General features: G+C 42.2%; 2 protein-coding genes and 1 pseudogene across 13 annotated transcripts; 1 reads left to right on the top strand and 2 right to left on the bottom strand.

The window, feature by feature from the left end:
- Positions 1-245: 245 nt before the first annotated feature.
- Positions 246-91328, bottom strand: PHKA2 (phosphorylase kinase regulatory subunit alpha 2). Of its 5 annotated transcripts, none has more exons than XM_043895950.1 (34): positions 91149-91328; positions 90487-90708; positions 65687-65845; positions 62486-62533; positions 60866-61034; positions 56612-56694; positions 54250-54330; positions 53034-53132; positions 51107-51253; positions 49394-49447; positions 48671-48793; positions 43816-43911; positions 39198-39305; positions 32692-32770; positions 30336-30470; positions 29557-29666; positions 28295-28439; positions 27959-28037; positions 23777-23946; positions 22662-22835; positions 14689-14777; positions 13610-13743; positions 13086-13242; positions 12299-12378; positions 12024-12102; positions 11810-11939; positions 11606-11707; positions 7164-7282; positions 6398-6427; positions 5286-5339; positions 3656-3826; positions 2402-2455; positions 1373-1573; positions 246-1012 (listed from the first exon to the last, which is right to left on the bottom strand). In XM_043895950.1, the coding sequence occupies exons 2-34, from the start codon at positions 90562-90564 to the stop codon at positions 842-844; spliced, it is 3708 nt and encodes a 1235-aa protein (XP_043751885.1). In that variant the 5' UTR covers positions 90565-90708; positions 91149-91328; the 3' UTR covers positions 246-841. The 5 variants fall into 5 exon arrangements, with proteins under 5 accessions (XP_043751885.1, XP_043751887.1, XP_043751889.1 ...); XM_043895952.1 differs by having other exon boundaries at positions 90487-90694; XM_043895954.1 differs by lacking the exon at positions 5286-5339.
- Positions 91329-96135: 4807 nt separating this feature from the next.
- Positions 96136-223123, bottom strand: ADGRG2 (adhesion G protein-coupled receptor G2). 8 transcript variants are annotated; one of them, XM_043896670.1, is made up of 29 exons: positions 222837-223123; positions 215233-215308; positions 166721-166839; positions 141836-141871; positions 138183-138230; positions 138068-138091; positions 136703-136741; positions 134470-134511; positions 131035-131088; positions 127756-127811; positions 126642-126697; positions 125739-125778; positions 125249-125286; positions 123536-123630; positions 122927-122993; positions 119508-119899; positions 117872-118043; positions 117512-117668; positions 116489-116632; positions 115510-115632; positions 114831-114876; positions 114607-114710; positions 113726-113847; positions 111875-112143; positions 109082-109181; positions 108236-108519; positions 104229-104330; positions 103069-103221; positions 96136-97884 (listed from the first exon to the last, which is right to left on the bottom strand). In XM_043896670.1, exons 3-29 carry the CDS (start codon positions 166836-166838, stop codon positions 97700-97702), a joined length of 3066 nt encoding a protein of 1021 aa, XP_043752605.1. In that variant the 5' UTR covers position 166839; positions 215233-215308; positions 222837-223123; the 3' UTR covers positions 96136-97699. The 8 variants fall into 8 exon arrangements, with proteins under 8 accessions (XP_043752605.1, XP_043752599.1, XP_043752600.1 ...); XM_043896664.1 differs by lacking the exon at positions 222837-223123 and adding an exon at positions 222212-222441; XM_043896665.1 differs by lacking the exon at positions 222837-223123 and adding an exon at positions 222212-222440 and having other exon boundaries at positions 138192-138230.
- LOC122689879 lies at positions 153083-154150 on the top strand (annotated as a pseudogene).
- Positions 223124-268596: the final 45473 nt, after the last annotated feature.

Raw genomic sequence — 268596 nt, 5'->3', positions numbered from 1 at the left:
GTCGTGCTGCTCCCTGCTGGCCATCACCCCATGTGGGAGGGTGGAGGTGGGGGCACAGGCCTGTGCACACAGACTCCCTGCCTACACCAGCCCCCAAACAACAGTTGGCCCAGCTATAAGAAGAGTTGGCTCCTCCTCTGCCTTTTTTTCTTCTTGGTTAGATTGAAAGATGTGGGGTTTTTCACAAGGCAGGAGAAACCCCTAATTCATGGGTGGCCAAGATAAAATCCTTGAAGACCATGAGCCAAAGTGAAGTGGGAGCAGTTTTCTAAATCTGGGTGAGAGAACTGTCACACGAAGATAGCCATGCCCATAGGACAAGATGCTGAGAAAGCCAGCCAGGCACGAGAAAACCAGGCCCCACAGAAAGAGCTGTTCTATTCAGTAAACAATTTGACCCACAGACAGACCATACCCTGTTAAGATGTTCCCTTTGTTAAGGTTTGCAGCTGCTGGAAGGATCTTTCCATGTTGAAGATGTGTCACTAGCTCATGGAACCTGTTCAGGAACTCCGCGAGAGCTGATTTAAGCTGCCTTTTCACTTCACTCTGCACTCAACAGAGACCCACTTCTAATCTGTCCTCAGACTCCAGGAGACCAGATGCTGTGACAAAAGTTTCAGTGAGATGAGTGTAGACGATGACCCCCCCAGTGCTCCTCAGGGGAGCACAGAAGTCAGCGGCCCTTTCTGGGGTTTGGATGTCTACTGCTTTCAAGTGTGTCACTATCATCCCCTCCCTGCCAGGAATTCTGATGGGCAAGACTTTGGGGAAAGCACAGGGGATCTTGGGGAACATGAGGAAGTGCCCACGAGAAAGAGACAAACTGAGCACCGAGGCCCTACTGCATCTGGCAACCTGAATTGGGCAGCAGTTCCTGCAGATGAGAAGCCACCGCCTTCGTTAGGTAGGTCATCGTCCCATAAGCCCCACTTGGAGCGCTGTCGTAAAAGAAGTGGCAGATGCCTGTGGCTTGGTCTTTCTCCAGCGTGTCCGTGGCTCCAGTCGACACCTGCAGCAGGAAAAAAAGGCAGAGGCAATGTGTGAGCAGAGCCGGCGCTCCCAGCCGAACGTGGGCAGTGCAACACTGATTCTAGGATGAGAGGATGGCTTCTCCTAGCTGGACTTTGGTTTACACGGGGCCAGACATGTGTTGGCTCTAAAACCTATACTGAAGGGGGCCTGTCCCTCTCCAAAGGTCAAGATTTCCCAGTGGCCACAAACCATTTTCAAACCAAATGGTTGACATTTTTCACCATCTGTGAGGACATTTTTTGTTTAAGAACCACCTCTCCTACTGGACACAGGATCTCCAGCTTCGAGAGAGGTGAATGGCAGCCAACCCAGCTATACTGCCTCTGGGCACGCCCACCTGGTCCTGTAGGAACAGCTGGTTGGCCATGTGCACGATCTGGTCCACGTGGATGATGCCCCCGATGCTGTTCATCTCTGTGTCTGAGAGCAGTGTCAGCACCATGATGGCTTCCACCAGCAGCTGGCGGTACTCGGGTTGTGGCACTCGGTTCAGCACTGACTCAACGTGGACAGCAAACTTGATCTCCTGCGGGGTCATCTGCCAAGGGACCAGCAGAGACGGGTCAGGAGCGAGCAGAGGACAGACAGCCCTGTCACCCACGCCGCCCGCAGCACCCACTGACTCAGAGGGCTTCCTTGCTGGCCACTTGGCTAATCCTGCTCACAGGAATCCTCTGAAGCAGGAGGCTGAGAGCCAGCCCTGTCCTAGCATTAGTCACCCATCCCGATGGACTGTGACATCTAGCAACATGACCATGTCTTGTTTTTTCTTTCTTCACTATTCTTTGTGGCATATAGCATGGTAGGGTAAAAATTAAAACATCAATTTTTTAAAGAATGAACAGGGGTAAAGAAACCAGGGAAGATGACTGTTGTCAGAGGAGGCTGCTACAGGTCCAGGGAATTCTTCCCTTACCAGAGTTTTCAGGAGCAATCTAGAGATCTGGAGAGTCCAGATATGCTGTTTCTCGGGGGAAGGAAGAAAGGTGATGCTAATGTGGGAAAAAACTGTAAAACTTGAGGGTTGAGAAAGATGCACACGTGCTATGTCGCTTCAGTCATGTCTCTGCGACCCCATGGACTGTGGCCCTCCAGGTTCCTCTGTCCATGGGATTCTCCAGGCAGGAATACTGGAGTGGATTTCTATTTCCTCCTTCAGGGTATCTTCCTGACCCAGGGATTGAACCTGTGTCTCTCGCATTGCCAGGCAGGTTCTTTACCACTTGCATCACCTGGGAAGCCCTGAGATAGGGCTTGCAAATGGCCTGTATGTATGTAATAAGCTTGAAAGAAGGGTGAGTGGAAAGAGTCCAAGAAATCTAGCACTCGGTGAAAACTCATGGCATGTATGTTTTTCCCATCATACCTCTTGCGTGGTCGAGGACGGGAGCACGTAACCGTCGATGGACAGACCATGGCACTGGAGGCAGAACACACATTGCACATGTCAGAACCTGATTAAAAAGTGTGCATACACACTCACGTTGTGCTGCCCTGGAAGCCAGCGCGAGGAGTGGAACACGCCAGACTGTGAGAGTTATTTTTACAGAGCTTGTTCTCACTGCCCACAGGCTGTGTTTTCGATGGAACAGTTCTAAGGAGCCGGCAGGCGTTGTTCAGATCTCACACGAACAACGCCCCAGGGACCTGCTGGGTTGTCCTCTGTGGGAGCTCCGAGTTTCACTCAGCAGCCCAGTCCTGGCGGCTGAGAGGCCCCCTTTGGTGCCAGAGCAAGGGAGATGTTCATGGTTCCTGCTGGCAGAGTGATCCTTCTATGCCTTCGCAGGCATCTATTTTTAAGGTTTCTATAATAAGCACCAATCACAAAAGACTAGAGCACATGCACAGACACGCACACGCACACTCATGTATATAAATAACAAGTGCTGGCTCTGTACAAAGTGCCGCTTTTTCATAATAAAAGCAGCTTGGTATCAGGCCAGCGGGAGCCCGGATGGAAGCATGTGAGGCCCCAGGAAGAGTGGGAAGGTCTTCTAGGAACCATTGGAGGCCTCTGCTCCCATGTGGGCACCAAAGTCACCTAAAAGGACAGGGTGCCCTCGGGCCTCCTGTGCCCAAGCTTTGACGGAGACCTCACAGGGAGCAGAATGCAGAAGACTGGGGAGGGGGTGTTGTGCGCCCTCTTTGGGGTGACTTTTCTCTCCTGGCCTCTCCTACTGTGAAATAAGCTAACAAAAATAACTGAGGAAAAAAAATCAGTCCTGCCTGTGTGGTTCTTGGTTTGCATAGAAGCTTCTGATGGAGGCCAACAGTCCCTCTGGCAGGACACTGGCACACTCCAGGGCTGAGGAGGGAGAAAGTAGCTGCAGGGACCAAGGTGCGTGGCTGTTGCAGGTCGGCCGGGTTACAGCATTTTATCCTGAGCCTTCCTGGCCTTCTTTGCCTCTTGCCTACCTTCAGACTTTGCGATGTTCAGAAAATGGGTCAGAGGTGGTGCCACACAAGCTGGGCCGCCACTTTATCTAACTGGTTCGGTTTCCAGCCAGCATTTCTCAACCAGGGGCACTTGGCCCCCGAGGGGACACTTGTCAGCGCCTGGGGACATTTGGGTGGTCACACTGGGTGGTGGGGGGTGATGCAGCTCAGCAGCCAGGCTCACCTTCTGAAGGATCTTCCACACCTTCTGGTAGAATCCCACAGGGACCCTGTTGATGGCGCCATCCAGCCTTCTCCTGCGCAGCCACTGGCCCTGCCGTTCCCCCCAGCCCATGTGCTGCCCACCTGAGTCTGATGATGATGTGCCCGTGGGTGAGGACGGGGTGCTGGACCTCTGCAAGACAGAAGGGCGTGGCTTTCAGAAGCCTCAGGAGGGCTGCCGGGGACTAGTCAGGAACACCAGCTGGCTTTACTGGTTTGGTGACCCAGCTTCTTCCCTGCACTCCTCCAGCCGCCAAGACGGGGTGCACCGGCAGAGGCCCCAGGCCCAGCAGAGAGGCCCAGCAGGTCAGGGGGTGGGTTCTGGGGGGCTAAGAACCCCAAACTCCACACAAGCAGCGGAGCACAGGCGGGTACCCTGAGTGCAGATGCGGGCAGCCCTACAGCCCAGGGAGAACAAGGCCATGGGGACTGCATTCTTCCTGCGGAGCCTGGACCATGGTGGTCACCGCGCTGCGGGGCCGGGGCCACCGGAATACAACACCCAGCGCTGGGTGAGGCTCTGAGCCCCAGGAGGAAGGCCTCAGACCATGGTGTGTCCACCTTCCTCTTCAGTGGCTTTCTATTCTGTTCTCAGCATGGGGCTTTCTCCTCATTCGGGACGATGACTGCCTCAGAGCTGGGGTACCATCTCCTCCTCACCTCCTCCCGGAGACTGGATTTATTCTGGCCTCTGTGAGGGAAGCACTGGGGCAGGGCCAGCAGTTCGGCTTCTGCCTTGGGAGCCACAGGCCCACCCAAGACTGCGGAGGCCGCGGGAGAGGCTCCAGGGGCCTGAGATCTGAACGGGGCTCCCTGGGTGCAGCCTCCCTGTGGCCAAGCACACGTCCACTCTGCCAGCGGCCTCCCAGTTGGGGATGGAATAACCTTCATCCTTACACATGATCTGAGTTCCGGACTATCTGGCAGTTTTCCTTTCTTGGTGTGCAACCTCAAATTTAAACCTCCACAGGGCTGGAGGCTTCTCGGAGCACACGTTTTGACTTCATCGGATCTTATTTTGAAAAGGCTGTTAGGCTGGGTTATTCCACTGGGCTCATTACTGCCATTTAAATACGGCAATAATTAGAGACAAATAAAAGTACTTACAGCCATACTCATCAGTGACTCAGCTGGTTTTCTCCCTCTAGTTTTGGGAGGAAGATTCAGACTTGCCTGTGCAATTAGAACATTTCCTCCAGCTCATCTGGGGCCTCCAGGCAAGTGGGGCCACAGCATTTACAAAGTGCCCATCAGCTCATGCGGGCAGTGGTTCACCCCCGTGGCTCAATAGAAAGATGCATAACCACTGTCCCGAAGGTTCCAGAAGCGCCTGGGGATCGGTGAGAAGAGCGTTGCTCACTCACAGCACACCGAGGAGCCTAAGCAGAGAACTCAAGATGGAAAAACAAAGCTTTCAGTTCCACAATTCTGCTTGCTCTCTAGCCTCTCCTCTGTCATGGTGACAGTCCCATGCTAACACTTAAACCTGTTCACAGCTTGGGGAGGGAGGGAGGGGGTGGGGGGAGCAAGAGAAGGGCAAGGAGAGGATGCGGACACCACAAATGAGGAGGAGGCGAGGACGCATGGTTTACCGCAGACTTGGAGGAGTGTGCGCTGCTGGATGCGGCCTGGCTCACAGATATGAGCTACAAAACAGAGAGAGTCCACTCAGTCATGTGCACTGACACCAGAGGATGCATGCAGAGAGGAGGAGCATAGAACAGCCTCGAAAACAGCCGAGGAAGCAAGACGTGGAGGATGCAGGCGGTGGAAGTTCTCAGTCACCCCCGAGGCAGACGGCCCACGGTGCAGGGGCAGAGCTCTGCTTTCTCTGAGTGTGGAGCTTCCCCATGTCTAGTCAATGTGGAGGCGGCTTGTCAAGTTAGGATACAACTTATTTCCCAAAGTCACAGCCTCAAGATGCTAATCTTTTATGTTAATTTTGGAAAGAGAATAATGTATTTCCTTGATGTAAGTGGCCAAATACAATACTTATATTGGCTAACTGAACTTAAACCCATGCAACAGTGATCATTCTGTCCCCATAATAAGCAACGACAGCATTAAACAGACGGAAGGAAGCCCCCAGATTCAGCTCCAGTCAACTACCATCAGGATGTGGGCAACCAGAGGGACGGTGCCACCGAGTGGCTGGCACAGGAAGACGTTTGAAAAGTCTGTTCCTTACTTGGAAAGAGCATAGATTCCAATGAGAGGGCACATGTGTTTTTCCTTGGGACTGAACAGGGAATCTGCACGTCAGTAGAGACTCTGTGCTCTCTCAGTCACAGAAACAGGAAATTGTTAGGAATGGTTCTCCAGTATTTTTTCTATTGCTATAATCAGTGACCACAATCTACTTGTCCCTATTCAGTTCTGTTTTTTGAAAAGATACTCCTGCGGAGGCAGAACCCATCTCCATCCATCTGTTTCACAAAGTATCCTATGAAACCCAAGAGTTTGATAAATGGATTTTTTTCCTCAAGGCATGGGGCAAGGTCACTTCTCTTGCTTTCAAGTCCAGCACTCGGCCTGTCCCAAGGGATGCCTGCCACAGCCTGTGGAGTCGCCTCCACCCAAGCCTGTTCGATGGGCAGAACTGTTCTCCGTGGCTTGAGACTCTATACTCACAGCCTCACTTCCAACATTCAAGCCAGAAAGAACATGAAGCACAGTAAAGGAGGAAAGAAGACAGATGTTTCACCTGTTCATCAGCACTAAACCGCCTAGTCATCTGAAAGCAAAAATACATCAGAAAATAAAAACCAGTTTCAAATCAAGGCTGCCTTACTACTTGTATCACCCTCTAGAACATCCAAGGAAGTGTTGCTCCACCTGCAGGGTGTAACCATTAGTGCCTCATGGGCTCAGTCTACTGAGGCCATGTTTGAAATGGAGAAAATCCCAGTGCATTTCTCACTGCAGGTCACAATCAGCAGGAAACTATTTCCTACTGTAGATCACTGTCAAGTCCTAGCATAGTACCCAACCCATTAGGACTGAAAGGCTGTTGACTTGCAGTCCTGTGGGATCAGTCGAGAAGGAATTTATTATGAATTAAAGGTGAGCACCCAAAAGACACACCTATGGATGGTGGAAAATAAGGATATCACACGCATTCCAGTCTATTTCTACACTCCTTCATTTCACTGTTGCACTTGAAGGACACATTGGATGGAGAGAGGATTCAGTGACCTTTTGCAATGGCTGCGGTCCTCTTGAAAGACTGGTTCTTGGCAACAGGCAAACATGGGGCAGGCTATTTTCCAGAATGCTCACCTAACATGGTTAATGCTAAAGATGAGTGCGTGTGGGTGCACATGAGTGGCTCTGGGATGTCTGAGCACAGGAGAGATCTCTCATCCTTTACCAGGCGGGCTGTGGTCTGCATGCCCGGGACTTCTATCATGTTCTCAGTTGAGCCCAGACAGGAAGACCACTTCTTTCCTGGCACCGAGAGCTCTTCTTACCTGTTTCATCTCACTCCTCAGCCTGTTGATGCCACTTCTCTCAGTTTTGGTGACTCCAGTGTGGCCCACCTCATGGATGGAGACAGCAGGGCTGGGTGTGGAGGAATGAATGGGCCGCACTGCAAGGGAAACACACAAGGGGTCTGTAGAAATTATATTGCGTCCGCCCTCAGAGGGACACATGCATGTGCTCGTTTTTCTCTCTCTCTCCCCCCCACTCAGCTGTGCACTCCCATTTCCAGGATGTGGAGCAGGGCCTGCGATACAGCATGGGCTCAGTATGCATTTGAGTGAATGGGTGACATAGTGAACATGACTTAAGCAGCATGCAGGAAACACTGAGTGACCAGAAAGCCCTTCAATGATTTGAGTATGTTTTTTAAAATAACTTTTTACGTCTCTAAATGTACCCCTTCCTTGTCGAAACCTGAGCCCACCCGATAAAAGTCCAGCCTAGGGGCAAGAAAGGGAAGAACAAGCCAATCAAAGGTGAAGACACAGCAGCGGCCATCCCAGAAGGGGCAGGGGAGCTCCACCCTGCTGCAGTGGCCTGTCCATGGCCTTGCCCCACTCACTGATGCTCCACGCTGTGCGCACAGTGATCATTCTAAAGGGTACACGGGGGACCATGTCACTGCCCACTCGGACTCCTTTTAGGCCTAGCCCAGTCTTCAGGATAAAGCCTCCCAAGGGCACATGAAGCCCCACCGAGTGGAACCTACCCGCCCCTCACAGCTGTCCCCTCCGAGGCAGTCCCTCAGTGCTGGGTGTTGCACCGGTGGCTCCCTCCCATCCCAGAGGAGTGGAGACAAATAAAGAGCCCAAGGACAGCAGAGAGGGAGGACCCACGAAGAGTAGCCAGAATGGGAGGAGGGACACGGGGAGAGTGGAAAACAGAAGCCAAAGGGGCCTGTTTGTACTGGGCATTAGCTGAAAACGTTAATCTCAGACACCTCAGGATTTAATAAAAATTGAGTTTTCTTATTTATAAAAATTGAACAGTTACAGGTAGGGCCACTTAAACTGAACAATTATAAAGGACAATTAACAAATGTTATATGCAAAAAGACAGGACCTCTTCTGGCCTTGCTTGCAATTTGACATGTGTATGGTTTCAGACAACATTACTCTGTTCCTAGTTTCATAAGCTTCTATAGCTTTCTATCTAGTAGCAATTTTTCAGTAATTATCTGTGTCAAACCACGTATATTATTTTGATGAGCAGAACACATTAAATATTTATCTTATATATTTACATTTCAAGGATTGTGCATTTGAAAGGACTGAAAATTACTTTTGGAAAAGGATCCTGAGCGTTCCTCCTTCAGGAAAGGAGAAAAACCACCAAAACACATCTGATTGCATGATGTTGACTTTGTTTGCCTGCTGGCACCCACTCTAAAGAAAAAGATCTGAAGTACCCAATGTCCTTATTAAATAAAAAGAATGACAGCCCACACTGCATTTCTTTGGCTTGATGAAATAAATTCACCAATGTGTCTGCAAATCAGTTCACTTTATTGTGAGGAGGATAAATGATAATTGCCTCAATTATAATTAGGGAGCATTTGAGAACAGCATTCCATCAGGACTTGGGCGATTGTATTTCCTAACACTGGAGACAGGGTTCCGGTACAGAGAAAAAGGGAGAGAGCAAGATGAAGATGAAGCAAACTCAGCAAGGTGTTGTGAGGCTGCAGAGTGCTGTTCTCCGGGCCTACAAAGGGTAACAGGGGTCTGGTTGAGAACTCACCCACACTAAAGGTGGAGCACTCGGGTGCTGCAAAGACAGCCCTCACGTGCGGACCCCCTGGTCACCTCACCCCTTTCTAAGCCCCGTGCACAAGAGGGAGGCCAGGGTGCAGAGGGGTGTACCATGTCCACGTGCTCCCATGGCTCTCCCCAGCAGCTCGCGAGAGGGTCACAGAGCCCTCCAAGTTGCAACCTTAAACCTAGGACTCTTGTCAATGTCAGTGAAGTAGGAACCTTACACCCAAACTGTATGTCCCGAATCAATGATTACTGATGTTGTTTGTATAGAAGCAGTTCCAGGCAGTGCTGGATACGTCAGTCAAACCCTCAGTGACCCCTTCCCCACAGAGGAAAGAAAGCTGAAAGGCAGGGGTTAGCAAACTTCAGAGGCGACCCACTGTCTGTCTCTGCCCAGTCTATGAGGTAAGAATGACTTTGTACATTGTTGGGGGAAAAAACAAACGAATAGTATCTTTGTTGTTGTTTAGTTGCAAAGTTGTGTCCAACTCTTTGTGACCCCGTGACTGTAGCCCAGCAGGCTCCTGTGTCCGTGGGATTTCCCAGGCAAGAATACTGGAATGGGTTACCATTTCCTTCTCTAGAATAGTATCTTAGGATACATGCAATGATATGAAATTCAAGTTTTGCTGTCCATGATTGTTTTTTGGCACCTGGCTTCTCTTTGCTGACATGTGGTCTGTGTCTATGTTCAGGTTGTGACAGCCAAGCTGAGGCCTGTGACCAAATGGAGCCTGACTGGTTCCCTCTGGTCTAGAGGAGGACAGAGCTTAGAAGGGGCTTGGTAAGAGAAAGTAGTGTATCACAAAAGGAAACTCGGGTGGAGGGAGAGGTGGGAAAGAGGCACTTAAGGAGTTGGGGGGCAGTGTTGAAGTGGAGCTTATAATGACCTATGCCCAGCATTTGGTTGTGTTTGTCTGGCATTTGAAAACATGGTCAGATAGGGAAAAAATAGTTGGGGAGTTGAGAGAGATGCTGTCAAATGGAAGCAGAAAGCCCAGGATGGCTGAGGAAGGCATGGAAGGAAGGAAGAAGATAACTACTCTGACTGCAGGGCTGGTGGGCACTGCCTAAGTTCTCTGATGTCAGGAGGTAAGGACTCAGAGTCTGTCCTAGAAGACAGGGAGGGCCCAATGTTAATAAAAACCCTCCTTAAAGGAGGCACAGAGATTGTAGGTACTACTTTGTGACTAGACGGGAGCCCAGGTATGAAGGTAGGTGCACTGCTTCCCCAGTGGATGCATCTCCAGCAGCTGCTCATCCCGGGAGGTCCTAGACCAAGTGCTGCTTCTTTTTTTTTTTTTTAGCAGTTGGTTCCCGCAAATGGTGGCAGAGCTATGTGCACAGGGCCAGGGGTGAGGGGCACAGTCAGTGGGGCCTATGCAGCCTCCAGTGGGGCGGAGATGGCCACATGTGGGACCAGGGAGGAGTAGCAGCCTGAACAAACCAGCCCTGAGAAGAGGGGCGCAGCCTGGCGGGAAGGGGAGGCTGGAGCTTGGAGAAGGGAGAGGATGCTGCTACGGAGAGTTGACAAGGGCCAGATGGGGAAAGGCCTCAGGTGACAGGACCACGGGGGACAGCCAGCTCTCCAGTGCTGTGGGGGCTGGCCTGGAGGGAGGGAGGCAAGGTCAGTTCCTGGTGAGAGAGAGAGGGGAACAGAACCAGGCTCTGGTGAAGAGTGAGCACGGAAGGAGGCTGCACTGCGACAGGATGACAGGTAGGTACACTTTGGAATATGTTAAACCCACAATGTTTTTGAAACAGCCTTTTCAAAAGCTCTCTGAAAATTGGCAGTCCAAGCAGGTCAGGAAGAAAGGAAAGCAAAACGATTTTGTTTCTGGTGGAATCGCCTATGGCAACACGTGGGGCAGTGCGCTGAGGCCTCTTCCTGCAGCCGTCACAGCTATGCATCTTATAGATGAAAAACAAACCAAGACTAGAGGGAAATGAGCATTCGATCAGGCTCACTGTGCACCAAGCTCATGTTCATGGTATTGTAAATGTAGTAAAGGTGCATCTAATACTTTTTAGTAATTTCAAAGGACCATGAAACGATCCTGGTTCCTTTTCAGAAAGGGCTTCCTGTAGCAACAGATGTTCTACAGTCCATCTATTATGTAAAATAAAGGGAATTTAGTACAGAGTTCTAATTCAGTGGTCTGTGAAAGCATCCAGACACCCTGGTAAGTGTGGAACTGAGGTTCACAAGGCCCTGTCACCAGCTAGCTCTGTGACCTTGGACAAGGGAGAGCTGTCTTAGCTAGCCATGTCCTTCCTAAGAGGGAATCGCACAGTTCCAAGTCTTCCCTTGTTGCTGCTGTGGTCTACTGACTACACCCCACAAGTTCAGTCTTAGGAGAAATGTGTTCTCATTTCTCCCAGGGGTTGTACTGGTTGGTGATGATTTTTCTCCTTGTTCTAGTTCATCTTCCTTATTTGTGGTGGGAGTGGTCTGGCTGCGTTAGGTTTCTCTGCAGTGCCCCCACACCAACAGGAGTAAAGGAGATGCCTGTGGACATCAGGCAATATGGTAATTCTCATGCAATTGTGAGATTCATTTGTATTTGCATAGGCAGGGATGTGTTAGAGTTAGGTATAGGAGGAAGGAAGTGGGGGTTGGTGGGGGTGAGGATTAATGAAAAAGGAAAGGAAACAAAGAAAGACTAACTTACTGCTTCTTTCAACACCAAATTCTTTGCCACTTAAGATGTGGTGCAGGAGATTTTTCATATCAAAAGGGCTGAGGTTCATCAAACTTTCAGAAGCTTCTTCTCCTGAAAACAAACATGTTAAGTTTTCCCAGATACAAGACTGGTGGCAGGAAAAGGGAGAGTTGGGTGAACTCAAGCAGTGCGAGCTGCCCTTGAGAATCCCACCTGAACAGTTCAGGCTCCGCGCCAGCTCCGTGGCCATCACCTGAATGATCAGTCCAATTCGGAGCCGGAGCATCTCCACGAAGAGGCTGGGCTGAGCCCTGACGTACATCGCCAGGTACACCACGATCTCCTGACACAGACACATGACGAGACGGGGTTTCAGAGGCTGAGCGGTGGCGGACACGCCCCTGCTGCCCAGAGACGGCCCACTGACCTGTGTGAGCACGGCGATGCTGATGTCCTGCCCGCTGGCTTCATAGATGAGCTTTGTGAGCTCCTCAGGGGGAAGAGGCCTAGGAAACAGCAGCGGCACAGAAACACCATGGATGACGCCTATGAGCACCTCTAGCCCTCCATAGAAGAGCCTCATTTTCCACGTGGCAGGGCTCAAGCGATAGGATCTCTTAAAAGACTTTTCCTGAATGGTAGATGGTGCTGAGGTGTCCTCCCCACCCCGAACCTGAGTCCCCCCACAAGCTGAAGACTTACGCAGAGATGGTCTTCTCCCGGGGTTCTGGGGGCAGGCCCACTGTGAGCTGCTTCTGGTGTGACAGCAGGTCCGTGCACGCCTGCATGGTCAGGGAGAGGGTGAGGGGGAGAAAGATCAGCAAAGCTGGTGGGGAAGGGTCGCTGCCAATAAATTTTCCTTTATAAACTTGACCTATGCTGCCATTTATTTGAAAATTCATATACATACTCCAGGCTGAGAAACCCAGGCTGAGTTGGGTCCCTGTGGTCTTTGTGTTCCCAGAATGTGGCCCCAGGCCTGGCTCTGCAGGGCCTAGCCGTGAGTCCTGAGTCTTAAAACACCGATGTTAAGACTTAATGACCATATTATAGTCCTAAATTGCCAGTTTCCCCATTATTCACATATAATAAATACTATAATAATGACCTTGAGTGTTATAGAAAGCAGTTCTGGAATTAGCAGGGCCTCAGGGTTAAAATATCCCTGATGACTGTACTACAGATGTGCAGAAATAAGAGCGTTCTGGTTAGAAGGGTGCTGGACCACAGAGCATTTTCATTTTATTTCTTGGTAAATCCTTTTCTGCAGATAAGAAGCAACAAAACTAATCAGTCTGAATTTCAACTGCTCTGTCCACCTTCCAAGAGCTGTGGGAGATCAGGAAACAAATACCTGCTCCATCTGTGTATTAAATACCGTGTTTCCTTTACAAATACAAGGTGCTTGCCTCCAGCTCTCCTAATAGGAAGAGAGCATTGGGGATAGAAAGGATAGACAGCCAGCCCGCACACATGCAGTGGCTCTGACCTCAGCCAGGACCTCCACTTTCTTCCGGAGGAGGCCGGAGATGTAGCGGATCAGACCCCACTCCTGGTTCAAGCCGGCCTTCCCATAGAGCTCGCTGAGGAGGTTGTGAACAGTGACCCCGTGCTGTCCAGAGAGATTCGTGTCCCAGCTGGGACCCCTGTCAAGAGATGGAAAACCCTCCAAGTGTGGCCCAGAACGTTGAGAAGCCAGATTCTCTCGCAGTGGCGCTCACCTGGCAGGGAAGGGAATGCATCAGTGGGCATTGTGCCAAGTGCTTGGGCCCTCCCACGGCCTGTGAGCCTCACTTGGGCCACGGGACTGTGTTGTCTTCTGTCCATTTGAAACAGAAGCCTGACATCAGGAAACGGTGAGATCCTGGCTTCAGCCAGTCTTCTCATTTCAGCAGGCACAGAAGGGGATGGAGTCTGGGTACTCTGGGTGACTACAACCATAATGCAGCTGGCTGCCAGGCCAAAGCCACAGAGAAGAGAGAAAGCTGGACCTCGCCAAGATCCTGCACTTACTTTATTACATACAGAATGTATAGAATGTCTGCTTGGTCCTGTAGGTTCGAACAGTCTTTCAACTGCTCAACCAGCTTCTCACAGTCCACGTCGCCACGGTCATCTCTGGGAAACTGGAAGTCATCTTCAGGGGCCTGTCCATACAAAAGACAAAAAGCAGGGCTTGGGGGCTGGGCATGCACTTACAGAAGATGAGAAAGTGACACACCAACCCGGTCTTGGCACTCTGCTACTGTGCCATTCTCCAGGTTTTCGTGGGATCTTTGGTGGCTTTTTTTTTTTCCTGACCAGTGAATCACTATGTCAGTCGTTGTCTACAGGAGACTGAACAGGTTAAAATCTGCGTAAATTTTATTTATGTGAAGGTCAAAAATGGGCAAAACCAACCCTGGTGTTGGAAGTTACCTGTGGAGGGAGAGGCCAGGTGGGGCACCAAAGGCGCTTGTCCCTCACATGGGTCTGTTGGCTTGGTGATAATTCACTTAGCCCTATGCTTATATTTTATATACTTTTTATACATTAAACTTCAACAGAATATTTTTTGAAGGCAAAACACAAAATGTGAGTTTTAAACAACATAAAATTGTGGTTAAAATAGTCTCCAAAAGATGCCAAATCTTTCTGATAAAAGCAAAGGAGATTTGGAATAACGTAGCAAATTATGGGAACTAGTGGGGAATATTCTGAGAGTTTCTTCTCCAGTGGAATCTTTTTCCGGTTTCCTGCCCTGCTCTGAAAGCAACCCAGCCTTGGCTGGTGGTCCCAGAGAGGCCAGGATTGGTAGCAAGTTGCCGTGTTTTCTTTGGGTGGCACAGATTCTGGTGAGTGGCAGAATGTCAGGAGCCTTCTCCATGCCAACATATGAAGGTCTGGGTCAAATTCAATGTACAGACAGACATAAACCACAATCCAGACACCAAAGTGGGTACACATGAAAACCCAGCTTCTAACCCTACAAGTCCTACATATCAAGAAATATGGTCTTTCTTTTGAGGTAAACCATTTAACAAGAGCTCCTGGGACTACACCAGCACAAAAGAACATTATACTTCTTGAAAAAGTGATCCCAAATACTTTACCTTTTTTAGGAATGGCTGAGGAGAATCAACAAGATTCAGCGATTTACGGTGGGCACTTAGAACTTTAGTTGGCAAAGCCATGGGAACAACTAGAGAAAAAAAGAATAAAGAGCTCCTCTGAGCAGGACAAAGGATAAAAAAAAAATTTTCAAGAGCTAAGGTGGCTACTCCTTATTCAATACAAACCAAATAAGGAATGATTAGTTACTTAAATTTCAAAAAGAATTTTTCATGTAGCTAGATCATGTGCTAAATGTGGAAACAAGCAATGAACAGGACAGAGATCTTGGCTTAAGAAATATATTTTCACTTTTCTCTCTTAGAATTCAGGGGAAACTACATAGCAAGTAGGACTGGAAGGGGCCTTAGAAATAAATGATCAACTCCGACTTCTTTTTCTTTCAGATGGGGAAACTGAAACCCAGAGACAGTAGACCATTTGTCCAAGGTCCTGTCCACTATTGTGTGTCCCTTTGCCACTGCAGGGTGTTAGTGCTTCTGTTTTATAACCACCTTTATTTACTTTGAGGGGAGCCCACACCACAGAGCCTGTGGGATCTTGGTTCCCTGACCAGGGACTGAACCCAGGCCCTGGCAGGGAAAGCACTGAGTCCTAACCCCTAGACCACCAGGGAAATCCTCTTTTAACCACCTTTAGATGTTATCATTGAGGGGCTTCCCTGGTGGCTCAGACATTAAAGAATCTACCTACAGTGCAATGGCTCAGACGGTAAAGAATCTGCCTGCACTGTAGAAGACCCAGTTTCAAGCCCTGGGTTGGGAAGATTCCCAGGAGGAAGAAATGGCAACCCACTCCACTACTCTTGCCTGAGAAATCCCATGGACAGAGGAGCCTGGTGGGCTACAGTACGTGAGATCGCAAAAGAGTCAGACACTACTTAGTGACTAAACAACAATGAGATGTTATTATCAATATTGAGTTATTAAGCTGTCTTTTTCTGCCAGGTTATATTGTATCATCTAGAGAAAATGAGTTTTCAAGGTAAAGATGTGGTATATTTAAAAGGCATTTATAAACCTCCAGGTTATACTAGTGAATTAAACATAAGTTTTAATTTTACTTTCTCTTAAACCCCCAATAACAGTACAAAAATAATTTAAAAAAAAAAAGGCAAATCCTAAAAACTAGGGAAGCTGAGCAGAAGACAATAATAGAGTTGGAAAGCTAATGGATAAAAGACAATTGGTTTAGTAGACCCAAGGCAACCAAACCCCAAGATTACAGTGGGGAAAACAAGCACCAGTCAAATTTCTACCAGAGAATCCTCAGAAGTCTAAGGAGCTTGCTGCACCATGGACCTCTAGCACCTGGGGGTCCAGAGAGGGTATCCAAAAGAAGGAAGACAGAGAAGAAGCTGTGTGAGAAGCAGTGAGCTCCCTAGATGCCTTCTGCAACTCCACATACCATGGCAACAGCCTTGCTCACCGATAGAAGACTAAAGGGTCTCTCTGAAGAGGGTATAAAGGGGGTGGTATGTGCGTCTCTGGAGGGGGTGCTGACCCACGTGTCTGAAGGGATGGCTAAATGCCTTGGGGGAATATGTGGCTGTATAGGTAATCAGACCTTTACCGGTTAAAAAGGACATTGCGAAGGAAGATTGTAGAACATCTCTGGGAAATCTGCCCTGCCTACACCCATAAACAACAGGCCCCACTCACAGGCTTGGAGGTTCTCATGCATAAGCAGATAACCAAGGGGCACCCAGCACTGGAGGAAAGACTAATGTGAAAGACAGAGACCAAAAGCAACAGGAAACATTGACTTGGGGGAAATGGGAGACCATTTAGGGAGAAGAAAATGTAAAAACAAAACCAAAAATCTCTGCCATTAACTTTATTAGAGTCATAAAAATTGTATTGCATGCATGAGACAAGAAGAGATACAATTCAGAGAACAAAGATTTAAACCGTGACAGCAAAATAGGAAAAAGTCAATTGAGCAGGTGGAACAAAAAGTTCAAACAATTGTCCTCAGAACCGAGCAAAAGACAGAGAAATGAAAGACAGGAGAGAAATGATAAAAGACTTCTCCAGGAGGTCAATATTAGAATCACAAAGTACCAGAGAGACAGGACAGAGAAAATGTAAGGAAGGAAATGAATCAAGAAATTATCAGAACAACTGTACAGGACTGAAAAACAGACATTTCCAGATAGACAAGATCCACTGGGCAGCCAACACAGCAGATGAAAATACACCCAGAACAAGGAACACCATTGAAATTTCAGAACCTGAGAGTAAAGAAAAACCTAAAAACTTTGAAAGAGAGGAACAGTTTACATTTAAAGGATCAAAAATCAGAATGGGTTTAGATTTATCAACAGCAACCCTGACAGCAAGAGGACAGTGAAGGGAGGCTTTCAAAATTATCAAAGAAAATTTTTTTCAATCTAGAATTCTATGCCCAGCCAAACTCTCATATGGATAGGGAAAATCTGTAGCTAAGAGAACACACTTGTCATAGCAAACACCCTCTTCCAACAACACAAGAGGTAACTATACACACATCACCAGTTGGTCTATAGCAAAATCAGATTGATTATATTCTTTGCAGCGAAGATGGAGAAGCTCTATAGTCAGTAAAAGCAAGACCAAGAGCTGACTGTGGATCAGATCATGAGCTCCTTATTGCAAAATTCAGACTTAAAGTGAAGAAAGTAAGGAAAACCACTAGACCATTCAGGTATGACCTAAATCAAATCCCTGATGATTATACACAGAAAGTGACAGATTCAAGAGGTAGATCTGATAGAGTGCCTGAAGAACTATCAACGGAGGTTCGTAACACTGTACAAGAGGCAGTGATCAAAACCATACTCAAGAAAAAGAAATGCAACAAGGCAAAATGGTTGTCTGAGAAGGTCTTAGAAATAGCTGAGAAAAGAAGAGACATGAAAGGCAAAGGAGAAGAGGAAAGATATACCCACCTGAATGCAGAGTTCCAAAGAATAGCAAGGAGAGATAAGAAAGCCTTCTTAAGTGAACAGTGCAAACAAATAGAGGTAAACAACAGAATGGGAAAGACTAGAGATCTCTTCAAGAAAATTAGAGATACCAAGGGAACATTTCATGCAAAGATGGGCACCATAAAGGACAGAAACAGTAAGGCCCTAAAAGAAGCAGAAGAAATTAAGAAGAGGTGGCAAGAATACACAGAAGAACTGTACAAAAAAGGTCTTAATAACTCATATAACCATGATGGTGTAGTCATTCACCTAGAGCCAGACATCCTGCCTGGAGTTGTGAGGTCAAGCGGGCCTCAGGAAGCATTACTACAATCAAAGCTGGTGGAGGTGATGGAATTCCTGCTGAACTATTTCAAATCCTAAAAGATAATGCTATAAAAGTGCTGCACTCAATATGCCAGCAAATTTGGAAAACCCAGCAGTGGCCACAGGACTGGAAAAGGTCAGTCTTCATTCCCATACCAAAGAAGGGCAATGCCAAAGAATGTTCAAACTACTGCACAACTGTGGTCATTTCACACACTAGCAAAATCCTTCAAGCTAGGCTTCAACAGTACATGAACTGAGAACTTCCAGATGTACAAGCTGGATTCAGAAAAGGCAGAGAAACCAGAGATCAAATTGCCAACATCTGTTGGATCATAGAGAAAGCAAGGCAATTCCAGAAAAACATCTACTACTGCTTCATTGACTACATTAAAGCCTTTGACTGTGTAGACCACAACAAACTGTGGAAAATTCTTAAAGAGATGGGAGTACCAGACCACCTTACCTGCCTCCTGAGAAACCTGTATGCAGGTCAAGAAGCAACAGTTAAAACCAGACATGGAACAACGGACTGGTTCAAAATTGGGAAAGGAGTACATCAAGGCTGTATAGTGTCACCCTGCTTATTTAACATCTATGCAGAGTACATCATGTGAAATGTTGGGCTGGATGAGGCTCAAGCTGGAGTCAAGATAGCGAGGAGAAGTATCAGCAACCTCAGATAAGCAGATGATACCACTCTAACAGCACAGAGTGAAGAGGAACTAAAGAGCCTCTTGATGAGGGTGAAAGAGGAGAGTGAAAAAGCTGGCTTAAAACTTCAACATTCAAATAACTAAGATCATGTCATCGGGTCCCATCACTTCATGGCAAATAGATGGGGGAAAATGGAAAAAGTGACAGGCTTTATTTCCCTGGGCTCCAAAGATCACTGCAGACAGTGACTAGAGTCATAAAATTAAAAGACGCTTGCTCCTTGGAAGAAAGCTATGACAAATCTAGACAGTATATTAGAAAGCAGAGACATCACTTTGCCGACAAAGTTCCATATAGTCAAATCTATGGCTTTTCCAGTAGTCATGTACAGATGTGAGAGTTGGACCATAAAGAAGGCTGAGTGTCGAACAATTGATGCCTTTGAACTGTGGTGCTGGAGAAGATTCTTGAGAGTCCCTTGGACAGCAAGGAGATGAAACCAGTGAATCCTAAAGGAAATCGGTCCTGAATATTCATTGGAAGGACTGATGCTAAAGCTGAAGTTCCAATACTTTGGCCATCTGATGCAAAGAGCCGACTCATTGGAAAAGACCCTGATGCTAGGAAAGATTGAAGGCAGGAGAAGGGGGCCACAGAGAATGGGATGTTGGATGGCATTATTGACTCATTGGACATGAGTTTGAGCAAACTCCGGGAGTCAGTGAAGGACAGGGAAGCCTGGCATGCTGCTGTCCATGGGGTTGCAAAGAGCTGGACACAACTTAGTGACTGAACAACAGTTTTCAGACTTGAAAGATCTCAACAATTTTACCTGACATAAACTGTTTCCCAGGGAACTATTGGATGTCCTCCACCAAATAAGACAGTAAGCTAACCAAGAGGAAAAGCTGAGATACATAAAATAGGAGAGCCAAGAAGGAATTCTCCAGTATGATGGTGAAGGAAGATTTCAGGATAAAATCTACATCCTGGGGACTTCTCTGGAGGTCCAGTGGTTAAGACTCCACACTCCCATTGCAGGGGGCATGGGTTCAATCCCAGGCTGTGGAACTAAGATCCTACATGCCACATGCAGCCAATTGGAAATAAAAAATCTACATCATGGACACAGAGGGCAGCCAGCCCAAAATGGTCAGTGAACTTCAGAAACATGCACGCTGAGGGCTACCATCACTGGGCCCTGTTCCAGTGAAACTATTGAAACTATTCTAGAATGTATTCTACCAAAGGAATAAATTGAGAAGGGAGAATATGCCAGAATCAAGAACCGGGGAACCCAACTGAAGAGATAAACAAAGGAGATTCCAAGGATTATAATAAAGAAGAGACCCAGGATGCCAGGTATGCAAAAGGCCTAGAGAGCAATCAGTCAGACAGGAGGAAACTTTTGGACTCTAAGCAGTGGGACCATGAGTTTCATACATATGCCTGACCTTGTGGAAGTTTCTATTGTGTGGCCACTGGAGGGAAGTGAAGCTAATTACAAGGGCAACTGTTATTTTTAGAAAAAAATGAAAAGCAAAAATGATAATGTAGTATACTATAATACTGAGTTGGGAATAATATTTACATACATACAGAGACAGAAATAGTGAATACTGATTTAACTAAACCTTAATACAACTGCATGGACAGGTTAGAGGAAGTGAAGCAGAGGAGTGGTGATTTAAAACAGGTGAATTCCTCACCTGCATAAGTGAAAGGTCACAGATACTGAATAAACATGATGCATCAAAGACAGCAGTTCAGTTCAGTGCTCAGTTGTGTCCAACTCTTTGCAACCCCATGGACTGCAGCATGCCAGGCCTCCCTGTCCATCACAAACTCCCGGAGTTTACCCAAACTCATGTCCAATAAGTTGGTGATACCATCCAACCGTCTCATTCTCTGTTATCCCCTTCTCCTCCTGCCCTCAATCTTTCCCAGCATCAGGGTCTTTTCCAATGAGTCAGTTCTTCGCATCAGGTGGCCAAAGTATTGGAGTTTCAGCTTCAGCATCAGTCCTACCAATGAACGCCCAGGACTGATCTCCTTTAGGATGGACTGGTTGGATCTCCTTGCAGTCCAAGGGACTCTCAACACCACAGTTCAAAAGCATCAATTCTTCAGTGCTCAGCTTTCTTTATAGTCCAACTCTCACATCCACACATGACTACTGAAAAAACCACAGCTTTGACTAGACAGACCTTTGCTGACAAAGTAATGTCTCTGCTTTTTAATATGCTATCTACGTTGGTCATAACTTTCCTTCCAAGGAGTAAGCGTCTTTTAATTTCATGGCTGCAATCACCATCTGCAGTGATTTTAGAGCCCCCAAAAATAAAGTCAGCCACTGTTTCCACTGTTTCCTCATCTATTTCCCATGAAGTGATGGGACCAGATGCCATGATCTTAGTTTTCTGAGTGTTGAGTTTTAAGCCAACTTTTTCACTCTCCTCTCTCACTTTCATCAAGAGGCTCTTTAGTTCCTCTTCACTTTCTGCCATAAGGGTGGTGTCATCTGCATATCTGAGGTTATTGATATTTCTCCCAGCAATCTTAATTCCAGCTTGTGCTTCTTCCAGCCCAACGTTTCTCATGATATACTCTGCATATAAGTTAAATAAGCAGGGTGACAATATACAGCCTTGACATACTCCTTTTCCTATTTGGAACCAGTCTGCTGTTCCATGTCCAGTTCTAACTGTTGCTTCCTGACCTGCATATAGGTTTCTCAAGAGGCAGGTCGGGTGGTCTGATATTCCTATCTCTTTCAGAATTTTCCACAGTTTATTGTGATCTACACAGTCAAAGGCTTTGGTATATTCAATAAAGCAGAAATAGATGTTTTTCTGGAACTCTCTTGCTTTTTCGATGGTCCAACGGATGTTGGCAATATGATCTCTGGTTCCTCTGTCTTTTCTAAAACCAGCTTGAATATCTGGAAGTTCACGATTCACGTATTGCTGAAGCCTGGCTTGGAGAATTTTGAGCATTGCTTTACTAGCGTGTGAGATGAGCGCAATTGTGTGGTAGTTTGAGCATTCTTTGTCATTGCCCTTCTTTGGGATTGGAATGAAAACTGACCTTTTCCAGTCCTGTGGCCAGTGCTGAGTTTTCCAAATTTGCTGACATATTGAGTGCAGCACTTTCATAGCATCATCTTTTAGGATTTGAAATAGCTCTACTGGAATTCCATCACATCCACTAGCTTTGTTTGTAGTGATGCTTCCTAAGGCCCACTTGACCTCACATTCCAGGATGTCTGGCTCTAGGTGTGATCACACCATCGTGATTATCTGGGTCGTGCATATCTGTTTTGTATAGTTCTTCTGTGTATTCTTGCCACCTCTTCTTAATCTCTTCTGCTTCTGTTAAGTCCATACAATTTCTGTCCTTTATTGAGCCCATCTTTGCATGAAATGTTCCCTTGGTATCTCTAATTTTCTTGAAGAGATCTCTAGTCTTCCCCATTCTGTTGTTTACCTCTATTTGTTTGCACTGTTCACTTAAGAAGGCTTTCTTATCTCTCCTTGCTATTCTTTGGAACTCTGCATTCAAATGGGTATATCTTTCCTTTTCTCCTTTGCTTTTTGCTTCTCTTCTTTTCTGAGCTATTTTTAAGGCCTCCTCAGACAACCATTTTGCTTTTTTGCATTTCTTTTTCTTGGGGATGGCCTTGATCCCTGTCTCCTGTACAATGTCACAAACCTCCGTTCATAGTTCATCAGGCACTCTGTCTATCAGATCTAGTCCCTTAAATCTATTTCTCACTTCCACTGTATACTCATAAGGGATTTGATTTAGGTCATTCAAAGATACATAAATATGAAAAGAAACAACTAAGAGTTGAAAAGTGGTTGCCTCTAAGTAGAACGACTGGGGGAAGTGAGGAGGAGAAAGGTGAGGCGGTAAACAGCTACACTTTGTTGCCTTTAGGATCATTTGACTTGTACATTATGCTCACACATAACTTTCATAAAAGAAGTTATTTTAGTAGGCAGAGAAAAGTTAATAACATACATGGAATTTCCAAACCCTTTGCTTTTGCCATCACGGAAAGTATATCCCGAGTGGAATGGATAGCACTGAAAACATGGCTGTCCTCTGTCTTCTTACAGAGAGGTGGCAGATAGCACTTCGAGGATGTGCTTTGCAGAAGGTGGTTGATATACTGGTCAAGCTCGTCCTGGCTTTCTGTAATTACACAGGTAAGAAAAAGAGGCAATGAAAACAAGCTGCAGAAACAACCTAAATGCATAAAAGTGAGTATGTGTAGCTGCAAGTACTGAACAGATTTCATGGAAGACAACATTTTGATATAAATACTTGACCTCCACTCTGCCTCTAGAAAGGAAGAGATTTACATAGATGATGCATGTGTTTATAAAGTTATTGTTTGGAAAAACTTCATTCTAAAAAAAGAAAAATACAGGTCAAGATGGTGTTTACATCACATCATCCCAGGATGAGCTGAATATGTTAGACAATCTGAGGGCCAGCAGTCAACATCCAATCTTTTGGTTTTCATTTGTCTTGAATGAGGGCCAGCAGTCAACATCCAATCTTTTGGTTTTCATTTGTCTTGAATGAGCTACACATTATGGAACACCCCACAGACCCAATCCCAAGTCCTATCTAGAAGTGAAAAACAGGTCACTTCAACCCCAAACCTTGCTCAGTTTGAGAAATGTTATATACATAAGATTTTATCACTTACATCCAATCGAGCCAAGACCATTCTACCACTCCTTTGAAAATTCAGGAACTATGTTTCTTTATATTTTGTGAAAAGTCTCCATTCTTAAAACTCTTTGTCCCTCTAGGTTTAAAAAAAAAAAAAGCCTCACTTTTGCAGTTTAGGTTTTTAAACTGGCAACCCACTCCAGTATTCTTGCCAGGAGAACCCATGGACAGAGGAGCCTGGTGGGCTACAGTCCATGGGATCACAAAGAGTCTGACATGACTAAGCAACTAACACTTTCTTTTATTCATTTTAATACGTCAAAGTTTCTGAAGACTTTTTTGTTGTATTAGTTACCAATCATTTTCTGTGCTTGAGTTTTAGGGCAACTTTATAACAATGCCAAGGTTTAAATAAATTCAGGGACTGCCTGCAAAGGCATTCCAAGCCGTACCTTGATTATAGGTGTCTTCCAAATATCCTCCCAGGTCTGAATCACTATCAGGACTGAAGCTCCCTTCACTGGCATCATCAAACAACTTCTCATCACAGTCTGGATCCAGGAAGGTCAGATACGTGTAGAAAGAGGTAGTGAGGAATTCCGAAAGACTCCCTAATTTTACTCTGCCAAGGAGACACTATGTTAGAGATATAGGTGGATGTGGACAAACTTCCATGATGAATCGAGACAATTTTCAATAACTAGGTGGCGCTTCTGCCAGAATCCATAAATACGTCACTCGCAGATTGCCCCATACAAGTAGTCAGCCAAGAAATGAAAATGAAAATTCAATAGCAAGTATGAAGTGGAAGCACACAGCATATTAAAAGCCAAAATGAATCATACTGATTTCTTACTCCTAAACCCAACACAAATAGAAATCTATTTTACTGAACCAACCAAAGTTTTACAAAACATATTGAGCGAACCACTTTTAAACAAAGCCAACCCTTGAGGATTTTTTGCCCTAAAACAACTAGACCAGAACAAAACCACAAGAAATGATTCTCTGGGTGCCCTATGAGTCCCTGTCACACAAGGCCTCGGGAGGAGAGTGGGGGTAAATGTTGGGAGAGTCACCGTTCAGAGCAAAGTGCTCTCTAGAAGGAATGTGATGAGCAGGCCATCCCCACAAGGGGACACTGGCCCAGAGTCGCCCTATCGTCAGTCTGGGAAAAGTTCCACAGAACCTCTGGGAGCAGGGTTTGGCAGTATGGGGTTCTGCTGCAAAGGCAGCATTCTCCAAGTTCTTGCTTCCCAAGCCTGGGATGTCTACCCTACAGAAAGAGAGCCAGCACTATGTGCTTCTTAAAATGCTAGATCTGGAGGCAGAAAACTATAGGCTGCCTCAGAGCTACCAGGGTCAGATTATGACGGGTTTAAATGGCTTAGTTGGAGAAGAGTAAACAGAAGCAGGCAATGCAAATGAATTCACAAGTGTGTGAGCCTCAGGAAGGCAAGAAGCGCTGCCTGAGGGTGAGAAAAGCCTTCTAATCGAGTAAAGGTGAAAGTGAAAGTCGCTCAGTCCTGTCCCAATCTTTGGGACCCCATGGACTATACAGACCACGGAATTCTCTCGGCCAGAATATTGGAGTGGGTAGCCTTTCCCTTCTCCAGGGGATCTTCCCAACCCAGGGAACAAACCCAGGTCTCCCGTATTGCAGGCGGATTCTTTACCAGCTGAGCCACAAGGGAAGCTCAAGAATACTGGAGTGAGTAGCCTATCTCTTCTCCAGTGGATCTTCCCGATCCAGGAATGGAAAATGGAACCGAGGTCTCCAGTGCAAAGAAACAGAGGAAAACAACAGAATGGGAAAGACTAGAGATCTCTTCAAGAAAATCAGAGATATCAAGAGAACATTTCATGCAGTGATAAGCACAATAAAGGGCAGAAACAGTAGAACCTAACGGAAGTAGAAGAGATTAAGAAGAGGTGACAAGAATACATAGAACTGTACAAAAAAAGGTCTTAATGACCCAGAAAACAATGATGGTATCGGTCACTCACCTAGGATCAGACATCCTGCCTGGAGTTGTGAGGTCAAGCGGGCCTCAGGAAGCATCACTACAAACAAAGCTAGTGGAGGTGATAGAACTCCAGCTGAGCTATTTCAAATCCTAAAAGATGATGCTATGAAAGTGCCAGGAAAGACTGCCGGGAGAAATATCAATAACCTCAGGTATGCAGATGACACCACCCTTATGGCAAAAAGTGAAGAAGAACTAAAGAGCCTCTTGATGAGGGTGAAAGGAGAGTGAAAAAGCTGGCTTAAAGCTCAACACTCAGAAAACTAAGATCATGGCATTGGGTCCCATCACTTCCTGGCAAATAGATGGGGAAACAATGGAAACAGTGACAGACTTTATTTTCTGGGGCTCCAAAATCACTGCAGATGGTGACCGCAGCCATGAAATTAAAAGATGCTTGCTCCTTGGAAGAAAAGCTATGACCAACCTAGGCAGCAAATTAAAAAGCAGAGACATCACTTTGCTGATAAAGGGCCATATAGTCAAAGCTACGGTTTTTCCAGTAGTCACGTATGGATGTGAGAGCTGGATGATAAAGAAGTCTGAGCACCTAAGAATTGATGCTTTCGAACTGTGGCGCTGGAAGGCTCTTAAAGAGTCCCATGGACTGCAAGGAGATCCAACCAGTCCATCCTAAAGGAAATCAGTCCTGAGTATTCATTGGAAGGAGTGATGCTGAAGCTGAAGCTCCAATACTTTGGCCACCTGATATGAAGAGCCAACTCACTGGAAAAGATCCTAATGCTGGGAAAGATTGAAGGCAGGAGGAGAAGGAGATGACAGAGGATGAGATGGTTGGATGGCATCACCGACTTGATGGACATGAATTTGAGCAAGCTCTGGGAGATGGTAAAGGACAGGGAAGCCTGGTGTGCTGTAGTCCATTGGGGTTGCAAGGAGTCAGACACGACTTAGCAACTGAACAACAACCAGGTGGGTCCAGAGGATAGAGTCTGGCATGTACAGTGAGTTCAGTTTTTCAAATACCCTCAGACTTAAAAAAGAGCCAAAATGAGATTCAACTTTAATTATTAATTACTTAGTAGGAATCGTGGAGCCTAGGCATCCCTCTTTCTTTCCATGGATCTGTGAATTGTTTGCCATACTCTGTAAACAGAAGCCCCTCTCGATTCCTGTAAGCCTCCATCCAGCTCGACCTGGTGGTTAAAGCCCAGTTTCTGTATTCACATGGCGCTTTGGCATCTACTCACCTTGTGCCCCTGGCTCTCTGAGCCTACAGATCCTTGCATACAAAATAGGAATATTTGCTCGAGACAAAGAAAAGGACAACATGAGATGACACATAAAGAGACAAAGAATACACTGCATGCCCAAACAATTGTACACAGTATCCTTTTGACGATAAGATTTCAGAAAAAGAATTCATCTTGGAAAACAGTCAATTACGGGCATGTGGTATTGTCTCTCGGTTATGACACCATGTGCCAGGTGGTAACTTATCCAAGCTGGAGATGAAATGTACACAAGTGGATGCCAACTGCAGTCATGGTGCCAGCCCTGGGATGTTGACAGCAGAATGGTGAGGAGGACCTTGCTGACACTCATGAGAGAGGCCAGGAGAAGCCTGGAGCAAGGGCCACTTCAGTGTACAGCAAACCCCACAGCAAGTTCAGTGAGCAGAGGTGCCAACCCCGGGCTTAGAAATAATGTGGTGACTCAACCCAGCGGACATTGGGCTAAGTGAGACCAACCAGTCACAAAAAGGCAAACACTGGACGAGACCACTTAGGAGAGACACCTAGAGACAGAAATCAGACCGTGGTTGTCAGGGCCAGGGGCGGAGCAGGTGGACAGTGGTTTCAGGGGTAGAGTTTCAGTTTTACAAGATGAAAAGAGCTCTAAGAGACTGGTTGCAAACAATGTGAATGTACTTAATGCAACCGAATTGTACACTTAAAATGGTTTAGGCGGCAAATTTTATATTACATATAGTTTACTATTTAAAAAAATTACCATGGCAGCAGGGTCCTGTGAGAAGAAAGGCAAACTTCAATTCCCAAACACTTCTAGCAACTGGCATTCCATCAGGAACCCAATGGCAGCCTCCCCGACCTCAGGAAAGGCCACATGTGACTTGAGCTGACTGCACGGTGAGGTTCTCCTGGGGCCCTTCTGGCATATTCCAGCAGTTTCACAGAGATCAGGACACGGAGGCTACAGAGAAATCCTCTACCTTGTGACAGGGGTATCCCTGGGAGGTGAGCCCCTATCCCTTAAAGTGATTTGATTATTGAGTACCTGCCAGCCCCAAGGCACTGGGGGTTTGCTAGCCCACCTTTGAGCAGAAACAGATTTCACATTCCACACATGCATCTCAAGGGGGCCACTTTGGAGAGACTTGATTCATTCACAGCTCTATGCTCCAGGCCTCCTGGCACCCATAAAAGCTTCACAAACACCCACCAAATACTGCTTAGAGATAATTCCAGTTTCATATGGGTGACCGGATTAGATGTTTTAACTTCCTTTTTACTCTAAAGCTCCACACTTCTATGTTCAGCAGTGGATATGGAAAATGGGGGCAGGGCAGTAAAAGGCTTTAAGAAAGGTCAATGTTACTTTTCTAGAAAAAAAATCACAAATTACCTAGCTCCTCCAAAATATCCATCCTCTAGTTTGCGAATTGTAGCAAGAATAGCAGAATGAATATCTGAGCCATCATTTGCTAAAAAGAAAAAAAAAACAGATGAATTAGTTCACTTCATCTGGGAATACTTTGTTTGGGTATGTACTAAAACATGTTCATCAACACCAACCAATTAAAATACGTAGAGCGCAGGAGATTCCCAACCTCAGAAACTTAACTGCTCAGAACCCTCTTTGGTACCTAGCTCTGTCCATGGGACTCATTTTAAACATTTTGCAAAGATTAAAGACTACCTATGGGACATGAGTCAGGGCAGATCAAGTTCATGGACTTACTGAGCATGGTATGTGTGATGGGGAAGGTGAGCGTGGGTCTGCCCGTCATCCGCCAGCAGGTGCACAGGTAGGCCAGCTCAATCCTCAGCATCTCCACGATCATCTCATTGTCCAGGGCCAGGTAGAAGTGATGCTGGTCGGTGAACTGCAAGTCATAACAGGCCAGGTTCACCGCTGTCCTGCCTTCCCCTGCACACCACCTCAGCTGTCATTCATTGTAGCACTAATTTTTGGATTTTGTTTCCAGAGAAGAGACTCAACCCTGGTTCCATCGTGGGGCTTTCCTTGTGACCACACCCATCGATCTGCCCCAGCCTGCCCCATTAGTGCTAAGCGTGGGAGCAAAGGGCACTCGGCTAGGTCTATTTATGGCTCCTCAAATGGGGATTTAAGGACCTAGCCCAGCAGTGCTGTCCCTGAAAGGAAATCAATAACTCCTTAATTCCAGTTGCGGTCCAGGGCTGCTGAGCTCAGAGATGCTTTCCTAGTGGGGCCACTGAAAGCAGGTGAGACATGGAGACTGTTTACCTGACTGATGGCCTGGTTAATGTGAACTATGGGCACTGTTGTGTCGTGTCCAGGAAAATCATACTGCTGCCCTGGCCTCTGGACCCATGCACACTCCGCTCTGGTATAAAATTCATTATGAAGGGAAATAACTCCCAAGATTTGAGCAAGCAGCATAGGCTGGATGAGAAAGAGCAACTTGAGGTGACTGACCCATGAGCCCATGGCCAACTATGTGCCCAAGCAGTTGGGGGGCTGTACCTCCTGCTGACAAACTGATCTCTCAGTTGGCCTTTCTAGCTGCTGAATGGATGAAAAAGGCTTCATCTGCATTTCACAGGGCTTGTTTCCTTTGGAAACAAAAACTAAAGAAAAGACCCATAAGCAGTATATTCAGAATCCCATCAAGGGAGCTGGGGCCTGAAAACTCAGACTCCCCGTGTGGGAGTCCACTGACAGACCCTGCTGACAAGCTGAGAGAGTGTTAGGGGCACGAGGGCTGTAAGTGCCATGCACTAGCCAATTTGTAAAGTGTGTGCATTTCATACTGGAAATGATGGCATACTCAGAGCTAAGCAGCATTTACTGAGCACCTACCATGAGTAAATGACTGTATTACGTCTTGGATGTCATCCTTTGTCTGTATTTGAACACTTGCAGGCACACCCTGCTGCATTCAAAGTAGCTCGCCAGACAGAAAAAGAGAGCTTAATAAACAAATGCTTGTTGCTTTGCTACTGGCCTGCTCTTCTCACCTGGGGCGTGAAAGTAAAGATCTGGTTCCTAATCACATATAGTTTAGATGTCCCAAGGACACCAATGTGCCGATACGGTCGCCCACTCAATCTCATATTCTTATTCCGTCCTATGTGGAAAGTAAAAGAGAAATTCAAGTTAGAGTAGGCACAGTGAAATCTAATCCAAGTGATTCTGCCTAAGCCTGAACTTACTGATATGTTAAACAACTCACTCTAGGGTTTGGTTTTTCCAATACTGTTATCCTTCTTTGGGACAAGGATGAATTAAGAAAAGAATCCCACTCCCTTTTTTTCATGCATATATAAGAACACGACCCAGTAAAACATCTATATGGAATAAAACTATTAAGAAGAGTTTATTGTTTACTTTTTATTTATTTAGTATGGAACCACGATCCTAAACTGTCAGATTTGAGATAAAGAGAAAACACGCCTCCCATTTTAATGGGTAAACGAGCATTTTTTAGACCATGGAAAAAATTTAGAAACATTATCAAGATGCAAATGACTGTTTCAGTTGTGAATTTCCAAAGATGGCTCCTTATTTTACCACATATCTGACAAATCACTGGCCACCTGTGGTGACATCTCCTGAACAGACACGAGAGGAATGTGCTTGTCCAGTCATTCCTCTTCACATCAAACAATCAAACCATCTACTTTGGTGCTTTGCCCAACTCTTTAGAATTTACACATATCACAGTCTCCTCCAGACCTCAAACCTAGAACCAAGATGCAACCTCCCCCAAAACACCTTGCTATTTCCCCAAACCTACCAAGCTTGGCATATATGTGACTAAGGATGCGGCCTGGCTGGACTCGGATTGGATGAATGTCAGTGATACTCTGAACGTTGACCCCATGTTTCCTCAGCAGCTCCTTAATGTGGTTGTTTTCTGCCAGAACAGTCACTGTGAACAAGAACGTAGTGTCTGCATTAGACGGTGGCCCTTGTCCCCTCACAGACACTTGCTGTTGTCTGCTCCCGTCTCTAATCTGTCATATACACATCAGCAGGCTTGCCACAGGCTGGGAGGTTTTGAAATGGACAGCACTTGTCCTGTCGCTCTTCTCAGTTCTCTCTGGCCTCATCTCCCTTCAACACCTACAATGTATATTTAACAAGTGCCCTCAATGTACAAGACAGTCTGAGACCTGTAGAAACGGCTTGCAACAGGTCACAAGCCAAGTTACCAATCTCAAGTGATGTCCTGCCTCTGACTGATGGGGATGAGCTTTATACACTCAGGAGAGAAGGAAGGGTGGACCTACCAGTGGGCTGGTGGTAGTAGGGCAGCCTGGCCCACCGGGAAGCAGAGCACACAGACCTCGCTGGTGGGCAAGAGCCACCCCAGAGGTGGGTCGCACACCCCAATGGGCTGGGTTGGGGCCCATCTCCAGGGATTGAGGCTAGGCATCTGGCTCTCTGGGATGCCTGGGATGTGGGGTTTCAGGTGGGCTCAGACCCCCATTCCTGCTGTACCAGTACCGCCGGCTTTTAAGAGAAGGGACCATACATTGACAAAGGAAGGGAGTGTCAGGGAAGGGGCTAGAGAAAGGGAGCTCTGGCCATACAGAGAGTAACCGCTGCCGGGTTCAGCCGCGGGGAGCCTGCCAGGAACTGGAGCAGCTTGGGGCGGTGTTGAGGCCAGAGGAAAGACTTCTTTACTGCTGATGTAGCCTCCTGAGCCCTACCACTGAACCCTGAGGCCGGCAACTCCTGAAGCTATGATACCTACAAATGCGGCTGAGACCTTGTACTTATATAGCACATGAGACTTCTCCAAAGTATGTTAATACCCACGACCTCATCTGAGCCTCACAACAAGGCCCTGAGGGGAACCTGCAGTTACAGCCGAGCAGAGACGGGAAGGTAAGCCCCGGGCCCCAGCATGGGGACATTGGCCACGCAGGAGTGGGCCAGCAGTTGCCCTTCACATTTTTCTCTCTGGAAGCTTCCAACACCATGCAGAGGTCCGCACGGATCAGAGCCACACAGTGGTCACTGTGTGGGAATGACTCTTTCAGAGGAGACCTGTGAGCCTGCTGATATGACAGAGCTGCACGCAGAGAAGTTTCTGAGACTGGACTTCCTGTTCCTCCAGGCCACAATCTCTGATATTTTCTACTTTGTTTTCTTCTATTGCATTAAAAAAAAAAAAAAAAATGGTGCTCAGGCTCCGTCAAGCTGTTCCAGCCCGCAATTGGAAGAGCGGCCTTGTGGACTGAAGGGATCACTTGGCAGCGTGTGCTCCAGTGACAGGCAGAGACAGTGGGGTCAGCTGTGGGTCCCTTATGTGTAAGAGGGGGATGATAACGATGATCATCACAGTTTCTACCTCATCAGGATGCTGTGATGGTTGGGCGTGGGACACAGCAGTGACCAGTGATGACCTGCACACGACCTCTGCTGTAACCCAGGCAAGCGCAGTGAAATGCGTCCGTGGCCACAGACAGGGAGTGTGTGTGTATCAAGCAACATAGAAGCTACAAAAATAAGGCCACTGTCCTTAAGAAATGTACAGTGTACACTAGGGTACACAGGCATAGACATGACGTGCTGATACTAGCTGGTGTAGATGTCGCTCTCTGAGGCATGTGCACTCCTGAGGAGTCCCCCCTTGGGGGGAAGAGTAGGGAGACAGCACCGGTCGTGAGAGCCTGAGGCACAGAGAGGGGAAGTCACGGGGCGGTCAGAGCCAGCGCTGCAGCAGTGGTCGGGCTGGCCCTGCACTTCTGTGGAAGTGCCGGCTGGAGAGGAGGGGAGGCAGGTGAGAACATGGACCAGCGGCTCTGGAAAGAAGTCAGACCTCCAAGGGAGAAATGAGTGAACTTTCACTTGAGTTTTGAGTTTTCAGCAAGGTCATATTCTACTTTTTAAAGGACAGCAGTTATAAAAAATGATGCCCAATGAATCACTTGTGCCCCAGTTGCAATCAAGGTTTAGATTCAAGAAAACTGCTAGCTAGAAACCAACTCTGAGATTAGGAGCTGCTGAGTTATAGAACATATTTCACAGAATTGATATATGCTAAAGTATATCCATACATAGTCTTTAAAAAAATTAAATGTGCTGTAAAAATCACATTGGTTTTACAAAGATAAATATGAATAGGAAACACACTCACAAACCTTGTACGACGACATCAGGTTTGACTGAAGTGGAAAATCTTCTGTTCAAGGGATCAATTTCACCAGCGGCAAGGAATCCCTAGGAAAATAGGAGCATTAACGCCATGATACACTGATAAAAGTTCACCTTAAACCTAAGTTTGGAAATAAAATATCTGGAGGCTCAAGATTTTCAGTATTTTAGTCCTTTATATTTTTCCAAGGCAATTGCTTTTCTCTGAACATATTGTACACTATAGCATTTAGAAGGCACTCTATCATGTTTACAGCAGCCAGCTCTCCAGGGCTAGTCAAACACACCAACCTTGTGTGAGTGTGAAGAATAAGGGTAACTCGTGCTCCCTGATCCTCACCCTGCACCAGGTACAGTGCTGAGCTCTGTACACGCACTGCCACACAGTCCTCCTAACAGGTAGGCAGCACCATTCACACCACCTTACTGGGTGTCTTGGCCTGAGAAACCAATGCAGTGAGAAACTGGGAAACCAAGGCACTGAGTTCAGGATGAGGGGCAGAGTGAGGACTTGGCCCAGAGCTGACTGTCCTGAAACAAAAAAACTCCCCTCCCTGCTGGCACAGTACTCTCTGAATGTGACTCTCCTCACATGATCTATGAATGACAGGTACCCTAAGACAGGGGACCAAGGTGTTCTGGGAGTCCTGAGGACAAGGTGGACCTCATGCAGGGCCTACATGAGGGCCTTCACTCTGGGAGGAGGAAACAAAAGTAGGGGGATTTGTTCCCGATCTCACTGATACAGAAATCAGAGCTGGACCATATTAGAGATGATCAAACCCAACCTCTTCACTCTAAAGATGAGGAAACTAAAACAAACAAAAAACTACATTTAAGCAAAAGTTGTACAACATTTAAAAAGTAAATAAATAAAGATGAAGAAAGTGAAGTTAAGAGACCTGCCCAAGGTTACAGAGGTGGTCAGAGGCAGGGTTGGCTTTCCAAAGGAGATATATGAATTTTTCCTACTCATAAAGAAAAAAGTGTTAGCTCTTCTCTAAATTTTTGGTAGAATTCAGCTGTGAAGCCATCTGGTCCTGGGCTTTTGTTTGCTGGAAGATTTCTGATTACAGTTTCGATTTCCTTGCTTGTGATGGATCTGTTAAGATCTTCTATTTCTTCCTGGTTCAGTTTTGGAAAGTTATACTTTTCTAAGAATTTGCCCATTTCATCCAAGTTGCCCATTTTATTGGCATAGAGCTGCTGGTAGTAGTCTCTTATGATCCTTTGTATTTCAGTGTTGTCTGTCGTGATCTCTCCATTTTCATTTCTAATTTTGTTAATTTGGTTCTTCTCCCTTTGTTTCTTAATGAGTCTTGCTAATGGTTTGTCAATTTTGTTTATTTTTTCAAAAAACCAGCTTTTAGCTTTGTTGATTTTTGCTATGGTCTCTTTAGTTTCTTTTGCATTTATTTCTGCCCTAATTTTTAAGATTTCTTTCCTTCTACTAACCTTGGGGTTCTTCATTTCTTCCTTCTCTAGCTGCTTTAGGTGTAGAGTTAGGTTATTTATTTGACTTTTTTCTTGTTTCTTGAGGTGAGCCTGTAATGCTATGAACCTTCCCCTTAGCACTGCTTTTACAGTGTCCCATAGGTTTTGGGGTGTTGTGTTTTCATTTTCATTCATTTCTATGCATATTTTGATTTCTTTTTTGACTTCTTCTATGATTTGTTGGTTATTCAGAAGTGTGTTATTTAGCCTCCATATGTTTGATTTTTTAATAATTTTTTTCCTGTAATTGAGATCTAATCTTACTGCACTGTGGTCAGAAAAGATGACTGGAATGATTTCAATTTTTTTGAATTTACCAAGGCTAGATTTATGGCCAAGGATATGATCTATTCTGGAGAAGGTTCTGTGTGCACTTGAGAAAAAGGTGAAGTTGCTTGTTTTGGGGTGAAATGTCCTATAGATATCAATTAGGTCTAGCTGGTCCATTGTGTCACTTAAAGTTTGTGTTTCTTTGTTAATTTTCTGTTTAGTTGATCTATCCATAGTTGTGAGTGGGGTATTAAAGTCTCCCACTATTATTGTGTTACTATTAATTTCCTCTTTCATACTCGTTAGTGTTTGCCGTACATATTGTGGTGCTCCTATGTTGGGTGCATATATATTTATAATTGTTATATCTTCTTCTTGGACTGATCCTTTGATCATTATGTAGTGTCCTTCTTTGTCTCTTTTCACAGCCTTTATTTTAAAGTCTATTTTATCTGATATGAGCATTGTGACTCCTGCTTTCTTTTGGTCTCCGTTTCCGTGAAATATTTTTTTCCAGCCCTTCACTTTTAGTCTGTATGTGTCCCTTGTTTTGAGGTGGGTCTCTTGTAGACAGCATATATACGGGTCTTGTTTTTGTATCCATTCAGCCAGTCTTTGTCTTTTGGTTGGGGCATTCAACCCATTTACATTTAAGGTAATTATTGATAGGTATGGTCCCGCTGCCATTTACTTTGTTGTTTTGGGTTCGTGTTTATACAACCTTTCTGTGTTTCCTGTCTAGAGAAGATCCTTTAGCATTTGTTGAAGAGCTGGTTTGGTGGTGCTGAATTCTCTCAGCTTTTGCTTGTCTGTAAAGCTTTTGAATTCTCCTTCATATCTGAATGAGATCCTTGCTGGGTACAGTAATCTATGTTGTAGGGTATTCTCTTTCATCACTTTAAGTATGTCCTGCCATTCCCTTCTGGCCTGAAGGGTTTCTATTGATAGATTAGCTGTTATCCTTATGGGAATCCCTTTGTGTGTTATTTGTTTCTCCCTTGCTGCTTTTAATATTTGTTCTTTGTGTTTGATCTTTGTTAATTTGATTAATATGTGTCTTGGGGTGTTTCGCCTTGGGTTTATCCTGTTTGGGACTCTCTGGGTTTCTTGGACTTGGGTGGCTATTTCCTTCCCCATTTTAGGGAAGTTTTCAGCTATTATCTCCTAGAATATTTTCTCATGGCCTTTCTTTTTGTCTTCTTCTTCTGGGACTCCTATGATTCGAATGACACCTATCTTACTCAAAGTCTTCCAGAAAATTGCAGAAGAAGGTAAACTTCCAAACTCATTCTATGAGGCCACCATCACCCTAATTCCAAAACCAGACAAAGATGCCACAAAAAAAGAAAACTACAGGCCAATATCACTGATGAACATAGATGCAAAAATCCTTAACAAAATTCTAGCAAACAGAATCCAACAACATATTAAAAAAAATCATACATCATGACCAAGTGGGCTTTATCCCAGGAATGCAAGGATTCTTTAATATCCACATATCAATGTAATACACCACATTAACAAATTGAAAGGTTAAAAACCATATGATTATCTCAATAGATGCAGAAAAAGCCTTTGACAAAATTCAACATCCTTTTATGATTAAAACTCTCCAGAAAGCAGGAATAAAAGGAACATACCTCAACATAATAAAAGCTATATATGACAAACCCACAGCAAGCATCACCCTCAATGGTGAAAAATTGAAAGCATTTCCCCTGAAATCAGGAACAAGACAAGGGTGCCCACTCTCACCACTACTATTCAACATAGTTTTGGAAGTTTTGGCCACAGCAATCAGAGCAGAAAAAGAAGTAAAAGGAATCCAGATAGGAGAAGAAGAAGTGAAACTCTCGCTGTTTGCAGATGACATGATCCTCTACATAGAAAACCCTAAAGACTCTACCAAAAAATTACTAGAGCTAATCAACGAATATAGTAAAGTTGCAGGATATAAAATTAACACACAGAAATCCCTTGCATTCCTATATGCTAACAATGAGAAATCAGAAAGAGAAGTTAAGGAAACAATACCATTCACCACTACAACAAAAAGAATAAAATACTTAGGAGTATGTCTACCTAAAGAAACAAAAGACCTATACACAGAAAACTATAAAACACTGATGAAAGAAATCAAAGAGGACACAAACAGATGGAGAAATATACCATGTTCATGGATTGGAAGAATCAATATTGTGAAAATGGCTATACTACCCAAAGCAATCTATAGATTCAAGGCAATCCCTATCAAGCTACCAATGGTATTTTTCACAGAACTAGAACAAATAATTTCACAATTTGTATGGAAATACAAAAAACCTCGAATAGCCAAAGTAATCTTGAGAAAGAAGAATGGAACTGGAGGAATCAACCTGCCTGACTTCAGACTATACTACAAAGCCACCCTCATCAAGACAGTATGGTACTGGCACAAAGACAGAAATATAGACCAATGGAACAGAATAGAAAGCCCAGAGATAAATCCACGAACCTATGGACACCTTATCTTCGACAAAGTAGGCAAGGATATACAATGGAAAAAAGACAACCTCTTCAACAAGTGGTGCTGGGAAAACTGGTCAACCACTTGTAAAAGAATGAAACTAGAACACTTTCTAACACCATACACAAAAATAAACTCAAAATGAATTAAAGATCTAAATGTAAGACCAGAAACTATAAAACTCCTAGAGTAGAACATAGGCAAAACACTTTATGACATAAATCACAGCAGGATCCTCTATGGCCCATCTCCTAGAATATCAGAAATAAAAGCAAAACTAAACAAATGGGACCTAATTAAACTTAAAAGCTTTTGCAGAACAAAGGAAACTATAAGCAAGGTGAAAAGACAGCCCTCAGATTGGGAGAAAAATAATAGCAAATGAAGCAACAAAGGATTAATCTAAAAAATATACAAGCAACTCCTGCAGAAAAATAAATGACCCAATCAAAAAACGGGCCAAAGAACTAAACAGACATTTCTCCAAAGAAGACATACAGATGGCTAACAAACACATGAAAAGATGCTCAACATCACTCATTATCAGAGAAGTGCAAATCAAAACCACAATGAGGTACTATTACACGCCAGTCAGGATGGCTGCTATCCAAAAGTCTGCAAGCAATAAATGCTGGAGAGGGTGTGGAGAAAAGGGAACCCTCTTACACTGTTGGTGGGAATGCAAACTAGTACAGCCGCAATGGAGAACAGTGTGGAGATTTCTTAAAAAACTGGAAATAGAACTGCCATATGACCCAGCAATCCCACTTCTGGGCATACACACCGAGGAAACCAAAGAGACACGTGCACCCCAATGTTCATCGCAGCACTGTTTATAATAGCCAGGACATGGAAGCAACCTAGATGCCCATCAGCAGACGAATGGATAAGGAAGCTGTGGTACATATACACCATGGAATATTACTCAGCCGTTAAAAAGAATTCATTTGAATCAGTTCTAATGAGATGGATGAAACTGGAGCTCATTATACAGAGTGAAGTAAGCCAGAAAGATGAAGACCAATACAGTATACTAACACATATATATGGAATTTAGAAAGATGGTAACGATAACCCTATATGCAAAACAGAAAAAGAGACACAGATGTACAGAACAGAATTTTGGACTCTGTGGGAGAAAGCGAGGGTGGGATGTTTCAAGAGAACAGCATCGAAACATGTATATTATCAAGGGTGAAACAGACCACCAGCCCAGGCTGGATGCATGAGACAAGTGCTCGGGCCTGGTGCACTGGGAAGACCCAGAGGAATCAGGTGGAGAGGGAGGTGGGAGGGGCGATTGGGATGGGGAATACATGTAAATCCAGGCTGATTCATGTCAATGTATGACAAAAACCACTACAATATAAAAAAAAAATTAAAAAAAAAAAGTGTAAGACACAGTTTCCACCCCCAAGCACATGTCCATTACTTTGCGGAGATGATCATATCCATGAAACTACTACTCCATCTCAGCACCTAAGGGCCACTTGCACAGTGACAGCTTTACCTGGGTCTTCTCTCACATACCAGGAACTCCAGTGACATCCAACCCACTGCTCCCCAGGCTTCCCCCACCCCCACACCCCTCCCCAGGAGTCCAGACACCCAGCTGAGCAGGATTCTCCCAGGAATGAGGAGCCAAGTGATAAAAAGCACTCACACTTAGGACTGTCGCAAAAAGATTTGTATTTTAAAAACTAAGCCTGGGGGTAAAAAGACGTTTCACAAGAAGGAATGAGTCAGAGGCAGCAGGGGTATTATGGCCTGAGGGACCATCTAACACAAAATTCACTACAGAAAACCAGCCACTGCCCCTTCCTGTAGAGAGCACTGGAGAGTCAAGACCATGTGCAGAAGCTTCCCAAACCCTGTGTCTCTCATACATGTGTGGACCTTGGCTGAGAAGTTTCCAACCTCCTCCTGACTATCCACTCACCCACGTTCTAGCCACAGATGGGAAATGCTAGTGGGAAGGGGTGTTGGGGAAGAGACAGGGAGTGAGTTCTTGGCTTGCAGGTGACCCTGAAATGGTTTACCGTAAGGGTGGACCCAAGTCCAGGCCTCCAGCCTCAGAGCCAACCCCAATAAGTTGACTTTACCGCCATGAAGATGCAAAGGATATTCACAGCCACACTGAACAGAGAGCACCTGTGCTCCTCCAGGGTCCCTTGAACTTCCAATCAGATGGTTTCCAGGCAGTGAAGCCCCCAAGTCCCTTACCTCTGCCAACAGGGAGCTGAGGATATACAAGGACTGACCCCACAGATGGGGCACCTTCCCCAGGGGAACTCTATCCACTGTGTGAGGATTCTTATACTCTTCATCCACCTGGCAAAGAGAGGAAAACCCCAAGTCAGAACGCCAGAGGATAAAACAGCCAGTGGCACTGTACATGGGGAGCGCACAGAGGATTTAAAAGTGCCACTCATTTGATCCTCCAGACTAATTCTGTGCAAGAGCTGGGACAGGGAGGCCAGGAAAACTGAGGCCCTGTGGGGGCCACGTGGCTAAAAGCAGCAGAGGTGGGACTCCAGCCCAGGCCTGGTTCCAGCAATGCTCTGCACACAAGCACACTGATGGCAAAAGACAGAGACACTCTGGAAGTCAGGCCTGCCTTCTTTAAGCACAGCTCTGGACGACAAGAAATTTCAGATCTCATGCTTATGTTTGGCTGTATTATGGGCACAATAATCTAAAACATCAGCCAACAGCCATGGCAGTGTAGTTCTGAACGCTATGTCAGCTTTCTATCTTGCTCTCCTCAGGTGTTCAGGAACTCTGTGTGCCTATGCAAGAAAATTACCAGAAGGTGGCGCTATTTATTGAGGAAAAACAATTATACTATTCAGTTCAGTCAATCGTGTCCAACTCTTTGCAACCCCATGGACTGCAGTATGCCAGGCTTCCCTGTCCATCACCAACTCCCAGAGCTTGCTCAAACTCATGTCCATCAAGTCGGTGATGCCATCCAACCATCTCATCCTCTGTCATCCCCTCCTCCACCTGCCTTCAATCTTTCCCAGCATCAGGGTCTTATTAGATCACTCATTTTCCATCAGGGACTCAAAACGCTGAATCCATTGGGGGCTTTTGACTCATTAAAACAAGCTACAGTTCTCGCTGACGGGCAGTGCTGGCTACATGTTGTAAAAGTCAGTCTGCAACCTTCTCTGTTGTCAAGTCCATGCTAACCTTTGGGTTTTTGATCATTACAATGTTTGTTGGTTGGGGGTTGGAGAATTTCCTTCTCCAGAAAACATAAACCAGTTGAAGGAAATAGAAAACACATCTTCCTCCAAAGGAAAAACTCACATCATTAGGCAAGTTATTCTCTGCTTGTGGATTAATAACATCAGTGATGTTAATATGAAACTGAAAGGGAAAGCTGCTCAGTTGTGTCCAACCCTTTGCAACCCCATGGACCACACAGTGCATGCAATTCTCCAGGCCAGAATACTGGAGTGACTAGCCTTTCCCTTCTCCAGGGGATCTTCCCAATCCAGGTATGGACAATGGAACCAGGGTATCCTGCACTGCAGGTGGATTCTTTACCATTGGAGCCACAAGGGAAGCTCAAGAATACTGGAGTGGGTAGCTTTTCCCTTCTCCAGGGGATCTTCCCAACCCAGGGATTAAACCCAGGTCTTCCACATTGCAGGCGGATTCTTTACCAGCTGAGCCACCAGGGAAGCCCAAGAACACTGGAGTGGGTAGCCTATCCCTTTTCCAGTGGATTTTCCCAACTCAGGAATTGAACTGGGGTCTCCTGCATTGCAGGCAGATTCTTTACCAACTGAGCTATTAGGGAAGCCCATGTGAATATATTCGGTAAATTTTTAAAAATTTGCTGTAGGAAACTAAGACAAACTTAAGCTTATCAACTGAACAAAATTAAATGTTAGGAGTAATCAAATAGGATAAAAATTGGAGGGAGATTCTCCAAAACACTGCAGTGTAAGATTAGAGAGAAATATTTTCTTTCTATAGAATGTTGAATGTTCTGCAGTTTGCAGGATTACTTTTACAGTAAGATGGTATGTTAAAACTTTTTGAAATGTAAGTAGTGTTCAGAAAGACTTCGCAGATCTGGAATGGGAACAGGTCGATGCAAAGAACAGAAGACAGCTCAGTTCTGCCCTTCTTCCACCCTCAGCTAGCTCCTGCCTCCCCGTGTCTCCCTCTCTCCACCTCAGTCCTTCCAATCAGCTTGCAGGTCCTCTAATGCATCAAGCCTTTGTCGCCAGCACGGCACTCCGGTATCTGCCCTCAGACCATGTACTTGCTCCTCCCCCCACCTCCCTAGCTTGCAAGCTGGCAGAGGGAGAGCTGGCATCGTGACCCCTCTGTACCCCAGTACGTAGCGTGCTTCCCGACCCAGGGCAGCAGTTCCAAGGACGTCTGCTGTGCACGCTTGCCTGAGTCTCAAGCTGTCCAATGAAGGACCCGTTGGTTGGTGGTGCCTTGCAGATGTATGTCTGGCTGTGGAAATGAGTGATGCTGGAACCCAGGCCAGATGCTGCCCTGGCCCAGGGCTGTGGTTGCTCCAAGAATGAGGCCCTTTTTCTAATCTGCACAAAGGTGCCATAGGGGTCTGGGTGGCCCTGTCTGTAGCAGTCTCTCCCTATTACTGATAGGATGGGTGAACCTTCCCAGCTGTCATCTAGAAGCAACCAATACAAACTGTGCTCAAAAGAATATTCAAAATCAGTGCCTAGCTGATACGTAAATACACTGGATTAAAGGAGGACGCTGAAATGACAAGTACAAGCATGGAGGTCAGATGAGAAAAAGCTGCAGAGTAACCCTTTACACCCTGCAGCCATAACTGTTAATATTCACCAGAAAGAAAAGCATATAACACCTAGCATTTACTACAGTCAGGAAATGTGCCTTTTAGTGGAACATGGATGGATGGTTATTCTCTACCATAAAACAGGTAAAATACCCTTGAAGCTATTCAGTTTCCCTCGCTCTGCTTCCAGGTTCCAAATTACCTCCCATGACTAATTTAGTCTTGTCAAGTACCTTAGTACCGGAAAAGGGGCAACCTGAACACACAATTGCTAGGAAGTAACTACCCAGACCCACCGTCAGCTGCACCCAGACCCCCAACAACACATCCACATCACACATAGTCAAATGAATACATTTGCAGGAAATCTAGGCCTTGAACACTCAAAAAGAAAACAGCCCCTGCATGCTCCATGGTTTGATCTGTACAATGATGGACTCTCCATCCCCCCAAAAATGCACCACACATTGGGAAGCAGGGTGCGGTTATCAGGAGGCCCTGAACCGGGGTCTAATTCCAAGCAGAGCCCAGTGCTGTCTGAGCTCTGACAGATTCCACAGCCTCTTTGAACTGAGGCAGATAATTTCCAAGGCCTTTACTAGTCCCCTGACCATGTGCTTGTGGGCCTGATTCAACCACAAACTCCTAGACCCAAACTGCTATGTGACCGCAGGGTTACGCTCCAGTGCAGGCCCTGTCAGCTGGGGGAGGAACCTTGCTCTCTGAAGTCTCTTCTGCCCTGAAATGTCTTAATGAAGCTTTAAAGCAACAGGAACATTCAAAAGAGAATAAGCCTTGAAATGAGGATTCTTCTCTGCTTAACATGAGATATGTAGAGGGAAATCTTCCCATTAAGATATATTGATCCATCATGACCCAATTTAGGAAAGTGAATAGAACTAAACTACCTTTGGGCATCTTCCTGGAACTGGCCAGTTTCTCTCTTCCTGATATAGAATGGCTTCTAAGCAATCACTCAAGCTCTAGCACAGGAACTGTGTGACTGAAAGGAAGATTCTGAACTACCCCTGTATAGGCAGACCTCTGTTCCAAACCACTGCAATAAAATGAATATAAATGGAGTCACACGAAATTTTTGGTTACCCACTGCATAAAAAATTATGTTCACACTACACCACCATATACCAAGGTCTGTCCTGGTGGCTCAGATGGTAAAGAATCCACCTGCAATGCAGAAGACCTGGGTTTAGATTCCTGTGTTGGGAAAATCCCCTGAAGAAGGGAATGGCAACTCATTTCAGTATTCTTGCCTGGAGAATTCCATGGACTGAGGAGCCTGGCAGGCTATAGTCCATCGGGTCACAAAGAGTCGGACATGACTGAGCGACTTAACACTTTCACATACTGTAATCTATTAAGTGTACAACAGCATTATGTCTAAAAGAAATGTACCTATCTTAATTTAAACATACTTTATTGCTAAAAAATACTAACCATCACCTGAACCTTCATCAAGTTCACGAGTAGTAACATTAAAGATCACTGATCATACATCACCATAACAAATAATGGAAAAGTTTGAAACGTGGGAATTACCAAAATGTGACAGAGATATGAAATGAACAAATACTATTGGAAAAAACTCAATGAAGGCTTGCCACAAACCTTCAATTTGTAAAAGTAAAAAAAAAAAAAAACAAGCAAAGTTACCTGCCAAGTGGCAGTAAAGCAAGGTATGCCTGTATATCTCTCCCTCTCTCCCAGAGAGATTCTGTCTGGTTTCTTTTTCCACGGAAATGTGTAACAATATGGTGCCCAACAGTGTTCTGTGATTTTAGGGCCTGCTTGGTCTTGAGCTTGGAAGAGGGACAGGTATCCTCTGAAGGTCCTCAACTAATACCTCCCTTGGGCAACCTCCAGGTCAAGCATGGCTCCAAATCCATAACTTCTGTGATAAACAGCAATGCTACCCAAGACTCAAGAAACCACTTCTGGAGAAAAAGTGTTAGGTCTGAAAGAGGAATGAAAAATACCAAATGGCCAAGCCCAACTCACTTCCTTCTAGATAATCAAGTACATGGTTACCTTGTCAGGCGGGATGGCATAGAGTTCGGGCAACAAGTGGACCCCGTTCTTGCCTCTGATCAGTATCCCCTCCAGGGCTTCACGGTATTCTTGGACCTAGAAAACAGCACCATGACCCATGGGGTGAAACAACAGCACAAGACAGGAAAACAGCTCTCTGGGCAACAAACAGATTAGAAGTAGCACACAGGGGTAAGAAATGCACAAACACCTGCAGCTCACAGAGTGCAAGAGGAGCCTGGACTGTTGCTGATATCAAATGTTAGGAGGAGTGAAAAGCAACTGGTCTTCTATGTGTTGTGTTTCAATCATGATTTAAATAGTCCACTCTTAACTTCTCACATAGTTAAATTTTGTCTCATCAGCTAGACTATAAGGTTTTTGGAGTGGAGGCCAGATCTTAAGCAGTGCATCCTATTTCCACCTGTTGGTAGTTTTCTACTGAAAAAGCGCTCAAACTTGCTCAAGAAATGTTTGCTGAATGAATCAGATGTGAAGAAAAGGAAGTGTGTGTACTATGATCCATGTACCCCAATACTTATGATGTACCACTCAGTAAAAGCTGTTGATGTAAACGTTTCTATTAAATTTAAAAAGCAGTGATAAAAACTTATGCATTAAAAGGGAAATGGCAAGGAAAAAACCCTAACCAGCCACCTAGCTGTTTAACACATTTCATCTTTGGAGAGTTAATCAAGTGCCTTTCAGATCTCATGTTCTTTTCTTCTGAAATTTATGAACAGCAAAGCATGATGGGGTGCATCACTTTTAAAATGAGTGGAAGGGACAGCATGTGGGCTAAGAATAATAAATCCTGTGAGACCTACAAAATAAGGTACTAAGCACAGGATTTTCTGTCTCCTTAGCCTTTCGTTTCTGGTAACTGTCAAACTTGTTCGTAATTGAAATTCCAACTCAATCTTTTTGAGATCTGTCAGTCCTGGGGTAAAAAGACAGAAAACATAAGACCTAAGATAATCACTAAAGCGTAAGAATAAAAGTCAACAAAGAGGGAATATTAGTATTTCAAGCTTATGGCCACTTCTGTAACACTTCAGCATTCAACAGAGGCAGCTCTCAAAAACTAAAATGAATCTCAGATTGTGTATCCTACACCAGAACATGTGACTGAGCAGATTAAAACCCAGCAAGATGTTTGAGCTCCTCAGTCACATAAACTTCATGAGAACAGCTCTTTTCTGCTCACCAAAGTATGCATGGCCGCAAATGCCAAACAGAGTTTTACTCAGCAATGAAAAGAACGAATCTGAGTCAGCTGTAGTGAAGTAGGTGAACCTAGAGCCTCTTATACAGAGTGAAGTCAGAAAGAGAATAAATATTGTATATTAATGCATATACAATGGAATCCAGAAAAATTGTACTTATGTACCAATTTACAGGAGAGAAATGGATATGCAGACGTAGAGAATGGACTTGTGGACACAGCAGAGCAAGGAGTGGGTAAGACAAATTGAGAGAGTAGCACTGACATATACACACTATCATGTGTAAAATAAATAAGTAGTCGAAAGCTGCTCTATAACACAGGAAGCCCAGCCTGGTGCTCTGCGATGACCTAGAGGGGTGGGATGGGAGAGGGGAAAGAGGCTCAAGAGGGAGAGGATATATATATATAAAATAAAATTATGGCTGATTTGCATTGTTGTATGGGAGAAACCAATGCAACATTGTAAAGCAATTATCCTCCAATTAAAAAAAAAATAAGGCCCTACTGTATAGTACAGGGAACTTTATCAATATCCTGTGATAAACCACAATGGAAAAGAATATGAGAAAGAATGTATATATATGTGCAACTGAGTCACTTTGCTGTACAGCAGTAATTAACACAAGATTGTAACTCGACTATACTTCAATAAAAAATAAAAAAGAAATCTGTCTTGAACAAATGAACACTGTATTAATAAATATTCATTTAGCACTTAGTATATACTAGGAATGGGGCATATGCCAGAGAACCGGATGGAGACCAACTCTAGCAGGGTCCTTTGACAACTAAGTGGGAAATACACTGATAGGTGCTAGGCTGTTATAAGAGCTGTGTGGCATATATAAAAGCTTTTAGGCCTTCTGAAAGAAGAGACACTTAAAACGAATCAAATGAAGGGGGAGGGGAAGCTGAGGGTGGAAAGCATCAGTTCAGTTGCTCAGTCGTGTCCGACTCTTTGTGACCCCAGGAACCGCAGCACACCAGGCTTCCGTGCCCATCACCATCTCCCAGAGTTCACTCAAACTCAAGTCCATTGAGTCGGTGATGCCATCCAACCATCTCATCCTCTGTTGTCCCCTTCTCCTCTTGCCTTCAGTCTTTCCCAGTATCAGGGTCTTTTCAAATGAATCAGTTCTTCGCTTCAGGTGGCCAAAGTATTGGAGTTTCAGCTTCAGCATCAGTCTTTCCAATGAATATTCAGGACAGTTGCTGGGCATTTGAGAAGATGGGAGAGACAACCTAGCCTGCCCAAAGGCCTGAACAAGTTTCCATCTGCTTGGATCACAGAACTCAAGAAAGGAAATAACTAGAAATTGGGCTACAGTGGTGAAAACAAGGGCCAGATCTTCTGGGACCCTACAAAACATGTGAAGAGCCTGTACGTCATCAAAAAACAATCAGGAAGCTATTCAAAGCTTTTACAACAAGCAGTAGCATCATCTTTTTCTTAATAAGATCACTCTAGTGATGGTGTGGAGAAATAGCAGGAAGCGAGGCTGTGGGCTGGGACACCTGTTAGGAGGCTGATACATTAAATAAGATACTAGCTAAGAGAGGGCTTCCCAGGTTGGCTCAGTGGTAAAGAATCAGCCTGCCAATGCAGGAGATGCAAGATTGATCCCTGGGTCAGGAAGATCCCCTGGAGGAGGACATAGAAACCCACTTCAGCATTCCTGCCTGTAGAATCCCATGGACAGAGGAACCTGGTGGGCTACAGTTCATGGGCTTGCAAAGAGCTGGATACGACTTAAGCACTGAGCACTACCACACTAGGCAAGAGTTGCCTTAAAAGATGGTAAAACCACAGCTGGTCAGAAAAGAGCAGCAGCAACAACAAAACTCGTCTGTGGAAGACTGGCGCCCCCCACCCCGGAGAACCCCACCTCCTAGTTCTCGAGCCTTTATACAATGTCCCTACCCTTGAATGACTTACAATAAAAAGCCCTCAGATGTAGATACTGGGTTAAGCTAATCAACAGAGAATTTCCTGTCACCTATTTTTTCCTACACCAAGTTGAAATTTGGTCCTCTCCTCGTGTCCTCAGATTAAAGAGAAAAAACAAAAGACCCTGGAATCTACCCCTGCCAAAGTTCTACATGGTCAGGTAATTATAGAAACCATACTTATTTCTCCCAGCCTGTGGCCCTTCCACATTTAATATCTAAGTGTTTCGGCCAAACAGATAATGATCAAGACACTCCAGTATGGAAAAAGGTAAGACACTTGATCCCTGGCTTATCCTAAATAAAACTGCTAAAAAAGAATAAAAATTTTAACAATGTCTGTCATTCTACATGCTCCCTCAGGCTACACCTTTGTCTGTAGTTTACCAATCTTGAGCCTGTGAATGCCTTGACAGCTGGTCCAAAGGTGGTAACTGTTTGCTCAGATCAAAATGTTAGCCTGAAACCAGGATCAAGAGAATATTTTCAAGTGAGTGCTAAGCGGTTTCATTCCTCAAGCCCTAGTTGTGTCTATGCCCCTTATGGGCAGAAGTATCCAGAGGGGTCGTTGTCCTCCTTTTCTCAACATGGAAAAATGATCAAAACAGGGAGGACTGAAACCAAGGATGATCATTAGTCAAATCTATTTTTACCTGTAACAGGCCTTCACTAATCAAGGTGCTTTTAAGACTCACATGTCCTCCAAGCAGCGCATAGCCTAAACAATGTTTGCTCGAGTTGTTTTCCCAGAACTTGGAGTCAACTATGTCTCATTCCAACTGAGCTGGTTAAGACTGGTTAGGACCACCCACCCTCCAACAGGGCATGGGCAAGTGTCTGGTGACTTTGGGGCATCAGGGGGCTGGAAACTGCACCCTCAGATCATGCTAAGCACCTCCATTTTGGAATGTGCAGAGACCTGTGGCCCAGTTACAGTTGGGCAGAATGAGAATTACCACTCCTTTTTCCAGTCACCTCTCCCCAACTTCAGGCCACTGTGCTGCTTTATTCTTTATCCCATACATACCCCGAGCCTTAGTCTTCATGCAGGCAGACCTGAAACTTGTTCTCCTTGCATGGTGGCCTTGCGAATAAACCCTCTCTTTGCTGCAGACTTCAGCATCTCAGCGTTTTGGCTTGCTGTGCTCTGGCAAAACAAACCTGGTTTGGCAACACTAGCCCTGAAAAAACCGAATGCAACAGAAGTGACACTTTGCCAGTTTTGGGCCTAAAGCCTTAAGAAAGCTTGGCAGCTTCTGCTTTTGCATTCTGGGAAAAGATGACCACCATGTAAAAAGCTTTACTGTCCAGAGACTGCAATGATGTGAGAAGCCCAAGTGGAGAATGAAGACCCAGGCCAACAGTCCACCTGAGCTCCGGGCCAACAGGCAGTGTCAAGCTGCAACCACGTGAGGGAGGCCGGTTCCTGCAGCCCTGCTGATCCCAGTTGACACCAGAAGCAGCAGAGAAGCGCCCTGCTGAGCGCTACCCAAATTACACAGCACTGAGCAAACACAATAGCTATTTTAATTCACGAAGTTTTAAGAAAGGTTTTTAAGCAGCAACAGGTAACTGACACAGTGCCCCTCAATTTTTGCATAACCCTATGTTCTAATAACCATCAGCACACCATTGCCATGAAAATGCTGATTACCAACACAACGCCCAGTATTTTCTCACCTGAACGGCATCACCACTGAAGACTCCATCTATTATGAAATAAGTCCAGAACACAGGCCATTCACATTCAATGTTTTCGAAGAGCTTGAGTTCAGCAGGGTCATAATGCAATCGGTTTGGGTCCTAGAACCAAACAGGTAAATGTTCTAAAAGGTAGTGTCAGATTACATACATAATACCACTGTGCCTCACTGGGTGTCCCTTGCTTTCTGACTCAGGGCAGCTTTGAGGCTGGTATGATTAGGATTCTGCTAAAATGGGGAGATGCTATTTTTGGCAGTTATCCATGGTAAAATTTCAGAAAAGTAAATCAAATGTATACAACACTACTTGGTAGTTTATTAGACTAAGCTTTCTCTATCTCTATAACAAATAAGGAGGAATTTGACTCTCACAGTACTGAGCAGACTGTTTCATTGATATCGTTTTATCAGTCACTATGACAAAGGAACCCAAGGAGGCCACAGGTGGCCTTTTAAAAACCATGTGAGTGAGAGAACTGTTTGTCCTTGTCAGCAAGCTGGTTTTAAATCACCAGCTTGCTGTTCTCCTAATGATCTTACTATTCTATTGCCTAACTCCAGCTTGCTGACTCCAAAATTAAGACTGCTGTTTCCAATATCCCAATGTGTAAGTTTTATAATCAACAGAGGGAGAACGCCACAGTGGCAACTTAGATATCAAACATTTAAGGAATCAGAAGAAACAATCTTTAAATACAACCTCTCTTGGGGTTTTATAACCATCTCGAAGAAAGCGACAGCATCCATAACGCCCCTAAGAAGACAAAAAGAAGCATTTGATGAAACAGAAGAATTTCTTTATCTCTTTGATTCAAGTCAGCCCTTTTAGTTACAACAAAGTGCTCACTGCTATCAGTACAAAACTCATCTTTAAGTAATAAGCAAACCAAAATAAGGTTTGATCAGTACTTGAAAGGGAATGCCAAAACTTTCCATTAAAGTGGCAGTCAGGGCTGAGAGATTAATTACTCCATGGTTCACAGAATGACCATCCTTTCATTCTGATTTGCTGTACTGTGCAAAGATGCAAAGGGACCCTCGCTGCTTGGAGAAGCCACGCATGGTGATATGTGGACTGATTGGACTACTTCTACTTGAAAGACTGGAAGGCCACAAGGTGACTTCAGACTTCAATAGTTAGGCTCTGGATGCAAAGAAGCCTGCATCCTGCAAAAAGTGGAGGAGGAAGGCGGTAGGGCTTCCTGTGGCTTAAGGCCATGGCTGCTGGGTTTCCTGCTGCAGGCTTCAGTGTTCCTCTCCAACTTCACAGGTGCCAAGAAAAAAGGGCAGTGGCAGTGCTATCTGAATCTGCCTCCCTCATCCCTGGATTGCAGTTTTGGGTGTCCATTCTCCAGTTTCTTAAGTGTTTGGGGCTGTTCTAGCACTGGCCATGGAGGCAAGTGCACTCCCAATGGCCAGTCCCATAGTGTTTGGAGCGTTCTGGGAGGCCCAGTCTAGAACATGCTCCCCTTGAAACGCTTCATTCTCTACATGAACTCTCTGCCTACTTCTACAAACTAAACAGGTTCTGTTTTCTCCACTGGCTCCTAACTGAGGCAGTGCCTTCTGGGGATATGGTTGGAGACCCCATTACCCCTTGGTTTCCAGAGGCTAAAAGCATTTTTCACCAAATCTAAGTGGGATCATCAACATGCAGATTTCGGTTTAGGAAACTTACATTTTTTTTATCATTTCACTGATAACTTCAGTTGGCTAGACTATTGTATAACCTTCTCAGTTTGGTATAATGTGTTATAGTTCCTGCATCTCACCTCAGAGCAGAGATTTTAAGATTTTTTTTTAATGTGGACCATTTTAAAAGTCTTTACTGAATTTGTTACAATATTGCTTCTGTTTCTGTTTTGGCTTATTGACTGTGAGGCATGTGGGATTTTAGTTTCCTAACCAGAGAGGAACACTGCACCCCCTGCATTGGAAGGCAAGGTCTTAACCCTGGACCACCAGGGACGTCCCTGGGATTTTTAATCTCAGTTTAACTTTGGGATCTTCAAGTCCCCAGAATTGTGTGTCAAGTCTGAGGATATTGGGACACATGCATTTTTTTCTGGCAGGGACTGTAGCTTCATGAGATTCTTAAGGGAGTCTGTCTAGGATCTCTAAAGGGTTCAGAAGCTCTGTCTTAGAAGCATAGGAGTGATACGAACTGAGGTTTAAAAGTGCCACCTGGAACTGAAACTCTGCTGCGCAAGAAAAGAACCAGGGCATTGATGGCTCAGAGACTTAATTTTCTCCCCTCCGTTTTCAGCCTTGGGTACCTCCATCTGTCAGTCCCACTCTGATACCGAGAGATCGACCGCAGGGACAGCCCAGGCCTGAGTGAGCTGCTCCACGTCATTCTCTGAAAGGGGCACTTAACACAGGGCAGAAGGGTACCAGTGTGAGCAATGCTTACCTGCAGCTTGGAAATAATTTCATTTTTCGTCACATTAACCAGGTTCACATCTTCCACTGCAAAGGCCGGGAAAGAAATAATGGAAAGAAGCCCAGCATCAATCTCTTTTGACGTCGAGGCTCTTGGCAGCATGGAGAATAGAATAGACTGAACGAAAACCAAACAGGTGTTAAGCCTGGAAGCACTAACAGTTACATACAGCATCTAGCAACTATGACTTGACCCCAAGGGAACATATGAATGAGTTTTTGCCTACCAACATGACCCCTGCTGGGTGACTGCACCTACCAAGCCCATGTGTCCTGTTCCTCACAGGAGAAAAGAGGGTCCTAGTGCTATGCCTAGAGCCCGTGCTGAGAACTGTCTCCCTTCCTTCTATACCTTCTGTTGATACTGCTGGGCCATTAGGGCATGCAGGGGAGGAACTAAGGACTACCTCATCAGGTTAGCGTGTCCTGACTGCAAAGACAAAGAAGAACACACATACAAGACTAGCACAGAGAAATGCCTGGCTTCTGCAGAGGTGACCAGCTGGACTGGGTGACTCAGAAACCACTTAAAGGAGTCAAATCCAGAAGACCACACCAACAGGCAAAACACTTTAGTCCAAACAGAATTAGTTTAGTCCTAGAAAGAATGGCTTACTTAGTGGCACTATAATATGGCCTCAATTATAAGGTGGTTGGATTAGGCACTGTAAACTAAAGGAAGGTGAAATTATAAGGAACAGTTTGGGAAGGAAAGGGACCTAACCCTGCAATCTAACATGTACAGACATGGGACTAGATTCCTGCAAGCACAAGCTTATTAACTCTTCCATGTGAAGAAGGAATTCGAGAACTATGTCCAAATCACACATGAGGACTTGGAGACGCAGAGACTCATGCTGACGGGCATGCAGCTAGTCTGCAACAGAGTTAGGATTCTAACCCAGGCCCAGCTAGCTAGAGAGCTCATGCCATCTCCACTGGGGACTACACATCTACTAAGAAGCATACCAGCTTAACTTTATTAAACCACACCCCAAGAAACAGCAGATTCCCCACTAAGGACTATTTAATGGGGGGGGGGGGGGGAATGGAATGAGCTAGAAGGAGGCTAAATATGGGGGGAACCCTTCAGCTTCAGAACAAAGCTTAATTTTTCTCTAGCCAACTGACCCCCAAGCCCAGTTCTTTAACTAGTCACTCTCCCTAGGCTCTCTCTGCCTGAAACAAACACTACCACTGGAAGCTCTCTGCATACAAGTTTTTATGTCTCTCACTCACACAGCCTTAGCACAGTGCCTGTATACAGTGAGCCCCCAGTAAATAAGAGTTTGCTGATTTGCTAGCAACTGGTGACCTACTGTCTGATAAATGGAGCCACCTAATCTGCCCCAAATCACCCCTTTCTCTAACCTGTGTTTCATGGAGGTTTTACTGATTTGCCTTTTCTCCCATATCATCTCTCCTCCACCATTCATTTTGCCACTACCCTCTAACAAGACTCCACTACCTGTCCAAGTGAACTACTACTTGTCAATCATCAAATTTGGGGACCTCATGAAATAAACCTAAGAGAAAACCATCTACATGCTCAAAAAAAAAAAACAAAAACGTAAAACTGACTTCACCTCCAACAGAACACAGGTGTCTTGACTGCTGACTCCATACAAACACCACTGCTCTATCTTATGTTTGCACAATCCTTTCTGGCTCACAAAGTACTCTGACCAATTAAGTTGATTAACTGTGATTCTCATGACCACCTTGTGCAGCAGTGGGGGTAAGTCCTAGTACGCCCACGTTATGGATGAAGGAACTGAAGCACAAAGAAGCCAAGAGCCACCAAGCTAGGAAGCTGGGGAATCTGAACTGGAGCCCCAGTCCTCTATGCCATGAGTCTCCGTCTTTACTCTCTGAATGTGAGAACCTTGAGCCATCACCTGGCAGTGTTCCACCTCATCCGGCAGGACATGGATCACAGACTTGCGACCTCCATGGGCTCCAAAAAGGTCCAGTTCATCAATTGCTTCAAGGGCTGCCTACAAGCACAAGTATGAATTACTGAGTATGGGTAGTACACATACACTCCCATATCTCATACTTCTTTTTCATTAAGCAATCGAACATATATGTTTTCCCAAAGGTGATGAAATTCGTCTTTAAAATCCAGCTTAAGTATCCTATACTCGTGTTCTATCCTTATTTTCAGAGCTTTCCTGTGTTTTGCCTCATTGCAGGAACAAGATAGAGAAAACAGAAAACCATTTCCCAAAATGGAATTTGTATTCTACCAAAAACCAAATATTAACAACATAGCATCATGCGTGTAAGGGGTGGGGGCTAAATTCACGATTGGTTTTTCTTTCACCTATTTCAGTGGTTAACTTCTAACATTAGCATGTTTGGCACTTAAGAAAGTAAACTTTTTTAGTATTAAGTATGTTTTCCATCGGTTGACCTTAACAGAGAATATTTATTGTCACTTTAAAAATTATAGTTCTGGAGTCTGTACTCTGTAAAATTCTGCTTCAGCCTTGAGGAAGAGGGGATGGAGGAGCCATGCTAAATATCTAAGGCAACAGATGTCAACTGGTGGCCAGCTGGCTGAAATTGCCCCATGGTCATGTTTGGTTTGGCCTGAGGAAGTTTTTACAATCATCTTAAATTAGAACACCTTTACAAAGTCTGCAGTGTCCTCAACACATGCCACTCCCGCCCCATTATTTTTCTATCTGGCTGGCTTCACTTGTTTATATTATGTGCCTGACCTGACCCTGTAGACTTTTAAACTTGTGAGCCCTGCCCTACAAAATGTTCATATTCTTCAGCCCTCTTTATGACCCAGGAAACAAGACTGGACATCATATATCCAGTTTTTTAGATAACAGAAAGAGCTTAGAGGCATGGGTGATGATGCTGGATAATAAGGAGGGAATGCACTGATTTTCAGGCATAGGCAGATTTAGGTGTAGGAAACCTCCATTATTTACCTATAATTTCAGTTGGTTGGGGTACATGTACCACTTGAATTTCATACTTGCTGTTGACTTTTGAAAAATAAGCTAACCAGATGAAATCCAAACCCCTGAGGATAAGAACCAAACCAAAGCCATTAAAGAGGCACAGAAGGAAGGACTAACAGGACCAGACTGTCACCTTGGCCATCCCTACGGAGCTTGCATTCAATTCTGGAATACCCTGATTAGTCTTATCTCCACGTTCCCACATTCCATAATCCTGTTGGAGAAAAAGGGGAAAAGAGGTATTAATAGGTGACAAGTATTATGGAAAAATGATTCCTTTACGTCCCTGCAGGCATCATGAAATGTGACTATCTCTTCTCAAAGGGTACCAAATTCATGCCTTTACACACTCAAGCTGTATTCTTTCTTGATTTCAGTTCATTTGACCTCTGGTTAGAGTTCTGGAAATAAATACTCGAGTAGAACAAAAATGCATGCGAATACACCCAGTTTTCTTATATCTAAAAGTTATTCATTTGTAAGAAACTCATGACGTGTAGAGAACAAAATATTTTATCTTAAAAGGCTGACATTTATTCAGCTAATACGTCTAAACTTGTATTAAATTGTAAGATGGAATAAAGAAGAAATGGGTTATAACTGGGTGAAATCAACCAAACCATTTAAAATAATTTAACAGATTACCTTTTGAGAAAAAAATGCTCAGCAGTAATGGGTGCAAAGTCAAAACTGAGGCTCAGAACACTAAACTTGCCTGGTATTTTGAAATGAATTAATATGAATTGGCTTAGGACAGCCCATCCACCTAGAGGACTTGATACATACATACTTAACTTTTATAGCTCATATTTTCACTGAAGAAACCCAGGCACTGGATACCGTTTTGAAATAATGCTGTATACACTATTGAAGGATTACAACCCACGACAAACAGGACCAATGCCAACATTCTGGCACTTATTATTATTAGAGAAAGATAAACATTTTCAGAATGAGACATTTTAGACTCAGACACACTAGAGTGACTTTAGACTCTTCCCTGCCGTGCAGGCCTCGTGGCTGACTCCAGGACCCCTTCCTTCAGTCCTCTGCACAGCGGGGCCTTTCCACGCCAACCCGTCTTCATTCCAACCCTGGAGCCGAGTGCCTGATTCATCCTTAAAAACTGCTTTGATCAGTTTGCTCTCCAGCATGAGACTCTAACCTGACGGCCTGTTTATTCCCTAGTGGATCGTGTTCAAATCCCTCTCTCTGATGGCCTTACCTCTATGATCCAGCCCCACACTTCCTGCCTGTCCACAAGCTGACTTTACTTCCTACTATTCTGGAGCACTCAGCTGTCACCCTAAGAATACACCTTTACTCCACCCCCTCTTTCCCCAATCACCCCTCCCCTTGCCCCACACTCACAGCCATTCCTGATACTCTCGCACCCCTTTCCCTCCTCTTGCTTATCTGAGCCCTACTCATCTACCAACATCCAACTCAAGTTCCACCCTTTCTACAAAGCCTTCCCCAGTTTCTTCAGACCAGGCTTTGTCAACCTCGGCGGTGCTGACATTTGCAGCCTGCTCCTTCTCCGTTGTAGGAGGGCTGTCCTGTGCACTGTAGGGTGTTCAGCAGCATCCCTGGCCTCCACCCACTAGATGCCAATAGTACCCGCTCTCCTGTTGTCAACATCGAAAATGCCTCCAGACATTGCTTGGTTTCCCTGGCAGAGCCAAAGACTGCTCCTGGTGGAAGATTATTGCTTCAGACCTGGGGTCAACAAGCGCTTGCCCTGGTACTGAATCTGGTCTGCTACACCTGTGATCCAGAAATAAGGTCTATTTGGGACACAGCTGCACTCACGAGGTCACAGGATGTCTGCAGCTGTTTGTGTGGTATCAGTACAATGGCAGAGTTAAACAGCAGCAAGAGAGACCACGGAGACTGGAAGAGCTGAGAAGATTTACTCTGACCCTTTCCTGAAAAAGTTTGATGATCCTTGCTTTGACATTGGTGGCTCTTTATTAAAAACAAAAAGCAAAGTCTAGCCTTTCATTATTGCTCTTCTGGCCAGCTTTGCAGTTTAGCTGTTCTCTACAAGTGAGTGAGGCTCAGCTCTCCGTAGCAGACAGCAGCCCGGAGGAACTGCGTGTGTAGTTATTTCCACCCACACACACCTAGCCCAGGGCACCTGTCTGGGCCCAGCCTCTCTCCCTGTGCGCTGCCTGGGGCACTGATACTCGTGGTGTTGCCCTTCACCCTGATTCAGGCTCCCAGTGCACACGCCACAGGGTATTTGAGGATCTTATTTAAAATAAACCTAATGAATTCAAACAGAGCATATGGCACATTTCAACAACAAAAGCTCCCCAACTGGGTTCCTGGACACAGATGTGCACTTTGTGTGCAGAGGTGACATAATCTTATACCTCTAATCTTGCTAACCTTTGGGCCAGCCCCAAACAGCCTGGCCCTCAAACAGCTGTATGATTTCTATCCTTCCTGACGCTGTAACACTGGAAAATAAACACTGGATTTGAACTTACAGCAACTTTATACGCAGCTTCTATGTAAAACACAAGATTCTGTATGAAGGCCACCTCGTCAAGAGTGAAAATAATACGTAAGCCTACAAAAGAAAAACAAACAATAAGTTTACGGAGTTATGTTGTAAAGAGAGTTGCCAATTACAAATGACAAATCTTATACTAGAAAATAAATCATATACCCTCTTTTGCATATTTCTTACTAGGGCATCAAAAATTAAGTATGAAGTCAGTCATAAAAGTTAATGTCTAATTCAGGAAGGAAAGAGGGGAGGAAAGAGGGAGAGAAGGATAAGGAGGGAAAGACGGAGGAGGGAAGGAAGAAAGGAAGGAGGGAAACAGGATGGGAAAGGAGGAGGGAGGTAGTGAATAAGGGAGGGAATGAGAAAAGGAAAAAGGAAGGAGGGAGGGAAGGAAAGAAGGAGGGAGGGAAGGAAGGAAGGTGGTAAGAAAGGAGGGAAAGAAGGAAAGATAGAAGGAGAAAAGCAAGGAAGGAAGGTGGACAGAAGGGGAAAAAGATACAAGGGAGGAAGGGAAGGAAAGAGAGGGAGGGAAGGAAGGAAGGAGGAAAGGAAGGAGTGATGAAAGGAGGGAAAGAAGTTGAGAGGGAAGGACAGAAAGAACGAAGGAAGGAAGTAGGGAAGAAAGGACAGAGGGAAGAATGGAAAGAGGGCAGGAAGAAAGGAGGGGAGAAAGAGAGGGAGGAAAGGAGAGAAGGAGGGGAGGACAGGAAGGAGGAGGAAGGTGGAAAGGATGGAAGGAGGGAAGGATGGAGAGGAGGAGGGTAAGATGGAAGGAAGGAAGAGGGATAGAAAGGAAGAAGAAAGGGAGGGAGGAGGGAGGGAAGGAAGAAAGAAAGGAGGGATGGAAGGAGGGAGAGAGGGAAGGAGGGATGGAAGGAGTAAGGGTTAGAGAGAGGGAGGGCAGGAAGGAAGGAGGGAAGGATGGAAGGTGGGACAGGGAAAAAAATAAGGAAGGAGAGAAGGAAAGAGGGAGAAATGAAGGAGGGAGAGGGAAGAAGAGAGGAAGGAGGGGAAGAAAGAGGGATGGAATGAAGGGAGGAGGGGGAGGGAGGGAAAGAGGGAGGCAACGGGGAAAGAAGGAGGGAAGGAAGGAGGGATGCAGGAGGTGAGGAGAGAGGGATGGAAAGGAGGAGGGAATGAAGGAGGTGAGAAGGGAACGAAGGAAGGAAAGGCAAAATGAGGTAGGGATGGAAGGGGAAGGAGGGGAGGGAGAGAAGGAAGGAAGGAGGGTGGGAAGGAGGGGTAAAGAGGGAAGGAGGCAGGGAGGGCGGGAAAGAAGGAAGGAAGGAAGGAGGGAAGAAATGAGAGAGGGAAGGAAGGTAGTAGGGAAGAAAGGCAAGAAAGGAAGGATGGACAGGAAGAGGATGGGAAGGAAGGAGGGCAGGAAGGAGGGAAGAAAGGAAAGGAGGGAAAGGACAGAGGAAGAAGTCAGGGGAGAAAGGAGGAAAGGAAGGAGGGAGGGAGGGAGGAGGAAGGAGATGGAGGAAGGAGGGAAGGACAGATGGAAGGAGTCAGTGAAGGAAGGAGGGAGGGACAGAAGGGAGAAATGAGGGAAGGAGGGAGAGAAGTATGGAAGGACTGAAGGAAGAAGGGTAGAAAGGAAGGAGAGAGAGAAGGAGAGAGGGAAGGAAGGATGGTAGAAGGGTAGGAAGAAGGGAGGGATGGAAGGAAGAAGGAAAGGAAGGGAAGGAAGGAAGAAGGCAGGGAGGGAAGTAAAGAGAGGGAAGGAGGGAGGGGAGGAAGCAAGAGGGAGGACAGGATGGAAGGATGGAAGGTGAGAAGGAGAAAGGGAAAGAAGGAAGGAGACAAAGAGGGAGAAAAGGAAGGAAGGATGGAGGGAACAAGGGAATGAAGGAAGGGAGGAAGGAGGGAGAGTTGGAAGGAGGAAAGGAGGGAGGGAAGAAAAGAACAAGGGAAGGGCAGAGGCAATGAGGGAGGGAAGGAAGGAGGTAGAGAACGAGGGGCAGAGGAGGGAAGGAGAGAGGGACGGAAGGAAGGAGGGGAGGAGGCGGCAAAGGGAGGAGGAATGAGAGGAGGGAGGGGTAGAAGGGGAATGAGGGGATGGAAGGAGGGTGGGAAGGAAGGTAGGAAGGAGGGAAGACAGGAAGGGTGGAAGGAGCGAGGACGGGAAGGAAGGAGGGAAGCAGGGAGGTAGCGAAGAAGGAAGGAAGGAATCAGTGGAGGAAGGAGAGGAGGAGGGAGGGATGAAAGGATGGAAGGGGGAAGAAGGGAGGGAAGGAAGAAACAAGAGAAGGAAAGGAGGAGGGATGAATGGAAGGAACGTGGGAGGGATGGGAGGAAGGATGGAAGGAAACGGGGGGCGAGAAAAGGAAGGAAAGGAGGAGGGGATGATTTATGGAGGGAGGGAAGAAAGGAGGGAGGGAGGGAATGAGAGAGAGAAGCTAAGAGGGAAGGAAGGAGGGAGAGCAGGAAGGAAGGAGGGGCAAAGGAAGGATGAAAGGTAGGAAGGGGAAAGGGGAGGAGAAGGAAAGGGGAAGAGATGGAAGGAAGGAAGGAAAGAAGGTGAGAAGTAAGGAGGAAGGATAGAGGGGGGAAAGAGGGAAGGATGGAAGGAAGAAAGGAGGGAAGGAAGAAGGAAGAGAAGTGGAGGAGGGAGTGAACAAAGGATGGATGGAAGGAGGGAGGGATGGAAGAAAAGAGGGAGGGATGGAAGAAAAGAGGGAAGGAAGGAGGGAGGGAAAGAGGGAACGAGAGAGGGAGGGAAGGAACAAAGGAGAGGAGGGATGGAAGGAAAAGGAGGGAAGGACAGGATGAAGGAAGGAGGATAGAAAGGAAGGAGAGAGGCAAGATAGAAAGTAGGGAGGAAAATAAGGAATGAGGGAAGGATGAAAGGAAGGAGGGACGGAAAGAGTGAGGACAGAAAGGAGGGAATGAAGGAGGGAGCCAAGGAAAGATGGAAGATAAGAAGGGCTCTGCTTCTGCATGTGTGCCTAGGAGTAGAAATGATTGAAAGAGAAGATGTGAGGCCTTCATATACGTGTGGGATTTGTGCAGAGAAGATCCCACAGAGCCAGCATTTTAGCCCAGCACAACCACTGTCTTATCCTTGAGTAAACCACAGGGTGGGTATTTCCCCCCAATGACCGGGTTGGGAAAGGAGAGCCCCCAGCTACAGGCAATGGCTCTTCAACTCATGGAAAGGCCAGCTCCCAGCACCTGCCCAGGAGAGCAAGCCTAAATGTACAGCTGGTTATGACAAATACATGTATTTTTGAAGTATGAATTCTTGAAACTGGTGTGGGTAAGATACGTACTCTTACATCACTTGGCGGGGGGGGCGGGTGGTTAACTGGTAAAGTAAAAAAGAAAATGAAAGTGAAGTCATTCAGTCGTGTCTGATTCTTTGCGACCCCATGGGCTACAGCCTACTAGGCTCCTCCGTCCATGGATTTTCCAGGCAAGAATACTGGAGTGGGTTGCCATTTCCTTCTCCAAACTGGTAAACTGTTCTGCAAACAATATGGCAATGAGTATAAGTAGCCTTTGAATGATATCAAACTAAGAGAAGGAAGCAAATAGATATGGGGGTCAAAGTTTGTATTGTAATACAGTTATAATAGGTAAACAAATAAAAGAATAAAGGAATAGTTTAATTATGGAATATCCATTGGTAAAGTCACTAAAATTGTTTATGAACACCTTTAATATTATGGGGGAAATGCTTAAGTTATAATGCTATGTAATAAAAACACTATATGTATACCATATGACCTTAAATATGTTTTTTAAAATACAGTGGAAAAAAAAACCTGGAGGAGACACATTCAAATGAAAATTATCAGTGAGAGTTTTTTCCTTTGTATTTCATTATATTTTCCAAACCATCTACAGTGAGCTCACCTTAACTTTCATAACCAAAAAGTCCTTTTTAAGTCCCAGGTTTATTCACAAAGCCATAACACTATTATTTCCTGATTTCTCCTATTTTTGGAGTTTCACATTTGCAGTCTGAAGTAAATGCAAAGCCTTTGACCCCGGAGCATGAATTTACAGGACTGGAGGGAACAGCTTTGTGAAGCAGCAGCTAAGTGGCCTAACTCAAGGTCCTGCGAGGGCTCAGGAGGCTGACTGTCAACAGAGCCACAGAATCAGGGGATATAATATAATGCAAAAAAGCAGCTTATTTTGAATACTGGTCAATGCCTGCCCCCCCCCGCCCCCTTTTGGATGGTCACTCCCAGTTCAATGGGCTCCATCAGGCCTGGCTTACCGGAGGCTGTCATCTGGGCCAGGAACAGGAGGAAGAGTGAGGTGGCGTCCACCTGGAGGTGGCCCCACTGGTCGTCGCCCACCACAGTGCTGCAGGTGGCAGTGTTGTACTTGGCGTGCAGGCTGTCCTCAGTACTCTGAGTGTGCTTGAACCTCTCCACTTTATCCACCTGAGGAAGACAGCAAGCCAGCTGCATGGAGCTGAGGGGTTCATGGCTGGCAGGGTCATTATCTTGGATTTAGACCTTTTATCTGTTACCTCTGGGAGACAGAGGGATGGAAGGTAGGGGACGGATGTTCACTAGTGAGCCTCACACAGAGGGGCTGTATGTGTGTCTGTGTGGCTCTTCCTGCCCATCACCAGAAATGTCTTAGTCTACTGGGATTTTAACAAGCTCTGCAAGCTTGAGAGGTCAAGCCAAAGGGTTTCCTTGTCTGCTATTCCCAGCATGAGCTGTGACACATAGTAGGAACTCAATGAGAGGGAGGGAAGGAATGAGGGAAGAGGGGAGGACGAGGCCCTTTTCTTCCTCTGTAAATTTCTTCTTTAAATTTCCAATCCTATTTCCTTATGTTGAAAAGAAAAGAACAATGATGCTTTTGAAAACTAATGGGAACGTGCCGATCACGGGTGGGGACTGTACCATATTCATCTTGGAATCTGTGCAGATCCTAGTATGATGTTCTGTACACAGTACATGCTCAAGAAATTTTCTACCCTCACTGAAAATACCAGTAAATATTAGTCAAGTTTTAAAAACTCAAGCATTTCAACTCCAAGTGAAAGCAGTTCAGTCGTGTCCAACTCTTTGCGACCCCATGGACTACACAGTCCATGGAATTCTCCAGGCCAGAATACTGGAGTGGGTAGCCTTCCCCTTGTCCAGGGGATCTTCCCAACTCAGGGGTCAAATCCAGGTCTCCCACATTGCAGGCGGATTCTTTACCAGCTGAGCCTCAAGGGAAGTCCTCAACTCAAAGAAACCCTTTTATAAACTCAACAGAATAAACAACAGCACACTGCTTTCTAGGAATGACTTTTCAAAACAATGTTTTCTTCCTTGTTTAGAAAAAGGGCATGTTCTTCTTTTACAGAAGTGAGTGAAAGTTGCTCAGTCATGTCCAACTCTTTGCAACCTCATTGACTATAGTCCATGAAATTCTGCAGGCCAGAATACTGGAGTGGGTAGCCTTTCCCTTGTCCAGGGGATCTTTCCAACCCAGGGATCGAACCCAGGTCTCCTGCATTGCAGGCGGATTCTTTACCAGCTGAGCCACAAGGGAAGTCCAAGAATACTGGAGTGGGTAGCCTATTCCTTCTCCAGCGGATATCCCCAACTCAAGAATCAAACTGGAGTCTCCTGCATTGCAGGTGGATTCTTTACCAACTGAGCTATGAGGGAAGCCCTGAAAAGACTTTGAGAAAGTATTCTCTGAGTCTGGTTCTATGGTATATTAAAATTACTGAAGATAATTTTAAAAGGAAAAAGTAAGCTAAATTTTTTCACTTTCTCCTCATTTTGGGAAGTTCAAAACACTCTAAGACTGATGGTTGTCACCAGAAAAATGATAAAGCGCCCACTCAGATGACCCAAAAATACATCTGTTGTTTTCTGCCTACCTGTCTCATCATGCACTGGAGAAGACCTCGCATCAGTTTCACCACATTCTGTAGAAATAAAATGGGATCAGTAACAAGGCCAGCTTCCTTGGTCCATGAAAACAACCTCCTCCCCATATGACAGGTAAGCCAGTGCTGCCTGGAACCTTCCCCAAGAAGGCATATACAAGCACTTATTCAGATTATTTCTACTTCTCCATTCCATCACAAAGAAAGAAAATCTTGATGAAGTGACTTATCTCAAATAAAGATGTTGGACCAGATGGTATCTTCTGGTGCTGAAATCCAGTGACTCCTGCTATTTTATTCAAGACAATTTTTATAAGCCTAGTACCTTGGAGCTTTATGTCTCAATTCTTAGTAATTTATTTTTGTTATACTATGGATGAATTAAGTCCACCCTGCCTGCCCTAAAGTAACGATGCTTTGCTAAAACAGCCATTTGTGACACCATTACTAGACTATTGAGTAAAGTTCTTACAAAATGCAAGTAGTTGCCAAGGTTTCTTAGTAATACATATTAGAACCAATTATGGACCTAGAGAGTGTCATGCTGAGGGAAGTAAGTCATACAGAGAAGGAGAAATATAGTATAACAATTATTATTATAAATAATAATAAAAACATGATAATCAGCCATTCTGTTCCGGTATTGTACAAAACACTTTACTTAGAGTCCCACTGAGTCTTGCAACACCCTTATGAGATGAGTGTTATTATTTCCCCACTTTACAATGAGGAACTTGAGGCTGATGAGTCAACACTGCTCAAGTCTCTCAGCTGGCAAGGGGTGGAGCAGGACAGAGCCCAGGTCCTCTGGAGTTTGAGCTCCTCGTCAATACATTATATTGCTTCTCTCTTCCTCCACAATTCAGACCCACTGAAAGATGGTCTTCATACGTCCTATTAAATCCACTAGAAAAAGACTTCACAAGTGGCTAGAGAATGGGGGTGTTTTTAGGTCAAAGTAGGCAGGCTGAAAGAAGTTCCCTCCCGGGGCCATTAGCATCTCCTCTCTTACACAATGAACATGGTTTGCAGGCTAAAACGTAGTGAAGGGCCACCAAAGATAATTATGGGAGAAAAGTTTGAAATGGATCACCCTTCAGATTCTTCCTTCTCTAAAATCCTAGGATTCTATAGTATAATCTCAATTTATGTCAGAAACTCTTTTGATGCAGAAAATATTACCCTATAATTAAAAGGTATAATTAACACTGTCAAAATTAACATTTCCTACAGTGTGTAGCACAAACATTTGCCAATTGACTTCCCCTCAAATAAGGTTATTTTCCATTATGAAGAGGCCCAGCGGTTCCCAACTGGGGGTGACATTAGCATCCCCTGGGGGTGGGGGAGCATTTAGAAATATGGGGGTGGAGGCATTTTTATTGTCACCTTGATGGGGATGGGAGCTGTAGGCATTTAGTAAGTAAGAACTAAGGATGCTACATGTCCTGCAATGCATGGGACAGTCTCACACAATGAGCAGCTGTACTGCCTAAGCCCCAAAGGGAATAGTGTCCATGTCGAGGATCATTGGAAGATCCAGTGTTATTTTCCATAATCAAGGGAGACGTCTCCTGTAGTTATTAACCACACTCAACAAATCAAACAATGTGGTCTGTTTGTGCCTCTCTATTGTGTCATAGAGCGGCAAATCTAGTCAACTCTAACCCAGATCAGAAATTGCTTACAGAAGAGAGGTAGTGGGGGTGTGGGGGTGGGGGTGGGTGGGTGTGTGTGTGTGTGTGTGTGTGTGTGTGTGAGAGAGAGAGAGAGAGAGAGAGAGAGAGAGAGAGCATTCAATGCTTGCTGTGTGCATGTTAAATCCTACCCCCAAGCGCCAAGACTAGGCGATCTCACCTCTGGCTCAGCACGTCTGGTCAAATTCAAATGGCCCTTTCCCTGATCACACAGGCTTCCTCTCTCAGCTTCCCCACTGCTGACAAGGCCGCCTGCCACTCAGGCCCACTTGGTTTATGATTGGGCCACAAGGATTCTCCCTGGAACTGATGACCCACTGGCTGTGTGGGTCAATAAGCAGTGTGCCAATCAAAGACAAATCCCAAAGGCTCTCAAGCTCCTTGTACACATCAATGCTCCTTGTAGGGTAAGGGAGTTAGATAAGGTGAGGTTTGGAAAAAGAAGGAGACCGGCACTTTAAGGATCAGCTTTAATGAGGTGAGAAGGGGCAGCAGTCAGATTAGTAACCTGCTGCCCTAACCCAAGAAAAGAGTAAGTACATATAGGCATATATGTGGAAATCTACTGTCTTAAGGGGGCCTGTTCTTCTTCAAGATTGTTTGGAGTAATTATCTCTTAAACGGCTGGGGCAAGGAATTCTGGAGATCAGCCAGAGGCTGGACCTGCTGGGAGCTGAGCGTAATCAACCTTAATGTCTATTTTTTTCTTCCTGTGAGAGAGTTCTTTATTTTGCATAGAATGGTGGGGAGGACCCGGAGGGGAGTTTGAACTGCAGGCTATTTTGAGCCATGTAACTTTCCTTCACTCCTTACTTCAACACTATCACTCAGAACACTCTGAAAATACCTCCATGCTCAGGGGCAGATTATTTTCTTACATACTTAGTGATGGCAAGTCTTTGCTTTGGTAGGTATGTTGGTTTCTGATTTTGGAAAACAATAAAGGACTTCATTGTGCCATATGATAACACGGGTATGAAAACTGGACAATACCAGTGTGGTTCAAAATTAAAGGGTACTGCAAATTAATAAGACTGCTTTGGAATGACTCAAACTAGAAAGGCATTTTGCAAAACTGTTTTAAGTAGTGGCAATACTATTTGAATAAATACCCTTTCAACATGAGAACTCCACAGAGCATACATTTTGGAATGTGGAGTTCGAGTATGCTGCTTTAAAAACAATCATGTTAGTTTATAATGACATCTCATACATGAGTTATGTATAAAACTGACAGCACGTGTGAGAGAAATGTAGTTAGTTAGAAATTTGGATGTCTACTCAGTGTGACTGTTGTTTTTTTATGGAGGGAAAAAAAATCTCAAAAGGAGAGACATGAGAGGTTGAGAGACCAAAGTGTCTCCCCCAAATATCCTAGAACAGAAACGGAGCCGACATCTGCACCAGGCTGTTTTGCACACAGTTACTCCTTGTAGGCTTTTCAGTCCAAGGAAAAGGTGCTGAGCACCAGGCCAGAGGTGCCAGTCAGACTTACCTGCTCCAGCTCGTAGGCCTTGGCCTTGTCCTCGTCGCGGTCAGCGTTCTTGCGGTAGGCCATGCCCAGGCCCCACACGGCCAGGATGCTGTAGATGTTATCCCGTACCCAGGCGTCCTTCTGCTCATGACTAGCTGACAGCAGCCCCGTGACGGGATTCTATCAGAGAGAAGACACGAAATGATAGCACCACCTTTCACCCAGCACCTGGGCCAGGAACTCTCACCCCAAGCAGGGCACAATGAGGACTGGGACGAGAAGTGAAGAGCCCAGAGTTCCAATCTTTGCCCTGCTACCAGTGTGATCTTGGGTGAGCAGTGACATCACTTTTCTAGGTTTTGGTTTTCTGCATAATGAGGATATTAGACTAAAAAAAATCTCTAAGGCACCTTTTAACTTGTAGTACTTGTTGTTTTGCTTTCAGATGAGACCATACTGTTCTAAGTGACAAACAGAAGAAACAGCAAACAGAAAAAGCCTACAAGGCTTTTACAAATCTGTGTGGTATGGAATTAATTCTTCCTCTCCTGTGGTGTTTCCACCCCAATTGGTAAAGTACTGAACATGAGAGCAAGGAGCCCCACTCCACCACTCCAGCTCTGTATGCCTGGGGAAACTGCCTGCCTTAAAAAGGAGGCACCAAGCAAGAGGCCATGGGGGGGTGGGTCCTATGGAGCTATGATATCACCAGTATTTAAAAGGGCAGCTGAGTCACTAAAAAGCCAGACCTTCACAAAAAAAAGTGTACACAAATATTCATAACAGCATTATTCATGATAGCCCCAAAAAGGAAACAACCCAAGTGTCCATCAACTGATGAATGGATAAACAAAACATGATCCAAACAATATTATTCCTGAAACAATATTCCTGAAATATTCAGGAATAAAAAGGAATGAAGTACTAATACAGGCTACAGCATGGATGAACCTTGAAAATATTATGCTAAGTAAAAGAAGCCAGTTACAAGTCTACATACTGTATGATTTCAATTGTACAGAACGCCCAGAATAGAAAATCTATAGAGATAGAAAGTAGATGAATAGTTGTCTAGGGCTGCAGGTAGGAGTGGGTAGGAGGAAATAGGGAGTGAGGGAGTGACTGCTAACAGGTTTTTTTCCTTTTGGGGGGGTGATGAAAATGTTCTAAAATTGACTGTGGTGATGATGTACAACTCTGTGAATATGCTAAAAAATCATTAAATTATACATGCTAGATAAATTGTATGGTAAGTAAATTATATCTCAATAAAGCTATTTTTTTTAGAATCTAGTCCAATAAACTCTGTGCCTAGAAATAAAATTGATAACATAGGAGAAGAGTCACATAAATATAAAGCCTCTGTTGACTTTTCCTGAAATTATGCAAAGAAATATGTATCTAATAAAATACATCATAGCAATCGAAACCTTGCCAGCTTAAAATATTACTCAAAAGTCTACTAAATTATTTACAAAAGGGCTCATTAAAAAAAAAAACTCTGTTGGGGGACTTCCCTGGTGGTCCAGTGGTTAAGCATCCGCCTTCCAGTGCAGGGGACGCAGGTTTGATCCCAGGTCAGGGAACCAGATCCCACATGCCCACAGGGCAATTAACTCTGCACGCCGCAACTAGAGAAATCCTCATGCTCTAGAGCCTGTACTCTGCAACAAGAGAAGGCCGTGCACTATAACCAGAGAAGCCCAGTCATTCTGCAACTAGAAAAAATGCCCATGTGGTTCAACAAAGAGCCAGTGTGCTGCAACGAAGACCCAGCACAGCCAAAATGAAAACAAATGAAATCAAAAAAGCAAGAAAAAAAAACTCTGTTGAGTACTTTCAAAGTGAATGCCAAGGTAACTAGGTAAAAAAATATTGGCATAGTTTCAGATAGTCCCACCTAAGGAATTAAATATTTGACTTTCTCTTTTAACTAATCTATGCCCTCTTCAAAAACATCTAAAACACAACTGAGACTCCTTTAGGGAAAGCAGCATTCCATGTATTGGTATTGTTCTACAGCCAACAACTATAAACCAATGATATCAAAAATCAACCAGAAGTGAACTGTAGGAATGGCTAAAGGAAGGTACAAGTCTTTTCCCAATAGTGGACTCCTGGAGTTCTTTTTTAAAAAATTACTGGCACAAACAAGGCATATCATAAGCATTTTTATCTGTTCTGGGGCCATCAGGAGATCCAGAGAAAGAACTCGGCCCCTCCCTGGCGTACCTATCAACCATGAGTCAATTCTGAGACAAACAACCTTCCAATGACACAGCAGTGACCACCTACACAGAGTGCCAAGTGTGGTTTGGATTATGAAATGTCACTGTCCTGTTACCTGAAAGTCACCTCTTTTGATTCTTTAGTTTGAGTTTAACTGCTGAAGTGGAACTAGACTGTCTGAGCCTCATTCCACTACAGAGAAGCAGTTGGGGTGTTTCAGGGGATCCCCATATTCAAAACTGCACATATAAGCCATGTTACATTAGGGTACTGCTGCACTCAGCAAAAGGAGTACTTACTATTGGGAAATGAAAGCCTGGTCTCCCCAAGATTAATATGTTGAAATCTAATTCCCAGTGTGACAGTATTTGCAAGTGGGGCCTCTGGGAGATAATTAGGTCATGTGGGCAGAGTGCTCAAGAATGGGAGCACCATTAAGGAAGAGGAGGGAGAAGCTACAAGGAGAGCTGCAAAGAGTCAATGGTAGTGTCCCAGTGCAGTAGCACAAACCTGTGCTGAGACTTAGCACTCTTCCTGCAGGAGAACTGACAATAACATCCCTTAACTGTAGAAGAGGTGGACCAACACAGATGAGCCAAACATAAACTGTGCTTTCAGCAAAAGCAAAGGGCGAACAAGTGGATAGCTTATCTTTCAAATCCAGTCATTTGTAGGCCCCTCTCCAACATTTTTTCATTTCTATTTAGGGGAAGTGCTATTCCTGATTCCTATTTATCAAAGAAGAAAAAAAAGGAAGGGCCCTGAGGCCTAGAATGGGTTGGGCCCAGGGCTTGACCCCTATACTGCAGTCACAAACAAGAATAAAATATTGGCGGCTTGTCTTTCTCATCCATGCCTTGTGTCCATCCATGTACACCTGTGGTTCTGCTCTGTGCTATCCTGCTGCTAGGAACCAGGCTAAGCCCCACAACACTGCCCATCTCATAGCAGAGAAGAAAGACACAGTGACCTATGAGCTGCCTCTTATAGGTGTTCACCAGAACTGACACATACCACCTCCTCTCTCATCTCAGTGATGAATGCAAGTCACATGACCATTCCTAAGTTCAACAGGATAGGGATGTTGGAAGCCTCTCCCAGAGATGAGAAGCAGATAAATGAACAACCATTACGTGGATAACTGAACAACTGTGCTGTCTTGATGCCCTCACCTGCCAGCTGTGAAGCACAGGAAACTCTTCTGTCTTCCACAGCTCACCAATTACTGAATCTAAAGTGCTCAGAGATTAATATGGTAATAAATTACTGGCCTTTTGCTTTTGGACTTATGAAAAAGTGTTAAAGTAATAAACTGAAACTCTACTCTTTAGGGTTTGGGGCTTCCCTTGGGGCTCAGCTGGTAAAGAGTCTGTCTGCAATGTGGGAGACCTGGGCTTGATCCCTAGGTTGGGAAGATACTCTGGAGAAGGGAAAGGCTACCCACTCCAGTATTCTGGCCTGGAGAATTCCACTGTCTATAATAGTCCATGGGGTCACAAAGAGTCAGACACGACTGAGTAACTTTCACTTCACTTCACTCTTTAAAGTAGCTAGAAGAGGGGGAAAGAATTGAGACATTAATGTCAGACAAAGCAGACATCACAGCAAAGAAAATGACCAGGGATACAGAGGGATGTTACATAATAATGAAAGAGTCAGTTCACTCTGAAGACACAATAATCCTACATGTGTATGGACCTAGACAAGAGGCAAAGGGATACACACATAGTGACTAGGACAGAATAGACACTGGAAGTAGAAGCAAACAAATATGACAAATGTCTAAACACAAAGTATACTGGAACATTCAAACATCCACATGCAAGAAAATGAACCTCAATCTAAATCTCACCTCTTACACAAAGTTAACTTGAAATGGATCACAGATCTAAATGTAAAATGTACACTTATTAAACTTTAAAAGAAAAACACAGAAGAAAAATCTTCAGGACTTACAATTAGGTAGAATAAGCCATGATACGAAAAGTACCATGTATAGAAGAAAAGTTGATAAACTGAACTCTTAACTCTTTCAAAATTAAAAACTTTTGCTCTGTGAAAGACATTTGAGAGATAAAAAGACAAACTATAGACTGGGAGAAACTATTTGCATGTCACTTACTCAACAAGAATATAGAATATAGAAAGAACTCTCTCTCTCTCAAAAAAAAGGAAAGAACACTCAAAACTCAATAGTAAGAAAACAACTATTGAAAAACTGGTTTAAAAAAAACCTTGAATAGACACTTCACCAAAGAATATATACAGATACATAAATAAAAGAAGCAATAAAAAGAAGGCCAACATTAGCTGTTAAGGAAATTCAAATTAAAACAACTGTGAGATACCACTACACACCTACTGAATGGCTAAAAGAAAAAAGAAAATAATGCCAAACCACATGATCATCTCAATAGATGCCAAAAAAGCATTTGACAAAATTCAACAGCCATTCAAGTTAAACACTCTTACCAAAGTGGATATGGAGGGAACATATCTCAACACATTAAAAGCTATTGATGACAAGACCAAAGCCAACATAAAAATGGTGAAAAGCTGAAAGCCTTGTTAAAATCTGGTAGAAGACAAGCATGCCCACTCTATTCACATATTACTAGAAATCCTAGCCACAGAAATCAGACAAGAAAGAGAAGTAAAAATATCCAAATTGGAAGAGAAGAGATAAAATTGTCATTATATGCAGATGACATGATTTTATATATATATATACATATAACCCTTAAGACTCCACACAAAAACTACCAGAATAAACAATTTCAGCAAGATAGCAGGATACAAGATTAACATACAGAAATATGTTGCATTTCTTTACACTAACAATGAAATATCACAAATGGAAAGTAAAAAACAATCTCTCTTAAAATCACAAAAAAATACCTACGAATAAACCTAACCAAGGAGGTGAAAAATTTACATGCCGAGAACTATAAAACATTGATAAAGGAAATGGAAGATGATTTAAATACATGGAAGGATATCACATGTTCTTGGATTGGAAGAATTAATATTGTTAAATGGCCAAACTACCCAAACTATAGGCAAGGTGAAAAGGCAGCCTTCAGAATGGGAGAAAATAATAGTGAGCAAAGCAACTGACAAAGAATTAATCGCCAAAATATACAAGTAGCTCATGCAGCTCAATACCAGAAAAATAAACAAACCAATCAAAAATTGGGTCAAGAACTAAACAGACATTTCTCCAAAGAAGACATACAGGTGGCTAACAAACACATGAAAAGATGCTCAACATCACTCATTATCAGAGAAGTGCAAATCAACACCACAATGAGGTACCATCTCATGCTGGTCATAATGGCTGCCATGAAAAAGTCTACAAACAATAAATGCTGGAGAGGGTGTGGAGAAAAGGGAACCCTCTTACACTGTTGGTGGGAATGCAAACTAGTACAGCCACTATGGAGAACAGTGTGGAGATTCCTTAAAAAACCGGAAATAGAACTGCCATATGACCCAGCAATCCCACTGCTGGGCATACAAACTGAGGAAACCAGAATTGAAAGAGACACATGTACCCCAATGTTCACTGCAGCACTGTTTACAATAGCTAGGACATGGAAGCAACCTAGATGTCCATCAGCAGACGAATGGATCAGGAAGCTGTGGTGCATATACACAATGGAATATTACTCAGCTATAAAAGAGAACACATTTGAGTCAGTCCTAATGAGGTAGATGAAACTGAAGCCTATTAGCCTATTATACAGAGTGAAGTAAGCCAGAAAGAGAAACACCAATATTGTATATTAACACATATGTATGGAATTTAGAAAGACAGTAATGATGACCCTACATGCAAGACAGCAAGAGACACAGATGTAAAGAACAGACTTTTTGAGTATGTGGAAGGAGGCGAGGGTGGGATGATTTGAAAGAATAGTATTGAAACATGTTTATTACCATATGTAAAATAGATGACCAGTTCAAGTTCGATGCATGAAGCAGGGCACTCAAAACTGGTGCTCTGGGACAATCCAGAGGGATGGGGTGGGGAGGGAGGTGGGAGAGGGGTTCAGAATGGTGGGATACATGTACACCTGTGGCTGATACATGTCGATGTATAGCAAAAACCACAATATTGTGAAGTTATTAGCCTCCAATTAAAATAATTTATTAAAAAATAAATAAATACATTCAAATGTCCTAAAGACTTCAACATAGATGTGATATCAAACTCCTAGAAGAGAACATAGGCAAAACATTCAGTGACATAAATTGTTGCAATGTTTTCTTAGGTCACTCTCCCAAGGTAACAGAAATAAAAGTAAAAACAAACAGAACCATATCAAACTTAAAAGCTTTTGCATAGTAAAGGAAAACAAACAAAAGACAACCAATGCAATGGGAGACAATATCTGCAAATGGTGCAACCAACAAGGGTTTAATTTCTAAAATATACAAACAGCTCATACAACTCAATAACAAAAAACTAAACAAAATTTAAAAAAAATGGGCAGAAGACCTAAATAGACATTTATCCAAAGAAGACATACAGATGATCAATAGGCACATGAAAAGATACTCAACATTGCTACCTATTAGAGAAATGCAAAATCAAAACTGTGATGAGGTATTACCTCACACCAATCAGAATGGCCACCACTAAAATGTCTACAAACAACAAATGCTGGAAAGGATGTGGAGAAATGGGAACTATCCTACACTGTTGGTGGAATGTGGACTGGTGTAGTCACTACAGCAAACAGTATGGAGAGTCCTTAAAAAGTTGAAATACAGTTACCAAATGATCCAGTAATCCCATTCCTGAGCATATGCCCAGAGAATACTAGAGTTTGAAAAGGTACATGCACCCTAATGTTCACAGCAACATTATTTACAATAGCTAAGACATGAACTCAACCTAAATGTCCAAAGATGCTTACTCCTTGGAAGGGAAGTTATGACCAACCTAGATAGCATATTAAAAAGCAGAGACATTACTTTGTCAGCAAAGGTCCATCTAGTCAAGGTTATGGTTTTTCCAGTGGTCACGTACAGATATAAGAGTTGGACTATAAAGAAAGCTGAGTGACGAAGAATTGATGCTTTTGAACTGTGGTGTTGGAAAAGACTCTTGAGAGTCCTTTGGACTGCAAGGAGATCCAACCAGTCCATCCTAAAGGAGATCAGTCCTGGGTGTTCATTGGAAGGACTGATGCTGAAGCTGAAACTCCAATACTTTGGTCACCTGATGCGACGAGCTGATTCATTGGAAATGACCCTGATGCTGAGAAAGATTGAGGGCAGGAGGAGAAGGGGATGACAGAGGATGAGATGGTTGGATGGCATCACCGACTCAATGGACATGGGTTTGGGTGGACTCCAGGAGCTAGTGATGGACAGGGAGGCCTGGCATGCTGCAGTTCATGGGGTCGCAAAGAGTCGGACATGACTGAGCGACTGAACTGAACTGAGATGAATGGATAGAGAAAATGTGGTATACACACACACACACACTACATAAACACACAATGGAATACTACTCAGCCATTAAAAAAGTATGAAATAATGCCCTTTTCAGCAACATGGATGCAACTAGTGATTATCATACTAAGTGAAGTCAGTCAGTCAAAGATAAATAACATATACCACTTATATGTAGAATCTGAAACATGATACAAATGAACTTATTTACAGAACAGAAATAGGCTCACAGACATAGAAAACTAATTTATGGTTACCAGAGGGGAAAGAAAATAAGGATGGATAAATTAGGAATTTGGGATTAGCAGATACAAACTGGTATATATAAAATAGATAAATGACAAGGTCCGGCTGTGTAGCACAGGAAACTATATGCAGTATCCTATAATAGACCATAATGGAAAAGTATATAATAATCACTTTGCTTATACCAGAAATACAACATTGTAAATCAAGTATACTGCAGTAATAAAAATCTGAAATATTAGAAAAAATAATGTCAATACTAAGTGTTGACAGGGACATAGAGCCACTTGAATCCTCAGGCATTGTTGGTGGGAGTACAAAACAGTGCTGCCAGTCTAGCTATGCGATCTTGGGCAAATTACTTAACTTCTGTGATCTCTGGTTTCTTTTTATATAAAAAGGAAGGTTCAAAGCAGATTGGAGAGCATGGGTTTGTGTCCCCTCAGGCCCCATACTTATTCCTGTTCTAATGGAAACACTGTAGCCTCTGCCTGTCTAGTACCTGTTCCTCCTTTTTCTGGTAATGGCCTATAATTTTCCCTGCTGTGACTGTCTGGTTCTGGGGGTGGGGGGAGGTGCTGATCCCATCATTGCTTGCCCCCTGGCCATGACCCCGGCTGCAGGGAAGGACATGTGACCCAGCTTGGCCAATCTAGGCACAGTTCAGGGATGTGCTCATGACCCAAGCTGGATCAGCTGAGAGCCATTGTCAAGTCAGGACCTTCTCTGGGGCCATTATAGAAACAGTTCTTTCTGCAGACAGCACCAATCTGAAAGGATAAATCTGGAGCTGCCAAGGGACCACCTCTGAGAGACCTGAGACCTGACCACTTAGGAGAGCCTGCCAGAGAATAAAGGCCACTCTGAGTCAAATGGGGTCAAGTAATGCAAAGAGATATACTTGATTATTTGAGCTCCTGAAGCCAGCCATGCCTGAATCTAGCACAGTCCCTTGGACTTTTCAGTTATTTGAGCAATAAATTCTCTTTCGTGCTTAAAGGCCATTTAAGGTGGGTGTGTCACTTACATCTGAAAGAATCCTGACAGATATGACTATGAATTCTTATTAAATGGCCATGGTGAACTAGATACTGTAAAAAACACTTGATGCCATTAAAGAAATCTAAGACTGAAGCAATATTAACGCAAAATACACAAGACACAAGCTAGATGGTAGCATCGAACTACTTAATTTTTTTTTTTCGAACTACTTAATTTAACATGCAGTTCAGTTTCTAGCTGGAGGGCGCAGAAATGAATGCTGTCATCTACCCACCAAAAATGGCACAGAGAGGATAGACTCCTCCTTTCAATCCCTCCATCCTAAAAGAAAATTGGAGTAGCTCCTTACTGGTCTCTCTGCCTCTAGTACTGGTTCCTTCCAACCCATCCTCCACAAAGGGAGGTCACAGAAAGACCTAGAATCTCAAGACTTCATTGCTCAGAATTCTCCAACCCACAGTACAGAACACTCAGATATAAACCCATGCACCTATGGTTAATTAATATATGACAAAGGAGGCAAGACTACACAATGTTCAACAAATGGTGCTGGGAAAACTGGACAGCTACACGTAAAAAGAATGAAATCAGATCATTCTTTAACACCATACACGAAAATAAGCTCAGAATGGATTAAACACCTAAATGCGAAACCAGACACATTAAAACTCCTAGAGGAAAACATGGGCAGAACACTCTCTGACATAAATCCTAAGTGTTATAAGTTAGTCACTCAGTCGTGCCCGACTCTTTGTGACCCCACGGACTAGCCCACCAGGCTCCTCTGTCCATGGGATTCTCTAGGCAAGAATACTGAGTGGGTTGCCATGCCCTTCTCCAGAGGATCTTCCTGACCCAGGAATCAAACCCGAGTTTCCTGTGGCTCCTGCATAGAAGGCAGATTCTTTACCACTGGGCCTGTACACACTGCTATATTAAAATGGACAACATCAAGGACCTACTGTAAAGCACATGAAACTCTGCTCAGTGTTATGTGGCAGTCTGGATGGGAGGGGAGTTTCGGGGAGAATGGATACATGTATATATATGGCTGAGTCCCTTCACTGTTCACCTGAAACTGTCACAATATTGTTAGCTGGCTTACACTCCAATACAAAATAAAAAGTCAAAAACAAACAAACAAACACACAAGAATTCTCCAGCCCAATGATAAAATCAAAGTCCCTCAGGCAGACATACAAGGCTCACCATGGGCTGGCTCTTCCTCTCACATCTAGCCTTACCACCCATACCTCCCTCCCTAGCCCCCCAGAGAACCTGAATTATTATTTCCTGCACGTGCTCTGCTCTCACACTTCTGGGCCTGTGTGCACACTCTTCTTTCCACCTGTAATGCCCTTTAGCAAACACCCCTCCTTCATATACTCCCTCCTCCATGAAGCGTTCCTGGAGCTCCCTTTCCTATGCTCCAAGGGACAGAGGTCAGAGGCCTCCAAGCTAACACCCACCCTTGGTCCTCTTTCCTTTGGATTAAGAATTGCTATGTTCAGGCTGTTAGGGGAAGCACACTGATCGAAACCTTCCACCCTGGCCAGGCACCATAGTAACCATTTGCGTAAGTTGTTTTACGACAGGAGGTCCTGGTAAGGAACACAGAACTAATAAGCCTCTGGAAGAGTTCGGGAAAGGTCAAAAGGAGACACCACAGGTCCAACCACCTCCCAGAATCCTTCTCTCTAGCATCCATCTTGGCTGAACAAGGCGAGCACCACCAGGAAGGACTCTGAGTCAGAAAGTGAAGTCGCTCAGTCGTGTCCGACTCTTGGTGACCCCGTGGACTGTAGCCCACCAGGCTTCTCCGTCCATGGGATTCTCCAGGCAAGAATACTGGAGTGGGTTGCCAGTTCCTTCTCCAGGGGATCTTCCTGACCCAGGGATCAAACCCAGGTCTCCCGCACTGCAGGCAGACTTTAAGCTCTGAGCCACCAGGGAAGCCCCGTGATTGGCTAAAGACAACCCAGAAACTAATCTCATCACCATAAAACCCGAGATTGCAAGGCACTGCAGAGCAGTTCTCCTGGGTTCCCTTACATACTGCTCTCCACCTGGGTGCCCTTCCCAATAAAATCTCTTGCTTTGTCAGCACACGTGTCTCCTCAGACAATTCATTTCTGACTGTTAGACAAGAGCCCAGTTTCGGGCCCTGGAAGGGGTCCCCTTTCCTGCAATAATGCTACCACCTTGCTCAGTTCCAAGGGAGGAATATATTGTTTAACTATTCAAACAAAATACTTAAAAGAAGCCCAGGTGGGATGCATGAGACAAGTGCTCGGGCCTGGTGCACTGGGAAGACCCAGAGGAATCGGGTGGAGAGGGAGGTGGGAGGGGGGATCGGGATGGGGAATACATGTAACTCCATGGCTGATTCATGTCAATGTATGAAAAACCCACTGCAATGTTGTGAAGTAATTAGCCTCCAACTATTAAAAATAAATAGGGAAAAAAAAAAAGCCAGGATAAATGTTGAAAACACATGATTACTTGCCCCTCCCACCCTTCCCCATCGCCCCTATGCTAGTAAGGCAAAACAGAATGTGAGAATTTCTATTACAAAAACTGGTTAAATTCACTTAGTGAATGGGCATTTTGTTCTAGCAACTGCTGCTCGACATGTTAAAGGGGATGGGGAAGGGCAATGCCTTGGGCTTGAGAGTTTTAAGTAGGAATTATAATAGCATTTGTTCTAAAATGATCACATCTATAATTGAGACTACTGGTTATGTGAGTAACCTTTATTTTTTCCTTTAGTTTAAAAGGTAGTTTTGCATAATTTGGTATGTAAACCTCAGGCTTTCAGAGAATAATGTTGACAGCTTAAGCTCTAACATGCAGCAGGCTCGTGTTTTACCTAGGGAGATCACAGGTGTGCAATTCTCACTTTCAAATCATGTCTTTTTCTTAACTGCTGATGAAATTTCCCCCTCTAGATTTACAAATAATGCACAAGCTGCAAGCTGTCCTAGGCCAGCACGTTTTTATCATCTGCTACGACTGAATGATGGCTTACAGGCAAACAAGCTGGGTTGGAAGCCAAGCGTTACAGGAATCCACTTCATTCTAGCTTCATTCCAGAACCCAATACTCATCTTCAAACTTGCAAAATTCACAGAAACCATTCTGGGCCCCTTAGCTACAATCAAATGTGTAAATGACTTTACCACTCTTTAAGGAGATTTTAATTCTTTGCCTCTCCTGCCAGTTCCTTAGCCCGATGTTGTGCAAACTTACAGAACAGATCCAAACTCAGAAGGGCCGTGAGAACCCTCCTGGCCACATCTAAATCAGAGGTGTCCAAGGATGATTGGGTGCCATGCTAGCACTCTTTCACCTGAACAGGAAAATTGCAAATGTCACTGTTTGATATTTTCAATGAGACTTTTATTCTATTAGGCTTGGGCTTCCCTGGTGGCTCAGTGGTAAAGAATCCTCCTGCCAATACAAGAGACATGGGTTCCAGTCCTAGGTCAGGAAGATCCCCTGGAGAAGGGAATGGCAACCCACTCCAGTATTCTTGCCTGGAGAATCCAATGGACAGAGGGGCCTGGTGGGCTACAGTCCATGGGGTCACAAAGAGACAGACATGACTGAGCGACTAAACAACAAAACGGTTTGAGAGCATGGTGGCACCACACACGTTCCTCTGCCTCTGGGCTCTCCAGAGTGTCAGTCAGGAGCCCACAGATGGGCTTTGTCAGGGCACAAAGCTAGAGGTCCTTGAGAGTCCTGGAATTTTTTTTTTTCCTGGAACTTTTTCATGAGCATTCTTCCCAGAAGGTAAGATATTCAGCCATCATCAAATGGGTCTGTAACCCATTTGATTAAGAACCACTTTTCTAAATGTAATTTTATGAACATTAATTATGTTCTCCCCACCTATTATTTTGAGGCAGGTGTGATATTTACTTCACTCTATTAGGGAATGCAACATAATTTGGTATTCACAGCAATCTGGTGTGTCCTAAGTATTTATCTCCACTCTGGCCTGTTTCCAACAAGACTAAGTACTTATCCTGGGGCTGTCAGCTCAGAAAAAAGGATGACCTTGAAAAGGTCCCCTCAACTCCCTTAAAAGACACTTGCTCCAAAAAAAAAAAAAAAAGACACTTGCTCCTTAGAAGAAAAGCTATGACAAACCTAGACAGCATATTAAAAAGCAGACACATTACTTTGCCGACAAAGGTCTGTATAGTCAATGCTATGATTTTTTCAGTAGTCATGTATGGATGTGACAGTTGGACCATAAAGAAGGCTGAATAACAAAGAATTGATGCTTTTGACAGAGGACGAGATGGTTGGATGGCATCACTGACTCAATGGACATGAGTTTGAGCAAGCTCTGAGAGATGGTGAGGAACAGGGAGGCCTGGCGTGCTGCAGTATATGGGGTTGCAAGAGTTGGATATGACTGAGCACCTGAACAACAACTCCCTTGGCTGGAATTCTTCAACTGTAAAAGCAGACTGGGTGATCTGAGTAGATGATCTTTTGGATCCCTGCAAAACTGGAAACATGGTCCTTTGTAAATGAAGGTTCAAGGATTTTCACTGAAGTACTCAAATGTTTTTCATCTGTCAGTAAAATATTTAAAGGCTGTCCTGAAAAGAGCACAGCAAAAGCCCTCCTCCTGGCTGCCCCTAAACAGAACTGAAGTGGGAGATGGCAGAAGGCAGGGCCTGGAATAATACTAGGAAGGAGAAAATGTTATCTATCAAGTGCTCCTTTCTCGAACTGACACACAGACCAGATAACCATCAGTCAGATAGTTCCTGTCTGACTATGGACTAAAAGTATCATTTCTGCCCCTTTTCGACTCAGTGCTGCCCAGAATGCTTGTGCGTGCCCTGGTCCACCACTATTCTCATTCCCATTGTGACTATTAAATAAACTCCTCCTAGAGCAAACGGAACTAAGAACAACAGACAGGTTGAAGCAACTTTGGACCAGTCTCTTTTTATGGTAATACAATTAGGTTCTAAGAACCCCCACATGATGGTTGTATGGTACAGGTCTGATAAATAATAACAATAGCAGTAGTCATTTATTAACTGCACATAACTATTGCCCATACTACAGCATAGACTACATGGTAAGCATTTTATTTCATTCATTAATTCATTCAATCAAATGTTTTTAAAATCTCTACAAACTGCCAGGTACTAAGAGCCACCGGGCTTCCCTGGTGGCTCACTGGTAAAGAATTCACCTGTCAATGCAAGAGACACAAGTTCGATCCCTGGGTCAGGAAGATCCCCTGGAGGAGGACATGGCAACCCATGCCAGTATTCTTGCATGAAAAATTCCATGTACAGAGGAGCCTGGAGGGCTGCAGTCCATGGGGTCGTAAACAGTCAGATACGATTGAGCACACACGCTAAGTGCTAAGAATAAAATGGTAATTAAAAAGAAATCCTTGGTCCTGTGCAGTGGACTTTATAGTCTAGTGGAAATTCATTCATTTTAAGTCACACAAGTAGATGTAAAATTCCAACTCAGTTAAGTGCAGCAAAGGGGATGTGTGTCATGCTGTGAAGGCGTCATGGGGGAGGGAGAGCTTCCCAGGAGGAGCCGAGGTAGAAGGGAGGTAAAGATGTTACCCAGAGTGAGGGTCAGCAGGAGGGCACACCTGCTTTGAAGACGACCACTTTGGCTGCAGTCTGGAGAAAAACTGGGAGGGGACTGAAAATGGCTGCACAGAGAAGACAGGTGGGGAAGAGAGAGAGCGCAGGGATAGAGCACAGCAAGGTTGATGGCTTAATGAGGAGGGTGGTGATGGTAGAGGGGAGCAGAAGCAGCTGATGGAGTCGAGAGAAAATCAGCTGAGCTTGGTGATGAAGTAGATACAGGCCAGAAAAGAAAAAAGAAGGGGTCAAAAAGACCCCTGGGTGGCTGACTCAAGGCTCCACATGAGCGGTGGTATCCAGATATATCGGGAAAGATCAAGAGTTTGCTCTTGGGCGTAAAACACTGGGGGTGGTTTTCTCTCATTTCTCCCTCCTGGTATGGCTCTTGATAAAGAAACCAAGGTTTCAAGTCAGCTGAGCCAACTGTTAACCCTTTACCCGCACACCGCTGATGGTGAGAGAAGCTGGAGAGCTAGGCTACAGCTAGACTGCAATGTTTGGAAAAACACTGCATTGTATTCTAGGAGTGATGAAAGCCATGGGAAGGATGTAGGTAGCAGAGTAGTGCAATCTGGTGCCTGATGTAAGGATGCTTACTCCTGGGGACGAGGGGCCAAGAGTGGAAGCAAGGAGCAACTGGGAGGCTAGAGGGGCAATCCAGGTATGAGATGGTGGTGGCCTGGACTAGGTAGGGGCAGTGGTCAGGGACACAAGTGGATGGAGCTGAGACAGATTTTGGTGATCTAACTCATCAGTACATTCTCTCACTTTTTGGTGGGGCAAGAGGGAACAGAAGGAATCCAAGTTGACTCTTAGGCTACTTCTAGACTACGTTTATTAACATAGCCTTAATTTTTACAATATAATAAGATCTCAAACATATAGGAAAGCAATGTAACCAATACCCATCACTCAGACCCAACAAAGGAAAGCATTCCACCATAATAATACCAGATTCCTTTCTTTTTAAAAAATAAACAAAATGTTACAGATAAAGTTGAAGCCTTTTTTTCCTTTATTAATGTGGTATTACATTAATAGATTTTCTTAAAGTAAGTTTTCTTATATTACTGAGATAATCTTTGATTATGATTTTTAATACATTGTTGGTTTCACTGTATTACTACCTTATACTTTACATCAATATTCATAAGTGAATTTCCTCCATTCATAATATTTCATAAATATTATGTCTTACTTGACTATGGTATCTTGGAATATTGGCCACATAAAAGGAGCTGGCAGTTATTCCTTTTTATCTTTTATCTCAAACAGTTCATTTCAGATAGGGGTTATTTGTTAATCTCTTGCTCCTCTCTCACTGCACTGTACTCACCACACAAAAACCCATCTCTGACTAAATGTGACTCTGCCTGCCACTGGGAGTGGAACTGTATAGCTAGAGAAAAACACAGCCATACAGGTTGAACTTGCTCAAAATTAATGACCCTTAGTAGTGTCCAACAAACATACTAGAAATCCCTGGACCATTCATTCCCTTTTTCTCTTAACAATTTCAAATCTTTTTCCCTCCCTGCAGACCTCTGATAACTCCCTCCCCCCTCAACTTCACTCTCAGCTAATGACTGTGCCTTGTGGTTCACTGAGAAAGTAGAAACTACCAAAAGAGAACACTGCGCCCACATACCCTGCCTTCCCTCTTGTTTTGATGGATAAACTATCTCTGCTCCAGTAATTTCCCACTCTCACATTTCTCCCCTATCTACTGGGTCATTTCTACCAGATATATAACTTCTCACATAAACCCCTCTCAACCTCACATCTTCATGCAAACACTGCTCTTAGCTCTTGAGCTCATCTCAACCAATTTTTCCTCTAGTACCCACACAAACTGCTTGACAAGATCACCAATGACTTCTACACAGCTAAATCTACAGCTCAATTTTCAGTTTTGTTGCTACTTGAATTTCACCCATATGACACTCCTCCCTGAATCACTTTCCTCACTTGCTTCTAGGATGACAACCACCCATGGCTGGTTTTCCTACTTCCTCTCTGCTGCTTCTCAGTATCCCTGGGTGGTTTCTCATCTTTTGGATCTCCCCATTTTTGGAAAGCTCCTCTTTAAATGTCCTCTCTTTCCTGTTTACACTCACTCTTGTGATCTCATCCAGTCTCGGTACCTTTTAAACACCACATATATGTATACCAACAACTCCAAGACTTTCATCTCCACTCCCGACCTCTCCCCTGACTTCTAGATTCACGGATTCAACTATCTACTTACCATTTCCACTTAGATGTCTAATGGGCACCTCATAATTAACAAAACTCCTTATCTTCCCCCCAAAACTTGCTCCTCCACCATCTTCCCCATCCCACTAAAAAGCAATTCCATCCTACCAGTTGCTCAAGCCAAAAACCTTGGAGTCATTCTTAGCTTTTCTTTTTTCCATACATTGTACACTCAATCCACCAGTAAAACTTATCTCCATCTCCAAAAATTTCTCCAAGCTCAACCATTCCTATCAGTCTCCATTACAACCACTGTCAGAGTCATCATGCTCCAATCGCAGAAGCTGCCTGTTTTGCATCTTGACACATTATATTCCATGCAGCCAGTGGAGTGATTCTTTTCAAACATCATTCATCTGCTCAAAACCCTCTTATCACTTCCCTTCCCACTTAGAATAAAAGCCAAATTCCAAAGATGAATGAATAAATAAACCTCTAAATGTTCCTCGGTCCTAGACTATAAACTCATCTTGGACTAGGATTTTTTTTCACTATTTCAATTTTCTTTAATGGTTATAGTCTATTAGGATGTAATTTTTTTTCTTGCATTAACATTGGTAATATTTATCTAGAAAACTGTCGCTTATGTTTTCAAATTTGCTGGCCAAAATTATTCATAGTATTTTTCCATTTTCACTTAATATTGTTCATATGTCCTTTTTCCCACTCTCCCAACAACCCTGGGGCTTCCCAGGTGGCGCAGTGATAAAAAAATTCACCTGCCAATGCAGGGGACGCAGGTTCAATCTCTGGGTCAGAAAGATTTCCTGGAGAAGGAAATGGCAACTCACTCCAGTATTCTTGCTTGGGAAATCCCATGGACAGAGGAGCCTGGTGGGCTATATAGTTCATGGGGTCGCAAAAAGTCGGACATGACTCAGTGACTAAACACCACCAACCCTGACAGAAGTTTGCCTTTTCATTAGTTTTTCTTCAAAACTAGCTTTTGGTCTTGTCAATATCTAATGTTTGTTTTATATTACATTAAATGTTGGCCTTTTTATTATTTCCTTTCATCTATTTTCTTGGGTACACTCTGTTGTCCTTTTCTCAACTTGAGTTCATAAATTTTTAAATCTTTCTTCTTTTCTAATATATACATTTCAGGATATAAACATTTCTTTATATCCCACTTTAACAATATTCCACAAATTGGTATTTGGAATGCCTGTGTTTTCATTCAACTCTAAATATTTCACAATTTCTGTTATAATTTCTTCTTAGATCCATGATATTGTGTGTGTGTATACGTATATATAATATGGCATACATAAAGCTGATTCTTCAATATTTTTCAAGATTTCCTTTATACCCTAATTTTTTGAAAAATATACTTTGCAAGGTTGAAACAAATAAATATTTTCTATTGGTTGGGCACAGAATTCTATGTATGTATACTTGATCAAGTTTGTTTCTTATGAAAGTGCTCAAATTTTCTATGTCCTAATTATTTCTCTGCTTTATCTATAAAGCAGTATCTGCGAGAAAGGAATTTAAAAACTCCCACTATGGTTATGGATTCATTAGCAGTTAGGTCAAGTTTTGCTTTATACATTTTGAAACTACTGCTATGTTGTTAATACTCTGTGTGTTTAAAATTGCTTTCTTGGTGAATTATCCATTTATCATCTAGTAATACAACACTTCTGAATTCCTAATTATTTTAAATTTCAAAATCTCTGCCTGTTAGTATAAAATTACATCAACTTATTTTTGGTTAGCATTTGTATAGTATATTTTATCTCACTAATTATATATTCAACCTTTAAGTATCCCATTTTAGGTTTGTCTCATAAATCACATATATATTTACAACTTTTTAAAAATTAATTTATATTATCTGGCTGATTTAAAAATTAACATTTATTGTGATTACTATTATAGACTTATTTGCATCTTCCTGTTTTGTCTTTTGTGCTTTTTATAAAAACTCCCTCACTCCCCAAGCACCCTTCACTGGAGAAGGGAAAGGCTACCCACTCCAGTATTCTGGCCTGGAGAATTCCATGGACCACAGTTGGACACACAGAGTCGGACACAACCGAGCAACTTTCACTCATTCACTCCCCAAACACCCTTTTCCTTCCTTCTCTCGGAGTGATCAAATTTTCTTTATTCTCCCAGTACTTTTATTTTTTCAGATTTTTTAAAATTAATTTATTTATTTTAATTGGAGGCTACTTTACAATATTGTAGTGGGTTTTGCCAAACATAGACATGAATCAGTGTACGTGTTCCCCATCCAGAACTCCCCCCCGGCAACCTCCCTCCCCATCCCATCCCCCAGGGTCATCCCAGTGCACTAGCCCTGAGCACCCAGTCTCATGCATCGAACCTGGACCGGCGATCTGCTTCACGTATGATAATATACACGTTTCAACGCTACCCTGTCAAATCATCCCACCCTCGCCGTCTCCCACAGAGTCCAACAGACTGTTCTGTACATCTGTGTCTCTTTTGCTGTCTCGCATATAGGGTCATTGTTGCCATCTTTCTAAATTCCTTATATAGGCGTTAATATACTGTATTGGTGTTTTTCTTTCTGACTTACTTCACTCTGTATAATAGGCTAATAGGCTCCAGTTTCATCCACCTCATTAGAACTGATTCAAATGCATTCTTTTTAATGGCTGAGTAATATTCCATGGTGTATATGTACCACAGCTTTCTTATCCATTCGTCAGCTGATGGACATCTAGGTTGTTTCCATGTCCTGGCTATTGTAAACAGTGCTGCAATGAACATTGGGGTACATGTGTCTCTTTCAAGTCTGGTTTCCTCGGTGTGTATGCCCAGCAGTGGGATTGCTGGGTTGTATGGCAGTTCTATTTTCAGTTTTTTAAGGAATTTCCACACTGTTCTCCATAGTGGCTGTGCTAGTTTGCATTCCCATCAACAGTGTAAGAGCGTTCCTTTTTCTCCACACCCTCTCCAGTATTTATTGTTTGTAGATTTTTGGATAGCAGCCATTATGACCGGCATGAGATGGTACCTCATTGTGGTTTTGATTTGCATTTCTCTCATAATGAGCTATGTTGAGCATCTTTTCATGTGTTTGTTAGCCATCTGTATGTCTTCTTTGGAGAAATGTCTGTTTAGTTCTTTGGCCCATTTTTTTATTGGGTTGCTTATTTTTCTGGAATTGAGCTGCAGGAGCTGCTTGCGTATTTTTGAGATTCTTTGTCAGTTGCTTCGTTTGCTATTATTTTCTCCCATTCTGAAGGCAGTCTTTTCACCTTGCTTATAGTTTCCTTCATTGTGCAAAAGTTTTTAAGTTTAATTAGGTCTCATTTGTTTATTTTTGCTTTTATTTCCACTACTCTGGGAGGTGAGACAGAGGATCCTGCTGTGATTTATGTCAGAGAGTGTTTTGCCTATGTTTTCCTTTAGGAGTTTTATAGTTTCTGGTCTTACGTTTAGATCTTTAATCCATTTTGAGTTTATTTTTGTCTATGGTGTTAGAAAGTGTTCTAGTTTCATTCTTTTACAAGTGGTTGACCAGTTTTCCCAGCACCACTTGTTAAAGTGATCGTCTTTTCTCCATTGTATATTTTTGCCTCCTTTGTCAAAGATAAGGTGTCCATAGGTGTGTGGATTTATCTCTGGGCTTTCTATTTTGTGCCACTGATCTATACGTGAGAATGTAAATTGGTGCAGCCACTGTGGAAAACAGTATGGAGCTTCCTTTAAAAAACGAGAAACAGAACTACCATATGATCCAGCAAGTCCACTCCTGGGTATATATCCAAAGAAAAGAAAAACAGCAATTTAAAAAGATACATGCACTCCAATGTTCATAGCAGCATTATTTACAATAGACAAGATACACAAGCAACTTAAGTGTTCATCAACTGGTAGATGAATAAAGAAGATGTATATATACAATGGAATACTACTCAACCATAAAAAATAATGAATTCTGCCATTTGCAACAACGTGGATGGACCTAGAGGGTATTAGGCTTAGTGAAATAAGTCAGAAAGAGAAAGACAAATACTGTATTTTATCATTTATATGTGGAATCTAAAAAATAAGGCAAACGAATATAACAAAACAGAAACATACTCAGATATAGAGAATAAATTAGTGATTATTAGTGGGGAGAGGGAAGGGGAGGGACAAGACAGAGGTAGGGAATTAAGAGGTAAAAACTACTTTGTATGAGACAAACTACAAGGATATATTGTACAGCATGGGGAAATATAGCTCTTATTTTATAACTTTAAATGGAAAACAATAAAAATATTACATCACAAAGTTATACACCTGAAAGTAATACTGTAAATCAACTATATTAAAAAAACACACACATCAGAAACAGCAGGTCAGCCATGTATCAGCTGACAGTGAAAACTGCCTCATAAACATCTGCACCTTTCTATAGAAGATAGCATAAACCTATCCAGCATAAACTTTAGAAACCACTCTTTTACAGTCCAGTTCATTCGTTTTTTTACTGTGGTAAAAACATGTATAACATAGGGCTTCCCTGGTGGTAACGAATTCGCCTGTCAATGCAAGACACATGGGTTCAATCCCTGATCCAGGAAACTTCCACATGCAACTAAGCCTATGCGCCGCAACTATTGAGCCTGTGCTCTAGAGCCCATGAGCCCCAACTACTGAGCCTGCATGCCCTAGAGCCTGTGCTCCCCAACAAGAGAAGCCACCAAAATGAGAAGCTTGTGCACGGCAACTAGAGAGTAGCACCAGTTCTCCACAACCATAGAAAAGCCCATGCAGCAATGAAGACCTAGCACGCCAAAAATAAAGTTGTTTTTAAAATATGCATAACATAAAATTGCTCTTTCATGTTTACTGACTGGATAGGTGACCTAAGATCACTCAGAAACGATGAGGAGGCCCTAAATGGGTTAGCACTCTACAGCTGTGAAGAGTAGCTGTTGGGGTAGGATGGCTTCAAGGTGGGGGAAGGTGGGAAGGACTGTGACTCCACATGTGCACAGTCATGAACTATACCTGGAGTGTTCTGGTTAATCAGGAAAGCTTGACTGTGCAGTCACGAAGAGAAAAACAGGGCAAACATGAGGTCTTCTCACCAACTACCCCCAAAATAAATACAACCAAAGGCTCAGACAAATGTTTTTTAATCATTAAAATGTTGGAGAGGAAAGTCCAATGCTACAGATTTGCTTTACTGGGAAGACAGTTCTTTTGCCTCTGAGGGAAGGGAAGCCTGGACCAATAGCTGGGTCATTAGGAAGGCTCAGAGCCTGCAGAAGGTATTTCATCACCAAGGATGTAAAGGTACTTTTCATGTGCCTGGAGCACTGCTTCATGCCAAAGGAACAAAACTGATGAGGTCTCTGCGCTTAAGGATCTCACAGAATCCACCAGGAGACATAATTATGCTCAAAGACCAGAAAGCAATTAGTAGCTATATCAGGGCCCTCAGAAAAGGGAGCATCCTGGACCAGGGTGGTAAGTCGAGGACTTGTGGCCTGAATATGTGTGGCCTATTAAAAAAAAAAAAAAAAAAAATTGGGCTTCCCTGATACCTCAGATGGTAAAGCGTCTGCCTACAATGTGGGAGACCTGGGTTCGATCCCTGGGTCAGGAAGATCCCCTGGAGAAGGAAATGGCAACCCACTCCAGTATTCTTGGGGTCGGATATGACTAAGCCACTTCACTTCATATCAAAATTAGGGCCTCCTGGGTGGTGCAGTGGTAAAGAATCCTCCTACCAATGCAGGAGACTTGGGTTCGATTCCTGGTCTGGAAGATCCCCTGGAGAAGGAAGTGGCAACTCATTCCAGTATTCTTGCCTGAAGAATAACATGGGACAGAGGAGCCTGGCAGGCTATATAGCCCCTGGGGTCACAAAGAGTTAGACATGACTCAGCGACTAACAACAACGTATCAAAATTATACCACGACCAACAGCGCTGTTTACTAATGCCATGGGGTCTCTGAAGAGTTGGACACGACTGAGCGACTTCACTTTCACTTTTCACTTTCATGCACTGGAGAAGGAAATGGCAACCCACTCCAGTGTTCTTGCCTGGAGAATCCCAGGGATGAGGGAGCCTGGTGGGCTGCCGTCTATGCAGTCACACAGAGTCGGACATAACTGAAGTGACTTAGCAGCAGCAGCAGCAGCAGGTGGGGAGAGCAGGTGATGTACTGAGCACTAATCACAGGTGTTAATTATCCTCATTTTACAGGTAAGGGTCTGAACTCAGAGGTGGGAAATGGTTACACCTTTAGTTGAAGAAAGAGCTAGAGATTAAACCCAGGTGTAACACAATCACCAAGATTGATCAGTTCTCCTTAAAGCTCCTTCACAGTGAACGGCAAGGATTTTCAACTTGGATTTTCAAACCACTGTGTATAAGTAATTATAATCTACTTCAAAGAGAAAAACAAAAAAGAAAAGTCACCCCCACTTGCTGGCCTACTTCTTCAGTTCTCAACTTGAACATCATCTCTTCCAGTACTCCTTCATGCTCCCCAAATGGGGCAAGGCTCCCAAAATAAGAATCACAGTCCTTCATGTGCAATTTCAAAAGCCAATACGCTCTAAAAACTTGAAGTGTTTTCATAAGTTTTCAGCAAGCTCATTTGATGGCTAAATGCTGACCTGAACTGGTGTGAAACTGCTTTCTGCATTTACTTTTCCTATTCAGTGATAATCTCCATATTCCGATGTGGAAAACAATAATGTGTTTGATTAAGGGTGCTGCCTAGATTTCACTGCAGTTACTAGGAAATATTCAATATACGTATACCACCCCAAATCCAAACAGTTCTGACTTGCAAACCGTTATCTGATGTCAAGAGTTTCAAACAAGGGACTGTGGACCTATCCCCTACACATGAATCTCACTGCACTACAAGTATCTACTCTTCTTTGTAGGCCCAGCACCAGACAGAGTGCCTTGCACATAACAGGTACACAACAAATATTTCCTGAATGAAAAAACAAACCTGTGAAATTGGCTATAGGGAAAAGGGTCAGTGCTTTGGGAGTGACCGGGCCTCTATCATGGAATGCCACTTCCTTCTCTGCCATGGAGGTCCTATAAATAGTTGCTGTTGATTGAAGGCAAGCAACACAGCTGCTGTCTTCAGGAAGAATAAAAATAGTCCAGGGGTCTTACATGTTGGGCCACACATAACTTTAGCGGAGTAATACAAAACAGAAGATATTCAGACGGCAGACCACATGAGAAGCTTCACAGATCTCCTCTAGCTTGAGCGAACACCTGCGTTTGGGTCTAACCCTGCTACCTGCAGTAACTTTTTTGGCTCACAGATTTCTCATCAGTAAAATGAGGGCAACAGAGTAAGCCCTAAGGCCCTCCCAGGTGGGTCTCTAACAAGATAATTCAAGGGCGGAATAGCAGCCGTTGCCACACAACCAGGAGTGGGATACACACCCCAGCATTTCTCCCCTCCTGTCTATTGTCGTCACAGTCCAGAGCTCACCATCCTCATTCAGTGTGCTGTCCAATCTACACACACCTCTTTCCATCCGAAAGAAGCTGAGTCCATGCAAAAAGACGCATTTTGTACCCAGGGCATCTAAAGGGCTCCTATCTTCAATCCCAAACAGTAGTCAAAGAATCCTGTGAAGTATATTCCCAAAGCCCTTCGGTCCCCTGACTCGGAAAGTGGACGAGGTGGGAATGGGGGGGAGGAGTAACCACTGGCTAGCAAAACTGGATTTAAAGGAAAAAACATGGAGAAGGAAATGGCAACCCACTCCAGCATTCTTGCCTGGAAAATCCCATGGATGGAGGACCCTGGTAGGTTACAATCCATGGGGTTGCAAAGAGTTGGACACGACTGAGCAACTTCACTTGCACTTACTTGCTATACTTCAATTGGAAATAAAAAGTTAAAAAAAAAATTAAAGGAAAAAACAAAAAACCTCGTAACTGCAAAGTCTAAGGCCACGAGACGGGACTGAGTAGGGGAATAAGTGCCTCGAGAGGGAAGTTCGACGTGGTCCCTCCTTACCTGGTAACAGAGGATTGTTTGCTGCACCAGCCGCGCATATCCGTCTAAGCGGACCCCGGAATTGCTCCTGCTCCTCATCTCCGCGTTGCTCCCGGGCCTCGGCGTCCGACCCGTGGCAAGGAGGCGGGTCGCCCGGGCTGCGGCCGCCAAGCGGGCCTGGTTCCCAAACAGTCACAGCCTCGGCCAGTTCTCGGGATGGAGCCCGGTGCTAAGACGTAGGGACTTTTAAAAACGACAGAACCAAAGTATGACTGGAAAGCCAGTCAGCTAGTTTTCTTACAGTAGAAAGGCGCGAAGGCGGAGATAGGGGCTGGCACTACGGCGACCCCGCCTCGACCAGGCCCGACGCGCTCCCGACACTCGCGGGTCCCTGGCAACCCCGCGGGAGAAGTAGGGAACTGGGTTCCGGGCCTGGGGCGACGGTGCGCCCGCCAAGCCTTTTTCGTCTGTAGGCGGTCGCGAGGCGGCCTCGAGGCCGGCCACGAACTCTATCCTTCCCGCCCGCCGCAGCCCACTCACAGTCCCGCCCCTGGCCGCGCCCCCGCCGCGGAACCGAACCCCCCGAGTCCCGGCCCGCGGGGGAAGGAAAACGAAGTGGCCCGCGAGAGTAGCGGGGAACTTAGCTCCGGGCGGGAACCAGTTTGCCTCTCTGAGCCCCTTACCTCGCCGCCAGCAGCCGACCACAGCCGGGGCTGTTGAAACAGGCCCTTCCGTCGCGGGCATCTGGAGGTCCCGGACCCGCCCCGTGGACCCGCCCCAAGCCCGCCTCCCGCTACGCCCCCGGCGCGGAGCGCAACCCGCGGAGCCGGGCCGGAGGCGCAGAACACCTCTGAAACGCTGGGACGCTGGCCCGCCCCGCCCTGAGATGAGCTCACAATCGCATCCCCGGCCCCGCCCTCTAGCACCGCCTCCAGATCCGCCCGCGCTGCGGAGCAGCAAGCTGAATTGGGGAGATAAAGAACTGGCTGCTGGCGGGCGACGAGGCTTCTCAAGCGGCCGTAGGGAGGGCTCCTTGAGGGGAGAAATAGGTCCGCCCACCGCTGCTGCCTGGGCAACCCCTCCGCAGGCCAGAAGAGCAGCTCTGCCCTGGTGCGTCTCTGCCCACGAGCGGAAACAGACTAGTGGGACCCAGAGGGGAGAGGAGAGGGACAGATTGGGGCAGGGCAGGGTACCGCAGCTGCTCACGGCGCCTGCAGCCTCAACACTAGGCACCTGGGAGAAGCTCACCTGGCCTGAACTGCGGCCCACCGCCAGGCCTACAACTTGAAACTTGGCATTCGTTTTTCGTGGCTGCTAATTACCCACTGTTTTTACTATCTTCAGCGAACTATTCATTTTCTACCAAAATCTGGTCCCATAATCTGACAGCTCAGCTAATAGCCTTTCCTAAATTCCTTTGCTACTCTCCATGCATTTAACTGTATGCTTGGTGGACAGGGAGGCCTGGCGTGCTGCAGTCCATGGGGTGGTAAAGAGTCGGACACGACTGAGCAACTGAACTGAACTGACCCAGTAGACCTCCTCCCCGCCTATCTGAAGACTCTTTTCTTTAAGGGCCCGCTCAGCTCTTCTCTCCTGTTAGTCATCCCCATACTCTGAATTCCCATGTTTCTTTAGCAAGAGTTTAGGTCTTGGAATCTGTTCAAGTTGAGTTCAAATTCCAGTTCTGCCATTTACAATTGGTGTGAACTTTGGCATGTTTTACCTGTTTGAAATTCAATGTTCTCATGTTTAAATTGGAATAATGATAGCACCTACCTCCTAGGGTGGCTTTGAATAAGATGAATATAAAGCATCATACCTGGCTCATAGAAAAGCACTTTATAAATCCTAGCTAGTTTAATCATCATTTGACAATAATGTATTGTCTTGTATTGTTTCCATGTGAGGCATGTTTTTCTAACTGGATCCTAAGTTACTCACTGAAACAGTCTTTGGTATCTCCCACTGTGCCTGGTACAGTGTTGAGCATGTAGTTATAGCTCAATTAGAATTGAATGAATAAGTGAATGAAAGAAAATCAGTCATATTCAACTGGGTCCCCTATGTATCATCCTTAACCAAGTTCAGTTTTGAAATTCTGTAACATAAACCTGCATCTCAGCGACTGAACTGAAATGACTGAGTGACTAAACTTAACTGAAACTTGCCTCACTCAGCTAAAGCACCAAAGCAAGTAGCTCACTTGTTTCTTACTTGTTGTTTAGTCACTCAGTCATGTCCAACTTTTTGCGACCCCATGGACGGCAGCATGCCAGGCCTCCCCGTCCTTCACCATTTCCCAGAGCTTGCTCAAACTCATGTCCATTGAGTCGGTGATGCCATCCAACTATCTCATCCTCTGTCAACCCATTCTCCTCCTGCCTTCAATCTCTCCCAGCATCAGGGTCTTTTCTAATGAGTCAGCTCTTCACATCAGGTGACCAAAGTATTAGAGCTTCAGCTTCAGCTTCAGCATCAGTCCTTCCAGTGAATATTCAGAATTGATTTCCTTTAGGATTGACTGGTTTAATCTCCTTGCTCTCCAAGGGATTCTCAAGGGTCTTCTCCAATGCCATGGTTCAAAAGTGTCAATTCTTCAGCACTCAGCCTTCTTTATGGTCCAACTCTCACATCCATACATGACTACTGGAAAAACCATAGCTTTGACTAGATGGACCTTTGCCAGCAAAGTGTGTCTCTGATTTTTAATATGCTGTCTAGGTTTGTCATTGCTTTTTGTCCAAGGAGCAAGCATCTTTTAATTTCATGGCTTCAGTCACCATCTGCAGTGATTTGGGAGCCCAAGAAAATACTGTCACTGTTTCCATTGTTTCCCCATCTATTTGCCATGAAGTGATGGGACCGGATGCTATGATCTTAGGGTTTTTTTTTTTTTATCTTAGTTTCTTGAATGTTGAATTTTCTTACTATTGGCTCTTAAATAATGCAGCAATCCATGTGATGTGTCTCCATGAAGAATTTGCTGTGGTCAACAAGGGGTAAATAAAACTAGACATTATCACCATGAAATCTCTTGGCATGTATGTCCCCTTACAAAACTCTTATGTAAACTGTATCTAAAAGTTGTAATCATTACTGCCTTTGCTCACATTGAGTTCTTCTTCAAGAGTCCATTTTGCAGTCACGGGAATATAACTGATGACCTTTACATATTACCTGTACATTTCCATCCAGTACAGAAACATTTTCAGTTTCTTGACCTCATTCTCTGTAAAATCTGCTACACACATACACCCCTTTTGGTGTATAGCCAACCTGCATTTTTAGGCTTTGGTCTATGCTCTAATGTGGCTTTCCTGGTGGCTCAGCGGTAAAGAATCTACCTGCAAAGCAGGAGATGTGAGTTTGATCCCCAGGGATGGGTAGATCCCCTGGAGAAGGAAATGGCAACCCACTCCAGTATTCTTGACTGGGAAATCCCATGGATAGAGAAGCCTGGCAGGCTACAGTCCATGGGGACACAAAGAGTTGGACATGACTGGGCACACATGCAGCAGCAGCATCATGCTTTAATGTATATTATCATATAAGCTGTATTTTTCAATAAGCTTGAAATTCAGGGATAAAACCAAAAAGAAGGCAGGCAACTACTCTTAAGCTTTTAAATTTCCAAGCAAATTTCAGTGATTCTTTTTGGACTAGAAGCTGTGCTATATAAAACACTAGACTCATATCAGTATTCTATGTTCCTGAGTTAGGAAACCTCCATATGTTGGTCCTTCTATTCACGAAGGCTTTCTCTGGTTGTATCCCACTAGAAACATGTTTCCAAGTCATTTCTCAAATGTTCGCTAAGAATCAGATATGGAATGTGATGGGGTATATTGTTCTTTCTGAAGCTGATTCATGATCTTTACAAAGATGAAAACCCAAAACTGGACCCTGGGGTAGCACCATGTATAATTTCTCTGTCCCCAACCAGAGAGTCTGCCCATTGTCCTGCCACAGGGGGCTGCTGTCAAGGAAATTCCCAGAAAGCCGCATATCAGTGTCCAAAGCGGAAACCAACAAATGTTTCTCCTAGAGGGTTTAGGTCTTTGACTCTAAAGAAAAGCACTCCATCTTAGACACTGAGGAGTAAGTCCATTCTGAATTAATTTGCTGAAAATAGCCAATTTGCCAAATTTAGTTATTTCTATGACAGTTTAATTTTAGTTGGCTGGAGATCATTTTGTTTTTTATCACAATATTTTAAAGAATGATGAACGTGTCTCTGCTCTAGCTTCCTGCAGCTACTTTGAGAGGTAAAGAGAGAAACAGCAGGGAGTATGAGATTTCTTCACAGTGAGGTATATATTTATAAATATATTTAAAAGAATATACTCTGGGAAGAAAGTATTCAATGTTTGTCTGCCCCAATTTTTTGTTGCTGTACCTAGAGACTGAGGTGAAAAAAATATATATATACTGCTAAGAATTCTTCCTGTTCAAGATGATCTTCTTATATCCACTCAGTCTTTCTCCCATCTGTCCTTCAGACTCCAACCACAGCAGCAAGGAGCTAAAGCAGAAACAAACTGAATAGTCCTTCAAATGCTCTTATGGAGACAAAATGACAACACGCTAGTCCATCTGATAAACTGCTTGTTCAATAAATTAGCTCTTTGTGGAAATGACCTTCAACAAACTAACCTGCCTCCCAGGTAACCTCATTAGACACAACCCAGTATCCCCAGTGAAGCCATTTCACCATTTTTACTGAGAACAATCATGATCCCACACACTGAAGTTAACAGAGTTACTTTGTGGGATTAATGATTGCAGTATGTTTTGGGAAAAAGGAAAAAAAAAAAACCTTCTCAAATGTTCTGAGAAAATGCTCCTTCAAATACTGGTCACTGTTGTGATACTCCTTGCCTCCTCCTATTGCCACCTCCTTTGTTTCCTTCAGTAGAGTCTCAGATTGTGGGACCAATTTTAAACCCAAAGAAGGATGCTTCTCAGGAACATTTTCTCTGTCCTGCCCCTTATCTCTCTGAAGTAAAAATACAGACAAGAGAACCTGACTTAATGACTGTTGCCCAGACACAAAACACAATGGGAAAAATGGCAGGGGGCAGGACCTATAAGATGTCAGACATTGTGTGTCCTTTTGTGTACACTTTGTTTCATCTGCCTTGAGAGATTTGGTTTCTGATATCTCACCCCCCAAACTCAGAGCATCTCATCACCTTTCTCATCGAATTAGTACTCAGCATCTTTGGAGCAACTGAACACCGAGGAAGGAGAGATCATTCAGAAACCTCTTATGCAGTTGAAGCCAGCTTTCCCCATTTGTGGCTCCTACATGCTAACCAGCTCCCCAGGAACCCCAAATCCAATCCTCACCTTCTTGAAATCCTACTGTGTGATGCTGAGGAAGCAGATACTTGGAGGGGATCCAAATCTGGGGCTTGTGTGGGCCAATGGCAACATGTGTAAAAGACATAATCTTGAAAGAGTAAGAGGAAAATGAAAAAAAGACCTCAGAAAGCAAACTCAGGAGGCAAGTCAATCGTTGGTCTGACTTTACGTTCACAGCATGCCTGCTGCCTGCCAAAGGCTGCTACTGTCTTCATCAGGCTGGTCCTACTGTTTTATCATGCTCCACCGACAGGGAAAGAGATCGCAGATGTTTTCCTTTTGTGAAAATTCTCAAACTTAAAGGACTTAATTGCAAATTTATTTTGGCGATTTTTAACACTTTTGTCGATTTTAACATATAAATACAAGACAATTAAATAAATTGGAAGAGAAATAGCGCAAAGACTAATCAGCACTCACAGAAGTGTATTACATTATGACTACGGTTAGTCTGGGATACAGCATTCACTTGAAATATATATGAAAGGGAACCTTAGTGAAAGACCTAACTTAAGGGTTTCATAATGTTCCTAATAAGGACACGAAGCACTGTTCAAGCAGTTGCAGGTATGAAGCAAGACAGACTCGCTATGACTAAGAGCAATCAGGGTTCGATACATATGGAAACAATAGCATTGTAGGATAGTTCACTGTTCCCAATAGTTGCTCCCCCTTGTCACTATACATTCATCAAGACAAGTATTTTAAAAAATAATTATAGCTCTGGCTGGGCCAGTGTGTACCAGGCATAACAATCAACAAAGTACCATACAGTTGCCTTTTAAAGAACAGCAATATGATTCTTTTAATGTACATCTCTTTTAAAAAGTAATCCTACTCTACTCCCCTTTTCTGAAAGGCTCTGGGGATTTGAGAAGTGGCAGTGTATGTATCTCCTCCACATTCACGATCTTCCTGCCATATGGTCCAGATTACACTTCCATCCCTCTCTGTCACCACGGTGTTAAGCTAAACATCCTGGTGCAGCTTCCATAATCTGATGATTAGGAATGAGGTCAGAAGATGGGTGTTGGTATTGGATGCTATGTACGGTTGTACAGCTGGTACCCGGAACAACAGTGTACCCCAGAGAGTGAATGGGGCTAAAATATGGCCTCCACTCTGCCAAATCATGAGCCCATGACACTGTGTCTGCCCAGTGGGAGCACCTTTTTCTAACTCACTCCAAGGCACTGTATGAGCTAATTGTGGCACTGTCTGCTTACATTTTTCCAGTCTGGCTGGCATCATTATTTCTTGATTTCAGTGAAGGTCCTGTATTTCACATCCTATATAATCTCCAAAAAAAGGAGGTTTAGAGTTCACTGAACCAGCAACAATTTCCTGAATTATCACATTAGACGCAACAACACAACCACGATTCTACAAAGAAAGAAATTTACACAGTAGAAAATAAATACCAAAAATGCAGAAGTAAGATTTTTGACATGTGGATCACTAGAGTTTAGCTTATTTACAACAAAGGCATGCACAACAAACTCACCAACAGGATGAAGTCAACAGTGGCTTTCTATGATGTTATCAAAGATATCTTAGCCTCTTTAAAAGAGGCTGCAAATGAACTGCTTTGATTTTGTTTTAAATGAGTCTTATTCTTAGTGTGTTGTTTAAAACCAATCTTCTTTTAAAATGAAGGATAAGAAACCAAATCGCAAATGTCTTAGAACCATGGTATTATGTTTTGGTTTCCTCTTCCAATAGCAACCATTTCCCTCAATTAGCTTATGTTCATCCCAAAGTTACTGAGTATAAAATTAGTTGATTTTATACAACTCACATTGTGTAAAAGGTAAGATTGGACATTTTCACACTGTCAAGCAACATGCTTTGATTTTAGGAAAAGGAATCACATTTGCTCAATAAAGTGTAAGCTTCCCCGCTTTGAAGTCCTTCTTAGAGCGATACGGTTTTTACCACTGCAGGAATCTTCTTTCTCATTAAATATATGTTGTTTTCCAGTGAAATCATGGAGGCACACATCTCCATTCTGAACACTGAAAGAAACACCATTCTTCTCTGCAGAAGTATTCCCTGTATAAGGAAAAACAAAATTGGTGTCATGAAGTATCCATAGACAGCATTTTTGAAATAAACAAACCTAAATGTTACTTTATTCTTAAGTATGCACATGCAGACAAAGTCTGTTTTAAAAACATATTTCTGGGGCTTCCCTGGTGGCTCAGTGGTAAAGAATCCACCTGCCAATGCAGGAGACACAGGTTTGATCCCTTATCTAGGAAGATCCCATATGCAACTAAGCCCGTGTGCCATAACTATTGAGCCTGTGCTCTACAGCCAGGGAGCCGCAACTACTGAAGCCTGCATGCCCTAAAGCCCATGCTCCACAAGAGAAGCCCCCACAATGAAAAGGTCACACACTGCAATTAGAGAGTAGCTCCCACTCTCCACAACTAAAGAAAAGCCTGTGCAGCAATGAAGACCCAGCACAGCACCCCCCAAAAAATTAGTAAAAAATAAAAATAAAACCAAAAGTAGATACAGACAAATGTGAACCAAAATTAGTTCTAGGCAATCTTTATTTTACAAAAATATCTGATATATAGTCATATTTTATTTACTTTTCATTCCTTTCCTTTCCTAAGACCACTCAAAGTAAACAAAACGAATTGGAGAATCATTCAAAAACCACTTCCTATGGTAACTTCGTTAAAAATGACATTGTAAAAATATGAAGCAAAGCAATATATTTGATTTTAAAAGGCCCAATTCCTAACTCTGGTTGAACATATACTGCAGTCAAGTATTAGCATATGTGTAATATAATCTGGGGTAATAGTCTGGTCTCCCCCAAAGATTAAGAGAGATCCCGCACAAGGTTCTTGGATTCCTAAGAGTCCTATAAAATAAAACTCTGTAATAGAGAAATCCCGAGTGACAACAGTCCTGGCAAGAAAAAAAATCGTCTCTTGTACACTAAACCAGTCCCTGAGTCAGGATAAGACTGATTTCCAAGAAGAAACCACCAAGTCCAACCTCAAAGTCCAGGCCAGGGGAGCTGGGCCTCCCCAACCCCAAGCAGGCCCTGAACTCTGTGTGTGTGTGTGTGTGTGTGTGTGTTGGGGGTTCAAGCAGGCCCTGAACTCTGTGTGTGTGTGCGTGTGTGTGTGTTGGGGGTTCAAGCAGGCCCTGAACTCTGTGTGTGTGTGTGTGTGTGTTGGGGGTTCAAGCAGGCCCTGAACTCTGTGTGTGTGTGTGTGTGTGTGTGTGTGTGTGTGTGTGTTGGGGGTTCAAGCAGGCCCTGAACTCTGTGTGTGTGTGTGTGTGTGTGTGTGTGTGTGTGTGTTGGGGGTTCAAGCAGGCCCTGAACTCTGTGTGTGTGTGTTGGGGGTTCAAGCAGGCCCTGAACTCTGTGTGTGTGTGTTGGGGGTTCAAGCAGGCCCTGAACTCGTGTGTGTGTGTGTGTGTGTGTGTGTGTGTGTGTGTGTTGGGGGGGTTCAAGCAGGCCCTGAACTCTGTGTGTGTGTGTGTGTGTGTGTGTGTGTGTGTGTGTGTGTGTGTGTTGGGGGTTCAAGCAGGCCCTGAACTCTGTGTGTGTGTGTTGGGGGTTCAAGCAGGCCCTGAACTCTGTGTGTGTGTGTTGGGGGTTCAAGCAGGCCCTGAACTCTGTGTGTGTGTGTTGGGGGTTCAAGCAGGCCCTGAACTCTGTGTGTGTGTGTGTGTGTGTTGGGGGTTCAAGCAGGCCCTGAACTCTCTGTGTGTGTGTGTGTGTGTGTGTTGGGGGTGGGCACAGCTGCTGAGATCCTCTAGCTCCCCAACCCCAAGCAGGCCCTGTTTCTGACAATGTAGAAACCTAAATAATAAGCCCAAGTGTTAGTTCATGTCATAATTATACTAATAATAAGAGTGCTGACTGGGAAGACCCAGAGGAATCGGGTGGAGAGGGAGGTGGGGGGCGGATCGGGATGGGGAATACATGTAAATCCATGGCTGATTCATGTCAATGTATGACAAAAACCACTACAATATTGCAATTAGCCTCCAACTAATAAAATTTAAAAAAAAGCACAAACCCTGCAGCCCTCACCCCAAATATTGCCTCCTGTTTCTGGGGACCAGTGATGACTATCCTGTTAGGTCTCCTGTTGGCCCCTATTTCATCTCTGAGAGGAGACAACAGTTTCAAACTAAAGTGCTATATTACAAGGGTGAATGCTAGTTTCAGTTAAGGCAAAAAATACCTTGACTTAGATCAGGTAGAGAGAGACTTCTGTTCTGCTAGGCAGGCCTATGCCCATGCACAGCAGGAAGAAGTTACAGAAGAAAGAGACCTCCACCCCAATTCCCAAGAAGTATCTTGAGTATGAAGTCTCTCAGAGGGGAGTTGTTAGGGGAAGCACACTGATTGAAACCACACACCCTGGCCAGGCACCATAGTAACCATTTGCATGAGCTGTTTTATGACAGGAGGTCCTGGTAAGGAATAGGGAACTAATAAGCCTCCACCAACCAGAAGAGTTCAGGAATGGTCAAAAGGAGACACCACCTGCCCAACCACCTCCCAGAATCCTTCTCTCTGGCATCCATCTTGGCTGAACAAGGCGTGCACCACCAGCAAGGACTCTGACTCAGACGGATTGGCTAAGGACAACCCGGAAACTAATCCCATCACCATAAAATCCGAGACTGCAAGCCATGTGACAGAGCAGTTCTCCTGGGTTCCCTTACTCTCCTGCTCTCCGCCCAGGCGCCCTTTCCCAATAAAATCTCTTGCTTTGTCAGCAAAAACAAAAAAAAAGAGTGCTGAGAACTTTTTAAGTATCATCTCATTTATCACTCTATGGCATGAGTGCTATTATTACCCCCATTTCATAGATGATGGAACTAAGGTTTCAGAAAGTAAATGCTTTGCTCAGGGTTACATGGTTCAGAAGTGAAAGAGTCAACATGCAATGTTTCTTTGAAACTGTGAGCTTGTGGCCACGTGTACTGAGTCAGATGGCTGCTAGTAACCCAGCCTCTGGGCTTCCCAGATGGCTCAATGGTAAAGAATCTGCCTGCAATACAGGAGACAGGGGCGGGCCGGGGGGCTCAATCCCTGGTTAAGAAGATCCCCTGAAGAAGGAATGGCAACCCACTCCAGTATTCTTGCCTGGAAAATCCAACGGACAGAGGAGCCTGGTGGGCTATAGTCCATGGGGTCGCAAAGAGTCAGACACGACTTAACAACAACTATACCTTAAGCTTCTAAGGCATAACTGAAATATATAGTATTCACACAAACTCGGTGATCGATATGATTAACAAAGCCCCATCTCTGGGCATAGAGATAGGCAAATGACTGTCTGAGGCTGCTATTCTGAGTTAGGCATTTTGGTTTGAGGACATTTTGGTGCAGGAACAACTTGACCTGGTACAATAAACAAACCATTGACCTTCCAGCTTCTTTTCCCTCATCCATCCCAAATCCTGATGTGTGAAATGAGGAGTCAAGGAAGTCTATCTGATATGCAAGTTTCATGATACTAAGCATGTGGCCATTTTGGTAATCTAAAATGTACCCCACCCTCACTGTCAGCTGTCGAAAACAGCTGTGTCAAATCAACCATGTCAAATAGCTCTGCAAAAAGTGGTGCTTCCATCTGATCTCTTTCCCCGAAGGATGGTAACATACTGATAGACTAGGCAAGCGAGGGTTCATCTCTGAGTTCCTTCTAGAATATGGAAAAATTTGGTTTTAAGAGCCCCAAACACTTCTATCCAAACCAATAGGCTTTACTGATAGGTTGTGATTCTTAGGATTCTTGATGACTTAGCTCACACCTCTGATTTCTCAACTTTGAATCTAGTTTGTCACACAAACTTATTAACCAGCCTTGATCTACTCTGTTTACCTACATTGAGTCAGTCCTACTATAGCTATTTGACATAAAGCCCCGCTCTGCCCCTGGTATCTACAGTAAAAAGCTAAGGCCCCATGGCAGCTCATCTTATGTAGAAATGGTTCTCATCTTATACAGCAAGGGTTCTCCACAAGCAGCAAGGGGCCAATTTTACCCCTCAGGAAACATTTTTTCACAATACTGAGAGACATTTTTAGTTGTCAGAACATGGGGTAAGTGTGGGGGTACTACTGGTACCTGGCGGGTAGAGACCAGAGATGTTCCTAGACATCCTCAAATGCACAGAACAGCCCCCCTAAAACATAATTATCTAGCCCCAAATGTTAATTGTGCCCAGGTTGAGAAACCTTGATTTAGAAGCATCCTCTTATTTTGCTATTTTAAAAGTTTATACAAACCAGTAAGACCTCCCAACTTTGGGAAGCTGGAAAACTATTTGTTAAGTATATGAACCTTCTCACAAATTTATCTGCATTTATCACACAAATAACTAATACTCTAAAATAATAAGTAAAGGCGAATTCTCCAGGGAAGGGGAAAATATACCAGCATAATTTAAGTTTTTATAAAAATGAAGTTATATTAAGAAGTCAAAGAAGATAGAAATAGGTAAGTTTTTATGAATAATGAACAGCTCAGTCTTACGAAGGAAAGAAAACGTAAAGGAAATTTAAGCTATAAATGTCAGAATTAATGAGTAAATGAGGCACAACAGAAATCATCTGTATGTCTACTGTAGACACAATTCATCTTTCAGTACTGGATATCTTTATGGGGATTTGGGAATTGTCACGAGGCAGCCACACTGTGGCACAGAATGAACAAAATGATAAGCAAAAAATAGGGAGGTTTAGAATGTTGAAGATGTGTAACTATAGATATATTAAAAAAAACTGATATAGTCTTACTATTTTAGGTACTGACTGCACAGAAAGAACATAAGAAGTCTTTGGGCAATACCTAAGTTAGGATTTGCCACATTAAACCTTTTAGGTCATCATCCATTCTCATCATGAAAAATTAAATCTTTAAGAAAAAACAACCCTAAGGGGACATATGTACACCTATGCTTAATTCACACTGATGTATGACAGAAATCAAACCAATATTTTAAAAGCAATCATCAATCAATTAAAAATAAATATTTCTAAAAACCCTAAATCTTAAAAAAATTTTTTCTCTAAAACGAATAACTTTGGATGAATCAACTTTCTCTTTTACAAGGGAACTACATTTTGATCCAATAGTCATATATGTAGCTATTCACTTTGCTAAGTAAAAGTGCCATTAAAGGATAAAGCTGCTTTAATAAACAAACACTAACTTGAGAAATAGTACATTGAGACATACATACCGTTCCCACTGGCGAGTCCTGAGCAATCATTATTCACTAGCAGCGTGGTGGAGTGGGTGGAGTTACTGTTTGACTGTAAGGAATTTGAAGAGCTGGAGACACCCTGGTTTACAGTCTGCTTCTTTAAACCATTAGTAGCAGTTTTACTCCAGTCTATAGCAGGATAAGCATTATAGAAAAACAGGGCAGAATGTTGAAGTGCAAATGCAAGAGACACAGCATAACTCTTTCTAGGAAATAATCTCTCGCTCTCAGATCTTATAGAGAATTCCACATTTCATAGGTATTTTCATTTAAGACATTTAAATTAAATTAAATTAAATTAAATTAAAGGACATTTGTCCTTTAAATGACTGACTGGTCAAAAGTAACCCATATTCTCTCAGAACTAAAGGCCAGGCTAATTTGATAGTGTCTATAAATAGCCACTGAATTAGGTAATATTTCAGAGTCAAAGACTATCTTCACAAGAACACGAATCGACCTGCTGTGATGACTCATGGCTCTTAAATCTGGGCAAATGACTGAACTCTAGGTACTGCCATTTTCTGATCTTGTGCAACCAGACCTTTGCAATACAGCAAAGTCTGTATTTGCGGGTGATATTTATGCAAAAGGAATTGAGATTTTCAAAGAGTACTTCATTTTTCTTATTTTCTTAAAAATGATCTATTTGCTATACAACCCAGCAGGGCATAGCTGAAAATAACTTCAAAGTAACCAAATGTATGCTAAGACTTTTATGTAAAATCTGGCCCAATAACAAATAAATGAAGTCACTGACAATCAGGATCAGGACCTGTGGAGAAAACATTGAGTCAAGATTTAAAAAATTAGGACGGTAAATATGAAAAATTACTCTGGACAAATGGAAAACATGCACTCAAAGGAAAATGAATTCTAAACATTTCACTGCTGCTTCATTCCAGAAGCAGCCAGGCCATTAATTATATAGTTCACTAAGTTCTCAGATATGACTAATTATTTTTTTTAATTCACTAGGTTTTTTCCCTAATGTTCACACTGGATATTTTCTGTTGAGCAGGTTCCATTCATTGATTTCTAGATTCAATATTCCTCTGGCATTAATTGCTTTGGATCTTAACTTATGCAATCTCTTCCTCAAGATTTAAGAAAAGGAGAAAAAGGCAAATCTTTACCAGAATTTTCAGCCAGTCGTAACTTTCCACAACAAAGATACCGCCTCCACTGCTTTCTGACATTCTCTTTTGCTACACAGTAAAAGATGAATATGAAAAATCCTATGGGACAGGGGGAAACACAACACAATGAATTCCAAACTGAGACCTGAATGTCATAAGCTTACTTCACACAATGATAAAATCTTTGGCAGCGATAGGAAAAATGAAATTTTGCAGATTGAAAATAAAGCCCAAAGTCTTGGGAAAGTTTGCTATCAAAAGGCATCCTGGGAGAACTATCTCTGTAAGATTAAAAAAATATATTTGTAAAAAGAATGATCACTCTATATTTCCAAAATTTACCTCACTGTCTTGCCTCTTACATCCTGTCTTAAGCCTTCCCTATTTTTGCCAGCAAAGGTCCATATAGTCAAAGCTATGTTTTTTTCCAGTAGTCATGTACAGATGTAAGAGTTGGACCATAAAGAAGGGTGAGCACCAAAGAACTAATGCTTTTGAATTGTGGTGCAGGAGAAGACTCTTGAGAGTCCCTTGGACAGCAAGGGCATCAAACCAGTCAATCTTAAAGGAGATCAACCCGAATACTGATTGGAAGACTGATGCTGAAGCTGAAGCTTCAATACTTGTTACGAAGAGCCCTTTCACTGGGAAAGACCCTGATGCTGGGAAAGACCGGAGGCAAGAGAAGGGGATGACCGAGGATGAGACGGTTGGATGGCATCACTGATTCAATGGAGATGAGTTTGAGCAAACTCCAGGAGATGGTGAAGGACACAGAAGCTTGGCATGCTGCAGTCCATGGGGTTGCAAAGAGTCAGACACGACTTAATGACTGAACAACGACAACAATCTTTGCAAGTACAAGCCATCCACCCAGGAGACCAGCTCAGACCTAGGATCAGCCAGCTAAAGAATGTCTCTGGCCATGGAGCTCTACAAGGATTCAGTCATGAGCCACTGCAGTCCCTGACCTTCCACACACCCTGAAAGGATTTCAGGACGGAGATCAGGAATGAGGTGCCTTATATTCTGGGAAAACTGGTTGAATAGGCCTTCAGATAATTAGGTATTTTCAGGAGAAAATTTTATAAGGTAGTTTCTTGCATTTTCCCACACTTAGAAAAGCACTAAAACCACTAAGACATCTGGGGCTTATGACAAGCAGTAACCTTCTGCCAAGATGTGTGCTTGATTGTATGTATGTCTACCTCCCTCACCGTACCTCTTCTGATCCGTTCTTCAGAGCTACCTGAGCGGCCATCTCCCGAGCTGTAGTCCCCCAAAGAAAATGGGAGCTCACAGCTCTCACACTGTGCTTTTTTTACGTCTGTCCATGGCTCCCACCTCCCCATCCCTCCATATGTGTCATCGATTTCCAAGTTCTGTCAATGTCGTCCCCTCCTCTGTCTCTCATCCCTCAGCTCACCTCTCCGGTCCACAGCCACGTCCCTTCCTGGGCCCTCCCTCTTCCTCCCAAGCCACCTCAGACCTCAACAGGCCCTCAGGCTCTGCCTCCCCCTCCCCACCGCAGGCAGGTGCAGGGCTCCCCATGTGGCCCCCTTGCTACCACTCCTCAAGGCTTTGAAAGCAAATAAATATTAGCTGGATGAATGGACAAATTCTGAGTCCTCCTTTGCCCCAAACCCCAATCTATCTACTTAAAGACCTTCATTTTTAAATATCAGGTTTGCTTTTAGTCAGGTGCGTGTGCCCACTCTGAAGACTGACATCTCAAATAATGCATATCTTTGTCCACCTGCCACCCTGGGCAGCTACACTTGGTTGCATTAGGGGAGAAGCAGCACAGACGAGAGACTAAAATGGGGGTACTCGTGGCCCAAATCAGAACCTGTACACATCTTTCCTTTACTCAACTCATTGTTTACAAATGAAACAATATGTTCCTTCTGTCCATTTGTATTCTAATGAGAAGTCATTCTGGGGAAATAAGAAAGGGGCAGGCTCATTTTCTACCATAAGTATGTGAGGGTAGGTACAATGCTTTCAGGTTTATGATCAGTATGATTTGGGCATATATTTTTTCTCTTTAAAAATAAGTGTCTCCTAGCATGCCATTGTTGGCAAATAAAACTTTTCTACAATAAGTAACGCAACACCTGGATATACAAGTTCAGAAACTGTACATTGTAGGTAAAAATGAAGAAACGGTTTGTAACCAACAAGCACATTAACTGGATTCCTCCAAATAAAATAAGAACCAGTAGCCAAATTAGGCACTTGAATTCCATCTCAAGTTAATGAACTACTGCCTAGATAGTACTACAGGAGGATGCTATGGGAGCTAAAAGCCACCAGGAAAAGATGAAAACAAGCCGATGAGAATGCAGTTAAAAGGCTTCCCAACAGAAGATTTGGAATAAAAGACAACCAAGGGATAAGAATGCTTATTATCAGTTCAGTTCACTCAGTCATGTTGGACTCTGCAACCCCACGGACTGCAGCACGCCAGGCTTCCCTGTCCATCACCAACTCTCGGAGCTTGCTCAAATTCATGTCATGGCATCCAACCATCTTATCTATGCAAATCTATTAGTTTGCTTGGCTTTTAATGTCAAGGTGTGTTCATTAAATATCAGTCACAGCTGACAACTCTTTGACAAAGCTAATCTAAAAGAATGAGTGTGGTTCCCTGGTGGCTCAGGGGTAAAGAATCTGCCTACAATGCAGGAGACATGGGTTTGATCCCTGGGTCGGAAAGATCTCCTGGAAGAGGAAATGGCAACCCACTCCAGCATTCTTGCCTGGGAAATCCTAGGACAGAGGAGACTGGTGGGCTACAGTCCATGGGGTCGCAAAGAGTAGGACAAAAGTGTCAACAAAAGAATAAGTAATTTGCTTTTGTAAAGAATATAGAGGAAGAGGGTTCCCAAATGACTGCAGCTGGGCTTCATTAAATGGGCAGCTCCAAGGTCAAGGGCCACACACAGAACCTGGCTTGTCTGCTGTATGTCTAGACAGAGGAACTGCACAGGGATTAGCCACTGGGCCAGGCTGCTGCCACTGACTTCTCGCTTATCACTGTCCTCAAATCAAATGCAGGCAGAGGAGCTCAGAGTGGTGAGCCCTCACGGGGACATTTATGGTGTGTGTACTTTTCCGTATGCATGTTCTATTATACTTCAATAGCAAAATTAAACATAAAAAAGATAAGGAACCAGGTGAAGGAAGAGTGATTGACTCTCCCAGAAATAGTTACTGGTAGGTTCCCCTTGATATCTTTGCTCCCTCCCAGGAGGCAGTGATGTTAAGGAAGGAAAATGACCACTTCTTGAATTTAGTGAATTTAGCCTTTCTTCCAAGGATCTCAAAGCACCCTTTCTCAAAGATAAATCTGTTTTTTATTTTACTTATTTTTTTAATTGGAGTATAAATGCTTTATAGTATCATGTTAGTTTCTGCTGTACAACAATGTGAATCAGCCAGATGAAGATATATGCTGCTGCTGTTTAGTCACTAAGTATTGTCTGACTGTTTGTGACCCCATGGACTGTAGCCCACCAGGCTCCTCTGTCCATAGAATTCTCCAGTCAAGAATACTGGAGTGGGTAGCCATTTCCTCCTCCAGGAGATTTTCCCAACCTAGAGATCAAACCCTTGGCAGATAGATTCTTTACCACTGAGTCACCTGAGAAGTCCATGTATACATATAGCAAAAGGGTTAGTCGCTCAGTCATATCAGACTCTTTTCAACTCCATGGACTGTGAGCCCTCCAGGCTCCTCCGTCCATGGGATTCTCCAGGCAAGAATACTGCAGTGGGTTGCCATTTCCTCTTCCAAGGGGTCTTCCCGACCCAGGGATCGAACCTGGGTCTCTCACATTGCAGGCAGATTCTTTACCATCTGAGCCACCAGGGAAGCCCTACGAATACATATACCCCCTCCCTATATCTTAAGCTACTTTGCAGACACTCTTAACTTTTACTTGCAATATTTGTCAGTTCGAATGACTCATCCAGTGTTTATTTTTTGCTGTAGAGCTTACCTTGTAAGGTATTGAAGATGGCAAAGAGATACATGAAGGTGACATTAACTGGTCCCCAGGCAAAGAAGGCAAAGCCCCAAGTAATTCCTAGTAAAAATGTAAGGCCAGCGACACTCCTGAGGTCTTGAATACTGGTTTTCCTCTGGGCTCCCAGTTGCTTCTTCCTTTTAATTCGACAAAGCTGAACCAGGACCACAATGAACATGCTGACGTTCAGCAAAAATATCACACAGAAATACCCCACAACCGTGATATAGAATACAGCATTGCTGTTGATCCAGCAACTGGAATTGGGGGGAAAAACAGGGAAAACATATGTTTTGGTTTTTTCTTGCTGAAATATGGTTTAAAATGGTAACAATGAACCTATATTGTTTTACTGAACATTATCCTACAAGCACAAAATTTAAAAAAGGATAAAACCTCCAATCTCCATAGCCACTTAACAGCTCTAGGGGAAGAAATCCAAGAGAGTTTATTTTAGGAAATCTGGTGATTGAAAGTATTTTAAAAATATTATTTGAAAACACTAAAAGATTTTATCCTCTTTCAATCCTAGTAAGTCTACTCCATGAATTTTACTAATATAGTGTAGCTTGTATTTTATTTTTATCAGAGGCTTATAAAAGTATTTTTGAAATATAATTCATTTTTTACATACTTAAGTAGTAGCATGACTTTTCTAACTAGCGGATCTCTTTACATATATAACTGCAAAGTCTGCTGTAAATATTACTGGATTTTATTAGGATGAGAGCCACCTGATATGCTGATTAGATCCTCCATTTTCTTGGAGAATTCTGCTTTCCAGTTCACTTAAAATTCCATGTGGGGCTTCGTACTCACAAGTCATCAGGCGACCCGTTGGGGAATTTCCCATAGGATCCAAGCCCATAGTTATCTGGAGATATAATCAGGACGATGGTCACAACCACAGCCGGGATGCCTAGAAGATAGGAAACACTGATTACACAAAGTTCTAATAACTAAAGGTGGTGAGAAAAAAGAGTGGAGATTTTCTGTTTTCTTCTGAAATAGCATAGCTATTCATCATACCCAGTTTCTCTGCCTCCCGGCATATGGGTGTATGTGGCCATCTGACTAGGTCTTGTCCAGTGGACTATGGATAGAAGTGATTTGCTACCCCTCTAGGCCTAGACCATAAAACCCTTGTGAGATTCTCTACTTTTTTCCCCAGTTTAGGGCAATCTTGGAAGCCCTGTCCTGAGACAGAGTCTCCAGCAGCTTGGATCCTGAACAACCACAGACCAGAGACCCCTTCCACTCCTGCTACCTGGATGGCACATGAGTAAGAAGGAAATGGCAACTCACTTACCCTTACCCATCTGTAATGTAATTTTAAGGGTCAGGTGGCAGGCAAAGTGAAAGGACTCCAAAATGTAAACCAAAGAATCAACCTAGTTTGGTTACCAGCAACTTCTGGAAAACCTTCCATTATGAGTCCCAAAGTCCTGAATTGATTATCTGGAATCTGCTGATGGACTGAGAAGCCTGCCCTGGTTATTTGGGGGTGTTGATTGCCACCACTGGCTCTCTCAAGGGCCCAGGGCACTTCCATTAACAGGAAGCATAATGAGGAGTCTCCTCCTTCCTTACAGTGGCCTTGCACTGAGGAGGAGTCCTTTTCAGCCCTCCACCCCATCATCCCCCACCCCATGCCAACATCTCACACTCTGTGCACACAGACCAGCCTGACATCCAACCTCAAGGCTCTGGTAAATAAAAGACAGCTACCTGGTACCATCTAACATGATATTTCATTAAATTCTTTTGTATTTGGACATTATGGAGACATTGACATATGGTGACTTTCTAAGGGAGGCTCCTTCCTAAAAATAAAACATTGAGGGTGTGGAGCTTGTCCCTGACAAGGGATCCTGACCTTTCTGAATTCTACAAATAAGACAAAATCCATGCCCAAGATCAGAAGCAGTGACTTATTTTTCTGGGAATAAGTGACTTATCTTCTAGAAAGGCGTTGTTCTGTACCCTTCACAAAGATATAACAGCAGGCAGGATGACAAGGGAGGTAATCTGTTGTGTAGGGAATATGTGAAGGAATATCTAGCCTGAAGAAGATGAAGGAGTCTGAGAGGAGTGGCAGCTCTAATGCAGTGGAAAGGTATGCCTAAGAAATTAGAAAGCCAGCCTAGGCTGTTCTTGAGCTGTGGGAATTAGGGTAAATCACGTCTTCACCTGGTATTACCAATAACCACCCACACCTCGGGGCCTTCAGGATCCTAGTTCCCTTACCAGGGATTGAACCCAGGCCTCCCGGCAGTGGAAGTGCAGAGTCCAAACCACTGGACCTCCAGCGAATTCCCCTGGCTTATTTTTTATGGGGTTACTTGTGTGAAAATACATCGAGACATAAAGTATTATACACAATGTTATATATTACTTGTTGATTATCTAAAGGACTCTTCAGCAGAAGTGTCAGCTTATTTTTTTTTTCCTGAGAGAGCAAAACTAAGACCGCTGGGTAAGTGCTACCAGAGAGCCAAGTGAACTTAATGGAAATTCAGAACTGTAGAGCTTTAGAAAATGGTCACAGGCTGTCTTGTAAGGTATTAAAAATAAGACAACAGGTCCAAAATCAAGTTGCTTATGCTAGCCACAGTTCACCAAACTGAGACTTAACTCCATCACAGCTTTGGCTCTCCCAGAAATGGAATCTTAAACCAATCAATCAAAAATTGCCTAATCATCACTAGTTAGGTAACCTGTCTGAGAGACCCCAGAAATCCCCAGAGGAAAGTAAGCTTGCAATAACCAACCCGCTTTTTTGCCCAGAATGACTTCCTTGTTCCTGCTTCCTTCTGCCTATAAAGTCTTTCACTTAGTACAGCTCCTCAAATCTCCTTTCTGGCTGCTAGACGGGATGCTGCCCAATTCATGAAATATTCAATAAAGCCTGTAAGATCTTTCAAATGCACTCAGTAGAATCTTGTTTTTAATTAAAGTAATGAGCTCCCCAATAATAGAAGTATTCAAGCAGAGGTCTAATTATCTCTAGTCAAAGATAAGTCAAATCCAGGAGGTTTCTACATTTGGCGGGGAGTTGAATGAAGAACTCTTCAAGATCTTGGGGCATCTAAGATTTAGTGACCAACAACCAACAGGTGGCATAATCAGGAATACTTGGCTGGTGTGGTGATGAAGTTACATTAGACTTTATCTGTATGTACTCTCTCTGCCCTGCTGAGCACACGGCTGTGCATGTGTGTGAATCTGGGAGGTAAAGAGCAGAGTGAGGCTAGTTGGGAACTCAGGGACTGACAGTCTGACCTCATTATCACCAAGCTAATATTTTCAATTGACTGAGCACCTTCTGTGTGCCAGCCTCAGTTCTAGTCGCTAGAGATACAAAAAAGATTCACAGCCCTAACCTCAGAGTGTTGTGGTCATAACCAATCCAGCATAAATATACAGGTGTTCTAGAAATAGATTCGACAAGGCTGCTCTTTGGGCAATGAAACATGAAAAGAAGAATAAAGTTGTTTTAGAAACCTGCCAAGTGTGACCTGCTTCATCAATGTCTCTATCTGATTAAAAATCAAAACACTGGAGGAAAAGCAGGAAAAGCCCAGGCAATGTGTGAGTAAAAATAATACATACCCCAACCAAAAATGCAGAATTTAAGGATGTATTTTCGGATGTAAGTATTAAACACTTTGACAAGGGCCAGGTACATATGGAATGCTTCCAAGCCCATCCATGTGAATGAGACCAAGAGAAAATAATGCAGAAATACAGCCACTGAGATGCAGAGGCCTCTTATGTCATACAAAGCAATCCACGAGTCCAAGAGGAACACCAGGTTCAGCAGGAGCAGGGCTGTGCACAGCTGGATGAGGATTTTGGAAGGGTAATCCCTCCGGATCTTTCTAAAAGGAAAGGACAAGAAAAGAATTAGCATCACAGCCTGCTGATGCTTATGTGAGCTAGCATATCTGAGTTCAAAGTGATTTATTTTTATTCTTTGGTGATTGTCTATATGCATAAATTTCTTCTCTTTGAGTGCATGTCTGTATGTGCGTGTGTGATGGGTGGGTGGAGGCATTACAACTAAAGATAGCAACAAAGGAAAAATCTAAACAGAATCATCTGTGATAACCATGCAGAAATTTTATGTTTATATTTCTATGGAATCTTTAACATGCTGACTACTGACCCACCCTTTCAAATAGTATGTAGTAGAATCTCATGAGCACCCACCCCCATTTCTCCCAAACTCCTTCTGGAAGCATTGCTGCTTCTCATATAATAGGCTCCTCTATTCAGATCTTCAAAACAGAGCCAGATTCTTCTGTTATTTTATGTTACTAGTTAAAATGAGATCATGGAAACAAGAGTTCAAACTATAGCTAAATGAAACAGGCAGAGGAAAATACAGCTAATTGATGACATGTACATGTTTATGTGTGTGAAATTAGATTTGGTGAGATCATTCTGAGTAATGGCTGGCCTTATAGTAATTTAGTCTCATTAATCATCCTTCCAACGGTCCACTAGAAGATCTGTACTCATAGCTGGACCCTAAGTTTGGCACTAAAAGTGAATTTGTACATTTCCTGATTAGTGTCCAAAAATCTAAATCCCAGAACTTATATACTGTTTCATTTAAAAAAGCAGGGAGCAGGGGTTTCATGGTAGTCCAGCTGGTAAAGAATCTGCCTGCAATGCAGGAGACCCTGGTTCAATTCCTGGGTTGGGAAGATCCCCTGGAGAAGGAAATGGCAACCCACTTTCTCGCCTGGAAAATCCCATGGACAGAAGAGCCTGGTGGGCTACAGTCCATGGGGTCGCAAAGAGTCAGACAAGACTGAATGACTAACCACAAAATATGTAAAAAAAGTGCCTATATTTCCTTCTTTTCTGACAGAATTTATTGGAATTCCCCCCTGCCCCCACAAAGTGACCAAAGGGACCATTCTGGTAAGCCAAGGAGATGCTATCATCTGGAATATCATTCTTTCTTTGACCTACAAAGCTGCATTCAATTTGTACCTATATTTTTCAGGGAGGATTGATATCCTTTATTCTTCTTCATTCCCACACCCATTAATGTATTTAATCTTTTGTGTTTACTTGGTATAATTTAGAAACTTAATATATTAAACACAGCTCTCCTGCTGTATATGGAGTTATGGCCTGTTTCACATTGTAAGCTCTTGTTTTTTGGGGTCTGCATCTATCTTTCATTTCTCACTTCATGTCAGCTAGGTACCAAGCATCATTTTAGGGTACAAGGATGATTAAGACACAATTCCTGCCCTCAGTGAGTGTACAAACTACTGGAAGGAAGGAAGTATGTAAACCAAAGTCCCATGAAGTTTCACATATACATGGCCCCACTAGAGGGGTGGACAGGGTAAGCTAGGCCAAGGAGCACACTTATTTAATACATTTTGGCTACTGAGGTGACCACTACATCATATAATCCAGTTTCCAGCTGTGGATACTCACTCAAAGGCTATGTAGGTTACAAGAGTAACTGACAAAAAAATTGATGAAAGCCCACAACCAATATAGGTAATAAATGTTAGGGCCATCATCTGAGCTGGTGGCAAGGATGTTCGAGACAAGTCCTGGAAAAGAAAATATTGCTTTCAAGACCAAATATTTTAAAATAAATGACACAGTTATAATTTACATTATTGGGTAGTCTAAGATTGTTCAATAAGCCTACAAGGTAGGCACAATTATTATCATCCTGTTGAGATAATAAAAAATGAGACCCAGAGAGGTTAAATAATTTGCTCAGGGTCACAAAGCTATGAAGTAGAGGAGCCAGAATCCAGGTCTGGTTGACTTCAAAGCCCATGTACTTGATCACTACATTATGGTGCTCTGCAGAAGCCCCAGGCTAAGAGCCTATAAGACGTGAATTTGACTTCTGGCTCTTATATTTCTTAGTTCTACGACTGTGGACAATTACCTCACAAACGAGTCTTTAAAATGACAATAAAAATACCCCATTCTACCTATATTGTAGGATTGTTGGGAAGATTAAATAAGAGAATTTATGTCATGTTTTATAAAAATTTTAAAGTACACTGCCAACTAAACCATTTTTATTACCCATTTTAATCTGAATTCCCTAGCCCTACTACAGCTATTTTTAAAAGAACTTAAATGTAAAATTAGAATGACAAAAAATACTTTGTTCAAATATTTTTCTTCAAGTATATATGCATATTAGAAGAGTCACTTCATTGGTCTTTAACTTTGCCACAGTATCATGAAATCTGCTGATCCATCAAATCATCCACCAGATATACTTCATAGTACAATGCCCAGCTATCCCTCAGACCCAGAATCTAAGGCCAGGCAAAGTGGGGAGTTACCAGCAGAACGCCGAAGCTTGTAAGATGGCTGCAGGTACAGGTGGTCTCGTTCAGCCTCCTGTCTTTGACAGAACAGCCATCAGATGACCAGCCTCCTCTGCCACCTAGGGGGCATGAGAAAGAGTGTCTGTCCCTGCAGAAAGGCCACTGCACCCATCACTGCTCCTTCCTCCCCATTCCCCCTCCCCACTCAAGACTTTGAAAAAGTTAGGTCTGGAACCTACCATTTCTGCCCAAGTCCCAAAATACACATCTCACTGTTAAGTCATTCTGTAACAGAAGGACACATTACCAATAATTTATCCAACTGAATAAAACTTAAAAGCAACTAGAAAAAAATTACATTTGAACATTTCAGAATCTCATTCTTGATTTTAGGGGAGTTCTTATTTTATACAGGTCTCTAGAAGTCAGTGAGTCTCATATAGGTCAACTCTTTTTCACCTCAGCCATCGTGCGCAGCAATTGCCTTGTGTTAAAAGGCACATTCTGATTCACTGGGTCTGGGGTGGGCCCAAGAGTCTGCATTTCTATCAAGCTCCCAGGGGAGACTGATGCTGCAGGTCTGCAAATCATACTCTGAGCAGCAAGGTCACAGATGATGCTCAGTGAACTGGACCTTGCAAGATGCTTTCTCTTTGGAGGTGAGAATCAGACCTGGAGCCACAGATCTAAATGCACTGAAAATTGGCAATAAGAGCTTGCTTTTTACACTGCTCCTTCCTGGAAAATAGGAGGGCAGTTATTAGGCATGCTCAAACCCTATGAGCACGATTTTAGTCTCACACACGGCCCTAACTGGGTCTAAGGTGCTGTTGGACCGACTTTTTTCAGGCTAAGTTGTACAGGCAGTTTGCATGAGGTATCTCTGGTCAAGGCACAGAGCAGGCAGGCCCCTCCCACCTGGCTCGGGTTGATATGCTTTAAGGTAACCGTCACGTTTCTTGTCAAGTTCTTGACTGTCAGGTTCGCAACACTTGAGGAAATGACATAGCTGATCAGAGAGAGGTTCTCCAAGGCAGGGTCCTAGCACACCAAAGAATCAGCAAGATGGCAAGAGAAAATGAAATGTTATCAGACAATTTTGAGTTAGAAGGGACCCTAAGGACTATTTAGTCAACATTGTTTATTTTACTACCTAGGTCAGGAATTCAGGGACAAGGAGTAAAGTGACTTCTCCAAGGACCATAATGAGAAGCAGAGCTTGTTCCATGATACTATGCTCTAAAAACTGAATTAAATTTCACAGATTGACACAAGACCCTCATGAATCTTAAAGGGAACATTACATTAAGCCATTTACACTGTGCCTTCCTGAGCAAGTTACCTAACCTCTCTATGCCTCTATGTCCTCATCTGTAAAATGGGGATAATAGTTTAATAGTTTCTTCCTCACGGAGTTGTTGAGAGGATTAGAGTTAACATTTCTAAGTGTTTATGATACTGCATAGCAATTGATAAATACTTTGTGTTGGTTATTGTTATTTATCCTCAACAGCATCATGAGGTCCTGTTTAAAAATAAACTACAGCTTTTCAGCAATCCATCTGACTTATAGTAGACTTAAGAATGGGCTTCCCAGGTGGCACTAGTGATAAAGAAGCTGCCTGCCAATGCAGGAGACCTAAGAGATGTAGGTTCGGTCCCTGGGTCAGGAAGATCCCCTGGAGAAGGGCATGGCAACCCACTCCAATATTCTTGCCTGGAGAATCCCATGGACAGAGAAGCCTGGCAGGCTACTGCCCACAGAGTTGCACAGAGTCAGACATAACTGAAGGGACTTAACATGCATGCTGGCTTAAGAATATTGGAGGATTATAAGAAATAAAACTCCTCCAGTCTCCCCAGAATCTAAACCAAGAGCAATTAGAGGCAACTTTACCTGAAACAGGGCAGGAGTTTCAAAAAAGTTGAACTGCACCCTGGAAGCCAGCTCCAGAGCATCAGCTGGTAAATGACTCATCAACGATGAAGGCAAAGTAATAATGCCAATACTGTTCTCAGGAGCCTGAGCTTCCAGAGAAACCTGAAAATGAAGTAAAAGATTATAAAAATGTCTGGGGCTCATATAATGAGGAGAGGGAAAACACAAGTAATTAAGATGGAGGGTCCTATAAGGGCATTTATTTGTGGTGTCTCTATGTACAATTGGTTCTGGTTTCTCTGATTACTATGGAATTAGAGGCTGTGTAGGGAGATGTGATAGGGAGATGAGGCCTTGGAGCAGGAGAGAAAACATTTTATGGATACAGGATACACAGAAACAATCAGAAAGTACAGGATATTATATGTCAATTATATCTCAGTAAAGCTGGGGAAAAAATAAAGTTCAGGATAACTGCAGAGCCCAGGGAGACGACAGTAGCAAACACACCAACTTAGTGACCTGTTAGGGCAAAGTCATTGTAGAACCACATGCACAAAATTTGTAAAGGGAAGACTACAAAAACGAAGTTAAAAGGCAAGACTTGGTTTTACTCGCATGTTTTCAGCAGCCCCACCCACCCATCCATCTAATAGGTAGATAGAAAACACTAGAAGCAGGATTGATATTCAGCACCACTATTTCAATAGCTTAAAATACTGAAATAGGTTGAAAAGTAGGGACACATTTGGTGTCTCCGCTCTCTCCCAACTGCCTAGAACCCACTGGACACCTCCTCCACATCCCCCCAAACTTCCACAATCCAGTTGGTAAAGGGTTAACATTGGGTGCAATGAGGACCTCTGAGATCTTGCTCCAGCCTATGTCTTTCTTTTGATTCTGTGATGCCTCATTGTTCTAGATGCTAAATATTTTGAATATCACCCATGGGTATAAACAGTAATGGCCTTAATCATGAAGTACATGAGGACTATAATCATATAAAAGAAAAGGTCTTTTCTACAATAAATTAGGATGTACCTGAAGATCTGCAGGGTCTTGGGCAGCAAAAGTAGTTGTGTCAAAATTACTGGCATTTACTCTGATCACGGCCAGAGCCAAAGAAGGGGAGGTCAGACTTATGGACTTGGTTGAAAAATTCAGCTGTAAGCCAATGTCATCCACTACTTTTAGCAATCTGTAAAGAGAAGTAGCAGTTCAAATTCAGCACTCCAACTGAATTGTTCTCCCCAGTGGAAGCAGAAAACAGAAAAGCAACTTAACAAGTCATTATGAACCTCATAAGTGGGAGAAAAATACTTGGGTATAATTAATCATCTAGAAGCATCATTATTATTAGAAGATCCCCTCTCATGACCATGTCAATGTGCTAAGTCATACCTTTGGGCCAAAGGGGCCAACAAGGTGGGCGGAGAATGAAGGAGTCGGCTGACTTGGTTTATCATTTGTCCTGCGAGGTTAGGCTCCAAGCTGCCTAAGGACAGAGCCTGTTCCATCCGGGACACTTGGTTCTCAAGATCAGAGACACTGATGCTGCTGGTGTGAACAATTTCTATAACAAGAGAACCAAATCACTTTGTGAACACATAATGGAAAAATCACTCATAAAGAAACATACATAGACTCTGTGACCTGGAAAACCCAACCCTAGGTATTTGCCCCAGGGAAAGGAAAACATCTTCATAATGTTATAGTAGGCTCTTACCAACAGTGTAGGAGGGTTCCCTTTTCTCCACATCCTCTCCAGAATTTATTATTCATAGACTTTTTGATGATGGCCATTCTGACTGATGTGAGGTGATACCTCACTATAGTTCTGATTTGCATTTCCATAATAATTAGCAATGATGAGCATCTTTTCAAGTGCCTACTGGCTATCTGTATGTCTCCTAACAAAGAAGTTGCTTAATTCCACCACCTAACATCCTATTTCTTATTTTGCATATTCCTTTCTAATCTTTATCCACATGATAAAACACTATTATAAACATGATGTGCAAACTAAATATTTATTTTTGCGTTATTTTCACTTCGCTCAAGACTTAAAAAATGCCCCAAGTTTCTGTCTAGCTGTTTATGCACAGCTGCATAATAGACATGCTACTGAGGTGGCATATCATATTTCATCATTCCTCTCTTGTGGAATTAAAAAAAAATCTCAAGCCATTTAGCAGAGGCTCCAGATCTCCTGGACAGGCTTGCCTGAGGCAGAGGAGGCGAGAACACAAGCTCCAGTCTCATGTCTCCAAGAATTTCACTTTGCTTCACCCTCCAAATTCTAGAGGAAGACCTGCTATATTTTATTCACTGGACTTAAACTCCAGAGATTATGCAGAATTCTCTCTGCTTCCTTCCCTCTTCCCTTTATCCTTTTACTCTCAAGAGTACTTTGTGTCCGGGAGCCTGGTGCAGTTTCTGTGGCATTCTCATATTCACCATTATTCCAAACCTATGTGCTTAGTGTGGTTATTTCCATCTTGAGGTAGACCAGGCTCAGTCAGGAGGAGCTAAAATGCTTATTCCAAATCCCACCACCTGTGAGGACCTAGGCAGACCTGCCCTGAGGTCTTCTGAATGGGTCTTCCCCTTCTCAGGCTACTCTGGCTCATTGCCAGCTTTGGCATTCTGTGCCATTTCAAGAACATCAATTTTTTTCTTTTGTTTTCTGCCTAAATGGAGTTCCCGCTTTTAATGGTTCCAAACTGGTCTCTTCAGAATGTTGAAAACAGTGATCCAATCACCTTTTGCAGGAGAAAGAAACCTGTAAAATAACTCATCTGGATAAAACGAGATTTATGTTTGCCTCAGAGCTATTTATCTTGACCAATCAATCAATCTCAACTCTATCTGTGTTCTATGAATGCCCAAAGGAAAGCTCTCAAAATGAAGCAGACATCATAAAAAGAAAGGCTTAATGTGGTCTCATTGCAGATATCATGATTTGGCAGGCTGGTAGCTGGGTTTCAGGTGGCTCGAATGACAAAAATATGGGAGCAGCATGGCTTGTCGTATTTACCTGTCTTGTCAGGAGGTATGCCAGTCGTGTCGACGTTCACAATGGCAGATGTGGTGGGAGAGGGGGCTGAGGACTTCCCACGGGGCAGGGTGAGGGGAAGATCAGGTGGAGGCTTAGGGGAAGAGACAGTTCCAGATGGCAGGGGCATATCAATGGCTGGGCTGGAAGTTATGGGAGCTGAAGGCTGGGGAGAAGGTAGGGGAATCACCCCTGTTGGAGAATGAGGGCTCTGGGTTACAAGTGGATGAGCTAGAGGCTCAGCAAAAGAGAAGGCACTAGAGATCTGGGACACAATGGTGGCCTGAGGAGCAACTGGGATGGCATTGCTGGAAGAAGAGAATGGTGGGCCGTGTGGATGACGAGTGAGACACACAACGGGATCCTGAAGGTCACTAAAGGCAAGAATCAGAGAGATGCATATGAGACACAAACGAGCTACAGAGGCTAAGCTCTTCTTGTGGCAACCATGTGACATCACCAAGGCGACACAGCTCCATTGGGGACTTGCCTTTGCAGACCCTCTGTGTACCTGCCACTGGTCTCCTGCCCCTGCCCACTTCCACCACTTTCTCCCCAGGAGAGGAATTAGCCAGGAGGGATGCTCTTTTTTGAATTCACAGTTCTGCTTCACTTGTTCACTGCTACTCCCTGATTCTACACCTCATCACTTTTCAGTCAGTTGAGAAGAGCATGTACCACTGCCAGGTACTTCTTGGGAAGGGAGCTATTGAATGCCCTGCAACCAAACTGGTGGTTTCCATATACTAGGAGTCTGTCTTTGGTGGGCTTTTTAGATTTCACAAAATTTATACTTAAAAAAAAAATGGAATCACAGGCCCAAACTGTTTCAAACACACTTAAAATTTTTCTAAAATTGGAATCAAATACCAAAATATCATTTTCTTTTAATATTCAAGTCCACACTGACAAAACTGGCTCATCATTTTTAAGACAACTGATTTGACTTAGAAACTAAAGCATACCCATTTCAAAACTATGTGTGTCTATCCATAATAGATAAACTAACTCACTAACTCTTGTGTCAACTCAGTATTAACACTGAGCTCAAAAGGGTAAGGAGTAAACTGAAAAGCAGCTCTAAATTAGTCAGTAACAATAAAATGTTCTTCAATTTTTTCTTACAGTTTTTACAATCAAAGTACATAATTCTGTTAATTACAATTACAATCTTCTGCATATTGCTCAATAGAAAAATATGTAAAAATAATTATCATTGATTTGTACAGTGGAGTTTTTAATTTCAGCAAATTCTCATATTGGTCTTGGTGGTTCACAAATAAGCTTTGCCTTTCCAAGAAACTTCAAATTTAGGTCATTCACATGCATTGGTGACACTGGCTGGGAAAGGTAAATCACATAGCCATTTTTTTCTTCAACTTATTGAATTTTGTTTCAAGTAAATCTTGAGTTGGAATTAACAGTATACAATTTTATGTGAAACTGATGAGCATAGGAATCTGCCAGAATCAATTTTATACTGCATAGCCAAAGTACTAACTAGCACACAGTACCTGATGAAGAAATGTTGCTGAATGAAAAAAATGAATCAAGCTGGGGCCAAAGGGGTGGTCCCAGCTTATACATCAGCTACACCCTTAATGTTACTTTAGCCCAGTGGTTTCCAACCTTGGCTGTGCCTGAGAATTACCCAGAGGACCTTTAAAAATTAGAGATTTCTGTGGCCTCCTACTCAATGTCTGATTCAGTTGGTCCTGAGGTGACGGTGAAGTCTCCTCATTGGATCCTGAAGCTTTCAGAAATTCCATCTCCCAAGTGGGGTTCAGCCCTCCATCTTAATGGGGTATATTAAGCTTAAAACTCAAGTACTCTTTACCTTTTATTACATAAAATGCTACATATCCTTAGCTAAAGTTCTTTAGCTACTCCTAGGAGCCTAATGTTTCAATATATCCCAGAAATTTGGCCCACAAAGGGCAGACAGGCTACATTTAGTCTTTTATTCCCATATGAGAAGTTTCATATTGAAAAATGCATGTCCTTTTTTAAAAAAAATACAAGTTTCATCTGATTGTAGAAAAGTATACAAAATGCTGCCAAGAAAAAAAAAAAAAGTAAACAAGAAAATGACCATCCAGCAGGCAGGCCAATCACTGGGAACTCTTGTGAGCAATTTCATTCATTCAATTCCTGGTTTTTTCTATGTATATTTTCATACACTTTTGATCACACCATCCATGACTTTTGGGATCATCTACTATTTTGAAGAATCCATCTCCCTCCTTACCTCCACTGAGGCAGAGGTTAAGGTAGTGATTTGCAACTTCAGTTGCCCATTAGAACCACCAGGAAAGTTTTTAAAACTCTTAATCCCTAGGCTATGCCCCAGACTCATTTAACCAGAATTACTGAGGGTGGAGACTGGAAATCAAAATTTTAAAACATTTTTAATTTGAACTAATTGTAGGCTTACAGAAACATCGCAAAAATAACACAGAGATTCATACACTCCTCACCCAGCTTCCCCCAATGTTAACATTGGGGTTAACATAAGGTATGAAAAACATCTAACATCTGTAGTTTAACCCAAATAGTTACCAAAATTTAGCATATGACAAAGGTGACATCTCAGATCACTGAGCGAAGGGTGGACTTTTTAAAAAATGGTGCTGGGACCACTGGATAGACATTTGTAAAAGATTAAATTACACTCATGCCTCCCACCAAATAAGAATAAATTCCAAGTGGATCTAATGTATAAAAAATTATACAAGTAATAGAAAAATACAAAGATGAATTCCTCTATAACTAGGTGTGGGGAAAGGCCTTCTAATAATGCCTCCAAATCCACAAGCAATAAAATAAAAGATTGATAAAATTTAAATACATTTAAAATTTTTATTTGCATAACAAAAACATCATAAACAAAGTCAGAAGATAACTGACAAACTGGGAGAAAATATTTGCAACATATACCACAGACAAAGGTCTATTATCCACAATATATAAAGTTCTCTTAAAAACTGATTAAATATCTAGTGGGAAAAATACATGAACACACAATTCACAGAATGATACAAAAATGGCCCCAAATATATGAAAAAAATGTCCAAACAGTTTTAATAAGGGAAGTACAAATAACATTAAGATACTATTCTTCATATACCACACTGGAAAATTTTTTAAATATGAGGACACATTCAGTTGGTGAGGCTGGGAAGGCAGAATATTTTTAACACTCCTCGGGTGATTCTAGTGTGCAACCAAGATTGCAAATCACTAGTTTAAGGCAACAGAAACTTCATACAAAAGAAAACTGTTTTTCCTAAAATTGAAAACCCTTCTTCACCATCAAAATTTCAAAATTCCTTAGCCACCATGGTGATTAAATTATTATTATTATTATTATTAGGAAAAGGGTCAGCATTTTTGCTACATACCACTGCAGTTTCTTTACCTCCTCCAGGGAGGAAGGGCAGGGGGTCCTGGCAGAACAGCAGCACTGTTCTGGAGGAGACAAAAGGAAAAGAATGAAAATGCAAGGTCAAGAACAAGGCAAGGGAGAAGCTCAGATCCTTCAAGTATTACACTTCTCACACTGATGGCATTTTAAAGAACTTAAGTCTAAAACAGATGATAAAATAAAATTGGATTCCATTATATTGACAATTATATATAAATAGTAAGTGCTCAAAATACTTATTGAATGAATAATATTGAGTTGTATGCAGTATCAATTGCTCTTCAGCAACTTCTAAGAGAAATTCAGAAGTAAATATATCCCAGCAGCAATCGATCGAGCACTCCAAATAGAATTCTCCATCTCAATAGGGTTGTTTTATTCTGATTTCCAAAACAGTATACTGAAACTTTACTGAGAAAGCAGGAAAAAGCACCTTTCAGAGCTCCCTAACAACTGCCCAAGGACAAAAGACTCAAAACAGAAAGTTGTAACATATGTAAATTTATTCATTATATTTTCGATTTAAAAAAGATTACATCAAAGTCATGTGAAAATGAACACAGCCATAAAGATAGAGACAACTTACCCATCGGTCGAATCTTTACTGTTTGGAAAGCAACCATCACAGCACATATGTTCATTGTTTTATTCAATTTTATGGTGAATGTACAATTTACTGTGCTGTAAAGAGAAATATATATAACCAGAGTGTTACTCAACTGGAAAGCTACCTACATATTTGTAGCTGTTTTCTCAAACAGTGGGGAAAGGGGACACTGACAATGTTAACTTGCAATGTCACCCCGATAAGCTTGTAAACACCCACCTACTATGGGTGGAACTTTACCCCAAAGATTTCCTACGACAGAGCATTTAGAGAGGTTTACATTGACAGAGACTGCAAACCAGAGACCCTCTGACCATACACAGCTGCTGATTCGTTTTGCCCACCTGCATAATGAACATGCGGGGGTGGAAACCTGGTTACAAAGACAAGTATCCTGACACCTAGAGTCTGAGTGGTGGCTGCTTGCCTGGTGCCTGGAGGCTGTTGGGTTTTCAACATGAGAGCCCTTTGACATCCCAGCCTAAACGAATATCAAGGTCTTTTAAATCCAAAACCACTCTGGCAGTTCCATTTAGATCATCAGATAACTAGGAATTTAAGACATTCTGTTTCTTTTTTCACTTTTGTCTTGGTTTCAGTTCAGTTCAGTCACTCAGTCGTGTCCAACTCTTTGCGACCCCATGAACTGCAGCATGCTGAACAAAATATTAATGTTGCAAATAATGAGAAGTGAAATAACTAAATACATATAGTGGGTAGGGATCCAATTTACAGCTTCATGGGAAACTTGTCATTATTTGTACCAGTGAATCATTAGATGAGCAGAAACTGTTATTTTCTAGGACTTTTACTAGAATAGAATGCTCAAGATTCAGGTGGTCAGACTACTGACCTAAAAGCTGTTCTTGTTGGTTTATGCAGCTACGACAGCCAGTGAACATCATTTCAAATGATAATCTGTGCAACCTCAAATAGCTGTCAGGCAATCTGTGATTCAACCTTGCATGCACTTTTAAATTTCTTATTCTTTCCGATCTTTTCCTTCCTCCTCTCTCCTTTCCCCAAGCTCCGTAATTTTTTCAAAATTGAAATGAGTGTCTCTTTTCTTAAATATATATTCTTATTTATTTATGTGGTTGTGCTGAGTCTTAGTTGTGGCATTCAGAATCTTCAATCTTCGTTGCGGCACGTGGGATCTTTAGAGGCAGCATGCAAACTCTTAGTTGCAGCACGTGGGACCTATTAATTCTCTGACTAATTAGATTCCCAGGGATCTAATAGTTCCCTGACCAGGGATTGAACCCAGGCCCCCTGCATTGGGAGCACATAGTCTTAACTATGGGACCACCAGGGAAGTCCCTCACCAAGCTCCATATTATGTTCCTTCTTTTCTGTGTGGCCTTCACCCTGACTGAACCACTGGGAGCCATCTGTTGGTCCTATTGGTGGCCTGTGGGGCTAAGGGTGGTGATGAGCCACAGCTTCATAGAACCAGAGGTAAATTGTTCAACACCTTCCACACCCTTCTGAGCTACATAAAGAAATGAGAAGATGGATGTGACTGTGATATGTGTTTGGAAGAATAAAAAATTATATACCCAAACTATCACTAATGTGTATTTATTCTAGAGGAATGCCTTTGAATTTGCACCCTAAGACTCCTCATACTTTATTTCTCATGAGTAGAGAAATAATAATCTTTATATAAAAAAGGTATGAAAAATGACTGACCTTTGGGACTCTGCTGTAGCACACTCTATAAAGTAAGTCTGAAACAAAAGAAAGAAATGTATTAATGTTAGTTTGACAATTGAAAATATCAGGCAGGATGACCCAGGATTTATCACAGCATCACAGAATCTTAGAACCACAACGACTCCTAGGAATGATTCCTACCAGATTAATGACATATGATCAAAGCTATTCAGGCTCTACTTGGATACCTCTAGTGTCAGGGAACTCTCTACCACACAAGGGAGCATATTCTCCTGAAGCCCTGGTTTTAAGAAACCTGGTTTTACTTAAAGGAAAATCTACCTTCGTGTAACATCCATCCATTGAGCCTAGTTTTGATTTTTGGAGCAATGGAACTTGCCCATTCATTCTTTTACACAGCAGATTTGGGGGTAATTTGAATACCTATCTCCTCAGGAATACAGAACTCCATGCTCTCCCCCAAATAATAATAATTATAAACAAATACAGGATATACTATGATTACCTCACTTAAGGTTTGCAGAGTTTTGTTGAGTTCTGATCGTCTGTTAATAAAATGAGAAATTGACATGAAGGAGATCGTTGATGATGTTAAGTTCAAAACAAGTTAGATTTTTAGCAATTACATGAAGCATATGGTATTTATTGCTTGCAGTGTTCACTTTGAAGAAATACTGCGTACAGTAAGAGATTCCTATGTGGGAAAAATTAATTAATATGACAAGGGGACAAATCAGATAGACACTCTATTGGTTCCAGCCAATGGCAAGATATAAATTATGGTTAAACAATCTTATTACTCATTAGGCTACTGCAACCCCCAGGCAGCTGCCTCTGGCAAAGGGCCAGAGGAAGTGCTGGCCCGAGGCAAAACTTCCGAGACTGGCTAGTCACTCACCCTGGGGGCCCTCTGTCTTCTGATTTTTCCTCCTTCTCTCCAACTGACACCCTCCTCCACCCTCCAGCACTCTCCAGCCATGGTCCCCACACTCCACAGCCTCAGACCGCCCTGCCACTTCATTTTTTACCCCATAAATGCCCCAAGTTGCTGGCCTTTGGAGAGGTAAATCTGAGACTTGTTCTCCTCATGTGGCTACGTTGGGAATAAGTCCTCTTTTTGCTTCTCAGTTTGGCTTCTCAGTTTTTTAGCTTGTTGCACACTGGGCAAAATGAATCTGGTTTAGTGAAGCTCTTACATAGTTCAGTAGCATCAAAGAGAACATCCTCATGAGGATATTAGTTGATAACAGGTTACTATGGTTAGTTTGCGAAGATCTCAAGAACCAATTCTTCGTACCTCTGGATCTGTCTCTATCTTATTCTTGGTTTCCAAAAGTAAAGATAGCTCAACAAGTATCTTTCCAGAGTTGATGTCTTAGGTTTTAAATCAAATTGCAAGATTACTCACTTCAATTCCCTTAGAGACAGGATTCCAGTTAACGTGCCATTAGCCATAACTTGATTCTGTTAGAAGCACAAAATCATTAAGAATATAACAAACATTGTTTTCTTTTATAACACTTTCTAACAAGAAGCTGTTCTTTAGTTTTGTTGGGCACCCAAAGACCTACACCCCAAAGACTGTGATTCCTAACTACATGCAATATTGTCTAGCAAAAGAGTGAATACATATTGGCTGAGTCAGTCTTTGTTTTTATGTTTTCTTTAAAAAATATTCTGAATCAGCAAGTCTGACGTGCTAATTTCTATCTTTTGTTATTTCAAGAGTTCCCCCAAAAGAACACTACTAAAGCTCTCTGTGTGAATGTAAAAAGGGACACTTGGTAGCACCCATCACTGCATTTCTAGCACCTAGCTCATTGCCTGGCACATAGTAGGTGCTCAGGAAATATTCACGGAATTAACAAACCATATTTGGCTGGGATCTTCTGAACCAATCTGGGCTTCTGAACCAGATGGTTCAGATGGTAATGAATCTTCCTGCAATGTAGGGGACACAGGTTCGATCCCTGGGTGGGGAAGATCTCTTGGAGAGGAAATGGCAATCCACTCCAGTATTCTTGCCTGGGAAGTTCCATGGACAGAGGATCCTGGGGGGCTACCCTCCATGGGGTCCCACAGAGTCGGACAGGACTGAGTGACCAATACTTTCACTTTTCACTTTCTGAACCAAGCCTTCTGGGAAGGCTGATACTACCTGTCTGAGTCGTAGATGGGAGTGAACAGGATCAGATTGAGACTATTTTTAGATTCAATGTATTTCTTATTGCTACGAGTTTCTAATATAATTTAAAATTCTGACTGGCAATAGAACTACATCATATAAACACTCATATTCAGTAGCAAACCCAGTGAAAACTAAAACATAATTTTTAACAAAACTCCATGATTATCATGAAATCAAGCCCTCCTGACAAAGCCAGTGTTTCAACAACACATACTTTATTTAAATTTGGTCATAAAAGTAAATATGCGAAATACCAGAAACAATTTGAACCTTAAATCTTTGAATATCTGAGAATTCACTTTTTAATTGCAATTAAAAAATCTTTAAAACCTACCTGGGTAATATTGCTTTCTTCATCATATTGAAACATGATCTCACCTCTAAAAAAGGCTAAAAATAAAATTTCAAAAAGAAATCTGAGACTTGCATCCTTAGAGTTTGAGGATTAATATGACACAGAAAAAGATCATCATATTACTTTAAAACAAAGTCTTTGTTATTCACATTTACTCTCTTTTCTGTCAGAAAGTTATTCAATGATTATCAATCAGTACAATTTTCAGAAAATATCAACTCTACATTTTATGTGGCAATGCAGAAAAAGAAAAAGCTTATCTGCTTGTCAAGAAATTTTATCCCTACATGTTTCTCATCAAGACTATTTTCTGTCAAGATGTTAACTAGGGGAACTGTGGCTCTAACGCTGAAAATCTTTTTAAGCTGTTATAGTTGCAGTTATAGGAGATAGGGAAGGGAGAGAAAAAGTATTTCTCAGCAGTTAAGCTACCTTATGGAAGTCTATTTATTCCTTGCCATTTGGAGTTTTTGTTGTTTTTGTTTTAAAATGCAGTTACCAAATGCACTATCTTTCCTAGGAACACAGTTGAGATTTTGCTTTGAAACCTGAATAGAATGCAGAGCAAATCCTTTCTTCAGTTGAACAACTTGTGACTTTCATCCCAGAAACGCCAGAAAACTCTGTTCTGAAAACACCTGCTTTGAGAAATACTGAGCTCAATTTCAGAACTCAAAGCATTTCCTTCAGGGTATACTCTGAGGGGCTTTGGCTCCATGTGGAAACTAATAAAACAGAGACTCCTTAACAGAAGTACACTGTGTGCACTTCATAATCTACAGAGACAAAAAACTGGCCTCCTGAGCAGAAAGGCAAGGATATCATATAAACTAGAGCAGGGCTCAACCAACTTTTCTCTAAGAGATCAGAAAATAAATATTTGAAGCTTTTGTGGGCTATATGTTCTCTGTTCGAACTATACAACTTTGTGGTTATAGTGTAAGAGCAGCCATAGTCAAAATATAAATGCATGGCATGGCTGTGTTCCAGTGAAACTTTATTTACAAAAACATGTGACAGGCTATTATTTGAACTATGTGCAGTAGTTTGCCAACTCCTGAGCTAGAGGCTGGAAGGCCTCCCAATCTCATCTTTCATTGCACTCCAAAATACAACTGATTCCCATAGCCAAGGACCCAGCAGTCCACTTCCACTTAAAATGGCTGACAATGCCATTTAGACCAGCGAACATGATTTCCCTTTTCCAGTCACCTTTCTACTGAGAACCCCAAACTCTGCATATTGATACTGAAATTTAAGTTAATATACTACATAATTATTAAAAGCAAAGATAATCAGTTGCTGTTGTTTAGTTGCTCAGTCGTGTCTGACTCTTGCGATCCCCATGGACTTGGAGCCCACCAGACTCCTCTGTCCATGGATTTCCCAGGCAAGAATACTGGAGCAAGTTGCCATTTCCTTCTTCAGGGGATCTTCCTGACCCAGGGATCAAACTCACATCTCCTGCATTGGCAGGCTGACTCTTCACCACTGAGCCACCAGGGAAGCCCAAAGATAATTTATAAATGCATAGAATTGCTTGTCCATTTTTGCTAAAATCTTAGCTTTTAAAAACTTATTTAGCAACTGTATGTGTGCTGACACACAATTTTTCTCCCTTGCCTCTCCACTCTCCAAGTTCATCCTTCAGTCTTATTCAGCACATGTTCAGTTTCATGAATGTGCTGGGCATACAATGGGAGCAGAGCAGCCAGGAAGCCACTACCTTTTGACCCTCAGCCTGACTCTACCTGGTCAGCTCCCAGTTTTCTCACCAGCCTCCATTCCCCTTAATAAATCCAGATTGGAATCTGTAAGAAGTGAAGGTTTCTGGCAGGATATTGTGGAAATTCTGGTGCCAAAAGAGTTGCTCCCCTGAAAAGGTTGTTTTCACCAGACACTAAAACAAATGGTCAATTCAGTAGCTTAACTGGGGAAAACATTACTCCAACCAGCTTCCTGGCATCTGTTATTCAAGATGACCAGGGTTTTTTTTTTTTTTTTACTAAATGTTCAACTTTCAAACAGTTATCAAACATCATGTAGACATAACATTAAGCTAGACATTAGTCACCAGTCCAAAACATAAATGAAGCATGAAAATAATGAAATTATGGAGTATCCAGTGAAGAGAGGGGTACGAGGGGAGGGAGGTGAGAAGGAGAGAAGAGAGTTACACAATATATGAAAGTGAAATGTATCCAGCAAGTTTTTTTTCTTTAATCAAAGTCACTTAATATTTTCCTGCTATATTCAACCTGGAGAATACTACTAGCAGAAAGCTCATGTAAGTAAACCTTATATTCACAAATATAGAAAGTGTTTGTGGAACATTCTTTCAATGGGAAGTTTGCTTGTTTTCTCAACTATCCAACCTTAACTTATGTTACTTGAAATTGTTTCCTATGTTTTACAAACAAAGTATTAAACTGTTAAAAGGAACAGAATAAAAGGAAAGCATTCCTATAATTATTGGCTTTTTTAATATCATTGGAGCCACACTAAAACTTTTAACATTATAAAATACTCTGTTACCTTCCTCTTCTCTCTTCCCATGATCCAGTTCTGACCTGTCACACCATGTTTTTTCTGTTTTTCACATCTGCTTTCATTGGTTTTAATAAGGGAGGCCAGAGAGCCAAACCAACGTGAGAAAAGTGGTTGCTTCACTCCTTCTGGCCCATGCAGAAGGGAAAATATTCCCATTTCAAAAATAGTATGTTCTCAAGAGGTTTCCATTTTAATTTTCAAAAACAGCGGACAGTCTTAGTTAGTGATGGCAAAATACACTATGGGCACTCCTGGAATTAGTGTCCAATTAAACTAGGTGTATGTGAGATTTTCAACATTCTAGCAGAGCAGTTTGTTTTATTTTTGGCAAAAGACAACATCCTGTTTCTAAGTTATAATACTGAAGGTCCTATGGAAAAGTTTGAGGACTTTATATATAAGAAATGGCTTTCAATAATTAAATCCATTATTAATTATGTTCATGAATCAACTCTTAAGGATATTAGCTATGGTGAAAAATATTTGCTGCAGAGTTTCATGTTCTCATATTAAAGGAGTTAACCCATTATCTCACTTTCAGTCATATCTAAAATTTGCTTTGGTTTTCATTTGAGACTCTGGGTAGCCAGGTGTGATGAAAAGAGATAAATCAGAGGGTCCCACATCATATACTTAACAGCAGGAAAACAAACCGTTTCTCTGTGGAGCTAATTTATTTGATCATGTGTAGTGTACACAAGAACTAACCTGAGTCATTGCAAATAGATGACAAATTGCAGATACTTCTCGGGGGTTTCACACCTGCAAAGAAAACACAACCCAGCAGGTTAAACATGTTAACACCTGCACTTAAATACAACATTAAAAGAATTCACAAATTCAGGCATTGAACATGTACCCAAAATACTATATGTTGGATATAATTGGCTATGATTAATTCCACAAAGACTAAAGGAATGAGTTTTCATTTCTTAGTAGTTAAGCCATGGAAGTGGACTCACACCATTCTTTAGTGTGTCAGTATCTGATCCCCTACTCCTCCCAAAAATGTTTGTCCCATTCCCAATTAATCCCTCTTCTGCCCAATAAAGAAGGAAGAGCATGAATACAACTGAGTATAGAGACTTTAAATGAAATAGCCCTTCCTTACTCATAGATCCTCTTTCCTTTCCTGAGAGTCGATGAACACTCTAATGCTGGTCTTAGCTCCTTATGTAAACATATGTATGAAATAACATCAATGTGTGGTATCTTTTCACAAGGGCAAAAACTGTAAAAGTCAAAAAGTACTGGCTGAACATCTCCCACCTTCTATAGGCTTTGGGAGGTTCCAGATACAGACCGTGCCCTCAAGGAGCTTACAATCTAGTGAGGGATACTGGCCAGTAAATAAAAAGTTATAAGTTTAGCTGCTCAGTCGTGTCTGACTCTTTGCAACCCCATGGACTGCAGCACACCAGGCTTCCCTGTCCATCACCAACTCTTGGAGCTTGCTCAAACTCATGCCATCAAGTCGATGATGCCATCCAGCCATCTCATCCTCTGTTGTCCCCTTCTCCTCCCGCCTTCAGTCTTTACCAGCATCAGGGTCTTTTCCAATGATTCAGTTCTTTGCATGAAGGAGCGAAAGTATTGGAGTTTCAGTTTCAGCATCAGTCTTTCCAATGAATATTCAGGACTGATTTCCTTTAGGACGGACTGGTTGGATCTCCTTGCAGTCCAAGGGACTCTCAAGAGTCTTCTCCAACACCACAGTTCAGAAACATCAATTATTTGGAGCTCAGCTTTCTTTATAGTCCAACTCTCACATCTATACATGACTACTGGAAAAACCATAGCTTTGACTAGATGGACCTCTGTTGGCAAAGTAATGTCTCTGCTTTTTAGGTTGCTATCTAGGTCGGTCATAGCTTTTCTTCCAAGGAGCAAGCATCTTAATTTCATGGCTGCAGTTACCATCTGCAGTGATTTTGGAGCCCAAGAAAATGAAGTCTGACACTGTTTCCATTGTTTCCCCATCTATTTGCCATGAAGTGATGGGACCGTATGCCATGATCTTAGTTTTCTGAAAGTTAAGTTTTAAGCCAGCTTTTTCATTCTCCTCTTTCACTTTCATCAAGAGGCATTTTAGTTCTTCTTCACTTTCTGCCATAAGGGTGGTGTCATCTGCGTATCTTAAGTTATTGATATTTCTCCTGGCAATCTTGATTCCAGCTTGTGCTTCATCCACCATGGCATTTCACATGATGTTATAAAAAGTTATAGTGAAGGCAAAATGGAGTGATGGCCAGTACAATAGATGACACAAGCATACAAAGGAGGCAGAGATGAGTGGGAGGAGAAATAAGCCATGTTAGAACAAAAAACTTCACAAATATTAACCTGAGAAATACCTTCTCCTTTGGTGAAAGGAGAGGTACATCTTTTCTTTGATTTGAAAAGAGCTCAAAATTTACTCCACTGAGAATCTTTCCTTCATTAATTTCATCCTTTTGGCGAATTATCAGAAATCTATAACAAAAGTGAGGGGCAAATGTTGATTGTGTATTAGCAGACTGCTGAAGGGAAAAGGTTGTCATATTAAGAAATATTTTCCTGTCCTTGTTAGGTCTGGTTTGGTCAGAATTATGTATGCAATGTCTGGTTGCTATTTTATTTCTACTGCACTTTATGAGTGCTTAATTCTTTCCCAAGAGAACTAGTTTGGATATAAACTAAAATTATAATTTGAGTTAGTACATGTGATGTGATTCCTGCCAGAATGATTTAGTTGACGTTTGGTGTGTAGGCATCATGTTTCAGCTAAGGGTTTTGATTCTGTGAGCAAACAGTTTAGATGGCAAAAGGTGCCTGACATGTAGATCTCTATACTGGTCCAGCAGTGTTACCCACACCAAAATAGAAAAATTTCATTTAAAATATACTTACTTATGGATATAACTCATTGAAAACATATACTATGCAAATACTATAGAATATACAGATGGTGGGTTGTAATGGTTTATATGTTCTTTACAACCATTGGTCTATTGCTCACTAAACTTTTCATTCTATCATCTCTCCTGTTTCTCTAAATTTTTAGTAGTACCTTCATTTCCAGTGATATATGCCTTCTGCTATCCATTCATACTGAGAATTTTCTTTCCAATTGCTGGGGCTGTTATCCATAATTTCCCCCCAAGGATATGGCCACAGGTCAGCATTTAAATCATGAGTGAGAAAACTTTGGCTGTAATGGGTCAAATAGTAAATATTTGGGGCTTTGTGTGTCTAAAATATTTTTTGTCTCTGTTGCAACTACTTTACTATTCACTGTGGCAGGAAAGTAGCCATAGACAATGTGTATAAACAAAAGCACATGGTGGTGTTCCAATAAAACTTTATTTACAAGCATAGATGGTGGGTCATATTTGGCCCACAGGCCATAGTTTGCCAAACCTGCTTTGAATCAATTAGAAGCCTTTGTTAAACAAATCATGAATCCTTAATCTTATAATAGGTACTTAAAAGTACATATTTTTTTGGATTTAAATAATTTTTGAGGTTCACTCCTCTAAGAATCTTTCCTTCATAAACTGCACATCACTGATAATCATTAGCAGCAGCCCTTCTATCTCCCATGCCTCTTAACCATGTCAGAAACACTTGTGTAATCATTGCCTTTATTCGCTCATATGTTCATATAGTTACCTGTTTGTTTCTCTTGTCTCTCCCCATAGACTAGGAGATTCTAGAGAGTGGGAATTGTGTCTAACTATTATTATATAATAATGATTTATTCCCTGGTGGCTCAGACAGTAAAGAATCCTCCTGCAATGCGGGAAACCTGGGTTCGATCCCTGGGTTGGGAAGATCCCCTGGAGGAGGGCATGGCAACCCACTCCAGTATTCTTGCCTGGAGAATCCCATGGACAGAGGAGCCTGGCGGGCTACAGTCTATGGGGTCACAAAGAGTTGGACAGGACTGAGCAGCTAAGCACAGCACACAACATAGTACATTATTATGTAACCCCAAACACTTAGTACAATTTAAGGTACCCAGCCCATAAACATCTATTCATTGTGAACAGATTTCATTTTTAAAAGACAAGAAAAAGGTGAAAGAAAATATAAACACCCAGCACTATTTGTTTAACTTTAGGTATAAGAAAAGAAAATCTAGATATTGAGAAGAAGCCATACCTGATGCATTGAAGGTTTTTACTATAGTGATTTTAGTTTTTTCTGCAAAGAAGCAATTTAAACATTAGAGCAGAATTGCTACTTTTTTTTTTAAAAACAATTTGCCATGAGTATCATTTCAGTGAACTGCTAAGAAAATCATACTGTTGACACCTTCAAGAGACTACTGGTCATCTCAGCAGCAGGGTGAAATGAGCTTTACGTACTCAGATCATACAACATTGGCAGAGGGTGGGTCTGGATCTGGACTGCTGTTTCCCCAGTTGGATCACATCTGTTACATACCCCACTGCTTGTATAATTCTACCACATTTTCCATGCGCTGCTGCTAGACAAATCAATGTGGACGTATACTTTAGACATGCAGAATTAAGTCATTATAAGGATCTTTAGGTGATAGGTTGTAAAGAGAGGGCAATTCAGAATGAAAATTAATGTAAACAGTAAACACAAGATTGAAAACATTGCTACGATACTCTAATATTGTGAAGTATCCTGTTATTTTCTTAAGGCATTAATATAATAATAATGTAGTATTACTGACAGATAAAATTATCCTCAGAGATGTAGAGAATATCCAACTACAGTCATACAATAAGCTCATAGCAGAACCAGGAGAGAATTGTTCAAAGTCTTGATTCATGGACAAATATTAACATATTCTCAGGAAGCAAACCTTAGAAATACCTTGTCAACATACTCTGGGGACAGAGCCCATGGCTCAGTTTCCAGTGAAGAGAGAATCAGGCTCATAAATCCTTACTGTAAGGATCATGTAAGAGACTGTGTTCAGGGCACAGACTTGCTAAGAAGGTCTGTCTCCTAGGGTTAGTGGCAAGTTCTGAAGAAAACATCAAAGTCAGATCTTGGAGGAGCACTTAATGATGATGGTATTCTGAGTTTCAGAAATTTCATTTCTATATGTTATTTACGAGTTTCTGTTTCAGTATGTGAAAGAGCCATGGGCAATGATTGGTGGTAATCATAAAAGCTGATAGCATTTTGCATTAAGAATCCTTTAAATATATTGCTTGCTCCAATACATTCCTTTCCAGAGTAAATAAAACACAACTGTGAAATGATCTCCTGGTTCTAGTGAAAAAAGAAAGTGCTTTTAGGGAAGAAAGTTCTTCAGCCTCACAAATAAAAAATGCAAAAGGGAACCTATGGAATTGAGAGGAAGATATAATAATATGACATAGTCTCAGCTCCGGGCAAAGGTACAGTTACACATTCTCATCCATTGCTGGCAGGAATGTTGTTGGGTACAACTTTTCTAGAAGGTAATTGCGTAGTAGGTGTCAAGGGCCTTAAAATATTCATAATCATGACCCAAATAAGTCCAATCCTTGAAGCTCATTCTACAGAAATCAGGGAGGAATGCAGAGATATTGGCACAAGGATGTTCACTGCAACAATTTCTATTTGAAAAGTAAAAACAAATTTAATATTCACATATGGTACAAGATGGAATATTATCAAGTCACTAATAGTTGTGGATGCTGAACAGGGTCTCTGTGACAATCTAGAAGGGTGAGATGGAGAGGGAGATGGGAGGGAGGTTCAGGAGGGAGGGGACATGGGTGTACCCATGGCTGATGCTTGCTGATGTTTGACAGAAAACCACAAAATTCTGTAAAGCAATTATCCTTCAATTAAAAAAATAAATGAAGTGGCAAAAATAAATAACTAAAATCAACTGAAGCAAAAAAGTAGTAATGGATGCTGGAAAATTTATAGCTTAGTATGAAGTCAAAAGGGCAAGATATAAAAATTTATGTAAACTATGACAATTTTGTTTTACACATATACATACTATATATGTATATATGATAGTGAATGGAAATATACCAAATTATTATCAGTAATAGTCTTAGGAAAGTAATATTAAAAATGATTATAATTTTCCTCTTTGCATTTTTCTATATTCCTCATTTTTATGAGTTAAGATGAATTACTACTATTATTTTACTTAAATATGTTATTTTATTTAAATTTCATTTAATATGTTATTTTAAATGGAATGCTATTGCCATAAGAGTTTGGAAGCTCAGAAGTGTGGTGACACCAAATCTATATAGTTCAGAGTCAAAGTAAAATGAGTAATAAGTCAACAGTTGGAATCATAGGAAATGGGCAAGGAGATAACTTTTACTAACCCAGAGGAACACAGTGAGAAACTCAAGAAGCCACAGAAGACAAGTTATTATATTCAGAAATAACTGGACAGTACCTGTTCTGTTCAAAGTAGATAACACGCTTGAAGTAGCATCTGAAATAAAATAATAAAAATTAGCACAATTATTGGCATGATTAACAAATATATGCATCTTCATAGGTTCCTTAAACATTTCACTTTCCCTCAAATCCTGGAGAAGTTAATTAAAAGAGTTTTGCAAAAGCCAGGTGGCACTAGCAAATGTATGTGCTGCCCACACCCTTACCACATTATCCACTCCCCAACTCCCACAGACAATGCCTGAGAAGCATTCATTCATTTAAAAATGTGTTTCCTGAACACATGTTATGTACCTAAAATACAGCAACACTCCTATAATTACTACATTTAAATAAACTCATTCATGTTGCTTAATGTTTTGTCCCCTTTTTTCTCTATCATAATAAAAGTCCCTAAGGGATATGACACTTCTACAGTTAGTACTAACTTTAATACATAGCCCTGTGGATGCTTAATGCATTTGTACCTAATGGTATACTCTTATAAAGCAAACTTTAAGGAATTCTAATTTAAATTCGGAGATCTTGAACATGGTATTCACCTAAGGTAATCTCATTTTGATCTTGTTTTACTTAAAATCTATCCTATTGGTATTTCTTTAAATGAAAATCCTTCTAAATTTATTATTCTGGATGAAATTTAAAGGGGAAAAAAAAGATATGTATTATAATATCATACTTCCCTTCCCACTGGACCAAAAGTGAATTTAAACCAGTTTCGATCAGCATGCGTTGCATCTCTTAATTGTTTAGCTCCTTAACCACCAACCACATGGTGAGATTTCATCTTAACTAAGGGATTGTGAAAAGTGTTGGGTTTTGACTGCAGTAAGATGGAAGCTGTCTACCCACAGAGGAAGGGAACAAAGTGTGCTGCCTTGCCCACCTCTCTCGAATTCAGCCCAATTCTTTGCTCTTTTCCTGAAGCCAGAGTGGTGTTTTTTTTTTTTTTTTTTGGTATTTGATACTATTTAAAAATTCATAAAATCATCTGTAAAAGGCTGTCTTTGAACACTCTGTGCCTCTAAATCCAGGCTGAATCATATTAAAGTCACTGGATGTGCTTTTCCCATTTAAACAATCTGTCCTGTACAGTGTGTTGGCATGGTCCCGGAAAATAAGGAAAGCTCTCAAAATGTGATCGATAATTCTTTCCTTTCAGAGAATAGTTGGAGTGGCAGACACTGTTCTCCCTCCACGATAAAGCAAAAAGTCTAGGTTGCTCTCCAGGATTGAGGGTCTGGGGGATTTTTTGTGTTCGTGTTTGTTATTTGAATAAGGAAACTTTAAATATCATTCATTACACATTCATTCATTATATTAAGGGTTCAATTTTTATTTGCTTTAGAAAACTTCTTACCATTTAGGCTTGTAGTTTCAACCTCTTTTATCCCAAAGAAAAAAGACAAAAGTATAATTAAAGCAAAACTTAACAAGTTGGGGTAAATCTAAGTTAAATTTTTTCAAAATCTTGCCTGGAGTACCATTGGAGTAGGGGACAAAATCAATGCGAGATAATTCAGCTGCAGGAGAAAAAAAATTCCAATAAATACTTTGAAACAAATTTATGTACTGAATTTTAAGGAGTTAGAACTTTTGAGATACAATTATGAAAAATAGACAACATGCTATCAGACCAATATCTAATTTAATCTGTAAGTCCCATAATCACTCAGTGAGCATACATTTTATCAGAAAATCACAAAGAAAGGACCTAGGAGATGAAATAAATATAACTATTTCATTTCACAGCCAACGTAAGACTCGACTGCAAAGCCTGCTGTGATGTATAGAATATTATGGAAATAAGTTTAGGGACCACAACAAAGTATTTTCAGATTTTTTCAGCCAGACAGTTCTAGACATGTTATAGTTTAATAATTTGACACACAGGTTCTACTCTGTTTATAATCACACCTGGTAACTCTACTCACAGTGAATTTAGGATTTAAAAAAACAACATTGCTATCACTCTATAATAGTGTACTACCTAACACAATTTCCTGGTAAGTTATTTTAAAATATGGCTGCTATTAAGGCAATCAATCAGATTGTAAATTTCCTGTGGAATAACTCCACTTACACTAACAGATCAGTCTATTGCACACGTTTTGTATGTTTAAATATTAAAAAGATCCAATAGCTTGACCTCTCCATATACACAGGACAAAGAAACAGTTTACAACTAACAGAAGCTTTGCAGTAGGGAGCCTGATATTCAGCTGGTAAGGACAACATCTGGGTGTGTCGAGGCACTTGGCTGGCCTGTTTGAGACCACTCATGCGCTGGCTGAAACACACACACCCTGTCTGTCCTACATTATTGCTTCCAAATTTTGTCATTGACTACATTTTTTTAGTTCTTTCATTTATTTATTTAACTACATTTTTAAAACTTACCAAGTATATTTCTTGAGAAGCAAGGCAGTTCTTGAGCAATAACATTCAAAGTGTGAATACAGAATTCTTTATTTTGGGAGCAGAACAATATAATTGGCCAAAGCTGGTTTTTAATGAATGACTATTAATTTTTCTGAATGGTAACACCACCCAAAGAGGCCTGCAGGCACAGCTGTCTGTCCATCCCTGGATGTATGCTGGCTTTCCCCCTTGGGCCCCAAGACTGTGCCCTAGCATTCATGTATGCTTCCAAACCCTGACCTCATTCCATGCAAACAGGGCTTTGCAAAGATATCACTATGATTAAGTCTAAGAAGACTAATGTAGCACAAGAAAAGTACAGTGGTTCATTTTATCCTAGAAGTGTAACAACGAAGGAGCAAACTAGCTTAGTAAAAAGAGCTTGGGCTTTGGAGATTTGCCATCCTGGGTCTGAATCTTTGCCTGATGACTTAATAACAATCGCTATTACTTGCTGAGGGTTTACTCTGTGCCGGGCACATGTGTTATCTCATTTCATTTTCACAACTTCCCTATGAAGTAAGTACTGTTATTCTCCCCAAGTTATAGATGAAGAAACTGAGGCACAGTAAGGTGAAGGAATTTGTCCAAAGTCACACAGCTAGCAATGGAGATGGGAGGGTAGTGGCCAAATTCAAACCCAAGTAGTGTGGCTCCAGAGAATGAGCAAGTTTCATCCTGTCTGAGCATCAGTTTCCTCATCTAAATGTGAATATAATGATCCCTATACTGTAAGATTACTATACTGTAAGATTGGAAGCGGAATGAGTGTCGGAAGACTCCTAGGCATGTAGTATGTGCATGAGCCGTAACAGTGATTACTAATTTTAAGTGACAGAATTAATAACAGTAGAAACTCATTTTCATGCAACTAAGGACATGGCATCTGGTCCCATCACTTCATGGGAAATAGATGGGGAAACAGTGGAAACAGTGTCAGACTTTATTTTGGGGGGCTCCAAAATCACTGCAGATGGTGATTGCAGCCATGAAATAAAAAGACGCTTGCTCCTTGGAAGCTCCTTGGAAGACGCCTGACCAATCTTGACAGCATATTAAAAAGCAGAGACATTACTTTGCCAACAAAGGTCTGTCTAGTCAAGGCTATGGTTTTTTCAGTGGTCATGAATGGATGTGAGAGTTGGACTGTGAAGAAAGCTGAGCGCTAAAAAATTGATGCTTTTGAACTGTGGTGTTGGAGAAGACTCTTAAGAGTCCCTTGGACTGCAAGGAGATCCAACCAGTCCATCCTGTAGGAGATCAGTCCTGGGTGTTCATTGGAAAGACTGATGCTGAAGCTGAAACTCCAATACTGTGGCCACCTGATGTGAAGAGTTGACTCATTGGAAAAGACCCTGATGCTGGGAGGGATTGGGGGCAGGAAGAGAAGGGGACGACAGAGGATGAGATGGTTGGATGGCATCACCGACTCGATGGATATGAGTCTGAGTAAACTCCAGGAGCTGGTGAGGACAGGGAGGCCTGGCGTGCTGCAATTCATGGGATCGCAAAGAGTCGGACATGACTGAGTGACTGAACTGAACTGAAGGACAGAACATGAGTTGACTCACTCCTCATACAAGAAAAAAATTGTTCTGTAACAAAAGATTGTTACATATATGTTACAGAAAGAGAGAAATACAGAAGGAGGAGTCAGAGAAGCTACCTGCTGCCTCTTGAGGCAAAAGGCTCTGTGAAATTAAGTTACTCAATTGTTACAGGCATCACTGTGTCATTAACTAAGGGATGGCGGAGAAAGATAAAGAACATTACAGCATACTAACACATATATATGGAATTTAGAAAGATGGTAACAATAACCCTATATGCAAAACAGAAAAAGAGACACAGACATACAGAACAGACTTTTGAACTCTGTGGGAGAAGGTGAGGGTGGGATGTTTCAAAGAACAGCATGTATACTATCTATGGTGAAACAGATCACCAGCCCAGGTGGGATGCATGAGACAAGTGCTCGGGCCTGGTGCACTGGGAAGACCCAGAGGAATCGGGTGGAGAGGGAGGTGGGAGGGGGGATCGGGATGGGGAATACGTGTAAATCTATGGCTGATTCATGTCAATGTATGACAAAACCCACTGAAATGTTGTGAAGTAATTAGCCTCCAACTAATAAAAAAAAAATAATAATAATAAAAATAAAAAAAAAACAAAAAAAACGAAGGGATGGCGGGACCACTTTATCCCTGAGGTCCCATTACAGCCAGCAGTCTCAAATGTGGGTTCTGTTCCTGGTTCCTGCCAAGATGGGTCCCAGTTATAAATTTTTTAATTCATTTGCCTTCCCATTCTCATGAGTCCTAAGCCTTTTGAAAGATATTCATTTAGTGCAGTGCTAAGGAAGTATATTTAAGAGAACATTTCAATGCTCTACAGCAACATTCAGCATGTTTATGTTCTTGATACTCTTCAGGAGACTTATGAACTAGAATACTAAAAAGAACATTGAAGAACATTAGTAGCTACCATGATGAAAATCCACAATTTAGTCTCCAGCTGTTTAACAATGTGGAGGGATAGGTATGCTTGTCCTGTTGTCTTTTGCTATTGATTTCTCAGGTGTAGGTTTAATGACAGAATTTAATTAAGCTTCATGCAAGAAAACAATTTTGCTGGATCTGACACTGCATGGAGAACTTTTAGAATATTTTCCTGAAATGCCCCCAAAGTCATGAAATAACAGTCTTACCAGATGGTGACAGCAAACTGGAATTGTAAGCATGTTCTGTTGAGGAAAAAGGTGATTTAAAGTTAGCTTGTAGATAAACAACAAGGACCTACTGTATAACACAGGGCACAATATTCAATAACCTATAAAGAATTTGAAAAGGAATATATATATAGCTGAACCACTTTGCTGTATACCCGAAACACAACATTGACAGTAAATCAACTATACTTCAATGAAAAAAATTTTAAATCAACAAAATTGGTTTAGTTAGTACATGAATTTGTACATTAACATCTTTAATGGGAGTGAATGTAAAATGAATTACAAATAGCTACCAAAAGAGGGCAGTATGATAATTTACTATTATTTTCAACAGTCTAATCAGTTCTATCAATTCTCCACAAAGACTTATCTCTGGTGAAGCAATTCTTCCAATTTAACTATTGACAGTGCTCTATATATTTGTTATAAAATGGTCTAGTACATTTCAAACTAAAAATGATGACTAAGAACTGGTTGTTGGCTAATGTTCATTAGAATGTGTAAATGTGTATACCTGCATAAATTAAACTTCCCTTAACTGTATTTCTTTTTATACCTATTAGCACAGACTTTATACCTCTAATTAAACCACTTATTTATTCTGAGTTAAACTAGATCAGATGCCTCTGGGTATAAAAACTACAAGAACTGTTGTGTTATTTATTTTGGGAGGATGCTCAGATTCCTTAAAAGAAAAGTAATTCTATTTTTTCTCAATGAAAATGAATACACTTATTGGAGAAACTTCAGAAAACACAAATAAACAAAACAAAGAAAATTAAAACGACCTATAATTTCACCATCCAGAGATAATACATATAAATCTGTGGTGCTGGAGAAGATTCTTGCAAGTCCCTTGGACTGCAAGATCAAACCAGTCAATCCTAAAGGAAATCAACCCTGAATATTCACTGGAAGGACTGATGCTAAAGCTGAAGCTCCAATACTTTGGCCACCTGATGCAAAAGGCCGACTCATTGCAAAAGACCCTGATGCTGGGAAAGATTGAGGGCAGGAGGAGAAGGCGGCAACAAAGGATGAGATGGTTAGATGGTATCACTGACTCAGTGGACGTGAGTTTGAGCAAACTCTGGGAGATAGTGAAGGACAGGGAAGCCTGGTGTGCTACAGTTCATGGGGTCGCAAAGAGTCGAATATGACTGAGCAACAACAATGTACAATAAGATCATGTCACAAATTTCTATTTGTAACATGATTTTTCTCATAACACTATATCCTAAACATTGTGCTGTATCATTAAACAATTATTATCCCCAATATAATTTTGTGATGACTGCATTGCATTTCATTGATTGGATGTGCCACTTATTTATAAACATCCTTTTATGGACATTTTAGTGTGTACAATTTGTCATGATTACAAAAATGCTGCAAGAAATCCTCTTGGTAAATTTTTGCATACACACTCAGTTATTTCCTTCAGAAATTCCATGAATTTTGATTGCCAAAATGACCTACAGAAAACAGACCAATTTATACTGCCCTTTGCAGTACATAACTATTACTTTCCCAAACTCTAACCCACATAGGGTATTGCCTTATAAATTTTTTAACTGTTTTTAGTTACAAAGGAATGGTTATTTCCATAGTAGTATCTGATACACAATTAAAAAGAAAGAATAAGTATACTGAAAACTAAAATTGCACAGTGAAACATACCTGGTAACTTGTGGGAACCTATTTTCCTTAAATGGTGGTAGGGTACTGATTATTTTCTGGGATAAATAAAACCCAGTTCTGCTTGAAAGCACACTGAATGAGTGTTCAAGTGGATAGCGCAGAGTAGTTAGTGCCTTGATTCCCTAATTTAATTGGCACTGCCTCTTCTCAGTCTCTGTCCTTCAATATATCCCTCATTCTACCTTAATATTCCACCAATCAAAAGAGTCTGTTGCATTAACAGGATTTTAATTTTGAGGATGCTCCTGGGAGCACTAAGGAGAAATCAGTCATTCACAACTTAGAATGAATTAATTCCAATTGGCTGAAGTCTTATTATGTAGTAAAGATCTACCATCCTGAACCATGTTGAAAATTTCTGGGAAGAATCAACATTCAGTATGGGCTACCTGAAAATGACACATTGGTTTAGGCAGGTGAGGTAGAGTAGGGGTGGGAACATGGCACAGACAGAACAGCACTGAGGAAAAGTTGAGATCAGGAAAAAGGGATGAAGAGTGATGCTGCAGGACAACACAGGATAATATTGCTTCCTTTTTAATTTTGCCCAGTGGCTGACCTGAGTCACCAATGGTTTCTACCTTCTCCATTGTAAATTCCTTTGATGAGAACTATATACCCACAGAGAAAGGGGCTGATTTGTGTTTTACCTCTTTCTTAGATGCTAGAGGAAATGGACAACTCAGGGGTAACAGAAGAGCCAGAGTAGAGAAGGGAACTTTACTGGGCCATCTCTGGGTAGACAGGTTTGGTAGGCATGGACTCACAGTCAAGAAAAACCTGATCAAAACATAGATCAAGGGCTAGACCAGTCTAGCCTACAGGGCTCCCAGCAGAGACCTACACTGATGAAGGGAGGGAATCCAGTAAATAAAAGCTAGAGATTTTTAAACTGTTATTGTCCACTTTTTTCCTTTGGCTTTTTTTCCCCCCTTCTAATGGCCCAATTATCAATGACTAACATTTTATTCACTTTTTCTGTCTCTGATTATAATGCTCCACATCACTCCTCCTAGTTCAACATAGAGATGTCCCCATAGGCCTTCCACTTTCCTGAGTATCAGCCTCTGTTTCTCTTGGGCTCTCTCCTAACTCACTTCCCATTTATTACTAGCAAAGAGGTGGTCGGCATTTCCAGTGAGTCATATTTGAGTTCCATGCCACTCTTAGGAGACAAAACATTTCCATTGTTAAAAAGATTCACAAGCAATGAAAGGAAAAACACTTAAATTTTTCAGACTTTTCTTTGGAAACTTACAAAAAGCAAATTTCAAGGCATTATTCATTTATTGAAGTGTCGACTTAAGTCCATAAGTAAAATTACATGATCTGTCTATAAAATTTATTCAATATGACTCCCTAGTGATTTTTTAAAAACAAAGTCCATATATTCCAATTATAATGAACAGGAGTTTGGCATGTCTAAGGTTTGAATGGAAGTCAAGTGGAGGAACTGGCAACTCAAGAAACTGACCCCCTCCTCTCCTCCACGGAGTCTCTTTCCCTACATCACCTCCCTGGCACATTCTTTCAAAGTTATTGCCACCACTTCCTCAAATCCAATCCCACATGGCCAACTGTGGCCTGAGCACTGCCATGTGAACACCTTACTCTCATTGCCTCTCCAACCCTACATTTCTAAGAATTAGTCCCTCATCACCCCACAGCATTTCCATACCTAATCATTCTTGAATTTGATAGACTGCTGGAAATGTAACAGGGAATGGACAATTTTGACTCCACGTTGGATCTGTTTCTTTGACTGTAACCTTTGCTTTTCTTTGCTTTTGTTAATATCATCATACATAATGGCCTGCCTCAGGGAACCCTGCCCTTCTGTTCCTTTGTTCAGTTGTCAGGGAGACAATCTGACCCTGTCCACCTGGAAATGGCTGCAGAAAAGAAATTAATATACCCCCTATTTTTCAAGATAAATGGCCTTTTTCCTTTACTTCACCTCCCCCAACTCTGTTCTATAAAAGAACCTGGCATCCAGACCCCATAAAATGGTTATTTTGAGACATTAGTCTGCCATCTTCTTGGTCTGCTGTCTTACCAAATAGTTGTCATTCCTTGCCTCAACACCTGTCTGTAGACTTAGTGGCCTGTTGTGCAGCAAGCGGAGTGAGCTTGACTTAGTAACATCAGCTGAACAATTTAAGCTGGAAACTTTAGTACATTAGTTTCCTGTTGCTACTGTAACAAATTACCATGAAATTAGTGGTTTAAGACAATGCAAATTCATTATGTTAGAGTTCTACAGGTCAGAAGTCCACCAGGTCTGGTCAGTCTTGCCAGACTAAAATCAGGGTGTCAACAGCCTGCATTCCTTTCTAGAGGCCGAGGGAAAATGTGTGTCCTCCTTATTTGGATAAATGGCTGTTCCTTGCAGTTGGAGCACCCAGGTCCTCATTTTCTTGCTGGCTGTAAGAAGGTTCAATTCTAGAAGACACCCACATTTCTTGGCTCATGCTCCATTCCTGCATCTTCAAAGCTAGCTACAGTGGATGGGGTGGGGAAGTCCTTCTCATGTAGCATCCCTCTGAATCACTGTTCTGCCTCTCTCTTCCACTTTTAAGAATGCAAGTGATTAGACTGTGCCCACCCAGGCTATCCAGGATCATCTCTCCATCCCATAGTCCTGATCTTTAATCATGTCTGCAAAATCCCTTAAAGGCTACATATTTAAGGTTCCAGGTATTAGGAGGGGACATCTTTGGGGAGTCATTATTTTTCCTCTTGACTCAAAAATTCAAATTTTTAAAATTATAGAGAATGAGTTGCAAGGAACCACACTTTGTGAAGAAAAAAACCCACAGGGGTTAAGTGAAGGGCCCAGAACCCTAGAGTTAGTTTCAGCAATATAGCTGACTTTACGAACCAAAGTCTCACTCCTGACTCCTCCCATTCTCCACCTCCCACCCCCAGATCCAGTCATCCATCCTGTGCACTCTTCTCACCACAGCAGGGAGCTTTTGCAAGGATTAAAAAGAAATGATGTGTGATGACAGTCATAGTGAACACTGATTGATGCTTCCTGTGAGCTAGGCTTGACACGTGAAGGGCTTCATACATATTTTATTATTTAATCAGTCAACAACTCTATGAAATATGTGGATTCCTTAGAATCAGTCCTCTTTAGTGTTTGAGAAACTAAGGCTGGGCAAGGTTCTGTGAATTGTTCCAAGCCCCCCTCAGAATTCTCTGTATAGCTGGGGTTTGAACCCCGGCAGTCTGATTTCAGAGGCTACCCTCTGAGCCTCTATTCTGCTTCCCATGATAAGCTCTGCAGACCATAAATTAGTATATAAATGTGGAGTATTATTACTAATATTCCATAACTTCTCTCTCATCTCTTTCTTCCCATGCACACTGCCCACTTCTAAACCCAGATCTTGATTGCCTCACACTTAAGTGAATTATTAGGAGCTGGAATCTTCTCAACTGGAAAGGATCCTAACATTCTTCACATTTGACTTCTCCCCCAGTTCAGTGAGCCAGCCACCAAATGCATACCACTGGCCACAATTCCAATTGAGCTCCGTTGTTCTATCTTGCCCACATGATGGGACTCAAACTGAAGTTTTTGAAAGTCTGAATTACTTACCAACATTTAAAAATCAGATTTCAAATAAAATTCCAAAATTTTACCCTTCCAAAATTGGAAGTTTCAGATGACCTCTGTCAGCTCTCTAGCCCTTGAAAGCATGCTCTGGCATGAAGCTGATGAATACGGCTCTCTCCTCTTTCTATCTTAAAAGTGTATTCACTGACTCCACCATTTACTTAGCACTTGGGTGTATACCATTGGACACTGTTATTAATATTTAACTTTTCCCCTGTATGTCTTGTTTTCCCAACTAAATGCTAAACTGCTTGATGCTTTATTATCTTCAGTAATCCAGTGCAGGGCTTTGTATGCGACAGATGTTCAAAATATGTTTGGATTGCCTGATGACATCATTAAGGAGTCTCTATCAGAAACACACGACAGGTAGTTCAAGAGCAGGAATTTAATGCAAACACTGCAGGGGGTCAGGTCCCTGTGATACAAAGCACAGCAAGGGAAAGATGGGCAGATCTGAGAGCAGTGAGGCAGAGTCCATGAAGGAATGACATAGTACTTCTTAGATGGCTATTGCTCAGAATCTGCCCTCTGGAGTAGTAACCACAACTGTCACTCCATCCTGCCTAACATATCTTTCAAAGGAACACAAAAATGGCTATTCAAACAAACAAGCATCTCCTGCAGCAACGATCTTAATACTATACCTTATTGACCTTTCCTCTGTTCCTAATGCTCTTCCTGCTCCCTCACTCCTGATTCCTGGGATCAACTCAAAAACAACCTGCACCCAAGTCATACAAGGTCATGTGTGAGGGTTCTGAGGTTTTTCCTTTTCTTCTGCTATTTGATATGTGGGAAATGTAAGACTTCAAATGGGAGACAGTTGGTTGTCTTTAAACCCGAGACTGTTGTAATAACTCTTTACTCCCAGCACATCCCCCCAACCCAAGTTGGATGGGAAAGATAAAGGCTTAATCTTTTAGGAGTGGATCTAAAAAGAATGACTAGACCTGTTAACAAGAGTATTTTAGACCCAACTAAAATTTGTAATCCAGTGACAGTCCTTCCCTGGATTGAATTACTGTTTCAATGAGAGATGATTCAAAACAAGGTACCACGCCTTAGGCACTCTTATATGGGAACCCCAAACAAAACAATATTTTTTGTGATACTAGCTCTCAAGGACTCTTCCAAGAAGCATATTTTTCAGACTTTACTACATAACAGACAAAATGAATGAAAACATTTCTACAGTGATACAACCGTGTTTACTTGAGCTGTGACCATCTCACGTCACAGTGCTCAATAAATACTGACATAACGTTTTTATTAAACAATAATGACATCACTAAAGAAAACTTCAGCTCCTAGCTGATGGAATTTCCCCAAGTGCAAACAACTGGCAATTGTAGGTGGGCCTTGGCCAAAATGGGAAGAGTGAAATGTGTTCTTGATCCCCCAGCCTCTGGGTCTTGCTCCTCTCCTGGGTGAGGATAGAAGAACCACTCCAGAGCTGATCTGGCCTCTCTCAGGAGTTAACAGAACTAGCAGACAACCTAGGAGATGCATTTTGTGCGTATTTACATGCATTTTTTTCCGGGAAGAATAGAGTCCAAAAAGAAAGTCTATTTTAAGTTAACAAGCATGTATACAGCATTAATATGACCCGGCACTTAGTAAATATTATCTCATAGTCCTCATGACAGTATTACATGGAAAGTAATCCCCATTTTACAGATGAGGAAACTGAGGCACAGGGAGGTCAAATAACATGGAAAGGGATAGAGCCAGGGTCTGAGCCTAGCCTTTCCAGCCCTGCTACATTGGGCTGCTTCTCACCTTGGGCTGTGATCTAAAACAATGGGCCACTGACCTGCTGGCCATCCACCCTGCTCCACCAGGAAGGACGTGCACTTTAGGAAGGAGAGCCTTGAAGTAAACTATTTCTGACAGGTGAGTGATATGAGAGCATCATCCCCCACTTCCCAGTGTCTGTGCAGTTAGACATATAGACAGTAATCTAGGCTTCTGGTCAAGGCCAGTGCAGATAATGGAGTACCTGGGTTGTGCTTTCCATTGTAAAATGCTAGCCACGACTTGGATTCACTGTACTTCTAAAGGCTCGGAGCTTCTGGAGCTTTTCAGTCTGCTATGTAAATGCTGCTTAGTGCTTCAAGAGGCAGCAGGGGAGTGTGCCTCTATTGAATGCTGGCATTATGTCCAGGCATCTTCATGGAATCTACCTCCATGCCCATGAAACATGGTCCTCCATCCAGACCTCAGCTCCCTGGCCCTCCCCTCAGTTACTTTGGCATCCCAGATGTCTCTTCAACACACCAGGCATAGCCTCACTTCAGGGCCTTTGCACTTGCTACTCCCTCTGCCTGAAATACTTTTCCCATAGAGAACCTCTTGGTTTGCCCTGGTGTCTCTTTCAAATGTTGCTCAAATATCATCTTCCCTGAGAGACTGATCCAGATCACTCTATTTCCAAAGGATGAATGAGCATGCCTCCTTAAATGACTTTAAATGTGAATAAGAGACTAGGCTCTTAAGGGAGAGGTTCAAATGCTGGCTCTGCCGTGAGTAAACTTCTGGCATTTCTCTGCTTGTATTTATTCATCTGTAAAATGGGGGCGACTACTTTAAATGAAATTATATTACATTTACAAAGTATTTTTATCACAGTTTCCACAGTAAGTTGTAATGTTAATTCAGGCTATATGACTTTGTGTCCTTGGATCAAGTTTACCTTTATATAATAAACTGTTTTTTCCTTAATGCAAACAATATGATATAAATAATTTGCAGAGGAGCATTTTTAAAAAATCATGTAGTTTCTCTCGAAGACTTGTATGATGTCATTTCCATTCTAATTCTAAAACATTCCTATCTATTCGCTAATGCTTGAATAGTCAGAGTATCTACTATAACACTGTGTTTGTCTAATACAAGTTTCCTTAGCTTAGCAACATTTCCTAGAAAGACCATGGGTTCCATCATTTTGTATCACACATCAGGAAATGGAAGTTCACAGAAACTATTTCAGAGGTGAAGGAGACTTGAAATGACCTAGTAGAATATTGTGAATCCAGAAAAGTGGCAAAGGTAGTCACTTACACCATATTTCTTTACTTCAAAATTCGTTTTATTTACCCACCATAGGCTGCATGAGGAAAGAGTGTGTGATCTTTATTTGAAATTAGCTTTTTCCTGGTTTTCTACGGCTGATCACAAACACTGGATACAGTTATCTCCGTTGTCTTTGCTCAACATAAAAAAGGGAGGAAAATTTTACTTAAATCATTTGAAAGACAGTATCTTTTAGGACTTGGGAGTTCACTGGGATAAAAGTATTACAGCATAAGCCATAGGTCTGGAAAAGACTGGATACCAAACCAGTCCAAGCCCCTCAGTCTACAAGAGAGGGAAGAAGCTCAAGAACATGAAGGGATTTGCCCAAAGCTTGGTCATTTATTCCAATTTTTCAAGGCCTACTGTATACGAGACACTGGGGGTATAAAGCAGGGAATAAAATATAAGCAGGGAATAAAACAAAACACCTGGCCACAAATAAGAGTTTACATTTTAGAGATATTATGCAACTCACTTGAAAGTTTTAAATTTCTACTTTGAAAAATATTCTATCACTGAAAGTTCTTTACTAATCCAAACTTTATGTCGTTTGCATTACTAAAGGGAAAGAAGAGGCAAGGGTGTAGGTCATGTAAGACACTACATTAAAAACAAGCACAACTGCCACTGACATCATTGCAAAGGCATCCTCAATTTACCTTGATGGTTTTTTACAGCACTGTGATCTTGTGAACACGAGGCTTCTTGCCAAGATCAATCTGTTTCTTCTTATTTCCTTGAAGTAAAGATGTACCCACATCATGGTACGTTTCAAACAGCATGTTCTCTTGGAACATCAACTTACTTCTTAATAGATTAAATCAGTGAAACTATTGCTTTTATTCCTCAGATGTCTCAATCTTTATCCAGTCCTTTGGAGGTAAAAATCCATCACAAGATAAATGAATACAGCAAAGTTTCAGTAAAAATTGTGTAAAAGTAACATTTTCCACTGCTTCGGGGACTAAATATTGAGGGAGTGGTTAAGGACCCAAGTTCGAGAATGCTGCTGTTGTTGTTCGTCAGTCACTTAGTTGTCTCCAAATCTTTGCAACCCCATGGACTGTAGCACGCCAGGCTTCCCTGTCCTTCACTGTCTCCCAGAGTTTGCTCAAACTCATGTCCATTCAGTCAGTAATGCCATCTAACCATCTCATCCTCTGTCACCCCCTTTTCCTCTTGCCCTCAATCTTTCCCAGCATCGGGGTGTTTTTCAATCAGTCAGCTCTTTGTATCAGGTGACCAAAGTACTGGAGCTTCAGCATGTCCTTCCAATGAATATTCAGGACTGATTTCCTTTAGAATTGACTGGTTTGATCTCCTTGCAGTCCAAGGGACTCTCAAGAGTCTTCTCCAGCACCACAGCTTGAAAGCATCAATTCTTCAGTGCTCAGCCTTTTTTATGGTACAGCTCTGAAGAATGCTACCACTTCTACTTTTCACCTGTGTGAAGTGGCTCCAACTGTCCAAGCCTCAGTTCCCTCATTTAGAAAATGAAGGATGAACACCTAATTGTAGCTATTGTCAGGATTCACTAAGGTAACACATGGAGCTTTTTAAAAAATACTTCTTTATTTGGCTGAATCAGGTCTGAGTTGCTGCACGTGGGGTCTTTGATCTTTGTTGTGGCATGTGAACTCTTAGTTGCAGCATGTGGGGTCTAGTTCCCAGACTAAAGATCGAATGCGGGTTTCCGGCATTGGGATTGTGGAGTCTTAGCCACTGGACCACCAGGAAAGTCCCACACAAAGTATTTCAAATGATGTGACAAATGGTAAACCTCTATGAAGACCCATACTCTCTCCAGCCTTCTGTTCTTTCATCCTGCAGATATGGTTAGTTTAAGGACTCAACCTTTCAAAGTGAAGGGAAAGTCACTCAGTGTCTGACTCTTTGTGAGAGTCAGACTATACATGGACTATACAGTTCATGGAATTCTCCAGGCCAGAATACTGCAGTGGGTAGCCTTTCCCTTCTCCAGGGGATCTTCCCAACCCAGGGACCGAATGCAAGTCTCCCATGTTTCAGGCAGATTCTTGACAGCTGAGCCACAAGAAAAGCCCAATACTGGAGTGGGTAGCCTGTCCCAGGAATCAAACCAGGGTCTCCTAGCATTGCAGGCAGATTCTTTACCAACTGAGCTATCAGAGAAGACAACCTTTCAAAACCTCAGGTTATCTCCATTTTCACTTGAGATCCCTAGCCCCTTTCAGTGTTTTTCAGATGGCTACCACTGTTTCAGCATCAAATCCAAACTGAAAATAACCAGGCACAGCATTATCCAATAGAACTTTCTGCAACGATGGAAATACTGTGTCTGCACTGTCCCATAAGGCAGCCACTAGCCCCGGGTGAACCCTGAGCATTTGACATGTAACTAGTGTGACTGAGGAACTGAATTTTTAATTTCACTTAATTTTAATTAATTTAATTTTGAATAGCCACATGTGTCTAGTGGCTATCGTATTAGAGAGTGCAGGTCTAGAGGAAGAGGAGAAACCTGGAGTATCAAGAGTGGGCAAGTTTTTCCTAGAAGTCCCCCAGCAGATTTTCCCAGGTGTCTCTCTGGGCAAAAGCCAGTCACATGCCTACTCCTAAATCAAATATTGGCAAGGAAAACCATTTCCACAGGTAGCTTAAAATAATCAGGATTCAGTGCAGGCACAGCAGCCCCAGCCCTGGCAGTGGCCACGCTAGAACGGGCAGCAGGGCACGGAGAGGCTCAGAGGAGCCGAGCTGGCCCGTGGTGGGCGAGGGGCCTGGCTGGAGCCAGAACCGCGGCGGTACAGCTCTCGGGTCCTTCATGATGAAATATCTGGGGATACTTCTCCTTTCTGTAGTTGATGGACGGTAGAGATGGCTGACAGTGTCAAAAACTTCCTGCAGGACCTTGCCAGAAGAATCAAAAGACTCCATTCTGGGGAATTTGCACCATCTCAAAGCTAAATGCTTGAATTCAGCAAAAGAGACAGGAGCAGCGTCGAAGAGGGGCAAGCAGTGTCCTGGCTCAGAGGAGAGCCCAGAGCATAGAAAGGAAGCAGGAGAGTGAACCACATATTGTTAGTAGAATTTTTCAGTGCTGCACTTGGAATGGTGCAGTTTTCTGCTTCAGTCTCCTCTTATTTTTTCAAGTGTTTATTCCTGTCCTTCAGTCAGTAATGGCCCAGATTATTGGTGATCCATCACTACATGGGGATGTCTGGTCGTGGCTGAAGTTCCTCCTTACATCACTTTTCAGTGCTCTCTGGGTGCTGCCCCTCTTGGTGCTCAACAAAGTTGTCAACACAATTTGGTTCCAGGATATAGCCGACCTGGTTGGCATTTGAGGTATCGGGGAGGAAGCCTCACCCATTCCCTAGTATCAGCAAAGTAATTGCTGACATGCTCTTCAACCGCTTGCTTCAGGCTCTCTTCCTCCTCCAAGGGATGTTTGTACCTCTCTTTCCCATCCATCTTATTGGTCAGCTGGTTAATCTTCTGCATACGTCTCTGCTCTACTCACTATATTGCTTTGAATATCATTGGTTCAATAAAGAAATTGAAATGCACCAGCAGTTGCCAAACATGGAAAGGAATTGGCCTTAATACTTTGGATTTGGTTTGCCCATGGCTTTCCTCACAGCAATGCAGTCCTCCTACATTGTCGGTGGCTGCCTCTTTTCTATCCTCTTGCCTTTATTCATTATCAGCACCAATGAAGCAAAGACCCCTGGCAAAGCATACCTTTTCCAATTGTGCCTCTTCTCCTTGGTAGTTTTCTTAAGTAAAAGACTCTTCCACAAGACGGCCTACTTGCAGTCGGCCCTGAGTAGCAGAATTCTTCTGCAGAAGAATTCCCATCACCACACCCATCTCCTGCCAAACTGAAGGCTGTTGCGGGTCACTGAGTTGGTCACCCACCATCCAGAGTAGGCGGGTGGGATCAGAAGGACGCTGTGGCAGCTCTTCCTGGCTCATTTCCATCCCCTCCCAGGGAAGGTGGGGCCTACCCTGCCAAGGGCCCTGCCCAGACTCCATTCTCTCTGAGGAATCCAGACTTTTGTCTCTGGTGAATGTAAAAGGCAGAATCTTCCTGACACCAACCAGTATGGATTTTAAACACCGGTGAGTCTGAAAGGCCCACAGGTTTTTCTGCAGTTCTTTTCTAGCATTTGCCAGCCCCATGCCTGGACTGATTTTAATACTCTTTCTCCCTGTGCCATTTCCCCTCTCACTTCCTCATCCTGCCTTCCACCACTCTTGGATGAATGGAATTTTTTAATTCTAGCTGTTGTATTTGGTGGACGTGTTATTTTTGTTTTTTTGTGAAGCACATATATTGGATGTGGGAGGGACAGGACGCTCCACTGCTCCTGGTCACTCCCTTTATATATATATATATATATATATATATGATATATATATGTATCAGTGTCTTGTTTCTTGTAACTCAGGGTAGATTTTGGCCTCTTGCTCCACTGCAAAATCAAAAAACAAAACACGAGCTTGAAGACACAGGACAGAAGAAAGACCTCACAGCCAGATCTCCGCTGGGTTTGAGGAATGATTTTCCTTTTTCACCTTTCAGGTGAAAAAGCTTTTTTCACTGGTACATTTAAAGATCTGCCAAAGATAGGGAGGTACCAATTTCGGACAAGTGCCACTGCAACGCAGAATGCTCAAAGAACCTGAACATTTAAACTCTGGAGGTCTGAACTTGACTGCTGGCCACTTCAGGGTCTGTCTGGTGTTTCAAAGGAGTATTGTGGGTGAGCCACTCAGTCATGTCCGACTCTTTGAGACCCCATGGGCTGTGGCCCACCAGGCTCCTCTGTCCATGGAGTTCTCCAGGCAAGAGCACTGGACTGCGTTGCCATTCCCTTCTCCAGAGGATCTTCCCAACCCAGGGATCAAACCTGGGTCTCCAGCATTGCAGGCAGATTTTTTACCATCTGAGCCACCAGGGAAGCCTGGAATATTGGAAGCCAAAGGAATATTGGATGCTGCAAATAGGAACTGAAGGGGTAAACTTATTAAACCCTTTAAACCTGGAAAAAAAAAAAAGTCAGGATTTACTCATGAGAAGGGTGGAAAGAGGGGAGCACACTACGAAGCCGGGCTTAGCCAGCAAGTAAAAAAACAAAGCAAGGTTGTAACATTAACAATCAGGAGTAAGTTCCACACAGATTCTGTACTGTCTAGATCAGGAGTAAACTACAGTCCATGGGCCGAATCTTGCCCACCAACTGTATCTGCAACTCAAGTTTTACTGTCTCAAAACCACGCTTACTCATTTACATTAGTGGTTGGGATATAGACTTGGATTACTGTGATATTGAATGGTTTGCCTTGGAAACGAACAGAGATCATTCTGTCCTTTTTTAGATTGCACCCAAGGACTACATTCTGGACTCTTTTGTTGACTATGAGGGCTACTCCATTTCTTCTAAGGGATTTCTGCCCACAGTAGTAGATATAATGTTCATCTGAATTAAATTCACCCATTCCAGTCCATTTTAGTTCACTTATTCCTAAAATGTCGATGTTCACTCTTGCCATCTCCTATTTAACCACTCTGACTTACCTTGCTTCATGGACCTAACATTCCAGGTTCCTATATAATACTGTTCTTTACAGCATGAGACTTTACTTCCATCACCAGTCATATCCACAAGTGGGTGTTGTTTTCACTTTGGCTCAGCCTCTTCATTCTTTCCAGAGCTACTTCTCCATTCTTCTCCAGTAGCAAATTGGGCACCTACTGACCTGGGGGTTCATCCTTCAGTGTCATATCTTTTTGTCTTTTAATACTGTTCATGGGGTTCTCAACGCAAGAATACTGAAGTGATTTGCCATTCCCTTCTCCAGTGGATCACATTTTGTGAGAACTCTCCACCATGACCCGTCTGTCCTGGGTAGCCCTACATGGCATAGCACATGGTCTCACTGAACTGTGGAAAATTCTTCAATAGATGGGAATACCAGACCACACTGGACATGGAGCAACGGACTTGTTCCAAATTGAGAAAGGAGTATATCAAGGCTGTATATTGTCACTTTGCTTATTTATATGCAGAGTACATCATGCGAAATGCCGGGCTGGAGGAAGCACAAGCTGGAATCAAGATGGCAGGGAGAAATATCAATAACTTCAGATATGCATATTACACCACCCTTATGGCAGAAAGTGAAAAGGAACTAAAGAGCCTCTTGATGAAAGTGAGAGAAGAGTGAAAAAAACTGGTTTAAAACTCAACATTCAAAAAATAAAGATCATGGCATCTGGTTCCATCATTTCATGGCAAATAGACAGGGAAATAAAGGAAACAGTGACAGATGTTGTTTTCTTGTTTCTTTTGTTTCTGCAGATGATGACTGCAGCCATGAAACTAAAAGAAGCTTGTTCCTTGGAAGAAAAGTTGTGACCAACCTAGATAGCATATGAAAAAGCAGAGACATTACTTTACCAACAAAGGTCCATCTAGTCAAAGCTATGGTTTTTCTAGTAGTCATACATGGATGTGAGAGTTGGACCATAAAGAAAGCTGAGTGCCAAAGAACTGATGCTTTTGAACTGTGGTGTTGGAGAAGACTCTTGAGAGTCCCTTGGACAGCAGGGAGATCAAACGAGTCAATCCTAAAGGAAATCGACCCTGAATATCCATTGGAAGAACTGATGCTGAAGCTGAAGCTCCAATACTTTGACCACCTGATGTGAAGATCCGACTCACTGGAAAAGACCCTGATGCTGGGCAAGATTGAAGGCAGGAGGAGAAGGGGACAACAGAGGATGAGATGGTTGGATGGCATCACTGACTTTATGGACATGAGTTTGAGTAACCTCCGGGAGTTGGTGATGGACAGGGAGGCCTGGCGTGCTGCAGTCCCTGGGGTCGCAGAGCTGGACATGACTGAGCAATTGAACTGAACTCATTTACATATTGTCCAGGGCTGCTTTTGAGCTACTAGGGCAGAGCTGAGTAGTTGGGCACAGAGACCATATGGTTTACAAAGCCAGAATGTTTATCATCCTGTTCCTTAAAGAAAAGCTTGTCAAGCCCTCATCTAGAACATCCCTCATAGTTAAAGTCACCCACGTTAAAGATCCTGGCTAAAACATACTCATATGGCCAAAAGTAAGCACTTCATATGGACTACTGTAGAAGAAAGTTCTGGAGAGCTGCTTTTGGCACCCTGATACTGTTTCTTTCTGGGTAACCTAGAAAAGGACCCACCACTTTGAGCTTCAGTCTTCTCATCAGCAAAGTGAGGGTAATACAAACTTCTCCACCCACCTCAGGGGGACATGGGGAGATGATGGATGCCAAGGTGCTCCACAGACCATGAAGAGCTAGAGGAACGTCCAGAGGGGTTGCTGCTGTCGTTCTTAATGTTCAGTACTATGTGCTCTTGCCACTGGATCCTACAGAGACCCTGGAACTTTTCCATGGTCAGCAGGGCAAGGATAGCACTGGTCACTGGGAGATTTACCAGTCAGCAAAAGCCATTTCTGAAGCTTTCAGCAATATGGAAATCAAGAGATTCACTGGCTTCATTGTAACTTTAAGAGCTTTCAAAATTGTGTCAAATAGGAAAATGTAGTTTGGAAAAAATGTGACTTTTAAATTGTTTCCAATTTCATATTAGGAGCTTCGAATAGGAGAGCAGCCTTAAAATGGGATTTCAGAGATGAGTGGTTCTTAGTTCAAGGCAAACCCCAAGGATCCCCAGTACCCCAGGACAACAGATCAGGAATTCAAAGACAGATCCTACTGGATAATTGAACTCATAATGTCAAAAAGTGTGAAGGAACCTTAATAGGCAATCAGCTGAGCCCCTTCATCATATGGAGGAAAGGAAACATATTCTTCAAGGGTAATTGGTGCCCATGTCCAGCCACCTTACTGAAATCTATGCAAAATTTTAGAGGAATAATATATGTTGTATCAGAACTCATTGGGTTCAGATGAGTATAATGTTGGTGCCTTAAGCTGAGGAGGGCAGTCCATGTTTTAGTATATCTCTAGGCTTTAGAATAGAGCCACTAATCAAAAGCAATCAAGCAGCCACTTTCTTGAGCACTTACTATTTGCTAACACTTTGGAGGGCACAGGGAGGACCTGAGCCTCAACTTACCCTTGGGACCTGACCAGATATTACTTCATATCGGCAAAGATAAAACCATGAAGAGGAGCAGAATTCAGGACATAGTGACAGCCTTCAACAATTTCTATCAGTGCTCTCACAAACCCAAAGTGTTCAATATGCATGTGCTTTAGAGTTAGTTTAAAATGTGTGGACAAATTTAGATGCACAAACAGTAGCAACAAGAAACAAGCAAAATTTTAAAAGCCCTCAAGCTTCCTTTGATGTCCAGGATGACTCCATCTTGTGTTGGAGCCTCCATTCCAGAAGTACAGGAGAAGGATCCTTACACCTGATAAATGACTAAAGAGAATGTTCTCTTCTGCTCTAAAACGCTCTCTAGTCAACCCCATGTTTTCCAGATAAATGTGCAATCTTTGTTTTCCCTCCTCTTCCTTTTTGTAGTTAACATGGCTTCTAGGTCAGGAAGGGGAAGCCAGTGTTCTCACAGGAGGGAGAAGAGCTCTGCATCAGTGAGCTTACCTCGTGCTGAGCCCTGGGTTCTCAATGGCCTCTCCAAAGATCCCCCTCACCCGGCAGGGTTCCTGCAGGGCCCACTGGTATCCACTGCTTAAGGCCATGTCCAGTGGGCCCCATGTTCTGTTCTCTCAGAATCCTACCCAACCTGGGGGCCCCACTCTTGCTGACCCAGTTCCTCTCAGATCTTACTACTAAGTGTCTGTCACATCCTCCCTGTGGCCCCTGGCCTCAGCTGTCCACACCATTGTCTCTGCAGCCCTGGCTCTCAGCGGAGCTACGTGCTAGGAACACAAGAACCATTTAGAATCCCTTCCCTTCACACAAGAAATGAGAGAGACTTGGACAGGACACCACCTCCAGCCTCCTCTTGGCCTAAACACACTGTACCGCCATTTCTCGTCCCTACCATTGCTCCCTGTTGACGTGTGGCCCACTGTGAGGAGTTCTCACCCAGAATTCTAAGTGGAAAGTGAGACAATCTCCTCTGGTTTCAGTTTCCTCCTCAACCCATCCAGAGTCTCTGTCATTCCTTGTCACAACTTCTACCTATCAGGGAAAGAGTCAGGGCCCAACAGAAGTGACCTCATCATGCCTGGCGGGCAGATTTGGGGAGGTTGAGAGATTAACCTAGTATAAGATCACCACTGTGGTATTTATAATCTCAACTTTCAGTTCAGTTCAGTTGCTCAGTAGTGTCTGACTCTTTGCGACCCCATGGACTGCAGCACACCAGGCTTCCCTGACCATCACCATCTCCCAGAGCTTGCTCAAACTCATGTCCATTGAGTCAGTGATGCCATCCAACCATCTCATCCTCTGTTATCCCCTTATCCTCCTGCCTTCAATCTTGACCAGCATCAGGGTTTTTTCTAATAAGTCAGTTCTTCGCATCAGGTGGTCAAAGTATTAGAGCTTCATCTTCAGCATCAGTCCTTCTAGTGAATATTCAGGACTGATTTCCTTTAGGATGGACTGGTTTGATCTCCCTGCTGTCCAAGGGACTCTCAAGGGTCTTCTCAATTTTATAGAGAGGAAGTGAGGGACAAGTAGACCAGCACTGGGTTTACATACAAGACTGTTTCCCTGCCTTTCAGGAGCATACAGTCTACCTCCTACAGCTCTGACACACGTTGCACAAGAAAGAACAAAGACGTGGATGGACAAAGCATGAGAGGGTAAGAGGAGAGAAGACAGTGAGGCCTTAGAGAAGGGGACTTAGAAATCTATCACTAGAAATGCCTGCAGTACAGAAAGATCTAGATCCAGCCCAGAAAGAGACTAAGTTGGGATTATAGCTCATGAGATCACCAAACTGGCTCTCATGTGTAATTGTTTCCAAGTGGGAAAGACAATTCTGCAAGAATGAAATTATAACCATCTTCCACTAATACGTCATCTCACCCTCTGGAAAATAGTTGTACCTAAAAGGAGACCTCCTTGGAAGACAAAAAAGCAGCAGCAGCAGAGGAAAAAAAGAAAGCAAAGAAAAAACGACATTGGCATAGCCCAAGAGAGCTAGAGACCAGAGGTAAGTAAGTTATAGTTACCTGTCAAAGCTCATTTGGGCATTGGGTAGACCAAGAATGACTCCCTCGAAGCTACCAAACTACAAGAATGACCACCAAACTACACAACTGGAAGTGTGAAGTTCTACAGGCTTTGTCTGGTGGCCAGCAACCTAACAAGAGAGTGTCAGTCCAATCTCTCCTCGTTGCTAGGAGCTACTGAGTCATCTCTCAGGCTTCCAGGGTGAAGCTACCATGCCTGCAGTCCACATTCCCCAGAGCCAGGGGCAGTGGCTGCTCTCTGGCAGTTTAGTTCAGGCTCCCTCTCTATCTTCTCTTCATGCCTCATGCCACGTTCATTCAGTCTTCCCTTCCTGGGCAACCCAGTAGAGTAGGAACAGTATAGGCTACTGATTCCAATGGGGAATCCTCCAAGCTGTTTGACTCTGGGCAAATGACTTAATCTCTTTGACACTCAGTTTCTTCATCTGCAAACAGAAATGAAACTATCTACCATAACGGGTTTTTCTGAGGATTAAACGAGATGATCTATGTAAAGCACCTTGAATGGCCTGCCCCAGGGCAGGTCCTCAATACTCATTAGTTTTCATTCCATGAGTTTCTCACCCACCTTGTCAAACTTTTCTTCTCCCTTCTCACTTGGCACATACCATGTGCTGAAAAGACTTGTGATGCCAAGGAAGTACGTTTGACTTCCCTGACATGAGACAAAGTGACATGACACAGAGTGACAAGTATAAAAATGACATGGATAAAGACAAAAGGGAGCACTGACAAGAGATTTAATTCTTCTAAAGAAGTCAGGGGAGGTTCTCTAGAGGTAGTCATATTGGGCTGCACTTTGGAAAATGAGCATGTTTCCCAATGGGGATGACTCCAGGAAGAAGAGAGAGGGAGTAGGGAAGGGAGTTAACCCAACAGTGGGTACATTAATGAGCACACTGCTACCGTGGGCAACTGGGGCCCAATCCAACAATCCACAGGGTGTACAGAACACACTTTAGCATGATCCCACCAAGGGATGGGGAAGCTGGCAAAGGTAAGCACCAACTCCCATTCTTCACCATTCCGGGGTATTAACTCCCTGGCACTACTAGCTGGCTCCTTGCACAGGCCAAGCATAGACCCATGGGCACAGATCACTCTCACAGTGAGACACGGGAGCCATCAAGAAGGCACAGGATCTGTCTGAAGATAACCTCTGGGTGGCTCAAGGGGACATGGGCAGAGCACCAACAGCATCTGCTACAGGTGGCTTAACATTCTAATAGCGTCATGCACGAACTTGGCCAGAAGCCATATGTTAGAGTCCCATAGCACTGACTCACACTTTAGGATTTAGTTACAGTTTGTACTATTTTTCATGTATCCTAGGCATGCCCCTCTGCTGCTGCTAAGTCACTTCAGTCGTGTCCAACCCTGTGCGACCCCATAGACGGCAGCTCACCAGGCTCCTCCATCCCTGGGATTCTCAAGGCAAGAACAATGGAGTGGATTGCCATTTCCTTGTCCGATGTATGAAAGTGAAAAGTGAAAGTGAAGTCGCTCAGTCAATTCCGACTCGTAGCGACCTGATGGACTACAGCCTACCAGGCTCCTCCGTCCATGGGATTTTCCAGGCAAGAGTACTGGAGTGGGGTGCCACTGCCTTCTCCACATGCCCCTCTAGGGCATGACTTTTTTTTTTAACAGGGAGTATAAACTCCCTGGACTCAAGAGATGATGCTCTCTCAGCAGGCAGTAATGCTGCGCACACAGCCGGCACTCATTACCACGCAACTACTTATCCAGCGTAGTACAATCAGCAGGAACCCTCGGCCTTCATGAAAGACCAGGCATCCTGAACTGAAGAGAACCTGCCTCAGCCCAAAGTTGTTCAGAGAGATGATACCTATAAGCTATCTGGATGATCCAGTCCGACATCCAGTCCTAAAGTGGATTCCACTTTTGTTTTTAACCTACAGATATATACAACTGCTATGCAGAGTACACGACCTAGTGTAGCAGAGAGCTTAAGGATGCTAGAAGATAGGATAGTGTAGTGGTTAAACACAGAAACTTTGAGTCATATGACCTGAGATGGAATTGCAGCTCTGCAACCAAAATGTGCAAGCTAGGGCAGGTTGCTTACCTTCTCTGTGCCTCAGTTTCCTGTAAAATGGAGTTAATAATACTAGCTCCAACTACAAAGGGTTACTGAGTAAGCTTTAAATGAAATAGCTTTTTATAAGGGCTCAGAACAGTGGCTTGTACATGGTAAAATATTATCAAAGTAATTATTAAACAACATGAATACTCTTAATGGGAGTTCTGAAAGACAATAATGATCTCCAATTTAGCCCTTCCCAGATCCCAACACACTTCATTCAGAAAAACCTTTGCATATACTAAGTTGTATGTCAATAGACCTGGAAAAGAAAAAAAGAAAAATGTCTGCCATCATGAAGTTTCTTTTTTAACATATATTGAGCCTTACAAGAGCCCTTTAGAGGAGCTCAGGATTATACCCATTTTGAAGATGAGGAAACTGAGCCCCATATCAGTCTAGTAGCAAATAGAGATCATACAAACAGCAGGTGGCAGACATGTGGAGGGCTCGAATCCTGGATCTCACCATATTCTACTATATCATGAGGCACAGTAAAGTTTCAGTCAATTCTTTAAGACCGTGGTTCTACACTTGAGTGGGCATCAACAACACCCAGAGGGCTGATTAAAGCACAGACGGCTGGGCCTCACTCCCAGAGTTCCCAACTCACCAGGTCTAGGCTGGGCCTGAGAATCTGCACTTCTGAAAAGCTCCCAGGTGATGCTGATGGTGCCTGTCTGGGGGCCACACTCTGAGAACCACTGCCTGAAGAAATCAATTCATCAGAGAGCCAGGGCAAGAAATATATTCAATGACCTTAGCATCCACTCAGGTTTTCCCTGCTCGGGTTGGTGTCAGAGTCGTGCCCTCTCCTGTTTACCTGGCCCATTTTCACCATTTACTAAAATTAATTAATTAATTTTATTATTATTTTTGGCTGTGCTGGTCTTTGTTGCTGTGTGGACTTTTCTCTAGTTGTGGCAATCAGGAGCTACAGTTTTGTATGGAGCACGGGCTCTAGGGCGTTGGGGCTTCAGTAGTTGCAGCACATGGTGGGCTCAGTAGTTGTGGCTCCCGAGCTCTAGAGCACAGATTCAGTAGCATGGCGCACAGATTTAGGTGTTCCACAGCATGTGGCATCTTTCCAGATCAGGGATCGAATCTGTGTCTCCTGCATTGGCATGTGGATTCTTAACCACTGGCTTAACTCCACCTTCTGGCTTCACAGAAGCCCCTATTTTCATCATTTTTAAATATACTTCTTCAAAAAAAGACTTATTTCTACCAAGCAGCTTTCCTTCAGATGATTTTTCCCCATCGTGTTCCACTTTTGTTCCTCATCTACCCTGTGGTGGAAAAAGCACTGAAACACGAGACCAAAGATCTAGTATCTAGTCTGGCTCCACCGCTTCCTAACCAATAATGTCCCTGGGGACATTTACTCATCAGTAAAGTGAGGACGTTTGATTTTTGCCCTGACAATCCCACAGGGATGTCAGTGTGCTGGGTAAGTGTAATTCCTTATACTTATATTAAGATGCCCCAAGGAAATGGTGAGTAAGCATAGTTTACAAGAACGTCACATGGCCACAACAGAGTTTGTATCCCATGATGTATATATGGAGTTCTCTCTTCCTACTTATGTCTTCTGCCAGTTGTGGAGGCAATGGGATTGCCTCTGAACCAGTCACATCAGCATCACCTGGGAGCTTGTTAGAAATGCCAATTATCAGGGCCCGCCCCCCCCCTCCCCCCCGAGCTACTAATCCAAAACTCTCATGGATGGGCTTGTCTTAAGGTTTTGTGGTTACAAGCACAAAATTCCAAGTTAGGTACAATTCCCAGCGCAGCCACTTCCTTGAGCAAGTTACTTATCTCTCTGAGTTTCTTGATTTGGGAAATGGTGCTAAGACTAGGATTTCCTCTCAACAGACTTTGTTCAGCAGCTTAAGAGAGTGGATGTATTGATATGCAAAGCACATAGAGAACCAGCACACTGTAAGTAGTCAATACAAATTGACTCTTTATTTCTTCGTGTAAAGTATCGTGGCTCCTTGACAATAGGCCCCATTGCCTACGTTTGAAAGACTGCCAATTGTGTATTAGTCTGTTGGGAAGTTTTCTATTTGTGTGCATCTGTGTGTGTTATACTTACATTGTTTGCTGCCAGTACATATTTGTTTTATCCAACAAAGATTCTTTGGTCCTGAAATTCTCTTCTAAATAAGAAAGGTATTTCTGTGTATCCTTAATAGTGTCTTCTTTATAATGATTCTTTTTTGGTGGGGGGGGGGTGCTATACCATGTGGCATGTGGGACCTTAGTTCCCTGATCAAGGATTAAAGCCAAGCCCACTGCAGTGGAAGTGCAGTCTTCACCACTGGATGGCCAGGGAAGTTCCTGTAATGATTCTTCATATTTGCAGAGCACTGTATTCTTTTGGCAGTTGTACCCAAACATATTGCAGCCCTGGTAATTCTGGTCTTTTTACTGCCCTCCTCAGGTACCTTTTCTCCTTCTCTCATAAACTTATAGAGATCCTCTTTTCTGAAAATAATGCTTCATTAACATGATTCTCTATCTCCCTTAAATTTCCATACAGAAGTGCCTTTGAGTAGCTACTTTTATAAACAAATAAGAACCAGAAACAGACCTTCACATATATGGTCAATTAATTTTTGACAAAGGTGCCAAGACCATGCAATGGGGAAAAGACAGTGTTTTCAACAAATGGTATTAAGAAAACTGGATATCCAAATAATGAACTTGGATCCTTGCGTGTGCGCATGCTAAGTCGCTTCAGTCGTGTCTGACTCTTTGTGACCCCATGGACTATAGCTCGCCAGGCCCCTCTGTCCACGGCATTCTCCAGGCAAGAATACTGGAGTGGGTTGCCATTTCCTCCTCCAGGAGATCTTTCTGACCCAGGGATTGAACAAGAGTCTCCTGCAGCTCCTGTATTGCAGGAGGATTCTTTACTGGTGAGCCACCCAGGAAGCCCAGCTGGATACTTACCTTACACCATATACAAAATGAACTCAAAATGGATCAAAGGACCTAAACATAAAAGCTACAACTATAAAGTTCTTAGAAGAAAAATACGGGAAAATCCTCATATTTCTTTGATATAAAAGCAAAAGCACAGGCAATAATCTAAAAATAGATACACTGCATTTTATCAAAATTAAAAACTTCTATGCATCAAAGGACACTGCTTAAAAAAGTGAAAAGACAACCCACAGAATGGGGAAAATTTTTGCAGATCATATATCTGATAAAGGATTAATATCCAGGCTATATAAAGAACTCCGAAACTCAATAACAACAAAAACTTCCAAACAATCCAATTCAAAAATGGACCAAAGATTTGAATAGACATTTCTCTAAAGAAGATACACAAATGGCTAATAAGCACATGAAAAGACACTGAACATAACTAATCGTTAAGGAAATGCAAACAAAAACCATGATGAGATACCATATCACACCCATTATCAAAAGAACAGAAAATAACAAATTTTAGTGAGGATACAGAGAAATTGGAATTCTTGTGACTTGATGGTAAGAATGTTAAATAGTGCAGTCACTGTGGGAAACAGTTTGCCAGACCCTTAAAATGTTAAACATAGAACTACCTATGACCAGCAATTCTACTTCTAGGTATATACACCCCAAAGAATAAAAAGAAGGGACTCAAACTGATACTTACACAATGTGCACAGTAGCATGATTTATAGTAGCCAAAAGATGGAAATAACACAAATGCCATTAACAATGAATAAATAAACTTAGTATGGTATGCAGATACAATGGAGCATTATTCAGCCAAAAGAGATGAAATTCTGATACATGGATGAACCTTGGAAACATTATGCTAAGAGAAATAAGCCACACACAAAAGGACAGATATTGTGTAATTCCTTATACGAGGTACCCAGAAGAGGAAAAATTAGAGAGAGAGAAAGAACAGAGGTTACCAGGGTCTGGGAGGAAGCGGGAAGGCAGATTATTGCTTAATGGGTACAGAGTTCATATCTGAGATGATGAAAATGTTGTGGAAATGGATAGTGGCGATGGCCACACAAAATTGTGAACTATATTTAATGCCAGTGAATTGTACACTTAAAAATTGTTAAAAATGTTTTATGCTAATTTTACCATTGTAAAAAAAATCCCAAACACACAAATATACACACTGATAAAACAGAAAAAAAGATAAAGGAAAAAGAGCATCTTACCTTCCAGGGATGTAACCAGACTGACATGAAGAAAAATGATGACAAGGGCTAACTTAAACATCAGTAAAAGTTCTTCAGGTCTGCCAACGTGGCCACACTGCCCACCAGAGAAAAACATCCTGAAATAAAGTAAGGGGGAAACACATCATCACAGCTTGCTATAATCATAAGACAGCAATGCCCAAAAGGTCAGTTCCTCAAGCAAGACAACCTGCAACACGCCTCCCTTTAAAATACTCTGGTTCCAGAGAATTGGCAATGCCAGGTGGGCAGTGATTACAAAAAGCAAAACCCATGTTCATTATGGGAGACCCAGTCACTGGGATAATATATATTAAAAATGATAGGCAAGGCAGTCCATGTAGATTTATGGAAAGCATCAATGTTACCGAGTCCAAGCTCACTCTACTTGTAGCAAGACAGGGCAATAAACCACGAGATGAGGTGTTCAACGCAAGGAGTATGAGACTATTCAGCAAGCTGGCAGACTAGTATCCCCCCCAAAATTGATCTTATGGGGTCTACATTCCAGTTTCTTTTATAGAATAGAGAGGGAGAGGAGATGAGGAAGTAAAGTAAAAAGGCCATCTCCATTTATCTTGTAAAACAGGAGGGCATGTGTTAATTTCTTCTTTTCTGCAGTCATTCACAGGGCCAGGGGCAGATTGTCTCCCTGTGAGCTGAACAAAGGCACTTTGGTTTAACATTCTGGCAGAGGGGCAAGGTCCCCTGAGGCAGGACATTAAAAGTGAAAGTGAAGTTGCTCAGTCGTGTCTGACTCTTTGCAATCCCATGGACTGTAGCCCACCAGGCTCCTCTATCCATGGAATTTTCCAGGCAAGAGTACTGGAGTGGGTTGCCATTTCCTTCTCCAGGGGATCTTCCCGACCCAGGGATCGAACCCAGGTCTCCCGCATTGCAGGCAGACCATCTGAGCCACCAGGGAAGCCCTTGGGCAGGACATTATGTATGATTATAATAACAAAAGCCACGAAAAGCAAAGGTTAAAGTCAAAGAAATAGATCCAACATCCAATTGGCTGTTCCCTATTACATCAATACCTGTAAAATATCAAGAGAGGAATTTAAAAACACAAAATGCTGCATATGTAACGATTACCACTATATAAAGGCTGGTTAAAAAACTGCTAAGAATCAGAAGAGGTCACAGAATCTTATCCCATTTATGTCTTAGGCTGTAAAAGGATAGATATGTTCCATTTCCTCTTTATTCGATGTTAATTCATTATCCTTTTTTTCTACTCAACATTTTTCAGCAGAGTCAACATTTTTCAAAAAGCAAAATTTATATCAGTACTGAATTTAAAAGTCTTATTTACCATTCATTTATTAACTTTGTTCCAACAAATATTCATTGAGAGCCAATATACACTAGATGAGATGTGAGGGTTGACTAGGTGGTAACTAGATGAAATACATGTGGTGGAGGTGGGGCAGGGGCTGGGAGGAGCTCAGCACACAGAGAAAACTGCAGAGGAGATGTCCGACGGAACTCCATGACAGGCAGTCAGCGCCAGCAGCAGGTGCTGGCGTGAGATGCTGAGGGAGGAAGAAGCCAGCTGGGAAATCACATTCCACCCACAGGGCTCAGGCATTAAGAGCCCACTGAGCAGGCTCCCTCTACACAGCCAGCAAGGAAGGGGCCAGGACACACCAGGCTGTGTGTTCTCAGCTGGCAGAGCTCCTGGCCATGGGGCACCCACAAACCCAGTCACCAATGCACCTCCCTCAACTCAAGATAGACAGAGTGTGCAGGCACCACAGTGAAGGCTTAAAAGCATGGGGTCAAATGTCCTGGTTCTGCCACACAATGTCCTGAGTGACTTTGGATAAGTTATTTCCAATGGCCAAGATTCCCCACCTAACAAACTGTGACAACAGGGCCAGCCTGATAGTGTTGCTTGGTGATTAAAGCAGACATCTGGGCACGGGGGCTGGCACTGTGAAGGGACTATAAATGCTAGCTATAGGCTCTTCAGTCAGTCAGTAAACAAACAGCTATCCTGTACCTGTCTGTGTGAGGATTACAGAGATGAGGACATGGAAAGATGGGAATAAATCACAATTTCTCAGTCTCCAGGAAAAGCTGGCAATTGTTGAGTTCTATAATTTAGGATTTCCCTGCTGGTCCAGTGAGAATAAGAATCCTCCTGACAATGCAGAGGACACCGGTTTGGTCCCTGGTCTGCAAAGATTCCACATGCTGTGGAGCAACTAAGCCCATGCACCACAACTACTGAGCCCACGCAACTAGAGCGTGTGCTTAGCAACAAAAGCAGCCACGGCCTTGAGAAGCCCGCACACTGCAACTAGAGAGTGGCCTCCGCTCACCACAACTAGAGAAAAGCTCCTGCAGCAACAGAGACCCAGTGAAACCAAAAATAAAATAAACAAATTTTCTTAATAAAAGGAATCCGATAATTTAATAACCATTGCCAGTACCAGGGAGGTAATTCTTTCCTTGGACATGCATGGCAAGATAACGTCTTTGAGCAGGAAGTGAATCCTTCTCCTTCCAAAGAGGACTTAAAACTTTTAAAATCAATACTGTAAATTGTATTATACATTAATAACATGCTATGTTAATAAATTATAAAGTGCCCCTGGTTTGTCCCTCCTCTCCAGCACTTTTATCCTCTCTCTGTTCATAATGGTATATTGCTGACCCTCCAAAATGAGTCACTTGGACGATAATGCTAATATTGTTATGCAAAGATACAGCAATGTCTCTGGAGAAAAACTTAAGTGTCTCTTACAGCTACATACAATAATATTGATGAACTTCAGAAATATATTGTAAGATAAAAGAGCCAGACATAAAAGGAATGCATGCTGCCCATGATCCCATTCAGATGAGAAACAAAAGCACAAAAAACTACAATGGAGTGAGGTTGGGAGTGTCATTATCCTTGGAGGGGAGCAGTGGATGTAACAATTAGAAGTGGGCACAAGGGGGCTTCTGAGGTTCAGGTAATATTCTGCTTGCTGGTTATATGATGTGTTCAGTTCCAGAAATTCACTGAATTATATACTTATATGCGTAAGTTTCATATATAAGTTTAAAAAATAATCTATTTTTAATTTTTGAACTCAGCTCCCCTTCCAAAAGCATTCCCTTTTTCCTTTTTGATTGCAGTAGTATAGTTGCTTTACAATATTGTGTTAGTTTCTGCTGTACAACGATATGAATCAGCTGTATGTATACATATATCCCCTCCCTCGAGCCTCCCCCCACCATCCCACCCATTTAGGCCACCAAAGAGCACCCAGCAGAGCTCCCTGCGCTATACAGCAGCTTCCCATATTGCTTCTGCTGGATCATTCCTTTTTTTAAAAAGCTGTGTTTAATGAACCAAGCCTCTACCCAAAAAACTCTCCTATACAAATGCCTTAGACCTGACTCCACCTGGAATTCAAAGAGCTGATTATAAGATTTATTGCACAAGTATCTAATTTTAGTTCTAGAAAGAGTACCAGAGCAGTCTGTTTTTGGAAAGGAATTCAGAATTCACCTAGCTGAGTTTCTTGTTCTATAGGTGTAGAAAGAGGCCCAATATATTCCAGGGCAGCAGTCCTCAACCTTTTTGGCATCAGGGACCAGTTGTGTGGAAGACTATTTTTCCACCGGGGGGTAGGGGGAAAGGGGTGTTGGTTTCAGGATGATTCAAGTCCATTACATTTATTGGGCACATTATTTCTATTATTATTACATCAGCTCCACCTCAGATCATCAGGCATTAGATCCCAGAGGTTGGGGATCCCTGTTCCAGGGGAAGGGTCACGGTCATTTGTTTGGTGGGACTCCTACTCTTTCTACCAGGCCACAATGCTGGCGTTCCTGAGAAATGATCCCCTCAGAAGCAAACTTCCAAGGCAAAATGAGACAACAAACACAAAATGCTATTACAGTTATTTTCAAAATTCCTGCAACCTCATTCATGAGCTTTACCAACTTTGAGGGTAGGACATAAGTGGTTTATAGGATATGGTCGAAGTTAAATCAGTCATGGGACACAGAGACTGGTTAACATGTGCTGTGACTTGGGCCTCTGACCAAAATAAACCATGCCTTTCCACTGAAGAGAGCTTGCACTCAATTCCCAGATGACAGCAGGAAAGACCGGAATGAAGGGTGACTCCAGAAATCATCTAGGAGAGAGAATATGGCTGAGGAAGAACTTACTACAGACCTGGCGTCACTGAAAAGACTGCTTTTCACTGTCAAGCCTGGAATATGTTTCTTCAAGGATGAATATATATTTTTCTAATAGGAGAAAAAGTTTAATGGTATTTAAAATAGTGCCACTCCTACTGCCCTCTGCATAAACTACTAGAGAACATCCTACTGGGTCATGACATTTCTGGGATCATGAATCAAAGAGGGAAATCTGTAGATTCTGAAACCCTTAATCATTGTACATTAAAGTCATTTTTATCTTTTTCAGCTGAAACTATTTATTCCTCATCTCCTGGTACAAGGTGGGTTAGGTCAAGGCGATCTAGGTCATCAACAGAGGTGACTTGAAGAGCCACTGGCTCTTAGCAAACTTTCAAGTTGCTGAGGATGGCTTATGAGACAACATCCATGACAAAGAAAACTTTTTGCTAGCATTTAAACAGTAAAACTAGACCTTGACACTAGACATCCACAAATTACAGATTATCCCAGATTCATCATCTCTTAGGGCTGCAGACTCTGATGCAAATGGCAACCCCTAGGGTTGGACAGTACATAAGCTACATGACTGAAAGCTATGGCCCTCCAAGAAATTATATGCCACTCCAAGAAATTATTCTAGACCTCTTCAATTTCATTAAATCAAATTCATTTAAAGACCATCAGTACAACCCTGAATGGTAATAAATCATAAATCTATCTTTAGAAAACAGTATGCCTTTGAGATATTTACACTGAATCATGAATGTTGGCTAACAAGACTAGCACAAGGAGAAATCATAAAAGGAGGTACTAAAGGGCAGATAAAATCAAGAACTAAAAGGTGAAAAAGCAACTGACTTTGATCATTCAACTGTCAAAGAAGTCAGAGAATCTCAAGGCTGGTTTCCTTTAGAATCTTTGATTATATGTTTAACTATGTTAAAAAAAAAAAAAAGAATCAAGAAACTGTAAAAGCATAATTAAATTTGAACTCTACTAAAAGATCCTGATACAACAAATATCTCCAATTTTTTTTTCTTCAATATTCCTAGAATATGTTGGGTTAGGTTATTTAGATCAAACCTTCTGCTGAAGACAATTAAAAATCATGAATAAAATATTAAAAAGCATTTTCTTTAATATATCAGAGAGCTGACAAGATAGAAAAGAATCACCAGGCCAAAGGTTAAGCCAAAGCAGGAACTCAGGGAGATAATATAGGCAAGTTCAGTTCAGTTCAGTCATTCAGTCATGTTCGACTCTTTGCGACCCCATGGACTGCAGCACGTCAGGGTTCCCTGTCCATCACCAACTCCCAGAGCTTGCTCAAAGGAGCCACTTATGCCTGAGGGTATGAGTCTAATGAAGCAAGCTTGAGCTCCAGATACAAAATACAAAAGAACAGTTCAGAGACATGGAAAAAAGCAATACAAGGTCTAACATACACTTAAACAAAATTCAAAGAGCAGAGAAGAAGAGCCAATGTTTGAAGTTATAATGACAGACTGACCCCAAACTGGTAAAAAAAAAACAACCTATCCACAGATCCAACAAGCCCAAAGAACCTCTACAATAAATAAAAAGGAACCAACACGTGAACAGAAAATAGTGAAATTGACAAAAACCAAAATCACAGAGAAAATCTTGAAAGGAGCCAGAGTAAACAAGACAGTTAACCTCCAAAGGAGCATCTGTAAGATGGACAGCTATCTCCTCAGAAGCAACAATGGAAACCAGAAGATGAACAAAAACTGTGATATTGTTCCCTACTTGCAAATCATCACTAAATAAATCCTAAAGATATGTTCAGGCAAAAAATGTAAGATCTGAGATGCAATAAAAAATGTGACCAGACCCATTCCTAACATTTGTAACATACAGGTCAAAAGTTTGAAAGGAGATCCAGTTTGCCCTTATTATTCCACTAAGGCTCCATCTCAAACTGCAAGAGGCTTTGTGCACATGGATGTTGACACCTCAGTCCATAGATCTAAACCCCCCTCTCTCCTTTAAGCAGCTGTCCTTTGGTCATCCCTCAGGTCTAGAGGTATGTACACCTGCAGCATGGTTTGTCCTGGGGAAGAGGACTGCCCAGGTCCTGGAAATAGACACAGAATATCTGGACAGGAAATACCCGACTCCTGGGTTCCCAGTATACAATCTAGAAATAAGGGTTGGGGGAGGAGAGGCAGGTTCAAGGTGGGCTTGCCTTCCTTGTATAAAAAAGTCCTCATCCTTTGGAGAGGGATATGACTAGGGAAGGGCCAGAGAGGGAGTCTCTAAAGCATGAGACATAGGGCAGAGGCCACAGCTGCCCAGAGTTAAGGGTGATACTGTATAGCGGTAAATTCAAAATATAAAATATCAATAATATCTTGCAGGGATAAGTGAAACATGACAGAAAAAAATGGTAACTATATTTAATATATCAATTAGAAGATGAAAAGTGAAGTCAAAAAAATTAAAGTCTTCCAAGGTCCCTGTATTATCCTAGAGGAGGCTAAAGGTATCGATTATCTTCAGACATTGAAAAGCTGAGTAGATGCTGTAAATTCAATAGCACCTAGTAAAAAACAGAAGTGAGGTATATAATTTCCTAACTAGTGGAGGGAGGGGTGATTTTTAGAATATTCAGTCATTCTGAAAGGCAAGAAAGTAGAGAAAAATAAACAGAGAACAGTGAGGAAAAATAAAAGATTCTGGGTTTAAACACACATACAAATCAATAATTCATTAAATATAAATGGACTATCATTCAATTAAAAGGCAAAGATTGTAAGACTGAAAAAATACAAAATGCAACTATATGCTGTTTACAAGCACGCAACTAGAACAATGATACAGAAAGTTTGAAAATAAAAGGATGGAAAAGATATGCAATGCCACTACTAATCAAAAGAAAATTAATGTTTATGTTAATATCAGACAAATTATACTTTAAAGCAAAAAGCATGACCTATAAAGAAAATGATGCATTCATAAAAGAATTAATTCTGTAAGAAGACTAAACAAATCTACATGTGAATGCAACTAATAATACAGCCTCAAAATAAACAAACCAGTATTTTTAACAGAATACAAGGAGAAATAGAACAAATTCACAATCATACTGAGAGATATTCACACATCTCTATCAACAACTGATAAAATTCAAAGAAAGTCACTAAGGATACAGAATATTTGAATGGCAAATTAAACCAACCTGACTTAATGACCATACATGAACCTTACAGAGTACATAACCTTTTCAAGTACACATGGAATATTTATGAAAGCCAACCAGGCCATAAAAGAAGTCTCAAAAAACAGATTTAGGAAAAAGAAAAGGACTATGTTCTTTGACCACAACACAATTAAGCTATAATAAAAAGTTCAACTATTATTTAACAAATAACTTTTGGGTCAAAGAAGTCCTAACATATATCTGAAAATATTTGACTGGATCAATAATGAAAATATTATATCTCAAAACATGTAGGATAGAGCTAAAGATACTTAGAGTGAAATTTCTATTTTAAATGCACATATTTTAAAAAAGAGAAAGGCTGAAAATTAATGAGTTAAGTACCTTCTTAAGAAGTTTGAAAAAGAACAGCAAAATAAACCCAAAGAGGAGGAAAGGAAGTAATAAAAAAAAAGATAAAAAGACATAAAGGTTTTAATAAAGCTAAGGCTGTTCTTTGAAAAGACTATTGTGGCAAAATTAAGAGGAGGTTGGAGAGAAGGCTAAAGAAGGAGGTAAAGAGAGAGAAGTGTAAGTGAATAACCTATAGAAAATATTGTAAAAGCAATATAAATGAAAATGCTATAAACATAAAAGATAAAAGGATCTTAGGAAGAACTTTATTCAATAATTTTAAAAATCTAGATAAAGATGAGCAAATCTCTAGGAAAAAAATATAACTTTCCAAGAAGGAATCAAGAGGAAATAATAAACCTAAATAGATGTATAATTAAAAGGTCTCAAAATTTTCCCCACAAAGAAAACTCCAGGCCTAGATGTTTTCACAGGAATTCCAACCTCACAAAAAGTCAAAGAACAGACAGAAAAACACAGCCTAATTCATTACCAGGCTACGAGAACCCTGGTGCCAAAACCTGACAAGGAAAGTCCTCACGTTTTTACCCATTTTATAAATCAAATGAGACTATTCACAGAATTCTCCGGAATGCTCACAAAAATGTCTAGCAGCAATTTCAAAGCTTGTAATTTGAAGAAATATAGGACAAAAGGAACTATACCACACTTCAGCAACAAAATTTTTTGAAGATAAAATCACCAAGAACTAAAGCCAGACAACAATGCTGTAGGAGAAATGGCATCCTGTACGCTAGAAAGAAAAAAAAGTTCTAAAGTGGACAGAAAGTGGGTTAACTGTTAAGGGCTGAATATGAACTCCAAAACAGCACCTTTGGGTATCATTTGTCATAGCCAAAGTAAAGTCAATGATGAACTACACAGCATGATGATAATTTAAAGCTTTCTTGTTTCTAGGAGCAAAGGGAAGGAAAATAATTTGGTCTTCACAGTGCAAATGACTTTCTTAATAAGAACTAAAGGCTTTCTAATGCAGCAGGGGGGAAAAAGCTTTGTTCAATAAAACAAGTGAATCAATACCAGATATGTAAGATTAGAAATAAATTATATACTTAAAAGTAAACATTCACAAAACCTTGTAAAAGGTTGTTATATTTTTCCACTCTCTCATTCATCTCCAAATTTCTCCACTGTCCTATCTGCAATCTATCCTCTTGACTACCCATGTTTGAATTACCCAAGGCAAAGTGAAAGCCTACTTTCTTCTGCCCTCACTCTTCAGGCTCCTCCCCTAATGCTCACAGTAAGTATGTTTAGAACACACACAGAAAAGCATAAGGTACAAGAGCACACATGAGAAGTCATCTGCCTGCCTTTGAATCCAAGTTCCACCACTTAACAGTATAACCTTGGCCTGTTCCTTAACCTCTATGGACCTAAATTTTTCTTCTGAAAAAATGGAGGTAACAATAGAATCTACCTTATAGGGTTCTACAGGGATAAAATGAGGCCATATAATCAAGATCTTAGTATAGACAAGAAATGTTGGCTATTATTACAAGCATAATTAGAAGACAAGTTAATAGTATACTCCTGCACTAAATATAAACAGACTTCAGAATTATTTTTTGCATTCATTCAACTAGTTCACAAACATTTATTGAGGTTCTATTACATACCAGGTACTATGCTAGGGACTCAAGGTACTACATTAAACAAGACAGGAATCTATCCTGCCCTCAAGAGCTTACAGACATTATTTAGATTCACTGGTCATTGGTGTGGCCAAATAAGTGGTGGGTTGTTTTTTTTTTTTAACTTAAAAGACACTTTCTCTTCATAGTCCATGAGACTCAACTTGATCTAAAAACCAAACCAAAGCACCAGAACGTAGTATCTTCTCCTACATAGACTTGGTCTCCACCTCACCTCACCCCAACCCTCACAACATGCAACTCCAGTCACAGCAGGCACTCAAAAAAGATTTTTGAAATTGATTTGGTCTGAAATTTATTGCTGTCTAATAATTCTATCAATATGTACAGGAGAGAAATAGAAGACTCCTTCAAAGCATCCTCAAGGTGTTGATCAGGCCAGGGGGGTAGGAGCAGAGATGAGGCAGAAACGTGGGGTTTGGAGCCTTGGGAGATGGTATTTGAGAGGAAGGGAGTCCTAAGGAAAGGGAACTGCCCGCCAACACTCTGTGCCTTGCCTTGCTTTTGTTGTCACATCAAGCCAGCTCCCAGGTGGCCAGGTGGTAAAGAATCCACCTGCCAATGCAGGAGACGCGGATTCAATCCCTGGGTCGGGAAGATCCCCTGGAGAAGGCAATGGCAACACACACTAGTACTCTCGAGTTGGACATAACTAAGTGACTGAGCATGCATGCCAACTCCTGTTCCAAGTCCCCATTTGGTCATTTATTAGCTGTGTGACTCTGCTTAGGTGTTTTAACCTTGTTTCTAACAGTAACTTATCAGCATTTATTATAACTATGTGAATTCTAATTTACATTAACTATAATAAATATTTGCATTGGTGACAAGATTTTTATTATTTATACCAGAAATCATCCCTACTTATGAGTCTCAGAGGAAATAGGAAATCCAAGTCAATAGTAACCTCAGAAGTTCTATTTAGAAGGGAGTTAGGAGCAGAAACCCGTTTGGGAGGAGTCTTTGGAAGCCGCATATGTATGCACAGCACTTAGGGTAAGAAGAGAACTTCAATGGTCCATTTCAAAACATGAGAAATGCTGTTGAGAGATAGGGAAGCCAGTCCAGGGAGATAGAAAGGGGAAAACTGTGAAACAAAATCCCAAAGAATTCTAGGTAAATGATCCTTCTCCTTCCCCAGATTTTACTGTACCATGTAATTTCAAAATCTGTACCCATTACTGAAGTTATTCAAAAACAATTGGATTACTGAGAAGAAATAGGTCAACGATAGAATCCCCAAGGAAGAGAAAATGTCTGAAGAAAAGAAGGCTCCAAGTGGGAGTGAAGAGTGACAAAGCAACAACAAAACGAATACAGTGGTTAAGGGGAGGGGAACTTGAAAGGGGGTAATTTGAAAGGAAATACAAACATGTTCATTATTTCTACATTTTCACACAGAAAGAAACTCACTCACCTGGCAGGAAGTTCAGAAGAAAAGATGGAGAAATTCTGCACAAGTCTAAAACTTTTTAAAAAAGGAAAGAATCAGACCAATGGAAACCAGGCCTTCTTGGCACCGTGACTCTTCAGTACTATAGTGAGCACATTGGCCAAGGACTCCAGGCCCCTAGCTGTCTACCAAGGCTTGAACTTGGCAGCAGAGTTACAAAAGAAATGGAGGAAGAAAACCTTACTCTTAAGAAACTTATTACAAATTGGAAGACAAGCCAAAGTCAGTTTGGAGGCTGACCTTGTTAATATTTAGTAGCCTGTATTACTACTCGGGCTTCATTAACCACATCACAGGGGCACTGAACAATGAAGTGATCAGTTCTGAGGCAGGGCGGTCTTTTTGAGAGACTCTACTTCATTAGCCCTTTCTTCAGTTTTTGTGACTTAACTTCCCTAGAACCTAAACTCCCTGACCAAGGATTGGGTGAGTCATTTATGGCACTTGCATCCCCACAGCCCAGGGCAGAATTCTTTCTCCACAGAGGAGCTGAATAAATAACTCTCTACTGATTGTCCAGTTTGGCTCACAGTTGGAAGTGGGCGATGGAGGCACTGGCAATGACCTGAGAGAAGGCCAAGGCAGATGCACTCTGGGAAAAGGAAATCGTGTGCCCACTCAGGACAGAGCACATTACTGACCACCTGACTTGCATGTTTCAGAATATTCCATCATGCTTTGCTTCAAAACCAAAACATGGGCACAGCTATCAGCTCAAAGATGACAGTCACTTCACACCATGCTGTCCCCTTATATGAAATACAGACATAATGATGTTCAAATCAAGAACTGCAAGAGGTAACAATCTATAGTGATCTTGGAACCAACTGATCTACTCCTGGCTTCAGTCAACAAACTGTTAAGACAGAAGTTCAATGCTCAAGGAGGATACAGGATAAGAATTCAAAGAGGAAATAAGAATTTAGAGATGTAGATTGACACGTACACACTACTATATAAAAAATAGGCTTCCCTGATGGCTCAAATGGTAAACAATCTGCCTGCAATGCAGGAGACTCAGGTTAGATCCCTGGGTCAGGAAGATCCCCTGGAGAAGGGAATGGCGACCCACTCCAGTATTCTTGCCTGGGAAATCCCACGGACAGAAGAGCCTGGAGGGCTACAGTCCACGGGATAGCAAAGAGTTGGACATGACTGAGCGACTAACACTTCCACTTTCATATATAAAATAGATAACAAGTAAATACCTATTCTATAGCACAGGGACTCTACTCAATATTCGGTAATGACCTATATGGGGGAAGAAGTTTTTAAGAAGAGCTGAGATATATATATATATATATATATATGTATTTATGTATGTATAACTGATTCAGTTTGCTGTACAGCAGAAACAAACACTGTAAGTCAACTATACTCCAATAAACAAGGAAACACAAACTTTAAATGACACAATGGACCAGCTAGACCTAATTGATATCTATAGGACATTTCACCCCAAAACAAGCAACTTCACCTTTTTCTCAAGTGCACACGGAACCTTCTCCAGAATAGATCACATCCTGGGCCATAAATCTAGTCTTGGTAAATTCAAAAAAATTGAAATCATTCCAGTCATCTTTTCTGACCACAGTGCAGTAAGATTAGATCTCAATTACAGGAAAAAAATTGTTAAAAATTCAAACACCTGGAGGCTAAATAACACGCTTCTGAATAACCAACAAATCATAGAAGAAATCAAAAAAGAAATCAAAATATGTATAGAAATGAATGAAAATGAAAACACAACAACCCAAAACCTATGGGACACTGTAAAAGCAGTGCTAAGGGGAAGGTTCATAGCATTACAGGCTTACATCAAGAAACAAGAAAAAAGCCAAATAAATAACCTAACTCTACACCTAAAGCAATTAGAGAAGGAAGAAATGAAGAACCCCAGGGTTAGCAGAAGGAAAGAAATCTTAAAAATTAAGGCAGAAATAAATGCAATAGAAACTAAAGAGACCATAGGAAAAATCAACAAAGCTAAAAGCTGGTTTTTTGAAAAAATAAACAAAATTGACAAACCATTAGCAAGACTCATTAAGAAACAAAGAGAGAAGAACCAAATTAACAAAATTAGAAATGAAAATGGAGAGATCACAACAGACAACACTGAAATACAAAGGATCATAAGAGACTACTACCAGCAGCTCTATGCCAATAAAATGCACAACTTGGATGAAATGGACAAATTCTTAGAAAAGTATAACTTTCCAAAACTGAACCAGGAAGAAATAGAAGATCTTAACAGACCCATCACAGGCAAGGAAATCGAAACTGTAATCAAAAATCTTCCAGCAAACAAAAGCCCAGGACCAGATGGCTTCACAGCTGAATTCTACCAAAAATTTAGAGAAGAGCTAACACCTACCTTACTCAAACTCTTCCAGAAAATTGCAGAGGAAGGTAAACTTCCAAACTCATTCTATGAGGCCACCATCACCCTAATTCCAAAACCAGACAAGGATGCCACAAAAAAAGAAAACTACAGGCCAATATCACTGATGAACATAGATGCAAAAATCCTTAACAAAATTCTAGCAAACAGAATCCAACAACATATTAAAAAAATCATACACCATGACCAAGTGGGCTTTATCCCAGGAATGCAAGGATTCTTCAATATCCGCAAATCAATCAATGTAATACACTACATTAACAAATTGAAAGATAAAAACCATATGATTATCTCAATAGATGCAGAGAAAGCCTTTGACAAAATTCAACACTCATTTATGATTAAAACTCTCCAAAAAGCAGGAATAGAAGGAACATACCTCAACATAATAAAAGCTATATATGACAAACCCACAGCAAGCATCACCCTCAATGGTGAAAAATTGAAAGCATTTCCCCTGAAATCAGGAACAAGACAAGGGTGCCCACTCTCACCACTACTGTTCAACATAGTGTTGGAAGTTTTGGCCACAGCAATCAGAGCAGAAAAAGAAGTAAAAGGAATCCAGATAGGAAAAGAAGAAGTGAAACTCTCACTGTTTGCAGATGACATGATCCTCTATATAGAAAACCCTAAAGACTCTACCAGAAAATTACTAGAACTAATCAATGAATATAGTAAAGTTGCAGGATATAAAATTAACACACAGAAATCCCTTGCATTCCTATATACTAACAATGAAAAAACAGAAAGAGAAATTAAGGAAACAATACCATTCACCATTGCAACAAAAAGAATAAAATACTTAGGAGTATATCTACCTAAAGAAACAAAAGACCTATACATAGAAAACTATAAAACACTGATGAAAGAAATCAAAGAGGACACAAACAGATGGAGAAACATACCGTGTTCATGGATTGGAAGAATCAATATTGTCAAAATGGCTATTCTACCCAAAGCAATCTATAGATTCAATGCAATCCCTATCAAGCTACCAACGGTATTTTTCACAGAACTAGACCAAAGAATTTCACAATTTGTATGGAAATACAAAAAACCTCGAATAGCCAAAGTAATCTTGAAAAAGAAGAATGGAACTGGAGGAATCAACCTGCCTGACTTCAGACTCTACTACAAAGCCACAGTCATCAAGACAGTGTGGTACTGGCACAAAGACAGAAATATAGACCAATGGAACAGAATAGAAAGCCCAGAGATAAATCCACGAACCTATGGACACCTTATCTTTGACAAAGGAGGCAAGGATATACAATGGAAAAAAGACAACCTCTTTAACAAGTGGTGCTGGGAAAACTGGTCAACCACTTGCAAAAGAATGAAACTAGAACACTTTCTAACACCATACACAAAAATAAACTCAAAATGGATTAAAGATCTAAATGTAAGACCAGAAACTATAAAACTCCTAGAGGAGAACATAGGCAAAACACTCTCCGACATAAATCACAGCAAGATCCTCTATGACCCACCTCCCAGAATATTGGAAATAAAAGCAAAACTAAACAAATGGGATCTAATGAAACTTAAAAGCTTTTGCACTACAAAAGAAACTATAAGTAAGGTGAAAAGACAGCCCTCAGATTGGGAGAAAATAATAGCAAATGAAGAAACAGACAAAGGATTAATCTCAAAAGTATACAAGCAACTCCTGCAGCTCAATTCCAGAAAAATAAATGACCCAATCAAAAAATGGGCCAGAGAACTAAACAGACATTTCTCCAAAGAAGACATACAGATGGCTAACAAACACATGAAAAGGTGCTCAACATCACTCATTATTAGAGAAATGCAAATCAAAACCACAATGAGGTACCATTACACTCCAGTCAGGATGGCTGCTATCCAAAAGTCTACAAGCAATAAATGCTGGAGAGGGTGTGGAGAAAAGGGAACCCTCTTACACTGTTGGTGAGAATGCAAACTAGTACAGCCACTATGGAAAACAGTGTGGAGATTCCTTAAAAAACTGGAAATAGAACTGCCATATGACCCAGCAATACCACTTCTGGGCATACACACTGAGGAAACCAGTTCTGAAAGAGACACATGCACCCCAATGTTCATCGCAGCACTGTTTATAATAGCCAGGACATGGAAGCAACCTAGATGCCCATCAGCAGATGAATGGATAAGGAAGCTGTGGTACATATACACCATGGAATTTTACTCAGCCGTCAAAAAGAATTCATTTGAACCAGTCCTAATGAGATGGATGAAACTGGAGCCCCTTATACAGAGTGAAGTAAGCCAGAAAGATAAAGAACATTACAGCATACTAACACATATATATGGAATTTAGAAAGATGGTAACGATAACCCTATATGCAAAACAGAAAAAGAGACACAGAAATACAGAACAGACTTTTGAACTCTGTGGGAGAAGGTGAGGGTGGGATGTTTCAAAAGAACAGCATGTATACTATCTATGGTGAAACAGATCACCAGCCCAGGTGGGATGCATGAGACAAGTGCTCCGGCCTGGTGCACTGGGAAGACCCAGAGGAATCGGGTGGAGAGGGAGATGGGAGGGGGGATCGGGATGGGGAATAAGTGTAAATCTATGGCTGATTCATATCAATGTATGACAAGACCCACTGAAATGTTGTGAAGTAAAAAAAAAAAAAAAAAATTTAAAACAGATAAAAAACAAAGAGGAAATAAGAAGTCATGGTGAATTACTATTGATTATATGCTCTTTAAGAGGGAAAAAAAGGATTAGCTCTTAATAAAGCCCAGTATGTCAGAAAAACTTCATTAAGCAATGTTTAAAGACAAAAAGGAAAGCCAAGCAAGATGTCCTGTCCTAGGATGAACAAATTACAAACACATGTACCAATGCTCAACATGGAGTGAATGGAAGATTAACAACTGTAAAGCATTAACATAATCAAACAAAGAAACAAATTGATTGTGACTTGAGTATAGAAATAATTTCACTTTATATTTGTGTAAATGAGAATTTTCTGCATAGGAGTTTTTGATGAAATTCCACAACCCAAACACGTTGCCTCTTCCAAAACATTACTGATAACCACAATAAAGCATGCTGAGTGGTTCCCGGTAAACAAGTTTATTAATAAACAACATGAGTCTCTCTTTACTCCTTTGGAACATTTTCAGGTAGAAAAATAGGGCAAGCGACAATGAAATTTGTTTTGCCTACTGCATGAAAAAATTTAAAAGCCTGATAATACCCAAAGCTGGAAAGCATGTTCAAGGGAACATGAGAAATGAACTCTTGCTTACACTGCTGGTGAATACATATACTTTGAGAGAACAGTTGAGCTACGTTTTGAATTTTTAAATGTGCATATCTTTTGATCCAGAAATTCTAATTCCAGAGATTGTCCCTACAGAAATAGCGACACACAGACACAAAAATATACAGACAGATACTCTTATTGCAGCTTTGTGCAAGGGTGGAAAAGCCTAAGTATCCATCAGTAAATGAATAGTTAAAAAAAGGATGGTCCATCCATATTCTGAAATGTTATACAATGCTTAAGAAAAATGAAGTTGATCTGCATGTATTGATACATAGAGATGGTCAATATGTGTAAGTCATGCAAAAAAATCAAGTTTCTTAATACTGTAGCTACTAGGATATGTTAAGAAACAAACAAAGCTCTATATATGTATGCTTATTTGTATAGCGACAAATGTGGCCACATACAAAAAAGCCTGGAAGGAGACTCACCAAGCCTCCATAGAGAGGCATGTGACGGGGGAAAGGACGAAGGCCAACAGAACATGGGCACAGGTTCATGTATGACTTATACAATTACATGTATTTTTTTTCTAGCAAAAAGCAGAACAGAGGGAGGCTGGGCCAAGCCATCCAGGTTTTTCAAAGAGAACGCACAAGCTCAGAGGGAGACTAACTAGAACATAAAGCCATCACTAGCTCAGCTGGATGCCGTCTCCCCTGGACCCACTCTAGAACAATTAGAAAGGCCCATTGAGAGCACAAAGACTTCTGCTACCCAGCCAGGGAGCAAGAACTCACTTGAGCAAGCTGTGGAAAAGAATGTCAAAAGCAATGATGTGAAAATGGCTGATGGACACAGAGGCCTAAACTTAATTACAGAACTGCCCATCTGTCAGCCTCTGGATCTGTCTTTGCCACTATCACTGCCACATGTCCACCGCCCTTTATCTCCACAAGAAACTAAGCAGGACTTGGGATCTGATGAGGATCAGCACCAGCACTCCAGTAACAAAACAGAATGCCTGCCAATGTTTGGGCTTCTTACATCATTGAAAGGAAAGGGCAAGTCACAAAAGGAACCATACTGACTTATGTAAGACATGGCACAGAACAGAGAAGCTTCTCAGAGAAGAACAGCAAACTCACCAATTGCTAGGATTAACTGAAACCTCCCACAGCTGCAGACTGCCCCAAACCATGACATCAGGAAGGCTGGAAATGCATCCAACTTCCTCTATTTATCAAGCTGGCTAAAACCCAGGGTAATACCAGCATAACCAGAAAAAATAAAAAAAGAGAGAGAGAGAGAGAGACAGACCATACCAGTGGCTTGGATGGTAAGGAAATTATCTCTGATTGTACTCAGAGCTAGCTCCAGAGCAGAGGAAGCTCAGAGCGGCTGCATCCAAGAACTGGAACGCCTGTACTCACTGGCTGCTCAGAGCCCCAGGTACTGACTGTGGGGTCCACGCATCCTGGGATCATCAGCAAAACCACTGGGTAACTGCACAGGTAACTGCAGCTCCAGACAGTTGCCCACTGTCCTCTTGGGTAATGTGATGCTGGTCCAAGGAGCAACCAAAACAAAACCCAGTGATGTGATGTGCAGCATCCTGAGGGCTCACTGCTTCATTGAGAACCTAATGATTAATCAGTGGCCCAGACTGAGGGGCAGAGAGTGGCTCACAGTTCCTGGCAATGACACCAACACCATGGAAGAAAGGACCAGTGGCCAAAGGCCTCAATAAATTGGGAAGAGGAGCATAAATAAGCAAAGGGAAGCTTCTCCACAGTGGTAGGAAAAGCAAATTGCACAGATGGAGAGGATTAAGGTGAGGCTGGTCGGCAGATACAGAAGGTCAGGGATATGTCGGGCTTGGCTACAGACTGGTGGGTATGGCCATCGAGGAACAAACAAGCATGGTTCTCAAACTTTGTGATGGCCCCATTACTGAGGGGACCCCACCTAATAGGATCTTTACCTGCACAGACTGGTTCAGTTCTGGATGCCACCATTCAAGAGGAGTCCAACTGAGATGGTTCTGTAAGACTTCAAAGATAATTAGTTGAACAAAACTCTACTGAAGGCCTACTGTGTGCCAAAGAACAGGGCCACTCTGTTGGGGTGTGCAGGTTACACCCTTGCCAAAGGCACTTAGCAAAGAGGACCATAAGAGCCTGAATGCAGAACGCTAGGCTTTCCGGAAGCTCCATATGAACCAGGTACAGTGGGAGCTTCAAGGAAGGGAACCTAAGCTGGCAGAGGGAAACGAATCTAGGAGGTTCCTCCAGGAGGTAACAGTCACGCTGCCTCTTAAAGGATGTGCAACTCCCTTCACATGAAGAGGTGGGAACAGGCATTCCAAAGAGAGGTAAGTGCCTCAACTGAAACATAGAGCCAAAGACTGGCACAGAGTGGGCAGGACTAGAATCAGTCTGGCATCAAAAGCAAAGCAGAGAATGGTCAGAAGGGACCTGAAGGGATGGAGCAGGCAACCAATGAAATGTATTAAAAACATAATCTGTGAATAGACTGGAAAAAATCCACACTGCAAGTCCAGGTGGAGGTTACGATGGATTAGGAATAATACCCAAGGTATTATTTGTGTACCTATTATGAGGTACCCAAGGCCCTCAGAGAAGAACCGTGACAGGGAGGTGGTCTTCATCTCTGCCATGGGCACAAGGCGATGATAAAAGGTAGCTTTAAACTACAGCCCAAAGTATTTAAATTAAGAGAAGCATCTTGCTTTGGAGCATTGTTAAATTGTAGAAGGAATTGCGTTCTGAAACATCTAAGAAGATGACTGCTTTCTTTTTTTTTTAATATTTATTTATTTATGGGTGATATTCTGTTTGTTTGGCAGAATCATTACATCATTGGTAATATTTATTCATTTATTTGGTTGTGCCGGGTCTTAGGTGCAGCACATGAAATCTTCATTGCAGCATTAAGACTCACTACTTGTGGCATGTGGGCTCCATTGCTCTGCGGCATGTAGGATCTTACTTCCCTAACTAGGCATCGAACCCAAGTTCCCTGCAATTCAAAGTAGGTGGTCTCTTAACCACTAGACCACAATGGAAGTCCATGCGAAGATGACCTCTTAGTCACACTGGTGATGCTGGGTCAGAGGTGGAATGAACCAGGCCAGGGTAAGGAGCTGGCAGACCTCTTGGACTGTTGGTCCAATGCTGTTTTTTCTGGAGCACTGAACGTTTCCTTTTCTCTCCTCCTCCCTCTCCAGTTTTCTCATCCTCTCTTCCCTTCTACTCTCCTTCATCCTATGGTTTCCCTCTTCTCCTTCCTCCCCTTCCAAAGCCTGAGGTTTTCCAAATGTATCCAAGGGGCTAGAATGTTGATGGTTACCTCTGCCCAGAGCTGAAGAGGGTATTAAAGAGCACAAAGGGAGGGACCCCCTTTGAATGACTTCTTGATCAGCAGACCCGACCCCCTGGGTGAGGCAACCACAGGTCTCCCTGAAACATGGCGGAACTAAAGGTGTTTCCAAACTTAGGGCATGCCTTTCCTTAGGGTGTAAACAATTACCACCTTAAGTGTGTATCTGTATGTAAGGATGTACCAATGAATTCTTTCTCAGAGCATTCATTGTCTATTTCACAAAAACACCTACTTGATTTTTTTAATGACAGTCGTATTAAGCTATATTCATACAAAGTTAACTAGACATGAACTTTCTTCCTTTTGTATGAAAACATTTCCCGAAGAAAACCGAATTTAGATAACTACTGCCACATTAAATCAATCCCAACTGCCACACCTGAGGCTTTCTAATTAACTCTCAACTCCTCTTTCCACTGGATAGCAACAAATTCTGATCATTTTCCTCTAAAACTATGCTTTGATACTGTGTTTTCAGTAATGAAATAAAATATGATGAAAAGATACACAGATGAAGAAAAAACAAACAATTTTAAGTGTAGGATGGGTTCCACCAAGTACTAAGAAAATCACCATGTCAATTTTTCCTTTTTTAAAATATTTATTTATTTGGCTGTGCTGGGTCTTAGTTGTGGCATGCAAACTCTTAGTTGCAGAATGTGGGATCCAGTTCCCTGACAGGATCGAACCCGGGTCCCCTGCATTGGGAGCCTGGAGTCTTAGCCACTGGACCACCAGGAAAGTTCCCAATTTTTCCTTTGTTAAGTTTTTGCTGCATCTTCAACACGACTTAAAAATTAAGTCTACTGCCTTAAAGTTTTCTGTTTCCAAATACATTTGCCACTTGAGACGTACTAAACATTTAACTGCTCCTTAGTCCAATTCCAGGGAGTAAGAGGAGGAAACTTTTGCCCATAAAGTTTTTCTTGTTCCCACTGGAAATGAGTAAGAAATTACATTATTATCCAGCCCTATTCAACAGATAGACTGTAGAATATAGGAACTTGGTGATTTATAGTATCATTGTAAAATTCAAGGCAAGGGCCTTAATCTCTACACTGCTACATCTCTGCCAATCCTGACAGCAAAAGAGTTCTAGCCTTTCCCTTCTGCGGGAGATTGCAAAACTGGCCATAAATTCTCCCTATGCCAGTATGCCAATCCATCTGCACTGTGACTGCAACTCCTCCTAGCAAAAGGGAGGATTATCTCTTTCTCCACCTCTTGAACATGGAATGGACTCATTTGCTCTGCCTAACAGGACATTGGCAAATGTGATGCCACCAGAAGCTTGAAAAGTGCTTTGAACTTCTCTGGCGGTCCAGTGGTTGACTCCACATTTCCAGTGCAAGGGACACAGGTTTGATCCCTGGCCAAGGAACTAAGGTCCGACATGCCACATGATGCGGCCAAATATTTCTTTTAAAAAGTGCGTGACTGTGGAAGTTTGCACTTTCCTGCTGCTCCTGGAACCTCGAGCCACTATGTGAGGGGGAGAACAAGCCTGAGTTAGCCTGCTGGGTGGTGAAAGGCGTGTGCCCAGTTACCACTACCATGCCAACCTCCAGCACAGAGTCATCTAGCTGACTGGCAGGGGACTGCAGGGACATGAGTGAGCAGAGAGACACCAGCAGGACCGTCCAGCTGAGCCCAGCCCACACTGCAGACTCCAGAACTGGGAACAAATGAAATGGCTGTGGCTTTATCTAAACCACTAAATGCTGGGGTGTTTTGTTACACAGAAAAATCTAGTTTATGCATCTTCCTTCTTCCTTTCCTCTTCATCTTTCTCTTCCTCTCTAGCTACCTTTCCTCCCTTTCATTATTCCCCCCATGCTTCTTGCTTTTCTCTTTTCCTTCTGCGAGTACTACAAGTACCCATTTAAGGACCCACAAGGCACAAAAGACAGTGGCCTGGGCTAGTTCAATTCAAAGGTGGTCTCATTTCCTCCTAACCCATCCCTCTGAAGCCAGCATAATACAGATTCTATGCATCTCACATGGTCTCTGGGATGCAATCATAAAGCGACCGGCAAGATGTTTCTAGGACTGGCAGGCAAGAGGGTGGACTCTTGGCAGTTTGCAGCTCATCTCTGGGCTTTTACTGGTGAAAATCTCCCTGGGAGAGTCATTTATCACAGTGGCCTGTGGAGTAGACTCCTGAGGCGTCCTAGCTCTCCCCTTGCCCCGTTACTCCTTGCCACCAGAGGGGACGCACGATACGAAAATGGGCCTTTCAGGCCAGACACCCAAGGGTTAAGGAGCATAGCCCAAGACCCCTTCCCTTACTTGGCCACCCTAAGTGACTGAAAGATGTATTTATAACTACAGGAAACAATGCACTATGAAGTGGGAAAATGCTTAGATTTCCATTTGTTTACTACATGAATATAAGAAAATCAATAGGATCATCTGGCTAATGACATCAAACCACTCGGTACAACTCAGAAGCCACAAGAAGGTCATTTCTTAAAACGCTTTTCTTTCCTCTTCCTCATTTATAGTCTGTACTTTACTCCCACTCTAACTTATTTTTCCCCTGAATGATGTTTTCACAGACTTTTTAAAAGCTTACTTTTCCCTGGCGTCCTGGAACCTGTCATTTGTTTGTGGTTACAACACTAAATGTTTAGAAAGGGCAAATTAGATGTCAGGGTTGGATAAATGGTCACTTTTCTTAATGGTGTTTTCAATGGAACTCTTTTCTCCCTAGGATTCCCTGCAGAGGTTCGCTTCTTCTCCAGGTGCATGTGTGAAGGTATTCAGAGACTGACCATCAAACTGTCAGGACAACAGGGGTTTTACTGCTTCCATCAACAAGAGTAAATCAGAAGTATACCCTCTGGAACACACTGCTAGGATTTTTTTTCTCGATTTCTCAATGCCAGGTTCTGGAAGAGCTGAGGAAGACTTTATTGCCTCAGGTGTCCTCCAGTATCTCCCTTCTCATGTTCCACAACTATCTATAGAACCCCCCTGTATAAAGAGAATTAGTTGTCCTCCTCCTCATCTGTTCTTGATAGTAATCATGCCTTCCACTTGTATGGTGATTTATGGCAGACAAAAAGCCAAGAGGTACTCAACAATGGAGACCACAGATGACAAGATGCCATTCTGTATTCCCTCTCTCTCCCCACACAAAGAAAAGCAGGTTCAAGGAGAATACACATTAAAAAGGAGATCAAAACCAAGGAGGGGCATTAGAAAACAAACAGCAAGGACACAAGGACTTCACATTTGTATTATCAAATATCAAACCACAAACAGGGCTCTCTGGTGCCCAAAGAGAAAAAGAATCACGTTCCATTCTGAATTCATCCATGAAGAGGAGAAAACACAGTTCTTCGAGGAAGCAGAGTTTTTCCTTGTAACTAGTCCTTTCACTGAACCTGCTCAGGGCTTGTCCATACTTGCTATGGCCACTTTCTCTCTTCCCAACCTCTCTGGAAATTATTTCAAACAGGATTTTGTGCTACTCTTGTCAAGGTCGGCCAGGACTCCCACCTCACAGAGCTCAGCAGTGACTTCTCAGTCCACGGCTAAATCCTCCTGTCAGCAGCCTTTGACGGTTGATAACATCATCTATAGGAAGTTGGCTCCTAATTAAGACTCCCTTCTAAAATGGAGGCTGGCCCATTATTTGCACTGGGAAAGGCTAAAGGGGGATGTTCTGGAAAAGCCAGAAACATCTTCATTCCAATTCCTACTCACAGATGAACAGTGTTATAAAATGTGCTCGAGTTCTAAGAGCTCTGAGGACACAAAGATGGGAGTGACTAATTCTATCTTTTGTGTGTTTGGGAGGTGGAGGACTGAGAAACTTGTTCCATATCAGCAGGACTGAAGGAGAGGCTGCCCTGTTAAAAGTAGCCTAGCATAGGACTCCTCTCCTACCCTCAGAGTTCTTAATTTCTGACTAATAACTAAAAGACCACCTGTCAAGGCTTGATTTTTCTGTTTTTGCAAAGCACTGATACCCATTAAAGACTGCGAGCTTCAACTGATCAAGTCAGCTTTACTGGTGAGTGGGGATCACACAGGCATGGGTGACCGGGAAGAGCCCTGCGGGGTCAGACACAGACAACAGGAGCTCTGAGATGGGCACCTGCTGTTAGTTCAGTGAGGGCAAAAGGGAACGGATGGGGAAGAGATGCCCAAGGAGAGTTTGCCTACATTAGAGGTTTAGGTTTGCTGGGCTGGTCCTTAGAAACCAGAACTCAATCCCATTCCAAGCAGCTCTCCTACATCCAGGAAAACCTCCCACTTGCTGGCTGGTCTTCTCATTTCTTTTTCTCCCCCATAAGAATATTCTTTGCAAGCATCAACACTACCTGCTCCTTTTGTTTATACTGCCTTCAAGTGACTCTCCTTGGCTACACCGGAAGTGGAATTAATTTTTTTCAGACAGGATGGTGTAAGGTAGGGTGGGGAAAGCCTGTGCTGATGGAAACTCCTCTCTCACCGGGGAATCTGGCTGTGACACCAAGCCCTGGCCTCACACCAAAACAGGGCCGTCCATATTTTTTTTTTAGTATTCCCCTCTTTGACCCGCCCAGGGTGTTTTTCCAGGAGACCTGGCAAACAACAGCATGACAGGTTCAATGGTTTTCATTGACAGCCCCAGTGGAGTCCTCCTCTGAAAACTGCAAAACTGGACACACAAACAGTCCATAAAAATCATACCTCCCACAAGTGTCTGGATGCTGCCTTTTGCCTAATGACCCTCCAGCACTGATGCAGCATGGGTGGCTTCGTGGTATTTTTTTTTTAATGATTTTTCCAAAACTGAGGTGTTCCAAGTGGTGAGAGAGTATTGTTTTTTTCCCTTACAGCAAAAGTCTAACTCCCCAGACATTTTTGGAAATCTGGAGCAGACCATATGAGTGGTCCCAAAGTTTCAACTTTGCCACCAGACCCCAAAGTCTCCTTGAACCTGGAGGCACATTGGGCTTGCCTGTTAGAAGGTCTATAGTGAAGTCACTCAGTTGTGTCCGACTCTGTGATCCCATGGACTGTAGCCTGAAAGGCTCCTCTGTCCATGGGATTTTCCAGGCAAGAATACTGGAGTGGGTTGCCATTTCCTTCTCCAGGGGATCTTCCTGACCCAGGGATCGAACCCGGGTCTCCTGCACTGCAGGTGGACTCCTTACCATCTGAGCCACCAGGGAAGCCCTATAACTCACTCTAATACACTGCAGGAAAGTATTGTGATATCCCGTGTGGGCCAGTTAGTTTGACCTTGAATTCTACGAGGGGTCAGCAAACTTGATAGCAGAAAGGCAGCTCCTTCCACCATGCGGACCTTGAGCTTGCTACTTAAGAGAATGGAGGCCAAAACATTCTACTGGTGAAACTGGCAACTCAACTAGAATGATAATTAGAATGCTGAGGAAAAAAGTAAAGATTACTTCTCTTCCAAAGTATAACACACATTAGTCTCAGAAATAGATGAAAAATTTCACAGTAAAAAACTGCAAAGTGAATATGAAAGAGAATATTTCAATCCATCTCTTGGGTTCTCATTGGAAACGGTCGGGCTGAAAGGAAATGAACCCAGGTGGGAAAGTTGGGTTACAGCTGGTGGGGTATCTCAGGAAGGAATATTCAGTAACTTCCTCGTGAATTGTCAATAAATATTAACCACAGTAAAGGAAGGTCGCCATGCCCACTCATGAAGCAAATGGCAGAGTGTTTAAAGGGACATAAGCCCCTGCCTTTGAATTCTGGCTCTGCTACCTGCTGCTCCTAAAACCTTTGGGCAATTAACTCAGTCTATCTGTGTGCCTCAATTTCTCCATCTATAAAATGGAGATAATATCAATAGCATCCATCTCACAGTTGTTGGTACATATAAATGTGTCACTACACATGAAACACCTAAAATAATCCCTGGCACATAGCAAATTCTCAATAAATAGTAAAAATCAATGTTGTAATTAGAAATATATGTTGAAAATAGCATCTCATATGGGCACGATCTGCCTGAATAAAGATGTAGTGTGCTTGTGCAAGAAAAGAAAAAGGGCACAGTATCTCAAAAGAGCTGCTGTTAAAACTCATGTTCCACAAGTATTATAAGCTGCTTTTAGTTATTCTACAGTAATCATGCCAAATTATTGACGAAATTGCCAAAGCGCTTTCACATATAGGATACTGCAGAAGAAGGGGGGGGGGGGGAGACAAGATATTTTTACTGAGTCCTGATGAGAACGAATATGTAACTTTAGCCTGCCACAAGCCACAGGACACAGCTGTCTCAGATATTGAACATCTTGCCAACTGATGGTCCTTATCCATAAAATGGGAATAATCGTAGTATTTGTCTCCTAAAATTCTTGTGAAGGAGTAGTGAGTAAGTACAGGAAACGTGCTGAGCAGAGAGTGTGGCTCATATTAATAGTACATGTTCAAAACACTTAGCTATGACCTCACTGCCATCATCCACTGCTCAGGTGTGTCAGGCACTTGGCTGATTGCTTCAAAGGCCTGGGCGGCGGGTGAAATTGAACGAGATTCTCTAAACACAGTCTGTGTGGGCAGTGGGCCCACTACCCTTCCTGTGTTCCTTCCACTCTGGCCATCCCACTTTGCCCAAGCCTTCCTTCCACCTCCCTGCCCTGGGCTCTTCTCCTCATACCCATCCCATCATCACTGCCCCCCCACCTCACAGGACCACAGCGAGAATCCCTGTTGATCTCTGACTATGGTCTTAAAATGAGCTTCCTGTCTCAAAACTCATCAACCCTTTAAACAAACTCAGATGGCTGAATTAATAACTTTGTCATTTGTTAAAGGAATTGGGGGACTGGGGGAGAAAATGAGGATGATATTTGAGGGGCCAGGGCCATCTTTTGGGGCTTTATTCTCTTGCAACTGAGAACCCTGCACAAGGGTCGTCCCCACCCTGGTCCCTTGCACGGAGGGGATGTGTGCGCCACCAGGCTCAGTGGACTCCCCATTTGACAAATATTTAGTGAGTAAATACCATGTGCCAGGCACTACATGAGGTGCTAGGAACGCACTGGTGAGCAAGACAGATACAACTGTGCCCTTCTGGAACTGACATGCTGGTGGGGCACTCAAATAAAAATGTAAATGAACAAACATATGAGACAATTACAAGTTTTAAAGAGGGTTGTGGAGCAAACACACAGCTGAATTATATTCTTAGAGGAGACAGTGGGACACAAAGAACGTGCAACTTGTTCCATATGATAAAGGAAATCAGCAAATAAAAGCATGTTACCACAAGATCTTTCTATTAAGACATTCACATTGGCAAGAGTCAAGCTAACGTGTTGCCAATATGCCAACAGACCTTAACTTGCAGTGGGGAAGCTTGCTTTCGCACTCCACTCTCTGCCGTGTTTTTTTCCTTTATTTCTGGGGTTGGGACCAGGCTGCACCAGTGCTTTGATATTTTCTCAGAGCAGTTTCAGATGAAAACATGAAGACAGGTTTATCTTAAAGGAATCAAAATTATAATCCTTAGAGAACTAAGTAAATCTTCACTTGCTTATAAGCTGTTTAGCTAAAGTTCTATGATAAAACTGTTCTTCTTAATACACCTCAAAATGACAACCCTGAGGGAAGGGGTGGGATTATGGGTGGATTATATTTGTGGCACTGTGGTTTTCTGTAATTTTTCAAATTTTAGCAATAAAGCTACACTATTTTGAAAAACAAAAAAAGTAATCTCACAGGCCTATTTGGGTTTTTTTTTCTTTCTATCCAACAGCAAAACAAAACTACACGAAAAACATTATTAGCAGCTCAGTAATCTACCTAAGTATTAGGAAGAAAACTAAAGCAGGTTAGTAGACACGAAGTGTGTGGGACGGTATGGCAAGTTAGAGAAGTGGTCTCTGAAAGCATCATGAGACAATGACATGTGACAAAGACCTACGGAAGGAGGTCAGGGGGTGAGGCCGGAGGCTTGCTGGGGGATGAACACTGCAAGTGGAGGGCTCTGTACCCTGCAAGAAGGATCCTCTACCACCTGTTAACCCAGACGCACAAAATCACTTCTCAAGGGAACAAGTCTGGACTTAATGGAAGCAAAAAATGAGTCAGAAGAAAATGAACTGATGAGTTGGCACAGCACTGAGATAAGAAACCACTGCTACAGACTAGGTTGGGCAGGATTCTAAGAGCCTTATTTGTACTAACTCAAGCCCAGCGACAACCCTAGCTAGGGTACGTATATAATTTAATGTTCAGACTGGAGCAGCTGGGAGTAAAATGAGACACTATTACTTAATGCAGACAAAGCAGGCATGAACCCGAGATGCCTCGGGCAAACTGGGATGCATCACCACCCTACCCAGAAGGCATATTATTATAACTCCTTTACAGAAAAGGAAACTGAGGCACAGCACAGAGGTCACAGAAGTAAGTGGCAGAGTGAGGATTTGAACTTGGACAGCCTAGGTTTAGAGCTCACACTCTTGATGCCTACCTAGTATCGCCTGCCTGTGTTGTGTACGCTAGGAAGCTCCCAGTGCTAAAAAGCTGGGTTGTCTGTATCATCAGTAAGATCAGGCCAGGAAATGCACCAGCTGTGAGAGCTAAACATCACCACTTTACAAGAGCAGCAGCCCTGGACAACCCCAGTAACCTCTCTGGTTCAGTGACCTGTAAAACAAAACTACTTTGATACCCACCCTGATACGGCTGCCACACTCATGACAAGGCCATAGTTCATAAAGATGATTTGGAAGCTGAAAAGCACAACATGCATACTAATTATACAATGTTATCATAAATAAAAATTTGCAGGGACTTCCCTGGTGGTCCAGTGGCTAAGACGCAGCACTCCCAACACAGGGGACCTGGATTTTGATCCCTGGTCAGGAAACTAGATCCCACATGTCGCAACTACGAGTTCACGGGCCACAATGAAGGTTGAAGATCTTGAGTGTCACAACTAAGACCCAGTACAGCCAAAACACAAATAAGTAAATAAAATCTGCATTTCTCTGCAAAGGGCCAAAGAGTAAATATTTTCGGCTTTGCCCATATGGTTCTGTTGCAACTAATTAACCCCACAGACAACCTGTAAATAAATGGATGTGGCTGTGTGCTAATAGAACTTTATCTACAGAAAAAGGTGGACGGTTACAGGTCAAAGTTAGCCAACCCCTGACTTAAAGAAATGCTATTTAAAATTGCAGCCCTTCCATGCTCCCTGTGCCGCTTTTCTGATACATTTTCCTCTACAGATAGCATGAATCACGATCTAACATAATGTGTATTTAATTTACTTTATCATCTGCTTCCCTCACTAGAAAATAAGCTTTGTCGAAGGCTGAGGTTTTGTCTGTTGGGTTCACTGTTGAGTCTTCAATGACTAGAAGAGTGCCTGGGCATAGTAGGAATGTTAGAAAGACTTGTTGAAAGAGAGCATGGATGAATGGAGAGATTTTGAAGGAGCTGGACATACTATTGTGGAAAGAATAAAAGGCAAGTAAAAAAAGGCAAGTAAAAAAAGGAAGCAGAGAAAAAAATGATATCTAAAAACCTAGGGGAAGAAAAATGACTGCAAATGAACTCAAACTCAATTTTGCGATTCCTTGTAGGCAAAGGGAAAAATGATTATTTCCAAAACCAATTTTGTGGGTTGTGAACATTTGGAAGAACTAAAGCCTTATAAAACAATTTCCGAAATAGCTGGTTAAAACCTAAATGAATTATTGGCTTAATTTTAGTTATAGAGAACAGCTTGAGGTTTGTTGCAGATCAACTAATTATGAGTGTATGTCTTTGTGTACACACACACACAAGTGTGTGCACATTTAATCTTTCCTCTCTTCCGATCCTGACAAATGTGGGTCCTGTTTACTGGGAGTGGTCTGAGGAGTGGTAAGGAATTAATTCAGCATACTTTGTAGGGAAACATACATATTTGTCCCTAGTTAACATCAGGGCTTGGCAAATTGTAGTGTCATTCATTCTGATTCTTCTTCATAGTTCAACTGAAGGTTAAGGTTAACAGCAAAATACTGCTGAACTGAGTAAGTACATTTCTAAAGAGAGAAGGGTTCCTTGCACACAGTGCTTTATTTAACTCTTTCAAACCAAGATCTGTATAACACATTCAACTGAACAACCTCAAGTTCTTTGGAAGAAAATATGACTTCTCTTCTACAAAAGCAAGTATGCATATCTAATGCACAGCTCATAACCTAAACAATATTCCGCTTTCCAGGCACATGGCTTAGCAAAAGTTTGGCTTAGCATAGAGGAAACAACACTGGCACGATTCTTCTGAAGATCTCTGATGTTGATCCTTTATTCTGGTGCACTCAGCTCAATGTCTGAGCGCCCAATGAATGCCAACAGGGAGTGAGGCTGGAGAACTTCGTTGTTAGGCTCATGTGTTACCATTTTATCCTTAATTTCTTAAAGAAATAAATTTCCACTTACTGATTGGCTTAACATGGTAACTATAAAAAGACCACTGGGCTGAGTCAAAAGACTTGGCTGAAGGAATGAAGGAAAAGGAATAGACTGAAAAAGGAAAAGAAGATGAAAATGAAGAAAGGACACGGATCCAAGAAAAAAATGAAGGGAAAGAAAGGAGTGAAGTTGCAATTCATGACATGGAGGACCCTTGAAAACATGATGCTAAGTGAAAAAAAGCCAGACATTGAATACCATATAGTCCATGATTCCATTTCTATGAAATCTCCCGAACAGGCAAACCCATAGACAGAAAGTAGAGAGTGGCTGCCAGCGTCTGAGGGGAGGAGGGGAAAGTGGGCAGTGACCACTAATGAGTGCAAGGCTTCTCTTTTGGGTGATGAAAATGTTCTGGAATTAGACAGTGGTGATGGTTACAGAACCTTGTGAATATACTAAAAACCACTGAATTGTACACTTCAAAATGGTGAATTTTATGGTATGTGGATTATTTCTCAACAAAAAGGGGGGGGGGTTAAAAAAAAACACACACCAGACTCTGCCATCGACTAGCTTTGTGAGCTGTGGACAAGGCATTTAATTTCTCTAATATGTTTTCTCATCTGAGAAAAGGGGACAATATTAACTTAACTCTCAAGTTGTTGCAAGACACAAATGGGATAATCTATATCAAAGTAATTGATAATTACTTTGATAATAATTGGAAAAATAAATAATGCTACAGATTCAAGGTAATTTCCCTCAAAATCTTAATGAAGTTCTTTATGGAACTTAATGGTAATTCTAAGGTGTACACTGGGACTTCCCTGGTGGCTCAGCAGGAAGGAATTCACCTGCAATGCAGGAGACTTGGGTTCAGTTCCTGGGTTGGAGACATCCCCTGGAGAAGGAAATGACAACCCACTCCAGTATTCTTGCCTGGGAAATCCCATGGACAGAGGACTCTGGCAGGCTACGGTTCATGGAGTCACAAAAGAGTCGGACATGACTGAGTGACTAAACAACAAGGTGTTACAGTTGTTCCTTGGTATTCCAGGAACTCCCACACATACCAAAATCTGAGGATATTCAAGTCCCTTACGTAAAGTAGCCTAGTTATTTACATATAATCTACAGAGGATGTATTCTTTAAATCATCTTTAGATTACATATACTACCTAATACAACACAAACATGATGTAAATAGTTGCTGAGTTAATGGCAAATTCAAGTTTCACTTTTTGGAATCTTTTGGAATTTTTCTTTCCAAATATTTTCAATCTGCAGTTGGTTGAATTCCTGGATGTGGAACCAATGGATATGGAGGGCCAAATGTATATGTAATGTAAAAGAAAGTGGCCAAGACAATCTGACAAAGAATAACAAAGGAAGGCTTGAATTGCAAGATACCAAGACTCTTTAGAGAACTACGGTAATCAAGGCTGTTTAATACTCAGGGTTTGACAAATATACCAGGAAGCCAAATTTTAGTGAGCCTGGAAGCAGATTCACACATATAAGGGTACTCGATATAGCAAAAGGGGGTCAGGGAAGATGCAGCTGAGGGAGGATAAGGATCAACTCTTCAGTAACTAATCCTGCGACAAATGTTTTTCCACATGGAAAAACAATCCACACATAGACTGCTCCCTCAATTCCAATTAGACTAAAATTATTTCAAAAGCCAAGACTTTAAACTTAGGAGACAACAGAGATATCTTTAGGTCTTTTGGACAGAAACATAAAAGCGCAAACCATAAAAGAAATAAAGAAGAAATTTGACTACAATGAAAGAATCTTATCAGAAAATACCATAAAAAGTAAAAAAAAAATAAGCCACAGACTGAGAGGCATTATTTATGACATATATCACTAAAAATCAGTATCCAGAATATATAAAGAATATCTACAAGTCAATTTTAAAACACAGAAAACCTGATAGAAGAAAAAAGAAACTTGAACTAGAATTTCATGAAGATGAAACTTAAATAGTCAATGAACACTAATATTCAGAGAAATGCAAATTAAAACCAAAAGAGATACAATATCATCTCAGCGATATTAAAAAATCTCAAGTCTGACTATGCTAAGTGTTGGCAAGAATGCTGAACAACAGGAAGTCTCTTTCCCAGTTGCTTAGGAGAGTAATCTGCAAACAACCAGTACAGTTGAAGAGGCACATACCCTACCACCTAGTACTTCCATTCCTTGGCAGAAACCAACACAATATTGTAAAGCAATTATCATCCAATTTAAATTAAAAAAAATTTTTTTAAGTACTTTCATGCCTAAATATAATCTCTACGGAAATATATTAGCATAAGGAAACATGTTCAAGGCTGTTCACAGCAGCTTCATTTTTAATAATAAAACCTGAAGCAATTTAAATGGCCTCAATAGAAGAATGTACCAATAGATTATATATTTACACAACGGACTACTACAGAGCAGAGAAAAAGAAATGGGCAAGAGCTACATGTAGCAATGACGACAAATCTCACAACAAAAGACAATGACAAAATTAAAGTTGCAGAATATGGGGGTAAAAAAAAATACCGCATAGTTTAAAAGCATGCAAATAATGACTGAGAGGGGTGGAATGGAGGAGGTGGAATGGGAGGGAGGCCCACGAGGGAGGGAATGTACGTATACATACAGCTGATTCACACTGCCATACAGCAGAAACCAAAACAACATCGTAAGGCAATTATACTCCAATTAAAAAAAAAAGCACGCAAGCAGCATTTTCTCTTACTAAGGGACATATTCCTATATAGGATAAGTATAAAGAAACATATGAGAAGATGAACACCAATTTCAGGACAGTCCTTACTTCTGTGCACTTTTTAAAAAGCTAGAGGGGACTTCCCTGGTGCTCCAGTGGTTAACACTGAGCTTCCAATGCCAGGGGTACAGGTCCGATTCCTGGTCAGGGTAGTTAAGATCCCACATGCTGTATGGCACAGCCTATAAATAAATAATTTTTTTTTTTTAAAAAAGCTAACGTACAGCCAGGGTTGAAGACTTTTAAATGACACCATTGATGGAGCAGGTCCAGAGATGGAATTCCACGCACTTTCCTTATCAGAACTGAACAAACACTGATCCACTCTCTAGAGGTCTCCGTAACAGCAAAGGCCACATTGGGGTCAAAGCCACATACCTGGCTCATACACAGTGTTCTGATTACCTTAGTCAATTATCCAAAAGCAGCCTATCCTAGCAATAACAAGCCACAAGAAGGGCTCATTTTACCTCAGGTACCATTTCGATGTTAGCACGGGAGAAAGACAAAGTACTGAAATGGAAATATCCGGGCTGATAAAGGATTATCATTCAGTAACAAGCAGGGACCAAGACTTTATCAATATCGCAGTTAATGTGAAAATTATCCCATACATAATTTAATCTTTGGTGATTCAAAAAGTACTTTAGGCTCCAACAACACAAGAATCTTTACTACAAACATCTGTTGTCATTTCACATAATTTGTTGGCTAATAAAAAGTGTTGACAGAAGGCTGGATAAGCCAATGAGAAGTTGTACTTCTATCAATACTTCTCCCTTTGCAGAGAGTTGATAAGACTTCTTTAAAAGGCTTTCAAATCACCCATAGATCCAAGAAAGCTAGGTTAAGCACTCAGTTATGTGATTTTAAGGGTTATTTTGCAGGAACTGATTAAATAATTCTGAGGACTTGGAACAGTCCTTGGCAAAGTTAACAAAAAGATGCTGCTCAGGGAAAACTGACTTCCTTTTTAGAACTCTTTCTCTCTTTAGGGCCCATTCCCAACTTGTTGGCACCCAATGGCCTCCTACTTTTTGAATCCTATCTGCTCTTAGGAGATGACCTCATATCAAGACACATCAACCAAATTCTGTACCCATTTACATTTTAACAACTCTTTAAGCCAAAGAAATGAATCTCTAATAGTGGAATTTCAGGATTTAGCTAGATGACTGGAGGAGTTGGGGGGGAAGCTAAGCACAATTATTAGTATCACTGGAGTCCCACTCCTCACCCCCAAATTACTACGTTGTGGCCTTAACCCCCAACATGACTGTATCTGGAGACAAAGTCTACTAGAAGATAATTAAGGTTAAATGAGGTCATAAGGGTGGTACCCTGATCTAATAGGACTATGGCCTTTTAAGAAAAGAAGGTCTCTCCCCTATCACCTCTCTCCATCATTTGAGAACGCAACAAAAAGGTGGCAGTCTACAAGCCAGAAAGGAAGCCCAAAGTCACAGGGAAGCACTCACCTAACCATCCATCCTTGATGTTTTCATACATGTTTACATTAAAGCTAGTCCCACTGATGTAGTGGGTACTCCTAAAATACCAAATCCAAAGGAACAAGGGTCTCTAATCAGGAATCCCAGGAGGCCCAAACAAAGACATGGTGGGCAGCACACCCTGGCAGGGGTAGAGCAAGACTGTGAGCGATCCATTCTAAATGCCAGGTCAGGCCACCCTCCCAAATATCTCTGCCTGGTGTGGGTTCCAATCATTCGAGGAACCACAGAAAGGGGAATGCTGTGAACAAGGTCTCGAGGGGAAAAGGCAGCCTTCTGAGCATACAGAAGGGCTAAGATCCCCAATTAGAGCACAGGCAGTTCTAAAATGCACTGAGAAGTTTAAATTATACCAAAGTTTGGGTCCAACTCCAGTCTGGAGAGAAAGGCAGGAGGAGGGGGACAAGCTAAAGACGTGGCTATGGACTTCGTCGGTGGTCAAGCGGTAAAGACTCCGCCTACCAATGCAAGGAACACAGGTTTGATCCCTGGTCCGGGCATATCCCACATGCTGCAGAGTAACTAAGCCTGTGCGCCACCACATTGAGCCGGTGCTCTACAGCCTGGGAGCCACAACTACTGAGCCTACGTTCCCTAGAGCCCATGCTCTGCAACAAGAGAAGCCATGACAGTGAGAAGCCCCTGCTCGTCACAACTTGAAAACGGCTTACACACAGCAATGAAGATTCAGCACAGCCAAAAAATAAATTTAATTTTAAAAAAACCCACGCTATAGGAGCACTGATCATTGGCACAAAGCTTAGAAAACAGGTAGTACGTCCTTGAATCTTAAAGTCAGGAGCCTCCATGCAGTAAACTGAAGGTCCAAGAAAGGACTCCTAGTCTCAAGGGGCTGGCAAGAGAGCTCATGACGGAGAACCCCAGGGAGGCAAGCCTACAGAAAGGAACACGGAAGTAGGATACAGCCAGGGCAAGGGTTGCCAGGGCCACAAGATGGCTCAATGGCCCTGAGGCAGAACTCAGAGATACACTTTCCCCCTACCCCCACCCCTGGCCCAGCAAGACTCAGAAGGACAAGAGTCAGCTCTGTTGGGAGTCCAGGTATAAGCTCTGTTGACAATCCAGAACACGGAAGCGTTCTTTCTGAGATTGGGCTTACTTCCAGCCACCTGAATGCTTGGTGTCATGCCAACAAACTAACTAGACACTGGTGAAGCCCTCCTGAGAACCAACCTAAGGGGCTCCCGTGTTTTCGTGTAATGTGTTTTATTAAAATGAACAAAAGTACTTCCTGACTGCTGGCCTCAAAGAGCCCTGCCATAGTTTGGGTTCTTCCAGAAGGTAATCTGAGGCAAAGATTTGAGAGCAAGCAATTTATTTAGCATGTGATCCCAGGACACAGGAGAATGGGGAAGTGAGATGGGGGCAGGAAGGCAGCTAAAACAGATGCATCATCAAGCCAGTTACCACTGGGGGAGGCCGAGTCTCAGTCCTGGAAGCTCTGGGAGCCAGTGCAGACTGCCCAGCCGTCTCAGGGGTTCCTCTCAGGGGCAAAGAGCTGGGTTCAATACCTACCAGCCCTGGCTGAGGGCTGCTCCCAGGGGTAGGCTGGGAAGGGTTCATCCTGGCACTTCAGGCTGCCACATGGGCGGAGAGAAATGTCCAGCTAGTGGCTGGAAGGGGACTGAGTGTACTGCGGTGCTCAGGGCCCAGGATCTTAAGACAGACACCCAGTCTCTATGGAATAAATGAGGAAGTCTGAGGCACCGAAGCCAGCAGAAGAGAAGGCAGTTTCAAGCCTGCCCTGCCCTACTCCTCCCTTCAAGTCAGTATCTGGGGTTTAAAGAGAGAGAGTGTGTGTGTGAGTATGTGTATGTTTGGGTTTGGCGTGCGTTTGAGGAGTTCAGTGGTTTTTCTTCAGCTGTTTGGAATGTTTGAGGAGAGTCTAGGTAAGGGGAGGCTGAAAGGAGTTGCTACTTGAGATTTAAAGAAACGCCCAAGGAGTACCAGGCTTTGTGCTGTAATGCAGGCTGAACACATCTAGTTTGTCCGCCTGTGCTGGGAGGCCAACCAGAGAGGCACGAGGACAGGGATGTTTATCATTCCTCAAAGGGCTATGGACAAAGATCCCAGCTGTGCTTAAAGCCTCACTATTCAAAGTGTGGTCCCCCAAAAGGAAGCATCTCCAGCCCCGTCCCAGAACCCGCATCTACATTTCAAAAAGATCTACCTGTGTATCTAAAAAGCACGGCTACAGACTGTAGTAATTCACCAAGCGTTCTCTGCATAAAGAGTGTATTCCTACCAAAGTCAAGTGGAAGGTATTTGCTCCATTTCAGGCTAATGTGCTCTATTCAGTTTGTCAAATTAACTTCAGATTTGCTGAATGGAATAATTTGGGACAAATTTGGGACAAAGGGAGATAATCGTGTCAACCTACAAACCTGGGTGTAATCACAACAAAATAAAGCATACTTTAGTTTTTCAAAACCTCTTTCATTTATTTCATTCTTCCCTTTTTGCCTCCTTGGCAAAATTAGGAATCAGGGCTTAATAAGCCTGTATGATTCTAAGACTATTCATGTGGGTAAACCTTTGCCTCAATATCTGTAAAATACATTTGACAGTTCCAGGAGTGTCATTCATTTCAAAATAATCACGCGTGTGTATCACAGGAAAAAAAGTTAAAATTCTTAAGAAATTTTAAAATGACATTTTGATACAGGTAGCCAGTAAAGGAATAAATGAATATACAAACACTCCTAGAAAAAAATTAAAGCAAAACAACTCATACTAAAACTTAATTCAGCTTATGAATAAAAAGCCTCAACACAGTATATGGATACAGATATGGAAGTATACACAGAGATGGTTCCTAATCCTAATTGCATTCAGAGTACAAAATAACTGACAACCATGAAAATAAGTAGAAATACGTTAGAAGCTTTCTTTGGATGGCATCCTTGACTCAATGGACATGACTCTGAGCAAATTCCAGGAGATGGTGAAGGACAGGAAAGCTTGGCGTGCTATAGTCCACGGGGTCGCAAAGAATCAGACACGAGTAAGCAACTTTACGACAATATCAAAAGCGTTCTTTTTTAGGTATTGAAGGGGAGCAGAATATGACATCTCAAAATGTCTCTTTGGTGTAAGAATTATCTTGAGGCTGATTATTTTTAAGAAACAGCATACAAAGAAGCAGCTCTGAAAAGCGAGCAGACGTGACCCTTCTGGAAGAGATGTTTACATATATAAGGGGAACCTCCATTTGCAAGGGTGTCTCCCTCTCCATACCAGAACAGTCACTTTAAGTCTCTAGAGACTCTTCTCAGTGGAGAAGGCAAGGACTTATATCTGCATTAACACCCCAACCTTGTTCACTGTGCTTTTCCTGATAATTCCTAGAACTGGCCTCCCCTACCCCACAAAAAATCTTTTGTCTTTAGTGGAAGATGGTATTGAACATAGTGGGGCTTGGGCCATTTAGGGGGAGTTACTCTGTTTTCATGGGTCTCTCCCATGTATACAGGAGGATATATATTAGTAAACTTCTGTTTGTTTTTCTCCTGTTAATCTGTCTTTTTATTACCGGGGGGGGGGGGGGGGGGGGGGTGGGGGGGGGGGTCTCAGCCAAGAACCTAGGAGGGTAGAGGGAACGTTCTTTTTCTTCCCCTACAGCATTTACAGAGTAGTAATGCACACGAGAAAAACATCTCCTGCCCTATCAGTAAACAAAGGATGTCACAGTCAAGAGTGATTGCAGCCCTCCAACACGAGCTGGTGAGCCCTGAGGAAACTCAGGAAAAGAATATACCTGCCATCTAGCAGCCATCAGACTGCAGCCACTCCCTATCATGAGCCCTGAGGAAACAGGGTGAGAAATCACAGGATACAGGCCCCAGATAGCTCAAAGTCTTGAAAGTCTTAGTTGTTCAGTCGTGTCTGACTCTTTGTGACCCCATGGACTGTAGCCAGGCTCCTCTGTCCATGGGATTTCCCAGGCAAGAATACTGGAGTGGGTTGCCATGCCCTCCTCCAGGGGATCTTCCCCACCCAGGAATCAAACCTGGGTCTCCTGCATTGCAGGCAGATTCTTTACTGTCTGAGCCACCAGGCGAGCAGACCCAGGTAGCTGAGGGGCAAATCAAAGGAATGATGTCAGTGAACCCAGACTCTTGCATCTTCCCATACACAGAAGGTGAAAAACTGAAAGTGTTAGTTGCTCAGTCGTGTCTGACTCTTTGCGACCTCATGGACCGCAGCCCACCAAGCTCCTCTCTCCGTGGGGTTTTCCAGGCAAGAATACTGGAGTGGGTTACCATTCCCTTCTCCAGGGGACCTTCCCAACCCAGGTTCTCCTGCATTGCAGGCAGATTCTTTACCACCTGAGCCACTAGGGAAGCTCCCATACATAGAAAAGCACTGAATTCCTTAACTTGGGATATCTAGTTTTCTTTAATTAACAATAATCTTTCGACATTCAGATTACCTGCCCTTTGTTGCAAAACTTCTATATAACCAGCCTCTCTGCCTCAGCTCCTCAGAGCAGTTCCCTTAAGGTTACTTGAGATGCTGTCTCCAGGGCTTGAAGTCCTAAAAATTCCTGCCGAATAAAACATTAACTATTAACTTTTGGATTGCCAATATTTTTTAAGTCAACATACACATGTGTTCATCAAAAGATAGGTATAATCCACAATGCTATATTTAAAACAGATAACAAGGACCTACTGTATGGCACAAGGAACTCTGCTCATTGTTATGTGGCAGCCTTTTTGGGAGGGGAGTTTGGGGGAGAATGGATACTCATATAAGTATGGCTGAGTCCCTTTGCTGTTCACCTGAAACTATCACAACAATGTTAATCAGCTATTTCTGAATACAAAATAAAAAAGTTTAAAAAAAAAAGGTATGTACAAGAGTGTTCCTCACAACACTATTCATTAAAGCCAGAAACAGGAAACTAACCAAAGGTTCGTCAATAGTAGAAAGGATAAATTACGGTACAGTCATACAATGGAATACTATCCTGTAACTGCAACACACAACACAATGATATGGATGAATCTCCCAAACAAAAATGAAAAGTCAGATATCCTGTGTGGTACTATATATATGAAACTCAAGGGCAGACAAAATCAATCTATGACATTAGAATCAAAATAGTAGTTACTTTTGGGGGGATGGGAGTGCCCAGAAGGAGACATGAAGGGGAGTTATGGGAGCCGCTCATGTTCTGATTCTTGATAGGGGACTGGTGACAGGGGTGTGCAAAGTTGGTGAAAATTCATTGAGCTATACACTTATAATGTGTATAGTGTATACTTCATTAAAGTTTAATCTTAGAAACATATGTATACACATTTCATCCACTTTCACAGATGAGTCAAAAACAATAAGACTCTAAGAAATACTGCTTGCCACACTTGCCTACTTTCACTAAAAATGGATGCTAGAAAGAAAATGACTAATAACGATGCACAGGTGGTAAATATCAGGAGAGTGAACAATGGTACACAGCTCTTGACTCACATATGAACTATGGATATAAAATGAGCATCGATCCAATATAAAAAATAAATACTACTAGGTGGGCTTCCCTTGTGGCCTAGCTGGTAAAAAATCTGCCTGCAATGCAGACTTGGTTTCGATCCCTGGGTTGGGAAGATCCCCTGGAGAAGGGAACTGCTACCCACTCCAGTATTCTGGCCTGGAGAATTCCATGGACTGTATAGTTCATGGGGTCACAAAGAGTTGGACACGACTGAGCAACTTTTACTTTCACAAGGGTAATGGTTTCTCCAAATACTCCAAAACATGTGATATATTCTGTCAAAAAGTTAATTATCTGGAAAGCAAAATCACTAGAGGAGGTCATTTGTACTGATTGTTCCTGGAAGCTTCAATACTATATAGAATATACTATTAGAGTTTACCTATAAATCATGGCTAATTTTCAAATTATGTCTAAAAGGGAAATCACTTTGGCATACATCCTCCTAATCTTTCTCCTTCTCCTTCCATATATTCAATTTGTGAATACCTAGAAGGTTTAGAAACTTTACATGTCTAAAACCCAAGGGAAACATGTCCAAGTATTTTAAAAATCCGAGAAGCAGTTAGGACTAGAAGAGTCCCCCACTAAAAAATGTGACATTGGTGATCTCTGGAATTTTATCACTGGTTTTTTCTTGGTAAAATGTAATTCCCTTCTGTCTGGAAACTCTAATAATTAGGATCCTAACACACAGATATTAATTTGTTCATCAGATCACTGTTCTCACCAGCAGCTTCTAGACTTAGCCCAGAGACATGAATTTCTGGATAAAGAGAACATTTACTCAGTGTCTTTCATGTGACTGAGTGACTTTCATTTCATGGGCTGGAGATCATGTTAGATAGTTTAAATTTATTTATTCATTCATTCATCTAACTGAATACCTACTGTATACCAAATACTAGGTACTAGGGATAAAGTGTGGGCCCTGCTCACATTCTATCGTGGGAGCAGGGGGGTGGGGCAGAGGAGGAGAGGGGAACAACAAATATACAAATAAAGAATAAAGCTAATATAATGATAAGTGCAGTGCTGAAAATTACAGTAAGGTGAGAATGATACAGTGAGTGACTTGGAATCTATTTTGGATCAAGGAACCAGAGGTGATACTTAAACTGAGAGATGAATGATGCCAGACAGAGAAAGATGAGGGAGGGGCAGACAGAACATTCCAGAGAGAACTGTTAGTACAAAAGACCAAAAGGTGCTTGATGTACTGGAAGAATCAAAAGGAGGAAGTGTGGTCTGCAACAGGGAAGAGCAGGGGTCAGAACATGGCAGAACACCACAATCCAGCAGGGGAATGACATCATCCAGTTAATACTTCTAAAGAGACGCTCCAGCTGCCGTATGGGAATTAGATTATAGGAGGCCACTACAACAGTCCAAGAAAGACAGTGGCAGAAGGAAGAATTGTGGAGGAGTCAAAGTAGAGAGGTTGGAACACCTGGGATATACTCTGAAAGTCAAAGTGACAAGATCTGTTGATAGGTTGGATGTGGGGCAGGAAACTTGTAAGCTTAGAGCTTGAACAACTAGATGGATCATGGTGTCATACACTGAGATGGTCTCATGGGGAGAGAATCAAGTATGGCATGGAGATGCAGGGAATCAAAATTTTGCTTTAATCAAAAATGTGGATTAGTAGGTCTCTTTTTTTGTTTCAAGATTTTTGAATTTTTATATTTAAAAAGCACAAAATAGGGACTTCCCTAGCAGTCCAGTGGATAAGACTCTTTCCACTGCAGGGGGCACAAGTTTGATTCCTGGTCAGGGAGCTGAGATCCCACACGCCATGTGGAGTGACAAAAAAAATAAATAAATAAAGGCACAAAATGTTTAAGAGCATGATTTTTCCTATACTTTCTTCCATTTTTCATTTCTATAACCCTCATTTCTGAGCCTGTTAATAGTTCAAGTTTCCCCCAAAACTTCCAGCATTCTTAGAAGTAGTCAACTTATCAACATTGTTTTCTAGTGTTTCTCAGTGACATTTTTGAGCCAGTATAAAGATCTTAAAGATATTTTTGAGACAATTTCCACTACACAATAAGATCCATTCTATGTTTTAACCTAACAGTGGTAGTGCAGTATGAAAGCCATGCTAAAGAGGCTGGAGTTTACTTCTTAAAATCAGTGTAGACAAGGGAGTTCTGGAGATCTTATGTACAGCACAGTGACTACAGTTAATAGTTACTGTACACTTAAAGTTTGCTAAAGGGGTAGATCCTAAGTGTTCTCACCACACACACACACACACACACACACACACAGACTTAACTGTGAGGTGACGGATACATTAGTTAGCTTGAGTGTGCTGATCATTTCACAGTGTGTGTGTTTGTGCTCAGTCGTGTTCAACTCTTTGCAACCCCATGGACTGTAGCTTGCCAGGCTCCTCTGTCCATGGTAAGAATGTTGGAGTGGGTTGCCATTTCCTACGCCAGACCCAGGGATCCAACCTGCATTTCCTACATCTCCCGCGTTGGCAGGCAGATTCTTTACCACTGGCGCTACTTGGGAAGCCCCTCACAATATACACATAACCAAAACATCAAATTGTACACCTTGATATACAATTCACATTGTCAATAATATCTCAATAAAGCTTGACAGAAGAGCCCCTGCCCATACAAGTCTTTTATGAATTCATTCCTACTGTATAGCACAGAGAACTCTATTCAATATCCTGTGATAAACCATAATGGAAAAAATTATGAAAAATAATATATACATATAACTAAGCCACTTTCCTATATAGCAGAAATTAATACAATATTGTAAATTAACTACAATAACATCTTTTTATTTTTATTTTTTCATTTATTTTTATTAGTTGGAGGCTAATTACTTTACAATATTGTACAATAACATTTTTTAAAGTGAATTAGTAAATCTTGAGGTGCGGGAAAGGTCATGGGTACAGGTACTGGCATCTAGATGGAATGGAAAGCCACAGACTGGATGGGTCGTATCAGAAGAGCACATAGTCCCAGTGCCCGGGAAGGACACCAACCTTTGTAGGTTGAGGAGAGGAGAAGACTGAAATGAGACTTAGAATAAGTTACTGGCAAGAGTAGGAAAATCGAGAGAGTGTAGGGTAATGAAAGTAACAAGAAGAAAATGTTCAAAAAAAGAGGAAATGTTGCTGCAAAGTCAAGCATGATAAGCCAGAGAAGGGACAACTGATAAATTTGGCAACATGGAGTTCATCGAGGACTGCCAAGAAGAGCCCCACTCAGGACAGGACCCTGATTAGACTAGACAAGGAAAGAATGTGGGGCAATAAACTATATGCAGCCTTTTAAGAGGTTCCTCTGAGAGGCAACTAGAAATTTGGGAGCAACTGGAGGGGATACAGAGCCAATGGAGATACTACATATTAGATCATGATTATGAGCTGATGAAAACAATCCAGAAAAGAGGATGCTCAGCAAAGCAGTAAAGAAAGAGGGAAATGGAATTATAAGTCAAGTCCTTCACAACTGGAGCACCAAAATAATTTAAGTAATTAATTACGGAGTATTGAAAAAACAGGAATTTATGAGTCCATACTAATAATAAATACATGAGTAAGTAAATAAATGGCAGATAACCAAAAAGGACCTACTATATATCGCACAGGGAACTGTACTCAATATTTTGTAATAACCTATTCGGGAAAACAATCTGAAAAGGTATGTGTGTATATATATATATAGAGAGAGAGAGAGACAGACAGAGAGACAGAGACAGAGAGAGCACCAGCACTCTAGTGCCTGGGAGCCACAACTACTAAAGCCCATGTGCCTAGAACCCATGATCTGCAACAAGAGAAACCACCACAAGAAGCCCATGCTCTGCAACTAGAGTAGCCCCAGCTCACCACAACGAGAGAAAAAGCCCGAGTAGCAACAAAGACCCAGCACAGCCAAAACTAAAATAAATAAATAAAAACTTTAAAATAAAATAAAAAGGAGAGGGAGGTGGTCTGTTTTCATTCTAAATATTAAAGAGGAGCAGAATATACCATCCCAAAATATGTCTCTTTGGCATATTGATTATTTTAGGCTGATTATTATTATTATTTGTTATTTTGGGGGGAGCTGTATTGGGTCTTTGTTGCAGCACACAGACTTCTCTCTAGTTGAGGTGTGCATAGTCAGTATCCCCTAGGCATGTGGGATCCTAGTTCCCCGACCAGGGATCAAACATGGGTCCCCTGCATTGTAAGGCAGATTCTTAACCACTGCACCACCAGGGAAGTCCTTAGGCTGATTATTTTTAAGAAACAGCAGATACAGGAGAAGCTCTGAAAACCTGGTATAAGTTACCCTTTTGTAAGAGACATTTGCTATAACAGAGAGAAGGGTGATTCTAATCTCTAGAAACTCTATCAATGTGCCTAACAACCCGACCCTTACAACGTGACCCTTGTTTACTGTGCTTTGCCTCTTAGTCTTATAAGTGGCCTCCCCCAAGCCAACATCTTTTATCTTTAGCTAGAGATGGCATTTAAGGTGGCTTGGTCCATTTCACAGTTTCTCACTTTTCCAGGGTGTCTCCCATGTATGCATGTTATTAAACCATTTGTTTTTCTCCAATTAATGTCTTTTCATTATAGGGAGGTCTCAGCCAAGAACCTAGAAGGGTAAAGGAAAAATGATTTTTCCTCCACCACAATGCCAATGTCATAAAAGACAGAGAAAGGCTGTGAAATGGATGCATGAGACAAGTGCTCCGGCCTGGTGCACTGGGAAGACCCAGAGGAATCGGGTGGAGAGGGAGGTGGGAGGGGGGATGGGGATGGGGAATAAGTGTAAATCTATGGCTGATTCATATCAATGTATGACAAAACCCACTGAAATGTTGTGAAGTAATTAGCCTCCAACTAATAAAAAAATTAAAAAAAAAAAAAAAAAAAAAAATGTTATAGATTAAAAGAGGCTAAGAAACATGACAACTAAATGCCTGAACAACCCTAGATCAGATTCTGCACTAGAAGAAAAAAAGGCTGTAGATGTTAGTAGGTTTATTTTCAAAATTGGAATACAGATGGCAGATTAAAAACAATATTGTATAAATACTAAATTTCCTAAAGTTGACAACTACTGTGATTATGTAAGAGAATATTCTTATTCTTAGAAAATCCATACTGAAATACTTAGGAGTAAAAGCCATGATGCATGTAACTTAGCCTCAAATGGTTCAGGAAAAAAATTATGTGCATGAAGAAGAGTGCAAAGAATGAAGCAAATGGGGTCAAATGTTAAGGACAGAAGAATCTGGTTAAAGGGTATATGGATGTTCTCTGTACAATTTTTACGTTTGCAATTTATTAGTAAAGTTTGAAATTCTTTCCTTTTTTTTTTTAAATGGGGGGCGGGGGGAGTGTTGGAGAACATGTCCTTGAAAAGGCAAAGAGCCCAGCAAAGAAGCCGGTCTTTGACACACTGGGGGTGTTTCAGTCAGTTTCACAGCAACAGTGGGGCATTTCAGTCGGTTTCACCTGGGCACCTGTACACATGCTGGGAGTCTGGGTGGTGAGAATATGAGAAGAATACTCTGTCTAAAGAGACAGAGTCAGCAGGTGAAGTAGGAGGAATAGAGAAAGTAAAAGAAGGGGTAAAATAGCTGTTTTGGAAATTGGAAAGACACAGCCACTACTCAAGTGACATAGAATCACCAGGAGATGCTGAAGATCCATTTGTGGTTTATTAAGGTCAGAACCTGGACCTAGACATCAGAATTTATTATAAAAACTCCCCAAGTCATTCGGACAGACAGTCAGCTTTCAGAGCTACTGTGCTAAGGCCAGGATTCTCAACCTCAGCATGATGGATATTTGGGCCAGATAATTATCAGTGAGGAGAAAGGGATGTGGGGAGTCATTTTCTGTGTATTACAGGGTATTTAGCTACATCTCTGGTCTCTGCCCACTAGATGCCAATAGCACCACTACCTCTGCCAGTCACGACAACCAAAAATGTCCAGACATTTGCCCTGGGGCGGGGAGGGGGCGGAATTGAGAGCCACTTATGCTAAGGGAATGAAATCTCTACCGAGTTCCCTTCGTGAGTTTATAATTAATCTCTCTATCCAAAACTTTGGGGTTTCCAGGTGGCGATAGCGGTAAAGAACCTGCCTGCCAATGGAGGAGATAGAATAGACACCGGTTTGATCCCTGGGTCAGGAAAATCCCATGGAGGGTATGGCAAGCCACTCCAGTATTCTTGCTGGAGAACCCTATGGACAGAGAAGCCTGGCGGGTTATGGTCCATAGGGTCACAAAGAGTCGGACATGACTGAAGCAACTGAGCATGCACGCATCCAAAACTTTATTTCCCTTCCCTGTCCCTTCTGACCTCAATCCTTTGCTAACTGAATACTAATCAACCAAAGTTAGATGACTAAAACTACATTAATAACATTAATAACATCATTAATGTGCTGAAGTTGCTATTATAGACACCACCATTAATATACAAACTCAGGTTGTTTCTCCAGGGTAAGTTGAGGTAACAGACCTGGCCAGAGAATCGTAAACCAGAAACATCCTGACTCTCAAAGCTATGATGAAGAAATATCACAGAAACATCACAAAGGGATGATTAATCCCAGTCTCTTTGTTCTTCCCCATTAAAAAAAGCCCCTAACTCAAAGATCAAGTTGGAGTGGATCTGAGGCTTGTCTCCCACTCCCTTGACTGGTGCCCTACAGTAAACCCGGACTTTGCTGCAAATACCCAGTGTTAGAGTCTGGCTTTCTGTGTCACAGGCACACCAGCCCTTGCTTGGGTACAGGAACAAAGGCCATAAACATGATATGTTTTTAAAGATCAAATATTGTGTATGCTCCTCATCACTATGAGCACTGTGGTTAAAAACACAGGCTCTAAATCCATCCACGTTGTTGAAAATGACAGAATTTTATTATTTTTTATGGCTGAATAATATTCCATTTTGTGTATATGTGTGTGTATATCATATCTTCTTTATCCATTCATCTGTTGATGGACAGTAAGTTAGTCAGAGGAAAAAACTAAATACTGTATGATGTCACTTATATGTGGAATCTTAAAAATAATACAAATGAATGTATCCAGCAAAACAGAAAGACTCACAGATATAGAAAACAAACTAGTGGTTACAACTGGGGAGAGGGAAGCGGGGCAAGTTAGAGGTATGGGATTAAAAGATACAAACTACTATGCAGAAAACAGATAAACATCAAGGATGTATCATATAGCACGGGAACCTAGAGCCATTATCTTTTACTAACGTTTAATGGAGCATAATCTATAAAAAATACTGAATCAGTATGTTATACATCTGAAACTAATATATACTATAAATTACCTATACTTCAATGAAAAAAAACCCCCACAGGCTCTGAAATCAGATGGTCTGTGTTCAAACCCTAGATGTACTGCTCATCATTTGTACAACTGTGGACAAAGGACACTGACAAACTTAACCTCTGAGTGCTTTACTTTCCTCATCTGTAAAATGCTAATAGTACCTGCCTCAACAGTGGATGGGTATGTTTGCTACATAAAGAACTGAGGAGCCTTGGGATACTTAGTAGCACATCTTAAATGCTAAAGGCATGTTTACAACTTTCTGAAGGCAAGGACCATTCTAATAAATATGGGGGAAAAAACAGTGAATACTGATCTGTACACTTAAATAAAAAATAGTACCTGCCTCAAGAGTTTGGGAGTGTTAAATGAGTTAACATAGGTAAACCAGTAAGAGCACCATCTACCCAATAAATATTAGCTGTTAGTTATTACTATTCCCTGGAGAAGCAAGTGGCAACCCACTCCAGTATTCTTGCCTGGAGAATCCCCATGGACAGAGGAGCCTGACAGGCTACAGTCCATGGGGTTGCAAAGAGTCAGACACAACTGAGCAACTAAGCACATATTATTATTATTATCACAGACTCAGGAATGTAGTGGACATCAGATGTCTGTTGATTTATGAACTATTTACACTAAAATATACTATAAAAAATAAATAAAATAAGTGACTTTTCTGGTGGTCCAGTGGTTAAGAATCCAACTTCCAATGCAGGGGATGCAGATTCGATCCCTCGTCAGGGAACTAAGATCCCACATGTCGAGGGGCAATTAAGCCTGCTCCCTGCAACTACTGAGCCGGCGTGATCTAGGAACTGTGTTTCACAACAAGAGAAGTCCACATGACACAACAAAGACAGCGCAACCAAAATAAAATAATAAAAATAAAATATACTCTTATGTTTAACCTAAAGAAATTCCCACACCAAAACTGAACAAAAAGGCAGAGTGCTTTGAATTTCTCTTAAGATTAGTGCTTGATTTCTTCTAGATTCTAGGTGCACTCATTCATCCATTCAACAAATACTTACTGAGCATCTACTATGTCCCACTGTTCTAGGTCCTGGACAAGAGACACAAAGTCCCTGCCTTCTTGGAACTTGTATTCTAGCAAGGGGGAAAAAAGACATGCAATTAGTGAATGAATAACTAAATAATATAATTGCAGATAATAATGTTACAAGAAAACAAAAGTGGGATGAGGGAGGTGGACATTTCTAGTGGTAGGTGAGGAATGCTGATTTAGAATGAGGGTTAGAGAAGCCCCAAATGAAACAGATGGACAAGTTAGGAGATTATCTGGTGAAATGATGCTCCAGGCAGGCAGCACTGCAAATGCTAAGGCTGGTAAGCAGGGAAATGGCTTGGCTGATGTGATGAATAGCAGGAAGGCTGGCACAGCTGGGAAAGTATGGGAAGAAAGGGGTAAAGGTCATATAGGGCCTCAGGCTACAGGAAGGAGCTAGGGGTCTAGTGTAAGCGTGGTAGAGGATTTGAGCAGTAGATTTACAAGACTGCCTTTACTGGTAATTCTCTGGGGTCAGGGTGGGCGCTGGGAGACTGGGTTACAAGCTACATATAAATTTGAGAGAAAAATTGGGGTAGCTATCATTATCTCCCTGGTGGCTCAGAAGGTAAACAAGCTGCCTGCAATGCAGGACACCTGGCTTCGAGATCTCTGGGTTGGGAAAATCCCCTGGAGAAGGAAATGGCAACCCACTCCAGTATTCTTGCCTGGAGAATCCCATGGACAGAGGAGCCTGGCAGGCTACAGTCTGGGGGGTCGCACAGAGTCGGACACAACTAAAGCAACTCAGCATGCACCGTCATCTCATAGTATTAAAAACGAACTCACTTAGCATCATAAGAGGATCTGATATAAAATGAATCTGTCCTGGACACAGTTCAGCAGTTTGGGGACTTAGAAACTAAAAGGAACAGTTTTATAACAGTAGTTTTATGCAAGAGTGTCAAATCAATGCAATGATCATCATTTTAAAATGAAGTACAACAGATGGAAGTGAATTAAAAATTTCAGAATACACTTCACAGAGGAAAAATGCATAATACTTCTTGAGATTCTGTTTCAATTATATATAGATGTGTCCACACTGAGCTGAGATTTATACTTGTCACTGTGAATGGTGAGCAGAAAAGTTTGAAAACCACTACCAAAAGCTACCTTATTTGCACATAAGATATCTACTTATTGTTCGTTCATTGTTCATTCATACAATGTGGAAAATTCTTAAAAGAGATGGGAATACCAGACCACCTTATCTGTCTCCTGAGGAACCTGTATGCAGGTCAAGAAGCAACAGTTAGAACTGGACATGGAACAATGAACTGGTTCAAAATTGGGAAAGGAATACGTCAAGGCTGTATATTGTCACCTTGCTTATTTAACTTATATGCACAGTACATCAAGCGAAATGCTGGGCTGGATGAAGCACAAGCTGGAATCAAGATTGCCGGGAGAAATATCAATAACCTCAGATATGCAGATGACACCACCCTTATGGCAGAGAGTGAAGAGGAACTAAAGAGTCTCTTGATGAAAGTGAAAAAGGAGAGTGAAAAGGCTGGCTTAAAACTCAGCATTCAAAAAAAAAAAAAAACTCAGCATTCAAAAAACGAAGATCATGGCTTCTCGTCCCATCACTTCATGGCAAATAGATGGGGAAACAATGGAAACAGTTGAGAGACTTTATTTTTGGGGGCTCCAAAATCACTGCAGATGGTGACTGCAACCATGAAATTAAAAGACCCTAGGAAGAAAAGCTATGACAAACCTAGACAGTGTATTAAACATTATGAGACATTACTTTGCCAACAAAGGTTCATATAGTCAAAGCTATGTTTTTTCCAGTAGCCATGTATGGATGTGAGAGTTGGACCTTAAAGAAGGCTGAGTGCTGAAGAACTGATGCTTTTGAACTGTGGTGCTGCAGAAGACTCTTGAGAATCCCTTGGACTGAAAGGAGATCCAACCAGTCTATCCTAAAGGAAATCAACCCTGAATATTCATGGGAAGGACTGATACTGAAGCTGCAATGCTTTGGCCACTTGATATGAAGAGCCAACTCATCGGAAAAGACCCTGATGCTGGGAAAGACTGAAGGCAGGAGAAGAAGGGGACAACAGAGGATAAGATGGTTGGATGGCATCAGTGACTCAATGGACAGGAGGTTGAGCAAGCTCTGGCAGATGGTGAAGGACAGAGAAGCCTAGTGTGCTGCAGTCCATGGGGTCACAAAGACTGAGCAACTGAACAACAACGTCTATTTATACATATAAACTGTTCCTTTATTCTCTCTCCTTTCCTCACTATACCTAGCATCCCCCACCCCTTCCCTGCAGATGAGAATATTATAAAAAAGCTCCAAAGGTTGTTTCTTCCTGGTCTAAATAAAAACAAATTGACTTCTGCTACACTATCTGCTCCTCCAGGGAAATCAAAATATGACCCTCCAAAGCTGGGAAGACTGACTCACCTCTAAACTGTTAGGCTTTTCCATGAAGCAAAAAAAATCATCCAAACAGAACAAGAAATTTTTAAATGAAATTTTTTGAACATTTCGAGGCTAAAAATGAAATGCAAAGAAAACCTCCAGAAGGTACTAATAAGGGCAAATGCCAAAACTCCACAGCAAGCATAATACCTAGCAGTAGGTAGGAGAAGCATTTCCACCCAAGTCAGATGTTCCTCCTGCACCTGCTCCACAGCCCAGCCACTAAGGAGAGCAGACACATGGAGGAAAAAGTGCCAGGGGCAGGGAGGGATACCTATACCACTGCCATTTGAAGATAGCTTATTTACCTTTAAATATTGAAGAAAATTGACTGAAATACTATGAGAGTTAATGAAAGCTTAGTAACATGACTTGATTATGCTAGAACTCCAAAAAAAATTAAAAAGCCTGTCTATATAATACTCTGTGTGTGTGCACACACTCAGTTGTGTTCAACTCTTCGTGACCCCATGGACAGGAGCCCGCCAGGCTTCTCTGTCCGTGGAATTTTCCAGGCAACAATACAGCAGTGGGTTGCCATTTCCTACTCTGGAGGATCTTCCTGACCCAGGGACTGAACCCGCCACTCTTACGTCTCTTGCATTGGCAGGCAGATTCTTTACAATTTCGCCACCTGGCAAGCCCATACAATAGTACAGTCATAATAAAATGAAATGGAGAAAGGATACAATTTCTAAAAGCAATACAAATTACACACAAAACAATCTAGGAATTCACCTAACAAGAACATGTAGCACCTCACAGTGTGGTACAGGCGTAAGAACAGATGTACAGATCTATGGAACAGAATAGAGTTCAAAGTTCAAAGCACACACATAAATTCATTTCTGACAAAGAGATTAAGGGGATACAATGAGGGAAAAGTATAGTCTTTTCAACAAATGGTATTGCAACAACTGGCTATCTATATGGAAAAGGGTAAACCTTGACTCATATAAAAATTAACTGAAAATGAAGTAAAAAACCTACATATAAAAGGTAAAACTATAAAATATCCAGAAGGCAGCATAAGAGAAAATCTTGCTAAACAGGAGGAAGACAATTTATGACAGGTTACTAAAAGCGATATTCATAGAAGGAAAAAACCTGATAAATTAGACTATATCGAAATTTACAACGCTTGCCCTTCAAAAGAAAAGTCATTAATTCCACGTATTATGAGGTATGAGTCAACTAAAACAGTCAAACTCACAGAGAGTAGAATGGTGGTTGCCAGGGGCTACAGGGAGGGGGAAATGGGGAATTGCTGTTCGGAGGGTATAAAGTTTCAGTCATGCAAGAGGAAAACGTTCCAGCTATCTGCTGTCCAACATCATGCCTATAGTTCACAAGACTGTACTGTACACTTCAAAATTTAATAGAGTAAATTTCATGTTGTGTGCCTACCACAACTTTCTTTAAAAAAATAAAGAAAATGAAATGGTAAGCCACAGACTAAAAGCAAATGTTTGCAATACATGTATCTGACAGAGAACTTGTGTGCAGATGTATGGAAAACTTTTATGATTCAGTAAGACAACACACAATACAATTAAAAAACAGACATTTCATAGAAGATACACAAATGATCAAAAAGCTCATGAAAAGATGCTCAACATCATTAGTTTTCAGGGAAGTGTAAACTAAAACCACAGAGATGCCATCATAAACCTGCTGGAATAAAATAAGCTGACAATACCAAGCACTATCAAGGATGCCAAGCAACGGGGTGAGGGCAACAGAGTAGCCATTTAAGAAAAGTTCAGCAGTTTCTTATCAAGTTAAATTTACCACACAATATAGCAATCCCACTGCTGCTGCTGCTAAGTCGGTTCAGTCGTGTCCGACTCTTAGTGACCCCATGGACTGCAGCCTACCACGCTCCTCCATCCATGGGATTTTCCAGACAAGAGTGCTGGAGTGCGTCACCAGTGCCTTCTCTAATAGCAAATCCTACTTCTGGGTTATTTACTGGAGTGAACTGAAAATTTACATTCACACAGAAAGCTGTATGTGAATGTTTATATTGGCCCTATTCATAATCACCAAAAGTTGGTAAATGGACAAACTATGGAGTATTACTCAGCAATAAAAAGGAACAAATTAGTGATTCACACAACATGAGTGAATCTCATATGCTACGTGAAAAAAGTCAGACTCAGAAGGCTACATCGTGTATGAAGCTATTCACAGGACATTCTGGAAAAGACAAATTTATAGGGACAGAAAACAAACTAGTGGTTGCCAGGAGCTACGAGTGGTGGGAGGGGTTGACTACAAAGGGTCCATAAGGAATTTTTTGGAGTGATGGACTTCTAGATTTTGACCATGGTGGTGGTTACATGACTACATGTATTTGTCAAAGCTTATATAACTATATACTAAAAAGGGTGAATGTTATTGTAAATAAACTGCATTTCAATTTTTAAAGCATGGAATCAGCTCAAGAATTAATTAAGTAGATTTTTAAATGGAACAGAGTGTTCATAGACTTTTATTTGATTGAGGGAATTTATGATAATTTTTCCCAAATGTTTAGCCCATTTCTTAACATCCAACATCTCCTACCTCATACCATGCCCCTCAAATAATTTCCATGTGGATTAAAGATCCATGTATTTTTAAAACCATAAACATTTTAAAAGAAAAATTGTTTTTTCTCTATCTTAGGGTAGAGAATTTCTCAGTGAGGCATAAAAATCAGCTCCCAGGTTTTTTACTAAAGGCAGAATCTCTCCTTTGTATCTTCAGAACTATTAACAGATATGAATTTTTCCCCTCACCCCCACCCTCTCTTTCTTTTTTGAAATAATGGTGCTCTTCCCAGTTTGTAGCGTGTATCTGAAGTAATTTGGCACTCTCAGGCAGCGAAATGGAAAAATGTGTTGGTCGGTTTTATGTGAGCAATGAAAGTGCTAGGAATCTCACCGTGATGTACCCCGTCTCTGAGTCCCCAGCCAGCCTCAGGCACACCAAAGTCACTCAGGAGCACCCAGAATGACCACATTAGCCGCAGAAGAGCAGCTTCTTCACTAGCTCTAACACCTGAGCAAACTCACTTTGCCATTTCTGGAAGCCTGCTCCTGGTACCAGAAACACGGCAGCTCTCCTTTGCCGGCCAAACCCACCAATGAAATGCCATTTCCCAGACTTTTTCCTCCTTCTGCTGAACAAAATCATATCCATAATTAAAGTTCCTTCTTTGTTTCTTTTCTGTGTCACCATTTTTGTTTTTCTAGAAAAGAACACACATCTGAAATCTGTGGGTTTGGGGCAAGGATTAAGGATTATTCACAGAGAAAACACTGATGCTGGTCCTGCACTTCTTCAGTGTTTTTCAACAGCAAAATCTGCTCTATCCCCCTTTTACTGAAAGTCACCTTGCCAGGATGTGGGAATGATAAAAGCAGAGGGAATCCGATAGGGGCTGGCATCGCACTGAGGCCCTGTAAAGCAATAACCCCTGAGCAGCTTCAAAATGTGGCCACTTTCTGTTTTCCAGCTTTGCACTTGAGCTGAAAAAGCAGCCAACTAAGCAGTGTCCAGCTCACTTTAGATCTTAACTAAGCAAAACTCTGGGACACTAAAATAGAAACTCCCCAAATCCTTTGGAAATGGCATACACTTTTGTCGCTCAACCCATAAACTATTACAAAATTAAACTGAATTGTATTAATAATTAAGCTCTTGATAAATTATTAATTTAAAAATACTGGCATACCATGTGCAACTGAGATTATACACATAGGCTTATCTCTTAAAATAGCTGAACAGAACTTAAGAGATGGAAGGAACTGCAACCTCTAGCTAGTATTTACTTAATAAACCTTCACTCTCCATCACCCACCAGCTCCCAACCGAATCAAAGAAATGGGGTCCTTTTTCTGCCTATGATGACCATTATTAGGATCAGCTACATAATTCATAGGGCCAGTTGCAAAATAAAAATGCAAAGCTCCTTGTTCAAAAATTATTCAGAATTTCGACAGCCAGCTGCAAAGCCCCTTGTTCAAAAATTATTCAGAATTTCGACAAGTGACAGCAGAACATTAAACCAAATACAGGCTGCATGCCCATGAAGCCAGCTCTATCAGAAAATGTACCTGACTAGTAACGCAGTAAGAAGAGTAAGGTATTTTGCTACTAAATGAGTAGGAATCTGAAATTTGTGTGTTTGGGGAGGAGGTGGAATTGTAAAGCCTTAGGATCTCCACTCCCAATGTTCCTAAGGTTTTCAGTCTGTTGGACAAAAAGTACTTCTGAGAGGCCTGCCATGTGGTCCATGGAGCAGCAGCAGCATCTGGGAGCCTGTCAGAAGTGCAGACGGTCGGGCCCCACCACGGCCGGACCTACTGAATCAGAATCTGTATTTTAACAAAGTCCCCAGGGAATTCGGATGGGACCAGTACACACAAGAGTCACTGTCGAATCAGCCATGGAAAACCTCTGCCGCCTGCCTCATTCGGCTCTCAGGAAGCCCGTCAGCGCTCCTTCTCACCTGAAACGCTCCAGAGCCTGGAGGCGGCAAGTCGCTGTTGAAAAGCGCTCACCCGAGGCCTCCAGCCCATCCTCACCCTCAGGCTCCTGGCTGCCGCTCCATCGCGCCGCGCCCGTAGCCACCTGCTCTGGGTTCAGTCTGACGCGGCAGCGCCCAGCCGTCCGGGGCCCGGGGCGCGTCCGCGCTCCTCGGGCTCCGCCGCACCCACTGGGCGGCGCGGCAAACTGAGTCCCCGCCAGTCGGCTCTTGAAGACCGCCGGCGCGAACACAGCTCGTGGCTCCTTTTCGCGCAGGGGTGGGGACAGCTGGAGTCCGTTTTAAGCTTCAGGACACACACACCCCTCTCCCTCACAGAACGCGTCGCCAGAGCCCCTTTCTCGCGGCGCGCATTCTCTCACTGTCGGGGTGCCGGCCCCCGGAGCTCGGCCCTCGGCCTCCGCCTTTCAGGGCGGCCCCGGGCCCCAGCTCCGCCGAGCCTCAGTCGCGCGGAGGGAGCGTTCGTCCCGCCGTTCCGTCGCACTCTACGTCCCGGCGCTACGCCCCAGCCGCCCGCGCCCGTCGCCAGTTCCCCGGCCGGGTCGCAGGAACCCGCGGGGACAGACCCATCCCGGCGAGGCGCGCTTACCTGCCGGTCCCCGCCGACGGCCTCGCCGCTGGCGCCCTCCAGCCCTCCTTTTTCCCCCTTCCCTCGGGCCGCGTCCCTCCTACTCCCGCCCGCGGGCTGGGCACCGCCCCCGTCGCTCCCGGACGGCTCGCCCGCCCGCTCTCCAGCTGCCTAGCGCGGCGTGGCGCGTCCGGCGTTCGGCGGCGACGAGGCTAGGCGCGGAGGTGGGGAGCGGGCGGGGCGCGGAGGAAGAAGGGTGTGAGTGAACCGCCCGGCGGCCGAAGCCCGGCGGGGAGCTCAGACTGGGGGCGGGGCGGCCCACCCCACCCTGCGGAGGCCCCCGCGACGCTTCCGGACTTCCTGGACCGCTTGCTCCTCCGACGCCCCGCATCCGGTTCGGCGTGCTCCTCAGGGACCCCAGACTCCACGCCCAGCCGCTCACCTTTAGGGGTCGCCCTGGTACCCCAATGCTTGCCCCACCACTTTCAGCACCGTGCAGCGTGATGGGTGGGAAACCCGAAGTCGCCCCTCTGCCACAATATTTCTGATGCAGAGGTCAGACTGCTTGGAGGGGGATTTGGAGAAGTCTGTAAAAGGAAAAGGTCCTGAGAATGAATTCAGCTCCATGGTTACCTGATACACCAGATACCTAGGAACTGGGGTCCCCAGCGCAATGGCTGCTGGGGGAAGGTGGGGTGGAATATGAAGTGAGTTGTCCCTGGTCCCCTCTACCTTTTCTGTCAGCATCTCCTACCTCTGCACAGTCCAGAATAAAAAAGTAGATCTGGACAGGATTTACAGACCACCTAACCAGTGTTACAAGATGATAAAATAGGCTAGAGGAACTTAGCTCAGTCCTACAATAAGATTGGTTGTAGAGAGCAGGCACTCAACGCCCTCTGGCCCCTTTTACACCCTCCCCCACACTACCCTCTCCAGCCCTCCTCTTTGTAGTCAAGTAACTCCAATATTTGCAAGATGTTTTACCACTTTAAATGCACCCATTCTCTTCCGCTAAAACCTACAGGAGAATATTCCATTTTTCTTTACCACCAAAATTCTGAATTGCATTCAGAGCTTTGGAGAGGATGTTTTAAAAGTGCAGATCTGCAGAGCACACTCGTGCCTAACTCTGTCATATTAAACACAACACCCGTGAGATATATGCTCCGCTTTGCAGGAGGGATTGATTTTGTTTTGCAAACACCAATTTATTAACACTCATAACATTCTAGCTGGATAAATGAATGCAAAGTGTTTTCAGAGAGACTTTTGACTGGTTGGATTAACGGGGAGTGGGTGACAGGAAGCTCATCCAGGTAACATAACAAGTTGGAAGCAGAATTAGGATGAGGAAGAAAATAGTAATCTTAATAAACAGATTGAATGCTATTCCAAAGGGTTAAATTGTTCACATTTGTATTAACACTTACATATGTTAGAGAATACAGACTTCATATTGTGTAGAACCACCAGAAATCTCATACACTGCTATTTGGCAGAATCAATTAAAAATGAGCTCACAACTACCCAATGTCCCAATTCCTCTCCTAGGTATATACTCAACAGAAGCTAGTGCATATGTCTACCAGAGGATCGGAACAAGAATGTCTATAGCCATGTATTTGTAATAGCCTCAGATTGGAAACTACCCAAATGTCCACCAGCAGTAGAATGGATTGAAAACATTGCAGAGGTATCCTCTCAAAATGGAATACCAGACAGAGAATGCACAAGGCACTGCTACGCTGAGTGTAGCCAGACCTGGTAAACAATACTGAGGGAAGGAAACCAGACACAAAAGCATACATACTATGTGGTTCCGTTTATACAAAGTATACAACAAGCAAAGACAAACTATGAAGTTAGAAGTCAGGATGGTGGTCACCGGGGAGTTGATGACTGGAAGGAGTTACAAGGATAATACAGAGGATTTATGGGGTACAGGCAATGTTTCTCGATCTGGGTGCCACTTACATGGATCTGTTAAGTTTGTGAAAATTCATTGTGCTGTTCACCTATGATATGTGTACTTTTCTCTATGTATGTTTTACTTCAATAAAAAGTTAAAATATGTAGAGCTCATAGTAAAAGCTGCTTGAAATTCTAAAAAGCAATACCAAAATAAGTATGCTTTTCCTTTAAACAACCTTGCTCTTAGAAAAAACAGTCATTTTGAGGAAATATATCTAAAATACACAAATGAGATACTGCTTAGCCTAAAAGTTAAAATTCCTATTTTGATGCACTTCCACACAAACTTTCATTCTCCTTGACAAACACTGTCAGATCAACTTACCTCTGCCATTAGGACCAACAGAAGAGGAAAGAGGCTGGGGTTGAAGAGGAGTCCCAGCCCTCAGCAATGAGGCTCTCTGCCTTTTCCAGGAGAGAGGGCCCTGGTCACATGCTTTCCACGCTGGCATTATCTGGTGACATGAAGACAGGCCGTAGGCGCCCCAGATTTGTGGTTAAATCTTCATCCACAACCCATGGGCTGATGTCCCAGCAACTGGAGAGTGGGCAATTTTGGCTCCTGCCCCACCGGGTCTTTGAACTAGTGATAGAGCTTTTTTGTTTTTGTCTTTTTTAAAGCACTTTTTAAAAAGAATTTTCTTTTCTTTTGTGATGTGGACCATTTTTAAAGTCTTTATTGAATTTGTTACTATATTGTTTCTGTTTCGTGTTTGTTGACTGAAAAAATATATGCAACCTAAAAGTTGAGAGTTACCCTTTATTCAGCGGAAGTTTTTAGGACTTAAGCCCAGGAGGCAGCATCTCAAGTAACCCTGAGAGAACTGCTCCAAGGAGGTGAGGTGAAGGGCCAGGTTATATAGAAGTTTGGCAACCAAAGGCCAGGTAACCTGAACGTCAAAAGTTTTTTGTAAATTAAAGAAAAACAGATATTCCAAGTCAAGGAATTTAGTGCTTTTCTGTGTATGGGAAGATGCAAGAGTCTGGACTCAATGACATCAATCCTTTGAGACGCACCTCAGCTATCTGGGGCCAGTTTCCTGTTTTGTTTTTTTCTTCACACCATGAGTTTCCTCAGGGCTCATCTTAGGGAGGACTCTCGGGGCTCATCTTAGGGAGTGACTGCAGTTTGATGGCTGCTAGATGGCAGATACTCTTCTCCTTCCTGAGTTCCCTCAGGGCTCACCAGCTCACCTTCCATGGTGGCTGCAATTGCTGATGACTATGACATCCTTTGTTCACCAATGTGGCAGGAAATATTCCATTTCTCGTGTTCTTTTGGTTTTTGGCCTCAAGGCATGTGGGATCCTAGCTCCCTACCAGAGATAGAACCCACACCCTCTGTATTGTAAGGTGAAGTCTCAACCACTGGACTGCCAGGGAATTCCCCAGTGATACAGTTTGATTCCCAGACCGCAACTGCTCAGGAAACATGGCAGCGACCTTGTGGGGACCTTGTGGGGAAGGCATAAGTCCTCGTCTTGTTGCTCCCTCCCACTGGTGGGCCCCGTGTGGGCAGCAAAGGGAGGTGGCAGAGAAGGGCAGCTCACCCATGCCCAGGGCCCAGTTCTTTCCTCAGAACTTGAAATGCAACTTTACCTGTGGCCAAATAGTCTAAAAATATACCACACAGTAGCCTCAAACAGATTCATTATTTTCCAAGGGAAATGAGCACAATGAGACCCTGGGTGCAAGTCACAACAGTGGGAAGAGGAACTAGGCTGATGAACATACTTACTCAGTTTTTACATACTTTATACTTTGTTACTAAACCCTCATGCCAACCCACTGTGGGTTGCACCTGAGGAAACTGAGGCACGCAGAGATTAACTAGCTTCTCCTAAAATGCCCAGCTAGAAAGTAGAGCCAGGAATGGAATCAGGCAGTGTTATTCTCCAGTTCCTCTAGTCTTAATGTCTGCATATAAAAGGGGGACTGTTGAGATGGCAAATGCGTCAGATAGATAATCAGGAAATGTTTATCTGACAATCAGGAAATGAAGGGTTTGGGGCCTACCAGTTTTGCCACAAACTAACTGGTGCAGTCACTTAGACTGCAGTTTCCCCATTTATAAAATATACATGCTGCTGCTAAGTCGCTTCCGTCGTGTCCGACTCTGTGCGACCCCATAGATGGCAGCCCACCAGGCTCCCCTGTCTCTGGGATTCTCCAGGCAAGAATACTGGAGTGGATTGCCATTTCCTTCTCCAATGCATGAAAGTAAAAAGTGAAGTCGCTCAGTCGTGTCCGACTCTTAGCAACCCCATGGACTGCAGCCCACTAGGCTCCTCCGTCCATGGGATTTTTGGGGGTGACAAGATCATTTTAAGCTCTAGTGGCAGTGCTAAGAGTTGGCGTGGGGTGTTTTAGGCCTCCACAATCTACACCAACATCCAACACTCCAAGTAAAAGGCATCTAACAAAAAAAGTGTACTATATAAATAAAAGTCCCCTAGTCAACACGGTTCCCACTTCCCACAAAATTGTAATCAGCTTACCAAGTTCTGAATTTCCCTAGAAATTCTGGAGCTACCACTGCTCAGAAGTCCCTTCTAGTTTAAGTCATTCATTCCTACAACAAACATTTATTTTATTTTTAATGCCTACAGTATCAGTGAGGATAGCCTAGGTGATGCTGCAGTAAGTGACTAAGTGAAAGTCCCTCAGTCCTATCCAACTCTTTCCAACCCCATGGACTATATAGTCCATGGAATTCTCCAGGCCAGAATACTGGAGTGGGTAGCTGTTCCCTTCTCTAGGGGGCCTTCCCAACCCAGGGATAGAACCCAGGTCTCCTGCATTGCAGGCAGATTCTTTACCAGCTGAGGGATGCTACAGTTGCTGCTGCTGCTGCTGCTAAGTCGCTTCAGTCGTGTCCGACTCTGTGCAACCCCTTAGACGGCAGCCCACCAGGCTCCCCCATCCCTGGGATTCTCCAGGAGAATACTGGAGTGGGCTGCCATTTCCTTCTCCAATGCATGAAAGTGAAAAGTGAAAGTGAAGTCGCTCAGTCGTGTCCGACTCTTCGAGACCCCATGGACTGCAGCCCACCAGGCTCCTCTGCCCATGGGATTTTCCAGGCAAGAGTACTGGAGTGGGTTGCCATTGCCTTCTCTAATGCTACAGTAACCATTCCCAAAGTCTCTATGGCCCAGGTGGCACTAGTGGTAAAGAACCTGCTTGCCAATGCAGGAGACATAAGAGATCCAGGTTTGATCCCTGGGTCCAGAAGATCCCCAGGAGGGGGGCATGGCAACCCACTCCAGTATTCTTGCCTAGAGAATCCCATGGACAGAGGAGCCTGGTGGGCTATGGTCCACAGCATCTCAAAGAGCTGGACACGACTGAGGTGACTTAGCAAACAGCATGCACAATGGAACAAAGGTTTATGTCTTACACTACATTGTCATTATAGGTTGGAACGAGGAGCTCTACTTCCTGCAGTCACTTGGGGATCCAGGCTGACTGAGTAACCACCTTCTCAAACAAGGCAGGTTGCTGAGTTAGAAAGAAAAGAAAGTTCTAGACCACAAGCATTTCAATGCTCCAGCCCAGAAGTGATCTGCAGCACTTCTGCTCCCAACTCACCAACTGGCACCATTCCCATAGTAGCGCCCAGGCACAGAGAGCTTGGAAATGCAGCCCTACAAGGACCTAGAGAGTGGGGAGGTAGTTCATCATACTTGATGCACTGATGACTATCCCACCTACTATGTGCTGTACTCTGGGCAGATGAAGATGAGCAAGAGGTGATCCCAGCCCTCCAGGCACTCACCTTCATACCAGAGAAGTCTCTGGTGATGTGATCTCATCCTCTGTGGTGCAGGCTTTGGTGGATTTAGGCGAGAAACCAGTCACTGCTTATGTGAGTGAGGTCAATGTGTGATACAGCAAAATTTTTTCTCCAGAACATGGTTCTAGTTGTAATGGTGGTGAGCCTGTTGCACAATGCAAGAGATAAGGAAATCACACACTCTCGTGGGAGGCAAAAAAACTCTCTTATTTAAATTCTGAAGGAAGACAGTTGGACATGATGTCATTCTGTTCAGTGAAAGTTACAAATGGCAGTTGAATGAAAAATGAAACCAGACTTTGACCTCCACCAAGATGAGGATGGTGGATCCAGCCCTTTCAGAAAATGTGTTCCAGTTTGAGAGGGACTGAGCATGGGCCTGTGCCAACACAGAAAACCAACCAGAGAATCCATAGAAAACTAAATGCATCCCAGTAGATCTGCCCACTGGCATTAGCTTGTGCAACTCACCGCCACCCTTCCAGAAGGGAGCAATCCCAGGGCCTTGGGGTTGGGATAGAGATGGGGAGTCGTGAGGAAGACAAGCCCATAGGGTTCTTCAGTAGGACACAGGGGACAACACTCTGGGCCAAGCCACACCCAGCTTAGTCCTAACTGAAGGTTTCTGAACAGCAATGGCCCTTCTTATTTCTTAGAGGAACCCATGAAGTCCTGGACATGCGGTTTTAAACTGAATCTCTCAGTTTACCTGTCTCTGAAACGACAGAGCATATTTCAGGGGAAAACTCTGGACAGACATAGCCCTAGGGCACCCTTGTTTGTCTTATACATTCATTTTCTCCCTTGGGGAAGATCCTTTGAGACTAAACAAATACCCTGCTTCTCCTCAAACCTTCTTCCATTCATTTTAGCAGTGGATCACACTTGCAACAATGAGAACTGTGGTGTTCTGTGTTTTTCATTTCTCTCATTCATTCCATCTACATTAATTCATTGGAACTCTTCTATAGGTAAGAGTTGTATCTTCTCTCCCATTTCTTTATTCAATTACTTCTTTATATCAGTATGGGTTCATGGGTAATTATTAGTCTTTGCTTTATAATTCAATGCTATCATTATTTACTTTGTTGTCAAATTGTCTTGACTTCAGTTATTGAGAACTCTTTCAGGTTGGTTCCTGCGTCCCATTCTTTTTTGAGAACTTTTTTACTTTCTAGAAACAAAATATTTTCCAGGCTCACCTTGTGTATTACTCCACCTTTTTCATATCACCTAAGATGCCTTAAGTCCCCCTCTATTTTAAAAAAGATTATTTGTGTACTTTGTCAGTTCACCACTTGGGGACTCATTGTATGAAGTCATGTTCCATTTTATTTGTCCTAAGTTGCTTTTCCCGAGTTGTAAGTCATTCTAGCTGGGTCTAGTGTTTGAAAACTTGGTGGAAAAAAATGCCTGTTAACTAAATACATCCTTCATCATCCTAGAATATTTTTGGTATGCCCACTGGCCCCATACTTCCTTGGTCTCATAACTTCTTTGTAGTTATGACATTTTTGGCTATAAGGACAAGAAACCACAAATCCAACTGGCTTAAATCATAAGAAAATGTGTTATTTCTGGGAATAGGCACAGTGCAAGGGTTCTGGCTCCTTTTCACTATTATCATTTCAGTTCTGTCCTCAGCCTAGTTTCCCTCATAGTTGTATGTTGACAATCACCTGCAAAGAAGGCAACCTTGCTTGTGTATCCAAAGGAATAAGGGATGGAGCAGGGTCCTGGAAGTAAGGTTAGGGAAGGAAAAAAACTTCCTTCAACTGTGGCTTCAATAGCCTTCTCTTCAGTCTGATTTGGGCCAACTTCAGTCACATGACTGGACAAGTTCAGCTGCCAGGGGAATGCCAGACACTGATTGGCTTAAACCTGGATTCAGGACCCAGTAACTATCAAAGAAAATGTGACTAACATGACTGGTGAGGACAGGTGGTTCTCAGACATAAGCCTGCATCACAATCAGCAGACAGGCTTATTAAAATACAAACTGCACGGCTCCCAGCCCCAGAGTTTCTGATTCAGTAGTCTTGGGGAGGCGGGGGGCAGGGGTCTTGAGAATTTCCTTTTCTGATTGTACATTTCTAACAAGCTCCCAAATGATGTTGATATTGCTAGCCTGAGAACCACACTTAAGAGCACCACTGGGTAGACTCATCAGACTGACTCTGCAGCTGAGGATGGGATCAGTGTACCCTGAGTCATATGAGCTGCTTGGGGGAAGGATGAATGCCTAAAAAAACTAGAAGAGAGGAATGGGTTGAAGGCAGACAATCAGCTGGTGTCTGCCAAACCAATGCTCCTCAAACTTTAATGTGCCTCACTTTCAGATCTTGTTAAAATGCAGATTCTGTTTCAGTAGGTGTGGAGTAAGACCTGAGAGGCTGCTCTTGGTTTTTAAACCCCACTCTGAAGGCACAGGCACTACACCCTCTTTTCCCTGGTTCAGGCCTTCACTCCCTCATAGCTACATGCTGCAGTAGTGTTCTGACAGATGCCCATGTACTTCTACTGTGAGTGGTCCCATTGGCTCCTCAGACCAGCCCACAGCACTCCTTCCAACTTATGTTACTTGCTTGTTTTGTTTACTATCTATCTCCCCAAAACAACAGAAACTAAGTTTCATACATCCCATAAGGGCAAAGTTGTTTTTGTTGTTGTTTTTACTATTTTGTTACTGCTATGTCCCCAGTGCCTAGCTAGTTGACAGCTAATAAGTGTTTGATGAGTGAATGAATGTGTGAATCACATATTCATATAAGAGAAGGTGATGCTTTTGTTTTTCTGTCAGGTAACTTCCTGGAGGGCATTGGCCTTCCCTGAGTAGATACACCAAAGGAAAAGTGTACATGGCCTCTTAAAAGCTTATACTCTGTAAAACTGGTAGTGCTGGAAACTTCCCTTGATCCTTTGCTCTGCTCCCTCCTATCTGTACACTTAAGAGGGGGAGAAGGACAAACTAATGAAAGCTTCATGAATGTTGGTGCCAGGGCTTTTCTTCTCTTCGGTTTGCCTCTGGATGGACCACGTCCCCAGGGCAGGTTGGGCAAATCATCGGAAAGCAGGCTCCTAAATAGAGTTTCCAGGGACACTCTGAAACACTGCTGCTCTCTCCTTCCACCTGAAAAAAAAAAGTTCAAAAAACGCAAGTTATTCTCCAAGTCACCAGGTTAGGTGCCCAGTTTCCCTCTGGGGAACTTCTGCCCTGGCAAGAACTACAATAAAATCCCTTTCTCCCAAGTAGAGAGGTGGGACTCTTAGGAATAACTGAAATCCCCTGCTTTTTGTTTCATCCTCTTTATTCCTTCACTCCACCAAGCGAAATGTGATAGTAGCATAATTTCTGTAGCTTTTCTAAGAAATTCCTCTTTGCTGGCACATAAAAAGGACTCTCCTGGATCCCTGCCACTGGCTATGGAGCTTTAACACATTGTTGTTGGCTCAACTGGGGAGCCAAGATGAATAAAATATTCTCTAAACTCCTGTGGAAACACACAGCAAGTGTTTCCAACCATACTGTATTATTTGACCCAAAATATTTTTTCCCCTTCTATTTGCCAATCCATGTGTTACTTCCCTCAAAACTCCAAGTGGCCCTCCTTTCTCAAAGCCCACAGCCCCCAAATTACTGAGAGGGTCTAAAGCACCCTCTAACTAGTTTTGTGAACTTTAGCAAGTCACCAAACTTTTCTGGCTTTCTAGTTCCACATACATGTAAAGGGCTGTATTAAAACAGTTTCTCAAACTTTAGTGTGGATTGACATCATCTGGAGGGCTTGTTAAAACTGATGGCTGGGCCCTTTCTCCAGACTTACTGATTCAGCAAGTTTAGGATAGGATTCCAGGGTTGGTGTCTCTAACAAGTTCCCAGGTGAGGCCAAGGCTGCTGGTATAGGAATCACACTTGAGAGCCCCTGTACTAGAAGAACTCAGAGGTTCCTGTTGCTTGTTCATTCAATAAGTCTGTAAGTGTGAGTCGGGGCTCTTTTGGGTGCAAGTGACAGAAACTTGACTCAAACCGGGTTAAGTAAGGAAGGGAATTTATCAGTGCATACATCTGGGAAGGACAGACGTGGAATGGATTCTGGATACAGGAATTTAAGTTATATCATCAGATCTCTGGCTCAGCAATTGGTCCCAATCCACTCCCTTCTCACAGGGCTTCTTCCATACTAAGTTGCATGAGACAGTGTTGTACCCCGATCGCGGAATCCCACCAAACACCACAGGAGCCGCGCATCGAGGCAAAAACAGTGAGGAACTTTATTACAAGCTCGAGCAGGGACTCTCTTCACACAATGGCGAAGGAGCCCCGAGTGAAAGCGGCGAATCTTTTTTATACTGTATAGCAGGGGAAGCGGGAAGGGAAGCTTAAGGGGATTGGTTAATTCTTCAACTAAGGATGTCTTGTTAGCTACTGATTGGTGGGTTAGAGTAAGGGGGGGGGGGCGGTGAGGGACTTTCCTGTCCTCCCCTGATTGGCTCGTTGAGTTTCTTTCTCTCCTGGCGAGGGGGTTTTACTCAAAATGGCAGTGCTATCCTAAAATGGAGTCGTTTGGGTTTCACATTTCACATTAGGACTGTAGACAACCTAGCTTCTGTTAGCCGAGACAGCAATGCCGGAAAAGAAATATAACTGCTGCCTCCTGGTTTTGTGTACAGTAATCTCAGGGACAGACTCTCACTGGCCCAGCTTGGACCATCACATGGTGAGGGGAATAGAGTATTATGATTGGTTAAGCCTAAGTCACATGCCTCCCCTTGAAGTGAAGGGCTAGAGCATTACAGTGGTCAGGACTCTTCTCAGATTGTAACCTCTTTATCCTGTTCACTGCTATATTTTCAGGATCTAGTGTCTGGTACATAGCAGGTGCTTAACAAATATTTGTTGAATGAGTGGATGATTCATTTCGTGAATAGTGTAAACTTTTTTTTGGGCGGGTCTATAACTTTATTGGACAATCAGCAGTTCTCATCCACTCATTAACTGTCTGTAGATTTTTGAAAGTGGCGACAGGTACATAGGTAACTAATGCGTAGAGCTTGTTTGGTGAATCTTCTGCCAGGCCTGGGTTGGAAAGGGTGTAACCTTTCCTTAGTGAACCTAGAAATCTTCAAAATCGGTGATTTTATGCACACTGAGGATAGGTGTGAAATTTCTTGAGATATTCACATAATTTTACCCAACCAAAGTAGAGTTTGTTGTTTTTTTCTTTGTTAAAGTTTCTTCCAGTAGACACTAGAGGAATTATGCTAAGACCCAGCATATCCACTAACCCTTACATTCTTTTGGCTTTTTGAGGCTCATTCTGATCCTGCTTTGTCTCTGGAAACACAGTCAAGTACACTTTGTCCTCAAAATAAAGTAAATTACTTTAATTTAGATTATCTTTAGTGTCTTAGAGTGATACCCTGTAGGCTTTTGTTAGTTGAAAGTTTAATAAAAGGTTTTTTTCTCCAACAAAGATAAACATCTCCCCCTCCCAACCCCAGCCTGTATTACAGTGGCTTCCTTTTAGGATATTGACTGAATGGGTGGTCCTGGTTTCTTTGTTACAAACACTGACTCTTTTGGGGGAAGGGAGCTCAATTTCCTTATTTCTAAAAGAAGGGGGTTGATGCAGACCAAAGCTACTCAGACTTGACTGCCCATTACAATCACCGAGGAGCTTGAAATAAATACTGACGCTTAAGCGCCATCCTTAGAGAATCTGATTTAAATGGTGGAGCCACCAGTATTTTTAAAGCTCTTTAGGGGACTTCCCTGGCGGTCCAGTGGTTAAGACTCTGCCAGCTCAATGTAAGGGGTGCAGGTTCTATCCCTGCTTGGAGAACTAGGACCCCACATGCGATGGGGCCAAAAAAAATTTTTTTAATATTTTATTTTATTAAGAATTTTATTTTAATAAAATAAAATGAGTTTAGGCAAGCTCCGGGAGATGGTGAAGGACCGGAAGCTTGGCGTGCTGCAGTCCATGGGGTCACAAAGAGTTCGACACAATGAGCGACTGAATGAGCAAGCGAATGTACAGCCAGAGCCGAGAACTACTGGCTAGATGATTCTAGTTTAAAAATGTAGAGTTAGAGTCAGAATGCCAGCCTCACTATTTGGGCAAATCACCTAATCTCCCTAGGACTCAGTTTCTCTATTTGCAAAATGGAGACATTAATAGTACACTGAGTTATCATGAGAATTCAATGACAAGATCCAACTAACATTTTGCTATCCAAAGTTTAGTTCACAAACCTAACCAGTGGTTTCTTCATTACTTGGGTGCTTCTTAGAAATGCAAAATCTTAGGTTTCCCGTCCCCAGACTATCTGAAACAAAATCTGCATTTTAAAGATCCCCAAATGATCCTACATGATTCTTATGGGCTTCTCAGGTGCCCCAGTGGTAAAGAATCTGCCTTTAAGCAAGAGAGGAGGGTTCAATCCTGGGTTGGGAAGATTCCCTGGAGTAGGAAATGGCAACCTGTTGCAGCGAGGAAGCCAATTCTGACTCCATGCTGGAAACTGTTTCTTTGACTTGCTTTTGTTATTATAATCATACTCAATGGCTTGCCTGGAGGACCCTGCCCCTCTACGTGACTGTAAACTAAAGTGCCTTCATTCTGCTCAGGGAGAGATAATTTGTCCCTGCCCACCTGTGAATAGAAGAGATTAACACACCCCTTCTGAAGGCTGGCCATTGCCTTGGAGATGTTTTGCAAGACTGAAGACACTTCACTTCACTTCCCCACTGCATCTCCCTCTCTATGCTACCATTTGACTTTAGTTCTTCATTGCTTCTTTCTCTCTGATCTATAAAAGAAACTTGGCATCCAGACCCCAGTAAGATGGTTATTTTGAGGTGCTAGCCTGCCATCTTCTTGGTCTGCTGGCTCCCCGATTAAAGTCTCTTCCTTGCCTCAAGACCTCATCTCGCAGATTCATTGGCCTATTGTGTGGCAAGCAGAGCAATCTTGGACTCGGTAACAAACCCACTCCAGTATTCTTGCTTAGGAAATCTCATACACAGCGGAGCCTGGCAGGCTACATGGGGTCTCAAAGAGTCAGAGACGACTGAGGGACTGAGCCCCAAATGATTCTTATACATGTTACAATTTGAGAAGCACTGGTGTTGAGGATTTAGTAGACTATCCAGCACATGGTAAAGGTTCAACATTAGTCATTACTAATATTTATACTGATAATTCTCAAGATAAATCATTCTACTTCCATCCCTGCCTCTCAAATTTTTTCTGGACCCTCTCATTAATATTTTAGTCTTTGTACCATTTTTTTTAACCAAAATAAACATTTATTCCCAAAGTTACTCATTATTAATGATGTAAAATACAAATGTTTTAATTATAAGTGGAGAAAACCCAATAACGAAGTTTGGGATTATTTTTTTGTAAATTAAATTGAAAGTATTTCTCCATTGCCTATCTTCAGTGCCCTTGACAGCCATACAGTTCTTTTTCAGTTCAGAAAAATAAAAATGTCACAAAATTAGGACTGGTCTTTAAAGCTATCATGCTTGGTATATTCTATTTTAAAGCAGAGTTTATTCAGAGAGCAAAAAAATCATTAGTTTAATTTTTTAAAATTTTGTTTCAAATGCCATACCTAAACTTTGAGGTGATTATATGCAAGTGAAATTCCACAACCAAAGAACCCAATGACATCGTGATTAAAAAAAAAAATTCCATGTTTTCTAGACTTACAGTTCACCATATTACCAAACAAATTCATAAATCAACACAACCCTAAACCCCAAGCTCATTGTATATAGCATTGGTCACCTGAGACTTCACCAAATCAGTCTCATTTTATAAGACTATTTTCTGATTCTTCTAACACTTTATTTTTACTTACTGGTTTTTGCCTAGAAGATTGTTAAATATTTTAGTGACCATGAATTTTCTGACACAGACCCATTTCTTCCATATTCTTCAGGCTCAGTCAAGAGAGAACTCAGACACAGATACAAGACCTTGATGTTCTGTGGGAGGAAAAGAAAACCTATGCTTTCCTTCCTGACATAAGCCTTCTGTTTTATTTCAGAACACTCAAAGAGCTAAGAATGCTGCTACTTGCAATCTTGGTTCAACATAAGACAGTTGATATTGGCTGTTGATACCCATGTCTCTGAAGGTGGGAGCCTCGATTGGCACCTATGTGAATAAGGAAGCAAAGACCACCAGCTACAACCCTAATCACTCCATTTCCATCCCTTACAAAGGCAAATTTATTTTTGTATCTGCTTATGAAAGTTAAGGATATTCCTTGTCTTTAGAGAACAGAATTGTCAAGCCTGATCCTCTTATTGTCTTGCTACTTCAGGTGTGGTCCTGTGACCAGTAGTGGCACCAATCACCTGGGGGCTAGTTAGAAATGCAGAATCTCAGGACACACTCCAGGCCTACTTTGTCAGAATTTGTGGTGCTTTTTGCTTTTATTTTATATCTTTTTTTTTCCCCATAAAACAAGCAATTTTGGGACTTCCCTGGCTGTCCAGTGGTTAAGACTCCGCACTTCCAATGCAGGGGGCACGAGTTCCATCCCTGGTCGGGAAACTAAGATCCCACAAGCTGGGTGGAGCTGCCAAAAAAGTATCATGCCATCCCTTTCCAAAACAGAACTGGTATTTTCTTTTTTTTTTTTAATGTGGACTATTTTTAAAGTCTTTATTGAATTTGTTACAATACTGTTTCTGTTTTATGTTTTGGTTTTTTGGCCACGAGATATATGGGATCTTAGCTCCCAGACCAGGGCTCAAACCAACACCCCCAGCATTGGAAGGTTAAATCTTGACCAGTGGACCACCTGGGAAGTCCAAGAAATGGTAGGTTCACAAGATCCCCAAGTGATTTGTATGGACATAAAAATTTAAGAAATACTGTTTTACATACTTTTATACAATATCTTCTTACTCCATATTTTAAAAAATTGATTTAGGAGAGTATTGACAACTTATCCTGAATATTTTTCCCCTAAAAAGAAATTTTGAAAACCCCAAAATATTAATGTCTTCCGTTTTCCCTCATTCGAAGGGAATACTTTTCCCTACATTATCCCCCTTGATTTTCTCATTTTTAGTCATACATTTTACTCATCATTCCAGAAAGTGATTCTGTGAAAAAAGAGGGTGTAAGACTGTTCCTCAGGGCCCCCAGGGACAAAGTGTAAAACCACGGGTCACACCCCTTATGAGACAACTAACTCCTTATTGTCAACGTGAAGTTCTTTTGTATCCTTAAGGATGGCTTTCACACACAGAAAATGTTATTCAGAGGCTAATTTGGTTTGTGGAAATAAAATTTGATTTAAATTAAATTAGCAAATTTTAGAACAAAAACCAACATCTTTCTTTAGCTTTTAAGATCAACTTACAAATCTTGTTTCTTTAGAAATGTAATTGCACTTTATCAGTAATTTTACAGGGACTTTGCCAGTTAATAAAGTTCTTTTAAATAATTTTAAGCCAAGTTTATACATTTAATATATTTTATTTTCTATTTAAAAATATCGGTGGTTTCTTAACCAAGAACCTCAAGATTGTCACTGATTCTAATAAATCTAATAAATTAATCTTCTAAATAAGTTCTTTCAAATGTCCTAATATGGTTTGCAAACTTGGTAAACTAGTCGTCACTAGCCTAAATCAGTCATGTTCACATTTTAAGTTAGAAACATAAGGCCAATTTGTTAAATAATTAAATACTCAAAATTATCTTAAACATTGCAAGTAGATATACACAAAGAATTCCCACATATAAAACAAAAATATTTGTACTGTAGGTCTGATTTTTCTCTCTAGCTCTACACTTAACAGAAATCTTCATAGGGTGAAAGCAGAGGTTCTCAAAGGGCTTCCTAAGTGGCACAGTTGCTAAAGAATTCGACAGCCAATGTGTGAGATGCAAGGGATGTGGGTTCTATCCTGGGTCAGGAAGATCCCCTGGAGGAGGGCATGGCAACCGACTCCAGTATTCTTCCCTGGAGAATTCCATAGACAGAGGAGCCTGGTGTCCTACAGTCCACAGGATCTCAAAGTTTGGCACAACTGAGCACACATGACAACCTCAACAAAAGGTTCTCAAGAGAAGGTGATTTTGCCTCTCAGGGCACATTTGCCAATATCCAGGGACATTTTTGTTGTCACCATCTTTTTTGTTGAATGCCTCTTACTGGATTCTATTTGTCAAGTTTACTCTGGCTAGATGATCAGGTTCTAAACTTATTCTAATACCAATTGTATATATATATATGTAAATTAATTAGTAAAATCATGCTATATTAAAGTATATAATGGCCTTTCCAGGTGGCGCTAGTGGTAAAGAATCCACTTACAATTCTAGAGACCTGGGTTCAATTCCTAGGTCGGGCAGATCCCCTGGAGAGGGGCATGGCAACCCACTCCAGTATTCTAGCCTGGAAAATCCTGTGGACAGAGGAGCCTGGTGGGCTACAGTCCATGGGGTCACAAAGAGCCAGACACGACTGAAGTGACTTAGCACACATGCAAAATAGATAATAATAGCATATATGATAATGTACAGTCTATATAAATTATAGGTATATATAAATAATATATATTATTGCATGCCCACTATGTGCCAGGTGCTGATACTGTACATTAATATTGCTCTAGACATAAGAATCACAGTTTAAATTGGCTTATAGGTTCTTGTCTTTCTCTCCGTGCCCTCAAACTAATCGAGCTTTCCTATTCATTCATTTAGCAAATATTTATTGAGTATCTATTATGTGCCAGATACTGTGAGAGGTGCTAGGGCTGAGGAAGGGGCCAAGATATACATGTTCTTTACTCTCATGACATTCCATTCTAAGGCTGTTTTTAGGATTGAATGAGATAATATATGACAGCCTTTTATATCACTTAAATCACCATGCAACTTCTAAAGATTCAGGCACACAGAGGTTACAGAAGATTCAAGTGGGAAAACTTTGCATCTACAAGGTTTACAGTCATCTCAGGGTTGAATTCTGCAGTTTCAATTCTTTCTTCTTTATAACAAAAATCACAAATAAACTTGGTTACACTACTCTTGAGTGTGAATGAATAGGGTAGACACAGCCACTAAGAGAGGCTCTACCAACTGCAATCTATGATGTTCAAGATGGCCCAGAGGGCCAACATCCAGCCAGCAGGTGGGGGGAAGACAGGGAGGACTGTGAATGAGTAGTTGTTTTTTAAATATCTATTTATTTAGTTTTGGCTGTGCTGGGTCTTTGTTGCTGAGCAGGCTTTCTCTAGCTGCAATGAGCAGGGACTACTCTTCGTCATGGCACATAGGCTTCTTATTTCGGTGGCTTCTCTTGTTGCAGAGCATGGGCTTAGTCGCTCTGAGGCATGTGGGATCTTCCCAGACCAGGAATCGAACCTGTGTCCTCTGCATTGGCAGGAGGATTCTTAACCACTTGACCACCAGGGAAGTCCGTGAATAGGTAGTTTTATGGGCTAGGTCTGGATGGTGCACGTCATTTTTGCTTGCATTTTATTGGTCAAGCTAGAGCTCAGCTATATGGCATATACTGCAGGGAGGCTGGGACATGCAGTTTACCTAGGTGTTCAGGAGGAAGAAGATCTAGTTTTAGTGATCAGCTAGCCACTCTCTAGCACCTTCATACATGCAAGATTGATTAATTATGGTGAACAGGGGTATATGAAAACCCTGTACTGTTCATTTTGAGTCTTGATACTTTATTCATTTTACACTTCCGAAGCTTAAGACTTATATGTAAAAGAAAGGATAACATGTATGTGTGTTAATTTTTTAGGGCAACTCTCTCTGCCTCTTAGAGCCATAGTATTTTCACTTATAAACGAAAACATTGAAATAATAAAGATTAGAGCATACATTAATAAAATAGAACAATAGAATCAATGAAACAAAAGTTGGTTCTGTGATAAGAACAACACAATTAACCAATCTTTAGCTATATTGACCGAGATAAAAAGAGAGAAGACTCAAACTAATAAAATCAGAAGTGAAAAGGGGACACCATCGTTTACAGTAGCATCAAAAAGAATAAAACACTCAGGAATGAAATTAAAGAAAGAAATGAAAAATTTATATTCTGAAAACTCCCAGGTGGTGCTAGTGGTAAAGAACCCACCTGTTAATGCAGGAGCCCTAAGAGACATAGGTTCAATTCCCGGGTTGGGAAGATTCCCTGGAGAAGGAAATAGCAACCCACTCCAGTATTCTTGCCTGGGAAATCCCATGGACAGACGAGCCTAGCAGGCTATAGTCCATAGGTTTGCAAGGAGTCAGACATGACTGAAGACTTAGCACATTCTGAAAACTATAAGACATTGTTGAAAGAAATTAAAGACCTAGCCAAATGAACAGATATCCATGTTCATGGATCAGAAGAATTAAATTGTTAAGATAGCAATAGTCTTCTACTTGACCTATAGATTAAATGCAAAGCCTAAGATGGCTGTTTTACAGACATTGGCAAGCTGTTCCTAAAATTCAAATGGACATGTCGAGGACCCAGAATAGCCAAAACAATCTTTAGAAAGAATAATAAATGTGGACCTAAACTTACCGACTTCAAAACCTAATATAAAACTACATTAAGCAATAAAGTGTGGTATTGGCATAAGGACAGACACATATATAGATCAGTGGATAGAATTAAGAGTCCAGAAATAAACTTTCACATTTACAGTCAATTGATTTCCAAAGAGGGTGCCAAAACAATTCCATAAGAAAGAAGAGTCTTTTCAACAAGTGGTTCTGGGACAACTGGACATTCACACACAAAGGAATTAAGTTGGATTGCTGCTACACCATATACAAAAGTTAACTCAAAATGGATCAAGGATTGAAATATGAAAGCAAAAACTGTAAAACTCTTAGAAAAAAATATGGGCATATGTCTTCCTGGCCTTGGATTAGGCAATGATTTCTTAGACATGATACCAAAAGCACAAACAACAAAATAAAAAATAGATAAATTGTACTTTATTAAAATTAACAACTGTTGTACTTTAAAGGACTTCATTAAGAAAATAACAAGAATAATAAACAAGATTAAAAGACAACCCTCAGAATGGAAAAAAATAATTGCAAATGAAACAACTGACAAAGGATTAATCTCCAAAATACATAAAAAGCTCATATAGCTCAATAGTAGAAAAATGAACAGCCCAATCAAAAAATTGGCAGAAGACCTAAACAGACGTTTTTCCAAAGAAGACATACAGATGGCCAATAAATACATGAAAAGATGTTCAGCATCACTAATTAGAGAAACGCAAATCGAAACTACAAGGAGTATCACCTCACCCCAGTCAGAATGGCCATCATTAAAAAATGTAAAAACAATAAATGCTAGAGAGGATGCAGAGAAAAGGGAACCCTACTTCACTGTTTGTGGGAATGTAAACTGATACAGCCATTATAGAGAACAGTATGGAGATTCCTTAAAAAGCTGGGAATAAATCTACCATGTTATTCAGCAATCCCACTCCTGGGCATATACTTTGAGAAAGCCACAGTTCAAAAAGACACATATACTCCAATGTTCGTTGAAGCACTATTTACAATACCCAGGATATGGAAGCAACCTAGATGTCCATCTACAGATAAATGGATAAAGAAGATGTGTACATATACACAATGGAATATTACTCAGCCATACAAATGAACAAATTTGAGTGAGTTCTAGTGAGGTGGATGAACCTAGAGCCTGTTTTACAGAGTAAAGTAAGTCAGAAAGAGAAAAATGAATATTGTATATTAATGCATATATATGAAATCTTGAGAGTCCTTTGGACTGCAAGGAGATCAAACTAGTCAATCCTAAAGGAAATCAATCGTAAACATTCATTGGAAGGACTGATGCTGAAGCTGAAGCTCCAATACTTTCTGCAACTGATGTGAAGAACCGACTCACTGGAAAAGACCCTGATGCTGGGAAAGATTGAAGGCAGGAGGAGAAGGAGACGACAGAGGATGAGATGGTTGCATGACATCATCGACTCAATGGACATGAGTTTGAGCATACTGCAGGAGATGGTGAAGGACAGGGAAGCCTGGCGTGTTGCAGTCTATGAGGTCGCAAAGAGTTGGATACCACTCAGCGACTGAAAAACAACAATGAAATCTCAAAAAATGGTATTGATGAATCCATCTGCAGGGAAGTAATGGAGACATAGATATAAAGATCGGACTTGCGGACACAAGTAGGGGAAGGAGAGAGTGGGACGAATGGAGAAAGTAGCATCGACATATATACACTACCATGTGTAAAACAGCTGGTGAGAAATTGCTATATAATACAGGGGGCCCATCCTGGAGCTGTGATGACCTAGAGGGGTGGGACAGGGGGAGCAGAGTGAGGCCCAAGAGAGAGGGAATATATGTCTAACTACAGCTGATTCACATTGCTGTATGGCAGAAACCAACACATTGTAAAGCAATTTGCCTCCAAAGAAAAAATAAAAGATAAAGAAAATAACAAGAAAACTCACAAATTGAAAGAATATATTTATGTAGGGGAGGAAAAATTATTTTCCCTCTACCTTTTTAGGTTCTTGTCTGAGACTCATCCCCAACCCACACCATAATTTAAAAAAAAAAAAACAACAACAGATTAACAGAAGAAAAATAGAAGTTTAAGAACATGTACACCTGCTGTATACAAGTGAGAGACACAGGGGAACTGAGTAACTCCCTGAAGTGGCCCAAGCCCCACCCTCAATACCATCTCCAGCTAAAGACAAAAGGAGATGTTGAGGGTAGAAGTGGGAAAAGCCTGTTAAGGGGAGGTGACTAGGAAACGCACGGTAAACAGGGGTAAGGCTGTCAAGCAGATATAAGCTCATGCCATTGATAAGAGTTTCTAGAAATTTAGTCATTCTTTTCTTCCTGGTACAGAGATGGAGACACCCTTACAAATGGAGATTTTTCCTTATAAATGGAAATGTCTCTAACAAAAGGGCAACTTCCACTTTGTTTTCAGAGATTTTTTTCTGTACCTGCAGCCTCTCCAAAAGAATCAGCTCAAAATAATCAACCTCAGGATGCATATTCAGGGGCAGCAAATTCTGCTCCCCCTCTCTTGCAAATCATAAAACTGATAAAGGACTTGTTCCTAGAAAATATAAAGAGCTCTTACATCTCAATAATAATAATAATAAAACCAGTTTAAAAACAAACGATCCAGACATCTCTCTAAAATTCACTTCAGTTCAGTCGCTCAGTCGTGTCTGACTCTTTGCGACCCCATGGACTGCAGCACGCCAGGCTTCCCTGTCCGTCACCAACTCCCAGAGATTACTCAAACTCATGTCCATCGAGTCAGTGATGCCATCCAACCATCTCATCCTGTCGTTCCCTTCTCCTTCCACCTTCAATCTTTCCCAGTATCAAGGTCTTCTCCAATAACTCACTTCTTTGCATCAGGTGCAGAAAGTATTGGAGCTTCAGCTTCAGCATCAGTCCTTCCAAAGAATGTTTACGATTGATTTCCTTTAGGATTGACTCGTTTGATCTCCTTGCAGTCCAAGGGACTCTCCAGAGTCTTCTCCAACACCACAGTTCAAAAGCATCAGTTCTTCGGCGCTCAGTTTTCTTTATAGTCCAACTCTCACATCCATACATGACTACTGGAAAAACCATAGCTTTGACTAGACAGACCTTTGTTGGCAAAGTAATGTTTCTGCTTTTTAATGTGCTCTCTGGGTTGGTCATAGCTTTTCTTTCAAGGATCAAGCGTCTTTTAATTTCATGGCTGTAGTCACCATCTGCAGTGATTTTAGAGCCCCCAAAAATAAAGTCTCTCATTGTTTCCCCATCTATTTGCCATGAAGTGATGGGACCGGCTGCCTGAATAGGGACCAGATGCACAAATAGCCGACAAGCACATGAAAATTAGCTCATCACCATTAGTCATCAAGAAAATGCAAATAAAAATCCCAATGAGATACCATTTCACACCCACGGGGATGGCTATAATAAAAAGAAGAGAAAATAACAAATAGTGGTATGGATACGGAGAATTGGAACCCTCAGGCACTGCTGGTAGGAATGTAAAATGGTGCGGCTATTTTAGAAAACAGTCTGACAGTTCCTTAAAAAGTTTCATATAGTTACCATATGATTCAGCAATTCTACTCTTATACTTATATACTCAAGAAAAATGAAAGCATATGTCTACACAAAAACTTGCACATGAATGTTCATAGCAGCATTATTCATAATAACTCCAAATTGGAAACAGCCAAATGTCCATCAACTGATGAATGGATTAACAAAATCCTGCATATTCATACAATAAAATACTATTTGACCATGAAAAGGAATGAAGTATTTCTGTGTATTGAATTGATATGACTTCAAATCCACTTGTTTTGATCTAAGAATGAAGTGGTTTAGTTCTAAGAGTGAAGTTGTTTACACGTTGGAGGCTGTGTCAGGATGGTGTCATCACGTGTGGTTGTCGATAAGCACTCAGTAGGTTGGATACTGAACTACTTGGGGGAGGAGCCACTGTGGCTGGGGTCTATTTAAGCTTTAAATAGGAGAGTTTTGACCAGTAACTAGAGAGTGTTCAGTTTGGACGAGTCTATTCTGTTGATCAAAACAGCTCTCCAAAGACCTTGGGGCATTAGCTCCTGCCCAGGCAAAGTGACTCTTTGCCGGCAGTGGTGAAAACCATAAATGCCCCGAAAAAGAGATCATCTTGCCAGCCAACAGCAGCGCCTGTGTTCCCTGGCAATGTGCTCTACAAATAAGGAACTTGCACTTTTGCGCCCACAGCTGGATGTCAGCGCTTGGTTGGCTAAGCCGCCTCTCCTGAGAACCAAGTCATAGAAGGGTATACCTCATCTAAATTTGGACTTTGTTTTTGTCTCCCCTTTGCCTACAACAGTAGTGTGATTAATCTCTCATTGGTTTGGGATATTTATTGGCTTATTAAGAGAAATTACCCTGTATACTATTAGCTTGTGAAATTATTATAATTCCTGCACTGAGCTTGTGTTAAACAGATTATTGGCAAAGACAATCTCAGTCTCTAAGCATAATTTGCTGCCAAACAAAACAGATACTGATACATGTTACAACACGGATGACTGTAGAAAACACAATGGTAAGTGAAAGAGATCAGTCATAAAAGGCCACAAACTATATATTGTATAATTCCATTCGTATGAAATGTCCAAAATAGGCAAATATATAGAGACAGAAAGTGGATTACTGGTTGCCTAGGGCTGGGGCAGGACAAGGGAGAGGCTTGAGGGAAAATGGGAAGTGATTGCTGATGGGTATCGGGTTTCTTTTTAGGGTGATGAGATGGTCTAATATTTATTGTGGTGACAGTTACACAACTGTAATATAAAGAATTTTTAATTGTACACTTCAAAGGGTGAGTTGTATGTTATGTGAATTATATCTTAAAAAGACTTGTTATTGGGGAAAAAAAAACATTTAGAATACATTCGTTGTTAAGTCATCGGCTGGAATGACCTAGAACTGACCTACCAAAATGAATTCATCAGGGGTCCCCAAGGTGATCAACATTGTCAAGCCCCACACAGAGCTTCCTTTTAGGTTATTTCTATAGTATAGCAAAATGAGTGAATGTCGCTTAGCCGTGTCCCACTTTTGGGATCGAACCCAGGTCTCCCGAATTGCAGGTGGACTCTTTACCAGCTGAGCCACAAGGGAAGCCCAAGAATACTGGGGTGGGTAGCCTATCCCTTCTCCAGCGGATCTTCCTGACCCAGTAATTGAACCAGGGTCTCCCGCATTGCAGGTGGATTCTTTACCAACTGAGCTATCAGGGAAGCCCTACAGAATAGCAAAACATGTGTCTTGTGTGTGTGTGTGTGTGTGTGTGTGTGTGTGTAATAAGTCTGTGTGTGCACATGCACATGTATAGGCATTTATATTTTGCGAAAAATCTGCATTTAGTCCATATGTTCAAACAAGTACACATCGAAACTCCAGAATTTGGGGGAACCACTGCTTCAAATAATATTGTATTCATTGTGAGAAACATTTTCAGATTTCCTCTAGTGTTCCAAAAGATGAGTTATTTTTGAAATTTCAATGTCTTCCTGTTGGGTGACTCAGAACTTTTAAAAACTTTTGTGAAAGGAGAAAATATTAAAACAGGAGACAGAGAGAAACAGAGATAGATGAGGACAGAAAATTGTTCACATTCTCCACTCTATTCTTTTCTTTCCCATTTTTCTGGTACTTTTAGAAATAACACTTTTTTTTCCAACTCTTTTTTTTTTCTGCTTAAATTCTGCCTTCATCTTTGTTCTCTGTTTCATCAACCTTTGCATCAAGTTTCATACATTCTGGGGTGGGTAGATGGAATTCATTTGCTGTCTGGCATAGTTGGTAGGGCAGGGGTTAGAGGTGGTCCCAAACTGTCATATTAATGAAATATTTCTTTGTATATTTGAACTCTTCTCTATCAAGCTGTCCCTCTGGACATTTCTTTTTAAAAAAAAGTAATAATAATTTATTTGGCTGCACCAGGGCATGCAGGATCTTTAGTTGTAGCAGGTGGGATCTAGTTCCCTGACCAGGGATCAAACCCATGCCCCCTGCACTGGAAACACAGAGTCTTAGCCATTGGGCCACCAGGGAAGTCCCTTTCTGGACATTTCTTTATTGATTATACAAACATTCATTTACCTTCTGGGTACCAGGTGCCATTCTAGGTTCTGGGAACACAGAATGAATGAGACTTCTTTCCAGACCTCAAGGAACTCTGAGTTTTTAGTGTTTCTCAACCTTGTTTTCATTATCTCCTCACTTAAGGAGCCTATGTAGACCTCTTTTTCCCGTAATAGAGTGCCCTTCACGAAATTTTAAATTCACAGGTACACTCTATCTCTTTATGTATTTGTGGTGCTTTGGAGAGCCATAAATCACTGCCATACCTAAGATTCTTGGTCCCTTAGAGGCCATGTCACTCCCATTGAGAATGCATGGTTTAGTGGGAGAGAGTGATATATAAGAAGAGGACAAAATGATGTGATATTTTCAAGGGAGAACAAAATATATCAGATTCCAAAGAAGGGAAAGATTTTACACCCAAACTCCTTAAATTGCAAGAGATTGTGCCAGGGGCTTTTAGGGATAGAAAAATCAGTACAACAGGTCTATATCTCCAAAGCATTTACAAAAGAACAATGCTTTCTTCTAGGCTTTCTTCCTTCCTTCCTTCTTTTCCCCTTTCTTTCCCCTTCTTTCTACAAATCTTGATTAACCAGTTAAGTGCCAAGCACCGAATCTTTTCTTTAGCTTTCCTTCTCTAATTCAGTTTTGCTCCCTTCCTTCTTCTCTTCTCAGATCCCACTGCTTTTTTATTCTCCCTTTGATTTATTCAGGTCCCTTGTCACCACTAATGCTTAAATGAATGATAAAAGATTGAAACTATTATCCTTCTGTGGTCAAGACCACTTATGATTTTTCTTCTTAGTTTTATGTTAGATCTTGATTTTTCCAGTAGCTATGTATGGACATGAGAACTGGACAATAAAAAAGGCTGGCCACCGAAGAATTGATGCCTTTGAACTGTGGTGCTGGAGAAGACTTTTGAGAGTCCCTTGGACAGCAAGGAGATCAAACCAGTCAATTCTAAAGGAAATCAACCCTGAATATTCATTGGAAGGACTGATGCTGAAGCTCCAATACTTTGGCCACCTGATGCAAAGAACTGACTCATTGGAAAAGACCCTGATGATGGGAAAGATTGAAGGCAGGAGGAGAAGGGGACGACAGAGGATGAGATGGTTGGATGGCATCACCAACTCAATGGACATGAGTTTGAGCAAGCTCTGGGAAATGGTGAAGGACAGGGAGGCCTATCATGCTGCAGTCCATGGGGTTGCAAAAAGTCAGACATAACTGAGTGACAGAACAACAACAAGTAAGAAAACAAAAAATCAGTGAGCTAATTGTATTATTTACTTGTGTAAATTACACTTTATAATAGGTAATGTTTAAGTACTAAGTTGATTGATTTGGATGAAAATCCCATTCTTTCCTAAAAGTGGAATTCAGACTTGTGCACTGCTATTATGTGTATTTTCTGTTTGTTTGTTCCTTGGGCTTATACTGAGGAAATTAAAATCTAGAATTGGACTTCAGTAAGTCACAATTATCTTAACATATGCATGCCCATGGCAGAACATACCCAGGTGGTAAACTGACGCCTGGAGTCCCCTAGCTCTAACAAGAGGCTATCTCTGCTTAGTCATGCCACCATTTAAAAAAAAAAATCAATCCTATCAACTTGGAAACTATATGTAAGAATTTCAGTGGCTAAGAAAATATGAATCATGAGGGCTGTGAAAAGGAAAATTGGATTACATTTATGTGTTATTTAAAATTCATTATGTGTGTGGTTGTCTTACACATTATTTGATACTGAGTTATGTCTAGGCATATAGATTCCAGGACAAACTTTTAAATATATTTTCTTACTTCACCTCTAAGAAGTTGGGAGCCATTGTGAAGCTACAACTCAAGCCTCTATTTTCAATCTCTGTTCTGATTTTAAAAGCACATTAATTTGCCCAAACACAAGAACATTTATCCATTTATAAAATTAAATTGTAAATATTCAAGTTTTCCAAAGAGTGCAATTGAGCTGCTGAACTCCTTGAGCTACCAATAAAGAAAGTCCTTCTCCACACAGACTTTGCTAAAGCCACGAACAGCATCTTACTGAAATTTGCCTAATCACATTTTCCAGAAATGCCCCCAAATGTTTATTTTGGTTTAAAGGGATAAAAATTACCTGCCAGTGACTAAAATGTGTGCTTGTGTCAAACTGAATGCCAGCCCTTGAGACTTTCTAATTATGCATTCATGAATAAGAAGGAGTAATACCATGGAGAGGACTGATACCCTTGAATATGTATATATAGCTACAGAAGATGGTTCCTACAGTGAAAGGTCAAAATGATCGGTGCCCACCTGAAAAATAGGTAACTTTATGGGTAAGATCAGCTCCCTTCAAATAAAGTCAAATAGATATTTCAAAACAAACAAAAATACAGCATTTAGAAAAACACAGTAAGTGAAGAAGTTAAGTGGACAGGATCTTTGGCAGGTAATTCTGAGATCAAATATTAACTTATTAGTCAGAGTTCTAGCAGGAAACAGAAGGCACACTCAGCTGGCATCTGTAAAGACAATTTAGTGAGGAGACTATTTATAGATGTGTGTGCAAGGTTAAGGGAACCAAGAGATATCAGCAACAGTGGTATGTTTACTGTCCCTGGGTTGGAAAGGAGAAGGGGAAACAATGGTGTTTCACGCTCCTAGTGAGAGCTGGAGCTAAGGAGAGGGGTTGGTAACAGAAGCTGTAGTTGTGAACAGAGGCGGCTGCTGCCATCATCATACAGATGGAGAAGAAAGGAGTTGGGGAGAATACCTCAACCTCTCTGTTTCTTCTCCCATCCTTCAATCTCCTGTGGTGACGCCTATTGTCCAAACCCAAACAGAATCCAGGGGATAAGAGAGTCCTAGGGTACAGAGTAGGACCCAGATAGGCCAAAAATGGATTAGGAAGAGGGATTCAAGCAGACAATATTCAGAATGCTGTAAAATGTGTAAGTGGTATAAAAATAGTACCTATTGGCACTTCCCCGGTTGTACAATGGTTAAGACTCTGCTCTTCCAATGCAGGGGACATGAGTTTGATCCCTGGTTGGGGAACTAAGATCCCACATGCTGTGCAGTATGGCCAAAAAATTAAAAAAAAAAAAAACAACACAAGCCAAAAACCAGTACCTATTTCCTAAATTTGTTTTGAGGATTAAATGAGATTATATATATAATTCTTAACATAACATCTGGCATAGAAGAAGCATCCAATTAATGCTAGCTATTATTTTTTATTGAATGGGCTATCGAAGATACATACTTAGTGGTTTCAAGTTATGGCCAGTTTATCAATCAGTGTTAAGATTTAAGACCTCTTGAACATGATTCTAAAAGCTTACACAGATGTCTTTTCAAGCTGTCTTTTTCCATTAAACCTCATAACTTTATATTCCATAACATAACAAGTGATGTATCAGACAGCAACTTCATCTCGTTTAAGTCTGTAGTGCTTGCACGATCCATCCAAATAATAAAGCAGAAACCAAAGAATGTAGAACTTCTCCTTCCCCCTCTGGAAAAACAATATGCTAAAAGTCCAAATTTTTTCTCTTTTGACTTGCAGGTGGACTCATAAAACATTAGGATTCTAGATTCTTCAGCTCCCAAAATTCTTCCCCACCTGCCTTTGATGCCTGAAATTCTTCTATAAAAGAATATAGCTTTTCCTTCTGCAAGACATGAAATGAAAATAGCCCCTGGGAAAAGAGCCTCTGACCAAGAATTCAGATGTTTTCCTGACCACAAGTTTTGATACAGGCAGAAAGGGAATGAGCCGGCTTCCTTCAACTACTTGGGGCAAGTAGAGGGAGGCAAGATAAGTGGGAGTGCTCCCCACTGGCTAGGCCAGGGAAGGAAGGTTCCCAAGGCCTGGGCTGAATTAAAAGGGGTGTGACTCAAGGCAGTCTGTGGCAGTGCAGCCAGCTGCAGGGGAGAACCAGAATAGTTCTTGACTGGAACCAAGGTCAGCACTGGGAAATCAATTTCATGTGTGCCATCCAAAAGGTGAGGCCAGGACAGAAAACCAGTATGGAATGTGAGTTGTGCCTCGGGGCCATGGTCAAAATATTTAACAACAGGTATAGAAACATAGGGGCTTCCCTGGTTACTTAGATGGTAAAGAATCTGCCTGCAATGCAGGAGACCTGAGTTTGATCCCTGGGTCAGGAAGATCCCCTGGAGAAGAGAATGGCAACCCACTCCAGTATTCCTGCCTGGAGAATTTCAAGGACAGAAGAGCCTGGAGAGCTACAGTCCATGGGGTCTCAAAGAATCAGATGCAACTGAGCAACTAATACTTTCATAGTAACACAGATGCAGATACAGAAATACAGTATGTGTAGATAAAGACAAAGACGTATTTGGATATATTGATATACAGTATATAATATCAATAAAAATTAAATGCTTATAAATTCTTTTATTCTCTAAATCTTTGTGCTTATATATTATAAAGCTTCTTATTAAATCATTCATCAAAATTTTAAGTTCTGAATTATTTGTTGATTGGGACTTCCCTGGTGGTCCACTGGTTAGGACTTTGTCTTCCAATGCAGGGAGCGGGGTTCAATCCCTGGCAGGGGAGCTAAGATCCTACATGCCTCACAGCCATAAAACAAAGCATAAAGCAGAAGTAATACTGTAACAAATTCAATAAAGACTTTAAAAATGGTCCATATAAAAATTATTTTTAAATTTTAAAAATTATTAGTTGATTTTCAGAAAATCTTAATCTGGTCTTTTGTTCCACAGAGCCTGTTACTGCTAAAGGTCTCCGAGTGAGCAGTGAGTTAATCAGGAGCAACAGCTGTTCTATTAACCACTACACCATTAAACCAATAGTCATTTGGTAGCCTGTCCTCTCAATTCATAGAAAATTCATTGTAATATTATATTGTTCACGGTGCTGATGTGCTGACGTCTCTTTCAGCTTCTGCTGAGATTGCAGCACTGACATTTGAAGACTTTCTGGATCTTACAGTTCTGAGAATTTTGTTGATTCAAAATCTTTTTTATTTTCCTGACATTTGAGGATGAAGTCCTGAAAATCACTTACTGGAAATATATATAAAATTAGTTGTCTTAAATAAAAAACTTTTTGTTCTACTTCAACCCAAAGAGATTCATAAACATCATTTGGTCAAATTTCAGGTTTTAATATTATGCAGTTTTCCCTCATATTTGTCATTAAACAATGCATCCACTTTTAGGCAAGTGATAGTATTTCTGCTTGGAATTGCAATTTACTCACTTTGAAAGGATAGGTCCTAATTCTCTATCTCTAATGATATCATCCGTCTGTCTTTATACTTTATTATATATACTCAATAGCTTTTCCCTTTCTATCAAATTAATCTGCCAGCTTTATTTTTTTATTTATTTATTTTTATATATATATATATATATTTTATTATTATTTTTTTCCAGTGGGTTTTGTCATACATTGATATGAATCAGCCATGGATTTACATGTATTCCCAATCCCGATCCCCCCTCCCACCTCCCTCTCCACCCGATTCCTCTGGGTCTTCCCAGTGCACCAGGCCAGAGCACTTGTCTCATGCATCCCACCTGGGCTGGTGATCTGTTTCACCATAGATAGTATACATGCTGTTCTTTTGAAATATCCCACCCTCACATTCTCCCACAGAGTTCAAAAGTCTGTTCTGTATTTCTGTGTCTCTTTTTCTGTTTTGCATATAGGGTTATCGTTAACACCTTTCTAAATTCCATATATATGTGTTAGTATGCTGTAATGTTCTTTATCTTTCTGGCTTACTTCACTCTGTATAATGGGCTCCAGCTTCATCCATCTCATTAGGACTGGTTCAAATGAATTCTTTTTAATGGCTGAGTAATATTCCATGGTGCATATGTACCACAGCTTCCTTATCCATTCATCTGCTGATGGGCATCTAGGTTGCTTCCATGTCCTGGCTATTATAAACAGTGCTGCGATGAACATTGGGGTGCATGTGTCTCTTTCAGATCTGGTTTCCTCAGTGTGTATGCCCAGAAGTGGGATTGCTGGGTCATATGGCAGTTCTATTTCCAGTTTTTTAAGAAATCTCCACACTGTTTTCCATAGCGGCTGTACTAGTTTGCATTCCCACCAACAGTGTAAGAGGGTTCCCTTTTCTCCACACCCTCTCCAGCATTTATTGCTTGTAGACTTTTGGATAGCAGCCATCCTGACTGGCGTGTAATGGTACCTCATTGTGGTTTTGATTTGCATTTCTCTAATTATGAGTGATGTTGAGCATCTTTTCATGTGTTTGTTAGCCATCTGTATGTCTTCTTTGGAGAAATGTCTGTTTAGTTCTTTGGCCCATTTTTTGATTGGGTCATTTATTTTTCTGGAATTGAGCTGCAGGAGTTGCTTGTATATTTTTGAGATTAATCCTTTGTCTGTTGCTTCATTTGCTATTATTTTCTCCCAATCTGAGGGCTGTCTTTTCACCTTACTTATAGTTTCCTTTGTAGTGCAAAAGCTTTTAAGTTTCATTAGGTCCCATTTGTTTAGTTTTGCTTTTATTTCCAATATTCTGGGAGGTGGGTCATGGAGGATCTTGCTGTGATTTATGTCGGAGAGTGTTTTGCCTATGTTCTCCTCTAGGAGTTTTATAGTTTCTGGTCTTACATTTAGATCTTTAATCCATTTTGAGTTTATTTTTGTGTATGGTGTTAGAAAGTGTTCTAGTTTCATTCTTTTACAAGTGGTTGACCAGTTTTCCCAGCACCACTTGTTAAAGAGGTTGTCTTTTTTCCATTGTATATCCTTGCCTCCTTTGTCAAAGATAAGGTGTCCATAGGTTCGTGGATTTATCTCTGGGCTTTCTATTCTGTTCCATTGATCTATATTTCTGTCTTTGTGCCAGTACCATACTGTCTTGATGACTGTGGCTTTGTAGTAGAGTCTGAAGTCAGGCAGGTTGATTCCTCCAGTTCCATTCTTCTTTCTCAAGATTACTTTGGCTATTCGAGGTTTTTTGTATTTCCATACAAATTGTGAAATTCTTTGGTCTAGTTCTGTGAAAAATACCGTTGGTAGCTTGATAGGGATTGCATTGAATCTATAGACTGCTTTGGGTAGAATAGCCATTTTGACAATATTGATTCTTCCAATCCATGAACACGGTATGTTTCTCCATCTGTTTGTGTCCTCTTTGATTTCTTTCATCAGTGTTTTATAGTTTTCTATGTATAGGTCTTTTGTTTCTTTAGGTAGATATACTCCTAAGTATTTTATTCTTTTTGTTGCAATGGTGAATGGTATTGTTTCCTTAATTTCTCTTTCTGTTTTTTCATTGTTAGTATATAGGAATGCAAGGGATTTCTGTGTGTTAATTTTATATCCTGCAACTTTACTATATTCATTGATTAGCTCTAGTAATTTTCTGGTAGAGTCTTTAGGGTTTTCTATATAGAGGATCATGTCATCTGCAAACAGTGAGAGTTTTACTTCTTCTTTTCCTATCTGGATTCCTTTTACTTCTTTTTCTGCTCTGATTGCTGTGGCCAGAACTTCCAACACTATGTTGAATAGTAGTGGTGAGAGTGGGCACCCTTGTCTTGTTCCTGATTTCAGGGGAAATGCTTTCAATTTTTCACCATTGAGGGTGATGCTTGCTGTGGGTTTGTCATATATAGCTTTTATTATGTTGAGGTATGTTCCTTCTATTCCTGCTTTTTGGAGAGTTTTAATCATAAATGAGTGTTGAATTTTGTCAAAGGCTTTCTCTGCATCTATTGAGATAATCATATGGTTTTTATCTTTCAATTTGTTAATGTGGTGTATTACATTGATTGATTTGCGGATATTGAAGAATCCTTGCATTCCTGGGATAAAGCCCACTTGGTCATGGTGTATGATTTTTTTAATATGTTGTTGGATTCTGTTTGCTAGAATTTTGTTAAGGATTTTTGCATCTATGTTCATCAGTGATATTGGCCTGTAGTTTCCTTTTTTTGTGGCATCTTTGTCTGGTTTTGGAATTAGGGTGATGGTGGCCTCATAGAATGAGTTTGGAAGCTTACCTTCATCTGCAATTTTCTGGAAGAGTTTGAGTAAGATAGGTGTTAGCTCTTCTCTAAATTTTTGGTAGAATTCAGCTGTGAAGCCATCTGGTCCTGGGCTTTTGTTTGCTGGAAGATTTCTGATTACAGTTTCGATTTCCTTGCTTGTGATGGGTCTGTTAAGATCTTCTATTTCTTCCTGGTTCAGTTTTAGAAAGTTATACTTTTCTAAGAATTTGTCCATTTCATCCAAGTTGTCCATTTTATTGGCATAGAGCTGCTGGTGGTAGTCTCTTATGATCCTTTGTATTTCAGTGTTGTCTGTTGTGATCTCTCCATTTTCATTTCTAATTTTGTTAATTTGGTTTTTCTCTCTTTGTTTCTCCCACTATTATTGTGTTACTATTAATTTCCTCTTTCATACTCGTTAGTGTTTGCCGTACATATTGCGGTGCTCCTATGTTGGGTGCATATATATTTATAATTGTTATATCTTCTTCTTTGATTGATCCTTTGATCATTATGTAGTGTCCTTCTTTGTCTCTTTTCACATCCTTTATTTGAAAGTCTATTTTATCTGACATGAGTATTGCGACTCCTGCTTTCTTTTGGTCTCCGTTTGCATGAAATATTTTTTTCCAGCCCTTCACTTTTAGTCTGTATGTGTCTCTTGTTTTGAGGTGGGTCTCTTGTAGACAGCATATATAGGGGTCTTGTTTTTGTATCCATTCAGCCAATCTTTGTCTTTTGGTTGGGGCATTCAACCCATTTACATTTAGGGTAATTATTGATAGGTGTGGTCCCGTTGCCATTTACTTTGTTGTTTTGGGTTCACGTTTATACAACCTTTCTGCATTTCCTGTCTAGAGAAGATCCTTTAGCATTTGTTGAAGAGCTGGTTTGGTGGTGCTGAATTCTCTCAGCTTTTGCTTATCTGTAAAGCTTTTGAATTCTCCTTCATATCTGAATGAGATCCTTGCTGGATACAGTAATCTAGGTTGTAGGTTATTCTCTTTCATTACTTTCAGTACGTCCTGCCATTCCCTTCTGGCCTGGAGGGTTTCTATTGATAGATCAGCTGTTATCCTTATGGGAATCCCTTTGTGTGTTATTTGTTGTTTTTCCCTTGCTGCTTTTAATATTTGTTCTTTGTGTTTGATCTTTGTGAATTTGATTAATATGTGTCTTGGGGTGTTTCACCTTGGGTTTATCCTGTTTGGGACTCTCTGGGTTTCTTGGACTTGGGTGGCTATTTCCTTCCCCATTTTAGGGAAGTTTTCAGCTATTATCTCCTCGAGTATTTTCTCATGGCCTTTCTTTTTGTCTTCTTCTTCTGGGACTCCTATGATTCGAATGTTGGGGCGTTTCACAGTGTCCCAGAGGTCCCTGAGGTTGTCCTCATTTCTTTTGATCCTTTTTTCTTTTTTCCTCTCTGCTTCATTTATTTCCACCATTTTATCTTCTACCTCACTTATCCTATCTTCTGCCTCCGTTATTCTACTCTTGGTTCCCTCCAAAGTGTTTTTGATCTCATTCATTGCATTATTCATTTTTAATTGACTCTTTTTTATTTCTTCTAGGTCTTGAACAGTTCTTGAATCTTTTCAATCTTTGTTTCCAGGCTATTTATCTGTAACTCCATTTTGTTTTCAAGATTTTGGATCATTTTTATTATCATTATTCTAAATTCTTTTTCAGGTAGATTCCCTATGTCCTCCTCTTTTGTTTGACTTGGTGGGCATTTTTCATGTTCCTTTACCTGTTGGGTATTTCTTTGCCTTTTCATCTTGTTTAGATTGCTGTATCTGGAGTGGGCTTTCTGTATTCTGGAGGTCTGTGGTTCCTTTTTGTTGTGGAGGATTAACCCAGTGGGTGGGGTTAGACGATTGGCTTGTCAAGATTTCCTGGTTAGGGAAGCGTGCGTCAGTGTTCTGGTGCGTGGAACTTGATTTCTTCTCTTTGGAGAGCAATGGAGTGCCCAGTAATGAGTTTTGAGATGGGTCTATGTGTTAGGTGCGACCTTGGGTAGCCTGTATGTTGATGTTCAGGGCTATGTTCCTGCGTTGCTGGAGAATTTGCGTGGTATGTCTTGCTCTAAAACTTATTGGCTCTTGGGTGGTGGTTGGTTTCAGTGTAGGTATGAAGGCTTTTGGACAGTCACTTATTACTTAATGTTCCATGTAGTCAGGAGTTTTCTGGTGTTCTCAGGTTTTGGGCTTAAGTCTCCTGCCTCTGGATTTCAGTTTTATTCTTCCTGTAGTCTCAGGACTTCTCCAACTATACAGCCCTGATAAGAAAACTTCTAGGTTAATGGCTAAAAGATTCTCCCCCGTTAGGGACACCCAGAGAGGTTCACAGAGTTACATGAAGAAGAGGAGAGGGAGGAGGTCGATAGAGATGAGCAGGAGGAGAAAAAGGGGGACTCAAGAGGAGAGAGACAGATCTACGCAGCTGTCTGTTCCCAGAGTGTTCTCCGTAGCCCAGTCACCTACAAAGATTCACAGAATTGGATTGGGAAGAGAAGGGGAAAGGAGGAAATAGAGGTGTTCTGAGGTAGAAAACAGAGAGTCAAGATTGGGAGAGAATAATCTTCGGTTTAAAAATAGGGCTTCTCTTCTTTTTTTTTTTTGTAAGGTTATAGTGTATTGAAAATGAAAATTAAGGAGTAGTAGAGGAGTACTAGAGGACTTTAAAAGAAATAAGAGAAAAAGAAAAATAGAAAATAGAAGAGAAAAAGGAAAGAAAAAAAGAAAAAAAAAGAAAAAAAGAAAGAAAAAGAAAAAAAGAAAGAAAAAAACAAGAAAGAAAAAAAAAAAGAAAAAAAAAATTTTTTTTTTTTTCCCCTAATTAAAAAATCGTAAAAGTCTATGGAAATGAAAGCTAAGGAGTAATGGGGGAGTAATAGGGGATTTTAAAGGAAAATAAAAGAGAAAAAAAAGAAAAAAAAAGAGAAAAAAGTAAAATTATATCTAGGAGTTTCTCTGGAGCTGTTGCAGTCAGTGTGGGTTCGGCTCAGTTTCAGACAGCTCCTCGTTCCAGCTTACGCTTCTCGGTATCTACAGGCCCCTTCCGGTGTAGTCAATGTTTCCTAGAGGGATTTTAATCTGTTGCACCAGTCCTTTCTGAAGCGGTTCCCTTTGTTTATTTGGCTTCTGTTTGCCGGTCTCTTCAGAGCCTCATTTCCGCCCTGACACAGGCGGGCGGAGGTGGACTCTTATTCAGGTAGCTAGTTCCGTCGCTCTGCGGGGAGGGGCTTGCGCTGCAGGGAGAGGCTGGCGCCGTGGGGACAGGCTTGCGCTGCGGGGATGGGCTGGGGCTGCTTTCTCCGTCTGCGCTGCTCAGGCTCCGGCTGTTCTACATGGAGCGCGCCCCGCGCTGCGCGAGGCTCCAGCCCTCGGGTGTTCCACAAAAGCGCGGAGCGAAAAGCTGCGCCTGCTCTCTGTGCCTTCCCCGTCAGAGCGGTCCAGGCAGCCAGGGGCTTGGTGGGCGCACTCTCCCCAGGTGTGGCGTGCCCACTCCCTTCCGCGGACCGAGTCTCAGTTTCTGCTGGCGCCAGTCGGGTGCGCGCGCCTTCCGCCCTCCGCGTCCCCAGCCCCAGTCCCCGCCCGCGCCGGTCGGGTGCCTGCGCCCTGTGTCTCGCTGCGACCATCCCCTCCCCCCTGCCTCCTGCCTCCGGCGGGGCTGGGCCGGTCCACAGCCTGCGAGCTCTTCTCTGGATTTTCTCGGTCTCTTTGTTCTGCGAACGGCCGGCAGTGTGTTCGGGCCGGTTAATTTACTCTCTCTCTTTTGGTCTCCCACAGTTCAAGTTGGCACCTCACAGAAGCTCCCTCCGATTGTCCTCAGGGCACTCAGGCCCGGACCCTACCCCAAGCAATGCCGCCTAAGAGTTCCCGGGACGGATCTCCGTCCTTAGCTCTTTTGTCTCACTTTTTATCTTTTATATTTTGTCCTACCTCCTTTCGAAGACAATGGGCTGCTTTTCTGGGCGCCTGATGACCTCAGCTAGCGATCAGAAGTTGTTTTGCGAAGTTTGCTCTGCGTTCAGTTATTCTTTTGATGAATTTGTAGGAGAGAAAGTGGTCTCCCTGTCCTACTCCTCCGCCATCTTGGCTCCTCCTCCAATCTGCCAGCTTTAATATCAAAGCTTTTCTTTCTTGGAGAGTTGAAGAAAGTTATTGACATCTCAGAATATTATGAATTCAGCCAAATCTTTTTAAAATATTACATTTTCCAAATATTTAATTAATTCCATTCAATAATTTCAATTAACGTGACTATACAAGGCCAGATATCATCTCCAACCTGCTTCTGCTGCTTCTAGTTCTACAGCCTGCCCCAGGAGATAAAAATATTCTCATTTTTATTACTTTCAATTTCCAGACATTTTATTTAATCCTTTCCCATTATTATTTTTGTATGGCATCCTATTATAAAATTTATGGAGAAAGGATTTTCAATGTTTTACTTCAGTGGTTGGTAACCTTTTACTGTAATGGGCCAGATGGTGACTATTTTAGGATTTGCAAGACACAGGGTGTCTGTAGTGACTATTCAGCTCTGCTGCTGTATCAGAAAAGCAGTCACAAATTTGTTACTGAATGGGCATGACTGTGTTCCAACAAAACTGTATCATGGACACTGGAATCTGAATTTTACATAATTTCCAGGGCACAAAATATTTTTGTTCTCAGGCCAAACAAAATCAGGTAGTGGGCCAGATTTGGCACATGGGCCCAAAGAAGGATCTCTATTCTCTCTAATTTACATTTTTATTGCATCATCCCAAATAATTGAATGCAGTGGCTTATTTCCAAACTAAAATATCCAGAAAGTTTCTTAAATTTTGACTGAAGTTTCATTCTTTTTCTCAAGCAATAAGGTTTTCCTGTAAATATTTGTCATTTAAATATTTTTCCCAAGCACCAAAAATAGAGTTAATATAGTATTCCTTTTGGTTTAATAATATCAACAAAACCCATTAAACTGTATTGTCTTGAATTTCATAATTTAAGTATGTCATTAAAATTCTTTTGTGTGAATAGTTGGAGTACTTTTGGTAATCATTAAAATTTGTATCATCTTCCTTTATATTTTCTTGAAAATTATTTTGTCATTTCACAAGATAAGTTTCATAAGAAGGACTTAAAGTTTAGATTGTGTTATATGCTTATATCAATATTATTCTTTCTTTGAATTTCCCATAAAATTTTCCTTTCTGAAAAAGCTTGATTGCTTTTAACTACACAGTTGACAATGTTTAAAATTCTGAATGTGTTTCCTAAATATTTTTATTTGCTTTTTTGAGAATTGAGTAAATATTTTGAGGATGCTTTTACTATTTCAAAAGCTTTATGGAATTGATTCTTGATGCTATTTCAAATCTTCTGTGATTGATGACTGAATTTTTTTGGGGACCATGAGTCTTTTGTTTTTGTTTTTGAATTTTATTTATTTATTTATTTTGGCTGTGCTGGGTCTTTGCTGATGCCTGGGATTTTCTCTAGTTGTGGCAAGTGAGGGCTACTCTCTAGTTGTGGTGCTCCAGCTTCTCATTGTGATGGTTTCTCTTGTTGTGGAGCACAGGTTTAGTTGCTCTGAGGCATGTGGGATCTTCCCAGACTAGGGATTGAACCCATCTCTCCTGTACTGGCAGGTGGATTCTTTACCAAGGAGCCACCAGGAAAGCCCTGAACCATGAGTTTTAACAGAACGTGATTGCTGTTTCGAGGAAGATGCTGTTTGGCACTTTCAATTTTAATGATACAATTTTTAGTCCATTTGAATGTAGCATTTGTGTCAGTAGGGCTAATAAACTACGTGTATTTTTTGTTGAAATAATCAAGCTGGTATTTTTGTTTTTGTTCTTGTTTGGATGTACCTCTGGGCATGTGGGATCCTAATTCTCCAACCAGGGATGGAACCTGTGTCTCCTGCAATGGAAGCATGGAGTCCTAATCTCTGAACCACCAGGGAAGTCCTCAAGCTGCTTTTTTAATTGTGGAATTACAAATTATTTTACTTTGAACTGATTTTTACCTGATATCAAAGGATGTTTCAAGCTGTTTGTGATTTTTGCTGCTACCAGAAAATGTAACAAGCTGCAGTTCATTACTGGAATTATTTCTTTGTGGTCTTTTCTCAGATTGAAAAGATTTATGTTGAAGATATTTAAAGGAATGTTAGAAAGTTTATTCAAATTTTATTGTCTTTCCATTCTCAAAACCTTTGTATTTATGAATATCAACACACTCCACACTTAACAGACACACACTACAATGAACTAATAACAAACCATTGCATGAACTGAATTATTTAGAAGTCACTGCAACTAAGCGATTTGAAGATAATAATAAAATGATGGTTTTCCTAAAGCACAGAATGATTCATAAAGAAAGAGTGTGCTTGTGTGCTCAGTCACTAAGTCATGTCTGACTGTTTGTAACCCCATGAACTGTAACCCGCCAGACTCCATTGTCCATAGGATTCTCCAGGCAAGAATACTGGAGTGGGTTGCCTTGCCCTCATCCAGGGGATCTTCCCGACCCAGGGATCGAACTCAGGTCTCTTGCGTTACAGGCGGATTCTTTACCACCAAACCACCAGGGAAGCCCAAAGAAAGCACTGCTGCTGCTGCTGCTAAGTCGCTTCAGTCATGTCCGACTCTGTGCGACCCCACAGACGGCAGCCCACCGGGCTCCCCTGTCCCTGGGATTCTCCAGGCAAGAACAGCCTTATCAAAATAAAATCAGTATCATTCATGCTTCTTTAACGAACTAAAAATAGAGTTATGATATGATTCCATGATATATGCCCACTCTTAGGCATACATCTGGAGAAAACTATAATTTGAAAAGATACACACACCCCAGTGTTCATAGCAGCACTATTTACAATAGCCAAGACATGGAAGCAATCTAAGTATCCATCAACGAAGAAATGAATAAAGAAGATATGGTACTGGAGAAGAAAACGGCAGCCCACTCCAGTACTCTTGCCTGGAAAATCCCATGGATGGAGAAGCCTGGTAGGCTACTGTCCATGGGGTCACAAAGAGTCAGACACGACTGAGCGACTTCACTTTCACTTTTAGTTCTCTCAATCATAGAGAAGCAGTCTTCTCTTAGGAAAGGGAGAAGCAGCAGCTGCTTGCTGCCAGCAGTCCTCAAATCTTTCTTTTGGCTTTGCTTTTTATTTTCTATGTATCACTGAATATAATTAACACTGGTCACCTTGAATTCATAGTTGTAACAAAGGAACAGACCTGAGACATCGCCAGCACTAGCCTAAGTAGAGCTGCCCCCTTTCTCTGCAGTTGTGGTTTACTACTTCCTGGGTTAGAAGGAATAACTGGGAGCTCTGCATAGATCAGACCCTTCAGGCAAGAACCAGTGTGTTAATAGTGTGAATTAGATATACTGACTACCTGCTCTGCTTAATTGCTATGAAACTGAACTAATCAGCAGTTATAAAGCACATACTTTGTTACCTGTTAGGCTCTGCCTCCTGGCCTGTAGATAATTTAAGAAGACCTAGGGGAAACCATCAGAGGTGCTAATTGTATTTGGATGTTAACAAAAGCAGATCTAGACAAGCTGTCCACTTAAATGGTACCTTTTGGTCAGAAAAAATTTACTTAAAGATTGTGATCATGTAAAATTACTCAAACCTTCTAGCAAAAGTATTTTTTGAAAAATAAACTAAATGCCTTAAAAAAAAAAAAAAGAAGATATGGTACATATAAACAATAGGATACTACTCAGCCATAAAAAAGAATTAAATGCCCATTTGCAGCAATATGGATGGACCTAGAGATGATCATACTAAGTGAAGTAAGTCAGAGAAAGACAAATATCAAATGATATCACTTATATGTGGAATCTGAAAAAATTATACAAATGAACCTATTTACAAAGCAGAAATAGACTCATAGGCATAGAAAACAAACTTATGGTTACAAAGGGGAAAGTGGGGAAGGGATAAATGAAGAGTTTAGGATTAAAATATGCACACTACTATATATAAAATGGGGCTTCTTGGGTGGCTCACTAGTAAAGAATTCATCTGTCAATGCAGGAGACTTGGATTCTATCCCTGGGTTGGGAGGATCCCCTGGAGAAGAAAATGGCAACCCACTCCAGTATTCTTGCCTGGAGTATTACTCCAGGAGGTTGCAAAGAGTCGGATGTGACTGAGCACACACATACACATATATAAAAGAGATAACTAATAGGGACCTACTGTATAGCACAGGGAACTATACTGTATATCTCATAAGAGCCTACAATGAAAAAAATCTAAAAAAGAATTATATATATATATATATATATATATAAAACTGAACACTTTGTTAAACTAATAGAACATTGTAAATCAATTATATTTCGATCACAATTTTTTTTTTAATATTTATTTATTTTATTTATTTATTTGGCTGTTCCTAGCCTTAGCTGCAGCATGTGGGATCAAGTTCCCTGACCAGGGATTGAACCCTGGCCCCCTGCATTGGGAGCACAGAGTCTTAGCCTCTAGACCACCAGGGAAGTCCCGTCGATCACAATTTTTAAAAAAGAAAGTTTAGAGCAGCCTTACCAAATTCAAATCAGTGTCATTCGTGTTTCACACATTTTTCATCTATCTACCCATTCACACAAAGTTAAGACTAATGAATTGTTTAGTATCGGAAACTGTTTGCTAGTCACCATGTGCAACCACAGTTGAATACCGTGCTACCTCATGAATATGTCTGAAACAAAAAGAAAAGGGAAAAATTGGATGTCTGGGACTGCTGGAAGCAATATTTCATTATGCAAGGACCCATAACATTCATTATATTTGACAAGAAATGTTAATTAACTAACTTGTGTTTTAGCTAGGCCTTTGCACAACTGAAATCTTCCCTGTACTCCAAAGTTATAGCTCTTTTAGGCCAACTGCTATGCCAGCATGAACACTCACAGCAGCTGGACACAGCTGCCTTCTGTTTTAAGGCCACAGGATAAGAGGTGTACAGAAGCATTTCCCTGGAGCCCAAACGGTGTGCTCCTAAAACACCGTTTTAGGTGTTTTAGGTTACAGGTTGTGCTGTGCCAGGCTAAGCATTGAATTCTTCATGACAGAAGTGCCCAAGAATTCAATATTTCTCTTTTCAGGGGTGTGTTTGTGGTATCTGTGGCTCTCTCCAGCATGGTGTTCAGGATTTTTCTTGCATGGATCAAACATTACTGAGTATGTGTCAAGTATTGTACTTGATGCTAGAGTACACAGGGTAACAAGGTCATGTTACCCACAGGCCAATAATGGGAGATAGACAAGGAAACTCGGCAGTGTGCTGAGGATTACATGAGAAATGTGTAGGGGGCTGTGGGCAGAATAGGGGCCACCTAGCCAAGCGAAATGGCAACCCACTCCAGTGTTCTTGCCTGGAGAATCCCGGGGATGGAGGATCCTGGTGGGTTGCCATCTATGGGGTCGCACAGAGTTGGACACGACTGAAGCGACTTAGCAGCAGCAGCCCAGCCTGGAGATGGGGAAGGGAGAAAGACTGGAGAAGACTTCTCAGAGGAGATGAAGTAACAGTAAAAAAAAAAAAAAAAGAAGAAGAAGAAGAAAGAAAGAGAGAGAGAGAGAATGAGAGTGTTTCAGGTAGAAACAACAGCAGGGGAGGAACTCCCCTGGTGGTCCAGTGGCTAACACTCCATGCTCCCAATGCAGGGGGCCCAGGTTCAATCCCTGGTCAGGGAACTAGATTCCCACATGGCTCAACTAAGACTTGGTAGAGCCAAACAACAACAACCAAAAAAACCCCTTTTTTGAAAAGAAAGAAAGAACAGCAGGAGAGTGAGGAGGGATCCAGGGAAGTGTAGAATGTGGGGTTGGGCAGAAATCAGAGCCTTCAGAGGTCACAGTGAGAGGTTTGGATTTTATCTTGAAGGCCATTTGGAGCCTCGTCAGGATAGGAAGCAGGGGAATGATCTAACAGGTGTTCATTTCCAAAGGCGTTCTTGACAGCAGGCTTGTCAGCAGTACTTGACAGAGGATGGGTTGGATCAGTGCTGGGATCCAGGCCAGAAAAAAATCTATAGAAAGTGGGGGGTTGAAATGACAGAAGGAACAGAAAGACCTTCTAGATATTGGCAGCTCCATGTGTGAAGGAGAGGAAGTCATGAGGAAAGACCGCCAGGTTTCTGGGCTTTCCAGCTTGGGTAATGGGCTAGGCACAAGCACTGTCCCTCAAGATGGGAGACCACGGAGGGGAGAGGGAATTTTGTGAAAGGCACATTCAGATCCAGACACGTTAAGTGTGGGAGTGTGCAAGTGGAACTGTTCAGATGGGCTGACTTCACAGGTCTGGAGTTCAGGAGAGTATCCCAGCTAGGAAAATTCAGATGGCAGAGGGGAGGGCCATCTACACATGGGTGGTAGTTGAGATCTTGGGAATAGCGAAATCTATGGAGAAAGGGCTGGGTGGAGAGAGGAAGAAAAAGAGAGAAGTGGAAATGAGAGGTGAGGCAGTAAAAGAAGAGGTGTCGAGAGGGAGAAGAGAGGGGAGGAGAGGTGACTGAAAGACCGAGGTCAGAGCTTAGAAAACAGCAATATTTAAGGACAGAAGTAGCAACCATGGGAAGCCCAGGAAGAAGGCAAAGAAAGAGCAATCATAGGTCAGGAAGGACAAGAGGAAAGCGTGGTGTCAGGTAAGTCACGGGAGGTGAGTTCTGAAAAGGAGGCAGTGTCCAGCAGCATAGTGGGAACCAGATTTGGCAACAGGGTCCTTAATTGCCTTTGTGTGAGCGGTTGCTGGGACTGCCTCAGGGCTGAAGACAAATCGAAGTGGTTTGAATAATGAATGGGAGTGAGAAGCGAAGATCGTAATAAAGAAGATGGATCAAAAGAGAAGGGGAAAAAAATGGCTGTGGCGAGATGGGAGAGAGAATAGAGTTGGAGTTGAAAGTGTTTATGTCCTAGCTGAATAAAAGGCAGAGGAGGCATGGGGATTGAAGATGCAGAAGAATCAAGTAACTGAAGAAGGGGGAAGGGAGAGGCGTTCCTGCCCAGGCGGCTGTAAGTGTGTGTGTGTGTTTAGTCGCTCAGTCGTGTCTGACTCTTTGTGACCCCATGGACTTAACTTTCCCCTATGGAGCCCACCAGGCTCCTCTGTCCATGGAATTCTCCAGACAAGAATACTGGAGTGGGTTGCCATTTCCTTCTCCAGGGGGTGGCTGTAATGTGACACCATGTTCTCTGTGTTGTGTGAGAATGTCACATGCTGAAAGTAGGGGACTTAAAGTGTGTTGTTGCAGCTTCCCTGGTGGTCTGGTGGTTAAGAATCTGCCCTGCAATGGAAGGGACACCAGTTCAATCCCTGGTCTGGGAAGATCCTACATGCCTCGGTGCAACTGAGCCCTTGTGCCAGAACAAGAGAAGCCACTGCAATTAGAAGCCCACACACTAAAAAAAAAAAAAAAAAAGAAGAAGAAGCCCACACACTGCAACTAGAGAGTAGCCCGTGCTCTCCACAACTAGAGAAAGCAGCAGTGAAGCCCCACCACAACCAAAACAAAAAAATGTGTTGTGAAAGTTCGTTCTTGTTTACTTTTTGGCCACTCCCTATGCGCCCTAGGGCACGTGGGATCTTGTTTCCCAATCAGGCATTGAACCCATGCCCCATGCATTGGAAGTGCTGAGTCTTAACCACTGGACCACCCGGGAGGTTCCTGTTGTGAAAATTTGAAACAGTTGCAATGGACAGTGGGAGAAGGAGGATGCCATCTGAGAGTAGAGAATTTAAGGTTCTGAGTAAGTGCCTCTGGTTCTCTCTAGCTACTCTATCTGGGCTTTACTGATATTGCCAAGCTGTGATGTCATCAAACAGGAAGTTAAAACTGCCTATTTTTTGTACCTAAGATTTTCTGATTCCATCCCTTGCTGCTTCTAACACACAACCAGCCACTTAACACTGAGAGTCACTTCTCCACAATACTTTACATAATCCACATTGGGGATCAGAAGGGTAAACAATCATGCGGGGCACCAAGAATCTCCCCATCAACTTAACAGCATTGTGGACTCATAACAGCATTATGAGTCCAGTGGTTAGGACTCCGCACTTTTTGTGCATGCAGAGAGCCTAGGTTCGAGCCCTGGTCTTGGAATTAAGATCCCACGAACCTCACAGCTTGGAACCCAACCCCCTGCAAAAAAAACAAAAAACAAAAAAACCCACTTTACAGCATTATGAGTTCCTAAGCAATTCTGTTTGGGTTCTTTGTCAATGAAGTTCCACCAATCCAGTTATTAGCCCCTGGAGTTAGCCTTGGACCACAACTCAATTCTCCACAGGCCCCCTGTGAATGGTTCCCATCATTACAAAGCACCCATGAAGTCTGATTTCCAAAGTTTCCAGTCCAAGTAAGGCCCCTCCCGAGGTCACCCAGTCCCGACTCATGTGATAGCTCTCAGAGCCACATGATTCCTCCTCAGGCCCAGGCTCTGTCTGGGCTTTTTGCAATCTGCCAATATCTTATTTTAGACGGGAATACCAGACCACCTGACCTGCCTCCTGAAAATCTGTATGCAGGTCAGGAAGTGACAGTTAGAAATGGACATGAAATAACAGACTGGTTCCAAATCGAGAAAGGAGTACATCAAGGCTGTATATTGTCACCCTGCTTATTTAACTTATATGCAGAGCACATCATGAGAAATGCTGGGCTGGGTGAAGCACAAGCTGGAATCAAGATTGCCAGGAGAAATATCAATAACCTCAGATACGCAGATGACACCACCTTTATGGCAGAAAGCAAAGAACTAAAGAGCCTCTTGATGAAAGTGAAAGAGGAGAGTGAAAAAGTTGGCTTAAAACTCAACATTCAGAAAACAAAGATCATGGCATCTGGTCCCATCACTTCATGGCAAATAGAAGGGGAAACAGTGGAAACAGTGATCACCACAGATAGTGACTGCAGGCATGAAATTAAAAGACGCTTTCTCCTTGGAAGAAAAGTTATGACCAACCTAGACAGCATATTAAAAAGCAGAGACATTACTTTGCTAATGAAGGTCCATCTAGTCAAAGCTATGTATGGATGTATGGATGTGAGAGTTGGACTATAAAGAAAGCTGAGCGCTGAAGAATTGATGCTTTTGAACTGTGGTGTTGGAGAAGACCCTTGAGAGTCCTTTGGACATCAAGGCGATCCAACCAGTCCATCCTAAAGGAAATCAGTCCTGAATATTCATTGGAAGGACTGATGCTGAAGCTGAAACTCAAACACTTTGGCCACCTGATGCAAAGAACTGACTCATTTGAAAAGACCCTGATGCTGGG

Source organism: Cervus elaphus, chromosome X, assembly GCF_910594005.1.
Source record: "Cervus elaphus chromosome X, mCerEla1.1, whole genome shotgun sequence".
Taxonomy (NCBI): domain Eukaryota; kingdom Metazoa; phylum Chordata; class Mammalia; order Artiodactyla; family Cervidae; genus Cervus; species Cervus elaphus.
The sequence above is the reverse complement of the archived record's forward strand: the minus strand, read 5'-3'. Positions and strand labels throughout refer to the sequence as shown.

Bases quoted from the DNA above. Each gene is read 5' to 3' on its own strand.
- PHKA2 (XM_043895950.1), bottom strand. From the start codon at position 90,564: ATGAGGAGCAGGAGCAATTCCGGGGTCCGCTTAGACGGATATGCGCGG. The intron at 62,534-65,686 runs GTAAGTCTGACT...TTATTTCTACAG, and splicing joins AGGCCTACGAGCTGGAGCAG to AATGTGGTGAAACTGATGCG. The intron at 11,708-11,809 runs GTGGGATTCTCA...GTTTGTTTTCAG, and splicing joins GCGGAGCCTGAACTGTTCAG to GAGAAGAAGCTTCTGAAAGT.
- ADGRG2 (XM_043896664.1), bottom strand. From the start codon at position 222,281: ATGGGCTGGAGGCCTCGGGTGAGCGCTTTTCAACAGCGACTTGCCGCC. The intron at 138,092-138,182 runs GCAAGATTTTGA...TTGGGATAAAAG, and splicing joins CTACTCCAATGGTACTCCAG to AGGTTGAAACTACAAGCCTA. The intron at 108,520-109,081 runs GTGAGTACGAAG...CCCCAATTCCAG, and splicing joins AACGGGTCGCCTGATGACTT to TTGCTGGATCAACAGCAATG.